This window comes from Rhineura floridana, chromosome 9, assembly GCF_030035675.1.
Source record: "Rhineura floridana isolate rRhiFlo1 chromosome 9, rRhiFlo1.hap2, whole genome shotgun sequence".
Classification (NCBI taxonomy): domain Eukaryota; kingdom Metazoa; phylum Chordata; class Lepidosauria; order Squamata; family Rhineuridae; genus Rhineura; species Rhineura floridana.
In genome coordinates, this window is record NC_084488.1 from 121,169,966 (window position 1) to 121,446,427 (window position 276,462).

At 44.8% G+C, this 276,462-nt stretch overlaps 1 protein-coding gene across 9 annotated transcripts; it reads left to right on the forward strand.

Annotated features, from left to right (window-relative positions):
• Positions 1-21,433: 21,433 nt before the first annotated feature.
• ATRN (attractin) lies at positions 21,434-243,292 on the forward strand. Of its 9 annotated transcripts, XM_061583543.1 has the most exons (30): positions 21,434-22,103; positions 79,566-79,649; positions 82,775-82,888; positions 97,081-97,209; positions 99,490-99,695; positions 100,947-101,115; positions 103,868-103,958; positions 106,769-107,012; positions 109,305-109,488; positions 111,908-112,062; positions 116,152-116,236; positions 119,698-119,918; positions 122,625-122,746; positions 124,389-124,527; positions 127,250-127,431; positions 129,418-129,634; positions 131,003-131,188; positions 135,223-135,462; positions 137,223-137,360; positions 138,555-138,648; positions 141,137-141,189; positions 143,854-143,948; positions 146,212-146,290; positions 148,192-148,349; positions 183,268-183,329; positions 189,031-189,109; positions 218,063-218,170; positions 234,733-234,847; positions 236,412-236,515; positions 236,644-236,732. In XM_061583543.1, the coding sequence occupies exons 1-29, from the start codon at positions 21,853-21,855 to the stop codon at positions 236,465-236,467; spliced, it is 4,056 nt and encodes a 1,351-aa protein (XP_061439527.1). In that variant the 5' UTR covers positions 21,434-21,852; the 3' UTR covers positions 236,468-236,515; positions 236,644-236,732. The 9 variants fall into 9 exon arrangements, with proteins under 9 accessions (XP_061439527.1, XP_061439526.1, XP_061439533.1 ...); XM_061583542.1 differs by lacking the exon at positions 236,412-236,515 and having other exon boundaries at positions 236,644-243,292; XM_061583547.1 differs by lacking the exons at positions 21,434-22,103; positions 236,412-236,515 and adding an exon at positions 24,208-24,360 and having other exon boundaries at positions 236,644-243,292.
• Positions 243,293-276,462: the final 33,170 nt, after the last annotated feature.

The following is a 276,462-nucleotide window of genomic DNA, read 5'->3' on the forward strand; positions in this document are numbered from 1 at the left end:
CCCTTCCAACTCTACTATTCTATGATTCTAACAACATCTGGAGACCTCCAGGGTAGGGAAGGCTGGCCAAGGCCAATATTCCAAACTACAGTTCTATGGCTCATAGATGGCATGAAGCAGTTGTACACATATCTGAAGGTCCCCAGTTTGCGTTCTGGTAGGGAAGATAAGAGGCACCCAGGGAGGATGGACTGAGTCATTTCAAGGCGTGCGAGACCTCTACTTCTTCATTACCTGCCCTTAAGGGAAGGTCACAACAATTTAAAATATAACATTAAAAACATTTAAAAGAAACTGCAATCACAAGAACAGGGTGGACCCCAAATACATGCAAATCAAGTGTCAAAGGCCAGGGCCAAGAGGTGCGTCTTGGTGAGTTTCCTCCTGTTAGATGGGCTCCTGCAGAGCCCTTGAAAGGAAGTTTTTCCTTGGACCTTGCAGCACAGGTTGGACAAAAACTCACTGAGATGACTTTTTGAGGATGATTTCTCGGCAGCTGGGGTAGACTGCCTGACCTCATCCATATCATTCCACCCCAATCCACACACGGTTGTGGCTTCTATTTCCTTTCCCCCCAATCCGCCTGCAATTTGTGTAAAACCATCTCTCGGAAGCACTGAAAAAAATTGCACAGACTAATTGCTTTGAGAACGCAAGAGGAACAGAAAATGCCCGAGGGCAAGTGGACCGATAAATGCACGGCCTGTATTCATAAGGACTTTAATAATTCAATACCAGCAGATGTATAAAAGCTTTCCTCCACTTCCCTGACCAGTTTTCAAGGGCAAGTGAAAAGCGCAATGTTTCCAAACCTGAGATGAAGGAATCTCCTCCTCCTAGAATGGGGGAGGCTCATATCATACTATCTTTCACATTGGGAGGGGCATATGTGGGAGGAGGAATTAAGCAATAAAAAGGGGGGCAAATACTTAAAGCATCACAGCAAAGGAAATATACAAGAATGAGAGGCCTTGAGATCACAGTGCATTTCAGAACCAGAAATCGCTGCATGGAATTGCAACGGGTGACCTGCTGGACTGGGGGACGTAGAACAGGATGTCATCAAATGAGTTGCTCTTTGCAGTTCAGCTTGTGGCTTCATCCAGGGTACAGGACACAGTTTAGGACGAGGGTATCTGACCCCAGGGCCTGCAGGCCAGATCCTGTTCGCCTCAGAGGTCTGCATGTATGTCCCTTCCTCTGCTGGGTGTGTGTCCATCTGTCTGTTTGTCCCCCTGAGTGTGTTAATGTGTGTGTCCACCTACCTATCTTGCATCCCAGTCTGGAGTGCTCCTGTTCAGGGTGCCAGCCAGCCACAAATACCCTCTTTCTGGGTACTCCATTCCATTCCCCCTTTCCCCTTCAGGTCCCCCACTTTAATTCTTTTGCCAACCTGGGGTTTCCCCCCAGCCTGCCAAAGCCTTCTGTCTTGGGCATGGCTGATATTGCCATTTTGCCTGCATGAGGACTGGCCCTCAGGGCAACTGAGTATGCAATTAGGATACAGCACCTATCAATGTACATAGTGCTTTTATTTAATTACTTACTTAATTAACAACATTTATAGACCCCTTCATTTGAACTGTGATGCTGGAGGACAGCTTTGCGCATACCATGGACTGCGAAAAAAACAGATAACAGGGTGTTAGAACAAATTAAACCAGAACTGTCACTAAAATGATGAAACTGAGGTTATCATACTTTGGACACATCATGAGAAGACATGATTCACTAGAAAAGGCAATAATGCTGGGAAAAACAGAAGGGAGTAGAGAAAGAGGAAGGCCAAACAAGAGATGGATTGATTCCATAAAGGAAGCCACAGACCTGAATTTACAAGATCTGAACAGGGTGGTTCACGACAGATGCTTGTCAAGACCCCTTGATTGTAGAACATATCTAAGTGGTTTACAGAAAACATTTAAATTATCATTAAAAACAAGTAATTAAAAATATTTTTAAAACAAACAGCAATGGATTAAAAAGAGATTAAAACACATCAATATCTATGTGTCTGGATAGGCTTGCCTAAACAAAAATGTTTTTAAGCAGGGACCAGAAAGAATATAGTGAAGGCACCAGCCAGATGTTAATAGGCAGGGAGTTCCATAGTGTAGGTATAGTGCCCCAAGTTGGGGGGGGCGCTTCGAGATGCAGACTCTGACTTGGAGGACTGGGAAGATGAACTGGGGGACAGGACTAGCAGCAAGGTTAGACCACAGAATGTGCAGACCCCTGTCACTGACAGCTCAACTCCCACCGATTCTGCCCTTCCGCTGAAGTGCAACCAGAACTGCCCCATTGGAGACTGCTCCGTTAGACAAATCCCCAGTACCAGCACCCACAGTAGAGGCACCTCCTGCTTCACCTGACATTTCCCAGTCAAGCACACCTCAGATTCCCATGGTCGAGCAAGCCGACCACCCACAACTCTCGAAGGGGAGGCTGAGAGCCAGCTTTCTTTGCCCCGTGCGCGGCGGCTGCAGAAGAGAGAGATTCAACAGGATTGAGGAGGAGCCAACAGTTATGCACGAAAGACAAGTCTACTTAAGTTTCGCTGGGGAGGGGTTCGTTGCCGAGTCAACATCAGAAGTGTGGTGAAGTCATGCTTAGTCAGAGTTAGCCAGGGCAAAAGTTCCAAGAAAGCTTAGTTAGGCTAATAAGGCACCCTGCTTTTGATGTAAGTGTCACTTTAATAAAAAGAGAAAAAAAATCACAGCCGCGTCTGAGACTGAGTCTCTCAACTTCAGGCAGGACAGTTGGTGCTGTTGTGCAAAAAGAACTATTTCTTACAAATGTGGAATGAGTATTATGGGGCGCCTGTAACAGTGCCAGGTCTGCAGAGTAGCAGAAGCAGAGACAGAGATCCCTGTACCCACAGAACTTAGGTACCAATCGCTTGGGTTCTGTGTGGCTACTTTATAGTAAATGAGTAATGCAAGCACAATTACAATTTTGTAAGGACTTGCAAGTTTAAATCAGGTAGCAAAAATAGCAGTAGCAATGTATCCAAATGGAATATAACACACATGCACAGTTCTCAAAGTTCCATGCGCCCAACGAGGCACCAGTGCAGGAGCTGTTCGTGGAAAAGTCCAAGTTACGAAGAGATCAGCTGTTCCCATAGACAAAACTTTAAAGCCCCAATTCAAGGTATCTGTCAGGATGCAGGATTGGGACCCTAGCACTTCAGAAGATGAGGAGATCAGTTTCCCAGAGCTGGGGGAAGAGGGGGACAGAGAATTCTCAGAGATAGTGTTGCCCAGCAGCCGAAGAGGCCTTGAAACTCCTACAGACAAAGTTACAGACGCTTGTCAGGAATTTCCCACGTTAACCCCCCTTATTGAGCCACAGCCGTTAGGCCAGGAAGGAGGGGGAGCTCAACTCCCTCCTCAGCCAGAGAAAAGCCCGCCTGATGGGCATGACGTTCACCCCCCTCTTTGTCCAATACCCGAGATAGACTCCTCAGAAGGGAGGAGGCAGAATTGCCCCCGTCACCGCGAACCCGGAGAAAACAGAAATGAGTCAGGGGAAGAGAAAGGAGGGGTGAAGAAGAAAGCACCCTAAGGCGGAGTGAGAGAATTCGCGCCAGAAAGCCCCCTTAATAAGGATAAGGGGGGCGGGAATTCCTTTGTTCTGTCAACTCTCTTGCATGTTGCTGGACACGTGTATTGTGTTCCTTCATGAGAAGGCGCAGCCTCTGTTTGGATATTACGTTAATAAAGACTGAATTGCTTTCACAACCTGGTCTGGTTACTGTGCCCAGTCCTGGACACGACAGTATCAAGGAATTTTTTCTGTATAGCATCAACAGCTCCAAACCTGCTAAGCACCTTGGACAGCTCCTTGAAAGTTCAGACTAAAACCTGGAGCGGATTCAGTGACACTGGAGCCACCAGTCTCCACTGTCTCGGCAGCGGGAGGGGGGACAAAGGTCCTTCACACCTGATTTAGAGTCTCTGAATGATTTGTTAAAACAAAGTAACCGATAGCTCACGCCTGTGAGCTGTTCAGCAGCATGGATTTTGAGGTCAAATGCATTAAAGCCTTTGAGGCTATGCCCTTCCCAGTCACTTACTTTGACAGGGTTTCCTGTGGGTCAACCACAAATAGTTCCTCCTGGATTGATATGAGAGTTTGTGCCCCAGGCACTCAATCTATTACAGATAGCTGTGAGGGTGGGGCAGAGAATGGGACTATACTTTGGTTAGTGCTGCGTCACTAAGCATACCTAACTGTGATGGCTCCTAGCATCATAGTGCTCCCCACCACCCTCACTGTCCCCCGCCCCACCCTTTTTTCGAATCTGATGAAGCCTGTTTGCCAGAAACTGACATCAGCTTGTTTGCGAGCCAGAGAGTGGTAAGGCTGATCTTGCTGTGGTTTGGATCTCAGCTTGGCCGGAATGAAGAAAAGCCTGAGTCATGCAAGACAGGTGGGAAAAGAAGAAGAAGCTGAGCTTCCACCCCACCCCATCATTTCAGAAGGCAGCATCTAGAGATGGACAAGTTGGTGCATTTTGGTCACCTCCAGTTTCTCATTTTCCCAATCTTAAATTCAATGCTCCACATTTCCACAGCAATTTGCAATTTGGGTTTTTTCTTTTACAAAAATCCTCAAGAAAATGAGTCAGCATTTTAGTGTGAATTTCTTCTGATTGCTTTGTAAGCTGTTTTGACTACTGCGCACAGTTTTAGAAGCAATTTCTCCTAATATTATGCATTGGCTGGAGAATTATGTCATATAATGCAGAGAAGTGCAAATGTCAAAGGATAGCTCTGTTTTGGTTTGCATATTGGTTCAAAAAGTGCAAATTAGGTAATTGCTCATTAAAATGCAAGCAAGAATAAATTTCTCTCCCCCCCCCCTCAGCAATGACTCAGCAGCTCAAATATGTTGTTGGTTGCCCACTATTTGTCCAATTTTCCCTCTTGGTGGTAGTGGTGGTGGGGTGAATGCCAACTAGATTATTTGTAACTATTTGGGTGCCTCCAGATTGACGCTATTTTGCAGGAAGGATTCAATTGCATCTTGAAAATTTTAAATTTAAGTAGATTTTTAAATTGATTTTTTTTTACTGAAGAAAATAAAACAAAAGGGGAGAGAAAGAAGAAGAAAATACCAGCGAAACAAAATAGGAAAACAAAGAAGCAAAAAATATATTAAGCTCTCTGTTGCTATAGTGCAACAAATCTATTAAAACACACATGTGCATGCAGACACGCATATAGACTTTGGTCCTTAGGAAAGTGACAGGGAATGTGGAATGTATAAATGCTTAGCAAGTGAGGCCCCATCTGCACTATACATGCCACTTTAAACAGTCATGGCTCCCCCAAAGCATCCTGGGAACTGTGGTTTGTGAAGGATGCTGAGAGTTGTTAGGAGACCCCCTCTTTCCCTTTATAGAGCTACAATTCCCAGAGTGGCTTTAACAATCAATCCCTCTTCCCAGGGAACTCTGTGCCCAAGAGCCCCCAGAAATCTGAAGCCAGCCCTGCAGGAAGTCATGTGCTTTCAATGATGGTGTGTACCAGAGTGAAACAGGCATTTGGGTGCAGTGAAATAAAGGGACAGTGCCGTGTTAAGTGCCACCCACCCTTCAGATCTTCCCCCCTCCCAAATGCCAGTGGCTGGGAACCACAAAAGGGGAGAGTGATGTGGCATTCAGATCTTGCTTGTGGGATTACTCATCATGAGAACAGGATGCTGGACTAGATGGGCCTTTTGGTCTGATCCAGCAGCCAGGCTCTTCTTAATTTTAATTGGGCAAACTATGCAGTGAGGAGGGTTAAACCCACTCTTCCTCAGTCATGCATTGCCATCTGAATCCTCTCCGCTCCATCCCCTGGGACCGGCTGCTCTTAATTTCTTTTTAAAATGTGGCTGATCCTAATCACCTCTCACACCTAGTTTGGCCCTGAGGTTAATCAGATCTGTGCAATCTGCTTTGCCACTCCTAAGCAACTTCAATGAAGTGTAGTCCTTGTCTACGCTCCCTGATGTTTAATGGTTCATGAGAAATGGTTCCTGTTCTTTTCTACGTTCTGGTTCCCTTCTAAGGAAATCTCCCCCCTTTCTATTCAGCGCTGCACAAAGCCTCCAACAAGTGGAAACTGTTTTCACACAGGCAAGAACCTCTCCTAAATTCAAAGAAGCCTATCCATTTAGAAAAAACAACAACCCAGACTGGACAGGCGCTTTATTCTGAGCTGACTAAAGGTCCATCTTCTTTCACTGGCTTCCGGGTCTAAGTGTTGTGACTAGGGTTGCCAGGTTCAATCCCTGAGACTGATCCTGTATCTTTAGGAGAAAATAAAGTCAGCCAAGTGCAGGTGTTCTTGCAACACTATAATGGGAAAAACCACAAGGTGGAATTCTAATTCCCCCCTGCACAACTTTTAAAGATACAGGAGATCTCTTGGTTGCCAGGCCCGGCCTCCACGAGGTGTTCTGTATCTTTCAAGGTTGTGCAGGGGGAAGGGAGAATTCCACCTTGTGGTTTTTCCCATTACAGTGTTGCAAGAACACCTGCGCTTGGCTGACTTTCTCTTCTCCTAAAGATACAGGATCAGTCTCAGGGATTGAACCTGGCAACCCTAGTTGTGACCCAGGTTGGGAGGGGAGGCTTCGAGACTCCACACTCTGACATGAAGGACTGGACTGATGAGCTGGGAAGGGACTAGCAGCAGGGACAGACCAGAGAGCACGCAGATCCCTGACACTGACAGCTTGACTCCCCCCAATTCTGCCCTCCTGCTGAAGTGCAAACAGAGCTGTCAGAGACTGCCCCATTGGAGATTGCTCTTGCCTTCGTCGGAGGTGCCTCCTGCTTCACCTGTCATTTCCCAGCCGGGCGCACTGCAGTTTCCCCCGGTCAAGCAAGCTGACCACCCACAACTCTCAGAGGGGGAACCTGAGAGCCAGTTTCCTTCGCCTCATGTGCGGTGGTGGCTGAAAAGGGAGATTCAACAGACGTTGAGGAGGAGCCAATGTTTATGCGTGAAAGCTAAGACAACTTAAGTTGACTCTGGGGAGAGGTTCATTGCTGAGTCAACGTTGGAGCGCTGCGAAGTCATGCTTAGTCAGAGCAGCCAGGGCAAAAGTTCCTAGAGAGCTTAGTTAGGTTAATGAGGCACACTGCTTTGGATGTAACTGTAACTTTAATAAAAAGAGAAAAAAAATCACAGCTGCATCTGAGACTGGATCTCTCGATTTCAGGCAGGGCACTAAGGCAGGGGTCTTTTCCAGCCTTGCAGTTGAAAATCCTTTGATCTAGAAAGGCTGGGGATTCAATCTGGGCTCCTACTGGGAAGAAGGGTGGGATCAATCAATCAATCCTGGAATTTTATGCATGCAAAGCAGGTTCTCGGCCAGTGAGCTTTGACCTCTGTGCCTCCTGTAAATCTGCTAGTATAATTGTCTTGCTGGAATCTATCTTTCTGTTGGTGCAATCTAAGACAATTTGAAATCAACACACATTTTTGCCCTTTAATTGAACTGACAAGGGTTTGGCTGTTTTTAAGGCATGACCTACAAGCACAAAGGCGATAGGTAATGTAAAATGTATAAGAACTCACTACAGAAATATGGACTGCGTTACTTAGAAACTATTTTCTTGCAGATGGCGAAGCAATATCTGTTAATTAACTTTAGCAGTATGTGAACCATCAACGCTAAATTATCCATCAGGTTTTTTTAAAAATTAAAATAAGGGATTATATGCAAGGGATTATGGGATTACATGTAAATCAAAAAAAGAATTAAAAAAGAACTTGCCTCATTTGGGAGACAAGAGATTTCAGCTGGTACAGTGTTTTAGCAAAGCAGCCTTCCCCAAACTGGTGGCCACCAGATGTTTTGAGCTGTAGCTGCTATCAGCCCAAGGCAGCATGCGTAGGAGTTGTCCTTCAAAACATCCAGAGGATGAAGCACCTGGGAGAGGTTCCTGAAAGTTCAGACTAAAACCCAGAGCAGATTCTACTGGTCCACTGACAGGGAGCTGTAGCTGTTATCAGCCCAAGGCAGCATGCGTAGGAGTTGTCCTTCAAAACTTCCAGAGGATGAAGCACCTGGGAGAGGTTCCTGAAAGTTCAGACTAAAACCCAGAGCAGATTCTACTGGTCCACTGACAGGGAGCTGTAGCTGCTATCAGCCCAAGGCAGCATGCGTAGGAGTTGTCCTTCAAAACATCCAGAGGCTGAAGCACTTTGGACAGGTTCCTGAAAGTTCAGACTAAAACCTGGATTCTACTGCCCCACTGACAGGGAACCACCAGATGCCAATGAGTACAATTCCCGGGATTTCCTAGAAAGGAGGAATTACTCTTAAACCAGTTTTAGTATGTGGTGTAGATGTGCCCTTGGTCACTGTCCGTGTGGTTCCCATAAATGAGACACTAGATTATGCCCTTGCCCGGCTTTTGTGCACATGGCAGAGCCCAAAAAATCACAAAAAATGCATCTGGGTCTTTTTTTATTTTTTTTTGTCTGATAGCTGAGTAATATACAAGATACTGTGGAAGACGGCAAAATATGCAGAATCCAAAGTCAGTTGCCTCTAAGCTTGGGCAGATTCATGCTATTCACACCATTATCTCAACCAAGGTCAATTGCCAGAATTAATCAGTGGAAAACAACAACAACAACTTTTAATCAGCCTCCAAGGAAATAAAATATCTATCTAAATACAAGGAACTCTTTCTCCTTCCTTCCTTAATCCTGTTTAATCCTTCTGTCTATTTGCAGCAAGTGTCAGATACAGAAAAATTGTACGGGGTGCCTGCTGGTGGGATTTTGTGCTTCGTTATACTGCAAGGAGACTGTGAAGTTTTTGTCTCGCCAGGCAGGAGTGATGGAATCAGAAGCTTGCTATGTTGCTGCAGGAAATCCTACCTTTGGTGGGCAGGGAGGGAATATATGCAGTTTCTGCCTCAGTCACCAAATTTTTTGGGTCCGGCCCTCAGAACTTGCAGTCACTAGAATTTACATTCGTTTTTTAAAAAAGGGGTCTTTCCCCCACTTTTTATTCTGCATTCACAACATTCACCATTTCAGACTAAAAGCCTTTTAGACCAGATGTGGGGGGAACCTTTGGTCCTCCATATGATAATGTACTACAACTCCCATCAGCCCTAGCAAGCATGCCCAATGGCAGGGATGATGGGAGTTGGAGTTCAGCAACATCTGGAGGGCCAAAGGTCCTTCACCTGCCTGCTTGAGACCAAAAGCCATCAGACGTGGGGTAGGTGGATGTGGCTTAGCAAAATGGGCCAAATGGAGAGGAGGCCTGGTGAGCCTAATTAGGTCGGCGGCCGGAGGTTCTCCACCCTGGTTGAAATGTATTGCCAGCATGGGTGTCATTGTCATGACTCCCCAACCCTGGAGTCTGATGCAGAGGAGGAGTGGCCAGCCAGATCAGGACCAGCGACACAATCACAGGTCCTAGGGTTGCCAGGCTCAGGGCCTGAGACTGATCCTGTATCTTTAGGAGAAGAGAAAGTTAGCCAAGTGCAGGTGTTCTTGCAACACTGTAATGGGAAAAACCACAAGGTGGAATTCTCCCTTCCCCCTGCACAACTTTTAAAGATACAAGAGACCTCTTGGTTGCCAGGCCCGGCCTTCAAGAGGTCTCCTGTATCTTTAAAAGTTGTGCAGGGGGAAGGGAGAATTCCACCTTGTGGTTTTTCCCATTATAGTGTCACAAGAAAACCTGCACTAGGCTGAATTTTCTCTTCTCTTAAAGATACAGAATCATTCTCAGGCCCTGCGCCTGGCAACCCTATCTCAGATGACACTGTTCAGGTATAATTATTCTTTAGTAAATTTCTATCCTGCCCTTCCTCCCAGAAGGTCCCCAGGGTGGCAACCAAGGGACAAAACACTAAAACGATAACATCTTAAAAACAAAACTTCTTTAAAAAGTCTTAGAAACAACTTAAAATTCCCTCCCCCAGCATCTTATAAAGCACGAAAAAGCATAAAATTGCATGGCAGGTTTGTGTGTTTATTGGGTTAGGACACTTCTAGCCTGCTCTTTGTTAAAATAAATCCCAGAGTGGGGTACAACACCAAAGCATCACTGTCGTCGACATTTTTAAAAGATGTAAGAACAGCATATATAAATCCATTCAGAAACAGTTTGGTGAGGGTGTAAAATTCATCACCTTAGGTTGCTAGCTTCAGGAGGACCTAACTATCTAATAGCATGTTGGCTGTGAGCCACTGTGGAGGCGTCTGGGCAAATCTTTAAGGATGAAGAGCTTTTAAATTCCCTCAGGGGTTTTTGATGATGATGTTGTTATTGTTTTTAAGGTGTATGTAGACACACTGAAGCGCTCCCCGCTAAGTTTGCTAACTGGCCAGAAGACAAACAAAGCAGAAGGATCTGACCCTTGAGAGAGGTTTGATTTGTAGAAACTAAAGAGCTGATCCAAGGTAAACCGCTGACCCCCCCCCCAATATAATGGGGCCATTCATCTCCTGTCAACTTTTGGAGGCAGCGGGAGGGTCTTCTGAGACCTCTGGGGAAGATGACTTATGAACCTTAGGATGTGGTCATCTTGTCTTAAAATACAAGGTGACCAAATAAATAAATAAGAAAGATTCTTATTATTTATTTATTATTTGATTTATATCCCGCCCTTCCTCCCAGCAGGAGCCCAGGGCGGCAAACAAAAGCACTAAAAACACTTTAAAACATCATAAAAGCAGACTTTAAAATACATTAAAACAAAACATTTTTTAAAAAGTTTTGAAACATATTTTTTTTTAAAAAAAGGTTTAAAAACATATTAAAAAGCAATTCCAGCACAGACATAGACTGTTATTAATATACAGTACACATATATGTATATTAATAACAAATGCTGTCATTGGTAAAATATTGCCTTTCTAGAGATCTACTTGATTACAGTTTTCCCCCCTCTGTTACCTTCTTTGTAAATTACATTTGAAAAGCAATAACAACAACAAGGTGACCTTCTTTAACCTCCCCCCCCCCGGGTCCCCCACCGGCCAAAGAAAGCATTGCAATGACTTCAAGATCACCTTGCTTTGTTCCCAGAGTCATCCTTGGGGGAATAAGATGGCTGCCCCTCCTTGTGTCAAATAATGACTCCCCTCTTTTGGGGCAACCCTATGGCTCCCTCCCTCAATATTGGAATCCCTCTCTCAGCGGAGGGCTGGGTTGGAAAGGGCACACATATTTTGCTTCCTCTGGGATTGCTTTCTTGCAATGCAGCACTTTTTCTTTGTCTGGTAGCTGCTGTTAATTTATCTTTGTGCCTATAAACAAAATGTTTCACTGGCCTCTATTTACCAGGGATATTCCAGCTGGTGTATACTGTCCTTGGGAACTGTTTTCATTCATTTGTTTCTTTTTGTGGGAGAATTTGGGAAATTCCTTTCAAAACATTTCTTCATACATGAATCGATTGCGATTGTCCAGGGTTCAGCTCCTTCCCCTCCAGAAGCTAAATCACTGAACTCCTGGTGGTCAGATTTGTTTAGACACGTGCAAGCAGTGTGGTTCAGTGGCTAGAGCAGCTTGCCCTAACCAAGTGCTTTTCAGCTCTTTATGGACACTGTGGGGTCTGTAGTCCAAACATGTTGGAGGGCACCAGATTGGGGAAGGCTGGGTTAGAGTGTTGGGCTCAGTTTAACTCCCCACTTTATCCCATGAAGCTTGCTGGGTGATCTTGGGCCTCTCACTACCATTCAGTCAAAACTACCTCTGAGGATTGTTGCGAGGATAAAGTAGAGGGGGGAGTTCCATGTATGCCACCTGGAGCTTCTTGCAAGAAAGATGAGATAGAAATGTAATGAAAACAGGAATAATAATACAAGCATGTAACTGTAAACTTGTGAATACTAATATGTTGCGCAACGCAGAGTTTGCTTCTTTGCATGCTGCAACTGCTTGAGTTTCACTTTGAACTTCCAATAGCATATTGTTGCGTGCTATCCGTGTCTCCAAGCAGTGAGAGATTTCCAGGGGTCCCTGAGCTTGCCCAGGGTTTGGTTTCCTTAGAAAGAAGGTCAGCGGAGACTGTGGTGGCTTTTACGAAATATGGTTTATTTACATACATTCCATCTTGAGCTTAAGATGGAGGGGTTCAAAGCATCAGTAGTCCAACAGATCTTGCTTTTGCATCAGGCTTACAGGAGGCATCCTAAAGCCATGGCGTAGGGAGCCAGCCTCTCTGCGTGTCTCCAGTTCCCAGCCTTTCTTCAGATGCAACTCAAAACACAAGCCTCCCTTAGGCCCCAGGAGAGGGGGGGGGCTCTCCTGAAGTGCTTCAGTAACAATAGGATCTCCCTGGCCCATTCACCAGTAATGGGCACCTTGCAGACCAGAGCCCACCTCCAGGTGCAAGGTTCCAAATCAGAGGCTGGAAGGGGACTCATAGAAATAATCTATCTCAACCACCAAACCCATAACAATATAATGGGTCAGTTATGTTTTCCCCCTGGTATATCTTTAAGCAATAGAACAGACTTTTTACTTTCAGTTCTGTTACACAGCAACATGGGTGGGCAGACGAGCTTTCAGTGTTGCCTGAGGAGTTGGGCATGATCCTCTGTGAAAACTGAGGAGTGACCAGGACGTAACGGCCCATTTTCACATGGGAAATCTTGGAGAGGGTGTGGCCTGGAATTCTCTGGGAGCCAAATCAAATTCCCTTCTGCACAATGCAAAGGGCACGTCGCCAGTGGCAGAGCCACAGGTGGCCATTCCCTGCTCTTTCTTCCAGGAAAGATTGCAATATAAGTTGTTTGGGGAGGAGGTGGGGAGGGGAGAAACTCTTCATTCCAGAGAAAGCAATTATTCACTTGACCTGTTGCAGAACATCCTTCGCTCTGGCGGGAGCACCAGAGCAAGGCATTTCTTTAATTCCATATTTTCTGCTTGGGGAAGAGCGACCACACGTTATTTGTTGCTCTTTGAGAGACTGACTAGGAGACAATAATATCTGGCTTTGGGTTTGGAGGAAAATGGATGGGATGGGAGGAGGGGGAGTGGCAGAGGGAAAGTCAACCTCTGCTTCTCAACTTCCCCATCTGCTTTATTCAGTCTGTTCCTCTAAGGCTGTGTGCGCACCCCACCTTGAAAGCACATAGCATCTCCAAAAGAATTCTGGGAATTGTAGTTTGTTAAAGGTGCTGGGAATTGTCGTTCTGTGAGGAGTAAACTACAGTTCCCTCAATTCTTTGTGGGGGAGGGGAAGCCATGTGCTTTAAAAGTATGGTGTGTAGGCAGCCTGGTCTTCAACAGGTGGGTTGGGCTCACTTATGGGTAATGGCCTGATCTTGCAACAGCAATGTTACCATCATACAAATGGGAATGGACTGCCTTCAAGTCGATCCCGACTTATGCCGACCCTATGAATAGGGTGTTCAAGGTAAGTGGTATTCAGAGGGGGTTTCCCATTGCCTCCCTCTGAGGCTAGTCCTCCCCAGCTGGCTAGGGCCTGCTCAGCTTGCCACAGCTGCACAAGCCAGCCCCTTCCTTGTCTGCAAGTGCCAGCTGGGGGGCAACTGGGCTCCTTGGACTATGCAGATTGACCAGGGATGCACAGGTGGCAGGGCACATAACCCCTGAGCCACTTACTGTGGGGTGATCTTTAGCTGGCCCTTGACACCCAGAAGACACGAGCGGGGATTTGAACTCCCAGACTCTGGACTCCCAGCCAGGCTCTCCTCCCCACTGTGCTATTCCAGCCCTGTATCATACAAATAGAGGGTTAAAAAAAGAAGACGGTCCCTAAATGCATTTTTGAGTCCTAAGTTTGAAAAATTTGAAGACTGTTGCTCTAAGGTACGGGCACTCTAACAAGGACTACCACAATTTCTCATGTATAGGTCACCTTTCAGGCTGGGCCCAGCCTTCACAAAGAGAGGGTAATTCTCTGGGCCAATTCCCTCACTGCAGGGCAGCTGTGGCCAACCTGGTGTCCTTCAGGTGCTTTGGACTGCAGCTCCCATCAGCCCCAGCCAGCACAGACATATTGGTTGCTGCTGCTGGGAGCTGGGGTCCACAAGACCTGAAGGGCAGCAGGCTGGAGAAGCCAGCCTTCCTCCCTTGCCTTGCTGGATTTCTCAGAGTTCTTTGGCTCTTTCCTCTCCTTCCTACTTCACCATGTGCTGCCCAGTCTTGGAACTTCTCTCCTGTTGGGTCCCTGCCTTGTCTCCTCACTTAGGCTATTGATGCTGGCTCCTTCGGTTGGGAAGATCCGTCCAGGCACTACTTGAGCACTTTGCAGCTGTTTGGCAATAGTACAGAACTGGCTTCCCTGGAGAAAGGGTTATTTCTATACACAAGAAGCCCTTGGGTCTCTCATGCAGAAAAGCTGCCTCATTATAAAGTAAAAGGAGCCAGGGGACATTCAAGGGTTTTTAAAAAACTCTTGTGATTAATTCAAGACTTGGGAAAGAGTTTCTGTCTCTCTTGTCTTTCTCTCTCTCCCCGCCACCCTGTTGTTGCTGTTGAACTTCCTATTGTACAAGAATGACAATGGAGTATTTTTTTTTTTTTAAGTCATGCTGTCAGACAGGAAGAAGCTGCATGTGACTTGTTCCCTTCTTCTTTGGACATGCGGGAATCCTTGAAAAAAGAGCTGCTTCTCTTGTGCACCCTGCACACTGGTGCCCCCCCTCCATTAATCAGGCAAATTTTAATCTGTAAAGGTTTACTTGACTGGTCTGGTAGTTGAATCTGTTGAAATGCAGACTACAGTGGAAATCTCTCTGCAGCTTCAGACAAAGACTGTGTTTGGGTGTCATGCTAAACCATAGTGTGATGTAAATGAGCCTAGATGAGCTTCACGCTTATGCGTTCTCCTTTCCTCATCCAGTGCCGTGGCAAGGAGGATTTCTGTTTTTGCTTAACCACAGCCTCTGCTACTGTCCAAACTATGGTTTCAAGTTGGCTTCTTGGAAACAAGCCATAGCTGACATGAACCACAGTTTTTTGGTTCAGATAACAAAATTGGCTGTGGTTAATCAAAAAGGGTAGTGAATGCTTCTGTCCTTGGAGCCGCAGTGGAGGAGGAGCAGGGAGAGTGTAGCTTGAGTCTAAGGCTTGTTTGGGCTTGTTCATGTTAAGCTAAAAAGGAATGGTAACCTCAAGACTTGATTGCTGCAACATACTCTATGTGGGGCTGCCCTTGAGGTTGGTCTGGAAGCTCCAATTAGGGCAAAATGCCATTGTGAATTTGCTGTCTGGAGTAGGGTTGCTCAGAGGCTGAGAATGATTCTGTATCTTTAAGAGAAGAGAAAATTCAGCCAAGTGCAGGTTTTCTTGCAACACTGTAATGGGAAAAACCATAAGGTGGAATTCTCCCTTCCGCCTTCACAACTTTGAAAGATACAGAAGACCTCTTGGTTGCCAGGCCTGGCCTCCAAGAGGTCTTCTGTATCTTTAAATGTTATGCAGGGGCAAGGGAGAATTCCACCTTGTGGTTTTTCCCATTACAGTGTTGCAAGAAAACCTGCACTTGGCTGAATTTTCTCTTCTCCTAAAGATACAGGATCAGTCTCAGGCCAGGAACCTGGCAATCCTAGTCTGGAGTTAACCGGACATCTGCACTGCGGAAGCAACTGCACTGGCTGCTTATATGGTGCCAAGACAGGTGATGTTACTTGTTTACGAATCCCTAAACAATTTGGGATCAGGCTACTTGAAAGGCCGCCTTTGCACTTACACTCTTGCCTGGCCATTATGTTCTCTGGCTTGCCGATACCAAGAGTTCCTACTATTCACCTTGTGACAACCAGCAGTGGCGCTTTCAGTGTTGTACCCCCCCCTTAGTGTGACATTTATTACCATCTGTGATAAGGCATGCTCCAACTATCTACTCCAGAGTTCTATTAATTTACACATGTCATGACCCTTGTGTCCAGCAGCAATTCAGACACCGAGTCGGAGTTTGCAGCTGGGACTGCTGATGGCTCCATGTCAGTGGGCAGTGGAATCTGCTCTGGGTTTTAGTCCCAACTTCCAAGGAGCTGTCCAAGGTACTTCCGCTAAGAAGCCAGACCAGCTTCAGGGCTCTGAGATTGCTGCTGCAGATCAGTAGATCACAGGGCCCGTGGCAATGAGACAGGAGCCCACAAAATAACTTTCCACATCCTGTGCAGTCAGAACCAGGACCCTCGTGGATGCCTTCTCCTAAGCCAGAGGAACCCAATGTCTGCTAAGCATCTTTGGGTATTGTACTATTATTTTAACTGTTTTATGCTCAGTGTATATCGTATGCATAGTTAAGTTTTTTTCCTGCATTGCTCTGATATTTTGTAATGTGAGCGTTTTGTGAATCTTTTAAAATTAATACTATATCATGGCTTAATGCAGGGACGGGAACAGTGATGGCTGGTGGCTCCAGGTCAGTGGAATCTCCTCCAGGTTTTAGCCTGAACTTTCAAGGAGCTGCCCAAAGTGCTGAAGCCCCCATCCTCCATCCAGAGAAGCCGAAGGCATTATCAGCATTCACTTGGGGTGGAAATCAGGCTTGGGGAGAGTTCCAAGGACCAGACAGGAAAGCCTAGTGGGCCACAGCCCCCATGCCTGAGGTCCCCCCACTCGGTTTAACATGATGTCAGAATGCAGCCAATATGCTTTCATATTTCATAGGTAATCCAAAAAGCATTTGATTAACACAAAAGGTTACATCATAACTGGCCTTTGCCAGGGTGGATTTGCCAGCAATTCTCATAGATAAACCCTGTTTGACCACAGCCTAAGCCTCTGCAACAGCCAGGCCTAATCAAACTTTAATCTCTCTCCTCTTGAATTATGCATGACTGTGATTTACTTGGGTTCTGTAAGGATAGTCCTTAGACGAACACAGATGGGTCCATCACCTATGTGATCGGAAATAGAATTGTATCCCGCATATCAAGCTTTATTAGGCTTAATCTGGGCTGCTGAGGGTTTTGAACAGGTGCCTTGATGATGGGATCAGAGGCAAAAGCTGTCCAGTGTGGCTGAATTTTGTCCCTATACCAGAATAATTCCTAAAGCACTCCTGTGCATGCAATAGTTTGGTTGGGATTATCCCAGCTGCGTGTCACATTTCATTTGATCCTTTTGCTCTGCAATCACCTACTTGGGGGGTGCAATGGGAGCAGATGCTGTTGAGAGAAAACAATGATCCATGAGAACTGCTGTGAAGCCCAGACCCAGACGTTGAAAGAACATACAGGGTGTTATGGTTGTTCTGTTTTTTAAAGGAAGATGCCAGCATCAAGATGGAGTTGGCAAGATCTTGGCAATGCTTCCAGAACAGGAGGTATGCAGGTGAAGTTGCTCTTTTCAAAGTGAATAGAGATGACCAACGTGTAGCAGGGCCATCTGCTTGCCAGGAAGACTCAAATCCTGTATAATGAAAATTCCGGCCATGCATTCCACAGCCACAAATTATTATCCTCTATGCCTGTTTCCTTAAGAATATAGGTGCAAACCCGGTTTCAGCCTGAGGGTCATATTCCCTTCAGGGCAACCTTTGGGGGAGGGGACATGCCAGTGGTGGGCGGGGTGAGAGGCACAAGTTGGCAGAGCAATGAATGTAAATTTTACCTTTGTACTGTGGACTACCTTCGACACACCCCTCCTCTCTATCCTCCCTCCCAGGCAAGCAAGAAGCATTATTAGACTGCAAGGGCACATCCCAGCCAGGCAAAAACACTGAAGGTGGGTGTGAATCGGGGCCAATGAGGGCCATGGCTAGGGAGACTGTTGAGAGCCACATAAAGAGGCTTGAAGGGAGGCTCCAACTGCATTTATAAGCCACCGTATAACAAGTTTTGGGGATATTTTACACCACAAAATCAAGCGAGTTAAAAAACCAGCAAGAACAATAAATAATAAAAACATTGTAACATCAAGGACCTGTTGCTTGAGTTTGCTTGCTTTCATCTTCCCTCCCTGTTCCTCTTTCCTTTTGTGTTGTGTCTTTTTACTTTATTAGCCAAAGACGCAGGACTGTGTTGTTGATCCATATGCTGCTCAGTGAACCCTTTTGGCTTTCCCCCATACCTGAGGACTGGAAAGTGGCCAACATAACAGCAGCCTATAAAAGGGATCCAAGGGGGATCCCAGAAATTACAGTCCAGTTAGCTTAATGCCTGTCCCGGGAAAGCTGGTGAAAGTATTGCTAAAGATAAAATAACCAAGCATATAGAAGAACAAGCCTTGCTGAAGCAGAGCCAGCATGGCTTCTGCAAGGGTACTTCTTGTCTTAACAATCTATGGGAGCTATTTGAGAGCATTAGCAAGCACATAGAGGTGATCTGGCTGTCATAGTGTATTTGGACTTTCAAAAAGCTTTTGACAAAGTACCTCACCAAACACTCCTGAGTAAGCTTAGCAGTCACAGAATAAGACGAGAGGTCCTCTTGTGGATGAGGAAGACGTTAGGAAACAGAAATCAGAGAGAAGGCATAAATGATCAGTTCTTCCAATGGGGGATGTAGAAATGGAGTCTCCCAAAGATCAGCATTGGGACCTGTGCTTTTTAACTTATTCATAAATGACCTAGAATTAGGAGTGAGCAGTGAAGTGGCCATGTTTGCTGATGATACTAAATTGCTCAGGGTTGTTAAAACAAAAAGAGATTGTGAAGAGCTCCAAAAGGACCTCTCAAAACTGAGTGAATGGATGGTAGAATATCAAATGCAAATCAATGTAAACAAATGTAAAGTTATGCATATTGGAGCAAAAATTTTACATGTACGCTCATGGGGTCTGAACTGGCAATGACTGACCAGGAACGAGACCTTGGGGTCTTAATACATAGCTCAATGAAAATGTCGACCCAGTGCATGGCAGCTGTGAAAAAGGCAAATTCCATGATAGGGATCATTAGGAAAGGTACTGAAAATAAAACAGCTGATATTGTAATGCCATTGTACAGATCTATGGTGCAACCGCATTTGAGATACTGTGCACAGTTCTGGTCACCTCACCTCAAAAAGGATATTGTAGAGTTGGAAAAGGGCAACTAAGAGGATGAAGGAGATGGAGCGACTCCCCTATGTGGAATGGTTACAGCATTTGAAGCTTTATCTTGGAGGAAAGGCGAGTAATAGATGACATGACAGCAGTTAATAAAATCATGCATGGTATGGAGAGAGTGGAGAGAGAGAAGTACTTCTCCCTCTCTCATGAATCTAGAATTCGTGGACATCCAATGAAGGTAAATACTTGAAAATTCTGGACAGACAAAAGAAAGTCCTTCACACAGTGCATGGTTAAGCTTGGGAATTCTCTCCCACCAGAGAGGAGAAGGCTATCAATGACTACTAGCTGTCGGAGGCAATATGCTTCTGAATGCCAGTTGCTGGAAACTGCGGGAGGGGAGAGTGCTGTTGCGCTCAGGTCCCGGTTGCAGGCTTCCCTTTGGGGCATCTGGTGGTTAGCCACTGTGTGAATAGATCCTTATCAAGACAAGGGCAGATGGAAAGAAAACTAGAGGAGAAGCCTGGATGTCCCATGAGCTGTGGTCCTTGAAGTGCAAGAGGGGTTTTCCTCCCCTCTCCTTCATGCCTGCCCCAGAGAAAGGCAGAGTCAGCACTGCCATGAAAGGATCAGCCTTGCTTTGAACATGCAAAGTTCAAGGATCAAGGATCACCTGCATGGACTGGGGTTTTTATAGTGTGCTGTAAAGCTTAATGCCTAACAAAAGCTGTTGAGCTGAGCATTCCCTGTGCTTGTGTACATCTGTGTAAAGGCAGAGGAGTGGGAATGGTAGCAGGTGGCCCTTCCCATGGATGCCCAACACAGGTTTAGGTTGCCACCTTCCTGATGAACAGAGACTCTTTGCCTTTAACTGCTGTGTTACAGGTAGAAATCAATAGGCAGAGCCTTTGTCATTTTGGAGACATACCAACAGGATATGGCTTCACCCAATTGCTTTATTTGTTTGTTTAAAAGCATTAATTGACTGCTTTTTTTTGAAAAGAGCAACTAAGCAGTGTATGATAGTACAACTCAGCATAAAACATCAAAACAGTATCATAAAAGCACATATAAGTTCAATGGTACAGGGTCCAATCTTATAGATCAGGGAAAGCCTATGCAAAAAGATACCGGGCATCTGAAGCAAATAATTGACGATCTTCAGATATGGCTGAGGGAAGGGCATTCCAAAGTGTACTTTGCTGTGCAGATAAGAACATAAGAAGAGCCTGGCATACCTCACAAGATTGTTGTGGAGACCATATATGCCACCATGAGCTCTTTGGGGGAAAGGCAAGATAAAAATGTAATAAATAAATGTAAGCACTGTTAACTATCTCTTTATCATTGTCTGTACTTTCTGCATTTCATTTCCCTCCAGCCTTGTTTACAGTACATACGTGTATATACTTGCGATTCAGGAGAAGACCTCATGCATGGGAAGTGGGCTGTTATCCATGAAAGCTCTTAAGAACCTAAGAACATAGCAAAAGCCCGGCTGCATCAGACCCTAGGCCTATCTAATCCAGCACCTGTCATCCAGGATCATTTTCACAGCTGCCAACCAGGTGCTTATGGAAAACCCACAACCAGGATCCAAGTGCCATAGCACTCAATCCACTTGTGATTGCTAGTAACTGACATAGTGGAGGTAATATATAACCACTTTGATTAGTAGCCATTGGTAGGTAGCCTTATCATCTATGAATGTGTTTACTCTGCATCTGTGTTAGAATTACCTTTTTAGATGTTTTTAAAGCTTTTTTTTAATGATGTTTTCTTTTAATGTTTTTAAAGATGTTTTGTTTTAATATGCTTTAAAGAGGTTTTTAAGATGTTTTTGAGTAGTTTTTTTGTGTTTTTGTTTGCCACCATGGAAGAAAGGGCAGGATATACATTTAATAAATAACAGTAATAATACCACTACTCTACTTTTAGAGCCATTTAAGGAGAGTCCGATGAAAAAGAACAAAGGAAAAGTTCAGCTGGATCAGACCAAAGGCCTATCTAGTTCAGTACCAGCCAGATGCAGAAATAAGGAGTCCAGACGCACGACAGTTTATATGCCATAATACATTTTGCTGGTTTGTTGTGTGTGTGGGGGGGACAAACTGCTGCCTTTGTTTTTGCTGCAGCACCAAGCCTAACACACCTGCCCCTCTGGAAATTAAAATGACAAGTTTTTTTCCTACTTTAAAGCTGTTGTTGTCCAGGCACAAATTCAAAAGGTGAAGCATTCGATTGCATCTGCAGATGGCTTCACCTGTAGAACTTCTGCCTGCTGTCTTTAACTGGGGGGAGGGCGGGAGGCACACGTTCGCAATGCCCCTGAACCTGAGTGGGCACCTTCCACCTGCCAGTCTGAGGCCACGCCCTCATGGCCTACCCTTTCCCTGTTGCCTGGATACAAGCACAACGCCCCTCCTCCTCCTCCTCCTCCTCCTCCTCCTCCTCCCTATGGCATTCTTTTATGGACAGAGAGGCCTCGCATATGGACTCCTGTGCACCGCCGCTCTAGTTCCCCCCTCCAGTCTCTTTAGTTCGTTTTCCTCGTTAGGGGCTTCATCTCCGGGCGGCAACGTCATCTGGAGTGGACGCAGGAGTGAGGGGGCGCAATATGTAGGCGCGACACGCCGCCGCCGCCGCCTCCTCCGAACTGTTTTCTCTGTGTGTGTGTATGTGAGGGGAAGGGATGATGGAAAAAAAAGGCGAACCTTAATGCCGCAGCGAGCTAAGTGTGAGCCTCGTCAGCCACCATCGCTCCCGAGAGGCCCCACCACAGGCGGAGCCTCGCCGGCCACCGTTCGTCCGTCAGCCGCGGCAGACTGACCGCGAAGCTTGCGGCTGATCCTCTCCTCCGGGTTTTTTTTTATTTCAATTTTTTTACCTCAGGCGATGGAGCGATGGGGCCGGAGGCGGCTCGGCCTCGTCGACGGGCGGCAGGTCTCGCTCGCTACCGCCGCCTCTGCCGCCCTCCTTTTCCTCCTCCCGCTGCTGGGGTCGGTCGCGGCGGCGGGAGCGGCTGAGGCGAAGGAGTGCGACAAGCCGTGCGCCAACGGAGGGCGCTGCCAGCCCAGCACCGGCCAGTGCGAGTGCCAGCCCGGCTGGGTCGGGGACCAATGCCAGCACTGCGGAGGCCGCTTCCGGTGGGTGAGAGGACGGCGGCGGGGAGCCCCCAGCGGGCAGGCCGGTGGGCCGGCGGGCGAAGGCCCCCTCGGGGCTGAGATGCGCTCCTGGCGCCCTCCCAGCCACGATGCGGTCTCCGCTACTCTGGGTGTAGCAGAGCCTGCCTCGCAGGATTGTTGCGAGGAAACAGTGAGGGGGGAGGGGTGCAGTCATAAATTTGCGAGGGGATAGCGACTTCCGGGCATGTGTGGGGTAGTGGGCGACAGAGAGCAGGGTGGGTGTGAAGAGTTGTTCTTTCCCCCCCATTAAGGTTCACGTTAGCACTAATTACAAACTGCCCCAAATCGCGGGGGGGGGGGAGGTGGTGTCTATGCACAACGTAAAGAGAGCCCAAGTTGTGCCCTTGGGTGTTTAAAAGGGAAGACTCCAGGGCAGGAGTGGCTAATCCCTGCCCTGGGGGCGTGATGGGGCCACCTAATCAGGTTTTTTCTGCCTCTCCCTAGACGTGGCTGATTTTGTTGGTGGCAGCAAAAACAAAGCTAAATTCAAGTGATTGTGGCATTGGGTGGTTTGAACCGCTGCGCTCTGCCCATTGCTGATATCTGATGGAAATATCCCCCTCTTTAGTTGTGGGATTGATCATTGGATGAGCGAGGAGAGGCAGACAGCCAACTTGTTGGGCTGATCTGCCCAGATAAGCTAAGGAGGGGTGCCCTGCTGGTGTGCGCACCTGTCCTGCTAGTGTGCATGGTTTGCATGCATGTGTGCTAGAGTGGATGGTCACATCCACCACTGGCATTTGGCCCCAAGACAGTTGGCAAAGGATGAATGTGGCCCTTGGGCCAAAAATAGTTAATTCTCCCCACTGTAAAAAGGGAGTTCATCTCGTACTTGTTAGGAAGAAAAAGTGAGTGAGATATTATATCCTGTTCGCTTTGAGTATGCTTTTAAAATGATGTAGGAATGAACTCCTGTGAAACTTTCATTTAGAGAATATTCTCAAAATAAGCGCCAGTGCTTTTCCTGTTCGTGTAGAAGATCAGGAAAGAGCCTGGTTCAGATCTCATCCCTCCCATAAACTTGTCTGGTGACCTGAGTTTTCACCCTTCCTCCTTTAAACAATATGGAGATAATACTACCCTTACCTTGCAGGGTGATTATAAAGATTGCAAGGCAATGTGTACAAGGTGCCTTGAGTGTTTTCAGAAAAAGCTTTCTATACATGCTATAGGTATGACTAGAAAAACTGTGGGTAAGGATAATGGCTAAATGGGTGTGGAGCCTGTGAGTGTAGAGTAAAATAATAATTATAGAATCACTTTAATAACATAACACATCTTGACTGCTCTAACTGCATCATCTTGTACGTTATCTGAGTCATTCTTACAACACTTCTCCCAGGTAGGCCAGCTTTCTCACTGCCATATTGCAGATGAGAAACTGAGGCACAAGGTGTTTGCCCAGGTGCATTCTGCTATTGTGGTGAGACTTGATCAGGGGACATTCCAGTGTTGCATAATCCTAGCCACTATGCTACTGAAGTTCTACCTTTGTTGTCATAGGTGATATGAGTTTGCATGTCGATTGCTCGAAATCGCAAGTGGGGAGAGTGCCATTGTGCTCATGTCCTGCTTGCAGGCTTCCCATAATCATCTGGTGGACCATGATGGGGAGCAGGATGTTTGACTAGATGGGTGTGTGGGCTGATCTAGCTGATCTAGATCTTATGCTTTTCTGTCAAATCTTTATAACAAGAACCAAAATTGATCTTAAAATATGTGTTACCCAGCTCACTTTCTGTCCCATTGGTATTTAGCAAAGGTAGCAATTTTTTTCTCTAACTACCTTATTGTGGTTAACAAGTAGAAATCATATCTTTTCCTCATCTGACCTATATTCATGACCCCTTATTTAGCCAGGGAAGAAATTAAGCGCTTGTCAGCCCCTAGGTGAGGGGGAATGAATGTATCCTCAAATGGGGCTCCCAACAGCAGCCAACTTTCTTCAGGCGCAAACACTTCCCATTGCAGCAATTGGATGGGATGAGAACCGTGCACACGAGGAAATTCCTCAGGGTTCAATAGACTGTGTGTTGCAATGGTTACCTCAGATCCTGCCAAACTCACTTCAACAGAGAATTAATTCACATTTTATAGACTGGGGGCACAGGACACCCGGATGACTGCATGTGACTTCTCTGAGGCACTCTGAGAAAAATGTCTGAGGGCCCCTTGGCACGTAGGTCCCCATCCAGATGCTCTTCTGCACCCATGTTGGGTAGGTGAGCAGAAGCAGACCGCTGCACATGCTGGAACAAGGCAATTCTGTTTTTTTAAAAAGCTTTCAGACAGCAAACAGGTTTGCGGTGCAGGTGTGTGTGTTTCATGGTGCACAAGCAGTACTAGTGTAGCGTCTGGGCTCTGCACAGAAGTGGACTGTAGAAATGGAAAGGGCCCTGGCTCAATGGTAGAGCACCTGCTTTGCATGTCAACATTCCTAGAGTTAATCCCTTTCATCTCCCCCTACGGCTGGGGATATCCCTGCCTGAAACCTTGGAAAGCTGCTGTCAGTCAGTGTGGCCAGTACTGAGCTAGATGGGCAAGTGGGTTGGAGTGACTGTAAGGCAGTTTTCTATACTGATGGGCAATGGAGGACTAAGCCATGATGGCTATTAGTGTCATGGAAACATGTCTCTGAATGCCAGTTGCTGGGAATTGCAAGTGGAGAGAGGGCTGCTGTTGCGTTTGGGTCCTGCTTGGGGGCTTCCCGTTGAGGCATCTGGCTGGCCGCTATGCAGACAGAATGCTGGACTAGATGGGCTACTGGCATGATCCAGCAGGCTCTTATGTTTTTAAGCTGGCAGTGGGAATGGTGGCTTAGAAATTTCCAGGGTGGTGTGAGAGGAGATTGCATAGGGGAGATATCAGGAGGAAACGTAGGGTTGAGCTTTTTCTGCTCAGGCCAAATGTGCGATAAATAAATAAATTCTTGGGTGTGAAACTTTGTTATAACATAAATGTTGCAATCCTGTACCCACTTACTGGGCAGTAAGTACCGGTGAATGTATCTAGGACTGCACTGTTAATGTAGTAAAACATTTTTTTTGCCAGGGTTCCCTGAGCAGCTTTTCTGGCTCAGGTAGGGAGTGGGTTTTTTGCAGTAGCAGAGGAGGGCCCACAGTTACCTAGATAAGATCATTTTTAGCATGTGTTTTATACTGTTTAAATTTTTAAATTGTGTTTTAAATTGTTTTTATAAGATCTCTTTTAAATTGTATTTGTTTTAATGTTTTTAGTTACTGTAAACCGCCCAGAAAGCTTCGGCTATGGGGCGGTATACAAGTATAATAAAATAAATAAATAAATAAATTTAAAGGAGTGTGGGAGAGAGATGAGGATGGAAACAAGGTCAGTGGGCCTGAGTTTTTAAGTTGAGGGAAGTCTTGCTGAGGGTGTAGCGTTGCCACTGAGAGATCTGCTGGCTCCTAGGCACTATAAATGGAGGCAGGTCTTAAGTTGGTCTTTGTGTGTGTGTGTGTATGTGTGCATGCATGTAAATAGCTATGCCATAGCATTTGGGTTCTCTGGTGAGGACAGAAGGATAGCTGTGTTGCTGAAGGAACTAGACAGTTTTGCAATGACAAGTTTCAGAGGGTTAGCTGTGTGTGTGTGATTTTTTTATGCTACAGATGAAGTCTTCTGCCTTCTTAAAGACTGACAGATTTATTATGGCTTAAACTTTCAGAGACTACAAAAGCTATAACACAACAATTTTGTTAGTGTTGCCACAAGGCCTTGTTTTTATTTCTTGGCAATGGACGTGTGTGCATTTCTGTGCATGCACGCACACAGATGCTTAGTGGGGAGCTGGGGCTTAGGAATTTAGTGGTTTTTTAGGAGTAACATTATACACTGCTGGAATCCTAAGTAGGACGGAGGGTGGTATATAAATGTTCTAAATAAATAAAAAAGAGGCTTGTAAATTCTTTTACAGGAAGTATGTGGGGTGGCCATTGGTGAAGAACTGAGTGTTCCTATGTGCTGCTGCTGCTTACAGCAGCCTTGAAAATTAAGCCCCAAATTACTAATACATTAAAAAATGCCCATCTGCCTACAAAATTGCTTATGTTAGTAATGTTGTGGCACATTCATGGCCTGAATAAAGAGAGAGCCACCACCCTTCTTGTTTCCAAAAGCTTTCTGCCTGCCTGGTGGAGATTCTGACCTGCCAGAAGTGGAACAATTACTGTTGATGAGGGCGTTCTTTAACCTGAGCTCATCTAGCAAAGAAGGGCAAGAGTTTTCCTGAGCTTGGACAAGGGAAAATGAGTGGAGGTGTTGGGCACAAGTTTGGTAGCAAGAGGTAACAAGATGGATGAAAGATCTTAGCTGACAGTGACAGGGCAAGATTTTGTAAACTAGTGTGTCTCATTGTTACGGATGGTGAGGTGGGACAATGGATTGGCTTGAGGATTTGGTAGGATGACTTTGGAGGCATTGCCTCTTTCTTGGTCTGGGTTAAGTGAAGGTGAACCATCAAGAGTGCGAACTTCAGTTCTATTACAGGACTGAGTACATAGAAATAGGAGTAAAATTACCTTCCTTTGCCTAGATGCAAGGGGGGCATCATGGGAATTTGTGGGTTTCTGGTCATAGCATCAGTCTGGATCCTCTGTGTAGACTATGGAATGAGAATGAAGTCCTTTTTGTATGGTTCTTCTGGGGATAGTCAGGTGTATGTTTTAATAGAGGGGATTTTCTACTATAAATAGGACAAAATAAAAAAAGAGGGCTCAGTGGGCTGTACCCAACACTGCCGCTCCACTTGCCAAACAGACTTCTGTGAACACAACAGAACTTCCTCTTCCCCTTTTGTTTCCTTTAGTCCCCCTTACACCCTCAAAATAATATTTGGAGGGCTGGGGAACCCTTCAGAGCAGACTTTGGGGATGCATTGGGATGAGAGGAAACGGAAGTCCTAATGCACCAGTGGAGCAATGCGCATGAAGCATTGGATACAACCCAATGAGTGTGTCAGCAGGGTGGGAAGTAGATGCCTGGTCTATGATAATGGGGAAGAATATGTTTCCTAAACCATTTGAGAGGCATGATTTTCTTTGTCAGACAAACTAGATGGTTGATTGGATTGCCTTTTCGAGAATAATAAGGTATATCTGCGGCTTATCAGTCTAAGAGAGGAAAAGTATAGAGTTAGACAAATCTTGGTATGTGTCTTCAGAGGGCTTGTCCTAAGGGTGTTAGTGGCCCTGTCTATCAACTGGTAGTCCTAGAAGAAAGGGACTGTGTGACTGAACCTTCCCATAGGTGGGTGAAAGGAAGTGAGGCAATACATCAGAGCAGTAGTGTGCTACTTGGGGTTATAGTAGGAGTATGCTGGATCACCTTGGATTATAATGGACTAGTGGAAAGTGCCAGGTGTTTCTAGGAATTCTAAGAAACCTTTTTGAAATAAGTGGTTGAAAACAGTGCAGTTTTCAAAGCTTCAGTCTGCCATCTTGATTAAAAATGGCATCCAGTTTTGTCCAAACATAAACCTGTTCTTTCATGCAACATTTGATCACCATATTTTAGGAGGCGTTCAAATGCACAGAGGACAGAGAAAAAGGCAAACAACTTTCCGAAATACATAGCAGATGGGACAGCTGAGAAGAGAGCAGGATTCCAGGTGCCTTTAAATGCATGGTTCTCTTGGATGCATTGTGGCTTAGAATGTATGGGTGCAGCTGCAAATGGGTCCATAGTGCAGAACTAAGATGTTGGTGTAATGATCTGTTCGTATTGCCTGGGACACTTGGTCTTGATTTAAGATGATGGGACAGTAAACACATGTGTTTATATGGAGGCATACAGGACTAGTTCTCTCCACAACATCACTTCATCTGATGAGGTAGACACTAGTTAATTTGCATCACAATAAATTTGTTTATCCAAGGATGATTGTGCTGTAAGGGAAGATATTATCAGTAACTGAGGAGACTGCTTGCAAGCCTTAATGGCTGGTGCAAGGACATGGTGCAGGGTCTATCTTAATTTGGAAGCTACATTTGACCGTGAGTTCCCTGTGGAAAGGATTGTACAACGTTTCTTTGATCAACATTGTACCTATGGCCATGGGATGGCAAACCTGTCTTAAATTGATGAAGTAATTGTTGCAGGGGTGATGAACCATGTGTGGAGCTTATCAGAGAAGTTGGTTGGAAGTCTCTTTCAGTCAGTAAAGGTTTCGGAGCCTGTTGGCGCTAGAGAGAGGGTGAAACCTGAGTATCCTGATCAGGGTTAATTTGTGAGACATGAATGAACTTTTAAAATGATTTGTCTGTTCCCAGGAATTCTCTCTCCATATAACATACCAGGTGTCAGCAATATGTTTACAGAAAAATGTACTTTACTAATGTATACTGTGATCCCTTTAGGGTCCTAGTGTGATTTGATTACTTAATCCTCAAGTGTGTGTGCAAGATGTGAGATGTGCTATCATGCCCCCTCTTAGCAATGCTCAGTGGTGAGTGCTGATTCTTATGATGTTGGTAAAATGGTGCCACCCATCCACAGGAACCAAGGTATCAGCATGCTCAGGGGAAGCCCTTAGGTTTGCAGAAGTTCATAGTGTTTAAAAAGCCTCTCCCAAAGTCTCTATAAGTGCAGGGTAACTGAAGACAATACACCCTCTAATCTGACACACACAGTGGAAAGTGTTTTGTACAAGATTTTGCTGCAAGTCCCAGTTGTATGCAGTGGACACATGATTCATTGGCAGACTGGAAGCAATTTATTATGTAAGCAACTTTACGAAACCAGGTTTTAATGGTGGAGGAAAGGGCAGGTGCTTTTCTAGTTTCTGACTAATATTGTCGGGTAATGAAAGCATCCACATGGGTTATTGTTTTAGAAATCTGCCTTTCACTTGAGGATAAAATTCTACTGCCCCAAAGTGCTTGCATATTGATACCCTTGTCATGATGCATTTGGGTTGTTTTTGCCTTGCTTTGTATTATAGCAGTAGCCCTGAAGGTTATATGAGAGACTATGTAGGTCCTGCTAGGGAGTTGAGTTAAATTATTTTGCCATCTTCTCATGAATAGTAAAGTGCTTTCCAGCTATTTAGACCTTGGAGGCAATTCATACTTTATGGAGGCAGATATGTATTCATTGGGTTTATGCTATCCCATATGGGTGTGAAGGAGCGATGCATTTCTTCAGACACACAGTAGGTGGATTGTGTTAGGGGGAGTTGTGGCCAGTGAAGAGAACAACAAAAGCTTTCTGAGTATACTTAGCACCGTGTTAATTTTCGGTGCAAATCTTTTTGGATGTGCACATCTTTTGTAAGATCTTGCTGGGAGTTCTGCAAGACCTGCCCCCTGTTGCTTCTGCCTTATTTCTACTTGTCCTTGAAAGCCAGGGCCTTTACTGACTCCAGCTACAAAGGCAGCTGCCAAAGAGACCATCTTGCTGTGAGTCCTTTAATACCAGCTTCCTGTTTTTTTCTTGGCCTATTTCCACCTGACTTCATCGACAAGGGCTGCTTCTGCTATGCAGGATGCCTAGAGAACTTCAAGGTGGGATATTGTTTAGAGCAGGCTTTCCCAACCAGTGTGCCTCCAGATGTTGTTGGACCACAATTCCCATCTTTCCTGACCATTGGCCATGCTGGCTGAGGCTGATGGGAGTTGTGGTCCAACAACATCTGGAGGCACACTGCTTGGGAAAGGCTGGTTCAGAGCATCCTTTCTCAACCTTTGGGTCGCCAGATGGTGCTGGACTAAAATGCCCATCATTCCTGACCATTGACCATGCTGGCTGGCACTGATGGGAGTCCCCAACAACATCTGTAAATAAGAAATAAAGCAATAGCAAGTACCTAGAACTTTCTGATTACTCATTAACTACCATCCCTTGGTAAGGGGTGTTTCTCCGTGAAATGGGAAGTAAATGTGCATGTAGTATTCCATTGAGTATTCAGAATCTGAGAACTGAAAATTCTGCAGAGCTCAAGTATTTTGGAGGGAATGCAATATGAGCACAAGAAATATTCATATGGACTCAGTTGAGTGGTGGTAGTGAGAAAGAGGTGTGCTGTCAGTTGTAACACAAATACCTTTACCTGAAGGTCTTTTGGGTGACCACAGTTTCCTTAGTGTAAGCTCTGTTTTCCTTCTGCAGTGCCAAAGCATTTGTCCAAAGTTTGGCTGTCTCGTAGCAGCTTGGGATTTTGAAGAACTTTAATGCAAGTCACATGTTTATGTTGAATGATTGCTTCTGTGTTTATGCTTGCAAAATGCATGCCTTTTGTATGCCACTGTGTCCAAGGCTGCAGTTCAACACACCCTTACATGAGTAAGTCCTACTGAGCAGTTTGAGTGAATATGCATAGATAAAACAAACATTTTTTTTAATATATGAAGGCTTGCTTACATGAAGAAAACCTGAAAGTGAGATGCACCTAGACGTGGGAAGTACTGTGGAAATTATTTAGTGGTGTGCAGCTACAGGTATTTTAAAAGAAAGGAAAATACTATTCATTAAGTTAATGGAAGCAGTTACAGATGAATATTAACACAGCTTCTATTGCCAGAAAGTGCTGAGGGGTATGTTAAAAATAAACTCATCTTTGCCTCGGTAGTGGATCATTATTGGAATAAAAAAATTCCAGCATCTACTGCAATAAATTGTAACAATTTACCCAAACAAGCAAAACATACTCTGTCATTAAATTTACTTTGTTGTTGTCGTTATGTGCCTTCAAGTTGATTACGACTTATGGCGGCCCTATGAATCAGTGACCTCCAAGAGCATCTGTCGGGAACTACCCTGCTTAGATCTTGTAAGTTCAGGTCTGTGGCTTCCTTTATGGAATCAATCCATCTCTAGTTTGGCCTTCCTCTTTTTCTACTCCCTTCTGTTTTTCCCAGCATTATTGTCTTTTCTAGTGAATCATGTCTTATTATGTGTCCAAAGTATGATAACCTCAGTTTCATCATTTTAGCTTTTAGTGACAGTTCTGCTTTGATTTGTTCTAACACCCAATTATTTTTCTTTTTCGCAGTCCATGGTACGCGCAAAGCTCTCCTCCAACACCACATTTCAAATGAGTAGATTTTTCTCTTATCCGCCTTTTTCACTGTTCAACTTTCACATCCATACATAGAGATCGGGAATACCATGGTCTGAATGATCCTAACTTTGGTGTTCAGTGATACATCTTTGCATTTGAAGACCTTTTCTAGTTCTCTCACAGCTGCCCTCCCCAGTCCTAGCCTTCTGATTTCTTGACTATTGTCTCCATTTCGGTTTATGACTGTGCCGAGGTATTGATAATCCTTGACAAGTTCAGTGTCCTCATTGTCAACTATAAAGTTACATAAATCTTCTGTTGTCATTACTTTAGTCTTCTTGACGTTCAGCTGTAGTCCTGCTTTTGTGCTTTCCTCTTTAACTTTCATCAGCATTCGTTTCAAATCATTCCTGGTTTCTGCTAAGAGTATGGTATTGTCTGCATATCTTAAATTATTGATATTTCTACCTCCAATTTTCACACCTTCATCTTGGTCTAATCCCGCTTTCTGTATGATATATTCTGCGTACAGATTAAACAAATAGGGTGATAAAATACAACCCTGTCTCACACCCTTTCCGATGGGGAACCAATTGTTTTCTCCATATTCTGTCTTTACAGTAGCCTCTTGTCCAGAGTATAGGTTGTGCATCAGGACAATCAGATGCTGTGGCACCCTCATTTCTTTTAAAGCATTCCATAGTTTTTCATGATCTACACAGTCAAAGACTATGCTGTAATCTATAAAGCACAGGGTGATTTTCTTATGAAATTCTTTGCTCTGTTCCATTATCCAATGTATGTCTGCGGTATGATCTCTGGTACCTCTTCCCTTTCTAAATCCAGATTGGACATCTGGCATTTCTCGCTCCATATATGTAAGCGCCTTTGTTGTAGAATCTTGAGCATTACTTTACTTGCGTGGGATATTAAGGCAATAGTTCGGTAATTACTGCATTCTCTGGGATCCCCTTTCTTTGGAAGTGGGATATATATTGAACGCTTCCAGTCTGTGGGTCATTGTTTAGTTTTTGATATTTCTTGACAGATTTTTGTCAAAACTTGGACAGATTTAGTCTCAGTAGCTTGTAGCAACTCTTGGTATGCTGTCTATTCCTGGTGATTTGTTTCTTCCAAGAATTTTAAGAGCAGCTTTCACCTCACATTCTAAAATTTCTGGTTCTTCATCATATGGTTCCTCCATGAATGAATCTGTCATCCTGTCATCTCTTTTATAAAGTTCTTCAGTGTATTGCTTCCATCTTCCTTTTATTTCATCTCGGTCAGTCAGTGTGTTCCCCTGTTGATTATTCAACTTTCCTACTCTTGGTTTAAATTTCCCTTATATTTCTCTAATCTTTTGGAACAGGGCTCTTGTTCTTCCCATTTTGTTGTCCTTTTCTCTTTCTATACAATAACTATTGTAATAGTTTTCTTTGCCTCTACGTACTAGTCATTGTGTAGTTGCATTTAGGGTTCTGACCGTGTTTCTATCTCCTTTTGCTTTTTCTTTCCTTCTCTCTTTAACCATTTTAAGAGTTTCTTCAGTCATCCATTGAGGTCTTTCTCTCTTTTTAACAAGAGGTATTGTCTTTTTGCATTCCTCCCTGATAATGTCCCTGACTTCATTCCATAGTTCTTCTGGTTCTCTGTCAACTAAGTTTAAAGCCTCAAACCTGTTCCTTCTTTGATCTTTATATTCTTCTGGGATGTTATTTAAATTGTATTTTGGCATTATGATTGCTTTGTTGGTGTTCTTTAGCTTTACTCTGATTTTCGATACAACCAGTTCATGATCTGTACCGCAGTCTGCTCCTAGTCTTGTTTTTGCAGAAAGTATGGAACTTCTCCATCTTCTGTTTCCAATTATATAATCAATTTGATTCCTGTATTGACCATCTGGTGATGTCCATGTGTACAGTCGACTTTTTGGTTGCTCAAAAAATGTGTTGGCAAGAAACAATCATTGGCTTCACAGAATTCAATAAGTCTTTCTCCTGCTTCATTTCTGTCACCTAAGCCTCATTTCCCCACAATTCCTAGTTCTTCGCTGTTCCCTACTTTTGCATTCCAGTCCCCCATGATTATCATCATATCTTGTTTTGGTGTGTGATCAATTTCCTCCTGTACTTCTGCGTAAAATCTCTCCAATTCTTCTTCTTCTGCATTTGATGTTGGAGCGTAGACTTGGATGATGGTTAAATTTACTTTAGGCCACTAAAATATAAAAATGGTGAAAGTGTCTTTAAGGCTTGTTTTGCAGGAAGGAAATAAATGGGCTAAACTAGGTTCTTGAATGGGTGGCCAAGCTAGGCATGATGGGATGGTTAGTCTTTTTTTTTTTTTTAACTAACTAGGAATCCCATAAATTATGCCCCACCCCTTCAAACTCTTTTAGCTCATCTGGTGGAGAAGCACAGGTACAAGTACTGTGCCTTTCTCCCCTATCTCTGAGCTAATAGGAATTTTATGAGGATTTAGATTAGAGCAAGGGTATAGGGTTAAATGCCTTTTTGCAGAGGACTGTTTCCTTAATCTTCAAAATAGTTGCATGGAGTCTCTAATTCAAGAAAGAAAGGTAAAAGCAATCTCTCCTGTCGCATCTAGTTTGACCCATAATTTTAGGTTTTATAATGACTTCATTTACATTGAATAATGGTTTTGGATGCTGTGTTTTCACTTTGTGGGATACATCTGATGATTTGATTTTTATTTCGTGTACTTCGGATCATATGCACAAAATAGAATTAGAGTTAGTTATTTGCTATCTCATTTATTAAAAATAGAATTACAGTCAGATATACACCAAACAATAAAATTGGCATTGGTGCTTATAATTGTTGTAGGTAGCAAATGGTCCAGCAAAATTGTGACATTTTCAAAATGAACTCTGTTCTTTGAAGCAGAAAACCTTGTTCTGTGTGATATATGAGATGCAGCTGCTTCAGGTTTGCCTCCACTCCAGATCTTAAGTCATACTTGACAAGGCACAGGTGACAGAAGCAGTAGACTTTTTGTAGGCCAGCCTTGATTCTGTTGACTTCCTCAATATCTTCTTGAATCAGCAGCATGAGCCTTGGCCAGACCATTCCGTTTTCATCGAGTGCACATCCCTCCTCATTGGTTTGGTGATTTTACGTTAACTTTCAATGGCTTAAAGAGTTGGCCAAAGGTACAAGGAGTGTACCTTTGCTATCACCGTTTGTGCTGCTTTGGCAGATTTTGGTTCAATTTACTGCATTCAGTCAGCTCTCATCTGTAATTTCAGGGAGGGCAGCTTTCCGCAGACTCCTACTTGAATCTCTGAAGGCCTTTGTGCTAACCAGAGCACAGCTGGCGAATCCCTTGGATGTGTTTGCCAAGTCCAGGAATGCACCACTGCCTCAGAGAAAGATGTGTTGTGACTGCTAGCTTAAAGTCTCTCTTTTTTTTCTGCTTCTGTCCCCTTAAAAGTCCTTTGTCCCTGCATAGGAAGTGCCACCACACTGATATTTAATCTAGTTTGTTGCATTGGGGACATTCTTGGAGTCTTGACACAGTGATGTGCATGTGAATTGTTTGTTCTAGAAATTCCAGGCTGCTGCTTAATTTCATTTCAGCATTATTTTAGGTGAACCATAATAAAACCAGTGATGCTTCACCTTTGGATCATGTTGAAGATAGATCACATGTGTAGTGCTTATGCCTCTTGTCTCCTTCTTAGTTTCTCTGAGCTCTTGCAAAGTAAGTAGAATAGTATCCTGATAAATTTTTGTGGAGAATAGTCTTTGTGTATTAAGGTCACTCCCACCCTATGTCAGACTGATGCACAGACGGACTTCAATAACATGTTTTGCAGTTCCTGCTCTCATGACATGCTTCTCTTGTCACTAGCTGCTCCCAGCTGCATGTGACTTCATGTCTTGCATGCCTGAAACTAATCTTGATCCCATCTTCCTTTCCTGATCCCGTTCTCTTTTCATCCACTAGAAAACCCCCAAGACAAAATCCCTCCCCAATAAACTTCAAAGGCATCAGCCTAGTTCACATTTCAAAAATACAGTGCAGACCCATTCATTTCTGTTAGTAGTTTACATGCTCTGGTATGTAACTGTTAGAGCCATACGACAATGGAACCAATTACCTAGAGAGGTAGTGGGCTCTCCGACACTGGAAGCATTCAAGAGGCAGCTGGACAGCCACCTTTTGGGGGGTGCTTTGATTTGGATTCCTGCATTGAGCAGGGAGTTGGACTTGATGGCCTTATAGGCCCCTTCCAACTCTACTATGATTCTATATGTAAAAGTGGCAGTCTAATCTGTAATCTGACGTGTTACCATGATGCCACGATACCAGTGGTTTCTTTATAGTAAAAGATAATAAACCATGAATAATGCTGTGGGGCGCACTGAATTAGTCCAATGGTCTATCCATTATTCAGTCAGTGGCTGGCAACAGGGAGTCCAACAGGCAAGGAAGAATGGGGACAGAGGTACAATGACTGTGATCAGGAAGATTGCATTTAGAAGCTGATTACAGTAGCAAATGTTGCAGCGGCTGTGGCAATTAATTCTGTAGGTTCAGATCCAATTCTAACCCTACTTATTTGGGAGTAAGCCCCATTGAATTCAGTAGGACTTACCTCTGAGTAGACATGGTTAAGATTGCACTGTTAGGGTCATATGTGTAAAGTACATCCTTGTCCTTTTCTTCAATCTGCCTGTCAGCCTTGTTGGATGACTTGCATTCCTGTGCTTTGAGAGCAGTTTTTCCTCTTTGTGGTGTGCAAATTGAGACTTCTTGTGTCTTTTTCTGTCCTTTCACTTTTTTCCTGAACTCTGAGGGAAGGACTGTAGCTCAGTGGCAGAACATTTGCCTTGCATGCAGAAGGTCCCAGGTTCAGTCCTTGGTATCTCCAGGAAAGGGCAGGGAGAGACTTCTGTCTGAAACCGTAGAGAGAGACTGCCAGTCAGTGCAGACAGTACTGAGCTGGATGGATGAAGGGTCAGACATAGTGTGCTTCCTATGTCCCTGTGAGGAGCCAACCTGTAAGCCTTTCATATTATTCATCATTCCATTTTAGTTGCTCCTTTTTAAATTTCCAGGTCAACTATATCCTTGACTATTTGTGTGGTGTTGGAGGAGAGCTTTGCGCATACCATGGACTGCAAAAAAGACAAATAATTGGGTTTTAGAACAAATTAAACCAGAACTGTTACTGGAAGCTAAAATTATGAAACTGAGGTTATCATACTTTGGACACATAATAAGACATGATTCACTGGAAAAGACAATAATGCTGGGAAAAACAGAAGGGAGTAGAAAAAGAGGAAGACCAAACTGGAGATTGATTGATTCCATAAAGGAAGCCACAGACCTGAACTTCCAAGATCTAAACAGGATGGTTTATAACAAATGCTTTTGGAGGTCGCTCATTCATAGGGTCGCCATAAGTTGAAATCGACTGGAAGGCACATAACAACATCAACAACAATCAGAGCTACAAAGAGAATTTGTTCACATGTAATGGCAAACCATGGATTGACCGTTCTTGAGCTTGCACCCTTGTTCCTTCCTTTGCATGATCCAATTCTCTCTCTCAATACATGCTTTCGGCAAACAGTACGTTGTTGTTTCATCCAGATTGGATAATTATGGCTTGTGCTTGCCCTCCAGATCAAAATGTGAGATGCACTTCAGATTGTGACTTCCAATTCTGGTTTCGAGGGCAAGCACAATCACAGCTTGGCCTCTGCATTCTATTATTTTGCATGTACTGCAAGTGATGTGTGCAAGTGCTACAGGGAATCCTCCTGATAGTGAGAAACAATCACGCTTATTTTGCTTGCAATGTGTGAACAGTCTCCTTCAAGGTAATAATTCAGGCTTGTAACCTTGCCTGGTTGTGTTGAGTGAGAATTGTCTTCTAGGCTGGGGAGTGCTGGTAAATGTTAAAACACAACTGATCTGTGTCTGCCTTTCAGCCATCTATGTACCATAAATGAATAACACAGTTTGCCTGCCCACACATAGCTAGTAGTTTTTTGTAGGCTTTTAACCTTTTATTAAGTCTGTGATGCATCTTTGAGCGTATTGCACAGCTGCCTTCTGGCATGGATCTCCTTTCATCAGTGTTGTATTGCACAATGTGTGTCGCTAGCACTATGCGTATTGTTGGCTGTATGTAACCTAGTAACAGTCCTACAGTGTTTTTTTTTCTTTTGATCAAAGGCTGTAGCCTACATAGGTTATGCAGTAATGTGTTAGTGCAGCAGCGAAGCACCCACAACTGCTTCCCCTGACACACTAGTTTCAACTCCATATGGGAAAAATGCCGACACTTCAATTGGCTGTGCAAATATCCACTTGAAAAATTTAGGACTTCTAAATGGCAGTGCTTTCTGTACTTGGTTAACAGCACATTCCTCCCCCCCTCAAAAAAAATTGCAAATGTCTTTTGAGCTGTTCTTTGATTCTTGAATGAGCTGTGCCGTCAGAAGAAGAAAAGAGGAGCTTTTTGGAAAGAAGTGAGGCTGGTGTAAAGGAAAGCCTTTTCTCTTGCCCTGTCATGGCTGCCAATCTGAGTAGGCCTGCTGTGCAAGGGGGCCCTCAGGTAGACTGCCACCACACTTCTCTTACGTTTCCCGCTAACCTCAGGCAGGGTAGGGAGAGAGAGAGAAATGACATTTAATGCTGCAAGACAAATACTTATTTTTATTTATTTATTTTATTACAGTTTTAGACCGCCCTATAGCAATAAGCTCCCAGGGCGGTGTACAGCATATGAGAGAAGGCAGAGAGAATATCTAGCTTTCACCCATTTCTTGCTGAAGGTAGCTTGCTTTTCTCTGTTGCATCCCACTGATACACACAGGTAGTGTGAGGCCAAATGGTCTCTGCACATGAAGGGAAAATAACCCTTTCAGTCTGGCACAAACACACACAAGAACCCCAACACTAAGTTTTAAGAAGTTAATTCAGTAACAGACAAAAAAACTTTGCAGTTTAAGAATGTACCTATAGCCAACAGATACTTCTATCAAACTTTAAAAAGCAGGGGAATTGGGCAGCTATAGTGAATGCACCAAGGGAGCAGAAGACCTGACCTCCTCTCTGAGAGATTGGACTGCCCTACAAATTTGTCAAAATGCAAACACAATTTGGGTTGGTCTTTCACAGTCCAATCCACTTAGCTTGGAAGAATTTGGTAACATGTTAAGCCACTCTGACCCTGGAGCTTTGTCAGAGGAATAGGAGTCTCCTGACAAATCTCAGCATTCTTCGTAGACTACACTTCCCAGGATTCTTTGGGGGAAGCCATGACTGTAAAGTGCAATAAAAGGCTGGCATGGGTGTGACCTCCTGATTACCCAAGCCAAACGGCTGTGAGGCTTTTGGAACACACAGTTTTTACTCAGCATGCCCGGGCTTATAATTGACTTCAATGTTAACTTTCTTAAATTAATTAAAAATCAGCCAGATTTTTTAGAACTTTTAAACTGCAGAAGATGAAGGTCAGAGTATGGGACAAGGTCAGTAATAGGACTACAGGTACTCTGTGAACATGGCTGATTTTTAATTAATTTCAACAAATTATTAGACCACTGATAGAAAAAGGGGGTCTGGATTTTTCTCTCTTGTTTTACACTTTGAGCTCTTGGTTCTCTATGAGTGTTTTGTGTATCTCCATGAAAACTTAGATGTTTGTTAAGCAAGCGTTTCCGAGTTGAAATGAGCTTATGGGAAGCAGCAGAATGGGGGTACTTTCAAGCTTGGTAGGTTTATATAAAGAGGCAGGCCAGGGGTAGGACAGAACTGCTCCGCAGCTAGCACCTAGAAAATATTTCAGTCCTGTGCAGGACTGGTACCCATTCAAAAGCCAAAGCTAATTCCTGGGAATTGAAAATAGGGTTATGTATCATGTATGGTATGGAGAGAGTGGATAGAGAGAAGTATTTTTCCTTCTTGTCATAACACTAGAGCCTGTGGACATCCAATGAAGCTGAATGCTGGAAGATTCAGGACAGACAAAGTACTTCTTCACACAGCGCATAATTAAGCTATGGAATTTGCTGGCACAAGAGCAGTGATGGCCACCCAGTTGGATGGTTTAAAAGAGGATTAGACAAATTCATAGAGGATAAACGGTATCAGAGCCTACTAGCCGCAATGGCTATGCCCTGCCTACATCAGTCAGAGGCAGTATGCTTCTCAATACCAGTTGGTGGCTAGAGAATGCTCTTGCACTCAGGTATTGCTTGCTTGTTTCCCATGGGGGCATCTGGTTGGCCACTGTGAGAACAGGATGCTGGACTAGATGGGCCATTGGCCTGTTCCAGGAGGCTCTTCTTCTGTTCTTAGTTCCAGAATAAGCTAAGATAGAGCTAAATATGCTGTCTAACTTAATGAAAAATGCATGGAGTGCAGAGTCCTGAGTACAGAATCCAAGGAGGCTCAGTAGAAGAGAGCTTGTAAGTTTTTGACTGATCTGGTCACTGCTGTTATAGTAGGCTATAAAAAAATTAAACTGTTTTTTGCATTTTTTTGGCTGTTCTTAGGGTTTGGAGGTAAAATACCTCTTTGTGATGGTTGTGTGAGCATCTTTGCTTCACAGTTTTTTATTAACCTGGATACTGGTGTTTTGTAATAATAATCATTTAACTATCAGTGGATCACAGTTGGTTTGTGTAGTATATATTGGGCAATGTGTGAATGGTTTTGATTGGTGCCTTTTTTCAGAGCTTGGAAAAGTTACTTTTTTGAACTACAACTCCCGTCAGCCCCAGCCAGCATGGCCACTGGAATGGGCTGATGTTGTAGTTGTAGTTCAAAAAAGTAACTTTCCCAAGCTCTGCTTTTACTTGTTAATGTAGTTGCCAGCTCTCACAGCAAAGTAGTTGGCAATTAATCTGTGACAGGTTGTCCTCCTAGTGAAATATCTTGGCTGCAGTTATCTAGACACAGGCTGGACGTCTGTCCAGTGTGTCAATATAAATGTAGTACTTGGAGGAGATGGACTAGTAATTCTATTACCAGTCAATTTCTGAGCTCAGTTCAGAGAGTTGATGCCAGCCATTAAGGCTCTACATTAGTCTTCCCCACCCTGGTGCCTTTGAGGTTTTTAGGCTACAACTCCCATCAGCCTCACCCAGCAATCATCAGGGATTATGGTACTCCAAAACATTTGCAGGGGATCAGCTTGAAGAAGGCAGCTCTACATGCCTTGGGGCCTAGGCACTGAATGCAATGCTCACAGCCTGCCTGTGCATTGAGGTCATCACCTGATGCTGTTCTTGGGTGCTTCTGCCATCAGAGGTGATGTGGGTGGTGACTGGGGAAAAGGGCTTTGGTGCCCCAGTTGTGGAATTCTCTAGGCTCATTTGGTATCTGTTTTGCTGTCGTGTGTGTTTCAGTAGATGGGCTGTTGAACAAGCAGCATCTTTGCCAAAGAGGAAAGTGGTGAATTGCAGTAATTGACTGCGATGTCCTGAAAAGTGTAGGTGGCTGCTCTGGATCCTAGCCTGCCAGTCTGTTCTGTTTTGAGGAAGAAATGACTTTCTTAAGCTCTGAGTGCATGAAAAAAGTTGCAGAGTCCATGAGGATGTATGCTAATTTCAAAAGTAATTAGGCAGATGTTCATGATGAGTAGGATACCTGATATGTCCATTTTCTGTCTTACCTAGGTCTACTTTATTTATGATGCATTTGTCTTTGTTGAAGTGTCCTGTTTTGTTACACCTGCTTGGGAAGTGAGTGGTCTCCAGGAGAAAGTGAGTCCCTTGCATGACAAGATGAGTCAGTCAAGGATGGCTATCCTGTGCTGTTGCTCCACCAAGGAGCAAGCAACAGCAGTGGTTAAAGGCTGGGCTGGAACTGGAGACTGAAGACAGGGAACTAGTGTGACTAGTGAGGAACGGCAACTAGTAGCACAAGATCAGAAGCCTAAAGCCCATATGCGTATAACAAGAATATGGGTGGTCTGTAGGTGGTTTGAGACTTCCTTACATGATCACCGTATGTGTAGCACCCAACTACTGGATGGGTAGCCTTCCACTATTCTGCTGCTGACCACCCTCACCATGAGCCAGCTCATTAGTTGGTCTGGAACCAGAGCGAAGCTGGCTTCAGATTTGAGCTCTGACTTCTCCATAGCTTTAATCTCAAAGGGCATGCTACAAGATAGGCCCAACTCGGGGGCTCTTTTCCAGCCAGATCACATGTGAAAGCTTCCTTCCATGCCCATTCAGAATCTGTCATGCTTCTTTTCCTACTGTTTCTCCATATTTATTGTGGGTCAGTTTTTGAGAGGGCAAACCTCACGTTGAGAGCGTATCTGATCAGTTCTGTCATGCATGAGGCTGTGTTCTTCCATTTGGCACCTTTACACGTGATTCAGTTTTGTTTCTATAGTTACAAATACTGCTTTCAGTTGTGTTTCTGCAGCTCAGAGCGTGTTCCTAACATCTCCAGGGGGAATTCCTAACACGTTTGAATTTTCCTTCTATTCTGGTGGTTAAGGTGTTGGACTATGACCTGGGAGACCAGGGTTCGAATCCCCGCCCAGCCATGAAGCTCCCTGGGTGACCTTGGGCCAGTCACTGCCTCTCGGCCTCAGAGGAAGACAATGGTAAACACCCTCTGAATACCGCTTACCATGAAAACCCGATTCGTAGGGTCGCCTTAAGTCGGAAGTGACTTGAAGGCAGTCCATTTCCAACTCACATGAACGTTGAGAGTGTGCCCTGGGTGCTGTGGACAGACAGGATGCTGTGGCCTTTAAAAAAGAGCAGGGAAAACCCTTTGTTAATTCCAGATTAATAGCATCAGTGTTCCCATCATCACTAACTGTCTTCAGAATGCTTCTCTACCTAAACATTTATTTACACAGAGGGGTGTAAATTGTTAACTAATCTGAATTGAGATTTTGCAAGATGCCTGAAGATCTCTAACGCTGACAGTGATTGCACTCTGACCTAAATCTGAATATTTTAGATTTGATGCTGCAATCCTCTGTGTACTAACCTAGGAGTCAGGCCAACTGAATTCAATGGGATGTAATTCTGAGTGTGTGAAGAATTTATTTTAATTAACAAATTTTATAAACTGCCTGATTGTAGTAAAACCTCTAAGTGGTTTACAGAAATAAAATAAAATAAGAAACAAGTAATTAAAGCATTTAAAGGATAATATTTGTTATATATTCATAAGAATCGGGTTCTAGGAATGCTATATTTACGTTCAACCCTTTTTGAATCTTGTGAACACTTTGTGAGCATTCTTAATTGAAAGATGCCTTTCTGAGGCCACTTAATATAAATCACTTAATAAATATACCTTTTTATGCGAGATTACTAATGTGGCTTTTCTGGCGGATTTTGAAAAAAACTTCTACCAGGTCATCCTGAAAAATCTGCATTTCAGTGGTGATCTGTTTTAGCCTGTTTGTCTGATTTTAAGTTTTGTTTATATTAAGTGTATATTGATAATTTTACATGCTGTATAACTATCTGAACTGTTTTTTTTCAATAGCCAAAAGTAGTTATACTGAAATTTTATTTATGTTTTTAGGCTGCCTTTAAGAGAAAAAATAACCTCTCAGGGTCACTTGCAGAATAAAGTACAGTACAATGCAATCACAAACTTCAATAATAATATAACACATATCCAGCCCAATAACTACTAAAATTCAGTGCACAGTTGTAACCCAAAACATATCAACAATAAAACATCCTCAAGAAAAGAAACTCAGGAAGAAGCCAGTGAAAATAGATGGGGCTTTAGGGATTTCCTGAACTCCTATAACAATGGGCCTTGACAGTCTGCAGCTGGGACTGTGTTCCAGAGGTCTGAGGTCTCTGCAGAGCAGCCTGTCTTCCTCATGCTCGCCGGCTTAACTACTCTAGAAGATGGGCATGCGAAAAGAGCTTCCATTGCTGACTCTAATGAAGGGGTTCCCAACCTTGTGAGTACGGGACCCCTGTTGTAACCTCAAAAATATTTTGTGACCCCCCCACATGCTAATTGTTGTAATTTTAGTCTCTGTTAATTGCAAAAATATATAATGAAGCATTAAATAATATCAATTTTTATTAATCTCAGAATCAAATATGATGATTTGTTACCTGCCCTCCACCAGAAGGTCCCATGGCAGATTAGTACTGTGAACAACTTTTAATAAATTTTGAAGGAAATGCTCACTTACTGCTGTGTGTCAGCCACTAATTTTCAGCCTAACCTACCTCATATAGCTACTGCTCCATTGAATTCTGTAGGACTTACTTCTGAGTAGACCTGGTTAGGATTGCAGCCTGAGTCCTTTTATTATATACACACATTTTTACTTCTTTTAACCACAATGATACATCTTTGTACTGTAAAGCTTTATGTTTCTCCCCACCCCCAAAAGTAGTACAGCTTCAAAGCTTCAACAGAATCTTAGGCTGCAATCCAATACACACTTACCTGGGAGTAAGTGAACCCAATGGGTCTTACTTCTGAGTATATATGTATTGGATTGCAGCCTTAGTCTGGTCTGATTACCACAGTTTGCTTTACCTGGAAGCAAGCACATTAAATAGGAAGAGACTTACTTCTGAGTAGACTTGTTAATTTGTGGTGCAATGTATACTATACAGTGAATTTTTAGTGAGTGTCCAGGTGTGCATTTGTGGGGGGACACTCTGGGACTCTGTCCTGTCATTTTTTTGGCAGGCAGACCCATCCCGGGGTCCCTCTGTCTCTCCAGCCAGAGCCAATCAGCTTAATCAATCTTCCCTCACTGCTGCTGACAAATGGGGGGGGGGAGGAGAGGGGCTGGAGCTTAAATAAGCCCAGCTGGCCCCTTCTCTTGATGCACTTGAGTGCTGTGCTGTTCAGCTCTCTGTGTGCAGGGAATTTACTGTGCCAGCCGGAAGGAAGAAAGGGGGGGGTAGAGGTGGCTGTGTGTACATGCAGTGCAGGTTCGCAAGTTGGTGATGCACAGACCAGCCATTAATTATTATTTTTAATTAATAAATATTCTCTTGGCTCTTTATCACCCTCCTGGGATGACTTTGCGACCCCCCTGGGTTGGGAACCACTCCCAGGTTGGGAACCACTGCTCTGATGTAGGGGCAGGCTGTTAGGAGTTAAGGTGATCTTTCAAGTAACTCTGATCCAAACTGTTTTAAGGCTTTAAAAGAAGGGTAGCCAATGTGGTGACCATCAGATATAGTTGGATTCCAGCTCCTTTGAGCCCCAGCCAGCATGGCCCAATGGTCATGAATGATGGGAGCTATAATCCAGCAACTTCTGGAGGGCATCATTTTGCCAGCCAGTGCTTTAAAGGTTATAACCAGTACTGTAAATTAGGCTTGGAAATGTACTGGGAACCAGCACTGATAGGTGTCACATGAACTGTCTTTCTGGCCACCACAAGGACTCAGGTAGCTGCATAAAGGGTATCGTAGTAGTCTAGCTTGGATGGCAGTAGTGCATGGACAATCAAGGCAAGGTCAGACGTCTCCAGATAGGGCTGCAGTTGGTGTGCCAACCTAAGCTGATAATAATAATAATAAATAATAATAAATTTAATTTCTGTGTCACCTATCTGGCCAATGGCCACTCTAGGCGACGTACAAAATCATTAAAATACAAAATGATAAAATACAGTGATACAATATAAAAACAGTGTAAAAACAATGCAGCTGCAACAACAATATTAAAACAGGGCAGGAGGCATTTCAGTTATAAAAATTAACCCTCCCCGGAGATCCCGAAGGCCTGTTGAAAAAGCCAGGTCTTTAAGGCTTTCCGAAATACATTTAGGGAAGAGGCGTGCCGGAGATCTTGTGGGAGGGAGTTCCAAAGAGTGGGGGCCGCCACTGAGAATGCCCTCTCTCTAGTACCCGCCAATCTGGCTGTTTTTGTTGGCGGGATTGAGAGAAGGCCCTGTGTGGCCGATCTTGTTGGGCGGCATAGTTGGTGGCGTTGAAGGCGCTCCGTAAGATAAACTGGGCCGAAACCGTGTAGGGATTTAAAGGTCAATACCAACACCTTGAATTGGGCTCGGAAAACAACTGGAAGCCAGTGTAGATCGAACAACACTGGTGTGATGTGATCCCGGCGGCGACTATTCATAAGTAGTCGAGCCGCCGCATTTTGTATAAGTTGTAATTTCCGGGCCGTTTTCAAGGGTAACCCCACATAGACCGTGTTACATTAGTCCAGACGAGAGGTGACCAGGGCGTGTACCACTAGTGGGAGCTGATGAACAGGAAGGTAGGGTTGCAGCCTTCATATGAGGTGTAGTTGATACCAGGCTGCCCGACTCACTGCCGAAATCTGAGCCTCCATGGACAGCCTGGAATCAAGAACAACCCCAAGGCTGCGGACCTGGTCCTTCAGGGGTAGACTCACCCCATTGAACTTCAGGTCAACATCTCCCAACCTTCTCTTGTCCCCCACGAGTAGCACCTCGGTCTTATCGGGGTTCAACTTCAGCTTGTTCCTTCCCATCCATCCACTCACGGATTCCAGGCACTTGGACAAGGTCTCCACAGCCAACTCTGGTGAAGATTTAAACGAGAGATAGAGCTGAGTGTCATCCGCATATTGGTGACACTGCAGCCCAAATCTCCTAATGATTGTCCCCAGCGGCTTCATATAAATGTTAAATAGCATGGGAGAGAGGATAGAGCCCTGTGGCACACCACAATTGAGAGGCCAAGGGTCTGAAACCTCCTCCCCCAATGCTACCTGTTGGTACCTGTCGGAGAGAAAGGAATGGAACCACTGTAATACAGTGCCTCCAATTCCCAATCCCTCCAGGCGAAGTAGAAGGATACTGTGGTTGACAGTATCAAAAGCCGCTGAGAGATCGAGGAGGACAAGAAAGGTGAATTCTCCCCTATCTAAAGCCCTCCTCAAATCATCTACCAGAGCGACCAAGGCTGTTTCAGTTCCGTGACCAGTCCTGAAACCCGATTGGTATGGATCCAAGTAATCTGTTTCATCCAAGTGTGTTGACAACTGGTTGGCTACCACTCGCTCAATGACCTTGCCCAGAAATGGTAAATTCGAAATTGGGCGGAAGTTATTGAAAACTTGGGGGTCCAAGGAGGGCTTCTTTAGGATGGGCTTTACAATTGCCTCCTTGAAGGCTGATGGCATCACACCCTCTTTCAAGGATGCGTTTACCACCGCTTTAATCCCCTCGCCCAATTTCTCTCTGCAGCTCATAAGGAGCCACGAAGGGCAAGGATCAGTCAGACAAGTGGTAGGCTTCACAGACTAAAGCACCTTGTCCACTTCCTCAGAAGGGAGAAGCTGAAACCAATCCCAACTTACCGGCATGCAACTGGCCAACTCTGGTTCATCCACTGTATCCACGGCGCACGGGATCGAGCTCTGTAAGTGTTCGATTTTATCTGCGAAGTGCTTTGCTAATAAGTCACAGGAGGCCTTTGACTGTTCCAAGGGTTTCTGAGCGACTGGACCGACCAGGCTTCGGACCACCTGGAACAACCTCCTGGGACAGCACTCCGCAGATGCAATAGAGGCAGCAAAGAAAGCCTTCTTTCCTACCTTTATTGCCACTTGGTAGGCAGCTACTGCTGCTCTAACCTGTGTCCGGACATCTTCGGAGCGGGATTTCCGCCACCGGCGCTCTAGTCGTCTCACCTTCTGTCTCAGACTACGCAACCGCGGTGTATACCATGGTGCTAGCTGAGTTCTATTCAGGGGGAGAGGACGTTTCGGATAAAAACACTCCTGGCCACCACTGCCACCTGCATTTCTCCAGTTGGGGCTGAGTCCAGAAACATTCCTAAAATGCATACTTAGCCCTTTGAACCATCCAAAGCGGGTTGTAAACCTCCAGCTAAACCGCTGGGTAACCTTCCCCAGTGGTTTCATGTAGATATTAAAAAGCACCCCATACGCCAAAGGTCACAAGATGAAAGACGGCACCTTCTGAATTCTGGTCCAGAAAGGACCAGAACTGCTATAGCAGTAGCACAGTGCCTCCCAAGCTCTGCCGAGACAAATGGTTCAGAAGGATACCGTGGGCAGGGGTCTAAAACCCCCCTGAGAGGTCCAGGAGAATAAACAGGATTGTGTTCCTTACATCTGTTCTCCAGCGTAAGTCATTTACAAAGGTTGTTTTTGTCCCAATATCAGGCCTGAGGCTGGATTAGAATGGATCTAAATCAGTTTTCATTCAACTCATTAACACTTCAATAGTGTATTTTTTTTAAAAAAAAAACCCACCCAAGAAGTTGCACTTAGTGTGATCTAAATGCTATATTTGGACAAATTCACAGTTTTACTTACGTATTTTAATTGGAGTATTTGTGGACATTTTAAGATGTGATAACTTGCATTTCAGATTTTTAGGAAAAAAATGAGCTCACATTTTTCACAAACTAATTTTAGTATCCCTGAAGAGTTGTGCATATATATAAGTGTGTGTGCCTCCTAGTAGTGATGGTCATCTAGAAAGTGTTAATTCTGATTTTGTACTTAGATTGCCCAGTTTGACTTGCACTATCTTCATTCATTATGTTTCTTATGAAATGGTGAATTTCTAAAAGTGGAACAGAAAAATATAGCGCTGGAAAATTTTCCACTCTACACCCCTGGCATAGCTTGGTGTTTATGATGTGCATTATCAATCATGGATGCTCATTATCACCACAGAGACACACAACTTCCTTGAGGAGACCATGGTGCTTCCAGGAGCATAAAATGCTAATGTGTGAGCATGCCTAATGTGGGCTGTTATGACTTCGCTGGCAGATGTGGGAAATGCTGAACACTGGAAGTTTCTTATGGAAGCATCTTTTAAAATGCCCTCTGAGAGTTATCCATTTCAGTGGATGTCCTTCAGTGTCTTGGAAGCGAGTTGAACGAAAGGTGTTGAAATGCAATAGTTATACTGTTTCCTGTGGGTTCTTGCAATTAAAGGGCAGTCAGAATTTTCAGGGCCCATACTGGTATCGATGGTGTTTCATTCCACTTTTTGCTTTTGTCTTTCTTTTGTGTGTGTGTTCTGCCTATTGGATCTGAAATTGCTTTACAACCCTATTGTAGCCACTGTTGTTATGTGCCTTCGTCGATCACTACTTATGGCGACCCTATGAATCTGTGACCTCCAATAGCATCTGTTACAAACCACCCTGTTCAGATCTTGTAAGTTCAGGTCTGTGGCTTCCTTTGTGGAATCAGTCCATCTCTTGTTTGGCCTTCCTCTTTTTCTACTCCCTCCTGTTTTTCCCAGCATTATTGTCTTTTCTAGTGAATCAGTTGTAGCCACTAGCCTTCCTTTAATAAAATGTCCTCCTTTAGAATTGTTTGCTTATCTCTCCTCTTCTCCATCCATCACCATGGTGTGCTTAGTATCTGCAATATTCACAAACTAGGTTTGTGAATAAACTCCATCTGGTATGCTCTGCCTTTCCAACTTCTATTATGTATTTCCCTGTTACTTCTCCCTTGCCAAGGTTTTTGAGTCTCTCCTTGCTCTCATCTTTATCTCATTCACTCAGATGCTGAATTGTTGATAAAGATGGTTTGGAGAAACAAGCACCCTTAGTTCTCGTCAGATGGCTTGAATTGTTTTCTCAATCCCCCCCCCCCACTTTTTCCACAATAGTTTTTAAATTTTTAGATAAGTGCACTGAAACACCTGTGAAGTAGCATTCATAAATGATCATTGCTCACCCTTTGATATGAAAACATGCAAAAAATGGAAATTCTGGGATGCACTCAAGGGCATGGCAAACTTCGTTGGTTTGTATTAAAACTGGGTAGGAGCTGCTCATAATGCTCCTTATACTGCAAGTCCCCCCTACCCTCACAACCAAACTTCGATGTTTTATGAACAGTTTTCTGGATGGGAATGTAGAATATACTGGATACTGCTTGTGTTTTGTAATTGGCTTATCATTGTATTGACCAAGGAACATAAGAATTGCTTTGCTGCATTAGAGCAACCTTCAGCAGCCGCTGCAACTGCCACCCTAAATGCACTGGGGGATGCTCATAAATCAGGCCGTGGAGGTGATGGCCATTCCATTTGCTACCAACATCTGCGAATGTATTCTCATGAAGATTTCGTATAGCTATCATGGCAGATGTTTCCTTCTGCTGTGTGCCCCCAACCCCGGTTGATAACATTGGTACCTTGTGCCTGATTTCATCTTTTTTTGTTGTTTAAACCTCACTCTTCATTCAGTTGGTGTGATTAATCAGCTGAGGTTTTCATTGTAATGTTTCTTTGTAATTGGTGGCATTGAGGACAGACACGTATCTGGGACTCTTGCTGCACATGTGTCCTAGCTTCCTCTCCCATTTGCCAATTATTTTTTTACAAAAACAAACTTCGAGATGGTGTTTTCTTCCCACTTGTGTACAGTCAGACGGTAGTTTGCCTTTCACTATGAAAAGCTCTGACTAGCGAGTGCTGTTGTGGCAATGGAAGAGACAAGATGTCACGCACCCGATTTCCTGGCTTTGGAGTATTGTGTGCAGTAATGTGGGGTGGAAAATAATACCATTTTAAAGCGTGCATTGTTTCATAAAATTCATTAACAATGGATGATTGTGAATACAATATTAGGTAAGTTTGGCAGTCTTAAAATTGCAATGCTTTTTCAGGCGATTATTTCTAGGAAGTATGTGAGAGGACATAAATGTTTTATTGATTTGTAAACAGGGATCTCAGCTAAAATAAAACTTCAAATGTACATATTAAATACACATGTGTGTGCTGGCTGGTATTGGTGCAGTCCAAAACATCTGGAGGGTGCCAGGTTGGGAAAGGCTGGGGAAGAGAGGATAGATGAGTCGCTCTTTTGGCTTCTTCAGACATTGATCTTTATTGTTATGAAGCCATTATGAACATTTTTTAAAAAAAATCCTCTTAAACTAGCATCCATATATAAACAATTACTTTGGTTCTGTCGCTCTCAGTAGGAAATATTTCATACTCCCAAATGGGGTGAACAAAGAAAGCTGTTAAGATGGCCTGTCACTTTGACAGGGAGTTAATAGCTTTTATTTTTGTTGCATTGCAAGTTATTTATCCATGCCATTCCTTCAGGATCCTCAGAAAGTGACACAGTTTTGCAGTATGTAAACTTTATCTAAAATACATTTAAGAGTGGACAGTTAATTTAAATTTGCAGTATGTAATACTTAAATGTATTTCAGATAAAGAGTGGAGAGTTAATTTAATTGGTTTATTTCAGTAATGTGCTTGTTTCCTTCAGTTTGGGTACAGACTTTGGCTATGTGAAGCCTGTGATTAATCATTCCTTTCTAGGTTGCTCATTAGAATTCCTTCTACCACTTCCTCCTCTTGGCTGTTAATTCCATGTTTTGAGGTTGAAGCAATTCGCAACAGCTTTAGTTCTGCCTCTATTAAAGCTGAGCTTGCATGATCAGTTTTTATTGATGTAGGCTTGCATTCATATTCCTGGGGTGCAAATCATTACTCCAGTATCAAGATATGTCTAGTGGATGCTGACAGCAAGTTCTCCAGAGTTGGAAGAAGAGGCAAAAATGTGAGATGCGATTACCAAGGAGTTGGCGTTGCTGACTTAATTGGATTGGCAATGGCCGGTTGAGCTAAGTATGCCTTCATGTGTCATACTCCTGTTCAGTTCATTTGTGCTGCTTCGAAAGCTGGCTAAGGCTGAGCTCTCAACAGAAGGTGCCCAGTTCATACCTCTGGGTTGTACTCCATGTATCACTAAGGAGATTGTTTTTTCAGTGCAAGGATTTCTCCTTGCCGGATGGAGTGATCTCCCTGCTCCTCCCCCTGTGTGCTGTTCTGGGGATTCTTCTGACCCTTCTGCTGGCTTCTGCTAGTGTAGCGAGTTAGTTGAATAGGGGCCTATGCCACAAACGCACTACATGGCCGTAGCCAAGTCACTATCTCTTGATCTCAGCGTTTAGCTTCAGTATAGAGATAATAGTTACATATTTGACAGGCTGTTGTAAGGATCACTCCAATATGCATGTGATGCACTATATAATGCTATATAATTTTAGTGTTATTTTAGTGTTATTATTAGATTTATTACCCATCCTTCACCAAAAGGTCCCAGGGCAGGTCACAACAATATAAAATACAATTTTAAAAAACAGTTTAAAACTATAGTAAGTAGCCTCTTTATTATGAAAGATCAACTCTGCAAGGTTGCAAATTATTTTCTTTTTAATAAAACAAAAAGAGAATTAATGTAATTAGTTATTGGTGAAGGCTATTCCAGCTGTGCGTTAAATATATTTATGAAGGGCTAGTTTTAAGGATTAATGTTGCTTGATTTTTTTTTGAACTAAATAACCTCTCTGATTTTTTCAGTGTTTTTATGGTAGTTTGAAAGCTTTAGGATAGGAAATCCAGTTTACCCTTGGACAAATTTTCTAAGGTGTTCTGTGTTAATCTGTTCATGGAAATTTTAGGATTCCTTGAATGATGATGAAATTTTTGGTAGCTGCATTTGCAATGGAGAAAGCTAAGACAACCAAATGAAAAGTGTGTGGTGGGAACAGCCTCTGTCTAGAGTTGTGCATTCAAGTTTTTAACCCCATGAAAATGTAAACGCAATAAATTTGTATCCAACTAAATCATTGCAAGCACAGAACTACTTCCATGCACATAATGAACCTTTCCTTCCCTCTCCCCTCACGCCTTCCTGCACCATCTCCAAATCTAAAGGAGCAGGTACATAGCTTAGGGGTACTTCTGTATCCACTGCTGTCCCTTGAAGCCCAGGTAGCTTTGGGGGTGCAAAGTGCCTTCTATCAGCTTTTGCTGATGGCCCAGCTACATCCCTGTCTAGACTGAGATAGCCTCACTTGTGTTGTCTGTCCTCTGTAATTTCTAGGTTAGATTTCTGCAATGTGTTACACATGGGATTGGCTTTGAAGACGGTTAGGAAGCTACAGCTGGTGCAGAATGTAGCAGCCAGATTGCTGACTGGGGCAAGACGGTTGGAACACATAACACCAATTCTGGCATGGCCATATTGTTAACCACTTAGTTTCCAGGCCAAATTCAATGTGCTGGTTTTGATCTATAAAACCCTATATAGCTTAGGGCCCCTATACTTCAAGGACAGCATTTCCCCATATGAACCAACCTGGATGCTACGTTCATCATTTGAGACCCTTCTCTATGTGCCCCTTGTGAGGGAGGTGCAGAGGGTTGCAACACAAGAACAGGCCTTCTCAGTGGTGGCTTCCCATTTGTGGAATTCTCTCCTTAAGGAACTATGCCTGCTGCCATCACTATCTGTTTTTAGGTGCCAGGTAAAAACTATTTTTTTTCACCTCAGGCCTTTGGAGCTTAATTTTTCTGCTTGTTTCTAGTCGGGTGGGGATGAGTTGGATCTTGTTTTTATGCATTTTGTGAGTTTATAAACAAGATGTTTATATTCTTGTTTTTATCTGTCCTTAATGTTTGTAAGTTGCTTTGAGCTCCTTTTTTGAAAACAGTGACAAATATAATAGGGAACCCCAGAACTAATTTGGGGGGGCATGCAGGGGACTTCTCTTAAAATTGCAGAAGCTGTTCTGCATTCACAGTCATTTAGTTGGAGATGATACTTAGTTGTTCAAATTAGCATAAGTCTTGTGACAATTTGGCTGTAACAGGCTGAACTTCATGTGCCTTGCATTCATGGGCTGCTGAGAATGATTGCAGTGCATGTTCTCCCTTTTTAGTGCATGAAGATTTGGTTTGCATAGGTTGATCTGTGGTGACTGGATGTTTCTACCTCTAAGGAGCAGAAGCTGGACTATATGGTTCCTTTGACTGTTTGTTCTTATGCTTCTCTAGAGTCTAAAGTAACTCTGCACTCCTCCAGTTCTCAAACGCCGGTGACTTTAACCAAGTGCTGGCCATGTCAATGAGGTGCTGGCCAGAACCGTGTGATATCTTTAGGATTTTAAGAAATGTGTAATTGGAGGTGTGATGAGGCACTGGAAAAGCTTGTTGAGATTATAAAGAGGTATATGTGTGTGAAGGACAGAGTGCTAAAGATGTCAGCCAGCACTGGTTCTTGAGGTCAGCTTCTGCTGAAAGTCGCGTTGCAGATTATTTCTGGATTAAAGACTCAATTGACGATTTTAGTCAATGGCTTGTAATATTTAAACTTGGAATCGGGTATGTTGTACGTGCCCTTCTTCTGTCTTAGATCTCTTTCTCAATGGTTTCTGTCTGCAAGCTTTGCAGACTGATTTCTTCAGTGCATTGAAGTGTCTTCGTGTGCTGCGAAGGAATGATGATGCCTTATCTAGTTCAGGATGCACAGACCTCCCCTCATGTCAGGGAGGTGAAATTGGTTTTTGAAAATGACCTTTTAAAAATGTTGCGTGGGTTTATGAATATTTATTTAAAACATTTATAGTCTTCGTTCATACCTACCTTCATGAGGCCAGCAAGACAACAACATTAAACAACAGTAGCAATCAAGTATAAAATGAGGCTTAAATGATATATCCCATAAAACATTAAGATAGGAACAGTAGAATAAACCAGCAGCATTATAAAGCAGTCAGGTGGGAATAAGAGACACAGGAGCCTAACCTCCTCCCTGTCAAAGGCTTTCCTAAACAGAGTGGCCTCCACCTGCATCCTGAAAGAAAGGAGAGATGGACCAGCTAGACCTCCTGCAGACAGAGCTCCATAACCTGAGCACACACACGGGACATCTCTTTTCCCTGTTGGCCTTCTGCCTAATCTCTGACAGGAGCAGCATGTGGAGCTCCAGGCACGTGAGGACTTCTGTTTTGGAAAAGTTAGATATCCTGCTCTTAAGTCATTTTGATGAGGGGTCCTGATGGTTTAAAACGAGGAAAGAAAGGAACAGTTTGTGTATATGCTATTGTTACTGTAGTTATCCTTGTTCATGTAATGCCGATTAGAAAGGTTTGTGTGGCTCAAAGTATTGCCTATAGCCATGCCTTAATCATGGAACTCGCTCCTGAGGGCGGTCATGTTGACCCCATCTTTGCCTAGCTTTAAATGGGCTGAAAAAGCCCTGTTTTCTTGTGCTGGGTTTTATAGCACAAAAAACAATAGCATAGTTTTGTTTCAATTGGTACCCCTATCCCCACCCTCTGTATTTTTCAATTGTATATCACTCTGAGGGCAAAAAGGTGATTAATAAATACTAAGAATAAAATATTCACCAAACTTGGGAGGAAAAGCCTCTTAACTTTGCAGAACAAACTGGATGCATCTTTGTGGTGGAGAGTTGGAGTGGGGTGCATCCTGTGCACGTATTGGAGCTCCATAAGCATATAGGAGTTTATGGAGTTTACACAGAGCTCTGGTTTAAGGCCAGTGCAATAACAATTGAAAGAAATAGAACCTCACACCTGTTGGACTGCTGAATGCTTGGTTGTGTAGTTTCCAGGATGGAAGTTGTGGCAGTTCTTTACACACAAGAGATGATCAATATGAAAATATCTGTTTATTTTTTTTACTTGTTAGATTTATATCCTGCCCTTCCTCCCAGTAGGAGTCCAGGGCTGCAATATCTGCCCTCAGATGTGTCTAGTGTTTTTTAAGAAAGAGGGTTTGGGTCAATGCATTTTGCTTTTAAGAGACATTTTATGGGAGCTCTGTTAGACATATGCTGTTAAACTTATGAAGCACCTGTGCAGATTGAGAACCGCTGGTAGTGATCTCTTCCACTCCATTAAAGAAAGGGGGGGGGAGAAAAAGTGTGGCTGAAATAGTCCAGATTTTTTGTCAATATAATGTATGATCCCTCGTAAAGATGATGGATTTTTTACTTAAGCAACTGGTAATGGGAAGGAGATTAGCAGGGCTTTGAGGCCCCATCCCCTGGCCACCAGAAATGATGTGTGCATAAGTGTCTTGTGGTTGTCTCAGTTCCACTACCTCCCCTTCTATCTTAGCAGCTGTGAAGGGTTTTGAAGGAACAAAATCCCTGAAAGCAGAGATTCTTAGAGTAATGAATTCTGCAACCAGTACCCAATTCTACATTTGTGTGGTATGAAATACATGCAGTCCTATTTTCTTTTTACTCTTCAGAACTGGAATTTGGCCTCATCAAGCTAGTTGAACAAGTTGGAATTAGAAAGATTTATTAGTATTATTACTCTGATTGTCCTGATTCAAACTGATGCTTTTTCAGTTTTCTTTGCAGCTGAGGCCTGGGCATTGCTCCCTCCCTTTCCTTTGGAATTTTATTTATTTGTTGTTAAATTTATATCTCATCTTTCCTCCAAGAATCTCGATGTGGCATACGTCATTCTTCTCCTCATTTCCTCCTCACAACAACCCTGTGAGTGAAGTACAGCTTAGAGACAAGTCATCCAAGGAGGTTCAAGGCTGAGTGGAGATGTGAATCTTGGTCTCCCAGGTTCTAGTCAGACACTTTAACCACTACACTGGTGTGCGTCTCTGTATTCTTTGAGGGCTGGATAGTTGCATCATGAGTGAGCTGTGCCACCTCTCTATAAACTTCCGAGTTGCAATTTCTAGAATGTAGTGCTGCATGAAGTTGAAGAAGAAGGCAGGGGAATTATTTTGTATCCTGTGTGCAGTCTTAATGCATAGACAAAGGAGGCAGACCTGGAGATTGAATTGGGGAGCTAAGAGTCTAAGACCAGGCTGTTTATGTTTGATGGGCTGTAAGACTTCAGCTTTCATTATTGTCATGCAAAATAATACTCTTGGCTGCAATGTTGGCTTAAAATGGTACAGAAAGTTCTGCCTGTTTATTTTAGGTTGGGTATATGTTTTACATTGGGGTACCCTCCCCCAGAAAAGGGGAAAGCTGTTAACTTCAGGTTTTCCCTGTTGCAGAGTGCTCCTAAGAGCTGAAGGAGTCGCACTGAAAACTGGCACAAGTCAGAAATGAGTATTCAGCCTAATTAGCTTAGTAAATCAAGGATAATGGTTTATAGTGTGCCACTCACTTTAGCATAACCCTCTTTTGCCCTCATCTCAAATGTTTTAAAAATGTCTGGGGGAAAACAAGGAAGAAATAATGTCATCCAGTGATCCTTTTATATTTGACAGTTTTCTGTGTTTGTCCCTTGCAAGATTGTTGTTGTTATGTGCCTCCAAGTTGGCTATGACTTATGGCGACCCTATGAATCAGTGACCTCCAAGAGCATCTGTCATGAACCACCCTGTTCAAATCTTGTAAGTTCAGGTCTGTGGCTTCCTTTATGGAATCAATCCATCTCTTGTTTGGCCTTCCTCTTTTTCTACTCCCTTCTGTTTTCCCCAGCATTATTAACTTTTCTAGTGAATCATGTCTTCTCATTATGTGTCCAAAGTATGATAACCTCAGTTTCATCATTTTAGCTTCTAGTTTCAACACAGGCCCTGCAAAATATTTGATTAGCTGTCTTAAATTTCTTGATGTCTTGTCTTCAGATTTCTAACTAGATGCTTTTCCAAGCTTGGTTCAGTGGCAAGTACCAAAGAAAAGAGAAGTGAAAGAGTAAGGCCATTTTGATCCAATGAAAGGGAGTTCTGAGAAACAAGCGCAGGTTACTGGGCTACTTTTCTGTCTGAGGCCCCGTCTGTGCTATACATTTAAAGCATTCAAATTCCCACTCAGCCTTAACACTCAGTGACTTTGGCCCAGTCTTGTCTCTCAGCTGAACCTATCTCACAGAGTTCCCCAGGAAGACGGATTGATTGATGAACCACTCTGGGAATTGTAGCTCTGTGAGGGAAAGAAGGGTCTCCTAACCACTCTCAACACCCTTAACTAACTACAGTTCCCAGGATGGTTTGGGTGAAGCCATGACTGTTTAAAGTCAGACATTTCTGCTTTAAATGTATAGTGCTGATGGGGCCTGAATATGAATTACTGCCTTATACCCAGTTGGACTACGAGGACCAGCTGGCTCAAAATTGTCTACTGTGAACAGCAGCAGCCACCCAGAGTCTCAGTGAGATGCTTTCCTGAATCTTCTAGGATCTTTTTAAACTGCAGAAGCCATGGATTGGACCTGTGGATTTCTGCTTGCACAGTATGAACTCTAACACTGAGCTCTGTGTGCCCCTCTGGACTTTCTTTTTAAATGTAGTACTACTAATGCACATAGCACTTTCGCAAAGTAACATAAGTAAAAAGACAGATCCCTATTTTGATGCACTTGTAGCCTGTGGTCCCGTTACAAGATCTGCTCATGTGTTTGCTGGGATGGGACTTGGAGGCATGGTGTTCCAGTGGCTCCGGTCCTTTCTAGAGGGGCGAACCCAGAAGGTGGTCATGGGGGATGCCTTTTCGACTCCTTGGCCATTGACCTATGGGGTCCCTCAGGGTTCAGTTTTGTCCCCCATGTTGTTTAATATTTATATGAAAACGCTGGGAGAGGTTATCGGGAGTTTTGGGGTTCGGTGCCACCAATATGCAGATGACACCCAACTCTACTTCTCTTTTCCACCTAATGAAACCAAGGAAGCCGTCCAGACTCTGAACCGATGCCTGGTATCAGTGGTGGACTGGATGAGGATGAACAGGCTGAAATTAAATTCTGACAAGACAGAGGTGCTTCTTGTCAGTCGGAGGGCGGATCGGGGAATAGGGATCCAACTTGTGCTGGATGGGGTTACACTCCCCCTGAAATCACAGGTCCGCAGCTTGGGAGTACTCCTGGACTCGGCTTTGAGCCTGGAGGCACAGGCCTCTGCTGTAGCAGGGAGTGCTTTTGCTCAATTAAGATTGATACGCCAGCTGCGCCCGTTCCTTGATTTGTCAGACTTGACTATGGTGACACATGCACTAGTTACATCCCGATTAGACTACTGTAACACGCTCTATGTGGGGCTGCCCTTGAAGACTGCTCGGAAACTTAAATTGGTACAAAGAGCTGCAGCCAGAATGTTAACTGGTGCTGGACTTAGAGAACGTACAACCCCTCTATTGTACCAGCTCCACTGGCTGCCAGTTTGTTTCTGGGCACAATGCAAAGTGCTGGTTTTGACCTATAAAGCCCTATATGGCCTAGGTCCAGGCTATCTGTTAGATCGTATCTCCCCTTATGAACCTGCTCGGCCTTTGAGATCATCTGGTGAGACTCTTCTCTCTATTTCATCTTCTTCGCAAGTTTTTCTTGTGCAGACACAGCATAGGGCTTTCTCAGTGGCTGCCCCTAGACTATGGAACTCTCTCCCCAATGAGGTTCGTACGGCTCCCTCGTTATCGTATTTTTGTACCCAGTTGAAGACTGTTTATTTAGACGGGCTTTTAACTAATAACGTTTATCTATTTTTAATCTATTTTGGATTTAATGTACTTTTAACTGTTTAATTGTATTCTTGTTTGATTTTAATTGTTTTGTTTTTTAGTCTAACTATGTTTTAATTGTAAGCCGCCCTGAGTCTTTGGAGAAAGGGCGGGGTATAAATATTTTAAATAATAATAATAATAATAATAATAATAATAATAATAATAATGTATACGTGAACCTATATTCTACACAAACATTCATGTGTAATACCTCAGTTAACAAAGTAGGTGCGTTCCTGGATATTACTTCTTTAACAGAAACTTTGGTACCAGAGGTAGGAATAACATGGAAAGAATAGGGATAAGTTCCTACACCCGCTCATAGATGGTTGGGGCAGCTTCAACAGGGGATTTAAAGGATGCCTACCTGGCGCCCACCTACCCCTCCCCTCCTCTCCTTCTCCTTGCCTGATTCCTATTGGATCCTTCTCTCCCCAGCTTTTGGAGAAAGCAAGAGATCTCTTTAATGCAAACACACAAGCTTCTCAGTTTCGCCCTAGCAAAGCAAAGGCACAGGCTTGAACGTTTATACATAGCAAAGCAAAACTAGTCAGTTTCACCTTAAAAAAAAGCTTGGAGGGTTCCTTAACTGAGGTATTGCTGTACTACTTTTTGGATATTTGCTGGAAACAATTGCTTGTCCCAGAGGTTATTGTAGTGGATATAATTACCTTGTTAATAGCGGTAGTATTGGGGGGATATTGGCCAAAATCAGTAAATGCCAAAGAACCACACAATTTACGATGATCTTAAAAATTTACAAGAAATGGCTTTGAGCAGAAATGGGCTTCCTAAACACTGAGAGCGAGGAATATTTCCTTATATGGGATTCTGCGGTGTCCTTTTCATAAGCCCAGGAGAACTGCAGGGAAAGTGAAAAAACTAGAAAAGGGGACAGGTTCACATGCAAAGAATACAGGTTCAAGTCTTGTAAGGGTTGTAAATGACCAAGGTTTGTGCTTCTGTGTTAGAATTGCTTAATATGTTTTTTAATAATGTTTTTAACCCTTTTTTAAAGTTGGTTTTTTAAAATGTTTTTAACGCTGTTTTGTTTTAGTGTATTTTAAGATCTGTTTTTATGATGTTTTAAAGTGGTTTTTAGCACTTTGTTTGCCACCCTGGGCTCCTGCTGGGAGGAAGGGTGGGATATAAATAAAATAATAAAGAAGAAAGGCAGAAGAGAGAGTTGAAATGCAAGGGGTGCCTGTCACATGATCAGAAGGGCACAGAGGAGCAAGTTAAATTGGTTCTTCTGGGGTTTTTCATGGTGACCTAAAGAATCCAGGTCACTGGCTACCCAGAAGCTGTAACCAAGTGACTAGGATGTACCCCATGGGGAAAGGTGGAGATCTTTCCCTGGAAATTCAAACATAATTAACTGGCTAGTAGGTAGAGTGGGCTGCAATGAGATTGCTAAATTGAATCCCTGAGGGAAGGTGCTTACTGAAAGGTATCCATTATTTCCGACACTGAATTAATTAATGTTGGATAAGCTTGTTTATTTACATTAGATATGGCAGGAGTTCTGGGGACTAATTAGGCATGCACTAAATGCCACAATCCATGTGACGGCCCAGTTATCTGTCACCACAGGGAAATTACCCTGTGCAGTAACTACTATGGGAACGATATTTTGGTGGAACTACTGCAGTGTACAAGATCTGAACAGGGTGGTTCATGACAGATGCTATTGGAGGTCTCTGATTCATAGGGTTGCCATAAGTCGAAATTGACTTGAAGGCACATAACAAAGCTGCAACGACCCCCAGATGAAATTATACTGGGCTTAAACTTCCTCTGATTCCTTCCTTTGGAGTGGATGTCCCTTGCTCAGAGCAAAAGCCAGAAGAGGTATATATAGTCTCTGGGCATATGCAGGCTTCCAGCTAAAACAAGTTTCTCAGTCACAGGTTAGGAAAGCAATGGAGGGAATGCAAGGCTAATAAAAGATGAATGTTAGCAAAAGCAATATATGTGCTTAGTTTGCTTGGGATGAGTACTGAAGGGTTGTCAGACGTTCCGTTGAACAGGTGGCTTTTGAAGAGAGGGAGGCTTAGTGGTGCAGCGGGGACAAAAGGGTGGCACCACTCTTCCTGTGGAGAAATACATGCCTAGTCAGATGTTCAGAGGCATACTACATTGGACAGCGTCATAAAGAAGAGTTGAGGTGGTGTGTGACCTTCTTGGGATGAGGTTGGGAAGCCTTCGCAGGAATGTTGGCTGACTCAAACCACTGCTGCTATTGCTGCCTTTTCTGACCTGTTTTCAAGAACATCCTGGAATTCATGTTCTTGCTGTGCAAAGAAATGAGGTGTCTGGCCTCCTGGATTGGTCACAATACCCCCTTGAGTGGTATACAAGGTTCAAGGTGCTTGCCCTTCCCCACTTTGCTCATTTTTGAAGCAAATATTCTTACCGTGTTTCCTGGTCATGGAGATCACTAAGTATATCAATCTAAGACAAAAGTGCCAATCTAGAAATTAGATGCTAGCACCTGAGAATTTGAAATAACTTTTCAGAACTATACAGAGCTGGCTTAAAGCCTTAAAGACCCAGTGCCTGCAGGAAGAAGGAGAACATCGCCACCCAGGGAAGGAGAGCCTGCTGTTGCTGCTGCTGCTGCTGTTGGAACACCACCTCCACCACCCTTCCCAGTGGGACTGCTGCCTGGCAGACGTGCCTCCTGCAGGACCAGGTCCCAGGCACCCAGCCAGCTGTGACTAATTTCCATCACCTGCCCCTCTTTGGAGGGATACATAAGCCGGCTGGCTGAGGTGGCCTGGGAGACCCAGTGCCTGCAGGAAGAAGGAGAACATCGCCACCCAGGGAAGGAGAGCCTGCTGTTGCTGCTGCTGTTGGAACATCATCTCCACCACCCTTCCCAGTGGGACTGCTGCCTGGCAGATGTGCCTCCTGCAGGACCAGGTCCCAGGCACCCAGCCAGCTGTGACTAATTTCCATCACCTGTCCCTCTTTGGAGGGATACATAAGCCGGCTGGCTGAGGTGGCCTGGGTTTTTGTTTCTTGTTTTGTTTTTGTTTTCTTTTGGGTGCCATTGGTTTTAGCTATGGGTGGGTTCGGTTTCGTTTTATATTGTAGTTCTTGGGTTTTTATGTAGTTTGTATGTTGTATTTTACTTTATCTTGTACGCCGCCTAGAGTGGCCGCTTGTGCGGCCAGATAGGCGGCCTAGAAATAAAATTTATTATTATTATTATTATTATTATTAAAGCCAAAAATGAAAACTAACACCAACCCACCAATGATGGCTGGTGGAATGAGGCCTATTTCAGGTTCCTGTTTTGAAAAGCGTAGTAGACTGGACTTACTTTTTATTTTTGAAAAAGTTAGAAGCTCATTATTGTTCCATGTTCTGAGTTATAAGGAGGGCAGTGCAGTTGGCTTTTGCATATCTTCTATTTCGGCTCATGAACTGCGGCTTACAACAGTTTGGTTGATTGCTTTCCCAAGTGTAACATTTCTGTGAACTTCCCATTGGTATCTGTTCTCTATTGTGGGGAGTAGAAAGCTGGATTCGATGATCCCTCAGTCGGATTAAGCAAGGCTGCCCTTCCTTTCTTACAAAGCGGTTGTTTGAAAACATCCCTTCATTTCAATTATTACTTGTGTAGACATAATACTAATGAATTTACCCTTGTTGCCCATACTGGAAGCTGAGGTGTGAGATAAATAAGGATTAAATACGCTTTGCTAGGCCTTGTGACTACATTGGTGCACAGGTGGACTTGACTCCTTTCAGCACTGTTCCCAGGGGTTAAACACACCGGCAGTAGTCAGGTGTGGAAATAATGGTTCTGATGTGCAGGTGAATACTAGTGATAGGAAGCATTTGTATAGTCAACACATCATTTGTCTTATTGGAGCTTGCAAGAGATATTAACGCCTATAAACAGCAGATTGTTAAGCTATGGTGTGGGGAAAACAGTAAAATAAATGCTCTGACTTTACAGCTAGGAAGGGGAAAGAGTTTTACCAGGTCTGTTTTTTCTTTTTAGATAGCAACATTTTGTTGCGGCATGGAGGTCCTTGGAGATATTAAGCCTTTTACTCTTACTCTGAGCTTGTGTAAAAAGATTTTGTAAAAAGGGTCACGTAAGCAACTTTCCAAAGCAGTAATAGATTTTAAAAAAAATCTGATTGCTGCTTTAGTTTGTTGTTCTGATAGATCAGTAAAGCTGGTGCCTGCATCCAGTCTGTGTTGTTATGATAATAGTTAGGCCTTTCATTTTTAAATACTCTTTTTCTTGCCACTAAAAATGGATATATGTAAAGTCTCTTCCCTGCACTTTTGGGAGAACTGAGAAATGCATGAGTTTTGGATTCCTGTCTAGTCATACCATCAAATAGTGTATGAACTGTAGATGCCTTTTCAATTTGTTTTACAGTTGTGCTTCGTTCATAAGAACATAAGAACATAAGAAGAGCCTGCTGGATCAGGCCAGTGGCCCATCTAGTCCAGCATCCTGTTCTCACAGTGGCCAACCAGGTTCAGACTAGTTAGATAGGGTGTTTGCATGCATTGGAGTCTCAGGGGTTCCCAAACTGTGGTCATGGATCACCAGCGGTCCACGAGCTTCATTCAGGTGGTCCCACAGCATGTCTGTGGATTTGTGGTTGAATTGGCACATCTATTGTATTCACATTGATTTTTAACATAATAATAATAATAATAATAATAATTTAATTTATGTGTCGCCTATCTGGCCAATGGCCACTCTAGGCGACGTACAAATCAGTTGCAGTAAATGCAGCACAATAAAATAGACATAAAATACAATATAACAAGAAAACTATAAATAGAAATGATAACAGTTCAGAGTAATAGGCAATTAGTCCTGAAAATTAACCCTCCCTGGAAGTCCCGAAGGCCTGTCTGAAAAGCCAGGTCTTCAAGGCTTTGCAGAATACATTCAGGGAAGGGGCATGCCAAAGATCGTACGGGAGGGAGTTCCAGAGAGTGGGGGCCGCCACTGAAAATGCTCTCTCTCTAGTCCCCACCAACCTAGCTGTTTTAGTTGGTGGGACTGAGAGAAGGCCCTGAGTGGCTGATCTTGTCGGGCGGCATAATTGGTGACGCTGGAAGCGCTCCATCAGGTAAACTGGTCCGAAACCGTGTAGGGATTTAAAGGTTAGTACCAACACCTTGAATTGAGCCCGGAAAATAACTGGGAGCCAGTGTAGATCGAATAACACTGGAGTGATGTGTTCCCGGCGGCGACAATTTGTAAGTAGTCGAGCCGCAGCATTTTGTATAAGTTGTAATTTCCGGACCGTTTTCAAGGGTAACCCCACGTAGAGCGCATTGCAGTAGTCTAAACGAGAGGTGACCAGGGCATGTACTACCAGTGGGAGCTGATGAGCAGGGAGGTAGGGTTGCAGCCTTCGTATGTGGTGTAGTTGATACCAGGCTGCCCGGCTCACTGCCGAAATCTGAGCCTCCATGGACAGCCTGGAATCAAGAACAACCCCAAGGCTGCGGACCTGGTCCTTTAGGGGCAATCTTACCCCATTGAACATCAGGTCAACATCTCCCAACCTTCCCTTGTCTCCCACAAGCAGCACCTCAGTCTTATTGGGATTCAACTTCAACCTGCTCCTTCCCATCCATCCACTCACAGATTCCAGGCACTTGGACATGGTCTCCACAGCCAACTCTGGCGAAGATTTAAACGAGAGATAGAGCCGCATATTGGTGACACTGCAGCCCAAATCTCCTAATGATTGTCCCCAGCGGCTTCATATAGATATTAAATAGCATGGGAGAGAGGATAGAGCCCTGTGGCACACCACAGTTGAGAGGCCAAAGGTCTGAAACCTCCTCCCCCAATGCTACCTGTTGATGCCTATCGGAGAGAAAGGAATGGAACCACCGTAATACAGTGCCTCCCATTCCCAATCCCTCCAGGCGATGTAAAAGGATACTGTGGTCAACAGTATCAAAAGCTGCTGAAAGATCGAGGAGGACAAGAAAGGTGAATTCTCCCCTATCTAATGCCCTCCTCATATCATCCACCAGAGCGACCAAGGCTGTTTCAGTTCCATGTCCAGTCCTGAAACCCGATTGGTATGGATCTAAATAATCCGTATCATCCAAGTGTGCTGACAGCTGATTAGCCACCATTCGCTCAATGACCTTGCCCAAGAATGGTAAATTCGAAATTGGGCGAAAGTTATTCAAAACCTGGGGATCCAAGGAGGGCTTCTTTAAGATGGGCTTTACAATTGCCTCCTTGAGGACTAATGGCATTACACCCTCCTTCAAGGATGCATTGACGTTGTATTTTTAACGGTTCTTTCATTTCTTATACATTGTATTTTATTGCATTACAACTGCAATTCCATAGAATTTTGTGGGATTCAAATTGCAATGCAATAAAATGCAGTGCATAAGAGATAAAAGAAGCATTAAACATACAATTAAAAAAATCATACAGCATTTAGCACAGTGAATTACAGTGACTACAACAGGCAGAAGAATAATTAAGCTGTCCAAGACGTGCAGTAATTTTCAACTGTTACATGGAGAAGAAAGTTTGGGAACTGCTGCGTTAAAGTGGTGTGTTTCTGTTTCCCACAAATTATAATCCCAAGGTCTGCGAAGTGGTCTTCTTTGCAGATAATCGCGATCTGAGGGAACACCTCTGTGTTGGTTGGATGGGGGTGTTCTTGCTTTATAGAGATTGGCCCATGCAATCTGCTTTTCTTGGGCTTCTAGTTTAGATCCCCCACTTCATGGCACATGCTGCCCCATGGTATGTGTGTGCCTGCGCAGTAAGCCCTGCTTGTGTCATTGCATCGCTTATGTACAGCTCCCAGCTGTGTCGGAGCACATTGTAGAATAGTGGCTTCTACATTGAAGGGGACTGTGCTGGAAAAGCATCTGAGATGCTAGGGTGAAAAGTGCAGCTACTTTTTATTTTGAAGAAAGTTTTTGGTGACCTCACTGGTTGCATGTTTGAGATTAGCTGTTTACATGCCTTTCTGTTGGACAAAGGCCCATTTCACCTGTTATAGATTAGCAAGCACATCTTGTGTCTTCACGGTGAACTCTTCACTGTTTGAAGCAGCTTCATGTGGTTGTTTCACACTATACTCATTGTGAAAACTTGCTGTGGGGAGCTATGATCTGTTTCTACAGGGTCAGCCTGAGGAATGAATGCATGCAGCAGCTATAGATATTCCAGGATTTATTATGAACACCCCAAATATTTTCACAAAGTTGCATCTTTTTACCTTGCTTAAATGTCCCCATCTTGGGATAAAAAAACCATGTGCCGCTCGATAGCTCAACTGCTTGGTGAACGAATGTTCATTGTATTCTCCCCTGGTATTTTGTACTGCCCTTCCACTCATGACTATTTATTTATTCAGAATATATGCACTTTGAAATAAATCAACGACTGAAATACATAGTGTCCTCAAAGATAAGTTCTCTTCAAATTGCTGTTGTGTCACACATGAATAGTGGCAAGTGGCTGATTTAGATCCTTGGCTTTTAAAGTCTGAGGATGGCTGCTCCTTGGCAGTGCAAATGATTACTCTGGCAAATTCTTCCCTGAGTGTGTTTGAAGACTTTGTTGGATGTGAATGTTGCTGGCGTGTGCAACCTCTCATGTAACATTTGTTGTGTGTTGACAGTAACGGGAATTGCTTTTTGTAAGGGCGGTAGCTTATAAGACTAGGAGTGGACCATGTACGGATCCATCCTGGCTATATTCTACATATATTAGGAGTGGCTAACCCCCCAATCGGGGGCCTCATCTAGACCCATCAAGCAAATCCCCCTACCACACTAATTTTTGCAGTGGTAATAACAATAAAAAATGAAGTAGACAGAGAGGTGAGGTGGTTGGTGTCAAAAGCCCCTGGGGTCCAACTTCCTCACCCCTGGGCCTCCCCTTACCAGGGCTGACCTACACCCAGTGCCAACCCTGTAAGGTAGGTAGACTGCTACCACCCCTTAACCTGGTCTTCCACTCTGAGCAAGGGGAACTCAGAGCACCAATGGACTGGCAGAGATTCCCAAGAGCTAGAGCTAAACTTACACTCACAGCTCTGGAGCCTCCAGCCAAACCCCAAATCAGTAGTCAGTAGCTTCGTGGTCAAGGTACTGGTTTCAGAGCCAAAGCCCCAAGTAACACAAAGTAATATGAGGCAGTTTATTAAATATATTAAATGTGCATATACAAGAACAGCATTCAAATTCCTTTAAGCCAAAACACCCTTAAACAGGACTAGGCATAGTCAACGTTGACATAAAACACAGTGAGAGGTCCATATAGACATAACATAACAAAACTTACTAACCTAAGTTCACACCATAAAGTCCCTTCTGGCTCATTATACCGCAAGACACCACATAGGTGAGTCAAGATCACATGGGAACAACTAACTGAAGAATAGCCCCTGTTTTATGGGGTTTTGCCTGGCAACAGCAAGAGGGCCAATTAGCCAATCGTGACACCTCTTGATGATGGAATAGCCTAGAAAGTTCACAGGAAGGGCAGGCCTACTAATTTACGGCAACTGCGGCCTCCTGACCTTGGTACCAGGCAGTGTAGATAAGGCTCAGTTGCTTCCCTTTTAGAACAACAAGCTGCAGCTGGATGGTATGAGACGCCCTAATTTTTCCCAGCACAGATCATCCCAGGAACCTATGCAAAATATTCCCCACAATTCTTTCTAGTCAAGCTATCTTACTTTGGCCAACTTAGCTGTTCTTGACAGTTGGAACCCAGAGTCCTAATGCCCCCCTTCCCGGTCATCAGATTGACCATTTGAGCAGAGGAGAAGGGTTGCATGTGAGAGTATCTGTGAGAGTGTGGGTGGCCATGCTAACTTTTGGCCACACCCACTGCTGGGTCCTTGGGGTAGGGTCATCCAAAGGTGAAAAGAGGTTAGCCCACCCCTGATATATGTGGTGGTGGCTAAGGTAGAAGGCAGGTAGGCAGGGTGCTAGCTGCTTTCAAATTCTTTTTTTAAAAAAAAATGCATGGAGGATAGGTCAACCAATAGCTATTGCACATCATAGTCAAATGGAACCTCCACATACAGTGGCAGTAAACATCTGAATATTAATTGCTGGGGGCAAATAGGGCAAAGCTACCTTTGGCTTGTAAATTAGAAGCATTTGACTGGCTGCTATTAGGCACAGAACACTGAAGTAGAGGGGCCCGAAGCCTGATCCTGAAGGATTCCCCTTATGCTACACTGGGTGTCCTTAACGGACCTTGAAAATAAAGAGTCAACTTGCTGTGTGCCCAAGTGACTTGGGTCCACTGTAGGTTAATGCAAGACAGCTTGTAACTTGTCATGGGCTGTTTTCCTCTGCTAGATTCTACATCTTGGGGGATATCAGGTGTCCAGGATCACAGATGAGAGTGATAAACGTGGAACAATCTGATGTATTCTTTAGAGAGGTTTATTTTGATAATATCTGAGCATGTATCTGAGAAATGGTGGCAAGCTGCACCAGGGGAGCAATAACCTTTTACTTGCTCCATGGTCAACATAATTTCAGTTTTCTGACACTTTCATAGAGTGGGGAGGGTGGCTTACAGGCTTCCCTTGGTGAATTCCAACTTTTATACTGTATATGTTTATGTATATGGATATTGTTTATGTATTTTGCTTTGTAAATTAATTTGATATGTTTTTTAATTGTACCTTGTGTATTCTATTGTAAACCACTTTGAGATCTTTTAGATAGTAAGTGGTCTATAAATGGAAATAATAATATCATCTTTTCGGTGCCTTTTGAAGACTTTCCTCTTCCAACAAGCCTTTTAAGTTGAGACCTATCCCAGTCTGCGTCTGTTAGAATTGCTTTTAATATGTCTTTTAATATTTTTAACCCTTTTAAAAAAAGTTTTTTAAAAATGTTTTTAATGTTGTTTTGTTTTAATGTATTTTAAGGTCTTTTTATGATGTTTTAAAGTGGTTTTTAGTGTTTCTGTTTGCCGCCCTGGGCTCCTGCTGGAAGGAAGGGCGGGGTATAAAAATAAAAATAAAAAATAAAAAAAATAAATGTATCTAGTCTTGAATGACAGTTTCAAAGTATTATAAGTCAAGGCAGAATGCATACTATATGCTGAAGGCAGGATGCTATGCGTTTGAAATACTTGAATTCCCCCTGCCCAAGTACTTGGTAATCTTGTGACGTAAAGAAGACCTATGAAGTCTTCAATGTCAATGTTGTTTTGGCATCTCATTTGGACATTTCATTGAACAATTCCAACTGCACACAAGTCACTTGATAAGCCTTGTGCCTCATGCCAAATTGTTGGGAGCAACTCCCAAGGAACGCTTCAGATGGATGGCATTCCAATGACCATTGGAATTCTTGAATTCTTGAATTCTGTCTCTATCATTCATGAGTCACAAGTGACAGTAAACTGGACACCCTTCATTACTGAAGTACCTGCCTCTTCTCTCCCTACTGCTTGAGGGAAGAGATCAAAATGCACTGGTGTAATATTTCGTGATGTGACTGCTCCTTTTGTGCTCTTCAGATTGAGAAAAGGAAGATCACTTTTCTTGTAGAACTGAACTCTTGTTGGCATAGAGCAGGGCAAGCTTTCAGATTGGAGTGAACTCTTCAGTAAGAAGCATGGAAAGTGAGCCAGTTCTTCAGGTGGCTCAGCGATAGAGATATTCTTTGCATGCAGGACTTCCCAGGTTCAATCTAGGGCGTCTTCAGATAGGCCTAGGATCAGGTAGGCATCTTCAGATAGGCTGCTGCAGTCAGCGTAGGCAATATTGACGAAATATTACTAGTTCATTATGTTTTTGGTCCCAGGCTATCCATAGAATAGTGTCTTGTAATCTATCTCTAATATGACTCTGAATGCAGCTTCACATGTTGTGAACCCATCTTACGGAGTAGCTGAAGTACCACCCATGTAATATGTGAACTGGGCCAACTGAGAGCGATCCTGCTATTGTTTTCATGTTTCCAGCCTGCAGTGCAGGGTTTCTGAACTTGTTATATTGCAATTTTCAGTGAACTTCAACCTGTCATTAGTAAGTATTCAACATGTGCAAATCTCTTGGAGGCTATAGTCAATATAGGGTGGTTATCCTGAGAGAGGGATGATTATTAAACACAGGTCAGAAGCACTGGATTTGGATGTTGGAGATCCAGTTTCAAAATCTTGCCATGAAACTCGCAAGTTCAAGCTGGTTTATGGGATGGTTGTGAGAAAGAGATTACTTGCCAAGTGCTTCTTATGCTGTGAAAGTACTAAGGGAGTGATAAAACCCAGTCAGTTTGATACGTGCTCTGGTCTTTCTGCTGAGGACCTGTATTGGGAAGATGGTAGTGTTACCTTTATTTTTTCACTAGACTTTTGATCCCCTGGGTTCCTTCTTTAGGCATCTAGAAAAGCAAATGGTCTTATTTCCTCCATTTTCCCCTATTGTTTTTTCTGCAGTGGCGAAGTTGAGGGCAAGAACAAGAACTGTCAGAGACTTGTTTGTTCTGCTGTAGATATGCTTGTCAAAGCCCTGGCGTGAAGAGAGACCCGTTAGAACAAGGATGAGGGCTTTTTTTTATATATATTGAGCTGTGTGGAACGCATTTTCTGACATCCATTTCAACATGCACGAGCCCTGGAAGGACTTAAAACATGCTATAATGATAAAACATGTTTGCTTGCAGCTTTAAGATGTATCTGTGCTTGCCTGAAGAGAATATCTAGTTTTTAATGTATTCTCTCCTTTGTTCTGCAGGTCAGTTGTGCTCTTAGGGGCTCCTAGGGTTAACAGCTATGTTCTGGAGGAAACAAGGAGTTATGTGTATATTTGGGGCTTCTTAGCTGTAGTCCCGTCTCAACCCCCACCCCACCCCGGCCAGTGATAGCTCTTTGTGCTATGCGGATTTCTCTTCCTAAAGCTGAATTGAGTGGGGCTGCTGTCCAAAGGGGTACTGGAAGCCCCATGGAGCTTGGCATACAGTGCCGTTGATTTGGGTCCACAGTCTTCTCATCAATTTGTCCCATTAGATTCATAGTTGAGTGAGCTCATAATTGGTAGCTCTTCATTAATCTAGGCGAAAGTATTGCCGCATTATCCTTGCAATGCCCACAAATGCAAGCACTTCTGTAATATGCCTGCTATGATCCAAATCCCACTGCGCTATAGTACTTTTGTGATTGATGTTTTTTGTATAAAAAATAAAAACCAAATTGATGCTTTTCCTTTGTTTCCCAGCATATTTTCAAAGTATAATGATAGCGCTCTCAAGTCTTGGCTTGTGCCCTTACAGGAAGACAAATTATTTGTTTAAAAGAGCAGCTCTAGTTTTCCCCTCTACATTTATTAATTTTGCAGGATTACAGTACAGAATTTTGCATATGATGGGAATAAATAAAAAACATATTGACATAGCTGTTCAGTAGGTATAGATTCCGTTGGGTCTGATCAGACAGTTTTAAAAACTTGTCTTGGTTGCCGCTTTGTACTGGACCACCAAGACAGTATTGGTATATTATTGTTGCTTTTTGTAACTATTTTAGTTTTGACTGGCTTTCTCCTTGGTGCAGGACACTTTAGATGCTTCTGTGTAAGCTGACTTTACCAAACCCAGTTGTTCTTGCTCATGGTATTTTAACATGATCTTGGAGCTTTTGCTTTCATATGTGATTTCATGGGTGTTGGTGGCCTGAAATCACCTGGTTTTATATTTCGGGCCAGTTGGACATACATGGTTGAGATATACTGTAGCCTCTATTATCAGGGGTAATCAGTCAGAGTTCATTCTGTGTAGTTGGTGGGTTATAGATGAAGATTTGGCCCTTACTCACTCTTGCATGATGGAGTTCATCTTTTATGGCTGAGGACATATCACTTACTCAGAGATTAGTCTCAGGGTAAAGCAAAAGTGCAGCCTACCTGTTACATCTCTTTAGGGTGTGTATTAATGTGAAGACTTATACTGGTGACTTTCTTTACCTGGAGGAACACTGCTGTTTGCTGTGGAAGCTCAGAAAGGTTTTGTGTGGTCCAAATAACTAGCGTAATGAAGCAGTGGCTGTGATCCAGAGAAACCTGGGTGTGAGACCATGCTGGATCAGGCCAAAGGCTATCTAGTGCAGCATTCTGTTCTCACAGTACCTACCAGTTGCCCGTGAGAAGCCTACAAGCGAGACATTACAACAGCATTCTTCCTGCTTGTACTCTCCAGCAACTGGTATTCAAAGGCATATTGTTTACTGGAGGTAGTGCACAGCCACCATAACTACTAGTGATTGAGAGCCTTATTCTCCATGGTTTTTTCTAATCCTCCTTTAAGGCTGGCCAAGTTGATGGCCATCACCAGGTTGTGACAGCAAATTCCATTATTTAACTGTGCACTGTGTGAAGAAATGCTTCCTTTTTCTGTCCTGAATCTCCCACCATTCATTGATGCATGGAAAGTGCTTTCTGGGGACTTTTTATATATATTTTTGCCAATTCCCCTCCCCCCCCATAATGCTAGCTCTTTTGCCACACTGGGTGGCACTCTGGCAGGTGTCCTGGCCTTTAGAGAAGGGGTGGTGCTGTGGCGGCAGCAGCACTGTAGGATTTCTGCTGAAAGCTGGAGCTAAAAAGCCTTCTGCATGTGAAGAACACCGTGCAGAGCCGTTTGGATCCCAAGCCAGTGTTTGAAAGGCACACAGGTGCAGAAAATGTAGGCTACCAGCTTGTGTATTTCAAGATGCTTTATTTTTGGCATATTGTACGCTTCTAATTCTGGGATACGGCTGTTATGTCAGTAGGCAATCCATGCTTCCTCCTTATAACTGTGTGGTGATTGCAGTGAACTTTTGAAACGGAACAAATATTACATAAATGGAGAGGCATGATTGCTAACAGAATCTGCTAGGCTCTGTATGTACCTCTCATCACCCTTCTCTTTCCCTTCCCTGTTTTCTTCGCCTTTCACACATGGAATTTCTATGTGTTCTTGCCCAAAGGAGCGACCAAGCTCTTTGGCTTGTAGCAAAGTGTCATGTACCTTAATGGTGTGATGTAAATGACAGGATGGAGGTGGAGAGGGAGGAGCAGACTGCCATGGTGCTTGGGCGCAGCGTCATAAACTGTGAACAAACATGGCCACGGTCCAGTGCACACTGTCATCCCTACCCCACTCCCCACAAAAACACAGTACCTGTAGTCTTGCTGAATGAGGGAGTAGGGAATGCATCACAATTCCACCGGTAACACTTTGTTGCATATACTGGTATGGTAGTACTTGAGATGTATTGGTCACGGAAACCCTTCTGTATGCTGCAAGTTGCATCACAATTGTTTATTGACTCTGGACTGAAGCTGAAACCATTGCTTGAGGGTCCCCCCCCAAAAAAAAACCTTTTATCTGTTCGAATTTCAGCAGGTAACTTGCTGACTAGGGTTTAAAGTGTTGTTGATTTATTTATAAAATTTATATCCCTCCCTAAATTGCAAAACTATCAAGGGGCAGGTCACAGCATAGTATACAAAGTACATACAAAAATGAAAATGGACTGCCTTCAAGTCGATCCCGACTTATAGCAACCCCATGAATAGGGTTTTCATGGTAAGCGGTATTCAGAGGGGGTTTACCATTGCCTCCCTCTGAGGCTGAGAGGCAGTGACTGGCCCAAGGTCACCCAGGGAGCTTCATGGCTGTGTGGGGATTCGAACCCTGGTCTCCCAGGTCATAGTCCAACACTCTAACCACTACACCACACTGATTCTCTCAAAGTACATAAAACCAGTCCATAAAATTGGTAAAACCAATCAGTTCTATTTCATAGCTAGGCCCATTTGTTCATTCAAAAAGCCTGACAGAAGTGGACTGTTTTTCAGCTATTGCTGAAAATCAGGCAGTGTTGCTACCCTAATCTCAGTGTGTGTGTGTGTGTGTGTGTTTGTGTGTGTGTGTTCTACTGCCAGGGTGCTATCACCAAGAAGCCCTCTTATGAGTCCCGTAAAGTAAATGCTGTGTGTGCCTGTGAAAAGAGGTCTCAGTTGTTTGCGTAGCGGGGTTGAATAGGGTAATTTTTGGAGACCCAACTCTGATTTTATAAACGTGTGCCTGCTGAGGGAATTGGACCTTGATGAACTGTTGACAGTATCTTGCAAGGTCATAATGATTTATGACAATAAGTCATGCCTGGAAATTTTATATTGACATATAATATACCCCTAGTATAGAGAGGGATAGAGGCACAAAGTCTGAAACCTAATTAAGTCTGTTAAATTCTTCTGATTATGGGCGTAACTGACATAATTTAGGCGAACTGCTATTTTTACGCTACATTGAGTAGACAAGGGCTTGCTTTGTCCTAATTTTAACATGCCTGGTTCTTTATCCCAAAAGCTGGTGTTTGAGAAGTTGCACTCATTTTCTGTGCCAAATTAACTCTGTCAGTCAACTGATTTTTTTTTTTTGCCAAACAAAATAAGCCATTAATGTCAGCCAGTCTCCTACAGAGAAAACATAATTAAAATGAAATTTTAACAACATACTGTTTTGACTTGTGTTTATCTTTGTCTGTTCTAGTTATTACATAGCAATGAATAGATCATCTCCCTCTCTTTTCATTGCATACCTGAAATCCATTTTCAGTCAAGTTCTGTATAGTCATGCGTGCTACATAAATGCTAGAGATGAGACGGTGATGACTCAGATTCCTGGCTGCTACAACTCTGGCTATCCTTAGGGAATTGTTGCAGTGTGAAACAGGAGTGAAGGGCCGTAGCTCAGTGACAGAGCATCTGCTTTGCGTAGAGAAGATCCCAGGTTAAGTCCCTGGTATCTCCAGATGGGGCTTGGAGAGACTTATACCTGAAACCCTGCAGAGCCACTAGCTGTCAGTGTAGACATTACTAAGCTAGATGGGTCATTGGTCTGACTCAGTATAAGGCAGATTCCTATGTATGCCCTTATGTTTCTAGAAGCTGGTGTTAGTTAGTAACTTTGTCCTGTTTACATTGTAATGGCAAAACATGGCTTGTTGTCTGTTCAAGCAATGGTGAACCCACAGGCTGTTGTGTTCCTTTCTCCCCTTCCATGCTCAAGAGAGGGAGATGAGAAATTTCTTTTCGGTTTGAGTATGGGAAACCGGCTTGGGAAAGTGGTAAAATGAAGATGTGATGGTTTGCTAATGGTTTTCTGTGACTTGATGGGTCATAGGTGATTATGAGCAGATGCAATAGACGCTCAATACTTGAGAATATTTATTCAGAATGAAACTTCTGGTCACTTTGTTGTTCAGTCTTAGAGGCTGAGATGTGGCATGCAGCAGAGGAGTGGTTATGGCTTCAACGTTTCTCAATTTTCTTCTGTGTTGGTAAAAGTTCATCACACAGCCCCTTTAAAGAAACAAAAAAGGTAGGTTAACTCAATGTTTTAAAGGTTGTCCAAGGTGAGTAAATCATTCACAAGCTGATTTTGAAATTCTCCCGTGCTTGACCCCTTCGAGGGATCCTGGTGTCCCTTTTTAGGTGGAACAGCCGGAGTTTGTTTTAGCAGTTGAATCTGCCCAGAACATTTGACTTTACCCCATAGGTCTTGCCAGCAATGCTGGAGATGTTTTGTGATGCTATTTGTTCTGTAAAAGCTGCAGCGATTGCTTTCAGAGTAGTTCACTTGTAATAATTTCTACATCAAGTTGTATGAGGGGAAAGCAGATTGCACAAGGACTTTTTTCCATGCAGACAAGCTTTGTTTGAGTTACCAGAGTCTGTCTGTTTGCTATCAATTAACAGCAGGGTGCCAATTGAATTAACACATGGGTGCTCTTTGCACATTTAGATTCTGAGGGGTGCACTCTTCTCAAAAGGTCAGGCGTTGCAGAAAACAAGATCAAATTAGGGACCTGAGCCGTACTCAGAATTTTTCAGAGCTGCTAAACATTCCGCCTCTTCTGTTCCAGCTAAAAGAGACAGCCACACTCTAAATGTTCAGGGGCAGGAAGTGGTTTTTGGTAGCAACAATGAATATCAACCCAATAAAATAAAATATTGTCTTAATATTCTGTAGCTGCTTACTCAGGATTGGCCAACATCTGATATTGCTGTTTTCTGTACATTGCATATCAATCCCAGGTGATGGTATATTATTTAACAGGTGTGTGGAACCCTGTAAACTGGCAAAGAGATGGAAAAGCTAGTGAGGGGATTGTTTCTATGGCTTCCACAGCTGCCAGGAATGGATGAGGAATATCCAGGCCCTTCTAAAAGTATTGTAGTTCACATGCACCTTCACCACACATATTTAGAAGTCTTACAGGGAGTATCTGCCTGGCCCCTAAAAACCTGGAATCACCTTTTTCACCCTGGCCCCCAATTTGGCTCTTCTTATCACGAAGATATGCAGAATGGTTTGAACTCCACTGCTGTCATCTTATGTCACTCTCCCTAGTTCAGGAAATGCTAAAGGCAATGAGGTCTAGTGGGCCAATATGAATATTTGACAGACTTCCTAGTGCGCCAAAAAGGTAAAAAGAAAAGATGGAAAATCCACAAGAGATGCTTACGTAAGACCTTCTCACAACCACATAAGAAGAGCCTGCTGGTTCAGGCCAGTGGCCCATCTAGTGCCGCATCCTGTTCTCACAGTGGCCAACCAGATGCCCCAAAGGGAAGCCAACAAGCAGGACCTGAGCGCAAGAGCACTCCCCCCTTCTGCGGTTTCTGGCCACTGGTATGCGGAAGCATACTGCCTCTGACTATGGAGGCAGAGCATAGCCAGCCATCATGGCTAGTAGCCTTTGATAGCCTTATCCTCCATCAATTTGTCTAATCTTTTTTAAAGCCATCCAAGTTGGTGGCCATCAGTGCCTCTTTAACTATGTGCTGTGTGAAGTTCTTTCTTTTGTCTGTCGTGCGTCTTCCAACATTCAGCTTTATTGGATGTCCACAAGTTCTCTAGTGTTATAAGAGAGGGAGAAAAATGCTTCTCTGTCCACTTTCTGCATGCCATACATAAGTTTATGCACTTTTATCATGTAAAACTAAACTAAATGATAATTGGATGGACTCTGGATTCTCTTACTTTGGGAAAAAATGAATTCCTTTTTTTCCTTTGGAGTTTGTCACTTTCACTCTAATTGCAACTACCAATCCTTTCTTTTTGTATCTGTATCTGTGGTGGAAGAGCCACACCTAAATCTAGCATTGAGCAATGGATGATTTATTTATTTCAGCAATTTATATGCCGCTCATCATTGTAGTTTCTAAGTGGTGTACAGTGAGATTTCAAATGGGATACAAAGGATGAAATCAGAAGAAATTAACCATACAATCAGAAAAGCTTACTTAAAATAAAGACGCCTTCACCAAGCTCCTGACATTCATCGGGAAGGGTTTCTGTCTGATTTCCACTGGGAGGGAGTTGCACAGAATTGGGCTCACAACGCTGAACACTCAGCTTCTAGCGCAGCCTTTCCCAACTAGTGGGCCACCAGATGTTGTTGGACCACAATTCCCATCTTTCCTGACCATTGGCAATGCTGGCTGAGGCTGATGGGAGTTGTGGTCCAACAACATCTGGTGGCCCACTAATTGGGAAAGGCTGTTCTAGTGGATACGAGCCATTCCTCTGAGCCATGGGGGACCACTAACAGTGCTGCCCTTACATCTCAGGCAAGGATATAAGGAATTGGGTAGTCCTTAATATTTCCTGCACCCAGGTTGTTAAGGGCCTTTTAAATTAGTACAAAAACCTTCACTTTGTAAAGGAGTAGGGACTGACTTTGAATCATAGAGAGATTATTGAATTTCTGCAGGATGAGTGACTGTGAGGGCAGTGAAATTTTGCTGGGCGTTGGGCTCTTGGAAGAACTTATGGTTATGCTGACCTTCAAAAGAAAAAAATCTTGAGGCTAGACTCTCAGTGTTTTCCCGCAAGTCTGGTTGACTCTTCTTCTGATTCTGCATACCAGCAGTTAATGTCACTGGAAAAGACGGGTCTTGGTTTTCTCATGTGAACTGTGGGAAACTCTTTGTAGTCTGTAAATGTATGCTGATGCTGTACTTGCTATGGACAAGCTTGGGTGGAAGTGTCCTATATAACCGCATGGGGTCAGATATCGTTATCTGGGGTTTGTTCATTATATTAAGGCAAAAATGAAAACAAGGGTCCCGTGCTAAGTGTTTAATTTCGCTCCAAAGAGCAGGTGTACTTGCAGCTAGCTAATTTGAACTTCTCCAAACTGAGTGAATGGGTGGAAAAATGGCAAATGCAATTCAATATAAACAAGTGTAAAATTATGCATATTGGAGCAAAACATCTTAATTTCACATATACGCTCATGGGCTCTGAACTGGCGGTGACTGACCAGGAGAGAGACCTCGGGGTTGTAGTGGACAGCACGATGAAAATGTCGACCCAGTGTGCGGCAGCTGTGAAAAAGGCAAATTCCATGCTAGCGATAATTAGGAAAGGTATTGAAAATAAAACAGCCGATATCATAATGCCGTTGTATAAATCTATGGTGCGGCCGCATTTGCAATACTGTGTACAGTTCTGGTCGCCTCATCTCAAAAAGGATATTATAGAGTTGGAAAAGGTTCAGAAGAGGGCAACCAGAATGATCAAGGTGATGGAGCAACTCCCTTACGAGGAAAGGTTGCAGCATTTGGGGCTTTTTAGTTTAGAGAAAAGGCGGGTCAGAGGAGACATGATAGAAGTGTATAAAATTATGCATGGCACTGAGAAAGTGGATAGAGAAAAGTTCTTTTCCCTCTCTCATAATACTAGAACTCGTGGACATTCAAAGAAGCTGAATGTTGGAAGATTCAGGACAGACATAGTTAAACTATGGAATTTGCTCCCACAAGATGCAGTAATGGCCACCAGCTTGGATGACTTTAAAAGAAGATTAGACAAATTCATGGAGGACAGGGCTATCAGTGGCTACTAGCCATGATGGCTGTGCTCTGCCACCCTAGTCAGAGGCAGCATGCTTCTGAAAACCAGTTGCTGGAAGCCTCAGGAGGGGAGAGTGTTCTTGCACTCGGGTCCTGCTTGCGGGCTTCCCCCAGGCACCTGGTTGGCCACTGTGAGAACAGGATGCTGGACTAGATGGGCCACTGGCCTGATCCAGCAGGCTCTTCTTATGTTCTTATGTTGTTAAAAATTTATATCCCCCCTTCCTCCCAAAGGGAGCCCAGGGCATCAAACAAATGATAAGCATTCTAGTATGACTTAGAGAGATAATCTCACCCCATATATATCCAGTTGTTTATTGCGCTCTGCAGGTGAGGGCCTTCTGCATCTGCCATCGCATTAGGAGGTCCGTTCCGCATAACATAGGAGCCAGACCTTTAGTGTTGTGACACCAACATTTTGGAATTCCCTCCCCTTAAATATTAGATAGGCACCATCTCTGTTGTCTTTTCGGCACCTACTCAAGACCTTCCTCCTTCAACAAGCCTTTTAAGTAGAGACCTTTATCCCAGTTTGTGTCTCTGTTGGAATTATTTTTAAAGATTTAAAAAAAAAGATATTTTGGTTTTAAGGTGTTTTTAGTGCTTTATCATTTGTTGCCACCCTGAGCTCCCTTTGGGAGGAAAGACAGGATATAAATTTAATAAGTAAAATAATATAAATAGTTGGATATCACCCCATGATGCAGCTTTGCACCCTTAATTTGCTTCTTTGTGGTCATAGTGGGGAAAAAACCCATACCTCCTGATTTCTTAAACTCTGAACATGTACCCTCCAGAAAATCTCGGAATACTTTTGGGACATCTAAACTTACAATGACAGGTTTTCTAATTATTGCTGGTGAACCTGGGTACAGAATGGATTTTCTAAAACTGTAACAGTATACTTAATGCTTGGGGACTGTTTGAAATGGATGGTCAACAAAATCTACGATAGGATCTCTAATATCATTGAATGAAAATCTGCATCAAGATTTTAACATTTCCACAAATGTGTGAGGAGACACCATTGGCTGCCTTGGGGTCCAGGGTGAAAGAAAGGCGGGGTATAAATGTAACAAATAAATAAATAAATAAATAAATAAAATAAAATAGAAGAAAGAGGGAAGGTTTATTAGAGTATAAAGATAATCTATTGGCTAACATGTTGAAGCTGTTTTTTTGATAGAAGTACTAAATCGTGATGGGATGCTACATTTTTAGTTTCTCTTCACAGGCTTAATGGAACTTCAGGGTATGTAACAGATGGACCTGGAAACTATAAACACAAAACGAAATGCACATGGCTCATTGAGGGAAGGTGAGTAGTAAACACCTTAATTTCTACAGGATGGGACTGGCAGTAATTTTGCCTCCACTTAGCTGTGCCATGATGTGCTTAACTGCCTTCTCAATTGGCTTATTTTTGTGTGTAGCTCCTTGGACAGTAACTCCTGAAACTGGCCCTAATTTAGCATTTTAACGCAGTCATGCTGCTCTTTTGTTTTGTATGTGAAATCTTACTAAAAGAGGATCGTAACTCAGTGGTAGAGCATCTGCCTTGCATGCAGAAGTTCCCAATTTCAACCCCTGGTGTCTTCAAGTAGGACTGGTAAAGACTCTCTCTCAAACCCTGGGGAGCTGCTGCCAGTCAGTGTAGGCAGTGCTGAGCTAGATGGACCAGTGATCTCCCTCAGCATAAAGCAGCTTCCTATGTCCCTGTGTTCACCCAGTTGAAGAACACTTGGTGGACAATGTCACAAAGAAAGGCCATGTCCTTTTCCATGCAAAGACATTTTAGTTTGTGTGATCAGACGTTTCCCTAGTCTATACCAGCCTTTCCCAACCAGTGTGCCTCCAGATGTTGTTGGACCACAATTCCCATCTTTCCTGACCATTGGCGATGCTGGCTGAGGCTGATGGGAGTTGTAGTCCAACAACATCTGGAGGCACACTGCTTGGGAAAGGCTGTTCTATACCAAAGAATGCAGCTTGCCATGGAGAATGGAGCAGTGGCGATTAAGCCCCAAAGGATCTTTCTCACCAACCACTTTTTCCGTTAGGTTGTGGTCCAGCATCAGCAAAGGTAGGGGAAGATCAGAGCAATACAAACATCAAATTTACTGATAATTTGGGTTTTTGCTGTTGCTCCGTTTCCTGTCCTTGGCTTGACAGATGAGAGGCAAACTAATAAATGTTTGTTCTCTCTGAAGCTTACACTTGTGGCTCACAGCCTAGCTGTCCAGTTATTGTGCCAAATGTAAAAGAGAGCGCATTTTACAAATTTTTCCTCTTGTGCATGAAGATAAACAGTGTCCCCCTAATTCCAGATTAGACTTCTCTGATGCTGTCTCAAATTCACATTTATTCAGACAAGCCTTTGGAGATACCATCAACCAAACGTCCTTCAAGCTATGAAAAGGACATCTTGTTAGCTCGGTTGATATTTGATCTCTCTCAGCTGCTTTTACTGGTTTCTTGGCAGTTTTTTTTTTTAAAAAAAGAATGTCACTTGTATTGTTCATTCCATTTGAAGGATGCTTATGATTATGTTCAGTCATAGTTTTTTGTGGTACTTTTTAGACTAGATGCTGCCAAACTCAGCCTATATTTTAAGATGCATGAGTGTGTTTGTGCATATTCAGTGCCTTCCAAAAGTAATCAGACCCCTGATCAGTGCTCTCATATTACTGAATTACAAATGGTACACTGTAATTTCGTCCTGTATGATATTTTATTTTGAAACACTGGAACTCAAAATCAATTATTGTAGGGTGACATTTGTTTTATGTTGGGAAATGTAAGAAACTTAAAAAACTGAAACATGTTGCCGCATAAGTATTCAGCCCCCACACATTAATATTTGATAGAGCCACCTTTTGCTGCAATAACAGCTTTAAGTCTTTTGAGGTAGGGATGTACCAGCTTTGCACACAGCATCAGAGGGATTTTGGCCCATTTGCTCCAGGTCGTTCAGGTTGGTTGGACATCGCTTGCGGACCGCAATTTTCAAAGAGCACCACAGATTCTCAATGGGATTGAGATCAGAACTTTGACTGGGCCACTGTAGGACATTCACTTTTTTTTGTTCTTGAGCCACTCCAGTGTTGTTTTGGCCTTGTGCTTGGGATCATTGTCCTACTGAAAAGTGGATTTCTTCCCAAGGTTCAGTTTTTTGGTGGACTGAAGTACACAAGAAATAAGAGGATTGGGTAGAATGTGATGCGCGCACACACACACACACACACACACACACACACACACACACACACACACACACACACACACACACACACACACACACACACACACACACACACACACACACACACACACACACACACACACACACACACACACACACACACACACACACACACACACACACACACACACACACACACACACACACACACACACACACACACACACACACACACACACACACACACACACAAATTTCCACATAGAAGCAGCTGCCTGTATTGAAGAGGCACCCCTATGTTGTTAATATTATCACTGTGTATGGGAAACATAATTTAGTTAGGCGAGCTAATTGCCATCCTTTATGTGAAAAAGGGAATGGAACTGAGTATAAAAAATTAGGCTAAGTTTTTAAGGTGAACTGACTCCTTAGTAACCAGGCAGCTTCATGCGATATAAAATCTGATTTTATGATGTTTTAAAGTTTTTTGGTGCTTTGTTTGCCACCCTGGGCTCCTGCTGGGAGGAAGGGCGGGATACAAATTAAATAAATAAATAGATATATCTGTTGCTGGGCTAGACTTTTTTCAGACTGCAGGCAAAAGATCACATCTGTGAATGTGCACAGGTTATTTATTTATTTATTTAGCAAATGCATAGACCATTTCAAAGCATAAAGTGATCGAAGTGGTGTAAAATATGAAGACAGAATAAAACACACTAACGCAAGCTCTAAAAAATGAAAAGCAATTCAGCAAACTCTAAAAACAACATAACAGCTTCATAATGTTAATATGGAGGAGCATTTAAATATGCAGTCTGAAAAGGTTCAGCCCCACAAACGTGGCACTATGCGACTGCTCTGATAATATTCCCTTTGCAAGTCCGACCTGCCAAATTATTGGCATGGCATGAAGCCAGTCAGCATGACACAGCTTTTACGTATGAATATTTCCTCCATGTGCTGAGATGAGCAATATCCTACAGAATTTTAGCTTTGGCTATTTCTGTGGGATGGAATAAAGCTCATTGTTTGGGGACTAACTTGGAAGACATGCTGAATGCACAGAAGTGGTGATGCAAGATGTGTTCTTAGGAGACAACAGTCATCACGTTACAAGAAAATAATGTGCAAGTATAAATGTTTATGGTACAGATATTGGAGGCCAGCAGGGGTTTTGGAAGGAGAGCAATATGATGAGAGTTGCTGGAAATAACACTGCATGTATATCCTTTCTACAGGCCGAACTCAATCCTTAGGCTCCGTTTTAATCATTTTGCAACGGAATGCAGCTGGGACCACTTGTACGTATATGATGGGGATTCAATTTACGCTCCATTACTGGCTGCTTTTAGGTAAGCCCCAGAGCACAGTGTGAAACTAAATGGTATGTTTCATTTGTTTAATGTGATTCTTCATGTTTTGACTGGAAAGTCGGATGTTCTTTTTATGTTCTGGGATAGTGACTGTGGAATGAGATCAATGATACTGGTGGCGAGGACATGTCTCTTGGCCACACCAAAGCCAGGAACAGCACATGCATACCTGCACGCTCACCTGCCTTAAATCGTTGCAGGATTTCATAGTAACAACAGTGTTCTTAAAATACTGATTTCCTAGTTGTTTGTTAATTAGATCATTTTGTGGGTAACTTGTCCCTTTAACTATGCCATTTCCATGCTGACTATTAGGGCACACCCATTATTTATTTATTTATTTAAAAATATTTCTATCCCACCCTTCTACCCTATAATAGGGCATTCAGGGCAGCTTACTATAAAATCAAACATGCACATAATAAGATTGCACACAATAAAGATCACAAAAACCTTAAAATAAATTAAAATACATAAAATGTAATTAATATACGTAAAATACAATATATGTTATTATTTTATAAAATATGTATATGTGCACACGTACACACACGTACACACACGTACACACACGTACACACACGTACACACACGTACACACACGTACACACACGTATGTATAGGGAGTGGTACTGAAGGGACTACACAGGTAAAACTTAACATAGAAGGCATAAAATCAGTGTCAGGCTGTATCCTCAGTCCCTCCAAAAGGCTGTCCGGAACAAGATCGTTTTCAGAAGTCGAGCAGTAGTCTCCCATCACCACTTTCTGGGTCCTGTCCATCAGTTAGGACTGGAGCCACCGTAAAACAGTGCCTCCGAATCCCATCCCAGCTAGACAGCCCAGAAGGATACCATGGTCAATCGTACTGAAGGCTGCCAAGAGATCCAGCAGCTCCAACAGGGATGCACTCCCCCTGTCTGATGCCCGGTGTAGGTCATCAAGCACATACTAACTCTAGAATTGTCCTTATTGTATACATTTAGACATAATTTCCTACAAGGTATCAAAATCACTTTTTAATCTACTATTACAGTAAAAATAACAGTTTCTGATTGGCAAGATAAGGAATATTGAAGATAACACTGTTGATGGAGAACATAAGAAGAACAATGGTGGATCAGGCCCAAGGCCCATCTAGTGCAACATTCTGTTCTGTTCTCACAGTGGCCATCCAGATGACTAAGGCAGGTGTGGGGAACCTTTGGCCCTCCAGATGTTGCTGAACTACAATTCCCATCTTCCCTGGCCATTGGCCATGCATGCTGAGGCTGATGGGAGTTGTAATTCAGCAACATCTGCATGGCCAAAGGTTCCCACACCTTGCTCAAGAGAAGCATCTGGGAACCCAGAGAAAGTACTATGTGGTATATCTTTCGGTTGCTCCCACATTACTTGAGTTTCTACCCCTTTGGTTATCTGTGCATGCGGTAACCATAAAGAAGCCCCTGTGTGATGACCTTCACACTGCCATGCCAAACTTTTAGCTCAAGTTGGGAGCTTTGGTGCCTTCTAACACATGTTGGAATTTTTATTTGGAATTTGTTTTATTTTATTTGGAATTTTATTTTATGGGCCTGCATGATTGGGGTACCATCTTGAAAACGTTTGAACTTTTTTCTTGGCCATCAGGTGCCCAGATATTTCCTGTGTTGTAGGGTTGGGCAAGAGATGCACTTGGGCTCTAACCTAATTTTATTTGGGCTATTTAGGAAGGGCTAGGGCTGAGAACTTGGTTGGGTGGTTGTTGTTTTTTTGCCCAGAAATAACACAGTGAGATAGTGGTTCATCTGGGAAAGTAGTGTAGATTCCCCCCTGCAAAAAATAATTAGTAAAAAACTTGCAGGTGCTTGCTTTGAATTGCGTTTTCATCTGTAAAGATAGAGTGAACAAGATGTGAGTTGACCTTATTAATGGGGTTTTAATTGGCCTCCTGTATAGTTCAGGAAGTTTAAAATCTGTGTGTTTTTGAAGTTGTGTCAAACAGTGGAAATTCACTGCCTGAGGATAAACATACATAAGTGAAGTCTTCCGTTTTATCTTGAGATTGAGATGGTGGCTGCTTTAACTTGTTTATTTTGACACTGATGACCTTAGCAATACAGAATTGGGTTAAGTCAACTTAATTTTGATCAGACTTGAGAAGATGGTGCTGTATTTAGTGTCTTCAGCTCATGCTCTTGACTGATTTATAAGTGTTACGTCTTACAAGTAGATAAGTTTCAGTAACCACAGGTGCCCAAGTGCCTAAGAATGACACTCTGCTATCACTAGTCTATCTGATTTTTTTTTTTATAAAGTGTATTCTGGTCCCTAGGAAATTAAAACACAGTGCTGGCAACAAGTTGCCTCCCTTGGCTATGTCTTCATATGACCTAAGCTTCTGGATACCACTGTAGATAACTGATGATAAACACAGTCAGGTGACTGACTGATTTGACATCTTGTAGGCCTAGAGATGTGAAGGCCTGGAAAAAAAACCAGGAAAACTTTTTTTGGGGGGAGTTCCCCCCCCGAAACCTTTATTGTTTTTTCCTGAAAAATTGAAAAAAAATGAAGAAAAAATGCATTACAAAATGTTTATTTATTTATTTATACCCTGCCCTTTCTCCCAGCAGGAGCCCAGAGTGGCGCAAACAAAAGCACTAAAAACACGTTAACCATCATAAAAACAGACTTTAAAACACATTAAAACAAAACATCTTTAAAAACATTTAAAAAAAAAGCTTTTAAGACTTTTTTTTAGAAAAGGTTAAAAACGTGTTTTTTTAAAAAAAGTTTTAAAAATATATTAAAAAGCAATTCCAACACAGAAGCAGACTGAGAAGTTTTATTTTAGTATGATGTATAAAATGTTTCATTGGATCTTGGTCCCCCTTTTTCTCAGTTCTTTTCATGGGAATGGATGCTTTATGTCTGCTTGACACTGTGGAGGACTAGCGGAGATATAAATAGTTTTCTTCGTTATTAATGTTGATGGTTTCTTTTGTTTTTTTAAATTGTTTTTTTCCTGCTCCTCATAAACTGGCAAAACGAAAGAGTTTCCGTACAGTTCAGGTGTTCCTTATGGTTCAGGATCTTATAGATCTATTTGTTACAAAAAAATAAAACTTTAAAAAAGTAAATTCAATTTGTAATTGTTTGAATAAAATGTACTTTTAATATACCAAATGTGATAATTTTATGCCAAACCACTTGTACGTAATTACATTTGATGTTGCTGAAGTAACAAAGTGACTTTCAATCTGTAAAAAGTGCTAATATTGCATTTTTTCAATGTTTCCAAATATTTCTGTTTTTTTCTAAAACTGAAAAAAACATTTCTTTCCATGGCTTCAAAATTTCTGGAAATTTTACATCTCTAGTAGGGCCCCACCTGATCTCATTAGAAGTGCTGCCTTGCTCAGTGGATCTACTGTAATTCAGCCGCATCCTATGCAAGCATCACCAGAGCTTTAGAGCCAAGGCTGCCATTTCTCGCCTGGTTTAAGCCTCCCTCCCCGAATGTGCTGCTCACACCTTCACACAGCAGGTGGTCCCTGACCTCATTGCTGCTTGGCTTCTTAGACATCTGCAACTGCTGGTGTCTTAAACAGCAAAGTCTGGATAGGCATGTATTTTGCCCATTCTGGAATCATTGCTGGCAGGCAAACAGCTTCATACTGGAAGAAGTCGTCTTGGCATTCCACAGGTTAACTCTGCGAACACAGCTGGATTGTCTATGAACGACTGCTTCAACAGACTGGAGATGTTTTAATAGGTCTCCACTGATGTGAGAACAAAGCACTTGTTGTTTCTAGTTGCCCCTCAGTAGAACAATTGACATTAAGCTGTGCAAAAACATTGTCTTTAGACTGACAGGCATAACAGTGCTGTAAATATATCCTTAATCTTTAGGCACCTGAGCCCCACCAGTATGTATGAAGTGTGAAAATTATTTTTCTCCCTGCTCAGCATTATATGATGATGATGATGATGATGATATATATGTAGGCAGTGCCCCAACACCAAGACCTGCTTATTATAATAAAGCATTAATCGTTTTGCTCTTGAGCAGGTCTTGGTGTTGGGGCACTGCCTGCACCAAGGAGTTCTAGCCAGAACAATGCCTTCAGATGACAGTGAAATGGCAGGCGAAGTTGGGCAGACAGCCTCAGGTGCTTTGTGAGTGGTGCTGCCTATTTTACACAGTTGGCCCCTTAGCGATATGAAGTTGGTTTCTAAAGAACAACAGCAGGAAAGAGAAGTGGAGGTGGAAGAGCAACAGTATGGGTAGCAGAAGAGGAGGCTGCTTTGGAGAGGAGCAATGAAGTGGAGGAAACTCCGTGGCAAAGGGTGACAGGAGCAGAAGAGCGAGAAGACACCCTTCACCAGTGGGACTACAGAACCACTTTCAACCACTTGAGGATGAAACTGGAGGACAGCCTGTGGTGGAAGAATTACAGGAGACCCCATGTGACAAAGAGCAAGAGGCTGAAACTCAATCAAGCAGGGGCAATGAAACCACGCCCCACAACAAGAAGAGAAGAGTACTAGTAGTGGGAGACTGCTGCGTGGGATCGAAACCCAGGTATGCAGAGAAGATCTGTGGACTCGCCAGGTATGCTGTCTACCAGGAGGATGGATTAGAGATGTGATGGAAGCGTTGCCATCACTCATCAAGCTCACTGACAGGTATCCCTTCTCCTCATCTATGTGGGAACACATGATACTGCCAAACAAAGCTATGAAGAAATCACATCAGACTTTGAAGCTCTGGGAAGGAGACTCAAGGACTTTGGGGCCCAGATAGTATTTTTGTCCATCCTTCCAGTACTTAGAAGAGGAGTAGAAAGGGAAAGTAAAATACTCCGTGTGAATGAATGGCTACGAAGGTGGTGCTGACGTGAGAGATTTGGATTCTGGGACCATGGGCTATGGTTCCTGGAAGATGGACTGCTGGCAAGTGATGGGTTGCATCTCACAAGGACTGGGAAGAATGTATTTGGCCACAGCATGGAGAAGTTCATCAGGAGGGCTTTAAACTGAATCCTAAGGTGGAGGTAGATGTAAACTTGGTGGTAACAACCGATGAAGGCTTGTGCACAGTAATGGGACCAGAGAGATCGGCTCTAATAGGGCCCAGTAACAGTCCTCAGAAAAATGTAGTAAGGAAGCCAAGCTACAACCAAATCACATGGTCTTCGATGTGTGTATACAAATGCGCAGAGCATGAGAAACAAGCACAGCGAACTTGAACTCTTAATACAGGAGGGTAATTACGACTTGATAGGTATAACTGAAACTTGGTGGGATGACTCCCATGACTGGAATACAGCAATTGAAGGATACAACTTCTTCAAAAAGAACAGATGGAATAAAAAAGGAGGTGGAGTCACACTATATGTTAAAAATACATATATCCCTGCACAGGTGGAGTCACACTATATGTTAAAAATACATATATCCCTGCACAGAAATACAGGAAGATGAGCTTGGTGGCTCCACCGAGAGTATCTGGATTAAAATTAATGGGGCAAGTAATAAAAGGAATCTGGTGCTTGCAGTCTACTACTGACCACTGAATCAAGGAGAAGATGAGAATGTACCTTTTGAAATGCAAATTGCCAATATTTCAAGGAGGCATGATGTAGTAGTAATGGGGGACTTCAATTATCCTGATATCTGTTGGGAGATAAACCCTGCCAAACAGGGCCCCTCGAAGAAATTTCTGACTTGTGTTGGAGATAACTTTCTCCTACAGAAAGTGGAGGAAGCAACCAGAGGATCAACTATCCTGGACTTGATTCTAACCAAGAGAGATGATTTGGTGGATGAAGTGGCAGTTACGGGAACTCTGGGGAAAAGTGACCACACTATCCTTGAATTCTTCATTTTAACAGAAGCAAAAGCTGAGAGTAGCCTTATGCACACCCTGGACTTCAGGAAAGCTGATTTTAATAAACTCAGAACAATTGTAAGTACCTGAAAACAAAAAGGAAACATACAGGAAGTGGAAAGAAGGCCAGGCCACAAAGGAAGAGTACAGGCAGGTATCACAGAATTGCAGGGAGGGCGTCAGGAAGGCTAAAGCTGAGAATGAGCTGAGGTTAGCGAGGGATGCTAAAAGCAACAAAACAGCTTTCTTCAGATATGTCCATAGTAAAAGACAGAAAAGAAATGGTGGCACATGTACTCAGTGAGGATGACAAAATGATAACAGATGACAAAGAAAAGGCAGAAGTGTTCAATTCCTACTTTGGCTCAGTTGCCTCCCACAAAAGGGTCTATGACCCTCCTGGGAAACATGAAGTAGAAGGGGCAGGTTTGGAGCTTGAGATTGATAGACAAACGGTCAAGGAATACCTAATCACTTTGAATGAGTTCAAATCAGTAGGGTCCGATAAACTGCATCCTGTACTGAAGGAACTGGCTGAAGAACTCTCAGAACCGCTGTGTATTATCTTTGCAAAATCATGGAGGACTGGTGAAGTGCCGGATGACTGGAAGAGAGCTAATGTTGTCCCTATCTTCAAAAAGGAGGAACTGGGGAACTACAGACCAGTCAGCCTAACATCAATCCCTGGAAAAACTCAAGCAGATTATAAAGCAGTCATTCTGTAAGCACCTTGAAAACAACACAGTGATTACTAGAAGCCAACATGGATTTATGAGGAACAAATCTTGCCAAACTAATCTTACCTCATTTTTTGATCGGATAACCTCCCTTGTAGACTGTGAGAATACTGTGGACATAATATATCTCGACTTCAGCAAAGCTTTTGACAAAGTGCCCCATGATATTCTGATTAGCAAGCTAGCTAAATGTGGGCTGGATGGACCAACTGTCAGGTGGATCCACAGTTGGCTCCAGATTCGTACTCAAAGAATGCTTATCAATGGTTCCTTCTCAAGCTGGGCAGAAGTGACAAGTGGGGTACCATATGGCTCGGTCCTGGGCCCAGTGCTCTTCAACATTTTTATTAACAACTTGGATGAGGAAGTACAGAGCATGCTGATCAAATTTGCAGATGATACAAAGTTGGGGGCACAGCTAATAATGTGGAAGACAGAACAAAATTCAAAGGGACCTTGATTGGCTGGAGCATTGGGCTGAAAACAACAGAATACAATTCAACAGGGATAAATGCAAAGTTCTACACTTAGGAAAAATAAACCAAATGCACATTTATAAGATGGGGAATGTTTGGCTCAGCAATACGATATGTGAGAAGGATCTTGGAATTGTTGTTGATCACAAGCTGAATATGAGCCAACAGTGCGATGTGGCTGCAAAAAAGGCCAATGCTATATTAGGCTGCATTAACAGAAGTCTAGTTTCCAAATTGCGTGAAGTATTAGTTCCCCTCTATTCAGTACTGGTTATGCCTCGAATACTGTTTCCAGTTCTCGTCTCTGTACTTCAAGAAGGATGCAGACAACCTGGAACGGGTTCAGAGGAGGGCAGGGGATTGGAAACCAAGCCCTATGAGGAGAGACTGAAAGAAGTGGGCATGTTTAGCCTGGAGAAGAGAAGACTGAGGGGATATATGATAGCACTCTTCAAGTACATGAAAGGTTGTCACATAGAGGAGGGCCGGGATCTCTTCTCGATTGTCCCAGAGTGCAGGACATGGAATAATGGGCTGAAGTTGCAGGAAGCCAGATTTCGACTGGACATCAGGAAAAACTTCCTAACTGTTAGAGCCATATGACAATGGAACCAATGACCTAGAGAGGTAGTGGGCTGTCTGACACTGGAGGCCTTCAAGAGGCAGCTGGACAGCCATCTGTCGGGAATGCTTTGATATGGATTCCTGCATTGAGCAGGGGGTTGGACTTGATGGCCTTATAGGCTCCTTCTAACTCTACTATTCTATGATCCTATGAAAGTTTTGGAATTATTTGTCTGTATGTTGAAGAGTAAGGTCTAGCTGTTACCGTTAGTCGGAAACATTAGAATGGTGTGCCTTTCTGCTCTGTTCTCTCTCAGAACTGCCTCACCACGATGTTCTTCTTTTCCTGGTGTGAACATTAACATACAGTGGTACAGGGAAAGACTTGTACCGTGGATACATGCCTTTAGAATCTGAAAGGCACTTGCTTAGTGGACTCAGGGTCAGACAGTTCCACTACCACGTGTACGTTATGAGACATGATTTTTCTGTATTTGGAGCGACTTCCATTACTGAGAGGCTCTGTTCTTCTGACACTCTGCACGTGCCTCAGAACCGTGTGTGCAGTTAGGCTTTACTAATGAGAGTAGTTTTGTGATCACTACAGTTGTGTAAGTCAGCACTGGTGTAAGCTGTAAGTAAGTGCCAGTCACAAGCAATAGGTTACACTCTGACCTGCTTCAGTTCAGCATCCAGTGCTGTATCTAACACAAGCAAAACCTCTGCAAGGTAGAGGTTGTATTGATTGGCTTTGTATCGCTGTACTGTTTTCACTGGAATTGTTCTGTTGTTAGTTTGATTTTATATTTGATGTACCCCACCCTGGATCACTTGCTTGATGAAGGGTGGGCTCAACATGAAATAAAAAACTAGGGTTCTCATCTTATTGTCTGTGCGTTGTTTTCAGCTGGCAAGTATGATACCGCTTTAATAGTATCGTTTCAGGGCCTGAGAGCAGAAATCTTCTGATTTTTAAAACCACGTGTAAGTAGGTTCAAAAGGAACCTGGGGACGTTTGGTTGTGGGTAGAGGCGTTTGTCTTGGGTGCAAATGGCCGGCCACCCCCGCTGTAGATCACAGGCCATTCTCCAGAATATAAATAACCAGCTTCTTTGAAGAACTTCTAGCCCAATGATGACAGCCTACTTCTGAGCTACAGTGAGGAAACCCAGCCTTTTCCCTCCCCAATTTCCTTCTACTGCCCAACAGGTAAATACCATGTTTCAGCTTTCCTGCTTTTCTGTGTGCTGTATTTTCTCAGCCTCGCTCTAATCTGTCTCTCGTGAGAGGGGAAAGCGCATCACTTTGCAGGCACCTTCTTACCCTTCCTGGTTCTTTTGGTCTCCCCTTAGGTACATCTCTTAGGTACGCCTCTTCATCCCATATTCGTTGACTCTCCACCTGCAGTCTCTCTGCTCTGTTTCTGCACCAGTTGGTTAAGCAGATGGTCCAGGCAAGTGTGAGGTTGGGATCCCTTGCACACAGCACTGAATTTTCATTATGTGTTTCTCTATTGGTATTTCAATCTGTAAGCCGCCATCTTGTTGGTTATAAACCATTTCACATTGGTGTGTATCACCTTTTTGAACCCTTACTCATTTATAAAGGCTACATTGGAGCAATGGTGTGTATTGCTGGCTGTCTGGAACAAGCGTGCTAGTATTGATCCATGCTAAATCCCCCAAATTTAGCAGGTAATCGAAGCCTTTGGATTTTTTTCCGTGGGCACACAATTCATCCCCAGTAAAGATCCCAAGAGCAGTATAGCCAGTTCCCTTTTAGTGAATACACATATAAGATACCTGTTTGTACAGATGTCTGCACCGGCATGCTAGCAGATGCCTCTGTTGCACTGGTTGATCATTTCTCACCTGTTGTCCGCAGGGTGAGTAGGTAAGATGGGTGATGAGTAACTTGAACTGCCGGCTGGAAGGGTGGGGGTAGCTGTTAAGCTGGAGTGATTTTTTCTTTGCTTCAAGCCTCCTTGAATCCTTGTGTTTAGCCCTGTCTGATGGCTTAGGAATTCTTGTACTTCACTACCTCTCCAGCAAGACTCCTGTAAGCCTACCTTGCACAAACTGTTCTTGGTTACCTGTCCTTGGGCCTTAGTGTGAGTGTCATAGTCATTGCAGCACAGCCCTTTCCTGTGCGTATCCATGCACGCACACAGTTTTGCTAATTAATGGAAGGTTCTGAAGGAATGGGAAGGTCTGCGAATGCCTTCCGTGACTCTCCCTTGCTGTGTTCTGGCCAAACTGCATTTATTATCCTTTCTGCCATTATTTCTTTCTTTCTGCATTCTGTTTTCGCTACAGCAGTCTGTTCCTTGTAGAGGTGGCTTGAATGAAATGTTAAAATTTAGACATCCTAGCAGATACTTATCTGCAAATAGGTCTGGGAAAGTCTCCTGGTCTTAACTCCTGCAGAGCCGTTGTCAGGGTAGACAGTACCGAGCTGCATGTACCAATGGTGTGAGTCAGCATAAGGCAGCTTCCAATTTAAGGACACCTTTTTCTTCTGTGGTTATGGTACAGTTATCTTGAAGTCAAATTGAAAATATTTGTGTGGTATGTGAAGTTGCGACACTCATTCACATGCACGTGCTTAGCATTTTTAACAAGCGTCTGCTTCTGCCAACTTGTATGAATCTGCCCTGAGATACTACAGATTGCGTATAACTGTGACTGCCTAGCAATGTGGCTAGAAATTCCTGGGTGAAAAACCCATTTAGTTAGTGAAATGTTCACATTAATTTTTAAAATTCAGTATTAAAAGCCCATCCTGAACAGAGAGCTAACATATGAGGGGAGAGTGGGAGAGAGAGTTTCCATGGCTTAATCTTTCTCTTTGAGATCACATGCCACCTGAGTGTCGCCAAAAAGCAGAAATGAATTGAGGGGGGAAAAGAGAGCAAAGGAGGACACATTTGCATATGCAAATTTAGAAATGATTTCTATAACTTAGATAGTACTACTTTACATCTCACCATAGTGAGGAAGACTGAGCAGGTGATCTGTGTGCCTGCTGAGTCTGGTGTCCAGTGCTAACTGTGGATGAGCATGTCAAAGGTGCTTCCTGTTCTGCTCTCTTAGAGTTCTTTATCTTTTAGCCAGACTTAGGCCAGATAGCCCCTCAAATAGAGGACTGTCCTTTGACACAACCTTCTAAATAGAAGACTGTTCTCTGTAAAGTAGGTCACCTGTCCACCCTACTTGGAGATTTTTTTTGCATGGTAGAGTCTGGAATGAGTGTGGGAATGCTTATGGACAGTATCTTTTCTGAGGTCTTCCTTGTCAATATTGGGAGCTGACTGGTCTGCAATGCAGCCTTCGCTCAGCTGTGCTCTTAAGGGAAAGCTTGACTCCTTTCAGCGTCTAAACTTGTAGATCACTTCCGTGTTAGAAGAGAGGCAGTAAAACAGCAGTGTGGCTTTACTCTGTGTACGTTGAAGCAAGCCTGTGGAGTGCCATTGATCCTGTGCCACCTCATGCTCAACAGTTTTCTTCTAAGTATTTCCTGAAGCAAGAGAAGGACCCTGGCTTGAGACTCTCTGCAGTTGGTAGACCTGAAATAAGAGCATAAGCAGAGCCCACTGGATCAGGCCAGGGGCCCCTTGACTCCAGCATCCTGTTCTCACAGCGGCCAACGAGATGCCCTTTATGGGAAGCACACAAGCAGGACCTGAGTGCAAGAGAACCATCCCCTCCTGTGGTTTCCAGCAGCTGATCTTCAAAAGCATGCTGCCTCCAACAGTGAATGTAGAGGATAGCCATCGTGTTTACCCAGGCATTTGATGGCTGAATGAGACCGTTCCTGGCAACTTGGATATCACTGGATGGAAGAATGTTTTTATTGTCAGCTGTTTTTAGAATATTTTAAGTTGTTTTTTGAATGATTTTTGTTGCTGTTGAATTGTTTTGTTTGCCGCCCTCGGCTTCTTCAGGAAGAAAAGGTGGGTTATAAACTTAATAATGGTAATAGCCATTGATAGCCTTCTCCTCCCTGAATTCATCTAATCCTCTTCTAAAGCCGTCCAAGTTGGTGGCCATCACTGCCTCCCGCTGGGAACAAATTCTATCATTTAACTACGAGCTGCGTAAATCTGCTAAGCTTCTGAGACCAGTGTAATCTCAGCCTCTACTGTAGCCTGATCTCAAATACTTAGCCATGAAGAGAAATGAGCTAAAAGCCTTGAAGCCTCTAATACAAATTTCACCTGAATTGAATTTACCGGGCCAAGAAATACTGGCTTTCAACTTAGTTTCCCCCATCTGTGTTATGGGCACAATACTGTCTTTTGTTATAGGGAGGATTGAGATATATTTGTTAATATTATGACACTTTCTCCCCTGCCTTTTCTCCAAGTAGCTCAGGGTGGCATGTGTGGTTCTCTCCTTCCTCATTTCATCCTCACCACAGCCCTGTGAGGTAGATGAGGTCAGTAGTGGTTGGTAAGGCAGTGCAGGTGGGGCACCTTTGCTCTTCTGGCTTCCGAACACAGTGAGGTGCTGCTGCTAGAGGGAAGTGGGACAGGGAGCATGGTGCATTATGATGTATGGTGGCAGAGCCAATTCGCAACTCCTGTTGCTGCATGCCTTGCCCCTCCCTTCTTCAGCAACCTGTCATGTTTGGGAGCTGAAGAGCAATGGCGCCCAACCTGTGCCCCCTCACTGGACGCTACTGGATTAAGCTGCAAGAGAGAGGTTGGCCCAAGGTCACCCAGTGAGCTTCATGGAGGAGCAGGGATTGAAACCCTGGTCTCCCAGGTCCTAGTCCGACACTCTAGCCACTGCACCACACTGTCTCTGATGATAAGGTAGGTGAAAGATTACAGTCTGAAGGCACATGAGCCCACCACCTTGCTGAAGCTATGTAGGTCTGGCCAGCGCCTGGATGGGAGACCGCTTGGGGACCACATGTGTATGTTGCCTTGGGTTTCTGTGATGAAAGAAAGGCGGGGTATAAATGCAAGAAAATACATAAATTAAAATAAACAAATAAATAATGAACCTTCAGGAAAAGCACTCTATAAATGTCAAGTATAATTGCATTGCTTCTGTGACCGCCCTGGTTTTATCCCCCTTTCCCTGCCCGCTAGCACAATTGTTCACAAACACTGTTCTGTGCCAGGTGACCTCTCGCCCTGCTATTCCCTCTCGCCCTGCTCTGCTGGCAGATTTTGCCTGCTGCTTGGCCCTTGCTACCCCTTGCGGCTTCCTCTCTATGCCTCCTCCACACAAAAACTTTGTAGCCCAACTCCCTGTGGGTGCTGTGGAGGACAGCAGCGGTGCCTGTTCATAACTGGGGTGGGTGCACTGGCTGTATTAACTAGTGCAATGACCCCTCTCCTTACTTAACCCTGTTGAGAAATTTAAGTGCACATACATGATCACTTCAGTAAAGACAAACAGTCCAGTCACATGGCAGATTACTGTTTAGAATGCGTAATTCTGCTGTTGTGTAACATGCTGTTGAACTCCAAAACGTTTCTCATGCTGATGATGGTAAGAGTGATGTTTGATAAGCTGTAAGTTTGCAACCAAAGCAATTAAGTCCCAGAGTTTCCTGAACCTTAAATGTTTTCTTGGGAGCAGAGATTGCTTTGCAAATACTAATATTGTTGCAAGCAGAGCAGAGTAGAGTATATTGGATTACATTTGTAGTCTCAGTTAACCCTTTTAAGCCTCAAGTCTTCAAGCAGATGCCCAGCATTGTTACAGGAACATTTTCTGGTGTATTGACTTCTTTTGCTTTTTTGTCTCCTAAAACTTTGAACATTTAATGTTTACTTCAAACATTTCTATTCTTGAAAAATGCACAAGGCAGATACGTGGTCAACAATGTAAGATTTGTGATATTAATTACTTTATAACCTCTTCCAACTTCTTGAGAGAGAATGGGGTGAGATTTAAATGGACAAGATAAATGCTGGTCCCTGTTAGTTGCTCTTACAGGTGCCCCCTGAAGTCTTCCATCTGCTGGATTAATATGCGGAATTTAAATGTGTGCAGCTACATATCTGCCCATCTAAGGTGATGATGTGGGAGAGTTCTTTCCTTTTTGCATTTATGACTAAAATCAGATGCATGGTCCAGAATAAATGCTTCAGGGATTGAATTGGGTGAATGAGAGTTACATTGTAGTGACTAAGGCTGCAATCCTAACCCTACTTAACATGGGAATAAGGCCCATTGAATTCACAAGGACTTACTTCTCAGTAGACATGCTTAGGATTGTGCTGCAAGTGTTTTAAACTGTTGCTGTTACATGATATTTGTAAACTGTTAAACAGTTAAAATCCTATCTTGATATATGACTTTTTTTTGGGGGGGGGGGAGGCGAATATCATGTCTACTGATACGACTGCATGGAGGCATCCATCTAAGCCGCCAATAACATGAAACTTGGCTTCCAGGCTTTTGTGTATGATGCTAACATCTGTGCCTTTGCTGCCTACTCTAGTTGCTGACACCCTCTCCTAATAGACCAGTGTCCTGTCATCTTTCCCTGTTATAGTGGCCTCATCGTTCCTGAGAGGGAGAGCAACGAGACGGTCCCAGAAGTTGTAGCCACCTCTGGTTATGCCCTCCTCCATTTCTTCAGTGATGCGGCTTATAACTTGACGGGGTTTAACATCACTTACAAGTATGTTGCAGCTTCTGCATGCAGGGAGTGCTAAATGAAGGTTTTTTAAGTACTTTACTTGTAAATTGCTCTCTTTTAACATTTCCAGATGAAATCTATGTAGGCACCATTCCTTGTGGATGGGAAGACTTGCATCTAAATTCTCAATTAACTTTTTAGAAGAAAATACGTAGATAATGTGGTTTCAGCCCTAGTAGCTCGACAGCGAATTATTTTGGACTTGGTGGGAACATAAATGGATAATTGTACATGTGTATTTATATTGAGTGTCTGGTATATTGATAGTCATTCCCTCCCAGCCCTCTGGTAAATGTACTATGTGGGTAATGTATGTCCTTCCCTAAATAAATACTAAATTGATTACTTATAGCTGATCTCCCAAAGGAAGGTGCACTTTAATTTTGTACACTGAACCTGGTTCTTTAAGCGGCAAATGAAAACAAAATCCAGAATACAGAAGTGGAATCAATTGCAACTAGCATTTGTTTCAGGGATGTAGCAACAAACACTTTCAGAACCTGAAATTCTAGAAACTGTAGCACCATCTTGTGGCATCTGTTGGTGTTTCCCTCTGGCACAGTACAAATGCTTTAGGAACATGGGTAGTTTACACGAGCTCAAATTATTCGTCCATCTAGCCCAGTGACGTCTCTTCTAACTGGGAGCAGAGTCTCTCTCTCTCTCTCCCCCCCCCATTACTTACTTCCTGATTGTTCTGAACCAGAGTTGCTGGGTATGGAACGTGGGGCATTCCACGAACAAGATATGTGCTTCACACTGAGCTATGTGGCCCTTCTGCAGTGTCCTTGTTAAAAAGACACCCACACATGCCAGCTGTGCTGACTCTGACTCAGCAAGGCTGAATAAGGGAATCTGATGTACATGTTATTGCTTGGGTATGGCTCATAGACTGAGGAACTTCAGCCAGTCTGCTCATGGCTGAGGACCACATGATCCAGGCTCACTTCCCCCCTCCAAAGCTCAGCACATGGCTTAAAAATCTCCTCGTTGGGCTACAACGTCACACTGTACCTAGGGCTGCCTTTTGAAGTATGGAAAGTTCGCTTGGCCTACACTGCGAAAACAAAGGTTCGGACTGTGACTTGTTGCTGGAAGCACACTACTCCAATGCTTTATTGCAGCCTTTCCCAACCTTTGGGTCCCCAGATGTTGTTGGACTGCAACTCCCATCAACCCCAGCCAACATGGCCAATGGTCAGGAATGATGGGAATTGTAGTCCAGCCACATCTGCGGACCCAAAGGTTGGGAAAGGCTGCTTTATTGGCTTCCCATTCGTTTCTGGGCTCAGTTCAAAACACTGACCTTTAGAAGTTCTAAGCCGACTTGGGGGACTTGAAGGGCTGCTGCCTCCAATATGAGCCTGCCTGATTTCGTATGTTTTGTTTACTCTTGGGATATTGTTGTATTTTACTGTTTTGTTGTGTAATCCACTCTGGGACTTTTAATGAAGAGCAGGCTGTGTATTGCATAATAAGTAAATAATGGCTGTCAGGTGGTTTTGGTCTTATTAGCTGGCTTGGTTATCTTTTGCATCTTTCACCTGAGCACAACCCTGTATCCCCAGGAGCCCACGAATTTGCAGAGCTTGGAAAAGTTACTTTTAAAAACTGCAACTCCCATCAGCCCCAGCCAGCATGGCCACTGGATTGGGCTGATGGGAGTTGTGGTTCAAAAAAGCAACTTTTCCAAGCTCTGCAAATTTGTAGCTCTGCAGATGCTCCCCCTTTTCTTGGTTTTGCCTATCAAATGCTTGCGCTCGGATAATTAATTGAAAAGGCCAACCGCTTTCTGATTTTGTGTGCTCAATCTTCCAAAACATGTTCTGAAATTCTGGTAGAATTCTACACTTTCACCATCCTGCAAGCGTAATTGGGTTAAGGTGTTGGACTATGACCTGGGAGACCAGGGTTCAAATCCCCACATAGCCATGAAGCTCACTGGGTGACTTTGGGCCAGTCACTGCCTCTCAGGCTCATGAAAACCCTCGTCATAGGGTCGCCATAAGTCGGAATCGACTTGAAGAGAGTACATTTACATTTTAAAGGCAAGATAATCTTGCATTCTTTTTTCAAAGTATTCTTATTAGTTATTAGATTTTTCTCCCACCCTTCCTCCCAGAGGAGCAGTAAAACTACCAGCGACTTGATCACCTTTGGCCTAAAACTTATTTGCTTGTTTGCTGTTTGCCTTTGTCCATTTCCTGGCGCTGCGATGACAACAGATCTTTGATGTGGCCTTTTCCGGTTCTCTGTCTGCAGCTTTGATGTGTGTCCCCATAACTGCTCTGGGAGAGGGGAATGTAAGCCCACTAACAACAGCAAAGTGGTTGAATGTGAGTGCTCAGGACATTGGAAAGGTGAAGCCTGTGATATTCCATACTGCGCAGATGCCTGTGGCTCCCCAGAGAGAGGGCGTTGTAATGTAAATGGTACCCAAGGATGTGAGTGCCACTGGGACTGGCAAGGTAGGTAATGCCCTTTTGTGACAAATGTCTGAGAATTTGTAGGAGAGCCTAACAAGGTTTTGAATTGTGCCGGTGTCTTTGTTTCCAGTTAAATGTCCATATTCTAATAACCAAAAACACCTCTCCTAGAGGCTTGCATCCAAAGCTTCAGCTATTTCTTTGGATTCAGTATGTGAAGCTTGTCTTGCTTCTCCAAGGTCCTAGGCCCAGAGCGCCCTGTTGCTCCTCCTTGGGTAAGGATTTTTCCTGTATCTTCCTTTCTTCAGCTGCTTCCATATGTCTTATCCTGCTTTTGCAATTTTCCTCCTACCTTTTAAAGTCTTGTTTCTTTAGTCAGGTCCTCCCCACCTTCTCAACTTTAGGTCCTTGATCTCTGCCCTCTCAGAGTACACAGACCTTCTGCTGCTAGGCACTATAGTTCTACCTTTTATGTCCTTGCCCTAGCTGCACTTAGAGCTATTTTGAGTAAAGTGCATCTAATTCCCAATATAGCTGCATTGCGCTTTTGCTTTCATAGAATCATAGAATAGTAGAGTTGGAAGGGGCCTATAAGGCCATCAAGTGCAACCCCCTGCTCAATGCAGGAATCCAAATCCAAGCATTCCCGACAGGTGGCTGTCCAGTTACCTCTTGAAGGCCTCCAGTGTCGAAGAGCCCACTACCTCTCTAGGTCATTGGTTCCATTGTCGTATGGCTCTAACAGTTAGGAAGTTTTTCCTGATGTCCAGTCGAAATCTGGCTTCCTGCTACTTGAGCCCATTATTCCATGTCTTCCACTCTGGGACAATCGAGAAGAGATCCCGGCCCTCCTCTGTGACAACATTTCATGTACTCATATCTCCCCTCAGTCTTCTCCAGGCTAAACATGCCCAGTTCTTTCAGTTTTTCTGTGTCCACTAGTGTGCGAAGGATAAAGGCATAGGAGAGCTCTGAAGGCCTTTCGTACAAGCTGTACAAATGTACACATACAGTTTGTGTGTCTCCTCCAGTAGCTTCCCCTTTTTCCTCATCATAATGGAAGCGAAGCATACGACACTTGTCAGAATTTCTGCAACGTCTGCAGCCACCTGATTGTGACTGTGTTTATTAGTTTTCTATGACTGACCCTTTCCCTTCAGACATTTAGGATATTTGTGAGCATTCCGTGACTGACAGCTTTTTAATGTACGTATTACCTATAAATATAACTCTTAAATGCTGGAAAATATACGGTACTGTGTTAGATATATGGTTTTTTTCCTCCTCTCCTAGGTACAGACTGTTCAGTACCCATTCCAGCAAACCAATCATTCTGGACTCAAGATGAATTCTACATCCCCAAACTTCCTAGAGCATCTCATAAAGCCATAATCCAAGACGATGTTATGTGGGTGGTTGGTGGTTACATGTTCAATCACACGAATGCTCAAATGGTTTTGGCGTGAGTAAAACATGAACCTTTTAAAGATTTAAATGGGAAGTGATGGTACATTGGTGGGTTTCACGCAACTATTATTTAGTTATTACTTATTTTTATAAAAATATATACTGCTATTTGTAAAAAAAAAGAGGTTTACAAGATATATAAATAAATATTAAAACAATTAAAATCAGAAATCATTAACTATTGCAGTAAAAGATCTTCTCAATTGCCTGCATAAGCCCGGTGACATTGAAAAATTTTCAGCCGGCATTTAGAAGTCAGAACAGAAGGTGCCTGCTGAATCTCTATTGGCAGAGCATCCACAGGACTTGGGCGATGACGCTAAAGGCTTGAGTTCTGGTTGTCAAATGAGCCTTGCCAGCTTGGAGGACAACCAGCAGTGCTCCTGATCTCAGTGATCAAGCTGGAATATAAGGGTTCAGGAGGTCCCTAAGGGACCCTGTTGTATGTAAGTTCTTCTGAGTTTGTAAATTAATACAAGGACCTTGAACCTGACTCTCTAGCAGAAGGTCAGCCAGTGCAGATGTTTTGACAATGGTGTCACATGTTGTCAGCCATGTCCCCCCATCAGCGGTCTGGTTGCCGTAGAACAAGTGCCAGGGGGCCAGGCAGTACTCACCCAGTGCTACTCCTTGAACACCGCCCTGTTCAAACAGAACCACTGTAATATGGTGCCCCCAACACCCATCCCACTTAGTTGGTCCAGAGGGGATACCATGGTCAGTGTTATCAAAAGCCTCTGAGAGATTGAGCAAAAGTAATGGGGTTGCTCTCGCCCTGTCTCTTGCTCGATAAAGGTCATCAGAGTGACCAAGGCTCATTTGGCTCCGAAATGGGGTCTGACCCCAGATTATACTGGATCCAAGTAATCAAATCTCATCCAGGAATGCCTGCAGTCGCTCCACAGCCACCTTCTTCCCCACCTTTGCCAAGAAGAGGGTGTTGGCGACTGGACTAAAGTAATTATTTGTGCATGTTTGGTTCTGGAGTGAGACTTGCACCACTTATGGTCCAGCCCTCGCCCAAAACATTTCAACTGCAGCTCCTCAGTGTACCAAGGAGTGAATTGGGCTTCAGAGTGCTGGAGAGGGCACTCAGGAGTGACTGGGTCAACAGCTCTACGAGTCCCATCACTCCATTGTGAGACTAGGGCCTCAGTAGGATCGTCTGCTCTGTTTACTGGAAAATCCCCCAGAGCAGTCAGGAATCTATCCGAGGGCCGACCATCCTAATTGGTCCCCCACCTGTGCATGGGAGAATTGTTGCTGCAAGTCCAAACCTCACCCGGCTGTGCTCTGACCATGACGATGGGGTGATGTCCACCCCACATGTGTCCAGACCACCACCCTTCCCCACATGGAGCAAAGACTAAATCAAAGATACATCCTGCTCCTGTGTTGAGCCTTCTTAAATTCAGAGGATGCCAATATGTTGGGATGTGCAACAGATGCTTTCCTGTGGTCCCCTGCAATGCGCTGCCCTCTTCTTCTCCTTTCAGTAGTCAAACATTTCCTGTGTAGTGCTCTTCCCTTCCTTAGCAAATGGTGGTTCTTTGTGGTCTCTGTGCAGTCTCACATGTGAGTTCTGTGGCTGTGCAGAGCAAAGCCTTCTGGAGCTGGGTGAAAAGACTCTTGGAGGGGCATGGCTTCTCCCTCAGCTCAGTTCCCTGTTGACCACAACAGCAGATTCATTGTTTGGAACTTTCTCTGAGCGTCCCCTCAGCAAAATGCAAAGCTAGGCCTTTTCTCTCTTGCCTCTTCATTGTCCTCCTTCACCTGTGTAATTTTGTGTTTTGTTCCATCTCTGTTCTTTCACTGTGATTTTATGCAGCATCTGGTGCTATGTCAGTTGCAGCAGAACACCCAATGAGTAACTGGCGCTGTCTTAGCTGCCCCATGCGGCAGGAAGCTTCCATGCTGACCACGGTTGCTGCCTCTTTTGCTTCAGTGAAGGGGCACGTGGTGGACCGGTTGTCTTGTTTTCAGGTGACCTTGTGGGAGCAGGTCACCTGGGCAGCAGATGCTGAGGCCTGAGTTTCCAGAGCTCCATGGGCTAAGCAACTGTGCTCTGTATTGGTCCTGCAGTCTCTGCTAGCCAGCCTGAGAGACTACCCACCTTAGGAGTTGATCTGCCATAGACCAATGTTCTTCAAACATGGGTCCCTAGATGATGACAGTCTATAATTCCCATTATCCCCATCCAGCTTTGCTGATAGTCAAGGATGATGGGAGTTGTAGTTCAGCAACATCTGGCCACCAAGGCTGAAAAACAATGCCCTAGACAATTGGATGTAACTGTGGCCATCTTAGTACCAGTGGGCTTTCATAACAACATTAGTCTGGCAAACTGGGCCCTTTAATGTCAATACTTGGTTTAAAAAAAAGTTTAAAGAAGGTTCTTATTCATAATCTGTGCTGAAAGATATCCAGGGAGAATATTTAAAGATGGTGCTAAACAAAACTGAATAAAAACATTCCTCTTATTTCTTGCATGAGTAGCTCAGATTTACTCTTTCTCTTCCCCTATTTAACAATAACAACATATTCAGCGGTTTATATTATCAGCAGAACAGTTGGGACCACATCAGCTTTTGTTTCACGTGTATGCAAGTTTTATCCATCAATACCCCTTTTAGTATTTTCCTTGATTTGCACTGTTCTTCTGTATGTGTTCTAAGAAGTATAAATAGCAGCTTTGTACTTGAGTGCAAAAGGAGACATCCATGTGCTTTGCCCTTTTCGTTACGCAGATATAATCTTGTTTCTGGAGAATGGTTGCCCCTGAACAGCAGCGTGAATGCAGTCGTGATCAGATATGGGCATTCTCTGGACTTACACGAAGTAGGTGTCTTTTGTTTTGAGAGCACTCTAAAGAGCTTCTGCCTGTTGACTGATCTGTTGCATTTGTAACTTACCTTTCCTCCAGCAACATAGTGCAGCTGATCCTTGCTCCCGTCAGGCGAGGCTGAGGAGGAGAGACTTGCGTTACCCAGTGAGGGAATAATGTAGTTCTGCCTGCCGCAAGATGTGTTAATGGCCACAAGCGTGGATGGTTACAAAAGGGGATTAGAAGGAGAGGTCTATCAATGGGCATTAGTTATGATGGCTATGTGCAGTCTTGGTGGTCAGAGGCATTTGCTGTTGAGTAAGTGCTGCTGATGGTGGAGGCTGGTTCATTAGGGCAAGTGGGGTACTGCCCCACCACCCTCACTCTGCCCTCAGCCAGCCCCCTCCTCTCTGCCTACTTACTACCTACATCCAGTCCAAGGGGTGGCCCTGTCTGTCAGCTTCCTCCACCTTAGTCTCAGTGTTGCCCCTTCAGAACTCTGCAGGGAGGGGGACAAATTCACAGTGAGTTGGCTCGCCCTGTCATATTGCCTCTGTTCCACACACTGTTTCGGCTCCTTGCCTTCTGCCCCACCAGTCTCAAAGGGCACCAGCCACTAATGATTGCTGTGGAGCAACAATGAGAGAAGGCCCTTGCCCCTGAAGCAGGGCACAAAGGCATTGAAATGGAGACCACGGATGCACAGTGCTGGACTTGATGGACCTTTGGTCTGATGGAGGATGGTTGCTCTTAAAGTCTTGTGAGCTTCATGGTCAAACAGTGATTTTAATCCAGGCATCTCCACCCCAAATCCAGCACTCTGTCGGCTACACGTCATGCGGTAATTGGAGTATATTCAACAAAAAAGGGAAAACGGAGAGTAAAACGCTACCCCCCCCAATTTAATTCTGCTTCAGAAAGTGCAAATGGAACTAATAATAGAGCGGAATAATTTGCTTAAGAGCCCAGATTAAAATTTGGATGGAAGGCAATTCATGTGGTGCACCCTATAGAGAAATCGGGCGTGAGTGGGAGGTAATCCATAGAGGTATGGGTGCTAGTGAAGTTGGGAACTGAGAGAAGTACTTGAGCAATTATCATTTGTTTGTTTATTAAATGTATATTATTAGACTGCCTTTCATCCTCTAAGATACTGAACAGTGCACATTAAGCATAATTAAAACTAAACATGCCAAAAAATAAAACACAGTACAGTACTTATTATAAAACAATTACAGTAGGGCCCCACTCATTTGGCAGGTTACGTTCCAGGCCCCTGCCGAAAAGCGAAAACCGCCGGAAAGTGGGGCCCTACTGTATTCCAGCCACCGCGCTCCAGCTGACAGCGATCAGCTGTAGCACACGGTCAGATGTAGTGCGGGGAGCTTGTGCGCTACAGCTGATCGCTGTCCGCTGGAGCACAGTGGCCGGAACTCCCCGCGCTACAGCCGATTGCCCCGTTGGTGCCACCGTATTAGCGGAATGCCGAAAAGCGGGGACCTACTGTACAGGCAACTGAAAACCAACAGCAGGCTAGAATGACCAACTTTAAAATGTCTGCGCAAACAAATTTTGACTTGTTGCCTAACAAATGATAAAGTTGGCGCCAGTCATGCTGCTGGAGTGAGGGTATTCTGGAGGGCATGCTTCCTTGTTGGGCTACGGACCTCACCTGGCTGAGGTGCACAGAGAGAAGAGACTCCTCTTGAAGAGAAGAAGATCTTGGGATATGGCCAGGCTGATATAAGGAGAGCTGCTCTTTCAGGTATTTGGGTCCGCACCCATGCGGAGTTTTAAAGGCAAGCTGCCTTGGAAGTGACTGGGCAGCCATGTAACTCCTTTAGAATCGGTGTAATGCGAGTCCGTCTGGCTCTACCTGTTACAATTCTGGCAGCCACATTCTGTACCAACTGGAAGCTTTTGAATCATCTTGAAGGGAAGCCCCATGTATAACGCATTACGTTAACCCACTTAGGAGGCTAACAGATCAGGGGTAGCAAGACTATTGCTGTCCAAGAACAGCTACTACTGGCAAACGAGTTCAAGTTGATGGGAGGCACTCTGTGCCACTTGCGCCTCCTGTGGCAATGATGGATCCAGAAGTGCCCCCAGGCAACATACCTCCTCTTTCAGAGGGAGTGAAATCTTATCTAGGACAGGTTTTGTACCTAGTTCTTGAACACAAGAGCTTCCTTATTCACAGTGTCTGTCTTGTCATGAATCATCCTCAGTTTATTGGCCCGCATCTGGCCCATTTGTTACTGAACCCAGGCACCATTTCCACACCAGTATAGCCCCCTCTGATTCAGATGACAGAGGAATCAGAGTGTCAGCATACTGATAACATCTCACTCCAAACACCCTGATCGCCTTACATAGCAGCTTTATTAAAGGTTGTGGGACAGACTTCTTGGCAGAATTTTTGTAGCCAAAAATCTCTGGATCCATCACAGAGTAAGGTAAGCTTGCCCTTGTCATTTCCACCGTTGTAGTTGTCGTCCATCTGGTTCAGGAAGCGATGATCTTTCTGCATGTGAACTATTCCTCTACACACCTTTTTTCCGCAGTCTGGGATGGAATTTTAGGTGGTGGGAAGTGAGGTTGAAATTCGGCTGTTGATTAGGCAGCTGGTGGTTCTTGATAATGTGCTAGTAATGGCAGAAATGATTGTGTTCAAAGTGGCAATCAAAATTCATTCTACAATGTGCATGTGTGTGCAAGGGCACCTTCTTTATTAGCTAGGGTAGTTAAGTGGTTATGAGTCTGCTTGTTTGGTCATTTTACTAACACATTTTAATATAAAATAAACCTCTTTTTTCCCTAGAATAAAATCTACATGTATGGAGGCAAAATAGATGAATCTGGAAATGTAACCAATGAGCTGTGGGTGTTTCACATTTCAAACCAATCATGGGTTCATGTGACCCCAAACGCCAAGGAGCAATACGCTGTTGTTGGCCACTCAGCACACATTGTCACACTGGAAGATGGTGCCGTTGTGATGCTGGTCATCTTTGGGCACTGCCCTCTTTATGGATACATCAGCAGTGTGCAGGAATACAATCTGGGTGGGTATTGCCTTGACAATGATCCTTAGCCTATCGTTCACGAAGAGATGAAGAGAAACTGTATAGGAATAGAAGCTAACATACAAGTTCCCTTCTTCAGCCTTCTCTCCCTCCTCAAAAACTCCTCAGCTGTTTTGCTGTCTTTTCATAACGCCAATCATACCATTGCTTTAGACTTTGGGCTGATTCAAAAGGCATCTGTGTGTGAGTGGAACAGAATGCTGCTTGTGCAATGGGACGCTCCCTTCTCCTGCTCCCTCCCTGCAGCCCTCTACTTGCCCCCAGCATCTGCCGCGGAAGGTTGGGGAACTCTCTAGAGCAGATTTGGGGAGCTGCAGTGGGGAGGAGAGGAAGGGGAAATCCCGTTGTGTGAGCGGAACTCAGTTCACGCTACGATGGATTCAGTCCTCCATCTTTGCCTTGGGTTTATATCATATTGCCTGTGCTTGGTTATCTCCCTATGTGTTTGTGCGTTGTCATCTTCCCATAGTTGGCCACTGTGAGAACAGGATGCTGGACTAGATGGACTATTGGCCTGATCCAGCAGCCAGGCTCTCCTTATGTGCTTGTCTCCTCTTTGCAAGACTAGCTACACTATTTTGTCTCTCTGTTCACCCTCAGTTTTTCATGGCGTCCACTCCTGTTGTGGCCTTACAGTGTGTACATTTCCATTGTCACCTGCCTTTTCCTTCATAGATCCTTAGTGCTCACATGCCTTTTTCCATTTCTGTTCCTTCCCCCCAAGAATCCAGCCTCACTCATGTTAATCTGATGTAGATTGTGAATCCCTCTGAGTTGGATCTGATATTGCAGATCCTCTGGCATTGGGGTAGGTAACTTTCAAAACACACACAACACCCCCCCCACACACACCCCCACCCCCACACCCACCCCACACCCACCCACCCCACACACCCACCCCACACCCACACACCCCACACACCCACCCCACACACCCACACCCACACCCACACCCACCCCACACACCCCACCCACACCCACCCCACACCCACCCCACACCCACCCCACACCCACCCCCACCCCACACCCACCCCACACCCACACCCACCACACACCCACCACACACCACACCCACCACACACCCACCACACACCACACCCACCACACCCACCACACCCACCACACCCACCACACCCACCACACCCACCACACCCACCACACCCACACCACACCCACACCACACCCACACCACACCCCCCACACCCACCCCACACCCACCCCACACACCACACCCCCCACACCCACCCCACACCCACCCCACACACCACACCCACCCTACACCCACCCCACACCCACACCCACCCCACCCCACACCCACCCCGCACCCACCACACCCACCACACCCACCCCACACCCACACCCCACACCCACACCCCCCACACCCACACCCACCCCACACCCACCCCACACCCACCCCACACCCACCCTACACCCACCCCACACCCACCCACACCCACACACACCACACCCACCCCACACCCACACCCACCCCACCCCACACCCACCCCACCCCACACCCACCCTGCACCCACCACACCCACCACACCCACCCCACACCCCACACCCACACCCCCCACACCCCACACCCACCCCACACCCACCACACCCACCCCACACCCACCACACCCACCACACACCACACCCACCCACCACACACCACACCCACCCACCACACACCCACCACCCACCACACCCACCACCCACCACACCCACCACCGCCCACCGCACCCCCCGCGCCCCCCGCGCCCCCCGCGCCCCCCGCGCCCCCCGCGCCCCCCGTGCCCCCCGCGCCCCCCGCGCCCCCCGCGCCCCCCGCGCCCCCCGCGCCCCCCGCGCCCCCCGCGCCCCCCGCGCCCCCCGCACCCCCCGCGCCCCCCGCACCCCCCGCGCCCCCCGCACCCCCCGCACCCCCCGCACCCCCCGCACCCCCCGCACCCCCCGCACCCACCGCACACCACACCCACCGCACACCACACCCACCACACCCACACCACACCCACACACACCCCATAAACCTTGGTAGCATACAAGTGTTACCTTATATCTTGCCAGTATGTAAACCTGCTTAAATTATGCTTCTTTCTTGTTTCTGGAAAAAGTCCCTGCTCAGATTTTGGTAGCTATGAACCAGAGGGACATTCTTTCTTATTTGGTCATAGGAAGGATTTCTGTAAGGAGCATGACCCTGCTGTTAGTAGTGATTGTGTTGGAGCGTATGACACCTGCAGGTTAAGTATGGCACATTCATATCTGCCTTTCTTTCTCTCTCAGCTACAAATACGTGGAGCATTTTACAGACAAGTGGAGCCTTAGTTCAAGGAGGCTATGGCCACAGCAGCGTGTATGATCCAAACACCAAGTCTGTCTACACCCATGGAGGTTACAAGGCATTCAGTGCCAACAAATACAGGTTAACTGATGATTTATACAAGTATGACGTTAATAAGGGCAAGTGGTAAGTGTATATATAAACATATATTCACTATGCAACTTTCAGTCTTATATGGCCAGCTAAAGAGCCATGACACTCTAGTTAATGTTGCAATGTACTGTAAATTGATTGAAAAACTTAAAATGTTGGGGAAATATTGCTGTAACACAGGAGCAGCCAACATGGTGCCCTCCAAATGCTCGGGACTACAATTCCCATCAGTTCTGACCATCGGCCATCCTGGCTGGGGTTGATGGGAGTGGTAGTTCAAAGCACCAGGAGGTCACCATGTTGGCTACCGCTGCTGAAATAAGTGACAAAAAATTGAATGTTTTGACCCTTTAGCAGGTCTTGTTACGACGTTTGACAGAGGTTGCCCCCCTCCCCCTCCTCAAGAGAGGGTGTGGAATGTGAAAAAAGGCAAATGCTATTTTAGGCTGCGTTAACAGAAGTCTAATTTCCAAATCGCGTGAAGTATTAGTTCCCTTCTATTCAGCACTGATTAGATCTCATCTTGAGCACTGTGTCCAGTTCTGGACACAGCACTTTAAGAAGGATGCAGACAAACTGGAAGAGGTTCAGAGGAGGACAACGAGGATGATCAGGACTGGAAACAAAGCCCTGTTAGGAGAGACTGAAAGAACTGGGCATGTTTAGCCTGGAGAAGAGGAGGGTTGATGATAGCCCTCTTCAAGTGTTTGAAAGGCTGCCACACAGAGGACTGCCAGGATCTCTTCTCATTCATCCCAGACTGCGGGATGTGGAATAATGGCCCCAAGCTACTGGAAGCCAGATTTCGACTGAACATCAGGAAAAACTTCCCAACAGTTAGAGCAGTACAACAGTGGAACCCATGACCGAGGGAGGTGGTGGGCTCTCCGACACTGGAGGCATCCAAGAGGCAGCTGGACAGCCATCTGTCGGGGATGCTTTAAGTTGGATTCCTGCACTGAGCAGGGGGTTGGACTCGATGGCCTTTTAGGCCCCTTCCAACTCTACTATTCTATGAGTCTATGATGAATGTATTGACCACACCCTGAATAGGTCTAGTATATACATGGGGGATCATAATACACAGTAGTTAGGAAGAGTTTTGTAGATTGATGAAGTTAATTAAGGTATTTGGCTGAAGGCAAAGGGAGGACAACAACAAATGTATATTTTATAATAGCATTAACTATTCAGAACCAGTGAGTCAATGCGCTCTCTTAAAATTATGCATGGGTTGTGCATTTAAGTTTGCAACACCAAGGTACATATGCATATTTTGCTTTACACAGAATTTCCCCCCTCATTTGTAGGAAAAGGTAAAACGGAATATCAGGGCCCAAGTAGATGCACATCCTCTAAAGCAGGCTTAGGGGCGGGTCATTGGGGCAGGGAGGGAAGGCTGAGACCTGCCCCTGCTTGTCTGCCCTTTCCCAAGCATCTTCCCCCAGCTACCTGGTGGGAGTTGCTTGCAGTTTTGGAGCCCCAGCTGGGGGAAAAACAGCAGAGATGTGATCTCAATGGGGAAACCATGAGTGGGGAAAAGGGTTCAGCACCCACCCACACACCTCTGTTGACCTTTAAACCTGCTGCTGTATAGGGGTTTGGTGGGGAAGACCTGATTACAGCAAATGAACCTGCCACCACCATGTTTGATTTGGCCTTTAAGCCAGTCTCTGTTGAGGACTAGGTTGCACTTAACTTTATTCATTAGATTTGTATCCTGCCCTTCATCCCAATGTTGCACAGAGTGGCAGAAGCAAAAGCAAGCTTGGCCAGGAAGCCAACAGTATAGGGAAGTTTCTCTCTTTCTCCCTCCCTTGTCCCGCTCTCTCCCCTCCCCATGTTCTCTGCAGCTCATTAATTACTGGCTATTAATGCCAAAAGACTCAGACCAACACATGATCTTTCTTTTTCAAGAGAAGGGCTCAGCTCAGAAGGAAGCCCATCCTCACTTGATGAGCATTCAGCTGCTGCATCCCCTTTTCTCTTCCAGGGATGTGCCTATGGCAAAAAAGGCTTTTGTAGGCAAGGGCATGGGCAAGTAGTGAGTCAGCTGGTGGCTGTGTGCAGCCTGCATTGGATGGTGATTTTAGCATTATTTACTGCTTGAGTTTTTACCTGATTGTGTTTTTTATTCATTGTGTTGCATTTACAAAGCATTTATTATCATTGTTTGTAACTCTGATTTGTTGCCCACTTATCTTCTTGAGTTGGTCTGAATTTTTGCAAAGGGGCTTTTGTCATGAGTAATAGGCCTTGATGCCTTTGAACCTGGAGCCTCCATAATGCTGCTCTGTGCTACCTCTAAGATATTGTACTGCAATCTTCTGGCTTGCCTAATTAAGAGCTTTGGCTCTTTCAGGTGCGGTTGTCCTCACTTGGTTTTAGAAGACACTTTGAGGATTTAGGTGTTGGCGGTCTCTTGAAATCCTATTCCTTGTTATTTCTGTAGGACAATTCTTAAAGACAGCAAGTTTTCTCGATACTTGCATTCTGCTGTGATCATTAGTGGGACCATGCTGGTGTTTGGCGGAAACACTCACAACGACACCTCTATGAGCCATGGTGCCAAGTGCTTTTCTTCAGACTTTATGGGTTATGATCTAGGTAAGTTTCATTTAGAAGTTGAATTAAACAAGGGGAAAAACCCATTCCTCAGTTTTTGGGTTTTTTTTAACAAATGGAATACTGTAGCTATAATTAGGGGTCCAGCTAATTGCCAGAGCCTTTTTAGTTGCAGTATTGCATTTAATGCTAAAGGGTTGTTGCCTGCCCCATTTCCCTTTTCTGCCCCACCTTTTGCTCACCCACAGCAGTGGGGTAGTTCAGTAACAGTGCTTGGCCTATGAGCTTTGCCTGATAAACTTAATTTGGGTATTTATACCATGTGCAGCAAACTGGTTACCCAGGGAAGCCCCCAGCAAATTTTCCTGTGACGCTGCCATGTGAAGACTCTGCACATGGCTCTGCGCTCAGTATCCCCCAGGGCAAAATAGAAGCAGGCTGCCTAAAATGGAAGCAGACAGTCCTGAGTTTGCATTGTCTCTAGTTTCCCATGCTGCTTGCAGGCAGCTCTTCCATGATCAACTTCATGCCTAGCTTAGATTTGCTGTTGGGCTCTTGCCACAGTGCAATTTTTGTTTGCTCCAAGCCTTGCTTTTACAGACACTTGTATCTGGGGGAAAAAAATGACTGTATGCTGGAAGCAACACAGCACCACTGATCTGAGGTGGTGGTAAAATGTTGCTTGCTTTCAGGGTTTTGCTGGTTTGAAGAGTGAACACCCTTCAGTCCATTGCAAGGGGTGTGTGAATGTGTGTGCTGTGAATTACGTTTGTAAATCCCAGGAAAAGATGTATGACCAGAAACAGCATACGTGCGTAACGTTTGCCTGTCCAGCACATCATTGTAGAAGTAGTCGTGTAGATAGCCAGGCCAGCTCTTGTCTCAAGAGGATAGACTGGTCCTTGACACGCTGCATACATTTGTGGGTGCTCAAGTGCTATCCCAGGAGTGCCCAGGAGATGTTGGCATGTGGTAGGGACCTAATTTGATTATAAACTTTGAATAGCCAGCAGAGGGCAGTATTCAACAAATCCATGATGTGGATGTTCTTTTTCTTAAGGCAAGATGAGGATCCGTTTACACAAGGAAGAATAAAATCCAGATTATCTCTTAATACCACACTTAGGTTTTTATGAAAACCTCACCATAACTCCTGCATGTCTTGAATGATTCATTTTACTCACAAGTTGTAGCACAGCAGTATTTTTTTCTTAGTATTTTTCTGTGCAAGAGTTCAGCATCCTCTTTCCTAGCTTTGCATGTCCCTGCCCCCTACCTCCAGCATTGTAACTATCTCTTCAAAGCTATCAAAGGACCCTTTACAGTGATGCAGTTGCTGAACACATAGCTCTTTTCCGTGTGTATTGACATACTGGCAACTATTTCCCTGAGAAATGGGGGTATATTTTATAAGAATGCAAACCTTTTTCACAGCATGTTCTCCCTCTCCCTCTCCCTCTCCCTCTGGTCAAAAAGAGATGTGTGTGGAGTCAAAGCATTCCAAGGGCTCTTCCTGATCTACAAAAATATGTTCCTTGGCCTCACAGCTCTTGGGTTGATGGATCAAAAATACCATTAAAATTTCTGGATCGCTTTCCCTTAGACCTGCCTTTAAAAACTGGAACGGCTCATGTGCCCATTAAACAGTTGAGCAAAAAAAAAAAAAAGCTATCGCACTGAGTTTAAATAATCTGTAAAATCTCTGCTGGCCATGACTCTCACGGGGTTAGAAGCCATTAGTCCAAACTCTATTAGGAGCCCATCCCTGAATGCCAAAGACCCACCCCTTCATGCAACAAAGCCTCATCCAGAACTGTTCAAAGTTGCCAGAAGTCTAATGGCTTCAGTTCATGCAGCATGTCTAGTCGTATTTGCTGGTGCCATCTATTAATGCACAGCAATGTATTCCGGTGTAGTCTTGGCTATAGAGACACGTTAAGTCTGGATAACCAGCTGTGCAGTGGCGCGTGGAAAGAAAAAGAAATAGGGCGTAGCTGTTGCCTGGACGAGAGAAAGGAGTAAGCTGAGAAGGGCACAGAGGTGTATGCCGAGGTCATGACAGTTTCATGCAATGCTCCACGTGCATAGTTCTGTGGATGCAAGAGGACTTCTGCTTCCTTTCCTCTGTGTGCCCCCAAAATCTGCTCTGGAGGGCCCCCCCAATGTGTGTGGGTTTTTTTAGAGGGGATAGGAGAGGAGAGGAGGAAGAAGCTGTGTCGCACACACACAAGTCTGTAGCAGCAGTGGAGCTGCAGCCCTGTGTTTTAGCCGAGGCATACTGTAGATGCTTGACTCTTCAGATCCAGCTTCGCTGCCTCTTCCCCCCATTCCCCTGCCAGCTGGCTTTAATATACATGGTAATACAAATTGTGAACCCTCTGGTGGCAAGAATCTGTTTTGTGTTCTTTATAGTGAACGTGTGTGTTTGTATTTGCCCCAGGAATTGATTGTGTGTGTGTGTGTGTGTATGAGAGAGAGCTGAGCAGTCACAGAATCCTTAAAAGCATTCTTGGGCCGGGGGGCTGTGAGTGTCTCTCTCCTGGTCACATCTTGGTCATTACCTGAGAGCTGAGTTGGGTATATGTGTGTTGAGTTTAGACCACGTACTCTGGCCTAATTGTGGCAGTTCTCTCTGACCTAAGTGCTTTTTTTTTTTTAAGATATTTCATAGCAAGGCTTTGGGGGGGGAACCCATCAAGAGGTATCCACTTAGGAATCATAAGAGATTTCCCCATCAGCTTTGTTTAACAACTCCAACCTCACAACCGTTCAAAATATAATTCGAAGGAATTGAGGCTTTGTAGGACTCAAGGAAGCTTACCCATGGTGTGCCACGATAGGAGACTTGACAGAGCCATGGCTTGAAACGTTTTCACAAATTAGCTTGTGCTAGCTATGGCTTGGCATGATTACTGAATAGAGGAATCATATATACAGCTCTCCTCCTGCCTCCAGAGGTTACCGCACCATGGAGATGAGGAGGGAGAAGATGGACAGCAGAAGCAGAGAGCGAGAGAGCGAGCGCTCTAAACAATATTTGGGTCCTAAATTATAAAGTAGCCCCAAATCCATCTTGAATTAAGCTTTTATGTATGGATTGGAAGCCTGGAATGGGATCCACAATACTATTACGTTATGCACTAAAAAATAAAACTCAGTTAATATCCCAGAACAGGTTGAAACTTCCCCCCCTTTACATATTACTGCATTATAACCCCCCCCAAAAATCTGGAAAATGTCTTGATTTCTGCAAAGGATTTAAAGAGCTGGGTATTTGGGTATGGTCAGTGGCTGGGTATTTGTGCCATGTTGCTTTTGACCAAAGATTCTGAGCCGTTAGAAGGGAAGGCATGGGGATGTTCCAGGGAGGAAGTCCTTTGAACCTGAATGTGGCACATTTACTAAACCTTACAGTTGACCCTCTTCTTTGTGTGTGTGTGTGTGTTTGGTTGAGGCAGCTTTATTATTTTGGACTTCCTTCCAAGGTGTGAGTATGTGTGCCTTTGTGTGCCTAGGAATAATCTGGGAATCCATGAAAGCAAATGTGAAATGGGATGCTAAATATTAGGACAACTTGTGGAGCGAGGACAGAAGAGATTGGGCATTTTGTCCTGCTCCCTTCCTTGCCTTAAAGCCATGGCAAGCAGAAGCTCTTCTACCTGGAGCAGAGCCTGCTAGTCCAATAACCGACAAAAGAACAGGACCCCTCCTGGCTACCCATGGCATTAATTTGGGGTGGCAAGTGATTTATCCAGCTGCATAAACTTACATAGCGTTTATATATAATGATACCATCTAGTCCTAAAACACTTTTTGCACAGGTCAGACTTCCTTCCCCCAGCCATTCAGAACAGGTACTTGCAGCAAAACTGGTTCTGTCAGTTAATGAAGAGAATGGTGAAAATAATTGCAGTTATGCATACTCTCGTCTTGTGTAGGGTCTCCTTAGGAAACTGCATCTGGGTATGGACTGGATGTGTCTTCTGAAATCTCTGCTGTATGGAGTTGCTAATGTGGGTCCTGTGTTGTCATTTAAATTGCTTTTGGGGTAATGCAGAAAGACCTTCCACCTAAAATGTCAGTTAATGTGCCAGAAGGAACTTCTTTGAAATGAGGCTTGCTTCATTCTAGCTTGCGATCGTTGGTCCGTGTTGCCTCCACCTGACCTCCCTCATGATGTCAACAGATTTGGACATTCCGCTGTGCTGAGCAACAAGTAAGAGGGCAAAATGTCTTCTGGTTTTTTTTTTTTTTGTGGAAGGTGGGTGTGGAGAGAAGGGGGGAGTGCCCAGGTCTGGCCCTGCACCCCTGTCCCTGTACAACTGAGTGCATGAGCGCATATGAGGTGGAAGTGCTCCTGCTGTACCCCCAATATCTCTGCTGGCACTTGCATCTCCTGCTCCGGATGGCTGCCAAAGTCTGCCGTTGTGCTCATCATATTTTCCTTAGGCTGTTAGCTCTGTGATGTTGTTACTTGCATGAAGGGGCAGCGCAAGCAAAGAGGCCTTGAGGCCTGCCTCAGTTGTTCAGGGTAAACATCTCCAGTGAGGAGCCTATAGGAGGACAGCAGGCTCCCTGCAGCAAGTGTTTGCCCTGAATTATTATTATTATTATTATTATTATTATTATTATTATTATTATTAGTATTAGTATTAGGGGTGGTGGTGGTGGTGGTGGTGGTGGTAGTAGTAGTAGTCCTGCCCTTCCTCCCAGTAGGAGCCCAGGGCGACTTGTTGGAAGATGGAGGCAGCCATGTGACAGCAGGGAAGGGGGCTGTCTTTGCATTGTTCCTTTGAAAAATCGGTAGCTGTTCCTTGCCCTAATATAGTCCACAAAACAAACGTGGAGACCTTGGACACCTGGGGCGCTGCCTTGCTAGGGTGATCATGTGAATTCAGCTGCCGATACCTTTCAGCACAAAAAAGGGCCACCAAGTCATGCTTCCTCTTCCAGTAGCTCTTCAGTTTGGGTGTGGGGGGAGCATCTTTACTGCGTATGGATTGTTATATTTGGTGATAGTCAGTCTATTTGTCGTGCTCTTGCTAACAGCTTCCCAGCAGATCTGCACTCTGTAAGCGCATGACAGTCAACGTGCAGTTTAGTTGCTTTTTTCTTATGCCGAAGTGTGTCTAAATTGTCTTTTGAAGTGGGCCTGAAACTGCTCCCTTCCCCTCTGGTGTTCTTTATTGTCAGTTTTATGCTAGTTGCCTTGCTATTTTCTTCCCATTGTAATGAGCTCCATGGGTTAATTGTGAAAACCCACTTTTACTAGTTTTGAAACATGACTGTTTAGCTCATTGAGTTTTGCCTCCATCCTTGCTTTGAACAACAGTTTCCAACTCAGCTTTTCCACCCCATTCGCTAGCTAATGTACCTCCTATCATAACAACATAGTTTTATCGCCTTTCTGAAAGCTTCTGTCTTAAATCTTCGTCTCTTGGGCGAAAGCTGTTTGCTGCTCCTGTGTGTTACTGTTGGCCCTTTTCTGAACTCTACCTTGTATCTACCGCACTGCACTTGACTTCAGCCATCCGTCACTTAATCTGCACAGCCACCATTTTTTTTGTCTTAAAACACCATTTTCACACTTCTTAGATTCAGTTAAAAAGTCTGTGTTTGAAACTCTGGCCTCCTTTTCTCAACTGAGTTATTACAAGAGTTCTGTGCGCTCTGTACCCCACAATATTTCTACGTTGAAAAAAATCCAAATCCTGCCACTGGGGTACATTATGTGAGCTATGCATCTGTGTATGCATTTGGTTTCCCAAAACTTTAGGTCAGGGAAAGGGGACCTCTGGCCCTTTAGATGTTGTTGGACTGCAACTCCCAGCAGCCCTAGCTGGCAGGGCCAGTGGCCAAGATGGTGAGACTTGTAGCCCAGCAGCATCTGGGAGGCCACACATTCCTCCGTCCTGCTTTAGGGTTTTTGGTCCATACTGGAGGATTGGAAGCACATAGAAACTGGCTAATGGGTGGCCTGCAAAAATGAAAAAAAAATGGGCTGCCTTCAAGTCAATCCCGACTTATGGCAACCCTATGAATAGGGTTTTCATGGTAAGCAGTGTTCAGAGGGGGTTTCCCATTGCCTTCCTCTGAGGCTGAGAGGCAGTGACTGGCCCAAGGTCACCCAGTGAGCTTCATGGCTGTGTGGGGATTTGAACCCCGGTCTCCCAGGTCATAGTCCAGCACCTTAACCACTATACCACAAGTGCTGTCCACTACACCACATAACACTACACCGCTACACCACGTAAGTGCTACTAAATGCAAGAGGAGTAGTAGTAATAGTAATGCCAATCTCTATGGTCACGTGCGCATACAACACTAAGTCATGGTTTATGAAACTATAGTGTATTAAATCATGGCTTGACGTTACATGTGAGCCCTGCCTCCTTATTTTATTTTTATTTATTTAAAATATTTCTATCCCAACCTTCTGCTCTATAATAGGGCACTCGGGGCAGCTTACAATAAAATCACACACATACATATTAAAATTGTACGCAATAAAAAACAAAAACAGAGTAAATTAAACATAAAATACAATTGAAAAATTGAAATGGACTTGCTTCAAGTCGATCCCGGCTTATGGCTGCCCTATGAATAGGGTTTTCATGGTAAGCGGTATACAGAGGTGGTTTACCATTGCCTGCCTCTGAGGCTCGTCCTCCCCAGCTGGCTAGAGCCTGCTCAGCTTGCCACAGCTGCACAAGCCAGCCCCTTCCTTGTCCGCAACTGCCAGCTGGGGGGCAACTGGGCTCCTTGGGACTATGCAGCTTGCCCACGGCTGCACAGGTGGCAGGGCATGTAACCCCTGAGCCACTCGCTGTGGGGTGGTCTTTATCTGGCCCTTGACACCCAGGAGACATGAGCGGGGATTTGAACTCACAGACTCTGGACTCCCAGCCAGGCTCTCCTCCCCACTGTGCTATAAAATAAGGGTCAGGAAATAATTGTGGGGGTGGGGAAGAGATGAACCAAGAGATACTCCAGATGTCCAGAGTGCTAAAGCCATACTCACCACTGCTGGCAGAGCAGCTCCTTGCCCTCCTTCTGTTTCTAAGGTTTCCGTTGAACCCAGCTATCATGTTCCCAAATGCCTCTGTAGCCAAGAGGACTAGATGCATGTCTCAAAAAACACCTGACAGTCCATTGCTAAGCTACATACCAAATCACTTACTTATGCAGCCAGGTGCATGATCACGCAGTGTGTAAACTCACTCCTGCCTGCTCTTTACTCTTTCAGTATTGCGGCATAAGCGATTAGATTCTTGTACCATAAACTGGTGTTCGGTTACAGTCTGATAGCGCTGAGCTCTGTAGAAATATTACCTTTACGGAAACTGGCCTGCGCCACTTGTGACCCACCAAGTTAAATGCAGCCCAGCAGCATGTGTGGGCCTGGCAGCTGCTTGACAAGGTCAGCAGGCAGCAAGTTGCCCAGGGCCTTCTGGAAGGCTAATGGCCTTAGGAAGGGTTCATGAACAAGAAGGCGACTTCACATGGAATGGGAGTGCTTTGATTTGAGACAGGCATAGTGCCTCAGAGGAGTCTCCAAGCCAGACTTCTGTGGGTCCTAGAAGCACAAAGACCAGCCTGTTAGAAGTGGCTTGTATTATATCTTTTTTAAAAATAAAAACAAACCATTGATCTATTCCTTTTCCTTTCCTTTGTTAGTACTATGTTTGTATTTGGAGGTTTCAATAGCCTCCTGTTGAGTGACATCGTGAAATATACCCCGGAAAGCTGTGAAGCATGTATCAATGAAACCACCTGCTCGAGGGCAGGCCCTGGCCTCCGATGTGTGTGGAATAGCTCCATTGCCCAGTGTCTCCCCTGGGAACTGGCCACAGTGCAGCAACAAGAAAGAACTATCGAGGAATGCTCTTCCTGGCAAGGTAGGCATTGTAATTTGATCCGTTGGCTTTTATTTCTGTGGTGTGCTTGACATTGTCCTTGGTTAGTGATGTTGGACTGGCCGTTTTGTGGTCTTCTGATAATGGAGAATGATTTGGTGGTTAAAGAACATACTTAAGTAAAAACTTCAACCATTTCTCAGGCATATAGAATCTGCTGGGATGTCATCTGGCACTACGACACAAAACTTTACTGCTAAAAACAGCATTCCTTTTGTCAGCTATATTTGGAGCTGTTCGACAGATTGTTAAGGGCAGAGAAGAACAAGCCTTGCTGAGGAAGAAACAGCATGGCTTCTTTTGCAAAGGGAGGTCTTGCTTCAAAAAATGGTAGGGCAATCCCAGTAGACATTGTGAACGTGAGCTCTTCACACAGAGGTTGACTAGATCCCTCACTTGAAGCTTTTCTGTAAATTTAGCTAACCTGGCATAAAGGGGGGAAGTCTTTTTATGCATCTGCAAGAGCGTTGCTTAGTGTAATTGTTAAAAAAAATGGAGTTAGGGTGCATGTACAGTGAAGTAGGCAGCTTTATGGATGACATGAAATTAGTCAAGAATACCAAAATCCCAAACTTGCTGAGAAGAGATCCTGAAAGGATATCTGTGAATAAAGTGAATGGATGACAAAATAGCAGATGAGATTTAGTATAAATGAGGAGCAAATTCACTTTGATGTAGAAACTCTTTGCTTCGCATACAAACTGGAATCCAAATTACCGGCAAAAAGAAAAAGAAAAAAGAAAAATCTTGCTGGTAGCAGGAAATCCACGGACAGAATAACTTCAGAGCGCTGCAGACATGAAAAAGTTGGTGATTATGAGGAAAGAGGCTGAACATTATAATCGGCCATATATTGGATTGTTGCTCTCTAAATCTACGGCGCACCTGAATGTGGGATGCTGTCTGCAGTTCTTGGGCTGTAGCATCTGCTTTGCATTCAGAAGGTCCCAGGTTCAGTCCTCAGCAGCATCTCCAGGTAAGGCTAGGAAGGATCCCTGTCTGGAACGTCCAGGAGCTGATGCCACTCAGTGTACCCCATACTGAGCTAGATGGAACAATGATCTGCCTTGGTATAAGGCAGCTTCTTGTTTCCCCATCTCGGGAAACATGTTGTTGAGCTGGCAAAAGTACAGAAAAGAGCAGAAGAAAATATTGAGGTGGGGTCGGATAGTGGTAGAAGTGTCTTTACTAAGAAAGGCCTAAATGGCTAGAGATAACTTCCTTTAAGAATAAGTAAGTAAATGGAAATCTGCAAAGATGTGCCTTTGAGTAAATACAATGGGTGCACTGAAGGCAAAAAGAGTACATTTCTGAGCAGTGCTAGCATGTTACATCAGCCCCCATCTTAGTCATTCCTTTGTGTGAGAAAAAGTGAGGCGCCTTTTTCTAAGGCTGCACTTGCAGTTTTTTGTAAGTACTGGTGTGAAAAATGATACCTATGTTGGGGGACATACCTTGTGAGCAAAGTAGTTGGACAAAACTTTTTTACATCTCTGGCATTTGCTGTGTGTTGAGGGCCTGGCCACCTTTTCTGCTCCAGGGAAGTCTTCAGGCCTGGTTCTCACTGAGGTGGCCAGTCTGTATCAGAGCTATATCACTCCAGACTACATTTGCAGGCTGTCCATGTGACTGAACTGAATGCCCTTGTCATTCAGAAGGTGCTGTCCGGAGACAGAAGGGTTCTTGCATTCCTGTTGCCTCGACATGCTAGTGCCACCCCCATCTCCCAATATACTAGTCCATATTCTTCACTCCACCAGCTTCAGCTGTCTGAAGGTCTCCTGTTCCCTGAAAACAATTCCATCCTCTTTCCCATGCTGCTCCATATGCCTAGAACGTCCTCTCAGGACACCTTTGCCAAGGTCTCTCCATTCAAACCCCTTCTCAAAACCCACTTTTTCCATGAAGCCATTTGCACAATTCCTTAATCCCTATATTCTGTGGTGGGAAGCCTCAAGCTTAGGGGACAGATGCAGCCCTCCAGGCCTCCCTCTCTGCTTCCCCAGCCACACCCCTCACTGGTCCTGCTCCGTACCCTCCTCTGGTTCCTGCTGAATGTTGTCCTTGGGCTGTAACAATGCTTCTTGCCTGCCTGGATGGAGAAATGTATGTATGGAAACCTCTGACTTCTGCGTGGCTGGACGACAGCCTACTGTACATGGTAAGAGTCGTTTGGGCCACCCACTGCTAGCATGCGGCCCCCACGAGGGAAGTGGCCCTTAACGGAAAAAGGTTCCCCACCCCTGCCACACCCTTCTACAGGGGTAGCCCACACAGAGGCCTCCAGGTGTTGCTGAGCTTGAGCTCCTGTCAGTCCCAGCCAGTATTGCCCAGTGGTCAGGGACGATGGAAGCTGGAGTTGAGCAGCATCCGGAGGGCCCCACACTGGCTACCTCATCTCACCGGAACAAAGCCAAATATGTGCAACTGAAATAAAAGTCTATTTTCCCACTGGTCACCCCCAGCCTTTGTTGAAATTTGGACGTGTCCCTTTAGATTTTGAAAAAGTTGTGTGAAAGTCCCCACCAGCAGTCTGACATGGGGTAGCCCAATGACAGGTGAACTGGGATCCTGGGCCTAAGAAGCACATCTGTTGCTTGCGTCTGATGTGTGGTGGGCAAGCAAACCTTTTTAGGATTCTGTCAGGAAATGCCTATGTTTGGTCATGCAGGTTTTTTTCTTTACTAGTTGTGGATCATGAAAAATGTGCTCTGATGACCGACTGCAACAGTTGCACGTCCAACACAAACGGTTGCCATTGGTGCACAGACCAGTGTGTGTCGAGGAACAGCAACTGCTCCGAAGACCAGGTAACGGTTTCTGCTTCTTCCTTCAAGGGATTCTAACCCCCCTTGTGTTTGCTGCCAAGAAAGCGCTTCTCAGCAACTGCAACTGAGTTTGTAAGGCAACTGCAATTTGTAGTTCTGGGTGTGTTACTTTGGTTGTGCTCAGTAGCTCACTCATGAAGAGCCTGAGAGAGAGAGAGAGAGAGAGAGAGAGAGAGAGAGAGAGAGAGAGAGAGAGAGAGCGCTGCGTATACTCTGCAAACATTATTTGATGTTAGAAACAAAAATACACAGAGAGGGCTGAGAGAGATGCAGGGTGCCAACAGCAATCTCACCCACTCTCCACTACTGAAAATCCACCGTTGTCCTGTCTTGAGGCGCCCAGGGCAGGCTGGGTTAGATCAGTGGAACTGTTCACCCTTCCAGTATTGCAACAGGCAAAATAAATTACAGACTGTCAGGACCCTGGACAGCTCAGTGTGGCAAGTGCCAGCTGAAACTTGCTAGAGAAGAGATGTTGTTTCAGCGGTATGCTGAGGTCCTGGCTGTGTACAAGCCATGCATTTGAAGCACCTGACTTCCCCTAAAGTATCCTGGGAACTGTAGTTTATGCCTACAGTTCCTTTAACAACCTGCAATTCCCAGAATTCTTTGTGGGAAGTGATGTGTTTTAAATGTTTGTTATGAATGCAGCCCTTATGAAGACAGGCTGGTCTTGACCTGCTGATAACCTCTCTCCCCCTGAGGATCTGTCTGTGCTTCTTAAAGGGCCATTGCCCAATTGTGCAGCTGCAGACTCATGGCATAGGGATAGTGAGGTCTGCATGGGGGGGGGGAGGGTGACTGAGTTTGAGGAGTCAGGTAAAGTCACATCCCTTGACTTGGAGGGCCCTGGAATGGGCGACAGTGGCTCTCTTGGACAGCTGTGCTCTTTGGGGCTGAAGGGAATTGTAATCCAAAACATCTGGAGGCACCAGGTTGGCAAAAGGTGACTTAAGCAATGGGAAATCCAGATTATGTGGATTAACTGTATTTGGAAAGCCTCCTTCATGTACCCCATACCTAAGGATCCCCTCTCCCTCTTTTTTTTTTTGTTTCTCACAGCTGTAGAACACACTTTCTGGCCACTTAAAGGTCAGTGGCCCCTAAATGTCTTGGGGATGCACCCACATTGCTGGGCACCCCTACAATGCCTTCTTCCTTTCCAAAATGTTTGGCCAGCAGGTGGCTACCCATCACCACCCTGGCCGCACTTTGAATGCATTACCTAACTCTGTTCAGTGGCAAACATGATGGGACTGATTTGGAACTTTTCATGAAATCCAAGTCTGTCCTAAAGCCTGGAGGTCTGGGGTAGATGTTTAAGGAGGGCAGGCAAGATACATGATGCCCATGCTGTAACCCCCCTTTTTTTGGGGGGGGCAGAGGCTGGCCCTGGCATTTGTAGATCTGAAGGTTTGGCTTATGTTTTTGAGCACAGTACTGTATTAATATGGCAGGCAGGCAGGCAATACCTAAAGTTTGGATAACTGTGCTGACTTTGGCATTGCACAAAGGCAAATACGTTCCTGGCTAGATCTAACCTATTGTCCCCTTAGAACTGTTGATTCATCTTGGCCACACATACTGTGAAGAAAAAGATTTACCCTTATGCTGTCTCTCTTAGGCTCCCATTGCTGTGTTTGCAAATTGCCCCAAGGATAACCCTGCCTTTTACTGTAACAAGAAGACCAGTTGTAAGAGCTGCAGCTTGGATCAGAACTGCCAGTGGGAAGGCCGGAATCAAGAATGCATTGCTTTGCCTGGTATGTCTCTCTGCCTGTCCTGGGTGTAGCGTCCACATGTTCCCCTTTATCCTCCTGCTCCTAAATAGGATAAAAATATATATATTTGGTTGGGGTTTTTTTTTTGCATTGCTTTCTTGTATTTATATTCTTTTTAATTAACAATTGTATATTTATAAGTTAAATATTGCCTACCCCTTTTACAGTTTAGAAAGGGAACCTGTTGGCAATACAAAGCAATGAACTGAATGCATGCCAATTAAGGCTGTCCAATACACACTTCAGCACTTAGCTACACGTTGGCGTGCTTTGCACGTCACATTAAACAATAGTTAAAATAAATTATGCTTTAATCTGAGTGAGCAGTGCGTGCTGCTGAAATGGAGGGACCTTCAATGGTATAACTCTACAGGGTGTAGAGTTGGGGATGCCAGTGGTCAAAATTACATTCAATTTATTTATTTATTTATTAGATTTATTAGTCGCCCATCTGGCTGGTAGTCCAGCCACTCCGGGCGACGTACAGAATAAAAACATATAATTATATTAGAAAATTAAAAATCTCAACAACAATAATAAAACCTAACCCATTCAAGGCTTCATTAGGGCAATACTGACTCTTTCTGTGTTTGCAGCATGCCGAGGTACAACTCTCTTGTGCGGTGTGGGGCTGTGTTTCTTGCAGTGGTGCCCAGAGCTATATTGTTTATTATTTCATTTATTTATTTATATATATATATATATATATATATATATATATATATATATATGAATGAATGAATGAATGAATGAATGAATGAATGAAATAATAAATAATATATATATAATTTTATTCATCTGTATCCCACCTTTTCCCCAGAACTGGGATTCAAAGGTAGCTTACAGCAGAAATATAGTTAAAAACATATAAATAAAACATACAAAAGCTAATTAAAATGTAATTAAACTAACTTTAAAATTATAACCAGTTAAAACATAGCGGTTAAAAAAAACAAAAAGTAAAAACCAGGGCTATGCCAGCTGCTGGCTGCCTACTTCAAGCAATACACCCGAATTGTCATGTGATCATTTCATGCTGAAAATGGCAGCTGCAATGGGGATTTCTCAGCTGTAAGGTGCACTTTCTGTAGCATCCTGGACTCCATCTCCTGCTTACCAGAGTCTGGGAACAGCTTGCTATGATCAAGCAGTGAGATGCTTCTCTGACGCCAGAGGAAACCTGTTTCATAGACCTCAGTTGTCAGGGGACCAGAAGCCCTTCGGCATGTGAGCTGCATTCTTATGCGGCTCCTCCCTGCATTCCAGAAATTGAAGCAAGAAGTTCATCGTTGATTAGTTGTTGTCACGTTGAATTTCTGTCTGGCATTCAAATCTATTGTTGCAGATAACGTCATGAGGGAGGTGGTTAAAATCCCAAAGCATGCAGATGATTTGCATACACATATCTTCAGCCAGTCTTGAGCTATGCCTGGATCTCACACACAGAGCACCTATGCAATGTTCTTTCCTTCAAACCCTTCCTCAAAACTCACCTTTTCCATGAAGTCTTTGACCTAACACCTGCTTCCTGGGTACCCAGCATAGTGCTAATAATCAGTTGAACAGACAGATGGGCAGCTCTCTTTGCATGCGGTCTACTGCTGCAGGTAAGGATCTGTGGATTCTGTCTCACTGGCCCCCTCCTAAACCAAAAGAGGAGGTTTCTCAGTGAAACATACGCCAGGACCAACCATGGGCCAAGGAAAAACAAAACTAATGCATAGATATGTGTACAGTCAATAAGGTACAATTGCAAATGACACAATAATCGGAAAGAATGCATAATGATACAGAGCTGGATAATAATGAAACAAATGGTATAAAGCCGGTATGTAAACAGAATTAATATACAGTCCATAAGCTGAATGAAACAATGGAAAGATCAGTTTCTTTTTAACAGTAGAGTAGATATTTTATAACAGTAGAGTATATCTTGATGAATACCCCAGATTGTGTATCGGTTTTATTACTTCATCAGAAGAGTCTACTGCATTGCGTGGCAGCCAGGCTTCTCTCCCACTTAGTTCACTGCAGCCTTCCAAAATTCAGGGCAAAAAACAATTCTTCCGGGGAGTGATTATCCCACCAATATGCCTCTGAAACAGGGCACTGAGATTCCAACGGGAGGAATTCAGCTAGGTATACTATAGCCAAGTATAATTAATGCACAACTAGACCTCAAATATATTTAAATTTATATCTCCCCCAAAAACCCTATATAGATTTATTGCCTCCTATGTCCTTTTGTTCCTATATGATATAAACAAGCTCCACTCTTCTGTGCATCTATTATCTTGTCATTGGCCTTCCCTAACCCTTATATTTGTACATATGATTATCTTAGCCACATCCCAGATTTTGGTTAACCAATTTTCTATTTCTGGAGGATCTGATTCCCTCCCCATGCTTGACATATAGTCATTTGAGCTGCCTTAAGAAGGTGGATGATCATTTCTTGATCTTCCCATAATTCAACTTCCTTGATGTATCCCAAACAATATTATCACACAATCTTGAGGCAGTTCATATCCCACAAATTCCCTTATTTCCATTAATATTAATGGAAATAAAACATACCAACTGATATTTAACAGGCTAATTGAATCCAAATTGGCGATGCTTGCGGGCACCAGAGTACCTGGGGGTGATCACTGCAAACAAGGCAAAGTGGGAAATCCATGTGTAACATCTTCTTTTTTTTAAGAGAACATCTGTGGGGCGACATGGCACTTGGTTGGCAGTTCTTGTTTGAGAATCACAAACACCAAAGATAACTATGACAATGCTAAGTTGGCCTGCAGGAGCCACAATGCTGTTCTGGCATCACTCACTACCCAGAAAAAGGTGGATTTCCTTCTCAAAGAGCTCCAGAAAACACAGTCTTCGGTGAGTGATCTGTAATGCCCTTTGATGTTGTGTCTGGGTGGTCAGGGAGGCCCTTGTTCACTAAAGTGCATGAAAGTTGCTCCATTTCAAAGGGAGCTGCTGAAATTTAGTATTCCTCTGAAGTGAGATTGTGTAACCAAGGTAACTTTGGCATCTCTTGCTACTACGTTTTTTACTAAAATGTTATCACCTAAAAGTAACTTTAGTTTTTTACTTCTTTATCCGTGGAAAGATGGGGTTTTTTTTAAACCTGGATCTCTTCCATATGGCCTAATTTCTTGTTTCTCTTGCAGTAAATCCACATCTTCTTAGGTCCCATCTGCACTATGCATTTAAATCAGTATCATACCACTTTAAACAGCCATTGCTTCCTCCAAAGAATCCTGGGATCTGTAGTTTTAAGGGTGCTGAGAATTGTTAGGAGACCTCTCTTCCCCTCACAGACCTACAATTCCCAGAGTTCCCTGGGTTGAGGGATTGATTGATAAACCACTCTGAGAATTGTAGATCTGTGAAGGGAGCAACTCTCAGCATAGTTCCCAGGATTCTGAGGTGGGCGGGAGGAGCCATAACTCTTTAAAGTGGTATGATACTGCTTTGAATGTGTACTGAAGAGATGGTCTCAGAAAGCCTAATTGGTTCTGTTCTTATTAGTCCAGGTGTGGTGCAGCTGTGTTACAGGTGCACGGAGCAGGTTGAGGGAGACTGTGTTTGTGACGTCCTTCCCTGGCACCACCTGTGAAGCTCTCACTTGTGGCTACCAGCAGACAGGATCGTCAGGTTTATTTTTACCTTTCACTGCACTAGCACAGATCTCAGAAGATCCCCCTGCTAGGCTTTACTACCCAACACTCTGTATCTATTATAACCTGTAGACTGTGCCTTAGTCCCTGACAGGCTATCTCGATACCTTGTGTCTATGGGTATAGGTAATTCCCAAACCCCCCTGCAGCCTTGTGAACTGAAGCTTACAGCCCTGGGTTTCTCTGTGGGACTGGATACAATATCTTTTCCTCCGCCGCTGCCACCATTTGATACAACTGTTCAGCCTTGGTTACTTGCTATCCCCCCTGGTTTGTGTTTCCCAGCTGAAGGAATCAGGCTTTTGTTTAACCAAGAAATATTTATTGAACACTAAAAATAACAAGATTACTTAATTACTTTGTTGACAAGCGTATGGTTTCATTTATATTCTGTTATGTACTTGACTTCTTACTAATTGCCTCAGAACTCCGACTCACTCTCTCAATAGCCACCTTATACTCTCCACACCAACCTCTCCACCAACAACCACCACCACCTCAATTCACCACCAAACCTCCACCCAGATTCAACTGTCTTGCTTCCATTTATACTCCCAGCCATTCAAATGCTCAGCCAATCATTCAGCATTCTACTGCTCATGTACTCCCCCTCCTCTTTCCATATATCTTCTATATAACCAGCACTTACCATATTTACAATATAAGCAGGAACATCACAGTGCTCTCTTCCCCTCTTGGGTATTAATCATGCCTGCCTCCATCCCTTCCATCTAAGTTGGTTAATATGTTACTGACAAACATTAAGTCTGATTAAAACCAACCATTTTAGGGTTCCATTTCAGCAGTCTGTTTTAATCCTCTATTATGCTTACAGCAGTAAGCCTTGTCCCGAACAGTCTATGTGTCCACCAATGGAGCAGAGCTAGAGAGAGAGAGAGAGAGAAGGGGGAGATAGCATGAGGCCATGTGGAAAGATTCCCACGGAGAGAGATGGATGGCCTTCTTGCTTACAGTCTCACCAGCCAACTCTCTCTCTCACCCATACCCTGTTCTAATCTCAGTAGCCCGAAGAACATTATATGGTAAACAACTGAAGGGATGTTCTTGCTTACTGAAAATGCCCCTGTGTTATACCACAGAATGTGGCCCTTCCTAAAGGACACTGTTTTGAAACTGAGAAACCACTGCTTCAGTTGAAAACTCATCCCTCCCTTCCTTTCAGCCCAAAGCCCTGACGCCATGGGTTGGACTGCATAAGATCAACATATCATATTGGTGCTGGGAAGATATGTCTCCCTTTATGAACACCTCGCTCCAGTGGCTGCCTGGGGAGCCAAGTGACATCGGATTCTGCAGCTATTTGGCAGTGCCAAGCAATCAAGGGCTGAAAGCAGCGATGTGCATCAACCAAGTCAATGGCAGTGTCTGTGAAAGGCCTGGTAAAATATTTCTCAGTGTTGTTCTTGCTGCAGCACGCTGTTGATGAAACGTGTGTGGAGGTCGTTGCTTTTAGGTGGCATACAAGTATTGTATATAAACAAATAAAAACTCTTACTCGGGAGGTCTAGAACTGTGCGCTCATACATCCCAGGCGTTTTTCTTCTGTAATGTTGGTGTTGGCCTTAGATCAGTGGTAGAGCATCCGCTTCATGTGCAGGAGGTCCAGGTTCAATCCCCAGCATCTCCAGCTAGGGCTGGGAATGTCCCCCATTTGAAACCTTGCAGAGTTGCTGCCTGTCAGTGTGGACAGTAACTAGCTAGATGGACCAGTGGTCTGACCAGGGCTGGTTCCAAAGGGCAGCCAGGTGGGGCACTGGCCCGAGGGCCCCTGGGGCTAGAGAGGCCCCTGAGGGGCCCCTGAGGGGCCCCTCTGCTCTCCTTCCACGATTCCTGCTGCGGATTGCACGGCGAGAGCTTCGGGGCTCCGCCATTCCCTTACTTAACCTACCTTGTTCTGATGGCATGCGTGTGTGCTGCACGCGTGCGTCACTGCCATGAACCACGATGGCTGCAGAGGCTTCAGCTCCTTAGGGAAACCTCAGCCGCCATCTTTCTTAAGGGCACCGCTGTTGCGCTGTGTGTAGTTGTGTTGCTTAATTTTGTTTAAAAGCAGCACCACAGCAGCAGAGAGATAACAGCAGATGTTGAAATGCGAGTGTGCCAGCGTGTGCGTGTGTTTGCCTAAGAAAGCAGGCTTTTACCCTGCTTCAGCATCACTGAGACTAGAGACTTAGTAAAATAAGAAAAGCTACTTTATTTATAGAAATACATAGTAGATAGAAAAAGGCAAACCTAGTTCTAACTAACTAGCTAAGTTAGAGGCGTAACTCCCAGGTGTAGGAGTCAGCCCCATGCTTGGAGAGAGCAGAGACGAAGGGATGTCTCCTCTCTCCTGGACAGCCAGAGGACAAAGGAATGGAAAGGGCGGAAGGAAGAGGGGCAGGTAAGCTTCCCTAAAGGCGGCACAGTCTAGCGACAGAAGGAAGTCAGTCAGAGCATCGCAGGTAAAAGGTAAACAAAGCCTATCCATCTGGAGGACCCTAGCTCTATCTTCCTTCTGGAGCTTAAACAAAAGAACAAAACAGGAGTTGCTCTTGCCCCACTTCCAACAACCGCTGCGTGTGCAACCGCAGAACAAGGTACGTTAAGTAAGGGATGGCGGAGCCCCGAAGCTCTCGCTGTGCAATCTGTGGCAGCGATCCTGCTGCGAATCACGGAAGGGGAGCGGTGGGGCCTGGGGCAGGCTTGTTAAAGGTCATGTGTGGTAAAAGCTACTTGCACTAATCCCATGCTTTTGAATTGCACAGCCAACCACAGCGCCAAGCAGTGCCGTACACCCTGTGGCTTGAGAACAGTGTGCAGCGAATGTACCAGCAGCAACTCTGAATGTATGTGGTGTAGCAGCAAGAAGCAGTGCGTAGATTCAAACGCATACGTGGCCTCTTTTCCTTACGGCCAGTGCATGGAGTGGCATACCGTGAGCAGCTGTCCACGTAAGCAATCTCTTGGTTGATGCGGGGAGTGTCTAAGCAGTAGTTGTATAAGGTAGTTCTGCAAAGTCGGTTGTTGCTTTGTTGGGCATTGTTCCATTGACCATTCTTCTCTTGGAATGGAGAAGGAATCCTACTTACATGTGTACTCATTGTAGGACGGATTTATTTATTTATTTATTTCATTAAACTTATAGCCCGCCCCATAGCCGAAGCTCTCTGGGCGGTTCACAAGACAAGAAACATCAGAAGTACAATAAACCTATAACAATATAAACACATTAAACATTTAAAATGTTAAAAATTAAAACAATATCTACACATACAAGCAAGTTAAGAGCATGTTAAAAGCATGTTAAAAAGCCTGGGCGAAGAGAAAAGTTTTAACCTGGCGCCGAAAAGATAGTAACGTTGGCGCCAGGCGTATCTCCTCCGGGAGATCATTCCACAGTTCGGGGGCCACCACAGAAAAAGCCTTTTTCCGCGTCACCACCCTCCGAGCTTCCCTATGAGTGGGAACTCGGAGGAGGGTCTTTGAGGATGAACGTAGTGTACGGGCAGGTTCGTAACGGGGGAGGCGTTCCAACAGGTATTGTGGTCCTGTGCCGTGTAAGGCTTTATAGGTCAAAACCAGCACTTTGAACCGGGCCCGGAAACAGATAGGCAGCCAGTGCAAGCGAGCCAGAATTGGTGTTATGTGGTCAAACCGTCTGGTCCCCGTGAGCAGTCTGGCCGCTGCATTCTGCACAAGCTGCAGTTTCCGAACCGTCTTCATAGGCAGCCCCATGTAGAGCGCATTGCAGTAATCTAATTTCGAGGTTACCAGCACATGAACTACTGAAGCAAGGTTCCCTCTGTCCAGATAGGGGCGTAGCTGGGCCACCAGCCGAAGTTGGTAAAAAGCACCCCGCGCCACCGAGGCTATCTGAGCCTCAAGTGACAGGGATGGATCTAAAAGAACTCCCAAGCTACGAACCTGTTCCTTCAGGGGGAGTGCAACCCCCTCCAGAACAGGTCGAACATCCCCCATCCTGTCAGGGGAACCACCCACCAGCAGCATCTCAGTCTTGTCTGGATTAAGCCTCAGTTTGTTAGCTCTCATCCAGTCCATTGTCACAGCCAGACATCGGTTCAGCACGTCGGCAGACTCACCTGAAGAAGATGAAAAGGAGAAATAGAGCTGCGTGTCATCAGCATATTGATGGCAACGCACTCCAAAGCTCCTAATGACCTCACCCAGCGGCTTCATGTAGATATTAAAAAGCATGGGGGACAGAACTGACCCCTGCTGGACCCCATACTGGAGATCCCAGGGTGCCGAGCAATGCTCCCCAAGCAGTACCTTCTGGAGACGACCCACCAGGTAGGAGCGGAACCATTGCCATACAGTACCGCCCACTCCCAAATCAGTGAGTCGTCCCAGAAGGATACCATGGTCGATGGTATCAAAAGCCGCTGAGAGATCAAGGAGAATCAGCAGGGTCACACTCCCCCTGTCTGTCTCCCGACAGAGGTCATCATACAGGGTGACCAAGGCTGTCTCCGTGCCGAAACCGGGTCTAAAACCCGACTGAAATGGATCCAGATAATCGGTGTCATCCAAGAGTGTCTGGAGCTGGTTGACAACCACTCATTCCAGGACCTTGCCAAGGAATGGAACATTAGCTACTGGCCTGTAGTTGTTAAGGTTTTCCGGGTCCAGGGACGTTTTCTTCAGGAGTGGTCTTATAATCACCTCTTTCAAGAGGCCAGGGACCACTCCTTCCCGCAGTGAAGCGTTAATCACTGCCCTGGCCCAACCGGCTGTTCCATTCCTGCTAGCTTTTATTAGCCAAGAAGGGCAAGGATCCAAATTAGAAGTGGTCGTACGCACCAGTCCAAGCACCTTGTCAACGTCCTCAAGCTGTACTAACTGAAACTCATCCAAAAAATTAGGACAAGACTGTGCGCTGGACACCTCGTTCGATTCTACTGCTACAACCTTGGAGTCTAAGTCCTGGCGGATGCAAGAGATTTTATCCTGGAAGTGCCTAGCAAATTCATTACAGCGCGCCTGCGATGACTCCACCATGTCCATAGGGCCAGAATGTAATAGCCCTCGGACTATTTTAAAAAGCTCCGCTGGACGGCAGATCGATGATTTAATGGTGGCAGCAAAGTGTTGCTTCTTTGCTGCCCTCACTGCCTCTAAATACAGCTTAATGTAGGCACTTACCAGTGCATCATTGCATCCATCAGGAGTTCGCCTCCATCTGCACTCAAGCCGTCTTCTATGCTGTTTCATCGCTCTCAGCTCCAAAGTATACCATGGAGCTGCATGAGCTCTACACCGAAGAGGGCGCACAGGGGCAATCGTGTCAACCGCCTGGGTCATTTCTGCATTCCACAGTTCCACCAGGACTTCGACAGGAGCACCAGCCTTATCAGCCGAAAAACTCCCCAGAGCCTTTTGAAAATCCTCAGGAATCATTAGTCTCTGGGGGCGGACCATCTTAATGGGTCCCCCACCCTTGCAGAGGGAAGAGGTCACTGTGAGTCTAAACCTCAACAAGCCGTGATCTGTCCATGACAAAGGGACCGATGTAAAATCCCCTACACACAGATCACCATCCCCCAGTCCAGTAGCAAAAATTAGATCTAGAGTGTGTCCTGCTATATGTGTTGGGCCAGCAGCATATTGAGACAGCCCCATGGTTGTCATGGAAGCCATGAAGTCCTGAGCCGCCCCAGATAAGGTGGCCTCGGCATGAATGGTGACATCCCCCAGCACCAAAAGTCTAGGGGATCTCAACAGAACATCCGAGACCACCTCCGTCAGCTCAGTTAGGGAGACTGTTGGGCAGCTGGGTGGGCGATACACCAACAGAATCCCCAATCTGTCACTTTGACCCAACACAAGATGCAAGCACTCCAAACCAGTTGCCACTTGGACAGGGTGCCGGAACTCCTATAGACCACAGCTACCCCCCCTCCCCGACCCTCAGATCTACCTTGATGCTGAACCAGATACTCCGGTGGGCACAGCTGGGAGAGACTAACTCCTCCCTGCTCACCCACCCAGGTCTCTGTAATGCACATCAGGTCGGTTCCCTCATCCACAACTAAATAGTGGATGAGGGCGGTCTTATTTTGAACCGATCTGGCATTTAAGAGCAGCATCAGAAGACCTGAGGGCTGGCCAATAGGACAACCACAAAACCCGTGGGTGCGAGGAAGACCGGAACAAGGCACAGTCGTTAGCTGCCTGGGCCGAGTTCCCCTTACCTAGCCAGACTTCCTCACAACGCCGTATCTCCCTCTGCCCGTCACCACAGCAATTGGGGCCCCCTCAGATCTCCCCACACAGCCCTGAAACCTCTCACCCAGGCACATACTGTAAAACCTTAAACATACACGCAGTTTTCATACACAAACACGCTCATCACACACTTATATCACTACACTCGCACAGAACAGCTGTAAACACGTGCTGACTTAAGAGGACAGAGGTCCAAAGCTCTACCTCTGACTGTGGGCAACTTGTAGTGGTCTGAATCCATAGGATTATGTTAGCGCCCCTAAGTTGAGTAAGGCTTTTGAGGTTGCTCTTTATCTGATCGGTGCAACTTGACAGGCCACTCCGCAAAGTAAGTTGGATTCCAGGTGAAGCCTCCAGCACCAGTTTTTCTGATGAGAAACCTTCATGCACAATCTTTACCAAGGCTACGCAGATGTAATCCCGGCCATAATTTTAAAGTCTCCATTGATCTTTATTTGTTCTTGCTTTATTGAAGTTTGGAAAGGCTCCACCTACGAGAAAAAAATGGAAGTTCACGCTGTGTCTTCCAGATGCAGCGTGTGGAGGGCAGGTGCAAGTAGCAGCTTGCTGACTGAGCCTTAATAGCAAACTCTGGCTTGTCCAAACAAGTTAGGATGGAATCAGAATGGGACGAGGGAGAGCACAGGCGAGAGGAAGGCCAAACCATGGTATGGTGTTGCATGTGAACCAGCCTGTGGTGGTTTGCTTTTTAATCTAGCAGTTCTCTTTCTCTCTACAGCTGAAAATTGTTCTGGCTACTTTACTTGTAGCCACTGTATGGAACAACCTGGCTGTGGCTGGTGTACAGATCCCAGTAACACAGGCAAGGGCAAGTGCATTGAAGGCTTTTTCAGAGGTCCGGTAAAGATGCCACCTTCACCTCCACCAGCAACAGGAAAGTCCTATCTAGAACCTGTCCTTGATCCCAGCATGTGCCTGCATGAGAACAAATACAACTGGTCCTTTATTCAGTGTCCAGGTAACGTATTTAAAAGTGCACACTCCGGATAACTTCCTAGGGATTACTTACCTCTTAAAACCCTTAGGTGATCCCTTTGTACTTCCAATAGGGATGGTCAAAGGAGTGGCGAGAAGGTGGATTTATTTAATATTTCAGTGAATGTTAACAATTTCTTGAATATGGGATGAGATGGTGGTGCCTATTCCAGAGTTGTGTTGAATCATTGGCAATGTTAAGTGAGAGTTTCAGATAATGTGACTTTTAATTTTGGAATGTAGGGAAATGTAAGAAGTCTGCCATACAGTTTGCTTGTTTAAAGCATATTTATTTATTATTTGATTTATATCCCGCCCTTCCTCCCAGCAGGAGCCTAGGGCGGCAAATTTTTACTCGTTAGTCCTGGTGTGGGGGAACCTTTGGCCCACCTGACGTTGCTGAACTACATCTCTCATGTCGATGCGTGCTAGGGTTGATGGGAGTTGTAGTTCAGGAACATCTGGAAGACCAAAGATTCCCCACGCCTGCTTTAGTCAAAAGACTCCCTGAGTATCTTCCACAACAAACAAGACAATCCTTGCCCACAGTTTTTAGTCTAAAAGACATGCTATGAAAGGAAAAGCGATGGGGAGAGCGAAGTAGATTTAGGCAATAATTGCTGAAGTTACAAAGTTCTTGAAATGACTACGCTGAATTTCAACGGTTGTGGAAGGAGGAGATCCTGATGGAGCTGGTCTCCCAGCAGAACTGATGTAGTGGCCCTGCAGTCCCATCCCTTCCTCTGCTGTAGCCTGATGGGAAATAGTTGTGGAAAAATAAGAACACGTGTAAGGATTAGCGCTGAGATGGGGTGGGAGAACAGTTTAATAGAACCTTAATCAGAATCCAAAGCTGCTCTCCCCTTTGCTTTTTGAGGTGGTGGTGATGGGAGGGGTTGTCAGAAAAGAGCCAAGAAATTCCTCAGTTCTGATCATGATTCCTGATTGGCTAGGCTCAATTGCCGTCACTCTAATTTGTCTCTAGTGATGCCAGTACATAGCTAAATCTGATTTGCTACATAGTGTTGTGATGTCATCCCATCCAGAACATGATCCCTGATTGGCTAGTATCAAATTGAAGGCATAAGTGGTGGGGCAGGTTGAGGGAAAGGCTGCCAAAGCAGCAGCTAGCAAAGAAAAGAGTAGCTGCAAACAGTCTGTTTTCAAGGCAGTTATCAAATAGTTTAGTACCAGTAGGAATTACGAAAGGAGACAATTGTTGCTAGATCAACAGGGTTTCTGGAGTACAGGGTTTCAAATGTAAGTTTGAGGCTCTCATCCAGATGATAAATCATTTGAGCCTCCACATACCAACAAAAAGCAAAACAAAAGCATAGGTGTCTATCCATGGGCAGACAAGTCAGTAGAAAAAGAGGAGGCTCCTGTGTTGGCCCCTTCCATTGTCTAGTGACATCCCTTACAGTTCTCTGAGAACAGACACCGATGATATACAACCACTTGGGAAACCAGAGAGTTCCTCCATCAGCCCCAGCTCAATGAAGTGTTGAACTTTGTGGTTATAGAATGTGTGCCCTCCAGTCCACCCCTCTTGAGGTGCTCTCCTGCATATCCCACTCATACTTGCTGGACTGCTGGTCTCTGAACTAGCTGCCAGCTGGTCTGGTATGAACCTGCTGTTACTTACCCTAAAGCACTGAACATCAAGGGAGCCCTGAAGAACTGTGGTAACAAATGAGATGGATGGCAGAGAGAGATGTGCTGAGTGTCCCTTTCTGTTTTCAGCCTGCCAGTGTAACGGGCACAGTAAATGTGTAAATGAGAGCGTCTGTGAAAGGTGTGAGAACCTGACAACTGGCAAACATTGTGAAACCTGCATCTCTGGTTACTATGGAGATCCCACAAACGGAGGGACCTGTCAACGTAAGTTGGGTCCTCTTGCCTTCCTTTGGCTCCACACTGCTGTATCTCCCTCTTTTTGTTGCCTAGCCTTTGTTGTTACAGCTGGTATGCAGGCACTAATTAACCAAGACTATGTGTGCTCCATGCAAAATAGCTTTAAATTCTGTGCCAAAAAAGCTAATTTCTGCAATCTGTATAAATTATGCAAATTTACATGATTTTGCTGAATGCTAGGGTTTTGTGGGGTTTTTTGCATAATTCATTCTAGTTCCGCTAGTCATGAGGAGGGTCATATGCAGGGCACTGAAGCTTCCCATCCAACCACTGGGGATCTTATCCAAGTACCCTGTTGGCTTCTGAGATTTCCACAGGCATTGCTTCCACACATTCAAATCCTAAATCCCCAGTCTAAGAGGCTGGAAAGTGTTTTAAAAATGAAGAAAGCTGATTTCTACAGGTAGCACATATTCTGTGTGTGTTCTGTGCTCTTGCAGAATAATTGAAGATTACCAGTAATGACTGACAGAACTGTAACATCAGTAGTATCTTATTATCTCTGTCATGAATCTAAAAGTTAGAGACGAATTTCATTTGGATATGGATCATATTTGTTGCAAGTCTACTCCAAATATTAACAGAACATGTGAGCATTGCATTTCCCAATCATTTGCTCATTTAACAAAAAGTATGAGTCTGTATAGATGATCACTTTACCGCCCATTCATACTTGAAATGTGATAAAATCTTGCTTTCTTCTTGGTGTTTTGCTAAGGCTGCTGAACTACCTTTGGTTTAACTCTCACCCTGGGGTAGTTTGTATGTTTGTAGCCAGTGTGGTGTAGTGGTTAAGGTGTTGGACTACGACCTGGGAGACAAGGGTTCGAATCCCCACATAGCTATGAGGCTCACTGGGTGACCTTGGGCCAGTCACTGCCTCTCAGGCTCATGAAAACCCTAGTCATAGGGTCGCCATAAGTCGGAATCGACTTGAAGGCAGTACATTTACATAGACTGAGAGATGAAATTCTAGGTGGTACCTGGTCAAGTGTGGTCCGATAAAGGTATGCAACAAGCAGTATTTTGTGTTATGTTAGAAATGACATACATGCACATTACTGGCCAAATGGGCAAGCAACCCACAACGTGGACTAGACAGTTCAGTTGCTTACTAATTCATTCATTTCTATTTTACTGAAAATGTCTCTTTTCTTCCAGCTTGCAAGTGTAATGGCCACGCTTCTATCTGCAATGCAAACACAGGGAAGTGTTTCTGCACCACAAAAGGAATCAAAGGAGAGGAGTGTCAACTGTGAGTAGGCCCTTCCAGACATTCTTTTTAGTGTGTACTTATGATGATTTGTGCTCATGATGGTATTAGGGTGGTTATACATAGTCTCATGTTCAATACTATTTGCATCCACAAAAGTTTCAGGGTGGTCCTATTGCTTCATTAGCAATTGGTGCATGGCCCATAAGAGCTTCTTGCTGAAATCTCCTAACTTTTCCTACCACAAATGTTCTTTTTGGTGCGTGCGTGCGTGCATGGGTACTGCTTTTGTCGCACTATAGTGCTAGGGTGCCAAATTAAATTCACTTCCTTTGTCATGTAGCCTCTGTCACATACTTCCTGTTGATGCTGGATACAGGCATTCCTGTGGGGTGTATGTGTGTATAAATGAGCAATGGTTTAGCACAAAAATCACAGGCTAAGCATAAAAAATTAAAAAGTTGAAGTGTAAAAAGGAAAGTATAGTGGCATGGAGCCATAGCAAAACTAATTTATGCTTGGGTGAGGTGGAGGGGAGAAGGAGAACATTGCACTTTTGTTGATGCCGTATACTGACGTTTGCAAACAAGCATGGTTTAGCGCAGCAAATGCAGCCTAATCATAAAAATGTAAGAAATATTCATGTGTACGTATGGTGACATGGTGCTATAGCACAACTAACCTGCACTCGAGTAAGAAAAGCGGGGGGATTGGGGATGGCATGAACACACCATGGGGAAGGGTGGAATTAAAGTCCGGATGCCGTAACGAGGGAACATTGCGGAAGCTTCCCAGAACAACCAATAAAGCAGCCATTAAATATCCACTTGCAATACACAACATGTCGCTGCATGCACCTGGAATAAAACAGCAGCCTGGATGGGTGCAGTGGTGGCTTTTGAAGTGTTTGGGTAGCATGGTTGAAATGGAGCGTGTCATGGTGCATGTCATATTTGCTGTGATATACATATTTAGGCCATAATCCACAGAGAGAGATTAAGCTTGCACAAGCCTCTGCAGTTCAGAAGAAGGAAGCCATCCTGCTCGGTAAAGCTAGTCTCCTGTGTCATGTCTGAAGACCCCTGTTTAAAAATGGCTGGCATGTGACTATAGGGAGAGATGCAGAAGCAGTTACTGGGATTTTGCTCTTAACCTGGAGTACTATAAAGTTACCTGTGCAGTACAGTGTAATTGTAACATTCTAGGTCTCTATCCACTACACCTCAAAAAAAAAATCTTCAAGAGTTAGATACAGAATGATGTGATTGAAAGCTAGAAGGTTTGAGGAGTTGGTGTGATTTTCATGACCTCTTTTGTCAGTGTTGAAAGGTCTGTTATATCCCCCTCTTTCCCCACTGACAGATTCTATGAAGGGATAAATGTGTTCACCTATTCTGGAAGCATGGTCATGAATAGTCCATCTGTCCTGAATGGCATCACATTCAAAACATAATTCGTTATTGGCTAGGATTACTAATGCAGCCAGTCCAGGCAGCATTGCTCACAGTCTAATTGGCTTTGTTTGCTCTTGGAGATATCAATACATGACCAAATCTGATTGATTATGTAGCATTATGACATTAGCACGTTTACTGTTTGATGACCAATTGTCTGGGTTCCCTCTAGAAAAAAGCTCCAGCCAGGGAAGGAAAATCGCCACCGTCTCAGCAGCAGTATAAGGAAAATAACAGCAGGAAACAGGTTCTAGAAAAAATAAACATCCACATTTAAGGTGGTGTGGGTAGGGATTTTTTTTAATTATCACAAGCAGAAAGTACACAAAAGCATGGGAATTGAAATTGTTATGCTGCTTGAAAAGCCCTAGATATGACCCCACAATACAGTTGAAAATGGTGCATCTTCAGCACAGCCATAAACATTGCTTCCTTTTAAAAAGGCTAGATGTGGATAACTCCTTGCCAGATTATGGGCGCCTTTTCAAAGTGTTGTCCAACAGCTGCTCCAGACTGGCAGCCGCCGCCTTCAGTGCCTCCACCTGTATAAAACTGACTGGGGGGAGAGAAGAGATGAGCCCCACCCAGATGTTACCAGGCAGGCTGAATCTGAGTCTCTCGGGAGGGCGATCTTCTCTGTCACACAACTGTTGGTCCTGAAGGGTCTGGGAGCAATGTCGTTTTTCCTGAAGGTTGCTCTTGTTGATGCTAAGGAAAATAACCCATTTCTACTTCAAAACATCTAGTGAAACAAACCATCAATTTTCTGGCTCTCCACTGACTGTGGCTTATTGTAAGAGTTCTTAGATTATTCTAGGGGACTTTAAAAGTTAGTGGTGAGACTGTCACACGTGTTTCAGATTTCAGTTTCATTACTGTTTTGCTGTGTGTTGCCTTTGTTGGCCATGGGTGGTTTTCTTTTCTTTTTTGCACATTGCTGTTTTATTTTTAATAACAAGCAGTTTTCTTCCTAGTTTATGCTGGATGCAACATAAAGGAAACATCAGACATTATGAGGTCAAGCTTAGCAAAGTATTAAGACTGAAGGTCAACATTGTTAATGTTCTTTCTTCTAGGTGTGAGGTCGAAAACCGATACCAGGGCAATCCTCTCAAAGGAACATGCTACTGTGAGTGCAAACTGTGTTTTTTCTCTTGCCTTGTACACTAACAACTAGCAACAGATGAGCTCCAAGGCATACAAAACTTGAAAACAATATGCTCCTGTCTCCATTGCTGCTGCTTACTCTGGAGCTCCCTTCTTAAGCACCTGTTGTAGCGGTGACCCACGTCTTTAAATTCCTGCTAGGTCTGTTCATTCCCTTCCCTTAATGACTTGCTTTTCTGCCTTCAGTTCTTGCTGCATTCCTCTCTCTGTTTGCGTCTCTCCCCCCTTGAACTTCCCCACTAAATTTATATTGCCATTTCCTGAGGGCAAGGGCTTGTCTTTTGCCTAGTCCATTCTGTAACATGCCAAGCACTGCTATGTAAACAATGGTTGGTGTTTGTCTAATTTAAGGGATGCCAATATGGCACCAGTGTTATTTATTTATTAAATTGATATCCTGCCCTTCCTCCCAGAAGGAGCCCAGGGCAGCAAACAAAAAAAATGAAAAATCACTCTAAAACATCTTAAAAACAATAGACTAAAACACATTAAAACAAGCATCTTTAAAAACACATTAAAATAAAGCATCTTTAAAAACATCTAAAAAAGTAATGCCAACACAGATGCGGACTGGGATACGGTCTCTGCTTAAAAGGCTTGTTGAAAGAGGAAGGTCTTCAGTAGGTGCCTAAAAGATAACAGACTGTCTAATACTTAAGGGGAGGGAATTCCAAAGGGTAGGTGCTATTACACTAAAATTCCGCTTCCTGTGTTGTGTGGAGTGGATTTCCTGATAAGGTGGTACGTGCAACAGGCCCTCACCTGCAGTGCATTGATTGACCCTTAGGTGCACATGTGCCCGCAGAGGCCTTCCCTCATGCCCATAGGGTCTTCTCCCACTCCTGAAATTAGACTTGAAAGCAGCATTCTGTTGTAGCCAACATAATAGGTTGCAATTTGTGTTTAATTGTGGGGTGTGTGTAGTGCTTGTGATAGTTTCTTGTGTTTGCAAATAGGCCCAAAAAGTTTGGCAACTTCTGGTCTAATTCTTACAGGCAATCGTCTTGGAGCAAGGCTCCATCTTTCTGTATCTACCCAAGTAGATGCTTTCAGAGCTGCCATTCTCAGTTGGGCTGTGGTTCCGTCCCTTAGTCTACAGTTTACAAACTGGCTTCAGTTTTGGTTTGGGTGTGCAAGAGTAAGGCATGTGGGCCTCAGTTGCAGATAGGGTTGCTCTTATTTTCAGTTTGCTCTTGCCTCCTATAGAGGTGGTGTTAGGAGCCTGTAGAGGCAACAAAGAAGAGGCCTAGGGGGGAATGTTGGAAAGGGCTGGTGGGGAGAGGGGGGAATGTGGGGCACAGAAGTGTGAAGAAGAATAACATTGAAGGGGAAGGACAACTGGGGAAAGAAAGGTGCATGTGACTAGGAGCTGCAGAGGCGAGGGTATTAAGATTGAAATATAACATCCTTAACAGTTGACTGCAGGCATCTTGTAATGGTTACCTGGAAGGAACTGAGCTAAACAGTTTTGGTGATGCAGAGGCCTGTTCCCCCTGACATTCAGAAAAGCTGTGCTATATTCTGTCCATTATTTCCTACATTTGAGACGGCTACAATAAGATATTTAAAGATATGTATCTGCTTGTGTTGGTGTTGCATGCTTCTGAAGCACCTTGATTGTTGTTCTTGCTATTGGGTAAAGAGGATAGCCAGAAACTTTTAGCAGAACTAATTATGTGTTCTTATATATGAGCCCTGTTTCGGTGCCATGTTCCTGCTGTTGTCATTATGCCTAACATTTCTAGGCGCTTTATGAGAAATTAAAAACACAGATCCTGCTTATAGGCTTACAGTCTAAGAATAAAGTCAAGCAACATTAATGGAAAGGGATGTAAAAGCAGAAGAGAGTCAGCTAGGGTGAGCAGATACGTGTTAAGGAGGCACTTAAAAGCGAAAGGAAGAAAAACACAGCTGTGCTAATGCAAAAGGCTTATTTGTGCATATTTTCATCCCACCTTTTTATCTATTAGATGCTAACAACGCAATAAAAAACAATTTAAGACAATCAAACAATGCATTAAAAACCAATTAAAAACTAAAATGCAAGCAGAGTGGCAGATAAAAACTACATGAAAAATTAACCAGACAAATTAAATGTCTGCAAGAACAAATAAGTCTTAAGGAAGTGGTGGAAAATCAGCCAAGAAGACGCATTCCATAGCCCAAGCTCGCCTGCCTGGCGCATCCCCACCAAACATACCAGAGTGGCTTAACAATCAATCCCTTTCCCCAGGGAACTCTGGGAATTGTAGCTCTTTGAGGAGAATAAGAGTCTCCAAACAACTCTCAGGACCACCCTTAACAAGCTACACTTCCTAGGATGCTTTGCGCGGGGGAAGCCATGATTGTTTTAAGTGGTATGATACTGCTTTATAAAGGTATGCTGCAGATGGGCCTGAGAGGGAGCAGCTTGATGGCATGCAGTGGCTTGGGCAAGGCTGACCTGGGGGCTTTCTGGCTTATACTCTTGCCTTCTACCTTATACCTGCCTGCGCTCCCTGCACTCTTTCCTCTGTATATATATATTTTCCCATCAGCAAGTAGCAGACTGCAGCCTCCCTCCAAATCTGGCTTTATGCCAAGGCACCTCCTAAACTCTGTTTTTTTATGTATACTTTTTATATAGACACTCTCCTTATCGACTATCAGTTCACCTTCAGCCTTTCGCAAGAAGATGATCGTTATTATACGGCAATCAATTTTGTAGCAACGCCTGAAGAGGTTAGTAAATTCTCTCAATTGCACTTGATGTTGTTTGTTAAAATGCCCTGGTTCTCTGTGGTCAGTGGTCTATGTGCTGTACGCAGAGATTGACCTTATTCAAAGCATGTCACGTGCACACTCCTTGTCTTGCTAAGTGTGCACTCATTTTACCCTTGCATGAGAGGTTTCTGCAGTCCTGATCTTACTAGAAAGGAATGGTTTCTTCACACAGTGTGGGATTCATTGCTATTTAACCACTTGTAATAAACAACCTTTTAAAACAGGTATTTATGCTGAGAATTAACATGCTGATCATTATACTGAGAATTAGACTCAGTGTGTGAACTACTGTGGCAAGAGTGGCTGATTGCTTTGGGTCCAAGAGCTGTAGTGACCCATTGACATCCCTAGGGTGGGGGCAGTAGTGTAAAGGCAGGTGTGACTGATATGTAAAAGTGGATGTGGCTTTTTTTTAAAGGTACATTTTGGGAAATCTTGGGTGGGAATCACAATTTTTTTTTGTTAAAACAGAATCATAGCAGGGAGCCCTCGGAGTGGTAAGATTTAAAAAAAATAAAATTAAATGGACAAACCTTGGAGAGGCATTTTGACATCACAATACCACTGAAAGGGAAGGCTGCTGAAGCTGTTGGTATACTTCTTTTCTAAAAAGTTGTTAAAATTTGGGTTATATCCATTGCAAGTCCTACTAAGAGGAGACCTGTTGATGTTAATGGAGATGACTAGTAATAGGTTTACTCTGAGTAGAAGTTAGTTCGATACAACCCTTTGTTTTAACTTTAAAAAAAATTCTTAGGGAGCCACGAAAACAATTTAACACCTTGCCTTCACTGCAGGGCATCCATAGGAGCAGTCAATCTTTTAAAATATTTAGAATTGTTATTTTTAATTACAATTGAGCAGTGACTTGGGCCACAAAACAACCCCAACGGGGGGGCTTATGTAGTCCATGAGCTAACTCCCTCTGTCCTGTGGGCTTGCTAGCCAGGAAGCTGACTAGATAGACCAAAGGTTGGAGCTCAGAGAACCTTTAAAACAGACCAGCATGGCCACTCTGCCTATTGATCTTCATGCTGTGGTCCAGATATTGGGTGGCTCCTGTTCTAGCCATTAGGAGGCAGATGCCTTTGAAAAAAGGACTGACTGGGGGCTGGGCTAGGAAGTAGCTTGCTCTTCCTCCGAAAAATAGATATTCTCTAAGAAAAGGCTAGAGTGAAAAACAGCCCTCATTTCATGTATGTCACTGAAGGATGTGTTTGTGGGTGGCAAAGCCCTGATGCGTACAGAGTATGGCTGTACCTGTGCATCTTTGTAGTTCAAACCCACTTAGTGTTGACAGCTCAAAATGGCTGAGCTCATTTTATTGCAGGAAGTGCCAGTCTGACTGGAACGTCTTACTTTGTCTTGCCCATATAGGAGCTCACAGGTTTAGTCTCTGGCCTGCTGCTGCTTGTCTTCACGCCGGTCACTTTCCTTTGCAGCCCAGGCTGAAGGCAGGATGTACCTAGTAGTGCCCAGTAGGTCCCTGGGACATTATGGAAATGACCCTGGGCATGAGGGTTCAAAGGACAAGTGGAAGCATAACCGAATGCAGGGCTTTCGGCTTGGTTCCCCTTGTTAATCTGCGCTAAAGTACCATTCTGTGTAATTTAAAATCTTGCTACCTCATGAACACGGAGAAGAAGATGACTATGTTAGACCTCCACTGTTGGAGGCAGTATGTGTCTGTATACCAGCTGCTGGGAATCATGAGTGAGGAGAGCATAGTTGCAATCATATCCTGCCTGGGGACGTTCTGCAGACATTATTTTGTATTTTGGTCGTTGTTTGGTTCTTTTATTGTTTGTTTGTTTTTGTTTCTTGATTTATTGTATTTATTGTATTTATACACTGCGCTTGTTTTATCTTTTGTACACCGCCCAGAGAGCCTTTGGGCTTAGGGCGGTATATAAATAAAATAAAATAAATAAATAAATAAATAACACGGTGAAATTGTAGAATTTTGGATTCTATGTTCCCATTTCTTGAAATAAAAAAAATTACAAAACTAAACTTGGCAAACTAACTAGTGCTGTGATTTTATATGGCATAGGTACACCTGAATCCAGTGCCTTGGATCCAGTGATCTTGGCATGCCTTTATTTTTGTCCAAGCAACGCTGACAAAGCCTAATGGCAGCTGCTCTTGGGTGTGGTGTGTGTATGTATGTAAATGCATGTAAGCCATTAATCTGTTTCCCTCTTTTATTCCCTGAAATCAGCAAAATAGAGACCTGGACATGTTTATCAATGCTTCTAAAAACTTCAACCTCAACATCACTTGGTCAACAAGTTTTGCAGGTGAGGACAATTCTCCCCATTCCCAAATACCTAGGGCCTGAACTAGAAACGCCTAGAAAGCAGTGGTAGCATATTCTAATCAGAGACCATCAGCCAGATACTTGGCCAGTTCCACTCCTTGGCCCCTGACCTCAGTTCCCTGACCTCTGCCTTTCTGGCTCTCCCACTTTGCTCTTTCCTAGGCCATGTGAAGCTTTCTTGCAGACCCCTCCCTCCGTAGCCCATCGTCCCTCCCGCCATCAGGCCCTGCTCCTCACTGTGCTGCTTACTTGCTGCTCTCTCCCCCTCTCCCCCCCTCTCTCCCCCCCTCTCTCCCCCCCTCTCTCCCCCCTCTCTCCCCCCTCTCTCCCCCCTCTCTCCCCCCTCTCTCCCCCCCTCTCTCCCCCTCTCTCCCCCCCTCTCCCCCCCCTCTCTCCCCCCCTCTCCCCCCCCTCTCCCCCCCTCTCCCCCCTCTCCCCCCTCTCCCCCCCCTCTCCCCCCCTCTCCCCCCCTCTCCCCCCCTCTCCCCCCTCTCCCCCCCCTCTCCCCCCCCTCTCCCCCCCTCCCCCTCCTCTCCCCCCCTCTCCCCCCCTCTCTCCCCCCCTCTCTCCCCCTCTCTCCCCCTCTCTCCCCCCTCTCTCCCCCCTCTCTCCCCCCCTCCTCTCCCCCCCCTCTCCCCCCCTCTCCCCCCCTCTCTCCCCCCCCCTCTCCCCCCCCCCTCTCCCCCCCCTCTCCCCCCCTCTCCCCCCCCTCTCCCCCCCTCTCCCCCCCTCTCCCCCCCTCTCCCCCCCTCTCCCCCCTCTCCCCCCCTCTCCCCCCCTCTCCCCCCCCTCTCCCCCCTCTCCCCCCCTCTCCCCCCCTCTCCCCCCTCTCCCCCCTCTCCCCCCCTCTCCCCCCTCTCCCCCCCTCTCCCCCCCCTCTCCCCCCTCTCCCCCCCTCTCCCCCCCTCTCCCCCCCCTCTCCCCCCCCTCTCCCCCCCTCTCCCCCCCTCTCCCCCCCCTCTCCCCCCCCTCTCCCCCCCTCTCCCCCCTCTCTCCCCCCTCTCCCCCCTCTCTCCCCCTCTCCCCCTCTCTCCCCCTCTCTCCCCCCCTCTCCCCCCTCTCTCCCCCCCCCTCTCCCCCCCCTCTCCCCCCTCTCTCCCCCCTCTCTCCCCCCCTCCCTCTCCCCCCTCCCCCCCCATCTTGCCATGTGGACTTTCCATCCCAGAGCTTCTGTCTGCCCTGTCGGTAAACGGGCTGTCGTTTTCACACAGGCAGCTACAGCAGCTCAGCCAGGGCAAGAGGCGGCTAGCAGGTCAGGCAGCCAATCAGTCCTAGCTTATAGCATCTTTATATACAGATACCCTGTGGGTGATTTAGGGATTTAGTAGGTTGCTGTGCTGTGTAATAGTCTGTATATTTAGGCATAAATTCAATATTCTACGAAGATGGTCTGAGAAACAAAGTAGAACAACAGTTACCCAGTTTTCCAGAACTTGAATGCTTGCGTTGGCTGCTGAAATGTTAACTTTGTATGTAACAGTAGTTTGGGTATTCTTTGATTGCAATAATGAAGCTGTGTTGCCTGGTTGAAATGGAATAATTTCATTTTTTATCAACTAGTGTTGCAGTGTAATAAAGAATATTGTTTGGAATGCCACCATGGATTTTCACAAAAAAGCAGACTTAACTTGGAGTGAAATATATTTTGCCTTTGCTCCAAGAAGCTTAGGGTGGTGTATATGATTGCCCCCACCTCCATTTTATCCTCACGACAACCCTTTGAGGTAGATTAGTTTGAGAGCCTAAGACTCGAGCACTCAGTAAGCTTCACAGCTAAGTGAGGATTTAAACCTCCATCTCCCCAGTCTGAGTCTGAAAATCTTAACTCCTGCACCACCTCAAAGACAGTTCAGAATGTTTCTTTTAAAATACTCCCAACAGCTGGTACCCAGGCAGGGGAGGAGATTCCGGTGGTTTCAAAGAGCCAAATCAAGGAATACAAGGACAGCTTCTCCAATGAGAAATTTGACTTCCGCAACAATCCCAACATCACTTTCTTTGTCTATGTCAGCAACTTCACCTGGCCAATTAAGATACAGGTAAGAGACTCCTCAGTGTGCAAACACTAGAGAATGACTGACATACGTGGGAGTATAAAGAGGTCCAGGGGGGCATTCTGGTTGGGTACTCCACCCTTGACCTTGCTATGTCTTCTGTTTGCACTTGCTTAGTTGTTGTTGTTATATGCCTTCAAGTTGATTACGACTTACGGCAACCCTTTGAATCAGTGACCTCCAATAGCATCTGTTACAAACCATGCTGCTCAGATCTTGTAAGTTCAGGTCTGTGGCTTCCTTTATGGAATCAATCCATTTCTTGTTTGGCCTTCCTCTTGTTCTACTCCCTTCTGTTTTTCCCAGCATTATTGTCTTTTCTAGTGAATCATGTCTTCTCATGATGTGTCCAAAGTAGGATATCCTCAGTTTCATCATTTGAGCTTCTAGTGATAGTTCTGGTTTAATTTGTTCTAACACCCAATTATTTGTCTTTTTCGCAGTCCATGGTATGCACAAAGCTCTCCTCCAGCACCACATTTCAAATGAGTTGATTTTTCTCTTATCCGCCTTTTTCACTGTCCAACTTTCACATCCATACATAGAGATCAGGAATACCACCTTCTGAATGATCCTGATTTTAGTGTTCAGAGTTGATGTTTAATACTCCAGCAAATGTTCAGGATATACAGTGTATGGATCTGTACGTCAGCAGCCATGTCCTCTTGTTGTTGATGTCTTCTTGCTTACTCTGTGGCGTTCCTCAGCCCCAGCTTGCTCCGTGCATCTGACAGAGCCGGTTGTTGACTGGGAAAGCTCCTGTGCAGCTGAATGCAGTAGGCTTTAAAGAGCCACGGCACTTCAGTCATCTTTTAGCTTGCAGTCATTTGGGTGGTACTAGTGGAATACTGTCTCCTTGGAGATAAAATAATAAGCAGTAAATAAATATGTTTCCAATATAAATGAGAACAAACTGATGGATGTGAGTATGTTAATTTATTATTTATTAAATTTATTAGTCGCCCATCTGGCTGGTTCTCCGGCCAATCTGGGCGACGCACAACATAAAACATACAATTCACATTAAAACCTTAAAATTCCAGCAGAAACACTAAAACCTAACCCACCCCAAAGGCCTGCCTGAAGAGCCAGGTTTTCAAGGTCTGGCGGAAACTCATTATGGAGGGGGCATGGCGGATGTCATTTGGGAGGGAATTCCATAGAGTGTGTGCCACGATTGAAAAAGCCCTCTCCCAAGTTGAAAGATACAACAAGGGTGGACTTCATCAAGCAGTGGTATTAACAGTGGTTCTTTCCCCACCTAGCTGTGATCTTATCAAGTGTTTGGCACAAGGCAGAGATGAAGCAGGAGCAGGCTAAAATGTAAATGTACTACCTTCAAGTCGATTCCAACTTATAGCAACCCTATGAATAGGGTTTTCATGAGCCTGAGAGGCCGTGACTGCCCAAGGTCACCCAGTGAGCTTCATGGCTATGTAGGGATTCGAACCCTTGTCTCCCAGGTCATAGTCCAACATCTTAACCACTATGCCACACTGGCTCTCGGAACAGGCTACCCTTGTTGATTAAGCAGGAAGCAAGCCTTACCAAGAGTTCTTTGTAGTGCATGGCATTGCACGACCCAAACCAGCCTAATTTGTCCAGTCTTCCTTGCTGCTTTGAGTGGTCTCCCTGTAAATGCTGTCCTTGGTGAGAGCTAGGTGTTGCTGTGGTGCCCAACATCTCTTTAGGACCTGAACCTGCTGTGTGTTTGAGTCTGGACAGGCCAGAGGAACTGTGCAACTAACACTGCATGTCTTGTCTTTCTCTGTCTTCCCCCCCCAAAATAAACACCCACCCAGTTTAGAAACTGGTGGTTGTTGTTATGTGCCTTCAAGTCGATTACGACTTATGGCGACCCTATGAATCAGCGACCTCCAAGAGCATCTGTCATGTACCACCCTGTTCAGATCTTGTAAGTTCAGATCTGTGGCTTCCTTTATGGAATCAATCCATCTCTTGCTTGGCCTTCCTCTTTTTCTACTCCCTTCTGTTTTTCCCAGCATTATTGTCTTTTCTAGTGAATCGTGTCATCTCATTATGTGTCCAAAGTATGATAACCTCAGTTTCATCATTTTAGCTTCTAATGGTAGTTCTGGTTTAATTTGTTCTAACACCCAATTATTTGTCTTTTTTGCAGTCCATGGTATCCGCAAAGCTCTCCTCCAACACCACATTTCAAATGAGTTGATTTTTCTCCTATCCTCCTTTTTCACTGTCCAACTTTCCCATCCATACATGGAGAGTGGGAATACCATGGTGTGAATGATCCTGACTTTGGTGTTCAGTGATACATCTTTGCATTTGAGGACCTTTTCTAGTTCTCTCACAGCTGCCTTCCCCAGTCCTAGCCTTCTTCTGATTTCTTGACTATTGTCTCCATTTTGGTTAATGACTGTGCCGAGGTATTGATAATCCTTGACAAGTTCAATGTCCTCATTGTCAATTGTAAAGTTACATAAATCTTCTGTTGTCATTACTTTAGTCTTTTTGACATTCAGCTGCAGTCCTGCTTCTGTGCATTCCTCTTTAACTTTCATCAGCATTCATTTCAAATCATTACTGGTTTCTGCTAAGAGTATGGTATCGTCTGCATATCTTAAATTATTGATGTTTCTCCTTCCAATTTTCACACCTCCTTCATCTTGGTCCAATCCTACTTTCCTTATGATATGTTCTGCGTATAGATTAAATAAATAGGGTGATAAAATACACCCCTGTCTCACACCCTTTCCAATGGGGAACCAATCGGTTTCTCCATATTCTGTCCTTACAGTAGCCTCTTGTCCAGAGTATAGGTTGCGCATCAGGACAATCAGATCCTGTGGCACCCCCATTTCTTTTAAAGCATTCCATAGTTTTTCATGATCTACACAGATTAAACAGGAGGAGTTTAAAAATCAACTTGCATTCTTGCATGAGGTGAAGGGAGAAGGGACGGAGCTGCTATTCAACAAGTGGCAGAAGATCCAGATGGAGAATGCCAGAAGTTCTTTGGGTAATGATTTCACTGGATATGTGGTTAAGGAGCTGCAAGTCTTGTCTTTAAAGACTAATTCGTTTATTGTAGCATAAGCTTTCATGGTCTAGGATTCAACTCATCAGAACTATGAAACATTGTCAGTTGGCGGGGGGGGGGTGTATACAAAGAGAGAGAGGAAAAAATGTTTGCGTTTAATTTTAAAAAAGAAGTCAATAGCACACATGAGAGCCCCCCTCCCCCCAGCTTATAGCTGGGACAAGGGGTTTTCATCAGGATTCAGGCCTGGGAGGGAAGAGTCTTGATGGAAGTTAGGGCCCATGACACATATTATTAGACTTCTTTTAAAAAAGCTTGATGCGCTTCCAAGTGGCGTACTTAATGTTGCATGTAGTTTGACCCACAGAGCAGAACTGAAATAGAATGAAATTATACACGATGGTGTAATTTCTTTTGTTTTGCTGTTTACCCATTCTTAGTCATTTCCTTTTCTTTCAACCTGAAACTAATATTTGCATTCTTAATTTGAGCAGTGTAATAGATGTGCTGGTGGTTTTTTCCTTGCATTTGTTAACCCGCTTTCAATTTTGTCTCGCTGCGGGCCAAATCGTGAAGCTTAAGATCTCTGGAAGCAGATTCCAGAGGAATCCATCGTAGATGTTGGTGCTCTTGACCACACACCCGTGTTTGTCATGAAGCTCTTGATTCAAAACTGCCGTGTACTCTTTCCCCCTCCCTTTTCCTGGTTTCCCTTAGGAAGCTCCCGGCATATAAACGCTCTTTTGTCCAACTGATACTTGTGCTTTTGCCAGTGCTCAGTTCTTCCCCCTCCCACCCCGCCCCCTAAAATATTGCTCCACCTCTCTTCAAAACCACTTCAGTTGCTTTAAAAAAGTATACTGGTGTAGGGTGTCTCTCCCTGTTTCCTTCATTTAAAAGATTTTTTTCTGAAAAGCTCTCTAGTATCCAAGTTGGCAACATGTTCGTTAAAATAAAATAAAAAAAGCCCTGAAGTTAATGTCAAATTTACTGGGTTAGTTCTGTTTAAGTAACTGTGGCTTGTGACAGCCATGTTGTGAAGTTTGCTTGTCTTAGTTTGTCAGTTTCCTGTGGGGAAGACGGGTAAGTTCTTGCTGGAGACAGTTTGCTGTCGGATTTGTGGTACAAGTTGCTGGTGCTGGTTAAAAAAGTTCATTTCTGATTTAGAAACTGATCAAGTCTGCAATGAGTTTGTTTCTTTTTATGATTTTAGTTTTAGTATCTTCTGTTCAGAATGTTCTGTGTGGAATGAAGCCTTTCTAGAAATAGAACTGGCTAATTCGTCTCCTGAATGCTGTATAAGCCATTGAAGGTGTTGATCTCCAGGAAGGTAATATCTGAGAATAAGCAGTAGTGGCATTTCACTTTTTACATCCTTTTTTTTTACCGTCAGTTTGAGCAGCTGTGAGAGTTGTTACAGGGTAGTGTTCCCAGAGGGTTATGCTTGATGGTTTTAGAAACCTCTGAACAGAGTAGAAAATAAGTTGCATTGTAGAAAGTAGCAGTGGAATTTTACAGATGGTGTTCAGTTCAAAGAAAAAAATAAAGCCCTTCGCACTCCTCCATCTCGGTCTTGGCTTATTCCGCCTCCCTTGTGACTGAAGTGCTGTATCTGACAAATTAGTAATGGGGAACACTTGGAACCCGGTTTGATTGTGTCCTGTCAGCAGTTTCATTTACCAGTGTTAAACTCTGCCCCACCCTTCGTGAGTTAGCACCTCCAAACAGAGCTCATCTGAAAGACAATTACTGAATGATAAGATTATGTAATTGATGGGCATTAGTATTTGGCAGTGGTGTGTTCTAAACTTACATCATCAGTGCACTGTGAATAGTAATGGTATTTTTTCTGCAAACGAAACAGATTGAATATTAACCCATCAGTGTTGTTGGATTGGATTGAGTGTCTCGTGCTCCTGGGATCCCTTTAGCAGGGCCTGAAGGGGGTTGTATAGTAGTCCTCATCCATTTACCTTACCCTGCACAAAGCACTAGTTAAGCAGAACAGAACAATCAAGTGAGAAACCAGTAACTTGTGTACAGCACAGGGACAGAAACAAGCAGGAAAGCAACTTTTATTTTTGCATGTACAAGCGCTGTTCTGGAATCTAACTCACCAGTGTCATTTGCTGACTTCAAATGGTGATGACCTTGAATACATGTTTTTAAAGACTGAGTTTATTCTCCAAATGGGATCATGGTTTGGCTTTAATGAATGTGGCACATGAGGTTGGAGGATGAGGTGTGCACCAGCCACAAGATTCAGCTTATATCTGCAGTTTTGGGCAGCAGCCCGATCTGTTTCACATCTACTCTGTCTTTCTAGTCCAACTCTTTTTTGACGACTAAATGAGATCTATAAGAAACGAACCTCCACTCCCTCCCCTTCACTACAGTGGAGAACTTAAAACAACTATAACTTTTTTCCTTTTTCACAGTAGTGGATGAAATTTGCAAGCATAGCAGCCGTTCCAAAGGGGATTAAGCCTGTACAAAAATCCAAGGTGTTTTTTTTTTTCAGGGCACCTTTTAAATGTGTGATTTTTTTTTTTTAAAGAGAGTCTATTTGATTTTTCTGCCAGACTTGGATGCCATTTGCAGTCATGGGCATCCCTTGTGAGGGGACAAGGTGTGCCAAAATTCAGAATGATAATTGCATTGGTTCTCCTGTAAGGGTAGACATTACTATTTTGGAGTGGGTACTGTAGGGATCATAATGGGCCGGAGTGGTGGAGGAAAAAAAAAAAGGATCCCGAGGAAAGGCTGAGCTGGAGGAAAAGGCTTGTTGGTTGAGGAAATAGCTTCTGCCCCCACCATGCATTTTTGCTGACACAGCCGCTTCTGTCTTGGGGAGAGAGTTCTTTCAATTGTCTTGCATAGGAGAAGGGATGGTGATAGAAAAAACATGCCCATATAACACTTGCCTCATTGTGCAATGGGATCAGTGAACTATTCTGAAGAGAAGAGCATATATATTTGGACTCTTTTTCTGTTAGAAAATACAGATTTTTATAAGGAGAGAAATATCAAGAGATGTATCTGGCCTGTTCAGAACCGCACACTTTTATGAAATTGTGAGGTGACCGATCAATAAACACTACATAAGCTTTGATGCTTCCTCTATGATGCACACCTTAACATGGTGAGGGGGTTTGAGAGTGTCAAAAAAGCTGAGAGCAATGCCGTCAGGAGTCTAGACCAAGAAGCTAGACTCATAGCAGGGGCACCCAAGGTGGAATGGTCAATGCTGAGACAACTGGAAGATGCACTCAAACTCAGAGGAAGGCAATGGTAAACCACCTCTGAATACCTCTTACCATGAAAACCCTATGAACAGAGTATCCAAAATGCAATGCAAGATAGTGCTGGAAGATGAGACCCCCAGGTCAGAAGGCACTCACTGAGCTTCTGGGGAAGAACAAAGGACAAGTACGAGTAGCGCTGTGACTAATGACGCAGCTGGGTCAAAGCTGAATGGAAGCCCAGAGGTTGATGCGCACAGATGCGAAAGAAGAGTCCGGAGTTGTACGATGCACACAATAGGAACATGAAATGTGAGAAGCATGAATCAGGGAAAGTTAGTAATTGTCAAGCAAGAAATGGAACGTATCAACATTACAATACTTGGCATGAGTGAATTAAAATGGACGGGAATGGGACATTTTCAATCAGGCACCTGCAAAATACATTATGCAGGAAATGAGAAATTAAGAAGAAACAGGGTTACTTTAATAGTGAGAAGTGATATAGCAAAAGCAATTAGGAGCTACAACGCAAGGTCTGAGCAAGTTATATCAATGAGATTTAATGGGAAACCTATTGACATAACCATCATCCAAATCTATGCTCCAACAGCAAACACAGACGAAGAGGAATTGGAGAGATTTTATATAAAAGTACAGGGAGAAATTGATTACACACCAAAACAAGATGCGCTGATAATCATGGGGGACTGGAATGCAAAAGTAGGGAACAGCGAAAAACTAGAAATTTGTGGGGAAATGGGGCTTAGGAGATAGAAATAAAGCAGGAGAAAGACTTATTGAATTCTGTGAAGCCAGTTATTTGTTTCTTGCAAACACATTTTTTAAGCAACTGAAAAGAAGACTATACACGTGGACATCACCAAATGGTCAATATAGGAATCAAATCGATTATATAATTGGCAGCAGAAGATGGAGAAGTACCATACCTTCTGCAAAAACAAGACCAGGAGCAGACTACAGTAGAGATCATGAACTGCTAATTTTGAAATTCAGAGTAAAGCTAAAGAAGAATAACAAAGCAATCATAATGCCAAAATACAATTTAAATAACATCCCAGAAGAATATAAAGATCAAAGAAGGAACAGATTTGATAGAGAACCAGAAGAACTATGGACTGAAGTCAGAGACATGATCAGGGAACAATGCAAAAAGACAGTACCTCTAGTTAGAGAGAAAGACCTCAATGGATGACTGAAGAAACTCTTAAAATGGTTAATGAGAAAAGGAAAGCAAAAGGAGACAGAAACATGGTCAGAACCCTAAATGCAATAATACAGTGACTAGTATGTAGGGACAAAGAACTATTACAATAGTTATTGTATAGAATAGAAGAGGACAACAAAAAAGGTAGAACAAAGCCCTATTCCAAAAGATTAGAGAAATGAAAGGGAAATTTAAACCACGAGTAGGGATGTGGAATAATCAACGGGATCACACTGACTGTCAAAAATGAAATAAAAGGAAGATGGAAGTAATACACTGAAGAACTCTATGAAAGAGATGCCAGGATGACAGATTCATTCACAGAGGAACCATATGATGAAGAATGTGAGGTGAAAGCTGCTGTTAAAATACTTGGAAGAAACAAATCACCAGGAACAGATGGCATACCAGTAGAGTTTCTACAAGCTGCTGAGACTGAATCTGTCCAAATTTGAACAAAAAATTGTCAACAAATATGGAAAATAGAACAGGCTATGGTCTGAAGGCACATAAGGCCAGCTCACTGCTGAAGCTAAGCAGGGTCAGGTCTGGTCAGTGCCTGGATGGGAGACTGCCTGGTGGGAACCGTATGTAAGCCACCTTGGGTTTCAATAATGAGTAGAAAGGCGGGGTAAAAATGTAATAAATAAATAATAAATAAACAATAGCCCACAGACTGGAAGCGTTTGATAAAGATCCCAATTCCAAAGAAAGGGGATCCCAGGAAATGCAGTAATTACCAAACGGTTGCCTTAATATCCCTTGCAAGTAAAACAGTGCTCAAGATTCTACAACAAAGGCTGGATTTAGAAAACGACGAGGTATCAGAGATCATATCGCAAATATACGTTGGATAATGGAACGGACCAAGGAATTTCAAAAGAAAATCATCCTGTGCTTTATAGATTACAGCAAAGCCGTTGATTGTGTAGATCATGAAAAACGATGGAATGCTTTAAAAGAAATGGGGGTGCCACAGCATCTGATAGTCCTGATGTACAACCTATACTGTACTCTGAACAAGGGGCTACTGTAAGGACAGAATATGGAGAAACCGTTTGGTTCCCAATCAGAAAGGGTGTTGAGATAGGGATGTATTTTTTCACCCTATTTGTTTAATCTGTACGCAGAACATATCATACAGAAAGCGGGATTGGACCAAGATGAAGAAGGTGTGAAAATTGGAGGGAGAAATATCAAGATATGCGGATGATACCCTACTACTAGCAGAAACCAGTAATGATTTGAAAAGAATGCTGATGAAAGTTAAAGAGGAATGCACAGAAGCAGGACTACAGCTGAATGTCAAGAAGACTAAAGTAATGACAACAGAAGATTTATGTAACTTTAAAGTTGACAATGAGGACATTGAACTTGTCAAGGATTATCAATATCTTGGCACAGTCATTAACCAAAATGGAGACAATAGTCAAGAAATAAGAAGAAGGCTAGGACTGGGGAGGGCAGCTATGAGAGAACTAGAAAAGGTCCTCAAATGAAAAGATGTTTCACTGAATACCAAAGTCAGGATCATTCAGACCATGGTATTCCTGATCTCTATGTATGGATGTAAAAGTTGGACAGTGAAACAAGCGGAGAAGAGAAAAATGGTGCAGAAACAGAGCAGAGAGACTGCAGGTGGAGAGTCAACGAATATGGGATGAAGAGGCGTACCTAAGAGATGTACCTAAGGGGAGACCAAAAGAACCAGGAAGGGTAAGAAGGTGCCTGCAAAGTGATGCGCTTTCCCCTCTCACGAGAGACAGATTAGAGCGAGGCTGAGAAAATACAGCACAGAGAAAAGCCGGAAAGCTGAAACATGGTATTTACCTGTTGGGCAGTAGAAGGAAATTGGGGAGGGAAAAGGCTGGGTTTCCTCACTGTAGCTCAGAAGTAGGCTGTCATCATTGGGCTAGAAGTTCTTCAAAGAAGCTGGTTATTTATATTCTGGAGAATGGCCTGTGATCTACAGCGGGGGTGGCCGGCCATTTGCACCCAAGACAAACGCCTCTACCCACAACCAAACGTCCCCAGGTTCCTTTTGAACCTACTTACACATGGTTTTAAAAATCAGAAGATTTCTGCTCTCAGGCCCTGAAACGATACTATTAAAGCGGTATCATACTTGCCAGCTGAAAACAACGCACAGACAATAAGATGAGAGCCCTAGTTTTTTGTTTCATGTTGAGCCCACCCTTCATCAAGCAAGTGATCCAGGGTGGGGTACATCAAATATAAAATCAAACGAACAACACAACAATTCCAGTGAAAACAGTACAGCGATACAAAGCCAATCAATACAACCTCTACCTTGCAGAGGTTTTGCTTGTGTTAGATACAGCACTGGATGCTGAACTGAAGCAGGTCAGAGTGTAACCTATTGCTTGTGACTGGCACTTACTTACAGCTTACACCAGTGCTGACTTACACAACTGTAGTGATCACAAAACGACTCTCATTAGTAAAGCCTAACTGCACACACGGTTCTGAGGCACGTGCAGAGTGTCAGAAGAACAGAGCCTCTCAGTAATGGAAGTCGCTCCAAATACAGAAAAATCATGTCTCATAACGTCCACGTGGTAGTGGAACTGTCTGACCCTGAGTCCACTAAGCAAGTGCCTTTCAGATTCTAAAGGCATGTATCCACGGTACAAGTCTTTCCCTGTACCACTGTATGTTAATGTTCACACCAGGAAAAGAAGAGCATCGTGGTGAGGCAGTTCTGAGAGAGAACAGAGCAGAAAGGCACACCATTCTAATGTTTCCGACTAACGGTAACAGCTAGACCTTACTCTTCAACATACAGACAAATAATTCCAAAACTTTCATAGGATCATAGAATAGTAGAGTTAGAAGGAGCCTATAAGGCCATCAAGTCCAACCCCCTGCTCAATGAAGGAATCCAAATCAAAGCATTCCCGACAGATGGCTGTCCAGCTGCCTCTTGAAGGCCTCCAGTGTCAGACAGCCCACTACCTCTCTAGGTCATTGGTTCCATTGTCATATGGCTCTAACAGTTAGGAAGTTTTTCCTGATGTCCAGTCGAAATCTGGCTTCCTGCAACTTGAGCCCATTATTCCATGTCCTGCACTCTGGGACAATCGAGAAGAGATCCCGGCCCTCCTCTATGTGACAACCTTTCATGTACTTGAAGAGTGCTATCATATATCCCCTCAGTCTTCTCTTCTCCAGGCTAAACATGCCCACTTCTTTCAGTCTCTCCTCATAGGGCTTGGTTTCCAATCCCCTGCCCTCCTCTGAACCCGTTCCAGGTTGTCTGCATCCTTCTTGAAGTACAGAGACGAGAACTGGAAACAGTATTCGAGGCATAACCAGTACTGAATAGAGGGGAACTAATACTTCATGCAATTTGGAAACTAGACTTCTGTTAATGCAGCCTAATATAGCATTGGTCTTTTTTGCAGCCACATCGCACTGTTGGCTCATATTCAGCTTGTGATCAACAACAATTCCAAGATCCTTCTCACATGTCGTATTGCTGAGCCAAACATTCCCCATCTTATAAATGTGCATTTGGTTTATTTTTCCTAGGTGTAGAACTTTGCATTTATCCCTGTTGAATTGTATTCTGTTGTTTTCAGCCCAATGCTCCAGCCAATCAAGGTCCCTTTGAATTTTGTTCTGTCTTCCACATTATTAGCTGTGCCCCCAACTTTGTATCATCTGCAAATTTGATCAGCATGCTCTGTACTTCCTCATCCAAGTTGTTAATAAAAATGTTGAAGAGTACTGGGCCCAGGACCGAGCCATATGGTACCCCACTTGTCACTTCTGCCCAGCTTGAGAAGGAACCATTGATAAGCATTCTTTGAGTACGATTCTGGAGCCAACTGTGGATCCACCTGACAGTTGGTCCATCCAGCCCACATTTAGCTAGCTTGCTAATCAGAATATCATGGGGCACTTTGTCAAAAGCTTTGCTGAAGTCGAGATATATTATGTCCACAGTATTCTCACAGTCTACAAGGGAGGTTACCCGATCAAAAAATGAGGTAAGATTAGTTTGGCAAGATTTGTTCCTCATAAATCCATGTTGGCTTCTAGTAATCACTGCGTTGTTTTCAAGGTGCTTACAGATTGACTGCTTTATAATCTGCTTGAGTTTTTCCAGGGATTGATGTTAGGCTGACTGGTCTGTAGTCCCCCAGTTCCTCCTTTTTGAAGACAGGGACAACATTAGCTCTCTTCCAGTCATCCGGCACTTCACCAGTCCTCCATGATTTTGCAAAGATAATACACAGCGGTTCTGAGAGTTCTTCAGCCAGTTCCTTCAGTACAGGATGCAGTTTATCAGACCCTACTGATTTGAACTCATTCAAAGTGATTAGGTATTCCTTGACCGTTTGTCTATCAATCTCAAGCTCCAAACCTGCCCCTTCTACTTCATGTTTCCCAGGAGGGTCATAGACCCTTTTGTGGGAGGCAACTGAGCCAAAGTAGGAATGGAGCACTTCTGCCTTTTCTTTGTCATCTGTTATCATTTTGCCATCCTCACAGAGTAGCTGTGCCACCATTTCTTTTCTCTGTCTTTTACTATGGACATACCTGAAGAAAGCTGTTTTGTTGCTTTTAGCATCTCTTGCTAACCTCAGCTCATTCTCAGCTTTAGCCTTCCTGACGCCCTCCCTGCAATTCTGTGATACCTGCCTGTACTCTTCCTTTGTGGTCTGGCCTTCTTTCCACTTCCTGTATGTGTCCTTTTTTGTTTTCAGGCCATCTCTAAGCTTTTTGTGAAGCCACATTGGCTTCTTCTGCTGTTTCCCCCCCTTTTTTCCTTCTTGGAATTGCTTGCCATTGCGCTTTTAGAATTTCCTTTTATAGAAACTCCCACCCATCTTGGACTCCTTTTCTCATTAGGGTCGCTTGGCATGGAACCGTACTTACAATTGTTCTGAGTTTATTGAAATCAGCTTTCCTGGAGTCCAGGGTGTGCATATGGCTACTCTCAGCTTTTGCTTCTGTTAAAATCAAGAATTTAAGTATGTTGTGGTCACTTTCCCTCAGAGTTCCCATAACTGCCACTTCATCCACCAAATCATCTCTGTTGGTTAGAATCAAGTCCAGGATAGCTGATCCTCTGGTTGCTTCTTCCACTTTCTGTAGGAGAAAGTTATCTCCAAAATAAGTCAGACATTTCTTGGAGGGTCCGTGTTTGGTAGAATTTGTCTCCCAACAGGTATCGGGATAATTGAAGTCCCCCATTACTACTACATAATGCCTCCTTGAAACATTGGCAATTTGCTTTTCAAAAGGTACATTCTCATCTTCTCCTTGATTGGGTGGTCGGTAGTAGACTCCAAGCACCACATTCCTTTTATTACTTGCCCCATTAATTTTAATCCAGATACTCTTGGTGGAGCTACCAAGCTCATCTTCCTGTATTTCTGTGCAGGGATAAATATTTTTAACATATAGCGTGACTCCACCTCCCTTTTTATTCCTTCTGTTGTTTTTAAACAAGTTGTATCCTTCAATTGTTGTATTCTTTCTTTCCAAGTAGAAGGCCACTGATTATAACTTTATCCTACTTAGAGAAGTGAAGACCCAGTAAAACTGAGAAATTGAGGGCGGGTTCCATAGTGTTCTTCATGTGTTTTCCCATTCCCCCCCCCAAAAGGGAAAAAATGGGGAGAAAAATCCCCTCTTTTTGTTTCTTTCCTCAGGCTTTCACATCTCTAATCCTACTGCCACTACTTCCATAGTGCTGAATATCTTTGTTTCTCTCTTTCTGCAGCTCCAAAGAGGACCTGAGCTTAGGTCACAAGAAAAGGCATGCATTTTTTTTTTTTTTTCAATAATTTTTATTCAGATTTTCATAAAACATACAAGACAAAATCATAAAACATTCAAAGACAAAAAACAAAATCAAAAATAGTTAAACAAAAAGAAAAAAAGAAAAAAAAAAACAAAAATAAAAAATAAAGAGTAAAATATTGACTTCCCATTTGTCAAAGATCAAATCAGTTATAAGTCTATAATATATAACAATCCTGTCTCTTAAGTCATATTATAAAATCACTTTCCTCCAGTAGTTATCTTACTTAATCATCAAATCTCATAAACATTACTTTATTCTTTCCACAAAAAGTCAAAGAGAGGTTTCAATTCTTTAAGAAATATATCTATCAATTTTTTTTTCCAGATAAGCATATCGATTAATCCATCTCATTACTAATTATGATAATCTTATTGTCATAACCATAGTCAAAATAAACATTTCAATTAATCCATCACATCAGAATCTGTTAGGTTCAGTAATTTCAGTAGCCATTGTTCTATTATCCCTATTAGTTCCATTTTCCATCTTCCATCTTCAGTAGTCTTGTTAAGTCCAGTAATTTCAGTATCCAATCTTCCATTATCAGTATTCCATAATAATCTTGCTGTCAAAGCCATAGTCATATAGTAAGAGTCTGATGGGAATTACCTCTATCCCAAATATTTTCTTGCCATCCATTCTGAATAGGTTGCTGAAATACTGCTGTAAAATCATATCTCTGTTCTTTTTTTCAAAATACACTGGGTCATCTCTTGAAAGTTTTTCCATTGTCACATGGCTGCAGTTAATTCCATAGATTTTCTCTATATTGGGCTCCATCACATCATTCCAGTCCAGAAGATTATCCATGCCATTGATAACTTTATCTCTAGAATCTTCATTAATTTCTTCAGAGATAACATTGAGTTCCAAACAATAGATTTTATTTCTAAAGTCCATAGACTCCAAATCTTGTTCCTGTTCCACGTTTGTTCCAATCTCCGGGATCTCCTCTCTCACAGGGACCCCTGTTCCAGTCTCCAGGGTCTCCTCTCTCACAGGGACCCCTGTTCCAGTCTCCAGGGTCTCCTCTCTCACAAGGACCCCTATGTCTTTAATCTCCTGTGTCTCCAAACAATAGATTTTGTTTCTAAAGTCCATAGACTCCAAATCTTTTTCCTGTTCCACGTTTGTTCCAATCTCCGGGGTCTCCTCTCTCACAGGGACCCCTTCCAGGGTCACCTCTCTCACAGGGACCCCTATATCTTTAATCTCCTGCTTCATTTTACTCAATTCAATTTTCAGCTCCTTACAACCCTGTCGCAGGTTTTGTTTCGTTATCTCAATCTCATCCATTATTTTCTGAAACATAGTTATTTCCAGCTTCTCAGCCACTTTCTTAATTGCCATTTTAAAAGAAAAATATAGGAAAACCACTTCTTATTTCAGCAACAATTGGGTTAATACTCCAAACTTGGTGACATCACAGTATAAACAGAGCAGACAGCCTTATCTCTCCATGCTTAAGTAAACAAAATGCAGTTCCCAGGATCGAAACAATTAATGGCGGTCGTCAGGAAACAGATTCGTCAAAATAAAATAGACCAAAAAGAGAGTAGTCTCAGACAATATAATATTCTTCAAAATAAAAATCTGGAATAGAAATCCCTCTTCTGTGTATATCTTTAGAATGCAAATCCAGGACAGCTTTTTGCAACAAAAACAGAGATAAGCTATTAATTAGTGAGTAGCAGAGAGAAGTTATGGCTCCCCAGTGAGATGTCAAAAACCGATCAATCTGGCAAATCTCTTTTAAACAGCAACAATTTAAGTCAAGTAAAAGAAAAATATAGAAAGAAGGGTGCTTGCCTGTTAGTGCGTTCTCTCTTAGAAGATAAGATGAACGTTCGCTTTATCAGATAGAGCTTGTTGTTAAAAATCCGTCCCACCTTCGTCGGCTGGACCTCGTCCCATAAATTAATGAGATCTGGTCGTCCCAACAAAAATAGGCTTTGAGGTTAATCTCTTCGTTTCTCCCTACCCGGGAGAAGTTTAATCAGTCAAAAAAAGAAAAAACTGACTGATATATCTGAATAAGCTTCTTTTGAGGCAGGAGCCCGTCTCAAAAGCAGGCACAGGCTAAGTCACCCTTCCCGGAAGTCGAAAAGGCATGCATTTTCTTTGGGATTCCCTAGTCTTGGGCAGCACTGGAAAGAATATGGCTGAATTATAGCCTCAAAGCTCTGCTTTTGAAACTGTTAAGTGGGATGACAGTAAGAGGAGACATGATAGAAGTGTATAAAATTATGCATGGTGTGGAGAAAGTGGACAGAGAAACATTTTTCTTCCTCATAACACTAGAACAAGCTGAATGTTGGAAGATTCAGGGCAGTTAAGAGGAACTACTTCACACAGCGTATAGTTAAACTATGGCATTCGCTCCCACAAGTGGTAGTGATGACCACCAACTTGGATGGCTTTGGTGAATTAGACAATATCATCAAGGATAAGGCTATGCTCTACCTCCAGTGTTGGAGACAGTATACCTTTGAATAGCAATTGCTGGGAATCAAAAGTGGGGAGTGTGCTGTTGCACTCAGGTCCTGTTTGTGGGCTTCCCATAGGCACTGTGAGAACAGGATGCTAAACTAGATGGGCCACTGACCTGATCCAGCAGGCTGTTCTTACGTTCTTGTGGCTCTCTGTGCTCTTTCACATTTCTGTAACACTCCGTCCTGGTCTCTGAAAAATGCCTAATAAGGCATGCAACATATAGCTGTCTTAAACTATACCAAAGTTATAACGCTAGTAAAACCTGGGAATAATGACAGCAGCATCACTGCCGTATTTACAATAGTAAGATAATACAATAATAGACTGCAAGCCACTTTGTAACAAACTGCCTATCCATGCAAGGAGTGAAGAAGCATTGATCAAAAAGACAATGAAAATCAGTCAAGAGCCTGTCAGAATATAAATGTCTTCATTTACCACTGACATCTAGAAAGTGACCCAGATCAGCAAGCTTCACAGGTGAGAATTCCAGAGTTGCAGTGCCAGCAGGGAATTCACCCACTGCCTAACAGAGGACAGCACTGGGACACTTCGGTGAGCAATTTGTTCTCTCACCCTTTAAAAGGTGAGGGAAACCCTGAAAAGCAACTATACTGTTCAGTGTTTTCCTTTTGGAAAGGAAAGGGGCTTCCCTTCTGCCCAGTGCCCACCCACCCAATCTCCTCCCTTCCCCCTCCTCCCACCCTCCCTTTGCCTCCTACAGGTCAGTGTTGGACTACGACCTGGGAGACCAGGGTTCGAATCCCCACACAGCCATGAAGCTCACTGGGTGACCTTGGGCCAGTCACTGCCTCTCAGCCTCAGAGGAAGGCAATGGTGAACCTCCTCTGAATACAGCTTACCATGAAAACCCTATTCAAACGGTCGCCGTAAGTTGGGATCAACTTGAAGGCAGTCCATTTCCATTTTCAAACATGATTGCACAGAAATAAATCCCATTGAACTCAAAAAGTATGCATCTGATCAAACCCACTCTCCCTTCTCCTTCCTCCTATTCCCTCCTTCTTGCACCTTTCCTCCTCCCCCCTCCCCCTCCAATCTCCTTCTCCCCCCTCCCCCTCCAATCTCCTCCTCCCCCCTCCCCCTCCCCCTCCAATCTCCTCCTCCCCCCTCCCCCTCCCCCTCCAATCTCCTCCTCCCCCCTCCCCCTCCCCCTCCAATCTCCTCCTCCCCCTCCCCCTCCAATCTCCTCCTCCCCCCTCCCCCTCCCCCTCCCCCTCCAATCTCCTCCTCCCCCCTCCCCCTCCAATCTCCTCCTCCCCCCTCCCCCTCCAATCTCCTCCTCCCCCCTCCCCCTCCCCCTCCAATCTCCTCCTCCCCCCTCCCCCTCCCCCTCCAATCTCCTCCCCCCTCCCCCTCCCCCTCCAATCTCCTCCCCCCTCCCCCTCCCCCTCCAATCTCCTCCTCCCCCCTCCCCCTCCCCCTCCAATCTCCTCCTCCCCCCTCCCCCTCCCCCTCCAATCTCCTCCCCCCCCTCCCCCCTCCCCCTCCCATCTTCTCCTCCCCCCTCCCCCTCCCATCTCCTCCTCCCCCCTCCCCCTCCCATCTCCTCCTCCCCCCTTCCCCTCCCATCTCCTCTTCCCCCCTCCCCCTCCCATTTCCTCTTCCCCCCTCCCCCTCCCATTTCCTCTTCCCCCCTCCCCCTCCCATCTCCTCTTCCCCCCTCCCCCCTCCCATCTCCTCTTCCCCCCTCCCCCCTCCCATCTCCTCTTCCCCCCTCCCCCTCTCATCTCCTCCTCCCCCCTCCCCCCTCCCCCTCTCATCTCCTCCTCCCCCCTCCCCCCTCCCCCTCTCATCTCCTCCTCCCCCCTCCCCCCTCCCCCTCTCATCTCCTCCTCCCCCCTCCCCCCTCCCCCTCTCATCTCCTCCTCCCCCCTCCCCCCTCCCCCTCTCATCTCCTCCTCCCCCCTCCCCCCTCCCCCTCTCATCTCCTCCTCCCCCCTCCCCCCTCCCCCTCTCATCTCCTCCTCCCCCCTCCCCCCTCCCCCTCTCATCTCCTCCTCCCCCCTCCCCCCTCCCCCTCTCATCTCCTCCTCCCCCCTCCCCCCTCCCCCTCTCATCTCCTCCTCCCCCCTCCCCCCTCCCCCTCTCATCTCCTCCCCCCTCCCCCCTCCCCCTCTCATCTCCTCCCCCCTCCCCCTCTCATCTCCTCCTCCCCCCTCCCCCTCTCATCTCCTCCTCCCCCCTCCCCCTCTCATCTCCTCCTCCCCCCTCCCCCTCTCATCTCCTCCTCCCCCCTCCCCCTCTCATCTCCTCCTCCCCCCTCCCCCTCTCATCTCCTCCTCCCCCCTCCCCTCTCATCTCCTCCTCCCCCCTCCCCCTCTCATCTCCTCCTCCCCCCTCCCCCTCTCATCTCCTCCTCCCCCCTCCCCCTCTCATCTCCTCCTCCCCCCTCCCCCTCTCATCTCCTCCTCCCCCCTCCCCCTCTCATCTCCTCCTCCCCCCTCCCCCTCTCATCTCCTCCTCCCCCCTCCCCCTCTCATCTCCTCCTCCCCCCTCCCCCTCTCATCTCCTCCTCCCCCCTCCCCCTCTCATCTCCTCCTCCCCCCTCCCCCTCTCATCTCCTCCTCCCCCCTCCCCCTCTCATCTCCTCCTCCCCCCTCCCCCTCTCATCTCCTCCTCCCCCCTCCCCCTCTCATCTCCTCCTCCCCCCTCCCCCTCTCATCTCCTCCTCCCCCCTCCCCCTCTCATCTCCTCCTCCCCCCTCCCCCTCTCATCTCCTCCTCCCCCCTCCCCCTCTCATCTCCTCCTCCCCCCTCCCCCTCTCATCTCCTCCTCCCCCCTCCCCCTCTCATCTCCTCCTCCCCCCTCCCCCTCTCATCTCCTCCTCCCCCCTCCCCCTCTCATCTCCTCCTCCCCCCTCCCCCTCTCATCTCCTCCTCCCCCCTCCCCCTCTCATCTCCTCCTCCCCCCTCCCCCTCTCATCTCCTCCTCCCCCCTCCCCCTCTCATCTCCTCCTCCCCCCTCCCCCTCTCATCTCCTCCTCCCCCCTCCCCCTCTCATCTCCTCCTCCCCCCTCCCCCTCTCATCTCCCTGAAGACCATGACGTCTTTTTGTGGCTTGATCCCAGACAGATACTGTAGTGAGTCTCTTCTTCTAGCTAAGTGTCATTGTCTCTGCTAGTAGCAGCAGTACCATGGGTTGGTTGCTGTTTTTGTTCCAGCATGCAAATAATGCAAGATTCTATTATTATTTTTCAGTTCTAGTTACCTGCTGGTACCAATGTTAGTGTGTATAATAAAACCACTATCGTTAAGAAAGAGTATAGAGGGAGCCTAGGAAATTGCTCTTGACGAAGTTGGACCATTGGTCTGCCTAGCTCAATATTGTCTGCACTGACTGGAACTCGGGACCTTCTACATGCAAAGCATATCCCTTGAGCTGTAGTCAGTCCTTCCCCCTCATATATCCTAAGCGTGATTAAAATGTAAATGTACTGCCTTCAAGTCGATTCCGACTTATGGCGACCCTATGACTAGGGTTTTCATGGTAAGCGGTATTCAAAGGGGTTTGCCATTGCCTCCCTCTGAGGCTGAGAGGTAGTGACTGGCCCAAGGTCACCCAGTGAACTTCATGGCTGTGTGGGGATTTAAACCCTGGTCTCCCAGGTCGTAATCCAGCACCTTAACCAGTACACCACACTGGGTCTTATGGAGACCCTATGAATAGGGTTTTCATGGTAAGTGGTATTCAGAGGGGGGTTACCATTGCCTTCTTCTGAGGCTGAGAGGCAGTGACTGGCCCAAGGTCACCCAGTGAGCTTCATGGCTGTATGGGGATTCGAACCCTGGTCTCCCAGGTCGTAGTTCAACACCATAACCCACTGAACTGAATAAACATGCAAATTATCAAACCTCCCCTCCCCCTCCTTCCTGCTCCCATCCCCCTGCTCCCATCCCCCTCCTCCCCTCTACCCTTCCTCCTCCTCTCCCCATCCCCTGTGGTCAGTTTCACCTATCATAAGCATTGTTGCAGGGGAGTAAATCTCACTGAACTCAATAAGCATGCATATTTCTGCACAGCACCAGCTGATAAAAAATCTTCAGTTTATCTATGCAACAAACTCTCAAGAAGTTCAGAACAAGCACTTTTGATCATTGCAATCAGGCTACCACCTACTTTTAGGAGTAGACATAAGCTGCAAATTGCTGGATGTAGTGTGTGAGGATGAATCAGAACAATGGGGTTGGGGGGAAGGGAAGGCGACAAACTGTTAGCCTGAACCTTGATATGCAAAACGACATCCATAGTGATCCCATAATATGTGCTTGTGTGACAACCCAAGAAAGGAGCTGTCTTTCTTGTACAGAAACAATTGAAGCGTTGGGAAATGTGTTCAACAGCAGAATACTTAAAAGAAGCGCTAGTAAAGCTGCAGCGCACCAGACCAAAATTCAGATGTCAAGTGCAGAGCTTGGTCACTGTCAGTGCTAGCAATACAGCAAAAATGAGAAGCAGCCAGGGAAGAAAAAGAACAAAACTCTTAATATACGTACATACATACATGCATATGCAATGGTTATTTGAGGCAACTTTCAGAGATGCAAATAAGCACTTCAAAAGAGTTCTGCATTGCACAATGGATTGTATCGAGCTCTGCATGAGAGTTCCACTAATGCAGCGGGGCTTCCCTTCCTCCTCTCTCTATGCACATCCTCAAAATCTGCTCCAGAGGGTCCTCCAACCCTCTGGTGCAGATCTTGAGGGTGTTTGTCAGGCAGCTGCAGTGGAGAGAAGAGGAGGGAAAGGTTCTCTTGCACAAGTGGAAGTCTGCTACAGAAATGGAACAGCAGCGTTGGAAACAACCGTGAATATCCATCTAGTCCATGCTCCTCTCCACCCGTGGCCAACCATTTACTTCTAGGAAGCTTCTGCGTTGTGGTTCTGACTTGTGCTATCATGGCTAATAGCTGTTTAATAGATCTGTGTCAATGACTATTAGCCACAGCAGCAAAATGGAACTTCCGTGTTCAGAATCGGTGATGTCGGAATGCCAAGCACTTTGATGCTCATGTTGTGCTGGTCCTATGTTTGTTGGCTGAAATGAACTTCACCCCTTTCAGTATGCAACTGTTTATACTCTTGCCTCCCTTCTCTGTCAAATCATTTGGGGTATGTTTGTGAAGGCTCTTTGGATACGGGCTTTTTTCAAGGTTAAGTGCTTCTTCCCCCTACCCACAATTCCTGCAACCAGTGGAATGTATTAGGTCTCACTTACAGGTTGGAATAAAGCAGCAATTTCTACTAAGGGTGTAGGATGTGTCTGCTTGTAACTTCTTTAAAAAAACAACCACCAATCCAGGAGTAGCTCATGTGGCAATAGTGTTGACTCAGTGGTGAACCCTTGAACTGTTGTACTCTTTGCATAGTCACTTCAGTGAGGATATATTTTTGGGGAAGGGCTGTAACTCAGTGGTAGAGCATCCACTTTGCATCAGGGCTGTGGAGTCGAAGTCGAAGGTGTGGCGTACCGACTCCACAGCCCTGCTTTGCATGCAGAAGGTTCCGGATTCAATCCCCAGCATCTCCAGGTAGGGCTGAAAGAGACTCCCTGCCTGAAACTCTGGAGAGCTGTTGCCAGTCAGTGTAGACAGTACTGAACTAGATGGACCACCGGGTCTGACGCGATACAGTGCAGCTTCCTATGTTCCTATCTCTGCTTTGCCCTCATCTGGAATGAAAAGTAATAGCCCAACCCATAAATCTTTGCACTGAGTCATGAGGGAATGATTATTTATTTTATTTATTTAGTTGCATTTCTAAACCGCCCTATAGCTAGCAGCTCCCAGGGCGGTGTACTCGCTATGGGCGGTTTAAAAATGAAACAAATAAATAAATAAATAAAATAAAACATGATAAAACCACAATATTTAAAATATAGCAAGTGTGTATTGCACAGACAATATAAAACATTATATAAACAAAGTAAAAGAAAACTAGAAATAAAATAAATAAGATTAAAAGCATAAAATACATTAAAATGCCTGGGTGAAGAGGTGGATTTTTACCTGGCACCGGAAAGATGACAGGGAAGGAGCCAGGCGTATCTCATCTGGGAGGGCATTCCATAATTCTGGGGCCACCACCGAAAAGGCCCTAGATCTTGTTACTGTTCTCCGGGCCTCTGTATGGGTTGGGACCCGGAGAAGGGCCTTAGACGTCGAGCGGAGTGAACGGGTAGGAATATAGTGAGAGAGGCATTCCATCAGATATTGCGGTCCAGTGCCGTTAAGGGCTTTATAGGTAAGAACCAACACTTTGAATCTGGCCCGGAAACATATTGGAAGCCAGTGCAGTTGGGCCAGAATAGGTGTTATGTGGTCGAATTTCCTCGTCCCAGTAAGAACTCTGGCTGCAGCATTCTGCACTAGCTGAAGTTTCCGAATCGTTTTCAAAGGTAACCCTACGTAGAGAGCGTTACAGTAATCCAATCTGGAGGTTACCAGAGCGTGAATAACTGAGGCTAGGTTCTCCCTGTCCAGATAGGGTCGTAGTTGGGCTACCAGCCGAAGCTGGTAAAACGCATTTCGTGCCACCGAGGCTACCTGAGCCTCAAGTGACAGAAGCGGATCTAATAAGATCCCCAAACTACAGACCTGTTCCTTTAGGGGGAGTGTAACCCCATCTAGGGCAGGTCTGACATCAACCATCTGAGCAGAGGGCCCTCCAACCAACAGCATCTCAGTCTTGTCAGGATTGAGTTTTAGTTTGTTCGCTCTCATCCAGTCCATTATCGCGGCTAGGCAGCGGTTCAGTACAATGATGACCCATTGGAAAACAAGGTCCTTCTTCCCAACTGCTTTTGTCCAAATGAGCGGGAGGAATTTGGACACTACTACAGAGCCATTAACCTTGTGTCTCTCCACCCCCCGCCCCCCCCCCAATCAAACCAAGGGAATTGCTGCTGGATCTTCCTGTGCAGAATGTTAACCTCAAGCTACTGCTGGGCACATGTAGATGTTATAACAATAAACTACCAGTGGAAGCACACCATAGAATTTTATTTTATTTATTTATTATTTAAGAACATAAGAACATAAGAAGAGCCTGCTGGATCAGGCCAGTGGCCCATCTAGTCCAGCATCCTGTTCTCACAGTGGCCAACCAGGTGCCTGGGGAAAGCCCGCAAGCAGGACCCGAGTGCAAGAACACTCTCCCCTCCTGAGGCTTCCGGCAACTGGTTTTCAGAAGCATGCTGCCTCTGACTAGGGTGGCAGAGCACAGCCATCATGGCTAGTAGCCATTGATAGCCCTGTCCTCCATGAATTTGTCTAATCTTCTTTTAAAGCCATCCAAGCTGGTGGCCATTACTGCATCTTGTGGGAGCAAATTCCATAGTTTAACTATGCGCTGAGTAAAGAAGTACTTCCTTTTGTCTGTCCTGAATCTTCCAACATTCAGCTTCTTTGAATGTCCACGAGTTCTAGTATTATGAGAGAGGGAGAAGAACTTTTCTCTATCCACTTTCTCAATGCCATGCATAATTTTATACACTTCTATCATGTCTCCTCTGACCCGCCTTTTCTCTAAACTAAAAAGCCCCAAATGCTGCAACCTTTCCTCGTAAGGGAGTCGCTCCATCCCCTTGATCATTCTGGTTGCCCTCTTCTGGACCTTTTCCAACTCTATAATATCCTTTCTGAGATGAGGCGACCAGAACTGTACACAGTATTCCAAATGTGGTCGCACCATAGATTTATACAACGGCATTATGATATCGGCTGTTTTATTTTCAATACCTTTCCTAATTATTGCTAGCATGGAATTTGCCTTTTTCACAGCTGCCGCACACTGGGTCGACATTTTCATCGTGCTGTCCACCACAACCCCGAGGTCTCTCTCCTGGTCGGTCACCGCCAGTTCAGACCCCATGAGCGTATATGTGAAATTAAGATTTTTTGCTCCAATATGCATAATTTTACACTTGTTTATATTGAATTGCTTTTGCCATTTTTCCGCCCATTCACTCAGTTTGAAGAGGTCTTTTTGGAGCTCTTCGCAATCCCTTTTTGTTTTAACAACCCTGAACAATTTAGTGTCGTCAGCAAACTTGGCCACTTCACTGCTCACTCCTAATTCTAGGTCATTAATGAACAAGTTGAAAAGTACAGGTCCCAATACCGATCCTTGAGGGACTCCACTTTCTACAGCCCTCCATTGGGAGAACTGTCCGTTTATTCCTACTCTCTGCTTTCTGCTTCTTAACCAATTCCTTATCCACAAGAGGACCTCTCCTCTTATTCCATGACTGCTAAGCTTCCTCAGAAGCCTTTGGTGAGGTACCTTGTCAAACGCTTTTTGAAAGTCTAAGTACACTATGTCCACTGAATCACCTCTATCTATATGCTTGTTGACACTCTCAAAGAATTCTAATAGGTTACTGAGACAGGACTTTCCCTTGCAGAAGCCATGCTGGCTCTGCTTCAGCAAGGCTTGTTCTTCTATGTGCTTAGTTAATCTAGCTTTAATCATACTTTCTACCAGTTTTCCAGGGACAGAAGTTAAGCTAACTGGCCTGTAATTTCCAGGATCCCCCCTGGATCCCTTTTTGAAGATTGGCGTTACATTTGCCACTTTCCAGTCCTCAGGCACGGAGGAGGACCCGAGGGACAAGTTACATATTTTAGTTAGCAGATCAGCAATTTCACCTTTGAGTTCTTTGAGAACTCTTGGGTGGATGCCATCTGGGCCCGGTGATTTGTCAGTTTTTATATTATCCATTAAGCTTAGAACTTCCTCTCTCGTTACCACTATTTGTCTTAGTTCCTCAGAATCCCTTCCTGCAAATGTTAGTTCAGGTTCAGGGATCTGCCCTATATCTTCCACTGTGAAGACAGATGCAAAGAATTCATTTAGCTTCTCTGCAATCTCCTTATCGTTCTTTAGTACACCTTTGACTCCCTTATCATCCAAGGGTCCAATTGTCTCCCTAGATGGTCTCCTGCTTTGAATGTATTTATAGAATTTTTTGTTGTTGGTTTTTATGTTCTTAGCAATGTGCTCCTCAAATTCTTTTTTAGCATCCCTTATTGTCTTCTTGCATTTCTTTTGCCAGAGTTTGTGTTCTTTTTTATTTTCTTCATTTGGACAAGACTTCCATTTTCTGAAGGAAGACTTTTTGCCTCTAAGAGCTTCCTTGACTTTGCTCGTTAACCATGCTGGTATCTTCTTGTCCCTGGCAGTACCTTTTCTGATCTGCGGTATGCACTCCAGTTGAGCTTCTAATATAGTGTTTTTAAACAACTTCCAAGCATTTTCGAGTGATGTGAGCCTCTGGACTTTGTTTTTCAGCTTTCTTTTTACCAATCCCCTCATTTTTGTGAAGTTTCCTCTTTTGAAGTCAAATGTGACCGTGTTGAATTTTCTTGGCAATTGGCCATTTACATGTATGTTTAATTTAATAGCACTGTGGTCACTGCTCCCAATCGGTTCAACAACACTTACATCTCGCACCAGGTCCCGGTCCCCACTGAGGATTAAGTCCAGGGTTGCCGTCCCTCTGGTCGGTTCCATGACCAACTGATCTAGGGAATAGTCATTTAGAATATCTAGAAACTTTGCTTCTTTGTCATGACTGGAACACATATGCAGCCAGTCTATGTCCGGGTAGTTGAAGTCACCCATTACTACCACATTTCCTAGTTTGGATGCTTCCTCAATTTCATATCTCATCTCAAGGTCTCCCTGAGCATTTTGATCAAGGGGACGATAGATCGTTCCCAGTATTGTCCCTCCTGGGGCACGGTATCACCACCCACAACGATTCTGTGGAGGAGTCTGCCTCTTTTGGGGTTTCGAGCTTGCTGGATTCAATGCCTTCTTTCACGTATAGAGCGACTCCGCCACCAATACTTCCTTCCGTGTCCTTCCGATATAGTTTATATCCAGGGATAACTGTATCCCACTGGTTTTCTCCATTCCACCAGGTCTCGGTTATGCTCACTATATCAATGCTCTTCTCTAAGACCAAGCACTCCAGTTCTCCCATCTTGGTTCGGAGGCTCCTAGCATTAGCGTACAGGCACTTGTAAGCAGTGTCTCTCTTCAAGTGTCTTTGGCACTTGTGGTTAGGCCTGTGGTAATTTTGCTCTTCTGAATTTATATCCTGTGCCCCTGCTCTCACAATGCCTACTTCTAGGCCTACCCCTTTTAAAATTTCATCATTTCTTTGGTTTTTATCCCAGGGGGGAGGTTTATTCCGAACCGGACCTTTCTCAGCTCCTGTCGGGATTTATTTGATTTATATCCCTCCCTTCCTCCCAGCAGGAGCCCAGGGAGGCAAACTAAAGTGCTAAAAACACTTTAAAACATTATAAAAACAAACCTTAAAATACATAAAACAACTTAAAAACATCTTTAAAAAAAGGGTTAAAACGTTTAAAAAAACATATTAAAACACAATTCCAACACAGACAGACTGGGGTAGGTGTCAACTCAAAAGGCTTGTTGAAAGAGGAAAGTATTCAAAAGGCGCCGAAAAGACAACAGAATTGATAGGTTGCACGATCTCAGGAGATCTGAGTGCAGAATTTACTTGGGTTTTAGCTAATGGAGTTCCCGTGCTGACAGAACACTTTTTAATCGTTCAAGCAAAATGAGCCTAAAACAAAGGGATGCAATTAATTTTGAGCTAGTAATGGGAGCACCTTTTAAAGATGCAAAAATAATTTCTAGTTGCTAACTGGAGCAGATCTTGCAGCATCTATGAAATACTGCTGTACTTCATGCTGCTTCAGAAATAGATTATTTACTTCTTTGGCATTGATTTCAGCTGTGCTTTACTGGAAAAGGCAAATTGTATGCTGCTGATTTTTCTGTTGAACTTAATCTTCTGTAGTTTGACTTGCGTTAATGCGTCTTGCCAGGGAGCCTCTGGGGCTAATACTAAGGATGGATGGATCACTCTCTTTCTGGTACACATCAGTCTTGCAATCATTGGTCTTTTGTCCCATTTCTGCATTAATATGCAGGTTTGTTTTAATCTGCACCAAATTTTATACTTTAAATGCTTATTTTATCACAAAATATGCATCTAAATAGGTACTTTATCTCAATGTATTTATTTCTAAACATATTTTGTCTTAAAATACAAATTGTTTAGTTGTTTTTGGATACTTTTTTTGAGCCGATATGCAAAATCCAAAGGATAATTACATTCTGATCTGCATATTAATCCAGGAGGTGCTGATGAGGTTGATTCACATCAGATTCACAGAAACTGTGAACTCCTGAGGCAGCTCTAGCTAACATGCAGGGTGTTGTCTCAGGGATTTCCTTTTGCTGTCTGAGACTCCATAGCTGTAAAGGTCTTCAGAGAAGGATTTGCTCATTGTTCCGTCATCAAAAAGCTGGGTGAAGGGATGAAGAGCAAGGCCTTTTCCATGATGGCCCCAGCCTTGTGGAACGCTGTCTTTAGGAAAGCTTGCCTATTCCTAACCACGGTCATGGTTTTTAGGAGGGGCTTGGGTTTAACTCTTGTCATACAACAAGTTTTAGGGAGATTCCACTTGCATTGCATTGATTTCGTAAACTATATCTAGTTTGTTATGAACTGTTTTTCTTGCGGGGGAGAGGAGAGGAATGACAAAAAAGATGCTTAGGAATATAAGAACCTTGCTGGATCAGGGCAGAGATCCATCTTCTCCATCATCCTGTTTTCAGAGTGGCCAGCCAGATGCTTATCAGAAGCGTGTAAGCAGGACCTGAGCATCACAGTACTCGTGATTCCCAGCAACTGGTACTGAGAGGCATACTGCCTCTGGCTGCTTTCACACTGCGCTTTATTCTGTTATTCTGACGATTTCTTACCTGGTAATTTGCGCATTATATTTGATCTTTCACCTGACGCACAAGCTAGCTCCAGAATTCTAGTGGAATGTAGTGGAAGTTTAGTGCTGATTTCCGTGATAAATGATAACAGAAATAATCCGTTAGCAAGGCTGGGAACCCGGAAGGTTGCAGGAGTTTATTGCTAGCTGCAGCCGCTCATGTGACAGGTATCCCAGCATGCAGTGCGTTCCCGCCCTTTAGTCGTGCGGGGTTTTTTTTTTGGCCTGATGAACGTTGTACTCGTATCCCGGCATTGGTGCAGATAGCAGCAGCATTTCCCACACATACTCCTGTCCTGATACAACTAAAACAATTTAAGAAGTCAGATCCTAAAGGGAGGGGGCTTTCATGGCAATGGGACCAGATCTTAGACCTCCTACACAGTGGGGAACAGTGTGCATGGGTGAGGGACGAAAACAAGCTGTGTGAAAAAGCTGAAAAAGCTGCTGTTCCTTAATGCAAGAGGTACTGCAGTGTGAAAGGGATTTTAGAAATCAGAAGCGCTATCTTTTTAATCCGTTAAACTAACACAATCAGCCCCATGTGTGAAAGCAGCCTCTGACAGTGGAGGTTTCCACCATGAGTAATAGCCATTCATAGCTGCCTCCTCCTCCCATGGATTTGCCTAACCCTCTTTTCAAGCCATCCAGCCGGGTGGCAATCACTGCCTCTCGTGGGAGCAAATTCCAGAGTTTAACTGTGGTATGTGAAGATGTGCTTTCCTTTGTCTGTCCTAACCTTTCCAACATTCAGCTTCACTGGATGGCCCTGAGTTCTAATATTATGTCTGCATGTGTAGACATGTGTTAAATAAAATAAATTATCCTATTACTTTTACAAAAAAAAAAAGGTAACAGAAAGCATGCAGGCAAGCGTCCTAGCCTGATTCTAACATCTCTGCTGCCGAGCAGCAGATAATTCAAACCAGCTTTGTTGAGCAAACACAGATGAAATCCAAGAGGAGGACTGTTGTTTCAAAGATTTGTCAGGAAGTCTCCTTGCTTGAACTCCACTCCTAAACTCAGCCTGTGGAAAAAGTGAGTCATCTATATATATATATTTTAAATTAAGACTTCCCCCCCATTTTGTTCCATGTGAATTCTATCTACCCTCCGCAGTGAGTCTGGCTACTTAAGAGCTTTCCCTAATAGTAGTTGTGTTTTTGGCACATCTACACATTGCTACTATTAGGGAAAGCTCTTAAGTAGCCAGACTCACTGCAGAGGGTAGACAGAATTCACATGGAACAAAATGGGGGGAAAGTCTTAATTTAAAAGTCATAGGGTGCCATCAGTCGCAATCAACATGAAGGCACATAACAACAACAGTTGTGTTTTTAAGTAACCCAGAACATATTGTTTCCACTAGGGGGAGGAATTAAATGACTAAGAAAACCAACACAGCTTCTCTTCAAAAACTCCTCTTTTACCCCAGGAGCGAGGTCTCATCAGCCCTTGCCCAGGTTTCCTCTGAATACAGCGGAGGGGCATTCCGGAGGCCAAGATTTTCCCTCTTGGCAGCCACTTGCATGTTCTCTCTCTTTGCGTTCTGTTCAATGTATACTGAAATGGTGAGGTCTTGTACAGGAAATTCTGATGTATATCGTTGTTATTGTTATGTGCCTTCAAGTCGATTACTACTTATGTCGACCCTATGAATCAGTGACCTCCAGGAGCATCTGTCATGAGCCACCTTGTTCAGATCTTGTAAGTTCAGGTCAATGTATATCATACTACATTGTAATCTTTCTGATATAAGGGGCAAGGTGGTAGGGGAAATGGGGCGTGCACTTCTAAAGAGTATATGAACAGTGCAAAACCAGTATTGACTCCCATGTTCTTTTTGCCTCCTCTCCCCCATACTCGTTCTCATTCCTTAACGCATAGCCAGGGTTGTGTGTCCACAGGCAATTCAAATTCCGCCTCCAGCACAGCATGCAAATGGGGAAAAATGTACATCATTTGCTTTCCCCCACCCCAAGGGGAGGGTCAAAGACACTGACACCCACCCCTGAGCACTGAAGCCTGTTTTCTGCTGTACCTCTCCACGAATGTGTGAGATTTCACCAGGCGTTGTGTGACAATCCCACCTTTGGCTCCCCCTGTCAGGTTCCCACCTGCTTGTGGCTACCACCTTTCACTAGGCACCACCTCAGGACACCACCAGTCAGGATCGTCATTTTTATTTTTTTCCCACTCCGCTCTAGCACAGATCTCTCAAGATCCCACTGCTGGGCAGCACCACCAGCCACTCCCTGTAAACAATACTGCTAGAGACTTCGCCTCAGTCTCCCTATGGCTTGTTACTTTGTGTCTGGGTGCTCTGGCTGTCCACAACCCCCTTGTATCTTTGTCTATAAAGCATACAATCCTGGGTTGCTCTGAATACTTGATGATGTTACAATTTCTTCCTTCACCGCTGCCACCATATGATACAGTTTCCCTTCAGCCTTGGTAATTACCCTGCCCTCCCTTCTGGTCTGTGAATCCCCAGCCAAGGATCAGGCTTTTGGTAAACCAATAAAAGTATTTATTTGATAACACCAGGAAATAACAAGATTACTTTAGGAATGTTTAACAAGCGTATGGTTTCATATAGTGTCACTCTTTATGCTTCTGGTCATATATATACTGTCTAAACATCAGCCAAATATAATCCAACCCTCCCTCAGAACTCTGCCAACCAACCCATCGAAATAACTCTCCACTAACGACTCTCCAACAACTCTCACCAAAGACCCCCTCTCAACTGTCATCCTCCCATTTATACCTTCAGCCATTCAAACAGTCAGCCAATCATCCAGCATTCTCCAGCCTTCCAACCCATGCTCTCCCCCCTCTCATTCAATTCACTTACCATATATCCCTTAATAAACCCACACTTACCATATTTACAGGTTTTAACATACAAGGACATCACACGTTGCCCACACTCATTCAATCAGATCTACATAATAATAAGGGCTGTACACTTGTTTGCTTAGCTTTTTTAAAAATGGGAGCTGATATTCCCAAGAAGCCAAATTCTGCCGTTTACCATATTCTGTTCTCCTGCTGCAGAATCCTAGCACGCAAATAGTCCTGCACATAAGAGGTGTCCCCCCCCCCCGCTTCTATCTTCCCCTACTTCTAACCTTCAGCTCTTACCCGGACCCTCAAATGTTGTGTGTGCATTTAAAATCTCCTGGGGGAAAGTCTATAGCTGTTATTGAGGTCATCCTAGAGCCACAGACTCTGAAGTGATGTGATCTATCACCCTTACCCCAAATCAAGAACATAGAATACAACAAGGCTCTCAAAAGATGCAGGAAGGATTGTGTCTGGAATTTAGGTTAAATGGGTTTTTTTAAAAGTTTGTCCCAAATGCAAGTGTTATTTGGAGGATTTTTGTGGGGCTTTTCAGTCCCCTTTGTTTCTACAGCTTTTGAATAGGAACCGTTTTTGGCCGCCCCCCCAAACCAAAAAGTGGAAAAGAAGGGTCTATAAGTGTTTTATATTGATTTGGGAAGAGCTATTCAGCAGACAGAATGGTCCACAATTTGTTTCCTGTGTTAGGTAATAGCCCACACTTGCCTTTTTCAGCCTTAAAAGCTCAACCAAGAAGGACGTGTTTCTTTTAAAAAATAATAACAATGAAAATCTAAGCCTCAAGCTGCTGTTGTACCATCTTGAGGTGAAGGACAGTGTTACAACTTTTCCTGTACAATGCACTGTCAAAAGCTGAAATGGAATGATCTTGATGACTTTTGGCTTGGGAAATACTTAGGTAATTTGTTTTCAGATAGAAAGTCGAGCAGTTTAGAATGCTGGCTGCAGCAGCTTTATAGTCAAGCATAGCTCTGAGGACTGTTTGACTTCATTCTTCTGAACATCAGAACTCAGGAAATGCAGGTGGCAGGAAAGAAAACAGATGGATTTCATACAAAGCAGGCACAGTGTATTTTTCTGTTTGTTTTATCTGTCTGGAAAGTCAGGGCGCATTCAACCTTGTGGGTCTCTGTGCGCTGTTGTGCGGTGTGTTAATTTGTTTTGGCAGTCAATTTTTTTCTGAAATATGAACCAGAAAATCCTGGAAAGGTTGTTTTTTTGCACCATCAGATCCAAAATAGCTGATTTGGTCTCTAATTTGATGAAATGAAATACACAGTTCTTACTACCCTAATAACTTGCAAAGTTAGTCTCCATGATGGTGGGTTAGGTTACTGCCTTCTCTTACTGTAAATTGACATCCAGCCCACTTAAAACAAGACTGTCGCACAAGGGCCAAGTACAGAGTTCCTTTTTACTGTTTAGTGTGAGGGTCTTCTCCCTGGTTACTTGATAATATGTTGACTTGCATCTGATTCCGTCACTTCAGGCTACTTGCAGGAACCCAAGTTCAGGCAAATGTGAGTTCTCTCAAATGGATGTCTATCAGAATATGCCCATTTGATCTGAAACAAGAATAGTTGCTATTTAGGCTGGGTAGATTTATGCAACAATGGATAACATCTGTTGGAGAAGGGGTAACATTGGAGCCATTCTGTTTCACATTTAGTGATGGTGTCCTGAGAGAGAGTTATATTGGAAATCAGTTTTGACCTGTATGAAGTTATGTATTCATATTACACCAACTGGTCTATTTTGTTGTTTAAAAAAGACAGGTATGCAGGATGATCTTGAAGTATTAATATATCTTTGAACAGCTACTGTTAAGTTATATCAATGGCTGGGTGGGATTCCAACAGCCATAGCATAGCTATTCAGGGTTTGGGACTAGCTGTGTGTAGTCAACCTGCATAATGTTCTGAGAGTTAGAAAACGGAGGCAAGTAGATCATGTTTGTTTCAATGATAGAATGTTTTAAACTGATAAAAGTGCAAGATACTGGTCAGCCATTCATATTGAAGGTTATAGAAACATGCTTTAAGATGCAAAAGGTTCTGTGACCTGAATTGTGAAAAACATTTGTTGTTATGCGCCTTCAAGTGCATTACGACTTATGGTGACCCTATGAATCAGCAACCTCCAATAGCATATGTTGTGATGCTATTGGATCTTGTAAGTTCAGGTCTGTGGCTTCCTTTATGGAATCAATCCATTTCTTGTTTGGCCTTCCTCTTTTTCTACTCCCTTTTGTTTTTCCCAGCATTATTGCCTTTTCTAGTGAATCATGTCTTCTCATGATGTGTCCAAAGTATGATAACCTCAGTTTCATCATTTTAGCTTCTAGTGACAGTTCTGGTTTAATTTGTTCTAACACCCAATTATTTGTCTTTTTCACAGTCCATGATATGCACAAAGATCTCCTCCAACACCACATTTCAAATGAGTAGATTTTTCTCTTCTCCGCTTGTTTCACTGTCCAACTTTTACATCCATACATAGAGATCGGGAATACCATGGTCTGAATGATCCTGACTTTAGTGTTCAGTGGTACATTTTTGCATTTGAGGACCTTTTCTAGTTTTCTCATAGCTGCCCTCCCCAGCCCTAGCCTTCTTCTAATTTCTTGACTATTGTCTCCATTTTGGTTAATGACTGTGCCAAGGTATTGATAATCCTTGACAAGTTCAATGTCCTTGTTGTCAACATTAAAGTTACATAAATCTGTTGTCATTTCTTTAGTCTTTTTGATGTTAGGGTTTTTATTGTAAGAGGTATTCAGAGGTGGTTTACCATTGCCTTCCTCTGAGTTTGGATGCATCTTAGTCTGGTATCTCAACTTTGACCATTCCTCCTTGGGTGCCCCTGCTAGGAGTCTAGCCTCTTAGTCTAGACTCTTGGCGGCATGACTCTCAGCTTCTTCAACGCTCTCAAACCCCCTCACCACGCTAAGGTGTGCATCCTAGAGGAGTAAAAAATAATAATCTCACACTGTAAAATAATGACTAAGAAGAATGCGTCCCTTAAATTGTCTTCATTTTTTCCTGTCCTGTTTCAACGTTCATTTAAAATCTGAGGATCAGGAGGCGTCTGTGTCTCTGTCATGTTTCTGGAAACTTTGAATGATTAACATTGTGGTGACATCATACAACAACAGGCTAGCCAGCTTTCAAAACTGGTGCCAGACTTGGGATAGCTGCCACCATGTCACCCTGGAAATGCAGCAACTGCTGGGAGGAAAACTGACACATGTCTGTGCAGGCCTCTCCTGTTTGTGCCTGAAGCTTTCAGAGAGAGGGGGCACTGCCCTAAGGGCAAGGGGGTAAGGCTGTGGAGTATCTGCCATCTTGCTCATGGATTGCTTGCAAAGACTGGTTGGCAGTAGCAAGGATCTCACAGTGGTCCTGGAGCAGCACACTATGAGAGTTTGAGGCATGGCGAAGTCCAACCAGCAAGGCCTAGGCCAGAGAACAGGTTTCTTAGAGTGTTGCTGATGGTTTATTTACTGCTGAAAAGAGTTTTCGGCCCCACCTCACAGGGGGCGGTATTTGCTCTCAGTTCAAGGGGCCATGCTCTACTTCTGAGACGTTCACTCTAGGAAGGCTGGTAGGTCTCCTGCCACCTCTGGGACTGGCATGGAGGAAAAAATGGGGTGCCTGGGGCTGAAGTAGTTTCCAGGTCGGAGTCGTTAATATCTGAGGATGTTGGCAAGGAAACATTATCAGGAGCAGGGGAAAGAGGTAGCATAGTAGGTCCTACTAGTAGGTCCTACTGTTCAACTGAAGACATCCCTGCAAGAGGAGTTAGCTTGGTGGTTGCTGCCGAAGATGGATTTGGGGATGGGTCTCCTTTTTTACCAGGGTCTTTGATGTTTTAGGACTTCCTTTTCTGATGCAGAAATGCCTGTGTCTAGGCCCTGAACCCTTTACTTTGAGTGGCTTCCTAGCCACCACATCATCTTACCCTCTTCTGTACCGTATCACATTAAATGTCCTTCCAAGCATTGGGGAGGCTTTTGTGGGTGCAAGAGCTTTGTAATAAGTTAGTGCTCAGACTTGAATAGTGCGTAAGAGAGAGAAGCAGTGGTTTCTTGATTGTGCCATGTAGTCCCAAGCAATGCTATTCTGTTGGTGCTTTTAATATGGTGCGATGTCTTCTATGTTGTAAGCCTCCTCAGGTACATGGTGGAAAGATGGAGCACTAAATCTGCAAATAAAACTATTTTTCAGCAACAAATGCTGTGTTAACATTATCTAAATAAAGCAGGATGTCATTATTATAGTAGCCCTGGCAATGGCATAGCTAACTTGCAGCATGAGTTTCTACATTGCAATAATAAATGATTTTGTTTTGCTTTTCTCTCTACAGATTGCATTCTCACAGCACAGTAACTTTATGGACCTGGTACAGTTCTTTGTCACCTTTTTCAGGTAATCTTCTACTCCAAACAACTAAAATGTCGTTGTTGTTGTTATTATTAGCAGCAGCAGCGTGCTTGCATTGGACGGCTACCATGTATTGAAGAATAGCAAATAAGTGAACTGTTTTCTGAAAAATGGCATATATTGACCCTATGGAAGGCATGCTGTCGAAAGGTTTAGCTAGATATCTGGAATAGCTGTGTGAAATTTCATTGCCCTCATCTTTCTACACCTCTCCTAACAAGTTGCTCCTGTCCCTAGGACTGAGCAATGCCTGATCTCATCTTGTTTTTTAAAGATTGTCAGCACACACGACTTTGTCCCTACGTGAGGGTTGCTCAAATGTCCAACTGATGCACTTTTTTTCAGTGCCACAGCCGACTCTCCTTCGCTCCCTCCTTCCCTCAGCAGTGAGAACGTTTGGTGTAACGTCTGTGAGATCACAGCAGTTTAGCCAATGGCTCTGTATGCTTTGTAGTCATGCAACAGCCAGTTTGACATACCAAAATTTGCTAGGCTGCACAGGCATATAAGATGATTATTGGGAATTTCATGAGTACATGGTTTAAACTGCATGCTCTGAAGATTCCCAGAAAACTATTTGGGGGGGGGGAGAGATTCTCATAGTTGCCAACTCTTGACTTTCCTCATCCCTGTGGAAGGCAGTGTTCAGCTTCAGTTGAGTTAGAGAGTGTGTGTGTGTATTTTGAGTATGCCTAGTTGAAGCAAATGTGAAGGAGGTTTGAAGTAGGGGCTGAACAGGAAATGTAATGCCGCGACTATGTATTGCTTGATTCTCAGCCATGTTCTCATGTTAAGACAAGCTTGCAGAAGCCTTGGTTTTGGGAAAGAAAAGGGAATGCTCAAAGCAGCCAGGGTAGTTTTGGGTGGATCAGGCCATTACTGTGTACTCAGCTTTGTGTCACAGGGCATTGGAGGATAAGAAAGAATTGGGACAGAAATTACATGCCTATCTAGTTAATGAAGAGAAGGCAGCGGTTAATGCTGGTCTACAGAAGATGTAGCCCTACCCTGTAAGGAGGGACTTTATCAACCATTAAGCTACATAAAGCCTTCCTAGGCTTGTTGGAGGAGACTCCCAATGTTTGCCAAGAATTGGCCAAACATGCTGGAAGAGGATGTGCAGCATCTAGTAATCTCAAAAGGGGTTTAAAATTTGCCAGTGTTCCATTCTTCTGTCCAAATACATCTCCATACTTCTTCATTTTAGAAGCTAAAATGATGAAACTGAGGTTATCCTACTTTGGACACATCATGAGATGACACGATTCACTAGGAAAGACAATAATGCTGGGAAAAGCAGAAGGGAGCAGAACAAGAGGAAGACCAAACAAGAGATGGATTGATTCCATAAAGGAAGCCACAGACCTGAACTTACAAGATCTGAACAGGGAGGTTTATGCTCTTGGAGGTCACTGACTCACAGGGTCGCCATAAGTCGTAATCGACTTGAAGGCACATAACAACAACAACAAATATTTTTAGCATGAAAGGTGCTCTTCCATCCACAGCAATGTTTTGTATCACAAGCAGATGCCAAATAAAACCCACAGGCATTCTTGCAGATGTTTTTGTACAGGTCGTGCAGTAAACATAATCACAGCCTTTGCCAACCTGGTGCCCTCCAGATGTTGTTGAATAGTCAGTGCTGGCAGGCTGATGGGAGTTGCAGTCCAAAACATCTGGAGGACACCAAGTTGGCGAAGGCTGCACAATCAGGTCCTTCATCTTGTGAAGACCAACATGAATAATAATAAATAATAATAAAATTTTATTTATGAGTCGCCTATCTGGCCGAATTAACGGCCACTCTATGAAACTTTGCTATGTACGCTCCCTGTGCCAATATTGGCTTATGGTTCTCAGTATTTGCACGTGTTGGCCTGGGAGTGGAGCCTAAGAAATAGCCACCATTCCTAAATTCCTTTTATAAATGGTGGAGTGTGCGTGTCTCTTTCTCTTTCTGTTTCTTTCTCTCCCTCTCTGAAAATGGATTGTGTTGTGATGCAGCTCTGGCCTCATTCACAAGTCCTCTTCAGCTTCTGCTTGTTAGAAGTTGTTTCCACTATGTTAATTACTTTACAACCTTGTACCCTGCCGTTCTTCAAAAAGAACTCAAGATAGCTTGCAAAAATAAAAACATCACTAGATATAAAAGCACTTATCTGTTCCTTGGTTGTATTCCATGTTGTGAAACTTTGACTGTTTGCTGGATTTCCATCAGGCGTGGGTGTTCCTTGATGCGACTTCCAAGCGTGTGAAAACATGCCATTGACCTGATCAGCTATAAGAAACACACTATGCAGTTTTTCAAAATTATTGGATTGGATCGGATCAAGATTAAATTAGTCAGAAAGTCCCAGGTTCAGTGCCTGGTATCTCCCACTAAAAAGAATCTCAGGTGGTGGTACCGGAAAAGATGGGTCTCTGGTTGAGAGCTGCTGCCAGCCAGAGCAGTCAGCACTGGGGGGCATGACTAACATTATGATTTTGGTATACAGGTCTTTAATATGTAGATATGAACTGCATATTCTCCTGGAGAAGTATAATTCACGTGGTGTTAACCTTGAGAACAAATTTATTGGCTGATAATTCAGTCCTTTTTATAGCTTTCCTAGTACAACAGATGGCAAACCAAAGAGGTGTTGACAGGAAGCCTTAAACACCAGTCCTGGAGTTGTGCAGCCTTGTAAATATATTCAGAGGCTGGTTGGACACCACCTGCTCGGCTCGTAGCTGCTTCTGCTGCTGACAGCTACGCTTCCCCTGCCTCTGTGGAATGCTTTGATTTGGATTCCTGCATTGAGCAGGGGGTTGGACTTGATGGCCTTATAGGCCCCTTCCAACTCTACTATTCTATGATTCTACTGCAGGTACCTGCCTTTGCCTGGCATTGGCACATTGTGCATTCTTTGACAGGGTGTCCAGCGATGGAGGTGAGATCACCTAGCCTTAGGTGGCTGGCAGATTTTGCTCCCACCACAGTGTCATTTCCATGTTGGTTGTTTCACTTTTCCATGCGGCGGTGAATAGCCACAAGCCATTTGTAGAGGAGGGCTATAGCCTATAGCGCTGTGTGCAAAGGATCCCATGCTCGTTCCCTGGCACCTGCGGGTAGGGCTGGGAAAGGCCCCTGCCTGAAGACCTGCCCCTCAGTGAAGAGACGCCTATGCTAGATGAACCAATGGTCTGGCGTGATATAAGGCAGCTTCCTATTTTCCTGTATGTATATGGAGAATTAAAGGGATGCACTTGGCAGCATTGCACTGGAGGCTAAACCTGTCTTTGGTGCCACTGTTTTAAGGTGAAGGACAGGTGTGCCTCCTTCCTGTGGCCTTGGATTGCAGGTCAATCACTTCCCCCCCTAGGACTGGAAGCCACTGACAACTGAGGTGGTCCTTACCCGCATTAACCCAAGCTGCCTCTCTGCAGAGCCCCATCGTGGTTCTGGTTGATGGTGATACATGTGTGGTGGAACTCGTGAGTGCCATTTAAGTGTACGGTTTCAGAAATTTCACTTTAAATAAGGTCTGATCACTGAGATTCAAGTGAATACTGCGGTTCTGTGGCTTTTGGAAGTGCTGATGGCAGACCTTCTGCAACAACCAAAAAAGAGCATCACTCTGTGGGCTTTTCAGCACTTATAGGGATCTGCTGCCTCCTTGTGACAGTTTATTTTAAAAATGAGCAGAAATATAAGGGGGTGTTGAAGGGCAGGAAGAGCTTTATTTATTTATTTACTTATTTATTTATTTATTGAATTTATTAGTCGCCCATCTGGCTGGTTATCCAGCCACACTGGGCGACGTACAGCATAAAAACATACAAATTACATTAGAGCATTAAAAATCTCAACCAATAATAATAAAACCTAACCCACCCCCAAAGCCTGCCTGAAGAGCCAAGTCTTCAAGGCCCAGCGGAAGCTCATCATAGAAGGGGCCTGGTGGAGATCATTTGGGAGGGAATTCCACAGAGTGGGGGCCACAATTGAAAAAGCCCTCTCCCTAGTCCTCACCAGTCTGGCTGTTTTAACTGGTGGGATGGAGAGAAGGTCTTTTGAGGCTGATCTAGTTGAGCGGCATCACTGATGTTGCTGGAGGCACTCCTTCAGATAGACTGGGCCGAAACTGTATAGGGTTTCAAAGGTCAAAACCAACACCTTGAATCGGGTCCGGAAAACAACTGGTAACCAGTGCAACTTGGCTGAAGCATAAGGAGGTTGTTGATTTTTCCTCAACACCCTTTCTATGAGATAAGCAGGACATGGACTGCCCCAGCCATTGGACAGATGTGTGACGCAGGTTACCATAAGGCCTTGTTTTTGGGGTGGGGGACAAAGCAAAGCTGGCTCCCTATTCAAGAGGCTTTGATATGTCTAGATGTTGCATAGCAGGATTTCCTGCTCATGGTTTGGTCTATATTTTATTGTGTCCCTCTGCCTTTTTTGAATTTGACAAGAAAGCACTTACTTTGGACAAATAACCCCAAAATATGGCAGGGTTGGGTGGGGTGGGTGGAAACGTCTCTCGTTGTATTCTCTGACTGTCGAATATATGCACACAGATTGTGTCTATGAGAGAACAAAGTTTTAAATGATACTTAATGGACTTGGCATTTGCTTTGGTAAAAACAAAGGTAATACTTGGGAAAGTAATTTTCTGCCTTTTTCTCCCAAGTTGTGAAATGAAGTAAGTAGCAGTCACCTATCTAATTGTAGGGCATGCTACTTTGAAGGTTATCGAGATAATGAAAAAATGTGTTTGCTAGCTGTGGGTTGGCAAGCTGTATAATTAATTGGATCAAAAATAATTACAGAAAGATTTGGATAAAAGTATTGACATAGGAAGGCTATTAGATCACCCTTTTTTCTTTCTTTTCACAGATATAGAAAAATAATTGAGTAGGCTTGCAAAATGAATGTGAAATTAGAGAGCCAGTATTGTCCCATGGGCTGAGTATTAGATTTGGCTTGGGTACAAATTCTAGCTCAGCCATGGGGTCATGAGTTGGCTTTTGGCACGTCACTCAGCCTCACTTTCCCATCTGAAAAATGGGGTAACAGTGACCTCTCTTGCTTGTTTTTTATGAGGATTAATGATAACATTTGGCTAGAGTCTACTCTGTGCCTTGGGGAGAAAGTAGGCCTATAAATCTCAGCCAGTGAATAAATCAGTATGAGGAGGGTTCATTTTCTAGTTCAGTTGGTCTTATAAATAAGATGTTACCTGCAATTAAAAAGGGAAACAGAGCAAACATTCACTATTTAAAATCCCTTCTGCATGTTTTCACACATTTGCAGCTTCATTTCCCTAGCTAGGCCACAGTGAGATCTGCATTAGCAGGGCCTTCTGTCATCACTCTGGAGTGATAACTTGATTGAATTATGTTGACGTTCTCAAGTTATGAAGGCAGGTGATATCGTCTCTTTCTGGTTTTTGTCATTCACCCTTCACAGCAGTGCATCTTGCTTAGCCCCTCCCCTTCGAATGCCTGCTGTGCACCACCTTGCAAGACAGTGACATGAATCTTAATGTTGCCAAATATCTTATGTGCTATTAGCATCTGTTGACAAGTTCATGAGAGTACAATGCTATTTTTGCTGGCCTAATTGCTGTTGCATTTCCTACATCACAAGTAAAAGGGAAGTAATTATGAAGGTTTTTTCCCCCCGTTTCCTCCTTTTCAGCTGTTTCTTGTCTCTGCTGCTTGTGGCTGCTGTGGTTTGGAAGATTAAGCAGAGCTGCTGGGCATCACGTCGGAGAGAGGTGGGTCAAGAATCACTACCTTCTGCTGTGACCTGTAAGCTTTTGTGTCAATTTCTTGCATGTGTTTGCATAAGAGATGCAATGGAGCCGGAAGCCTCACTTACTGACCTACGGCTCCAGAAGTCCTCTTGTGAGCCTTCATCCCCAAGTTCTTTGTGAACTGCAGGAAATGGGGGAGAGGAGCCTATCTCCTTTTGTGCTCGCTGGCAGAAGGCAGAAATGGCACAAGACACACATTACTTCTGCAAAAGCCTACTGTAAACAAAAAAAGGGCCTGGCCCTTCACCATCACCAAGTTCTTTGGCAAATGTGGAGGGGAATGGGTTAGGTCTTATTTCACCATGTACAGCATGTCGGGACGGCCAAGATTCCCCTCCCAGCTTTCCCAAGTCAACACAGGTAACTTGTTTTGCCTTCCCTGAAGGCCCCCAGAAGGAGGAATAAAGCCCTGTCCCTACCCACCTCCATTGCCTGTGCTCCGCGCATGCCAGAAAACTTCAAGTTGGAGTCCCTTATCCTGTTTCAGTCCATCTGGAAGCAGACAAAACATGGAGCTGTTGCAGAAGTGGTGGGCATCTCTCATGTTGCTTCTGCCTCTGCAAAATTCCGTATGAAATGAAACAAAACCCAGCTCCTCCCCTCAAAGCTCTCTGTCTTGGATAAAAGGCCTGGATGAGGAAGAAGCCGGTGGTGATCACAAACAATGCCCACCTAGTAAGCCAAGTCAACATTTGTGGTGTCTAAGCAAGATCCCACCAATCAATAGACAAGAAATGTCCCCATCCTAGAGATGTTGTGCATAAGTGTGTGTCTTGGTGCCATCTTTCCTTCTGAACTGCTCTTCTCCAAAACTTTCTGAACCCTTTTCTTCCTAGACCAAAGCAGTGAAGAAACTTGTATTATGTACTCACCTGTGCGCACACACACACAGGCACTATTTTTTGACGACCAAACAACCCCAGGCTTTAAGATTAGGGACAAAATGGTCCAGATAAGGAGCAATCCAGGACCCGTTATATTGGAATGGACAATGTGACTATGTGTGCTTTTGAGAGAAGATGTGACTGGCCCTGCTGTATGGAAATTGGCTCAGAGTGCAAAGTCCCATACCATCCATGCTGTGCTAATGTTGCCATCATGTCATGTGCCTTGCTTGTTGTCTGTCTCTCTGTGTCCTGCTTCCCATGTTGGAAAATGGAGGGGAAGGGGGAGCAATTGAGCTAAGGCAGGCACTCGTTGGACAGTCCCAGAGTTACTAAACAGATCCTTGGGCAGATGCTGTGGACCCTCTCAAATAGGATATACCAGAGGCATTATGGCTACTAGTAAAGCAAGTTAATCATTGTATTTAAGCAAGCAATAGCAATTGCTGCAGGCTGAAGTGTTATGAGTTTATTTTTTGTAAGGAGCTTACAGTCAACTGCTGTAAGGATGTGCTAGAATTCTGCCCAATTCAGAGTTGATACTGAATTTTCCATTAATTTGCTTATTTACTATTGTTGTGGATCAGATTTTTATGTAGCGATTTTCCACAGCTATTTTCAGAAATCGTTTTTTTTTTAAAATTTACATCTAAAATATTGATATTAATATTGCCATTTTAATTGACATTTCCTTTCAAAATACTAATATGTCCTTTAAAATATTTATTTATTTGTTTATTTTATTGATATCCCGCTCTTCCTCCCAGCAGGAGCCCAGGGCGGCAATATCAAAAATATCAATATTAATATCAATATTTTTTTAGAGGGTGGGGAATGGATCAGTAAATGCAGCATCTAGCAGACAAAGAACGAACTTGAATTGATGCCAGCCTGTTAGGTTGACAGGTTGCTTTGGAACTGGCACTGGCCAATCGATCCCATCCCTAGACTACTGTAAGTAATCTGTAAGGCACTCAAGGCCCATTAAAAACAATGGAATTTACTTCAAAGTAACTGTTTAGAACTTGGGTGTGTAAATGTATTGTGTTCTTCTTGCATGAAACATACATAAGCTGTCACTTCCTACAAGGAGTTGTGCACTTGTGTACTTGTGGGATCTGCTCAGTTTTGCTCAAAAGGTGCACATGTAACCGTACCCAACTATGATCTAACTTTGAAAATTCACAAACCTCAGGTGGTCTATGCTCATTCTTTGGGTACTGTCAGTATAGTATCAAGGCTTTTATCTTAAAATAAACCGAACTGAATTTAACCATGCCAACCTACACCTCACGCACATTCATATTCAAAGGGTGCCTTTTTCCTTCTCCATGTTGATGGTCTTACACTCAAGTTGTTTCTCCTTTCTGGACCAAGGGTGTTGGTGACTGGTAGACACTCTGATCCCGAGGGAGAGGCTGATCCCTGAACTCACCAGCAGATCATCCTGAGTGAGGTCACACAAACCTATTTAGAAAGATGCAGAAATGGTCCCAGAAGAAGAGGTAGGCAAGGAAAGCCAGGTGCTGCTCATCTTCCTCTGCCCAAGGCCTCACAAAAGGCCTAACGCAAGGATCTTGCAATCCCCCACAGTAAGGTTCGCTCATATTTTCATAGAAAATCTAGTTCTGCTTTTTCCATTTCTCCCTGAGGTCCCCAGTGCCCTCACCTTCACGCAGCCCATACTTAAACTATGGAATTCGCTCCTACAAAGTGCAATGTTGGCCACCAACTTGGATAGCTTTAAAAGAGGATTAGGCAAATTCATGGAGGATAAGGCTGTGCTTTGCCTCCATAGTTGGAAGCTGTATGCTTTCCAAAACCAGTTGCTGGAAACTGCAGTAGAGGAGAGTACTCTTACACTCAGTTCTTGTCTGCGGGCTTCCCATGGGCATCTGATTGGCCACTGTGAGAACAGGATTCTATAAATACAAAAAAATCTATAAATACATTCATAGCAGGAGACCATCTAGGGAGGCGATTGGACCCTTGGATGATAAGGGAATCAAAGGTGTACTAAAGAATGATAAGGAGATTGCAGAGAAGCTAAATGAATTTTTTGCATCTGTCTTCACAGTGGAAGGTATAGGGCAGATCCCTGAACCTGAACTAACATTTGCAGGAAGGGATTCTGAGGAACTGAGACAAATAGTGGCAACAAGAGAGGAAGTTCTAGGCTTAATAGACAATATAAAAACTGACAAATCACCGGGCCCAGATGGCATCCACCCAAGAGTTCTCAAAGAACTCAAATGTGAAATTGCTGATCTGCTAACTAAAATATGTAACTTGTCCCTCGGGTCCTCCTCCGTGCCTGAGGACTGGAAAGTGGCAAATGTAACGCCAATCTTCAAAAAGGGATTCAGGGGAGATCCCGGAAATTACAGGCCAGTTAGCTTAACTTCTGTCCCTGGAAAACTGGTAGAAAGTATGATTAAAGCTAGATTAACTAAGCACATAGAAGAACAAGCCTTGCTGAAGCAGAGCCAGCATGGCTTCTGCAAGAGAAAGTCCTGTCTCAGTAACCTATTAGAATTCTTTGAGAGTGTCAACAAGCATATAGATAGAGGTGATCCAGTGGACATAGTGTACTTAGACTTTCAAAAAGCTTTTGACAAGGTACCTCACCAAAGACTTCTGAGGAATCTTAGCAGTCATGGAATAAGAGGAGAGGTCCTCTTGCGGATAAGGAATTGGTTAAAAAGCAGAAAACAGAGAGTAGGAATAAATGGACAGTTCTCCCAATGGAGAGCTGTAGAAAGTGGAGTCCCTCAAGGATCAGTATTGGGACCTGTACTTTTCAACTTGTTCATTAATGACCTAGAGTTAGGAGTGAGCAGTGAAGTGGCTAAGTTTGCTGACGATACTAAATTGTTCGGGGTTGTTAAAACAAAAAGGGATTGCGAAGAGCTCCAAAAAGACCTCTTCAAACTGAGTGAATGGGCAGAAAAATGGCAAATGCAATTCAATATAAACAAGTGTAAAATTATGCATATTGGAGCAAAACATCTGAATTTCACATATATGCTCATGGGGTCTGAACTGGCGGTGACCGACCAGGAGAGAGACCTCGGGGTTGTAGCGGACAGCATGATGGAAATGTCGACCCAGTGTGCGGCAGCTGTGAAAAAGGCAAATTCCATGCTAGGGAGAATTAGGAAAGGTATTGAAAATAAAACAGCCGATATCATAATGCCGTTGTATAAATCTATGGTGCGGCCGCATTTGGAATACTGTGTACAGTTCTGGTCGCCTCATCTCAAAAAGGATATTATAGAGTTGGAAAAGGTTCAGAAGAGGGCAACCAGAATGATCAAGGGGATGGAGCGACTCCCTTATGAAGAAAAGTTGCAGCATTTGGGGCTTTTTAGTTTAGTGAAAAGGCGGGTCAGCGAGACATGGTAGAAGTGTATAAAATTATGCATGGCATTGAGAAAGCGGATAGAGAAAAGTTTTTCTCCCTCTCTCATAATACTAGAACTCGTGGACATTCAAAGAAGCTGAATATTGGAAGATTCAGGACAGACAAAAGGAAGTACTTCTTTACTCAGCACAGAGTTAAACTATGGAATTTGCTCCCACAAGACGCAGTGATGGCCACCAGCTTGGATGGCTTTAAAAGAAGATTAGACAAATTCATGGAGGACAGGGCTATCAATGGCTACTAGCCATGATGGCTGTGCTCTGCCACCCTAGTCAGAGGCAGCATACTTCTGAAAAGCAGTTGCCGGAAGCCTCAGGAGGGGAGAGTGTTCTTGCACTCGGGTCCTGCTTGCGGGCTTCCCCCAGGCACCTGGTTGGCCACTGTGAGAACAGGATGCTGGACTAGATGGGCCACTGGCCTGATCCAGCAGACTCTAATGTTCTTATGTAGGATTTTAAAAATTAAAAGCTTTTTTTTATAAAAACTACAATGCTATGCTTTAACAAAAAGCCCTAGAGTTTTTCAGAACTCTGCAGGCAACCTTCTACATAGCCTTATGTTGTAAGGCCCATTTGGAGGGCCTGCACAGACCCAAGGAAGTGCTGGAAAGTTTGGTGTGAAGCTCCTAACATTTAAAAAATGCACAAGCAAGAATACATGCCAAAGATCAAGAGAGATACCTGTGTTTGTGTATCTCCCTCCCAACTAAAAATAGTTTTATAACTAATATGGATTTTGAAGTTTTAGTTGGCCTAATACAGGTATTACCATAATATGGATTATGGATGAAAGCTAATCCCTTCCACTTCCTCCACCAAAGCCCCTAGACCTATTTGTCTGCAACTTGGAAGGGTGTTTTGTAGTCAGGGCACCTCTCTCATATCAGTCATTTTCAGGCCAATTGCCCACAAAACATTAGGTAAGCTTAGCGATTCCTAGTATGTTAGCCACCCCAAGCCCTAGAGGGAATACCACTGCAGCTATCCATCTGAAATTTGGTAGGCTTCACACCCCAGAATGGGTGAACGTGGCTGAAAATTGCATCCAGTTCTGGGAGAAAAAGAAAAAGACTTTTCCTTTGTTTTAAAAAATCAAACTTCAAAGGAATCCTGCACAACAACCTCTGGAGGTACCTGCCTATAGTTGGACAGGCTCTATTCACTCTGGATGGCCTCCTGTGCTTGCAAAGTCCAACCACTTTGGCTAAATGGGGGAAGAAGTTACAGGCATTTTTAGATTCCCCATTATAGTGAATGGGGAGCACAGCCATGTTTCACACAGAGTGGCTCAGAACATGAACTGCAGGCCAAAGTGCAGAGAACACAGAGCAGCTTGAAACATTGGCTTTAAAAGAAGAAGATTATTTCTTTATTACGTTTGTATACCGCCCCATAGTCGAAGCACTCTGGGCAGTTTACAACAATTAAAAGCATTAAAAACAAATATACAAATTTAAAAACACATTTTTAAAAACAATTTACATTTAAGCAAGCAAGCAAATGTTTAGGCTGATGCACACCGTTAACTATTTACCACATCCAGAATCAGAGGCAGCATACCTGTGAGCAGCAGTGGGTAGGGAACAATAGTGGGGGTGACTGCCACTGCACCCATGCCGTGTTTGTGGGCTTCCCAGAGGCAAGTTCTTTGGCCACTGCGGGAAACAGGAGGCTGGACTAGATAGGTCTTTGGTCTGATCCTGCAGGGCTCTTGCGCTGTATAAGTGCACCCCCAGCAAGGGATAGATTTGGGGGATAAATGACCATTGTTTTGCTCTCTTCATCTTCTTGACAAGAGTATAAAAAAGGAAGAGAAGGCTTCCTGGAGTTTTTTCTAAATAAAATATTAATCAGGGTTTATGTTGGATGTAGTTTGAGAAATATCACATTCTGCCTCAAGCCAAGTGAGGCATTTAATGATGGCTTAAATGGAAAATGTCACTGGTGTGAAGTTATCCTCTGGGCATACTTTTTTTTTTAAATCACAGGGAGTATCAGCTGGTATCTTATCTTCCTCACAGTTAGGTTTCTTATACTAGGCTTATACACTTTAATTTCAAGTGATAAATAACGTGTCTGATTTCTAATGAAGAGTACTACAAGTTTGTGCTGAAATGGCCCTTGTATCTTAGTAGTGTTTAAGAGTTGCTATCCAGCTGTAATGTTTACAAATTGTGACTTTTTGGGCCATTTGTATATCATGTCACCTGCTTCCCCTCCTCCAAAAATCTGATGGCTGAGGAGGTTGCACCAATGTCCTTGGGCTGAATTAATTCCTTTCTCACCTAAGAAGCCCCCCACTACACACACTTTGTGGTTGTTGTTATGTGCCTGCAAGTTGATTTCGACTCATGATGACCCTATGAATCAGTGACCTCCAATAGCATGTGTTATAAACCACCCTGTTCAGATCTTGGAAGTTCAGGTCTGTGGCTTTCTTTATGGAATCAACCCATCTCTTGTTTGGTCTTCCTCTTTTTCTATTTCCCAACAGTGTCTTTTCTAGTGAATTATGTCGTCACATTATATGACCAAAGTATGATAACCTCAGTTTCATCATTTTAGCCTCTAATGATAGTTCTAGTTTAATTTGTTCTAACGCCCAATTATTTGTCTTTTCCCACTCCATGGTATCTGCAAAGCTCTCCTCCAGCACCACATTTCAAATGAGTTGATTTTTCTCTTCTCTTTTTTCACTGTCCAACTTTTACATCCATACATAGAGATCAGGAATACCATGGTCTGAATGATCCTGACTTTGGTATTCAGTGAAACATCTTTTCATTTGAGGACCTTTTCTAGTTCTCTCATAGCTGCCCTCCCCAGTCCTAGCCTTCTTCTTATTTCTTGACTATTGTCTCCATTTTGGTTAATGACTGTGCCAAGATATTGATAATCCTTGACAAGTTCAATGTCCTCATTGTCAACTTTAAAGTTACATAAATCTTCTGTTGTCATTACTTTAGTCTTCTTGACATTCAGCTGTAGTTCTGCTTCTGTGCATTCCTCTTTAACTTTCATCAGCATTCATTTCAAATCATTACTGGTTTCTGCTAGTAGGTAGGGTATCATCCGCATATCTTGATATTTCTCCCTCCAATTTTCACGCCTTCTTCATCTTGGTCCAATCCCACTTTCTGTATGATATGTTCTGCGTACAGATTAAACAAATAAATAAGGTGATGAGATAGGGGTGTATTTTAACACCCTTTCTGATTGGGAACCAAACGGTTTCTCCATATTCTGTCCTTACAGTAGCCCTTGTTCAGAGTACAGTATAGGTTGTACATCAGGACTATCAGATGCTGTGGCACCCCCATTTCTTTTAAAGCATTCCATCGTTTTTCATGATCTACACAATCAACGGCTTTGCTGTAATCTATAAAGCACAGGATGATTTTCTTCTGAAATTCCTTGGTCCGTTCCATTATCCAACGCATGTTTGCGATATGATCTCTGACACCTCGTCCTTTTCTAAATCCAGCTTGGACATCTGGCATTTCCGCTCCATATATGGTGAGCGCCTTTGTTGTAGAATCTTGAGCATTACTTTACTTGCATGGCATATTAAGGCAATAGTTTGATAATTACTGCATTCCCTGGGATCCCCTTTCTTTGGAATTGGATATATATTGAATGCTTCCAGTCTGTGGGCCATTGTTTAGTTTTCCATATTTCCTGACAGATTTTTGTCAAAATTTGGACAGATTCAGTCTCAGTAGCTTGTAGCAACTCTATTGGTATGCCATCTGTTCCTGGTGATTTTTTTTCTTCCAAATATTTTAAGAGCAGCTTTCGTCTCACATTCTAACATTTCTGGTTCTTCATCATACGGTTCCTCCGTGAATGAATCTGTCATCCTGGCATCTCTTTCATAGAGTTCTTCAGTGTATTGCTTCCATCTTCCTTTTATTTCATCTTGGTCAGTCAGTGTGTTCCCCTGTTGATTATTCAACATCCCTACTCTTGGTTTAAATTTCCTTTTCATTTCTCTAATCTTTTGGAACAGGGCTCTTGTTCTTCCCTTTTTGTTGTCCTCTTCTATTTCTATACAATGGTTCTCTTTGTCTCTAAGTATTATTGTCACTGTATTATTACAGTCTAAGTCTCTGTATTATTGCATTTAGGGTTCTAACCATGTTTCTGTCTCCTTTTGCGTTCCTTCTTTCTTTAACCATTTTAAGAGTTTCTTCAGTCATCCATTGAGGTCCTTCTCTCTTTTTGACTAGAGGTATTGTCTTTTTTGCATTCTTCCCTGATCATGTCTCTGACTTCAATCCATAGTTCTTCTGGTTCTCTGTCAACTAAGTTTAAAGCCTCAAATCTGTTCCTAATTTGATCTTTATATACTTCTGGGATGTTATTTAAATTGTATTTTGGCATTATGATTACTTAGTTGTTCTTCTTTAGCTTTACTCTGAATTTCAAAATTAGCAGTTCATGATCTCTACTGCGGTCTGCTCCTGGTCTTGTTTTTGCAGAAAGTATGGAACCTCTCCATCTTCTGCTGCCAATTATGTAATCAATTTGATTCCTATATTGACCATTTGGTCCATGTGTACAAATGTCTTTTCGGTTGCTCACAAAATGTGTTTGCAAGAAACAAATTATTGGCTTCACAGAATTCAGTAAGTCTCTTTCCTGCTTCATTTCTGTCTCCTAAGCTCCATTTCCCCACAATTTCTAGTTCTTCTCTGTTCCCTACTTTTGCATTCCAGTCCTGCATGATTATCAGAACATCTTGTTTTGGTGTGTGATCAATTTCTTCCTGTACTTCTGCATAAAATCTTTCCAATTCCTCTTCTGTGTTTGCCCTTGGAGCGTAGGCTTGGATGATGGTTATGTTAATAGATTTGCTATTTAATCTCATTGATATCACTTGCTCAGACCTTGCATTATAGCTCCTAATTGGTTTTGCTACATCACCTCACTGTTAAAGTAACCCCGTTTCTTCTTTATTTCTCATTTCCTGCATAAAATATTTTGTAGTTGTCTTACTGAAAATATCCCATTCCCATCCATTTTAATTCACTCATGCCAAGTATTGTAATGTTGATGCATTCCATTTCTTGCTTGACAATTTCTAACTTTCTCTGGTTCATGCTTCTCACGTTCCGTGTTCCTATTGTGTGCGTCATACAACTCCAGACTCTCCTTTCGCATCTGTGCGCATCAGCCTCTGGGCTTCCTTTCGGCTTTGTCCCAGCTGCGTCATTAGTCACAGCGCTACTCGTACTTGTCCTTTGTTCTTCCCCAGAAGCTCGGTGAGTGCCTTCTGACCTGGGGGTCTCATCTTCCACCACCGTCTCATGTTGCATTTTGGATACTCTGTTCATAGGGTTTTCGTGGAAAGAGGTATTCAGAGGTGGTTTATTATTGCCTTCCTCTGAGTTTGGATGCATCTTGGTATAGTGTGTCAGCTTTGACCATTCTGCCTTGGGTGCCCTTGTTAGGAGTCTATACTCTTGGTCTAGATTCCTGACGGCATTGCTCTCAGCTTCTTCAACACTCTCAAACCCCCTCACCACGTTATGGTGTGCATCCTAGAGGATTTACATTTATACACATATTATTTGTGGCATGCTAGGAAAGGAATATTTGTATGAAGGATAGGCTAATGGAACCATCTTGGATCTTAATGACCAAAGTGGGCAAGTAGAAGTTCGCTTGGGGAGCAGCGGAAGTTGCTGGGACTCTGGAGTGTTGAAGGGCTGTGTGATAGGAAGGTTGAGTAAAGTTTTAGAAGGGCCATGCCATTCTCCCAGCTTGAGGAATCCTGATGCAATTCATCCAGATAGTGGCTATTCTGTTAGTAACCGCCAGTAGAACATGATCATCTTGATACAAAAGTCTGGTAGTTGAAGATTTTGCTCACTCTCAGATGACTAATATTATGACCATGGGGGTCATACCCCCTTTTTCAGGGATGCCACCGGTGATTTGGCATGGGACAGGGAATTGTCTTCAGGGCCAGCTCTAGATGTGCACACTGAACCAGAGGAGCTGATGCAAAAAGAGTTCATTGTGCCAGTTCCTCTTTGACCGAAAGAGGTCTTGTTGCCCTCATCTGATGCAGAGGTCTCCAGCTCAGAAGCCCTAGTTGAACTGCAGTCTCCCTTGTTCTGTTGGAGTCAATACCTGCTGAATCAGGCTGGGTTTGGCTTCTCGCCTGGAAGGCAGAGCTAGCAAGTGAGATAGAACTGCAGTGCCTATTTAAGGCCGAATCAGAAGATGACTGGTGCTGAAACAGCCCCTGAGCTCTGCTCTTAGGGAGTCTCCAGCCTGAGGCCTGGACAGAGCTGTCCAGGATGCCATTAAATCCATGCCTGATATTACTGAGGCCGTCGCTCAAAACAAAACAACCAAGAACATCTGCCCAATGAGTAAAGCATGCACCCAAATTTATTTCAGCGCTGCCTCCTTTATTGTGAATGTGCTCTTGAAAAGGTACTGTTTAGAATTAAAAATGAAACCAAACCTGGAACTTAAAATCTAGCTAATATAACTCCCTACTTAACCTAGCCCAGATACGGTGATGAGAAACATTTGTAACTAAATAAGAGCAGAGCATTGTAAAGCATTTGGCAAGGTTTTAGACCTCTCAGTATATTATCTGAAGTTACGCTGGGGACTTGGCAAGGCAACATTAGAGTGCGTGTGACACTGATCTACTAAAAGGAAGTGAATGGTTTGTAAATTTGTACCCTTCTCTCTCTCTCTCTCTGCTGAGCACCGTAATGGAAATGGCTTTCAGACACTGTATTTTGCTAGTGGAGGAAATGGAAACAAGAAAGAATGCTTGTTGGAAGCTCAGAATGATACCGAAAGACAGATAAAATTGCTTCTTTTATTACATGACTTTTGGAAAGTGATAGGAAGCATGAAGGCGGTGGTAGAGAATAATGCTTGAAATAAAACCGCAATGGCATCATAAAGAGTACGTCTGTCTACAACCAAGTCTTAATATGTATTTTTGGTCCCTTTCAATCTGCTTTTTTGTACATGCCTTTGAGATCATTGTTGTCAAGCAGTGAGCCATATTCCAAGGCTGAAACCTAGGCCTGTGAAATCAGCCTGGGTGAAGTAGGATGGAGGGTTTCTATCTCAGTCTTATTTTGTTGATTGTTCATTTAAAATACTATAGTATACCCATTTAGATAATCTAAAAAGGAAAGTATTTTTTAAATTCATTTTAAATATTTGCCACCTTCCTAGTAATATTATCTAAAATGGTTTATCAGTAAAAAGTGACCCAGCTGAAACAATAAAAAGTATTTTTCTATATCTGAGGTTTGGCACTTTTCTTCTGGGATAGCTTATAGAGAAAAGGCTAAACAAAGGTAGTGTTTCTTCTAATTAAGGCACCAAATTCCGTTATTGCTTGGTTGGAATGCAAAACTCAGCATCTTATAATGCTCACCTTCAGTACCATGGCCCCTGATTTCTTCCTTGGCTCAGATATTAATTAAAATCTGAGCCAGAAAGAAACTCTACCCACCCACCCACTTGCTCACTTGCCCAATGAATGCGAGGAAGGAAGGCTAAGAACCATTAGGAGCCAGCTGACTTCCTTTTCTTTGTTCAAAATGGAATCTTCTCTGTGGCCCCCAGCTTATGGAATGAGGTGCGTCTCACACTATCATGTGCTTTTTGACAGTTGGTCAATATGTACCTTCTTACTCAGCCTTTTTGTTGCGTGGATGCCTTCCCTTCTCCTGCATTGTTCCTCTGTGTTGTTTTTGTCACGTTGTCACTGGTGGCGTTGTGGTCTGTCTTTATGGTATTAATGTAAATTGTTTCAGTTGTGGCATTTATGTAACCTACCCTGGGACTGTTTGGTGGAGGACAGGTTGTAAGAACTAATAATAAATAAGGTAGTTATCATGGAAAACTTTAGGCTACCTCTGAAAAGAGGATCCCTGCATCTGCTGTAGTATTCTTTATGTAGTTTTTAACAACAATACTCAAGAATTTCTTTGCCCCCATCAACCAGCACAGGCTAATGTTGTAGACCAGAGAAACTTGCATTGTGATGGCGGCAGGTCACTGTGAGTTCCTGTCAGTTTTAACGAGAGGTGGGAAAGGCTAGAAGTGGAAATTCTGGTTTTGGCAGCAGTGCTGGGTTCTCGGTAGCATCTTTTGTTCAGGTTGGAGTTTTTTTTTGGAGGGGGAAGAGAATGGGAATTGGTGTGCATTAAGAAGGTGCTGGCCTCAGGGAGCTATGGAGTGGACTGGAAACAACCTTTGATCAAGAAACTCTGGCTCATGGTATAAGCAGGCCTCCATGTCTTTCTTAAGGGCAACATGGTTTCCATAGACTGGGATGCTGAGATACGGGAAACAGAAATGCTGACAAGGCCACTGTCAAGCTAAGACAACAATGCTCCAGTATGAAGAAGATACACGATTGGCTACTCTGTGTGGACCTCAATAAGGCCAGAGGACATGTCTTTGATAGCTTCAAACGATGGAAAATGGTTTCCACAGGTGCTTCTATGCTGCCTTGTCATTTGCCTATGCAGGACTGAACGTTAGTGAGGAAAAAAGTGGGGCAAGTGAAAAGGACGAATCAGAAGGCAGGAAATTTGTGGCATCAAGGGGGAATAAAAAAAGACTGCACCCCTCTGTGCTAGAGCTTTATCTAGTTGCTTCGCTCCTGTTTTGCTTGCAGAGTTTTTAGCCCAGTTTTATCTTTTCGTCTTTGGAATTGGAAAAAGATTTGGACTTTATGGCAAAAATTAAAGGGAGGATACAAGTCCTGGAGATTGGAACAGATATATCAAGTGTGGAACTGGAAAAATATTTGGAGTTTGTGGATCCTGGAGATAAAGATTACTGTTTGGAATTTGGCGTTGTCCCTGGAGAAATTGATGAAGATATCAGAGATAAAGCTATCAATGTTTCGATGGAATTTCTGGACTGGAATGATTTGATGGAACTTGAAATAGAGAAAATTTATAGAATTAATTCCAGATATGTGACAATGGAAAAACTCTCAAGAGATGTGCTAGTGCATTTCGTAAAAAAGAGGAACAGAGATATGACTTTACAACAATATTTCAGCAACACATTCAGAATTGATGGCAAGGAAATATTTGTGATGAAGGAAATTCCCATCAGACTCTTACTATATGACTATGACAGCAAGATTATTATGGGTGCAAGGATGGAAGTTGGAAGATGGAATTAACACTGATAATGGAAAAATGGCTATTGAAATTACTGGACCTAGCAGACTTGATGAGATGGATTAATTGACATGTTTATTTGGAGAAAAATCGATGGATATATTTCTCAAGGAGTGGAAACCTCTCTTTGACTTTTTGCGGAAAGAATAAAGTGATGTTAATGAGATTTGATGATTAATTAAGATAACTACTGGAGGAAAGTGATTTTGTAATATATTAAGAGACAGGTTTGTCATATATCATAGACCTATAACTGATCTGCGACAAATCGGAAGTCAACATTTTATTTTATTGTTTAATTTGTTTCTTTTTTGTTTTGTTTTGTTTTGTGTTTGAAAATTTGAATAAAATTAATGATAAAAAAAAAGAGAGAAGAAGGAATTTGAACCTGTCCCTTTGTTAGTTTTGAACTCCCTTTTGGCCATTTTTCTCTGAGCCTGTATTTCGGGCCAGAGCTTTAGTTCATGAACAACTCTGAAGGATTCAGCTTTTGTAGTTTTTATACAAATGCCTTGTTTTATTTTTGCTTATTCCCTGCTGAAGTTTAAACTGCACTATTTTATTTTTCAAACTTTTTCTTTTCCATCTGGATTATCTTGGAACCTGTACTTTGGATCCTGGATTAATCTCTCAACTCTTCCTTGAGCCCACAGAAAGCTGCTCTTTTGAACCCCTGCTTGGACAGGTAGCCGTGGTGTATCTCTTTCCTCTTAACCTTTAGGATAAATTGCTGTATAGATGGGACATAGCAAAACTTTTAACTTGTATGGATGAGTGGGAGATCTAGGAGGTAAATCAAAGCAGAGATGGACAATAATAAAAATTACTCCAAGTTTTGCATGCCGTGTTGTCTGTAATAGAACAAAAATATTGATGTATCAGATAAAATTAAAGTTTAAAAGTGATATTTCATAGGATGTTTTGATTGTTGCATATAATATCTTGTGGCTTAATATTGCATATTCATGTTCTATTTTATTTTCCATGTAATAATTAAATTCTATTTTTTAGCTGCCATACAAATGTTCCATACATTTCCCCTTTCCTACGATTAACTTGGGTATGATGTGCTTTTGTTTTTCCTTTGATATTCTTTGTGGATTATGCTTACATTTTTCATAACGTAAAATGTATCCACTGTTTTTTCTGCTGATGTATTTTAAATACGTTTTCCAAACTTATTTCACCCTGTGATTATATCTGTTCACAGCTCTCTTGCCCACCAGGACAAATTAAAGGACCTCAGTTTCCATAGCTAGTTCTGTCCTTGGCATTTGAGGAAAAATGAGTCTTGCTTTTCACAAAGCTAAACATCAGTCGTGGCAGGCTGGGTTCCTGGCCCCAAGACTGTTGCTCTCCCATAACCCACCAGTCAAAGATTTAACTGTGGCTGATGAAATTAATTTATGGGTCACATCCGGACCAAGAGCTGCTGCTTGGGCATCCCTGGCCTAGAAGAACCTTGAGATGGGCCTTGAGGTGATTTGCTCCATCAAGGAACAGTTTGTTCCTTGATAAAATGGCCAGTAACGGACGAGATGGAATTCATTCTTTTGGAGAATTATAATCGCCTTTTTGTAATTACACCGAACATTTCTCTGGTGTTCAGCTGATGGCTGCCCCTTGTTATCATATTCTTGCCTGCTTCTAATTTGCATTTACAGCAGACCTCTCTAACATTTTAAAAAAATCTGAAATCTTCAGCTTATTTTGCTTGCTAAAGGTCATCCCTTGTGTCATCCTTGTTTGGCGCTTGCTTCTGATAAAATACGTATTTAATCCATGGTTGATTAAGACAAATTTATCTTGTCTTTTCACGTGACATCAGTTCCCTTTACCTTTGCTTCTGTGTGTTACAATTTGAAGCGTGAAAGTGCCTGTTGAGAAGCATTTGAGTTTCAATTCCTCCCCCTTTGAAACACAAACACACAAATGGCTTGCAAAGTTGGTTACAAAGCTAATTAGCTAACATTAATGCAATTGCTGCCCCAGGGAATTGGAAACTTAATTTTCAGCTATGATGAAAATACTACCAGAGAACTATTTATTTGTTGTCTTACATGGTGACTTGCATATTGTGGCTCAGTGTTGCTGCCCTATTTATTTTTGAAAGGACATGGCTTCTCTTTCTAATATTTTAAGTATTTATGTTGCCTGAGTGAAAAACCTTGTGAGTGTGAGAAGGTAAGATTTTCTCAATTTGTTTAGTGTAAATCTCCTAGGCGTGATCTTGTAGAGGCTTTGTGAAACTATACAGGTCTGGCTGGTACTTGGATGGGAGACTACCTGAAAACCCCATGTTCCGTGGGAGACAGATAGTATATTCACCTTGCGGTTTGAGAACGTACCTGTAGCCAACAGATATTTCTATCAAAGTCTAAAAGGCGGGGAAATTGGGCAGCTATAGTGAATGTACTAGAGGAGCAGGAGACTTGACCTCCTCTCTGAGATATTATACTGCCCTACAAATTTATAAAAATGCAAACATAATTTGGGTTGGTCTTTCATAGTCCAGTCCACTTCCTGTGTAGCTTGGAAGAATTGGGTAAACATGTTCCCCCTTCCTTTCCAAAAGGAAAACATTTTGAACAGTATCATTGCTTTTCAGCTTCCCCCCCCACCTTTTTATTCTACAGCAGGCACATGTTGTCCCCCACCCATATTTAAACCAAAGCTGTCCCTGGCCACATCCACACCAGACATTTATTCCACTTTAGACAGTCCTGGCTTCTCGCAAAGAATCCTGGGAAGTGTCATTTGTGAAGGGTGCTGGCCCTGTTCCCCTTATAGAGGTACAGTTCCCAGAAGAAGTGCTGACTGTTAAACCCCTCTGTCGGGAATAGGAGTCTCCTCTCAGCACCCTTCACAGACTACACTTCCCAGGATTCTTTGGGGGAAGCCGTGACTGTCTAAAGTGAAATCAAGGTTTGGTGTGAGTGTGGTACCCTGATTAGCCAAGCCAAGCAGCTGTGAGTCTCACTTTTAGAACGCTGACAGTTGGTTCTTACTGAGCATGCCTGGGCATATCATTGATTCCAGTGCTAAATTTCTTAAATTAATTAAAAATTGGCCAGGCATTTTTTTTAATTTTTAAATGCCAGAAGATGAAGGTCAGAGTATGGGGCAAGGTCAATTAATAGGATTACAGGTACTCTGTGAACATGGCTGATTTTTAATTAATTTCAACAAATTATAAGAATTGTGACAGAAAGAAGTCCAACAGGCCTGTTTTTCTCTCTTTTTACATTTTGAAGTCTAGATTCTCTTTGACTGTTTTGTGTATCGCCATGAAAATTTAGAGGGTTGTTAAGCGTTTCTGAGTTCAGGACTATAAGTTTTGTTTTGAAATGAGCTTATGGATAGCATCAGAATGGCACGAGGGGGTATTTTCAATTTAACATTGCGGAATGCAAAAAAATCCATGCTGGCTATAGTATACAGCCACTTGTGATGTCCTTGTTATATTTGTACAGTATTTATGGTAAGTGCGGGTTTTGTAGTGTAAATATGGTAAATAGAGAGAGTTGGGGAGGGGGAGTACATGAGTTGGAATGTTGAGGAATGCTGAGTTGTGATTGGCTGAGCGTCTGGGTGGTTGAAGGTATAAATGAGAGAATAACAGTTGGAGGTCGGTTGGTTGGTGGTTCTGGGTTTTGGAGGGGTGGATATGTGTTTAGGTGGGTAGGGAGGCAGGTTTTAGGACTAAGGTATAAAGAGAAAACTATTATATGTAACCACACGCATGTTGACTGAACTTAAAGTAATCTCATTTATTCCTTGTGTTATTAAATAAATAGTTTTGGTTTAACAACACGCCTGATCCTTGGCTGGGATATTACAGGCCAGAAGGGTGGGCAGAGCAAATACCAAAGCTGGGAACAGTATCAATGGTGGCAGTGGGGAAGGGATGGTGTAACAGCAGCAGGTATCCAAAACAACCCAGGGCTGTAATCTTTAAAGGCAGAAAGATACAAGGGGGGGGGGTTGTGGCCTGTAAGTGCACTCAGATACAACGTAGCAATCTGTGGAGGAGACTAAGGCACAGTCTCAGGGCAATATTGCATTACAGAGTGTCAGGTGGTGGTGCCTAATGGTGGGATCGTGAGAGACCTGTGCTGGGGCTAGTGGGAGAGATTCATTACGAGACTGGACCGCAGATGGGGGTCTGACACCACTCTAGTTGGATCATCACCTTGTAGTGGTGAGTGGGCTTGTGCGTTCCAATGATCCCTGTGAGCGATGCCGTCAGGCGTCATGTACTCCCAGCAGGGTCACCCATGGCGGTAAGGTCAAGGGAGAGGAACCAGACAAAGAAGGATCCAAGAATGTCCTCAACGGCAGAACAGGCGGAGGATAACAATGTGTATGTTACAACGGCTGTGAAGGCAGATGAAGGCTGCAGCAGATATCTGGTATCCATGCCATTGGATCAAAGCCTTTTTCTGTCAAGATTGTGTGTTGATCATTGTGCACCTATCTCCCCACATAAAAAAATTTCAAGCACGGGCTTCTTCCAGTATTTTGGAAGACAATCTTACTTGGTCACAAGTAATCACCACTGGATAATAAATGAAACAGTTCAAGGCTCTCACCTGGATCTAGATGCTTACTGTTACTGCTTCAATAATATTTCCTTTGCTCCTGAGAAGCAGGCACTTGATCGGGAAACATATTACATTCATAACATCACCCTAAACGTTCTGCATTGGGGTTGTGTCCATCAGCCATGCAAGAAATTTGCATAATAATAATAATAATAATGATAATTTAATTTGTGGGTCGCCTATCTGGCCAATGGCCACTCTAGGCGACGTACAATTTAACAACAATACATTACATCATAATAAAATACATCATAAAATACAATATAACAATAAAACAATAAAACAGTTCCAGTACAGAGTAGTAGGCTATTGGTCGTAAAAATTTAACCCCGTAAGTCCCAAAGGCCTGTCTGAAGAGCCAGGTCTTCAAAGCTTGGCGGAATACATTCAGGGAAGGGGCATGTCGAAGGTCATACGGGAGGGAGTTCCAGAGAGTGGGGGCCGCCACTGAAAATGCCCTCTCTCTTGTCCCCGCCAACCGAGCTGTTTTAGTTGGCGGGATTGAGAGAAGGCCCTGTGTGGCTGATCTTGTTGGGCGGCATGGTTGGTGGCGCTGGAGGTGCTCCATCAGATAAACTGGGCCGAGACCGTATAGGGATTTAAAGGTTAAACCAACAACTTGAATTGGGCCCGGAAAATAACTGGGAGCCAGTGTAGGTCGAACAACACTGGGGTGATGCGTTCCTGGCGGCGACAGTTTGTAAGTAGTCGAGCCGCAGCATTTTGTATAAGTTGTAATTTCCGGACCATTTTCAAGGGTAACCCCACGTACAGCGCATTACAGTAATTCAACCGAGAGGTGACCAGGGCATGTACCACCAGTGGGAGCTGATGAGCAGGAAGGTAGGGCTGCAGTTGAATGAGGTGTAACTGATACCAAGCTGCCCGGCTCACTGCCGAAATCTGAGCCTCCATGGACAGCTTGGAATCAAGAACAACCCCAAGGCTGCGGACCTGGTCATTCAGGGGCAATTTCACCCCGTCGAACACCAGGTCAACATCTCCCAGCCTTCCCTTGTCTCCCACGAGTAGCACCTCAGTCTTATCAGGATTCAGCTTCAGCCTGTTCCTTCCCATCCATCCACTCACGGATTCCAGGCACTTGGACATGGTCTCCACAGCAGACTCTGGTGAAGATTTAAACGAGAGATAGAGCTGAGTGTCATCCGCATATTAGTGACACTGCAGCCCAAATCTCCTGATGATTGTCCCCAGCGGCTTCATATAGATATTAAATAGCATGGGAGAGAGGATAGAGCCCTGTGGCACACCACAATTGAGAGGCCAAGGGTCTGAAACCTCCTCCCCCAATGCTACCTGTTGATGCCTGTCGGAAAGAAAGGAATGGAACCACCGTAGTACAGTGCCTCCCATTCCCGATTCCTCCAGGCGATGTAAAAGGATACTGTGGTCGACAGTATCAAAAGCCGCTGAGAGATCGAGGAGGACATGAAAGGTGAATTCTCCCCTATCTAATGCCCTCCTCATATCATCAACTAGAGCGACCAAGGCTGTTTCAGTTCCATGTCCAGTCCTGAAACCCGATTGGTATGGATCCAAATAATCCGTTTCATCCAAGTGTGTCGACAACTGATTAGCCACCACTCGCTCAATGATCTTGCCCAGGAATGGTAGGTTCGAAATTGGGCGAAAGTTATTGAAAACTTGGGGATCCAAGGAGGACTTCTTTAAGATGGGCTTTACAATTGCCTCCTTGAGTGCTAATGGCATTACACCCTCCTCCAAGGATGCATTGACCACCGCCTTAATCCCCTCGCCCAATTTCTCTTTGCAGCTCACAAGGAGCCACGATGGGCAAGGATCAGTTAGACATGTGGTAGGCTTCACAGTCGAGAGCACCTTGTCCACATCCTCAGAAGGAAGAGGTCGAAACCTATCCCATTTGACCGGATTGCAACTGGCCAACTCTGTTTCATTTACTGTGTCCACGGCGTACGGAATTGAGCTCCGTAAATGTTCGATTTTGTCGGCAAAGTGCTTTGCTAATTTGTCACAGGAGGCCTTAGACTGTTCCAAGGGTTCCTGAGCAACTGGACCGACCAGGCTTCGGACCACTTGGAACAACCTCCTGGGACAGCACTCTGCGGACGCAATAGAGGCAGCAAAGAACCTCTTCTTTTCTGCCTTTATTGCCACTTGGTAGGCAGTTACTGCTGCTCTCTAACCTGTGTCCGGACATCTTTGGAACGGGATTTCCGCCACCGGCGTTCTAGTCGTCTCACCTCCTGTCTCAGATTTCGCAACCGTGGAGTATACCAAGGTGCTAACTGAGTTCTGTTCAGGGGGAGAGGACGTTTCGGCGCCACGCGATCCAGAGCCCTGGTGATCCCCTCATTCCACTCCATCACCAGGGTATCGACCGTGCGGCCTTCAGCAGGTTCCAATTCCCCAAGCGCAGTCAGGAATCCTTCTGGATCCATTAGGCGTCTGGGGCGGACCATTCTAATAGGTCCTTTTCCCCTACGGAGGGTGTGTGGTATCGAGAAGTCTATATTTACCAGATAGTGGTCTGACCATGACACAGGGGTGGAAGAAGCCACCCCCAACTTCAGAACACTTCCCTCCCCTCCCAGGACAAATATAAGGTCGAGAGCATGACCGGCTACATGGGTGGGCCCAATATTACTAAGGTGCAGTTCCCAGGAAGCCATGGTTTCCAGGAAATCCCGAGGGGCTCCTACGAGAGTGGCCTCAGCATGTACATTGAAGTCCCCGAGAATTAACAGCTCTGGGGACAACGCACGTACAGCCGAGACCATCTCTAGCACCTCGGCCAGGGAGTCTGCTGTGCAGCGGGGTGGGCGGTACACCAGCAAGATCCCCAAACTGCCCTTCGGGCCCAACCTCCAGTACATGCAGTCAACAAACTTAGTCCTATGAAGAGGAGGTCTGGTAAAAACTAGAGACTCCCGATAGATGACTGCCACACCCCCTCCCCGCCTTCCCACCCTCGGTTGTTGTGCATAACGGAAACCCGGCGGACACATGGCCTCAAGAATGGGAGCTGAGGCCTCATCCAGCCAGGTCTCCGTAATACATGCCAGGTCTGCTTGCCCATCCAAGATTATATCATGGATATGCGATGTTTTTTGTACTACAGACCTGGCATTACACAACAACAATCGAAGGTCGGTAGGAATCCTGCATCCCCCAGTTGTCGTCTGGTTCTGAACAGACCCGGAACATGGGATGGGTATTACACATCTATCCCATGTTCCCCTCATCTGGCATGGTCTGCCAACAGTACCATTCCAGCGTCTGCCGCCCACTCTTTCTATAGTTTGGCCCCTCACCCTCCCTGTCACATCCCCCCCTGACTTGCACATGCCCCTGTCCCTGTTCGCCAATCAGACAGGCCACCCACCCTAAAACAATAATGAGCCGGAGACCCGCCTCTAACACTCTGATACTGCTAAATTAAATTAAAATTAAAAATCATTACAATTCCCCACAACCACACATCCACACATCCCCACAGTCAAAATCAGCCCAAAATCAACACAAGTAGTCCTAGTCTTGGCAGTGGTGGCAATAATAAAGATGACAATCTTCCTTCGGTTGCTGGGCTGCACCCAGAGCCTGGCTGCCCTCTGCGGCGCTCCCACTGCCGCCGGGCCGATGTCCTCCACGGGTCTTCTACGCTGCCGCCCCGACCGTTCTCCTACGCTGCCGCCCCGACCGTTCTCCTGGCGCCTTACACCGAGTCCAGGGCCCGGCTGTTTTCTGCAGCGCTCTCACCACCGCCAGGCCGTTACTCTCTACAGCCCTCCACACCACAGGCAGGGGGAGCAGGCTAGGCGCTCTCCCACCACCACCTGGCTGATGTTCTGGCCGTCCGTCACACTGCTCCCTCACTGCCACCAAAACCAGACCCTAAGGTAGGGGGGATGGCCATAAAGGGGGGTGGGCTTCTCAGCTCAACACTGCCCCCCTCTTATAGTCCTAAAAGGTGTTAAAGGGGGATAAACTTGATGTTAAAAAAGCGGCTTACAGAGCTCTAAGTAGAAGGCAAATAGAGTGTTGTAGTTCTCTCTCCCCTCCCAACTGTTCTTAACGCCGATCTGTAGGCTAGAGGCTGCTGCTGGGCTGCTGGGTGTGAGAGGCAACCAAATGCTGCAACTCTCTCTCTTTCTCAGCTGCTCTCAGCGTCGTTCTTGTAATTTCCAACTAAAGCTGCCAAAACAAGTTTGTACTCCATTCACATACCTCCCCTTGAGAAGATGATAACAGCCCACTCCTAGGCACAGTTCCAAACACAGATGCCCTCGTAAAAGAGGAGCAAAAATGCCGTCCGGAGCAAGACAATCCCAAGGTCAGTCAATAAATTCTATGCAAGTCAGTTCAAGCAAGTGGATAGGCAGGGTGGCTATGCAAAACACAAAAATAGCAGCTAGATGAATAAAAACAGCTAACTTAGTTTCTTGGCAGGCAAAGAGGCAGAGCTCTTGACGAGACGTCTTCCTGGGTCGCCATCTTATCAAGTTGGAACTTAGCATATGCTAAGTTGCATTTCCAACAGTCATAAACATTGTCATTAAACCCTAATTAGTCTTTTTGTGCAAATTATAACTGATAAGTGTATTTTATGTTAGCTTTTCTTAAAGTTTCAACACAGACAGATGTTGGCTCAATTCAGGCAGCATAACGGACAATAGCTTTCACTAGCCATAGTTTAAAAATCAACCATGGTTTGAATCTATGTACAGGCCAGTCATGGTTTATTGGTCCTTGTCTGGTTTTAATACATCTGCTCAGCAACCTTATTTCCAAAGGTGGAGCTGTAATTATGGTTTGTCAATTCAGATATCACATTGGTCCTTGGTTTGCAAGCCCAATTCAGGTGTGGCTTCTGATTCTAATTTGTTGGCAAGTCACAAACCGTGGCTTATTGATTCATAATAAACTATAGGTAAGTGACTTTAATGACTGTTTGGTGCAATATTTAAATAAAGCCAATTGTCTGTATTCTTTATTCGTTTTCTACACCATAAAGCCCCAGATTTCATTATTCTGATTCTAATAGCTATGAGGAATACTAACAAGGGTGTTACTTTTTTTAAGAGTCTGCTCTCTTCAACATTTCAGCTGTTATGATATTCCCTTCTTTCTGGCCTTGGATCACCCCATCCTGTCTGTTTGTTACTGTCATATCTTATCAAAGGTTTCTGTTGTTATGCACAAAGAATTCCATAACGATTGTGCCTGGAGGTTAAGGAGAAGCTGTTGCATTTCAGTTTCAGGACTAAGTTAGTATCTGTTTAGAGAGAGAATAGCATTCATGACTGAAAACTTTGCTTGTTTCATACTAATGTTTTCAGCAGCCCACTACTTATAAGATTGTAAAGATAAAACATTAGAATCGATTTATCCTTGATTGTGTAATATTTCATCCTTGTTATATTTCTTCAGTAAAGATAATGTATTGTTCAGTTGTTGTTGTTTTAAAAAACCCAAGGTTTACTGACAGTAATTGAGATCTGCAAAGTTACTGAGCTTTTTGTTTTTTGGCTTCCTTGATAAAATTGATGTTCCTCTTGAAGTTAAATAAGTCTCAAGGCTGATACGTACAACAGCCATCTATTCATAAAACTCTTTCCACAGGGGGTGATGTTATGGATTGATGGCAACATGTAAATCACACAATAACTGAATAAGTCTATAACTTGTATTGTGATAATAGCTCTATTTTTATTTTTAAATCTGTCTGCACGTTGTGTTACTTTAGCAAACCATTCTAGTAGCTGGCTGGCTTTTTAAATTTTGGTTTCCTACAGCAGGAGTGACCACCTTGTGGCCCTCCAAATAATTGTTCGATGACGACTCTTGTCATCCCTAGTAATTGGCCATGCTGACTGGGGCTGAAGGAGGCAAACAGCACTTGTATGGCCATGGGTTCCCCACTCATTGCCCTACAGCATGATTGGGTAGAAAGTAGATCACTGGGTGATCCAAAGTAGATAGCAAGGTCTGACTCCCAATTGTACAGCAACAGGCAAAAAGAACATAAGGAGAGCCTGCTGGATCAGGCCAGTGGCCCATCTGGCTCACCATCCTGTTCTCACAGTAGCCAACCAGATGCCCATGGGAAGCCTGCAAGCAGGACCTGAGTGCAAGAGCACTCTCCCCTCCTGCGGTTTGCAGCAACTAGTGTTCAGAAGGTGTAGACCTCACAGCCTCCAATCTTGGAGGCAGAGCATAGCCATCATGGCAAGTAGCCACTGATTGCCTTATCCTCCATAAATATCTCATCCTCCCCTCAAGCCATCCAACTTGGTGGCCATCGCTGCCTCCTGTGGGAGTGAATTAACTGTATGCACTGCATGAAGAAGTCTTTTCTTTTGTCTGCCCTGAATCCTCCAACATTCAACTTCATTGAATGCCCCTGAGTTCTAGTGTTATATGAGAAAGAGAAAAAAATGTTCCTCTATCCACTTTCTACACACCATGAATAATGTTCTCCAACCTTAAAAGCCCCAAATGCTGCAACCTTTCCTCATGGGGCAGTTGCTCCATCCCCTTGATCATTTTGCTTGCCCTTTTCTGAACCTTTTCCAGCTCTGCAATATCCTAAGCTTTCCCCCTTAAATTGGGTTGCTAAAAAATGGTGTGCGGTGGTGAGCAGAGCCAGGACTGGGTTTGTGTGTGAAAGGACTTGTGATTGCAGTTCTGGTGCTGATTACAAACCCCTCAGCTGAGCATACGCTCCCAAAATCCTTGTTTCTTATTTCTTAGCCTGCGTCTGCTGGCTGAACCCACTCACTACTTTTACATTTGGTTCTGGTTGTGGACCTTGGGCTTCTAATAAAAAAACCAAAGCAGATCCTGCAAGCCAAAATCTGCTCACCCCTGCCTCCAGGATATAGTCTCCCTTGCTGGTTCTCTCTCCTTCCCACTCCACACCCCTTTATGAGCTGTTAACATGGGTGCTTCATTGTGGTTTTAAAAATGAGAGTCCAGCAGCCTGAAAATACAGTCACTTGTTAACTTGTAATTCCTCCTGTGTAGCTCTTGTGGGTCAGTGTAGTAGGGCCTACAAGGAACACAGAAGTGATGTGGTATCTCCCTAGAGACTTAATTCATTTAATTTTATTTCATTTATGAATCACTTCCCATGAGGCATCTGGAAGTGATGTACTATTTATTTATTTATAAATTACGCACGCACCACACGCATACCCCACCCCAGCCGAAGCTCTCTGGGCGGTTTACAGTAACTAAAAACATTAAAAACAAATATACAAATTTAAAACACATCTTCTAAAAACAATTTAAAACACAATTTTAAAATTTTAAAACAATTTAAAGAACAGTTTTGTATTTAAATAATATTTAAAAACATATGTATAAAGTCAAAAACAGTTTGAAACAACAACAGCACATACACAACATCGGTTCAACTCCAAGACAAGATCCCCACTGGGATAAAGATTTCAAAAGGCTTGTTGAAAGAGGAATCTCTTTAGGAGGCGCCAGGAAGACCATAGCGATGGCGCCTGTCTGAGAGGGAGTTCCAAAGGGGAGGCGCTGCCACACTAAAAGCCTGATTCTGACATTGTGCAGAATGGACCTTCCTGATAGGATGGTGTCTGCTGGATGTCCTCCTCTGCAGAATGATTTCAAAACATTGTTATATCTCGCTTTTGGAAAGCTCAGAGTGACTGATGTGAGGAGCTCTTTAGTCTCCCATCCAGGCATGGGTAAGGTCCCTATCTGTTTGCTTCACCTGTATTGCAGTATGGGGTGCGTTTCTCCCCAACGTTTTACTGCTGTGAGATGTTTGCCCCACTATTACTAGTCCTGCACTTTGTTCTAGTTATCCATTGAGGTGAAAAATCAGTGCCTAGGCTTCGTTGTCTGTTCTGCTCATGGGTCAACATGAGCCGAGCAATTTTTTTAAAAAAAATAATCACATTTGCCAAACGTATTGTCTCATGATTTGAAGGCTTCAAAAGCTTTTGCAAAAGCAAGATTCATGTAAGATGTACTCAAATAACCTCATGGGTGGGCGCAGCGATTGTGTGAATATGCAGTTCCTTGCCGAGTTAATGAGTTCTGCTTGATTTTTATTTTGGGCATATTTATCAGGACAGCTTGCTCTGCTTTTATTTTACAGCCATTAGACAAAGCGTTTTATGGTATCTGAAGGGCACAATTACTGCAGCAGCAACCCAGCAATCTGTTTCGCGCTTTCTTCAGTTTGCAATCTGCTGAGCATCGTTTAAAGTAGGGGTCTGAAACAGGAGATCTGGCACATGAGTTTGGGTTCACATGCCACTTCTTGAATGGCAGGTTGCCAGTAGAACATAGGTCCAAAATCCCTAGGGGCAAAATGCCTCCTTTTCTAGTATTACATTTATAGGCACGATTGTGGCATCATTTGAGGCTGTCTCCAAAATAGATAATTGTGTATATTAGGTCCCAGGTCTCATGCTTTGATGTTAGTTCTCTGCCAATGAGCCAGGGCCAAGAACTGCCCCCAGCTCAGTGGGACAGAGGAGTAGTCTGCAGTCTTTTCAGACTTGGGCCCCCCTTCAGTGCATGCATGCATTTGGGGACCCACTTATTAATTTTTTTTAACTGCATTTTGGCCGGGCTACTGCTGTGACCTACTTCTGGATTAGTCCGTTACCAGTTCTGGCTCACCATTTTGCTTGAATAGGGTCCAGGTTCAGTTTCTGGAAATCTCCACAAAGGGTTTCAGGCTAGGAAAGACCTCTGCCCTGAAGCCCTGGAGAGGCCTGCCTGTCAGGGTTTGCAGCTTTAGGCTAGTACCTAGCGCCGTGAGCTTGACTGTGATAAGATGCTTCCCCTTTTCTTACACTGGGCTTAACAAGAGGCATTCTCTGTGCCTCTTCTCTAAAAGACTCTTTGTGCTCCAATCCTTTCCTGGAAATGAAAGGAATATATGTAATGGCTGTGTTTCAGTGTATTTTTTAGGAAGGGTTTTATTCCAGTAATTTTAAATAATTCATCGGCACCGTGGGCCCATGTAATGAAGGGAGATTTCAAAATGATGCTTAAAATAGTGGGACATGCTGTGGCCTTTTGCTGCTGGGCATTTCAAAGTGAGAGTCTGGCCTCCCTAATTAGGTGTGGCTGGCTCTTAGCATCAACTCTCACCAGGCTTCGCCAGTCCCCCTTGCGTCTGTCGTGACTGCAAGCAGTAGGAGTGTTGAACCACCCCCATGATCTCATTCCATCCAGGGCATGCACACACAGTGGCAGGTTCCCATGTTTGAACTCCGCATAACATACTAATCCGGTGGGGTTGGAGGTTCCCAGATCCTGTTTTGCGCAGAGGTGTGTGTGAGTGTGTGTCTCCAGAGATCTGCAACAACAGTCTACATACCTGCTGGTCTACTCAAAGAGTCCCCCCCCCCAATCTGTGGCAAGGGACCTACTGCAGAGAGCCCATTTGCCTCATGCCCGTTTGACAGGAAAGGGTGAGTCCCATGCAAATGCTGTTAAGGATTTCTGTGTTTGAGTTGGCAGTAGGTGGCAAGTGGAAAATATACGACCAAAGCAATGCAGACCACAGATCAATCTACTCAGCATCGTTCCTATATCTGTTGCTCCTTTGGTTCAATTCTTTTTCTGGATCTTGCAGGAATTTTTAGGCTCCTGAGTTATCTGCAGCTGCTGTTAATCACAAGCAAACATATAGTGCTCACTACTGTGGTACACATGAATCTGATGGGTTTCGGAAACCTGCTGACCTTACATGGCTGGTGCGACCTGTTCACTCTGTCCTGCTGTTCTTTCATTATCATTTGTCTCTGTGTGGTCTGCAGTTGGTGGGGGAGGGGAGATTTTTTTTAACCTCCCAATCACTTAATCATGGGGCCAATCTGAAGCATTTTGTGGCCTGTTTTTTTTCTTTCCACAGCACCTCTTACATTCACAAAATGCAACAGTTTAATGATAAAACCATACAATTTTTTAAAACTAAAACAACAAAACTGTAGGCAGAGAATAAAGGTGGAGGTTAGCTGAAGAAAGAAAGGAACAGGCTGAAAAACAATTTGCAAATGCTGAACTGTAAGCCCCCCCCCCAAACAAAAGCGGCCATGTGATGTTGGTGATGTCTACCTGCCTATGCAGGCTAGTTTCTTACATGGTGACTTTGTGTGTGTTGTGACACCATCTTACATTGGACAAGTTTGTGATGTTTCTTCAGTTCACAACAAATGCTTGCTCATGCAATTGTTTTAGGTGTGTAGTCAGTTACGAGAGTTATCTAGAGTGAACTTCTATCTATACCTTTAAAGGGTTCCAGACTGGCCTAGCCACATCCATTTCTGTGTTGTAGGTTACTTACAGGCTCTGTTTCTCTCAGACAAACTATTTTAAGCTCCACCTCTGCAAAATGGCCACCTTGCTTTCTGTTTTACGTGACTCCCAAGATGAAAGGAGGGTGAGTTGAGAGCCTTGGTCTTGGCAGAGGTTCACAACAGTTGCTAAACTGTCCTTCAGCCTCCAACTCAACCCTTCCATCTGCTGTATATTTTGGGAAGTTGCCTGTTTGCTATGGATTTGGACATCTCTAAGGATGGATGTGGACAATGCTAAATCAGGACCAGGGTTTGTCACCTCTTGATGGCAGCGGATCTGAATCCTGATGAAGCATCAGTAGGTTTGAACTTTCTCTGGGTGCTTGTCTTGAATTATTTACTTTCTCTGCACAGAGGTTGGCCACGGCTCTTGTTTTCTTGTGTTTGTGTGAAATCCCATGAATGTCTGTGACTCTTAAATATGTTGGGACCTCATATTAACATCTCTGCATTTATTCACCAGCAACTGCTCCGGGAGATGCAGCAGATGGCCAGTCGCCCCTTTGCCTCCATCAACGTTGCCTTAGAAACAGACGAGGAACCACCTGATCTCATTGGAGGGAGCGTTAAGGTGAGGGGTGGTCCTGTAGGAGGGCTATACCTGTAGTTAATATTTATGGATGCTACATTGCTTGACTGTTATTTTGGGGTGTGTGTGTGTGGAGGAGAGAGAAGCAATATTAGAAGTCTAGCCACAAAGAAACTGTAAACATTTGAAACCCAGCAGGCCTTGTTTTTGATCTAATTTTCTTCCTCCAGGCTGCTCGTTTGCATCTTTCAGGTTACGTTGGTTTAAATAAAAGTTGCGGCTCCTTTTAAAAAGATTTTTATGCCTTGTAATCAAGGCGGATGCAGTTCAATATAGCAGAACAGTTGGCTGGAAATCGCCGTAGGCGCTGCAAGTAAAAACTTCTTTGCACCGTTTTTCAAGGGGGGGGGGAGCGCATAATTGGAGAAGTATTCTGTCTTTGGGATTCAAATGTTCGCAGGGAAAGTGATGCCTTTGAGGGGGGAAGGAATCTACGCTTGAGGCCGTGACCTGGAATGCTAGCCTGGTAAGAGGAGCCACAAGCCCTGGTGGGAAGGGAGTCCCATCACCAGGCAAACTGCTCTCAGCAAGCAAGTTGCCCTGCGGTTGAGGAATATGGGAGAGGAGCTGGGTGAATAACCTGGATAACTGCCCAGAAACCCAGTGACTCTGTTGCATATTACAGCGCTGCTGCTGCTGCTGCCACAAGGGAGGAGGGGATTTTTTATGCTTGCTGGGCAACTGTACGTGTGGTTTCCTTAGGTCTGACCTTTCTGGCTGGGCCTTCTGCATACAAAGCATGAGCTCTGCCACTGCAATGGGTCGGTCTGAGCTTCTTGGGAGGAGACTGGGATACAGATACGAGAAATAGCCTTTGTACAGACTCCTAGCCTATGTGAAGCTGGGCTCTGCCCACACTTTCCCTCTGCTAAGGAGGTGCAGTTTGCCTTCATTTCCCTGGAGATGTCAAGGTGCCCTGACTGACTGTGAAGTGGGACTGACACCCATCTCACCTGGATGCTCTTTGAAGAAGTGCTGGGAATTGGTACATTCTCTCTGTCTCAAAGGCTGGGATCACACCCATGCAACCGGTCTGGGCTGCTCATCACTTCGCTGGTTGTCTGAAGGCAAACAAGCCGCTGGGGATGAAGGGCAGGAGGGATGGGTGGAGAAAGCATCGGCATCAGCATGGGAGCGAGTGGCAGGGTGGCGGAGAGCTCCCTGTGTCCATGGCCACTCTCCACTGCCTTGAGGGAAAAGCAATAGGTCTGATCCTAGTGCAGTGTCTCTGCCGTGGGACAGGAACCGCTGTTCCCTGGAATGTGAATAAATGACTTGCCTGCCGCGTGCCTGGCCGATTTGCAGGGCAGCATCACAACAGGGACATGGAGCCTGGGCTTTCTGGGGATCAACCAGTTGAGCGTGGGAAAGTGGGCAGAGCACCTGCTTTGCATGCAGAAGGTCCCAGGTTTGATCCCTGGCACCTGCAGGTAGGGCTGGGGATATCTCCTGCCTGAAACCCTGAGAGCCACTGCCAGTCAGTGTGGACAAGACTGAGCTAGACAAGCCATCGGCCTAAGGCAGCATCCTGTTCTCTTAAGCATCGTCTTTCACCCCAGGGCAGGGTGGACTTCTCTTTGACTCAGCCCGACTAGGTGGGCTTCAGTGGCAGCCCTCCTTTGTTCTGCTGTCTTTCTGCTGTCCCTGCTGCTGCCGCCGCTGCCAGCGGGGTGTCCCTCTTGCTCCTCCTGAGCAGTAATTTGACAAGCTGTCACCTTTCCTTTGCGCCCTTCTCTTCCCGAGCTGGGGAACCGTGAGAATTGGGCATATGTTCTGCATTAATATGGAAGCAGACAGGCCTTGTTCTGAATACGAAACAGGGTTAGGGAGTTCATGAATGCACAAGCTATTGAAGTTCTCTTACCTTTTTTTTTTGCATGTAGAATCTGTGACTTAAACTGAAGCGACACTGCAGGGGGTGAGAAATGGTTTGTTTCTCAACACGAGAAGCGAAAAGGGCCAAATTGATCTCCCTGCCAGGCTCCCCCTCCGCTTCATTTTCCATGTGTGCATTTTGTACCTGAGAGCGAACTCTCTGGATGGTTTACCAAAGTGCCTTGTGCAGGCTGTGTGTAAAGTGCCTATGTGGTTTAGTTGGATGCGTTTATTGCACACTACACGAGGAGAGGGTGGAGGGCATTCCATTTGGACTTTCGGGCTCAGGTGCTAGAATCTCTTGGGTTGCCCCTGGAGGTTGCTTTTCACACAACACTTTTCATTCCCAGTTGTCTCTGTGTAGGGCCAAGAAACAAAGAACCATTGTGTGCAGATTTTACCAAAGAGTAGGGACACCAGTATGCATGAAAATTAGGTGGGTTTGTGACCTGCCGCAATTACGCATGCTTGAAAATTGCAGTGGGGAGCAGCTTCCACAGAGTGCGTCGCTCATGCCCAGTTCATTATTCACAATGCTGTATGCTCATGTGCATGTGCGATCTGCTGAACCAGCAAGGACCAGCTCCTTACTTGCCACATTACAAGGACAGCTGGTAAGAGGGAGGCGCTGCTGTGGACCCTTCCGGTGAATGGGCAAAATCTCTCAGATGCAGCCTTCCCAGCCAGGGAAGTCAGGTGATTGGGGGCAGCCAACCACTTCCCACTTGCTCCAATCGAAGCGCCGTGGCCTATGGTGGCTCTTCATTCAGTAGCGCAGGGTTGGGGAACTGTGGCCGTCCAGATGTTGCTGGACTGCAACTGCCATCATCCCTGACCATTGGCCATTCTGGCAGGGACTGATGGGAATTATAGACCAACAACATATGGAGGGCAGTTACTATGAGAAAGCAGTTTGGAGTCTCCTTGGCGTTTGCCAGATTTGCCTGTTTGCTCACTGTGCCTCTCCCCGCGCCCCCTCCCCACTTCTGCTTACCTTGTTGCTCTCAGTTGCCCTTCATATCAAGCAGGGCTGGATCCCGCAGAGAACCACAGTGCTGAGCACCCAAGACATTTTTCCACACTGAGATGAGGTCTGTGCAGGCAAACATCGTGTGTGAATTGGCCCTCAGCGGCTTAACTTATTGGTGGTCTACCAAACAGCAGAAAACGAGTCGTTTTTGTCAGCAAGGGTCTCTCACTTTCTTTTGTGTGTGGCCAACTGGCAGGTCAGATTAAACTAATTACATCCTAGGCGAATGTCTTGCAGCCGGACTCATTTTCAAACAGTGCTGTCAATTAGTATGTTTCCTACAGTGCATAAGAAGAAAAAGAGAGTGCAATTTATCCAGTAGGAGCGACGTGTTTCTAAGCTAGTGTGTGACTAGCGGCCTTAAAGGATTGTGCCCCCCTTTTCTTGTATTTCAGCTATCCTGTGGGCAGCCATTTTGGTTTGCAACAGAAGCACCTGCTAGTTCTTTGCTTCACGAGGGCCAGTGTGGCAAACGAACGTTTAAGACTTATCAGCTTGTTTTGTCATTAGGTACCTGTGAAATGCACTTTTTTCTGCAGAGTTACTTGGAATCAAATTTGGAGCTTCTTCACCCAGTTATTCCAGGAAGAATGTTGCTTTGAAAGAGCTCTTATAATCTGCAAGTGTGAATGAACAGTTTTTGACCTGAGATTAGTGAAGGTTTGTAAGCTGCTCAGTGATGTGATCCTTGTAGAGGAAATGCAAGTCATATTCCCAGTGCCATCTCTCTAGTAGTATGCAGAGGTTCTCATGTAATCTTGGAGCTGGAGGTAACCAGAAGGTCACTTAGTATGACCCGCTGTTGCAACACAAGACCCTCCCAATGTATCCATCTGACCGCCACTCACAGTGCTCCTTCAGCAAAGCAAATGAGGATATGAGGGTAGCAGATACAGTAGGGCCCCACTCATACGGCGGGTTACGTTCTGGACCCCCGCTGTAAAGTGGAACTCATTGAATAGAATGGCTCGCGATGTCCGAAAACCGCAGTAAAAGCGGAACAAGTGCCGTATGAGTGGGGCTTGCGTCTAATTGAGACCACTGTATTAGCAAATCGCTGTAAAGCGGGGCCCTATTGTAGCTCCAGGTAATTCAATCAGAGCCAGAAGAGGTTGATTTCCTGATACACATACACAGTTGTGGATCACTACCAAATTCTCCCTTCACCACCACCACCTTTTCTCACTCCATACCCTCCATTTTGGGTCCTACGTCTTTTCTATCAATCAATCCATGTCTCTGCCTTGACTACCTCTCTTCCGATTCTTGTTCATTTTCTTGGGTCCAGCCTCACTTGCTAAAGTTCCTTCTCTAGCTTTGTTCCTTCTCCTGTGTTGATCTCGATGGACCAAACTAGACATGACTGGCAAGTATCTTTCCCATGACCTTTTTTAAAAAGAAAAAGAAACCCTAACAAAATCCAGCAGTTGTCATTCTGTTACAAATTCTGCTTCCCCCTAACCTCCAACCCAGGCTAGTCAACAGTACTTGGCTACTTTCCTGTACAGAGAGGGTGGACAAGATATCTGTCCTAATAAAGGTGTTGACTCTCTGGGGTTTTGAAATTTTCCCTAATGGGCTAATGCAGTTCCTTTTGCTTTCTGTGTGTGTCTCATGTTCAGTGCATCATTCACTGAATCACACCACTGTGTTTTTAGTGTTCCTTTGGGGTAGAATTATTGTGTTGGGTGAGCTCTCCTTGACCTGTCTCAATTTCTGCTTTTTGCAATTTTGTGAATGTGAGAGGTGGAGAGGCAGCAGAGACGACAGCATGTGTTATCTTGAGAATTTTGCAAGGGATCTCAAAAAGTGAGTGGATTATGCAATCTCCCTCATCTCTGGTGATCTCTGGACCCCTTCATCTCCCTCAAACTTGCGGCAGTAAGGTGTTTCTCTCCCTCTGCCTCCTTCTTGCGGATGTACTCTTGGAACCTCTTGCCATCATCTTTGAGAAATCCTGGAGAACGGGAGAGGTGCCAGAGGATTGGAGACGGGCAAACGTCGTCCCACTCTTTAAAAAGGGTAAAAAAGAAGATCCGGGGAATTACAGGCCAGTCAGTCTGACTTCAATACCGGGAAAGATATTAGAACAGATAATAAAAGAGTCCATTGGCAACTATCTAGATGACAATGCTGTGATTAGTAGGAGCCAGCATGGGTTTGTCAAGAACAAATCCTGTCAGACTCATCTCTTTTTTGGATCTGGTCACTAACTTAGTAGATGGTGGAAATGCTGTAGATGTCATCTATCTAGATTTCAGCAAAGCGACCTTTTGATTAGCAAACTGGTCAAATGCGGACTAGATGGAGATACTGTCAGGTGGATTTACAACTGGTTGGAAAACCGTACTCAAAGAGTGGTCGTCGGTGGCTCTGCTTCGGACTGGAAGGAGGTCTCGAGTGGAGTGCCACAGGGTTCGGTCCTGGGGCCGATACTCTTCAACATTTTTATCAATGACTTAGATGATGGAGTGGAGGGAAGCCTTATGAAGTTTGCGGATGATACGAAACTGGGAGGGATAGCTAACACAATGGAAGACAGGAATAAAATCCAAAGGGACCTGGATAGACTAGGAAATTGGGCTGAAATTAATAAAATGACATTCAATAAAGACAAATGCCGGATTCTGCATTTAGGCCACAAAAACAAAATGCACGGGTACAGGATGGGAAATACCCGGCTTAGCAGTAGTGCGTGTGAGACGGACCTTGGAATTGTAGTGGATCGCAAGTTGAACATGACCCAGCAGTGTGATGCTGTGGCAAAAAAGGCAAACGCGGTTTTGGACTGCATAAACAGAGCTATAGTTTCCAGGTTGAGGGAAGTAATAGTCCCACTATATTCTGCATTGGTCAGGCCTCATCTGGAATACTGCGTTCAGTTCTGGGGGCCTCATTTTAAGAAAGATATAGACAAGTTAGAGCGGGTTCAGAAGAGGGCGACAAGGATGATAGCCGGTATGGAGAACAAGTCTTATGAGGAAAGGTTGAAGAAACTTGGCATGTTCAGTCTGGTGAAGAGAAGGCTGAGGGGTGACATGATTGCACTCTTTAAGTACCTGAAGGGCTGTCACATAGAGGAGGGTACAGATTTGTTCTCTGCTGCCCCAGAGGGTAGGACTAGGTCTAATGATTTTAAGCTGCAGGAGCGTAGATTCAGATTGGACATTAGAAGGAAGAGAGCTATCGCTAGTCGGGCGGTATATAAATTTAATAAATAATAATAATAATAATAATAATAATTCTTGACAGTAAGGGCAGTTCGGCAATTGAACCGACTGCCTAGGGAGGTGGTGGGATCCCCTTCGCTGGATGTCTTCAAGTAGAGGCTGGACAGCTATCTGCAGGAGATGCTCTAGCTGTGGATTTCCTGCTGTGAGCAGGGGGTTGGACTCGATGGCCTACAAGGCCCCTTCCAACTCTATGATTCTATGATTCTATGATTTTCTTCCTCTTTCCAGTGCCTAGAGTGGTGAAACACGAGCATCTCAGGTAAAGGTTGCCTTGGGAAATCTAGTTCTCCAGGGTTACCGAGGGAGGGGGAGGGGAAACACAGGAAACTGGGAACAATGCAAATTTTGAGGGGAGTTCTTGCGGGCAGGCAGTGGTGATGGAGATGGGCAAGTCCCACTGAAATGTGAGCCCAGGCTCAAATTTGGAAGTGTCTGGGCTCACCTCAAACTGGCATGAAATATTTCACCCTGGGGTAGTTGGTATTTATATGTCATCAAATTCTTCCAAGTTGCACAGGAAGTGGACTGTGAAAGACCAAATGGTGTTTGCATTTTGACCAGTTTGTAGGCCAGTACGATATCTCGGAGAGGAGGCCTGGTCTCCCGCTCCCCCGGTGCATTTGCTATAGCTGCCCAATTTCCCTGCTTTTAAAAGTTTGATAGAAATATTTGCAGCTATAGGTATGTTCTTAAACTGCAAGGGTGTTGTTGTTGTTTTGCCTATTGGTTGATTAAATTTATGGATCCTCCCCTTTATAAACAAAAACGCCCGTCATTTTGAAAATACACTGATAAGGGCTGAGGATGCCAGTTAATTAGATGCAAGCGGTGTCAGTGGGCCGATGTTAAGCTGCCTGCTGCAGGAGCATTCGAGCAAAAGGAGGCAAACTGTCTTTGGTCTGTTTCATTTGGTGCCTCCGTTGGCACCGCCTTGCTTTTTAATTCATAGAAAGGAGCGCGTTGCCCTTTGAACACCTGGCAAGGGGACAGAGATTACGCCAGCAACTGAGGCGTACAAAACGGATTAGCTCCCTTTCACTTTATTGTGGAAGGGCTGTTTGGTTACAGGAACGACAAGAAGGAAGTAAACCTTTTCTGTTTAATGAATTATTTCTAGCTAACTTAGCAAGGCATGGGATTAGCCAGTTTTTGCTTTCTTAGGGGAGGCGGAACAAACCTGGCGCGGCAGGTGCAAGGGAAGAGTGGCTAAGGTGAGCCCTAGATGGTTCTGCCTATAGGACTTCAAAGGGTGCCTAGTCTATTATTTTAAAATTCAGGTATAAAGGGGAAATCTAGCTGGACACTCTCCCATTAAAATTAGTGGGAGCTGTGTAAGAGCCTATGGAATACTTGGAGGAGAATCTGGGAACCAAGGGAGAAGGGGGGTCTTGGGGCATCTAGACCCACCCCCATCTTCTGCCATTGGGCTACATGGCTTTCAAAAGGAGGAGGAGGGGACTATCCATGGCTATTAGCCACAGTGGCTAAATGGAACTTCCCCGTTCAGAGGCATTGTATCTGTGAATAGGAGATACTTTGGGAGGCAACTGCAGGAGAAGGCAATTGCTTCAAAGCCCTGCTTGTGGGCTCCATAGAGGCATCTGGACAGCGACCACGGTGGAAAGCAGGATGATGAACTAGATGGGCCTTTGGTCTGATCCAGCAGGGCTGCTTTTATGCTCTTAAATTCATTATGCAACATTACTGCAGGATGGGATTCTTAGACGTGGTTGGCGAAGATTTGTGTGGAGGATTTTTTTCTGGGGTTACCTGTTCAGTGGTCATTCTGTGTCATATCTATATCTGTATCTATAGAGCGGCCCTGCCTATCACCATTAATTGGGTTTAAAAAATAATAATCCAGCCCATTTACCAATCTAGTGTTAGACCAGAACTAATTAAGATTGATTATTGCTCTCAGAACGAATATAGAATATCTTATTTGTCTCCTTCCCTTCTATTTTTATAAAGAATGTGTTTATACATCCCTAGGCTTCGTGACATGGCGAATACTTGTGAATAAAAGTAATAGGGTGGGGGGAAAGTTCCCTCTAAGTATCTCAGCAAGCTTCCACAGGACATTGAACCTGCAAAATGGCACCCCCAGAGATGAAGCAGGGGTGGTGGCAGGGGGGGACAGTGTGTCAGACAGACCATCTGAGTTATTAGGAAGGCTGGTCTGGTAGTCTGGGCAGAGATCCAAAACAAATCCGTTCTGTTGCTGTGGAGCTGGGCTATCTAATGAGGCTTCCTGTTCCTAGGAGTGGAAGAGAGAGTTGGGGGGAAGGCCTGGCTATTGGACCACTCTTATAGCCTCTTGGTGTTTTTTCAGCATCCACTACTGTCTTAGGAGTAGGTACCTAGAATAGGAACATGAATGCCACCATGTGGCCCTTCAGTTGTGACTCATCCAGTGAGATGCACTTTGAATGAATGCGGACCCTCTTGGCGCAGGTCTCACTGCCTGGGAGAGAAAACAGGGATTCATTAATTTACCTGGGGATTAAGGATGGGGGAAATAATAAGCATGTTGTGAAAATGGCGGCGTAGGAGCAGGACGTTGCATTCAGAGCTCCGCAGCTATTCTTAACATCTTCTCTTGGAGCTCGTATGGAGAGAAAAAAACGTTCTTACCTGTGGGGTTTACTGCAGCCTTATCGGCACTCCATCTGCCAAAAAATACCAATGAAACCCGGGTGACTTGAGATGGTGTTGGAGGGAGCAGAGAAAGGTCTGCAGAGTGGTGGAGGGCAACCGGGCGGCGCTGACTCATTTCCCTTTTGGGCTGCGGTTGAGTCGAGCTTTCATCAGCAGGGAGCGGGACGCGGTGGCTGGTGCAGAGGTGCTAGGAGTTGCGGCCATTGCGCTTCCTCTTTCGCGCCGCAGCTTCTCACTGAGTGGAGAAATGCCGCCGTTGCCGCCCTCCTTTTGCCTGCGGAGTTCAACTAGCCTGCAACGCCCACCACGGCTGCCGGCTCCTCCGTCCTCCGTCCAGCCTAGCCAGCCAGCGAGGCCGAGGCGTTTGAAAAACCCTCGCCGCCGCCGGGCCTTCTCCAAGCTGGAGAAGGAGGAGGAGGCAGGCGGTTGCTCCGCCGTCTCCGTCGCTGCCCTTCTTCTGCCCGTGGAGCCCCAACCAGCCTACAGCGCCCACCATACGGCCCCTCCGTCCAGCTTAGCCGGCTGACAAGGGAGAACTTTCGCCGCCGGAGGAGAAGGAGGAGATTGGCGACGGCTTCATGCTGCAGCCGCCCTTAGCACAGCCACTTGAGATTGGCACAGAGTTACTGTCAGCAGTGGTCCTGGCTTTAATGCCAGTGGGTTTACTCTGTGCGGAGCAGCACCGCCTCCCTTCTGTTGGAGGGCCTTCTGAAGTAACCTTGCGGTGCTGCCATTTAACTGTGTGGGGGACTGTGCTGTGGCTTACCCTGCGCCCCAAGCGGACTGTCTTGCGGTCCGAGACGACAGACTCGGGACCCCATATTTAGTGGGTCTCCTTTGGATGAAAACGCTCTCTATCAGAGGAAAGCAGCTGTAGGGGTGGGGGGCTGCCTGATTGGCAGACAAGAAGTGGGGCATGTGCAGACCGGAGGGGGGTACCGGGGTGGGAGCCATGACATTAAAAGGCTAGGCGGCAGATCCTGGAAAGGTGCGGGTGGCAGGCCACGCCAGTTTAGGGAAACAAGGGATAGATGCATAATATCCATCCCCTGTTCCGGGCCTGTCCATAACCAGAAGACAACTGGGGGACGCAGGACTCCATCCGACCTTCGACTGCTGTTATGTAACGCCAGGTCTGTGGTGCAGAAAACAACGCTCATCCATGACTTAATCTTGGATGAGAACGCAGACCTGGTGTGTATTACGGAGACCTGGCTGGATGAGGCCTCAGCTCCTACGCTTGAGGCCATGTGTCCAGCCGGTTTCCAATACGCACAGCAGCCAAGGGTTGGTAGGCGGGGAGGGGGAGTGGCAGTCATCTATCGAGGGTCCTTGGTTTTTGCCAGGCCCCCTCTCCATGAGACCAAGTTTGTTGACTGCATGTACTGGAGGTTGGCCCCAAAGGGCAGTTTAGGGATTCTACTTGTGTACCGCCCACCCCGCAGCACAGCAGACTCTCTGGCCGAGGTGCTCGAGGTGGTCTGTGGTGTACGGATGCTCTCCCCCAACCTATTAGTTTTGGGGGACTTCAACATGCACGCCGAGACTGTCCTCACTGGAGCCCCTTGGGATTTCATGGAAACCATGACTTCCTGGGAACTGCACCTTAGTAATATAGGGCCCACCCATGTAGCCGGTCATGCTCTTGACCTTGTGTTTGTCTCGGGAGGGGAGGGAAGTGCTCTGAAAATGGGGGCTGTTCTTTCTAACCCCGTGTCATGGTCAGATCACTACCTGGTGAATATGGACCTCTCAATGCCACACACCCTCCGCAGGGGACAAGGACCTATTAAGATGGTCCGCCCCAGGCGCCTGATGGATCCTAAAGGATTCCTGAATGCGCTGGGAGAATTGGAGCTGGCTGACGGCCGCCCGGTCGAAACCCTGGTGACAGAGTGGGATAAGGAGATCACTAGGGCAGTAGACCGGGTGGCACCGAGACGTCCTCTCCCCCTGAATAGAGCTCAGATAGCACCCTGGTATACACCACAGCTCCGGGGTCTGAGACAGGAGGTGAGACGACTAGAGCGCCGGTGGCGGAAATCTCGCTCTGAAGATGATCGGACACTGGTTAGAGCAGCAATTGCTGCCTACCAGGTGGCAACAAAGGCAACAAAGAGGGAATTCTTTGCTGCCTCTATTGCATCCGCAGAGTGCTGTCCCAGGAGGTTGTTCCAAGTGGTCCGAAATCTGGTCGGTCCAGTTGCTCAGGAACCCATGGAGCATTCTAAAGCCTCCTGTGACACATTTGCTAAACACTTTGCTGATAAAATCGAGCATCTGAAGAGCATGATTCCGTGCGCCGTGGAGACAGGAAGTGAGCCAGAGCCGGCCAGTTGCATTCCGGTCCGGTGGGATCGGTTTCAGCCTCTTCCCTCTGAGGAAGTGGACAAGGTGCTCTCTACTGTGAAGCCAACCACCTGTCTGCTGGATCCTTGCCCTTCATGGCTCATTATGAGCTGCAAAGAGAGACTGAGCGAAGGGATCAAGGCAATACTAAATGCATCCTTGGAAGAGGGTGCAATGCCATTAGCCCTCAAGGAGGCAGTTATAAAGCCCATCTTGAAAAAGCCCTCCTCGGATCCCCAAGAGTTGAATAACTTCCGCCCAGTCTCTAATTTACCATTTCTGGGCAAGGTGATTGAGCAAGTGGTGGCCAAACAGTTACAGACACACTTGGATGAAGCGGATTATCTAGATCCATTCCAATCGGGCTTCAGGCCTGGACATGGAACTGAAACAGCCTTGGTCGTCCTGGTGGATGATATGAGGAGGGCATTGGATAGGGGAGAATATACCTTCCTCGTCCTCCTGGATCTCTCAGCGGCCTTCGATACCGTCGACCACGGTATCCTGTTGGATCGCCTGGAAGGATTAGGAATAGGGGGTACTGTTCTACGGTGGTTCCGTTCCTATCGCTCAGACAGATGCCAATGGGTGGCATTGGGGGATGAGGTCTCAGACCCTTGGCCTCTCAATTGTGGAGTGCCACAGGGTTCTATCCTCTCCCCCATGCTATTCAACATCTATGTAAAGCCGCTGGGAGCCATCATCAGGAGATTTGGGCTGCGGTGCCACCAATATGCGGATGACACTCAGCTCTATCTCTCATTTAAGTCCTCACCAGAGTTGGCTGTGGATACCATGTCCAAGTGCCTGGAATCCATAAGTGAATGGATGGGAAGGAATAGGCTGAAACTAAATCCCGACAAGACCGAGGTGTTGCTCGTGGGAGATAGGGGCAGGTTGGGGGATATAGACCTGGTGTTCAATGGGGTAAGGTTACCCTTAAAAGACCAGGTCCGCAGCCTTGGGGTCATTCTTGACTCCCAGCTGTCCATGGAGGCTCAGGTCTTGGCAGTGAGCCGGGCAGCTTGGTATCAATTACATCTGATAAGGAGGCTGCAACCCTACCTTCCTGCCCATCTGCTCCCACGGGTGATACATGCCCTGGTCTTCTCCCGCTTAGACTACTGTAATGCGCTCTACGTGGGGTTACCCTTGAAAACGGTCCGGAAATTACAACTGATACAGAATGCGGCGGCACGTTTGATTAAGAACAGCCGTCGCCATGATCATATCACTCCGGTGTTAATAGATCTACACTGGCTACCAGTTGTTTACCGGGCCCAATTCAAGGTGTTGGTGTTGACCTTTAAAGCCCTATACGGTTTCGGCCCAGTTTATCTGAAGGAGCGCCTCCAGCATCACCAATTATGCCGCCTAACAAGATCAGCCACACAAGACCTTCTCTCGGTCCCGCCAGTTAAGACAGCGAGGCTGGTGCGGACCAGAGAAAGGGCATTTTCGATTGTGGCCCCCACCCTCTGGAACTCCCTTCCTTTTGACCTCCGCCATGCCCCTTCCTTGATAGGTTTCCGCCGGGCCTTAAAGACCTGGCTGTTCAGGCAGGCCTACGGGACCTCTGGGGTGGGTTAGTTTTTAATATGGTAATATTATTATTGTTGTGGTCCTCTTTGGCTTTTATTGTATTTTTACTGTGAAGTTGTACGTCGCCTAGAGTGGCCGTTAATTCGGCCAGATAGGCGACACAAATAAAATTTTATTATTATTATTAATAAAATAATAAAAAGTTAGCATGCTTTTTTTAAAAAAAGCAGGGAAGGCTTATCTTTTAGTATTTTATTTTTTTGTTTTCTGTTGCAAGAAATGCACCCAAACCAAAGGGGCCTCAAAAATAAGCAAGCTATTGTAGCTCTGTCCTGAATATTAAAATTAACCCCTCCCACCCCAAAGCTTCCATGAACTGGCAAGCTTTAAATAAAATTGGTAGGCTTAAACATCAATTGAAATGTAATCAAGACCACAACCCCGCATATGCTATAAGTTGCTGCTTAAACAGCTTGACCCATTAAAACTCTCCCCCCCCTCCTTAAAGTAGAATAAATGTGCCTTCTTCTCCCTATGATGTTTGCCCATCCTTCTTTGGTGGCGGTTGTTGGGGGGGGGGCAGGTGCTTGAGAATGCAGTTGCACATCCTCTCTGAACCAGTGGTGAGGAACCTCCAGTCCACAGGCCAAACTAGTGTGTGCATGCCTTCCTGTTTGGTCTGTGAGGCTGTTTCAGCCAAGCCATGCCCACCTGCTCTACAGGTAGGGCAGGTAAAGATGTGGCTCCTGGCCGAAAACAGGGTTTACAGGCATTAACGATCTCCTGATTGTCACTGCCTGCCATGCACCGTGCCTTTGCCTGCCTGGTTTGATTTCAAACCCCATTGGCAAAGGAAAACTGGTTGCTTGATGTCACTGTGATGTCAAGTGATTGACAGGTAAGGTGGCCTGCCAACCTGTCAAACGTAGCCCATCGGGGAGATAAGGATCCAATTCTCCACCTTTGCTTTTCTACACCATCTGTATATACTCCTTCCCTCTCCCGAGAGAGAGCAACCAGGGGCAATGTATTATTTCGAGATGCTTGGCATTGTGTGTCCATTAGTTCTAGTAATTGAGTTCTGGCAGAATCTATGGTGCAAGTTTGTTCTCTGCTGCTTTTGTAAGAAAAGAATTATTTTGAACTTTAGCAACTCTATAGGGAGTGGAGATTCCAGGACACAGGCTGTTGTCAATACCAGCCTCCCTGTTGTAGACAATATAATACCTTGCAGAGACTAATTCATCCACGTCTTTGTTATCCGTTTAATACTAGAGATGTGTAAAAGCACTTGTTTGGGTTTGCTCTGTCTCTGCCTTGTTGGTTAAGCATTTGTTAACTTAATGGTAACTTTGGTTCCATTCTCCTTTAGCCTGACTTTTGTCTGGTTTCTAAGTACTGTAATAGAATATCTCACCTAATGAAATAAGCAATCATTGCTTCATTTAGGACAGCATAAGAAGAATCAGCTTCAAGTTGAAATTTCATAATCAACAGGAAACTGCTACCAGCCACTGAGCAGAGCCGTATCTCTTTGTTCTGGTAAAGGCTTCTCTGATGGCTTGCTTGCACGGAGCTCCTCGTCTGTGTAACTGCTACTTTTAATAGATGTTGAAATACAACTCCATATTACCTCTTCGATTTAATTACATGCCCCATTACAATGAGCTGCTGATCTTTCAAAATGATATATAGATGAAAAAGCTTAGCAGTTTATTTTCTTGCCTTTTCAACCATGGGGTCTTGGAGTCCTGGTAAGTGCATATTAGACGTGTCTTGGAAACCTCTGGGAAGAAGCCAGCACAACGCAGCGGAGGACTAGAGAGCTGTGGCATGAAAGAAAGAAAGAAATGAATTTCAAACTCTAGGATGCCATTTCCCTTAAACAATGTGAAGCCTTGGATGGATTCGAGGGGAGAGCCGTCGCTCAGTGGTGGAGCATCTGCTTTGCATGCAGAAAGTCCCAAGTTCAACCCCCAGATTCTCCAGGGAGGGCTGGGAAAGAAAGACACCTGCCTGAGGCTCTGGAGAGCCACTGCCAGTCGAGGTAGACCAGGGATCCCCAAACTTTTCCCCCTGCGGACCACTTGCAAATTGCTGAGGGTGTTGGTGGACCACTTAATAATTTCTCTGCTTGCTGCAGCAATTGTAATACACGGTGCTAGATGCTTTATGAATTTTAATTGTATTTTTACATACGTTACTACAGAATGCTCTGACAGCCATTGGTTTTTAAGATAGAGCTAAACATATTCATCAGCCAGTCTCTGTCTGCTGGCATCAACCGTGATAGGCAGAAACAAAACCTCCATATGCAGAGGCAGTCTACCACTAAAGGCTAACAGCTGGGGACAAACAATATCCATTCCGATCTTTCTCCTTTCTGGGTTTCTGCAGGGCAGGTGCAGGCAGCATTCTTGCGATTGAGGACTGTGTTCCTTCAGGGGTAATCTGTTGGGGCTACATGTCAGTGGTGGGCTCTCTAACATCCCCCTTCTCTCTCCCCCCATTCCTAAGCAGGCTGCTATGGGAGGAGCAGATTGCTCTCACCAGAGGTCTGAACTCATCACTTGCAGAGGGATTTTGAAAGCAGGCCAAGTCCTCGGGCCTCAAGTTGGCTGGCCACGAATGGAGAATTGGGTTTTGAGCTAAATATCCATTGCAATTCTGATGTTCTTCAATTACCTACAGTTTGTGGGAAGCTGTGAAGATTCATGCAAATCCTGGTCTGTTTTTGATGATCCTTGATTTATGTCCACTCTTGCTCCCTGCGCAAGGCTTGAGCATAGGACTTGGAACTCTCTATCCCTCTTCGGAAAGGAGGTCTTTTGTGTTCCACCTGTCCCTAGTCTGCCTCCCTGCGTGCCTACCTCTTCCCCAGCCACTTCTTGGGTGGGAGGAGTCATTTCAAGCCGCACTGAAGCAACTCAGAGCTTTCTGTTCTCCAGTAATTATCCTATACCTCTCTTCATGTGAAAACACAAGTGGTATTAATTCCTCGTACAAATGTGTCATCTTGTTATCTGAATGCTTTCTTCTTTGCATGGACCTAAAACTAGTTGGGGATTGATTGGTTTTTAGTTTTGCATACCAACAAAAATGTGTGTTGCGTTGATTTAAGCAGCACAACTCCAGAGGCACTTCTGATGTAATGAATTTCATAGACGGATAGCATTCCTTGTGGGGGGAAAAAACAGGTACACATTTCTTAATTGCCGTATCCATTCCTGGCATTCTTACGATGGTAAGGTGTGGCTAGCAGCAGCAAAGAGGGTGTCAGTGTGTCTTTGTAAAAACGTCCTTACACTGGAGTGTTCCTGTTCAACCTCATTCGGATTCGTGTATGTCGGAAGCCCATTCTAGTGCATGTATCTTTCTGAAACCCAGATCTGTGTTAGCAATTTCATACGTTCTTTTTCGGTGTATGTGAATCCTGTCCCTCCAATAGATTGTGCAAAGGCACGGATAAACCTTTACATCTGCTGTGCCTGCTAAAATGTATTGACTGAATTGATTCTTATAATGTGTGCACACAAACCAGGTATTTAAGCATGGAGAGATCTCTTAAAGGAAGCTGACCAAAGATAAATAAATGAGACTCGAGAAAACACAGTTGCTGATTAGTTTTGCTTCACTAAAAAATAAAATAGGATGTTGCCTCCATTCCATTCTTGACCACCTTTTACTTCCGCTTGAGTTTCTTTTGGCCCAGTAAGCCATATCCTGGTGTTTGTTGCTGTGGTTTGGTTTCTTTTGTACCCCTGCAGGTAAGAGGTCAGCTCCTGCTCTCGAGACAAGTGGGAGAAATCAGGTGAAACTGCCAAGATGTAAATTATGCTCTCTTTTCTTTACTGCAGACGGTCCCCAAACCCATAGCGTTGGAGCCCTGTTTTGGTAACAAAGCTGCTGTTTTCTCAGTATTTGTGAGGTTGCCTCGAGGCCTGGGAGGCATCCCCCCACCAGGGCAATCAGGTAAGCAGCTATTCTCCTCCTACAGCAGGGGAGCCAATGTGGTGCCCTCCCGTTTTTTGTTTGGACTGCAGCTTCCATCAGCCACACTCAGTATGGCCAGTACTCAGGGATGCAAAATATCTGGAGAGCACCATGTTGGCTACCCCTGTTCTACAGCAATCTGGTGTCTAAGAGCACACTGCCCTTTTGCTTTCCTTTTCTTGGGGCCACTTTAATTAATTCCTTACATGGCACCTCCATGTAGATGAGGGAGGGGAACTTGTGGCCCTCCAGATGTGGCTAGACTACAACTCGCATCAACCCCCAACCCATTGGCCATGCCAGCTGGGACTGATGGGAATTGATTCAGATTTATTTATTTGTTTCTAGTCCTTAGACCAGGTGTGGAGAACCTTTGACCCTCCAGATGTTGCTGGAACTACAGCTTGCATCATCCCTGCCCACTGGGCATGCTCCTGGGGCTGATCGGAATTGTAGATCAGCAGCATCTGGTGGGCCATAGGTTCCCCACATCTGAGGTAGATGGCCCCTTGTGCTGATTCCCGTATATGGGAATCACAGTTGCCTTGTATAACTGCACCTGCTAGAGGCATGCAACTAATGCATCGTATACTCCAGTGCATAGAAATAAGTGTCACTGTTAGTGTGAGGCACTCATTTTCTGCACGTTTTCTGCACTGTTGAGAATGGTAGCGTATCTAACATATGTGAGGTCTTTTCTTATATCGCTGCTGGTATCAAAGTACCTGTTTGTTGTAGATACATTTTTTAATGCAGTACGTACTTAAAAAAAAATTGCAGTTAGTGCTTGGTATGGCTGTGGTACTCATAAACACACCATGCCACTAATAATCAGATATGGCTGTGCATGGTGGGACAGAACCAGATCAGGATCAGCCGCCTGCCTAATCAGCCGATGCAAAACATACAGTTGTTGTTGTTGTTATCATCATCATCATCTTTATTTATACCCCACCCTTTTTCCAAAACTGGAACTCAGGGCAGCTTACAACTAAAAATGGGTACATATAATTTGGACATATAAAAATCTACATTTAAAATAGTATTAAACTCATTACAGCATTAAAGCAATTAAACATCACCTAAAAATACCTAAAACCAATTCAAGAATAATGTAATTGTAATAATGTAATTATTGAGACTCATAAACTCCAGTTCCTTGGTGGTGCCTCTCCCTCTCCAGTTCCATACTTTGGCATTGCCTAGGCCAGCCTTTCCCAACTAGTGGGCCACCAGGTGTTGCTGGACCACAACTCCCATCAGCCTCAGCCAGCATTGCCAATGGTCAGCAAAGATGAGAATTGTGGTCCAACAACATCTGGTGGCCCACTAGTTGGGAAAGGCTGGCCTAGGCACAAAGGCCAGTGCGGGGCTGTGCCGGTTGGAACAGGCTCAATTCTTAATGTCTCTCATTGAGTTGTGCTTGTGCAACACATTAAATAGATGGCAACCAGCAAGACAGCATCCCCTTGGACTTAAAAGGTGTCTACTAGCATTAGTTTCTCTTCTGGAAGCTTTTGGGAGCAGTGCTTTATTTTTCCAGACAGCTGCTATCCCCACTCTCTAATCCCGGGCAATGGTCGACCCAGCTTCCATTGAGTGCAGAGACCAATTGCATCAAGCATCGGTGCAAGAACACTAGCCAAGGTACATGGAGCCGGAAGAGGTAGAAACCTCCCCTGGGTCTCCAGCCAGCGTAAATTGGACAGGTGTGGAGTTGGGTGGGATTCCCTGTCCTTCATTCCTTCTGTAGCCCCCTGTTCTTCTTCTTCCAGGTCTCGCGGTGGCCAGTGCGCTGGTGGACATTTCACAACAAATGCCTATTGCCTACAAAGAGAAATCGGGAGCGGTACGAAATCGCAAACAGCAGCCTCCAGCCCAGCCTGGGACTTGTATTTGATGCATGGACATCAGAACTGCCTTGTTAGGGTTTTAAACACAAGGGGTTGCCTGGGCGGAGAAGGACAAAAAGGTTTTGCAAGGTTTGTGGCACAAAGGAGACCTTGAAGCACCGGGGGCAACGTTTCTGGCAGCACCCAGTCCTTCCTCTTGGCGTGGGCGTCGTCTCAGTTGGCTTTCTTTTGACATCTGCTCCAACTTAGATTTGCCGATCCCATTGTGTTTTTATGTTGCTCTCCCCCATCCAGCTAAAGGGCCTTTTGTTGCAAGTCCATCTCCGCTGCTGAAGGTTGGCAACAGGGAAGAGCCACGTGAAGACAAAGAACTCTTGGCTATTATAGGTGGAAAGTGCTTTGTCATATTTGATCTTTCCCCAGTTGCCCAAGAAAAGATGCAGCGCTTATAGATAATTTTCTGCCCTGGGCGGTTAGACCCCAGGATTTAAGGAGAAGCTAACTCAATTTCCTCCAGGAACCCAGTGTTGTATGAAAAAATTATATTTATTTCTACCTTATTTAGGGCTCTCTTCCAAACATAATACATTCATTGGGTTGGGGTTATGTTTGCAGCTTTATTTTCATCCACCTGACTATGTTAAAGTGAGGGATGGAATTGAGTATGGCTGGGTGCTATGCATTGCTTCACCTAAATGTTCCTTTCCAGGAAGATTCATGTTTTTCATGTGGATCTATGTGGTAGAAATGTGTGCAAGTTCTCCCAAGGTTTTAAGCAGAGCCAGGAAGCCAGGGGCATAATTGGCACAGCTAGGTTCTTACATGACAACATTCCTCTTTTACCTTGGGCAATCTGTGGCCTTCTGTGTGCCGCAGCCAGTGTAGAGCATAAGGACACTGACCTGTTTCAGGGCGATGGAGCAGTGGCAATGGCAAGGGAGGGCACTGGAGCGCAGTAGCAAATCCGCATTCCTTATTGTCATCTGACATTCTGCTTCCATCTGAGGCAGGGATTGCATTGACCTTTCCTGATTCAGGAAATGCCCAACCCCCGGGGACCTTTTCTTTTACCACACTGGAGGAGTGAATGTGGGAAGGCCACTTCCTGTATGCTCTGAAGAGTGGCTCCTTCTGTTTGAAAGGCTCTTGTTGCCTTCCCTTTCCTAAGGAAAGGCCAGGAGATGTGGGTCTGACACTTGGTGGCACCCTTCAGGGCCTCTGTTTGCATCTTGAGAAGCAGAGATGCTGCTGCTTAAAGACAAAGGGGCCTTTCCGTTTGGCCCTTTAGCACTGCCCCTTGGATGGTCCAGGCTCAGTTGCCATTGTACATTTTAGAGCAGCTTCCATTTATTTGCCCTTGATAAATCCTGGGAAGTTTTTGGTAGCATTTGTGTACATTGTAGACAGAGATCAGCAGAAAAGTGGGGTTTTATTATCTGGGAGCAATAAAAGCAGGAGCCTGGAGAAGCAAGGAGTTTTGGCTTGGGACTTGGGTTGCTCCAAATTGAGGAGGCATTACAGAATCAACAAGTGTTTGAAATTGCTATAACTCACATTTTCACTTGTTCTTAACTCCTGTTACGTCCCCTCTGAAGAGGAGAGCAATCTAGCTTCCAAAATGGGATGAGGACAGTCAACACATCACCCCAGTTTGCTTAAAGTTTGTTTTACTTACAAATGGACTGTTGATGATTGCTTTACAGTGCATGCCACCCCAGTTAGTTACAGCAAGAATAGTATTGAAATTGCACTTATGCCTCCCAAGGAAAGCCCCCCAGTTGCCTCCCTGCACGCATGCATTCAGCAACAGCAAAGGTTCCCCCTGTCACTGTTGTATGGCTTCCACTCCACCAGCCAGGAGAAATCTCTAGCACTGCATTAGCCAGAGAAACCCTTGAGCCACCTGGTCATCTCACACGGGCAAGATGTGTCTGGATTAGGGCCACAAAGGAGGAAATGATGTCTTGCTCATGCTGTGGGCAAGTTGCCCTGTGTCATATGTCACCGTGTGTGTGTGTGTGTCCCCCCCCCCGAGACATTCTTGGCCTGGAGCATTAGTGGGGGATGTACAAGTGATGGCATCAGCTAAGCCCCCCTCGTGTTCTTGGGTGATGCAGAAATATCATTTTTGGCAGCATCAAGTGTTGTGTGTGAGCTTAAACTTGGAGCAACTGCATCTCTCCCCCACCCCCGCCCCCTTCACTTTTGAATGCAATAACGTGTTGTAGTTGTCTGTTGAGTGGGCTCTCGGGGATGGAGGAATGGGAGAGACAAAGATCTGGAATTCTTGGGGGGGGAGCTGTGCTCCTGGAATTAGCCATTCATTTGCATCTCGTAACAAATGAGTGGTGAGTGCAATGTTGCAGTTGTGCATATTAATGATCTCTTCTTCCTGAACCCCACAGAACTGGAACAAATGTGTACAATTAAAACAGCATCTCTTCCCTCCACCCTCCCATTTGTTTCCTTGGTTGGAATTATCTTTGGAAAGCTGGGGAGAAGCGGAAGGGAGGAAATTACCTTCTGAAGTCCTTCCCCCACCCCCAATAGCAAGGAGTGCACCATGTTGGGGAAGTCTGTGTTGGAATGATCAACTCTGGGTTTCCTTTCCTGTGGAAAAGAGCCTGGAGCCATTGTGGCAAAGGCTGCAAGAGTCAAGGATGAACCAGGCCCTGCCAGCTTCCTGCTCTTGGCCATCCAGTTGGCTGGTTTGGGGAGCACAGACCTGGTGGGCTGGGGGTGCACGTGTTCGCCTGCCGTCTCTTCCGGTGTACACCAGCAATGTTGCTTTCATTTGTACACTGAGGAGGGGGGATTGTAAAGTTTACTCCACCACTACCACCACCACTCAGGCAGAGAACGGAAAGTCCCATTCCCAAGCAGTGCTGCACTTAAACAGCAATATTCATGAAAACATGGAAAGCGTACAGAATTAATCCAGCCCTTGGATTAGACAACAGTCAAAAACATGAAACTAGAAGCCATGCGTGTTTCAGGGAGCATGTCCATTCAAAGGACTTTCGGGTCTTAGCCCTGCTGAGCCCATAAACTACATATAAGTCTATTTAAGAAGAGCCCTCTTACATGTGCCACCAGCCACATAGTTTTGTCTCCATCTTCAAAGGTCTGTGATCAGCTTGGTAGTTTGGAGCATTGTTTCCCAGAGTGGGGAAAGTAAAACAAAAATGAAGCCCATCTTCCCATAGTAACTGCATATCTGAATTAATTGGGCAGCATCTAACCAGGAATATCTTTTGCACAAACTACCTGTAAATGAATGGAGGTTGCGCAGGACCACCTTGAAATGAACAGGTCTTGTGCAAGTTCTGATGCTTCTATTTCATTGACATCTGCCAGCTCTTCTGTTTTTCAGTGACGGGATGTTTGAGGTCTTTAAAGGCATTCACCAAGCCATCTTTGGGGATCTGAATTGTATAGAGTTTGAAGCTCTGGGGGCAACTGGACTACTCTGTAGGAACCCTCTTTTAATATTGGGTGTGCTTGTACGTTCCTGTTCTCAGACATTTCCTCCCTCAATTATGCATTTTTTCCTGGCATGTTTCATGTGTCCCAGAGACTGCTGCCATCTAGGAACCTTCTAAGATTTGGCCTGTAATCTGCCCTCAAAAGGAAGCCAGGGTCTCTGGCAATGCCTCTTGCACGCCCCTCAGAGTTGTCAAGCCAAACATTTACTGTGCCACAGATGCCAAAGCCGTGGCTTTCTCTGAGTGCCTGTTGGCTGAGATTCTTTTCCTCCACTCCTGAATCTCCTAACTGTGGCAAATTGCAAATGCTGAAAGAGTGACAGCCTGTGAAAACACCTCTTGACAGGTATCTGCTTCTGTCTAGTTACCATGCACACTGTATGGGGAAAAAAATCCCACCACAGAGACGTGTCAGTGTGAGAGAATATATTCACTGGGTCTCCAGTATGCTTATAGAATTACTGTCAGAAATGGGGTTTGACAAAATGCATGCTGGGTGTGTGTACGTACATGTGTGCATGTGAAGGCTAAGGCTTTGGCTCTGAGTGTAGCTTTGTGGCAAAGAGGCTGAGCCTGTAAACCAGGAATTGAACCTTGCCTCTCCCAGGAACTCAGCAATTGGTTTTGGGCAAATCTCTCTCTCTCTCTCTCTCTCTCTCCCCATTCACACCAACTGCAGTTCTGACCTACCTTACAGGGTTGTTGAGTTTGTATGTGATGCATTTCAAACACTGCAAAGTGCTATAAATGTTGTTTATTTAAAAAAAGAGGGAGCAGCCATCATCCTTCCACCTGCATGGGCTGCTTGTGAAATAAATAAAAGCCCAAATTCCCCTCCGACCCACGCCTAAAACAGCTTTCTGGACTCTGCCCCATTATCATAGGCTAGCTGTGGCCAACCTGGCTTTGGACTACAACTCCCATAGGCCTCAGCCTGATGTTTTCCCAAACATCTGAGGGCACCAGGATGGTAAAGTCTGTCGTAGGCAAGAGCAAAAATGGTTTCCTTTCATGTAATAGCTATAAACCAAAGCTTTATGGTGTTGGGGTATTCATGCATGCAACACAATAGCCTGAAGAGTGGCCCCCTGGTGACGGGGGGAGCCCCGGTACACCCAAATCTCTGGGTATGTGGACTGCAGCCATGGGGCCACAGCCAATGTGTCACATTGGGAGCACCGTGGCTTGATGGCACATTATTTTGCCCCCTTTGGACCTTCACCCCTATCATCTGAAAGCTGCTCCAAGGCAGTCAGGCACGAGGCATAGGAGAGTTGTTTTGAATCGGTTACCCGCTTACCTTCCTCCCTGGGTGTCCTTTCTCCATTTGGGAAGCTGAATTTGAACACGTGGGCTCTGGTTCCCAAGGCCCAGGGAAGAAGAGCTCTTTTGTATGTCATGGCAGGGAAAGATGGAGTCCAACAGCAGCTAGCTGGGGCTGATGGGAATTGTAGTCCAAAACATCTGGAAGGCACCAGGTTGGGGGAGTTGCGCATAAAGGAGGACAGGAGCAGAAGAGGTGACCAGCTCTGGCGGAGCAGTCCAGTGGGCTGCCTGCTCACCTGGCATCCGGAGAAAAGTTTCCCTGTAAAAGAGGCCCTCAAAAGACCGAGTCAATGGTGTGTATGGGTACTGAAATATCCTCTAGGGCAGCAGGGGGAGCCAACATGGTGACTTCCAGATGTTGTGGGACTACCACTCTCATCATCCCTAGCTAGCATGGCTAATGAACAGGGGTGATGGCAGCTGTAGTCCCACAACATCTGGAGGATGCTGTTCCCTGCTCTAGGATGCTGTGATAGGAGACACACACACACACATACCCTGGCCTAATTAGGCTAGGCAACAGCTTGGGAAAAGAGCCCGCTTAGATCGGGCTGAGGACCCATCCAGTCGAGGAGTCTGGTTCTTCCAATGGTGGCCAGCCAAATGCCTCTGGCAAGCTGTCCAAAAGTGGGTCATGAAGCCAACAGCCCTCTCTCTCCCTCTCTTTTTTCCACACATCCCCAGCATTCAGAGAAAGAGAGACTGTCTCTGTGGGCTGGTTCTATCTAAAGCCATCTAAGCCCGATGGCCATTGCCAACACTGTGTCTATAATTGCCACATCTGCCATTTTTGTGAGCCTGTCCCACTTGGTGGAATTCAGGCTGCTTGTCCTGACAAATTCTCATTCCCTTGCTTTCAGCGAGGACTTAGTGCCAAGTTACCTTTTTCTGGGGTGTGTTGTGATGCAGGTTGGGGTTCCTTCGTTTTTGTCTCTGCAGGCGCTCTGTAGTATCTTAGGCTAGGAGGCTGAAAGTGCTTTCACTCCTTTCTTATTCTAATAAATCCTGGTACCTGCTACCTTTTTCTAGGACCTAAAAACAGTTAGGTTTGGGATGAGGTGGCAGTGCTGATTGCATCACTTCTCCCTCCACTCCACTTTTTCCCTCTCAGCAAAACTTTGCCAATGAACTCTTGTTTTCCCTAGAAAAAGCACCGTCTTTTGTGTCTTCCAGATTCAGAATGCTTTTGACACTTGAGCCTGGTCTCTTTGCATCAGGAATCTGCTCCAATACTCAAACCGTGGTGCGGAAATTAAGTGAAATTTGTCATGGTGTGTATAACAATGTGGGTCCTTTTTAAAAGAGAAAGAGGGAGCCCATACATTTCTGAAATTTCTGCACAAAGAAGTCTTTTCTTGAGTTCTTGAACTAATTTTCTCTTAGGAATTCTTTGTTTTTCTTCCTCCTATAGTTCTTTCTTTAAAAAAAAACCCCTATTATTCTGCATTTGGACTTGAGCTTTAGTTCTGTTCATATGTATAATTTAGCCTTTATTGCATTCATATGTAAATAACGAGTAAGTATTGTAAAGTATTTCATTGCTGGGGGTGGTATAAAAATACACATTTTAGGGCTGCTGGTTTTTTGGTATTTTTTTGTATTGTAAAAAAAAATAACAGCTAATTTAAAACCAGGAACAAGGTGACAAAGACGTGCATTTTGAAACACCAATGTGAAGTATATGTATATAAATAAAAGTAAATAATGAACAAAAACTTTTTTCCTTTCTGGAATAAAAAAGATGATGATCTGGTTAAAAATGGCTGTTTTTGTGTTTGGCCTTTAAATCAGAGGGCTGGGATTACACCCACCTTGCAGGCGAGAGGGGCTTGTCCAGCCATGGCTGTGCCTAGGGCCCTAGTTTGGGGGTAGGGAATATTCTTGAACCTAAGGACCACATTCCCTTCTGGGCAAGCTTCTGGGGTCCACATGCCAGTGGTGGGCAGGGCCAGAGGAAGAAGTGGGCTGAGCAAAAATAAACTTTTATCTCAGTGCAGTAGGCTACTTTCTACACATGCTTATGTACCCCTCTCTAACCTCCATCCTGGCAACAAAGAGGCATTATCGGAGATCAAGGGCATGTTCTGGCCAGGCAAAAACACTCAAGAAGGGTGTGAATCAGAACCAATGAGGGGTGTGGCCTTACGAGAGGGGGTGGGTGGAATGGGGAGAGTCCCAAGGGCCAGAAAGAGAGGCCTGAAGGGCCACATTTGGCCCCCAGGGCCTGAGTTTCCCTACCCAAGTCACTTGAACTACAGCCCAGTCCCACTGGAAATTGTGGGGAGGGGCAGGAGGAAAGTATATTTGTTTTGAATGTTTTTAATTGTTGTAAACCGCCCAGAGTGCTTTGGCTATAGGGCAGTATACAAATGCAATAAATAAATAAATGGAGGGGATGGCAGGTTTGATCATGAGCATCTTTATTGAGTTCAATGGGATTTACTCCTGTGCAATCATGCTTAGGATAGGTGATGCTGACTGGTGGGAGGGGTGGAGAGGGGGGAGGAGAAGGTGAGGGATAGGGAGGAAGGGGAAGGGGAGAATATTTGATGGGTTGCCACCAGACAGAGGGAAAGCCCCTTTCCTCTCATCTCTCCAAACGGAAAAACAGTATTATTGCTTTTCAGCTTCCCCCCCTTTTATTCTACAGCAAGCACATGTAGTCTCCCACCCAAATTTAAACCACAGCTGTCCTTGGCTACATCCACACCAGACCTTTATTCTACTTTAGACAGTCATGGCTTCTCCCAAAGAATCCTGGATAGTTAGTGAAGGGTGCTGAGAGTTGCTAGGAGAGGCCCTATTCCCCTCACAGAGCTACAATCCCCAGAAGAGGGGCTGAATGTTAAACCACTCTGGCCATTTGAGCTCTGTCAGGGGAATAGGGATCTCCTCTCAAGCACCTTTCACAAACCACACTTCCCAGGATTCTCTGGGGGAAGCCATGACTGTTTAAAGGGGAATCAATGTGTGGTGTGGGTGTGGCTCCTTGATTAGCCAAGTCAAACAACTGTGAGTCTGGCTTTTAGAACACTGTTGGTTCTTACTGAGTATGACTGCGCTATCATAGACTCCCATGTTAATTTTCTTACATTAATTAAAAAAGTCAGCCATGTATTTTTTTTCCACTTTTAAACTGCAGAAGATGAAGGTCAGAGTATGGGGCAAAGTCAGTAATAGGATTATAGGTACTCTGTGAACATGGCTGATTTTTAATTAATTTCAACAGTTTATGAGACTACTGATAGAAAAAGTCCAACAGGGGCCGGAATTATTTTACTCTTGTTTCAGAATCTGACCTCTTGATAGTCTCTGAGTGTTTTGTGTATCGCCATGAAAACTTAGAGGGTTGTCAAGTGTTTCTGAGTTCAGGACTAAGTTTTTTAAGTTGGTTGTTTTGAAATGAGTTATGGGAATCAGCAGAATGGCTTGGGGGTTATTTTCAATTTAACATGGCGGAATGTGAAAATCCATGCTGGCTGTAGTGCATAGCCACTCTCATGGCTGTATAATAAAAAATGTACAAATCATGTATAAAAAACAATTTGACATAAGAGAGAGTAACAGATAGAATAAAATGCATTATAAAGGAGCTCTATAGAAGGAGGACTGGGCTTTTTCAGTGTTAAAATATTATCATGATTCTTCCCAAACCTGATAATTTCAATTATGAATGACAAAGAGAAGCTGTAGATAAACATGGAATGTTCAGTACCTCTCAGCAACATTTTTATGGATAAAGCTTAATCTGGAAAATGTAGAAAATCCCTTCTTGAAAGCTGCTTTTTTAAGTTTGGGGGGGGGGATGTAAGAAATTAGTTCCTTCTATAGTCCCAGTGTTACCTTTTCTGAATCATGCTGCTTAACGTAACGACAAGATTAGGCAATATGGAAAATGGAAAGATGGAAGATTTTATACATTAAAAGACCTGAAGGATGGGACCTTTAACAAGGGAACAATTAAAACGGGCATACCACAAAAGCTGCATTGTTGTTGCAGAAAAGGAGGGTGGAGAGCTGGACACAACTCTAAATTTATGAAATTCCAATTTGCTGGAGAGGCTATTCTCAGGGATGTCTAACCTGTTGCTCGAGGGCCGTGTTTTCCCTTAGCTACCCTGCTGGGGGCTGTATGCCAGCGGTGGGTATGGCCACACCACACTTGTGCATGTATGCATGCACAGGGGCACAGTCCCCCTCTTCAGCACTACTCTGTCCACTCCAGTGCCATGCCTACTTTCCTCCCCCCTTTATGCCACTCCCCAAATCAGTGGGGGGTTTTGGGAGGGGGAGAAAACATGGCCACATCTGACACTGAGCCCAGGAGTTAGCCACCCATCCCCTTGTTTTAGATGCTGTCAAAATGAAACGTTACTATAGGTTTGGGACAGGCAAAAGAGAAATCTTCATAAGTGGTTCTCACAAGCATCTCCTGCCTCTTCCTCCAAGGAGTTTGGGGCAAAATTCTTCGCTCTTTTCCCCATTTTAATGTTGCAACAGCCCTGTGGGCTGGGCTAGGCTGAGGGTGTCTATGATATTCATGGCAAGTTTCGTGCAGACAGGTATTTGAATTTAGGTCTGCCTAGTCTAAGCATGCCATCTTAGCCACTGGATCTTGCTCGCAGAGTTGTTTGAATATCCATGATTTCACCTTTGGTTTTGAGAGAGAGCGGGTTTTCAAACCTGCATTAGGACTTCTTAATGTGACAGAAGGGATGAAGAGCAACACGGAACCTTTGCCCCTTTTCATTTCATTTTGTTTTTTGCCCTCTGTTAGCTGAGTGTGTAATGCCAGCAGTTCGTTCAGCCCACACAGGTAATCCACCCTCTTGCACAGAAAGTGCAACACAGTCTGTGTCTGTGTTGGAGTTGCTTTTTAATATGTTCTTAAATCTTTTTAAAAAAATGTTTTTAATCTTAGACCACGTTTTGAAAGCTTTTTTAAATAACCGTTTTTAAAGATGTTTTGTTTTAATATGTTTTAAAGTTTGTTTTTGTGATGTTTTAAAGTTTTTAGTGCTTTTGTTTGCTGCCTTGGGCTCCTGCAGGGAGGAAGGGCGGGATATAAATCATGTAATAAATAAAGCCTGCAAACAGGCTTTAGAGTCAGCCAAGTTACTTCAACTGTGCTACAGAGCCTGAGGTTGGAATATCTCCCTGCATAATCCTTGAAAGATATTCTTTATCTTATTTGAGATGGGGCTTTGGTGAGAAACCAAATCCTCCATTTATTTCTTGTCTTGGAGAGGAAATTGCAATTATAGTTTCTGTCTATCTATCTGAATGAAACAATAAGAGTGTTCCATCCTAATGTAAATATATATTTGAAATAAGCAGAAGTCCATAGATATCCAAACAAGATTAGAAAGGGCAGAAAGGTCTTCAGACCACAGAGCAATGGATGGTTGGTGCTTATCTTTCCAACCTTGAAGAGTGAATCTCTTTGCAACCATAAGCGCTTGCAGGATCTGCTCTAATTGTCCATCTGTTAGTCCCTGCATCACAGCAATATAATTTAAGTGTCTGTAAACATCAAGGATTTTTCCAAAAGCAAGTTAATATGAACAATTTCTGACCAGAAAGAAGATGCCACAGGGCCTGTCCACATCAGATGCCTCAAAGAGACGTTATCAGCATTACATCACCAACATCTACTTGAACTAGCCAGTTCCTTCCTGTTAAGCCTCTGTGGAGTCCAGTATACCCAAAACATCAGTTTGTGTTGAATCAATTTCAGTTGTAAATCTAAAGAAGCATTACATATAGATGCTACAGGACCCTTATATTGATAAAGCTGCAGGAACATTATAACTTCCTATCCCATTAATCTCTAAGATCCTGTGCATCCAATTTACAACATTCCATTAAATATTTATTGCCAAATAGCTTAACTTTGCTGCACCTAAAGTAGCTTTCCTCTACTTGTGATGCTCAACAGATGTTTCAGACTACAACTCCTATCAGTCCCAGACAGCAAAGTGAGCTGGCTGGGGCTGATGGGAGTTGTAGTCCAAAACAACCAGTGCACCAGGTTGAGGAAGGCTGCTCTAAACCAGCCTTCTTCAGCCTTGTGGGCCCAGATGTTCTTGGACTACAACTCCCATCATCACTAGCTAAGCTGGCCAGGGATATTGGGAGTTGTAATCCAACTAGGGATAGGATCCACTTGTGGGTGCTGGTTCAACTGCATTCCGTCAAACTGGCAGGTGATTCCTTTCCATTATCTTTTTTTCCTCTGATATCTGCTGCTTTTAGCTTTCTGGTAAAGTCAGTTTCATGTTAGCAAATCCGGTCAGTTTCACATTAGCAAAGCAAAGACCCATGCTGGTCATTTCTCATGATAAGAACATAAAAAGGGCATGCTGGATCAGGCCAATAGCCCATCAAGGCCAGCATTCTGTTCTCACAGAAGCCAACAAGATACCAGTGGGAAGTCTGCAAGAAAGACCTGAATGCAATAGCACTCTCCCCTCCTGCGGTTTCCAGAAACTGGTATTCAGAAGCAAGCTGCTTCAGACCGTGGAGGCAGAGCGTAGCCATCATGGCTAGTGGCCATGATAGCCTTATTCTCTATGCATTTGTCTAATTCTGTTTTAGAACTATCCAAGTTGGTGGCCATCACTGTTTCCCATGGGAGCAAATTCCAAAGTTTAACTATGCGCTGCAAAGTGCTTACTTTTGGCTGTCCTGAATCTTCCAACATTCAGTTTCATTGGATGTCCACAAGTTCTAGTGTTATGAGAGAGGGAAATTTTTTTCCACTATTCATTTTCTCCATGCCATGCACAATTGTATACACCTCTGTTATGTAACCTCTTACTCGCCTTTTCTCTAAACTAAAGAGCCCGTGATGCTGCAACTTTTCCTGATAGTGGAGTCATTCTATCCCCTTGACCATTTTGGTTGCCCTTTTCTGAATCTTTTTCAACTCTGTAATATCTTTTTGGAGGTGAGGCAACCAGAACTGTACACAGTATTCCAAATGTGGTTGCACCATAGATTTATATAACAATGTTATGATCAGGGCTGTGGAGTCGGTACGTCAAACCTTCAACTCCGACTCCTCTATTTTTCTACTGTCCGTCTCCAACTCTGACTCCAACTCCTTCATAAATGGCAAATGTATATTAATTTATTAATATTAATAAATTAATATTAATATTAAAGTATTAATTTTATTTTGAAGCTGGAGTCAGAGTTGGTACATTTCTACCAATTCCAACCAAAATTGCTTCTGACTCTGACTCCACGACTCCAACTCCACAGCCCTGGTTATGATATCGGCAGTTTTATTCTCAGTACCTTTCCTAGTGATCTCTAGCATGGAGTTTGCCTTGTTCACAGCTGCTGCACACTGGGTCAACATCTTCATTGAGCTATCCACTCAGGTGTTGTTCCTGGTCAGTCACTGCCAGTTCAGATCCCCTGAGCATATATGTGAAAAAAAAAATTTGCGCCCACATGGATCATTTTACATTTGTTAGCAATGTTTTAAATGTTAGCAAAACAAAAACAGGCTAGTCAGTTTAATGTTAGCAAAAATAACAGTGTTGGGAAAAGCCACAGAAGCTCGTGGCATTCAGGATCAGTCTGCAAAGACAGCGAACGTGCAAATTATTGGGAAGGCCCGTGCCAAGTTCAATTTTAGCAAAATTCCCACCCATCCCTAATTCCAACATTTGGAGACTTAAGGTTGAAGAACTCTGCTCTCAGCCAACGCTTCAATTACCACTGGAACCAAAACTCTCACCTTCATGCTGGATCCTCAAAGAAACCTCCTTTCTTTTGGAATAACAGAGCCACTTCACACATTCCAGTTTTAGGAGTATGCTTGAGATATTTTAAAGTGTGAATGTGACAACCCCAGGTAATTTGATAACCCACACATTTCTTGGAAAAGTACAATTGCTTGCAGCTTGCTGTTGAATTCATAGTGTGGAGAAAGAGCCTGCTCCCCACACTTCTTACAATAGAACCCAGCAGTTAAAACAGGCAAAGATATAAACATCTGGGAGGTAAATGTCTGGCACTGAAAAGTTTAGAGTAAGTGGGCAGAGACAACTCTCTCCCTCTCTCATAACGCTAGAACTCGTGGACATTCAATGAAGCTGAATGCTGGAAGATTCAGGACAGACAAAAGAACTTCATCACACAGCACATAGTTAAACTATAGAGTTCACTCCTAAAGGCGGCAGTGATAGGCACCAACTTGGATGGCTTTAGACAAATTCATGGAGGATAAGGCTATCAATAGCTCCAGGCCACAATGCCTGTGTTCTACCTCCACCTTTATGAAAGCAGTATGTCTCTCTACAGCAGTTGGTGGGAGTCGCAGAAGAAGGTCCTGTTGCACTCAGGTCCTGCTTGCAGGCTTCCCATAATGGGCATCTGGTTGGCCACTATGAGAGCAGGATGGTGGACTAGATGGGCCACTGGGCCTGATTCAACAGCCGGGCTCTCTTTATGGGCAGAACTGGAAGACAACAGATTTTACTGGTTTTTCATATCTCCTGCCTGAATCAGTCAAATACTGTCTGGATGGCACTTAGCCTTTGGTTATCCTCCACTGTGAGGTGAACCATTTGTAGCTAGTTACATCATACAATCTAAAGGAGATAGAGGGGACTGAGTGGGGTCTGGTTTCCAGCAGTGCCTCCTTTTTATTGACTTTTGAGTCTGCTGCAGCTTTCCTCTGCTGATTTCTCCAGATAATTTACCAAATGTGTCAGGGAGGGTTAGTTTCTTACCATTAATCTTTCTGCCTCATAACATTTGAGCAGACATTAACTCCTGGAAGGGAGCTGAACCAGGTTCCTAATAACAAACGGCCGTCTCTTGAGTGCTCCAGAAAAAGAAAAGAAAAATGTATCCAAATTGGAAAGTAAAGTATGACTTTATTTCTGTCTTGCTTGGGATCTTTCTTTGGATGGGTCACACTTCAGTGCATGGCACTCAAAGAAGGCTATGCAGATGTGCACGCACACAGGCATGCATGCACACACACCCCTCCTGGCATACTTATGCATATTCGATTTAGCCTGTTAATGAGGAGAGAGGGAAACAAGTGGCTGGGGAAAAGAGATAATGGCCCAGTGTCTCAAACATCACTTTAGCCCAAGCTGGCTTCATTTTGCTGTTCTTGCTGGATCTTGCAGTTCACCTGCATTTTAGCTTTTTGTCATTATTTCCAATATTATGGCCAGTCTGCCTCCTCCGTCTTTCTTTCATCTCTGTGCTTGGGTCTGTGACCTTTGCTGCTCCAAATCTATCAGCCCCACCTTCCCAAAGGAAGGGAACTCCATCAAGCCTGTAAAGTGCAATGCATGGAAAGCCTTAAGATATTGTCCAGTTCCATGTCAGTAGTCTTATTTGGCAAATGGTTCCTCATACCAGATAGATTGCACTTGGCAATGCAAGCTCTGTGAGGATTACTGACTGCCACCAGGTCTGTGGTCTAATAGAAGAACTACGTGGCAGGAGGTGCTTTGTACTCCTGGCCTGGACAGCGTCACTGCTCTGCTTCTGGTTTTGATCTGATGGTGGCGGAGAGTCCTTCTGGAGAGGGACTGTGCTTTATCAAAGGCAGGACAGCCAGAACTGACACTGATGCTGGCTATCAGCTTAAGAATTTGTACTTGACCTACCTTTCCCCTCCTCCTGACCATTCCTTTTTCCTTGTGTGTCATGTCTGTTTAGATTGGGAGTCTGAGGGCAGGGTCAGACTTAGTACTGATTTTTGCAAGCTGCTCTGACAGCTTTGTGGGCTAATGGAGGGGGGAATAAATGCCGTAAATGTATGCGTGTAGTATGTATGTATCTTCCTTCAGGCTGGTGCCAGGTTTGGGGGACGGGGTCCACCAGCTGGCCTGACTGGCAGTGAGCAGCAGCAGCAACTCTCCCCTCCCATTTTAATCTCCCACCACAAAGGGCAGTGTGGGGAATTAAAGTGGCAGATACCCACCCAGCACGAGTCTTTGCTGAAAGTGAGTCTTAGGGCAGAAAGGGAGGGTTAGACTGAGTGGGTGCGAATGGCGCATGTGTGTGGCGCTTCTCTCCTTTTCTCTTTTTCCTTAAATTTGTTTCTCCACATTTCTGCAGCAATTTACGACTGCAATCATGAAAACTCTTCAGCATTTCAGTGAGAATTTCTCAGAGCACACACATTTATATATGCAAGGTTGACTAATGGACCTATTTTGTGCAAGCAATTTCTCCTAATATGAAGCGTTTTGTATATTGTTTTCACTAATACTGTAAATTCATTTTTAGGTGCACTTTCTCCTAAGAAATGCTTGTTTGCAAACAATGTTTGTCTGGAGAACTGCTTTGCAAAGTTCAGATACATGTAGATTTTGAAGGATGGCTGTGTTTCAGTTCTCATATAGTTTTGGAAAGTGTGGATTTTCATAGATTCGACTTGAAATATGGACTGAATCTCTCTCTCTCTGGGGCATATATGGGGCTTTGGCCCCACTTACCATTGACATGAAGCCTGTAGCAGGTTGACAATAGTTACCTTGGACTGAAAAATGTTCTCTACTCCTGGTGTGAACAGATATTGCCTCAGCGTCACCAATCCTCCAGTCCCCTCCGCCCAATGAAGTGGACTCTGCAAAGTAAGAGTGATTCGCACATGGCCCTCTCTAGATGTTGCTGACCTAGAACTCCTGTCACCCCTGACCATTGGCTATGCTGGCTTGGGGTGATGCCAATTGGAACTCAGCAACATCTGGGGCAGGGGTGGGGAACCTTTTTTAGTTCGAGGGCCGCGTTCCGAGGGCCACAGGCCAGTGACAAAAGTGGGTGGAGCAACAACTGCACATTTTACCTTTGTCCAGTAGCCTCTCTGTTCCTCCCTCCGGGTCAGCAAGAGGCATGAGGACCAGCCGGTCAGCACATATAACACCTGTTCTGGCCCGTTTGCACTGGCTACCTATTTGTTTCCGAGCCAGATTCAAGGTGCTGGTCATGACCTATAAAGCCTTACACGGCGTGGGACCGCAACATCTTGTGGAACGCCTCTCCCGCTATGAACCGACCCGGTCACTTCGCTCAGCGTCTAAGGCCCTCCTCCGGGTACCAACCCATCAGGAAGCCCGGAGGACAGTTACACGATCTAGGGCCTTTTCTGTAGTGGCCCCCGAATTGTGGAATAGCCTCCCCGAAGAAATACGCCTGGCGCCGACGCTGCTATCTTTTTGGCGCCAGGTTAAGACCTGGCTATGCTCCCAGGCATTTTAATGTGTTTACTTTTCTATTTCTGTGGTTTCTGTTTGTGTTTATTATTGTTCGGCTGTTTTTATTATGATATTTTGTATTTTAATCCTTTTGTACACCGCCCAGAGAGCTATTCGCTATGGGCGGTTTAAAAATGGAACAAATAATAATAATAATGAGGAGAGTTGATGGACACCTTCCAGCCAGGCAAAAGCACTTAAGGAAGGGCTAGGGAGGGGGTGTGGCCTGAAGGGAGTTCTGAGGGCCGGATAGCAAGGCCTGGAGGGCTGAATTTGGCCCCTGGGCCTGTGGTTTCCAATCCCTGCTGCGAAGGGCCACCAGCAGCCTGCTGTCAAGCTCCTCTGCTGCTCCCTTCCACTTGGAGATGTTGGGAATGTGAAACAAGCGTTCGATTTTAAAACACACACACTGTGGGATCCTTGCCAGGCCTGTCATCATCTGCCCTGCCTTTCGCAAGCCTCCTGTCTTTGCAGCCTCCTTTGCCCGAGGCCAAGTTAAACACTCACGTCAGGACTTCTAAATATTTCTGGACTTGCAAGCAGCCGTCTTTCCCTGAGGCTTTGAGACCTCTGTGGGAGGACAAGGCAGCACTGTGACGGAGGATTGAAATGAAGCCATCGGATGATTTGCCATAATGAGTTTCTGTTTCCCCATGACACACAGGCCTTGTTAGGCCAGGGTGAGACCCCAGATGTTGCCGAAGCCTTGACAGAGTCCACCCTCCCACCCCCATCCTCAGACCGCACAGCACCCCCACATCTGGGAGAAGAAACGTTCCCTGGTCTCCACAAATCACTCTCCTCGTAATGAGCGGCCAGGTGTTCCCTTTCTTCTTCAGCAAGAAGTGCTTTGAACTGTTGTCCTGCCACAGATAATTCCGTGCTTTTTGCCTTTGGGCTGGCATCGTCTGTCTCGGTGCTAAAGAAGCAAGGACAACTTTTTAATAACCATAAACAAGAGACGGGCCCACTCGTTTGAAGACACTGCTGCCTCCGCTGCTGCGGTTTGTGTCCTGGAGCCACCGGCCTCTATTTTTCCTTGAAGGAGATTTTTGACCCAGCCTGGGCCTGTTAGGTGAAAGATGGATAGAGGCGCCTAAGCTCTGGGCCAGGGGAGGGAGAACTGGTGACATTCCAGACACTGGAGGCTGGTCTGTTAGGGAGAGTGGGGCACTGCCCCACCAAGATCAGGCTGCCCTCAGCCAGCCCCCACCTGCCTATCTCCTTATTTACAACCAGGCCAGGGAGGTGGCCCTGGCTGCCAGCCACCTCCTCCTTAGTCTCCGGTTGCCTTCGTAGGATGCAACAGAGAGGAAGACGGGGGCAAAAGCAGAATTTGTTGATCTCTGCCTCCCATTGCCTCCATTCACCATTTGCTTCTGTCAGCCTCCTTCCCTTCCACCCCACAAATCCTAATCGTTTGGATCTATGGATCATAATTAGGGTTGCCAGGTCGGAGCCATCCAAAAACCTGAGAAAATGGGGGCGGGCCCTAGTGATGTCACGGGGCGGGCCCTAGTGATGTCATGGGGCGGGCCCTAGTGACATCACGGGGCGGGCCCTAGTGATGTCAGGGGCAGGCCCTAGTGATATCATTAAGCATGATACATTGTATCAACCACAGTTGCTTGGAGCATGCCATTCAAAAAAAATTCTCTGGAGATTAAAATAGAAATCTTACCTAAAATAGGGTGTAAAATAAGGTCATTCTTTCTCACAAGCTTAGGGTGATGCAAAATGGAAATGGACTGCCTTCAAGTTAGTCCCAGATAGGGTCTTCATGGTAAACAGTATTCAGACAGAGGTGGTTTACTATTGCCTTCCTCTGAGTCTGAGAGGCAGTGACTGGCCCAAGGTCACCCAGGGAGCTTCATGGCTGTGTGGGGATTTGAACCCTGGTCTCCCAAGTCACAGTTCAACACCTTTAGGGAACATTTAATCTAGCTTCCTTGCTTCTGGCAAGAAGGGTTTACGTGCCCTCAGGCCAGGCCATTATTGGAAGAAAGGAGCCTAGTGTTGCAGAGATGTTAGATGGGAGCACAGATGGATGCTCCTGAAGGCAGCAATTATAAACATGCTTATTAAGGAACTAAGCCCCATAGAACTCAACAGGACTTACTTCTGAGTAGATATAGTTTGGATTGTGCTGTTAGTAATGCTTGACTAGGGATCCTCTGCAAAGACATCCATATCCAAGCAGGGTTGACAACCCCCTGCCTGGAATGCCCTGCCCTTATCTTTTAATGTGGCTGCTCCAAACTTCTTTACAGATTTGACCCTTCACTTCAGAAAGAGCTTAGGGCCTCACCAAGTCTAAATCCGGCACTGATCACCTGCCTTTATATTATTAATTTTTCATGTAAATATATTAGTATATTGCCAAAACTTGAACAGAGGCACCTTTCTGAGATGTTGAAGGACAAATAAGATAAAAAAGAAGAAAAGAAAAGGCTTGCCATTCCATGTTAGACGAAAACCTGTTTTTAGTTTTTATTGTACATTTCTAAATTTCCTTAAAATTTATATGAAAGGTGATCAATACATTAAAATAATAATTACTGTATAGCCATGCTAAAACCCATCTCTCTGTCATCTAGTTTCCTATGCACATACGGGGGTGAGGGAAGAAAATTCAAACAATCACATATATCATAGCTTTTTTTTTAAAACAACCTTCAGTTTGCATCAAGTATTCATGGAAAGAATGTCCTGAAATGTAACATTTTCAAATTAAAATATTAACATTATTTAAGGTGCCATCACCAAACTTTTATTTTACAACCAGGAATTTTTACGGCAATTTGACTTTAGCTGCAAATATCCTATACCCAGTTTCTTGAGAGTATGCCCCCATTGAACTCATGAGACTTACTATGAGTAGACATGCATAGGATTGAACTGTTCATCTCTTTTGAAATCTGCACAATTAACATCAATATTTCAAAGAGAAAAATTGTAAAGACATAATCTTTGGTTCTGCTTCAGAGAAATGAGCTGGCAAAATTCCAATTGATATCAAGTGGAGACCTATTGACCTCTGAAGTGAAATCAATAATTATTTGGCAGCTTAAGGAAATTAAATAAAGCAGTATGACTGAGAGAAAAGAAACATTCCCAGCACCCAAGATTCTCACCCTGAACCAGAGATCTGTGTGTAGCAGGCTTACTTGTTCCAACTTTGTATGGATTATTCATATTTCCTGAGCTCTGTTCGTGGTAAGTACGTAACAGTAATAGGCAATAGGTTGGAGTTTGACTATTCACTCTGGATCCATCTCCTAGCAACCGCTGCCGACGCGGCCTGCAGGCTCAGCAGGAGGCTCCGGAAAGGATGGCCGCCGGCTTCACCCCTCCTGCTGTGGGTGCCGCTGGGTGGCAGCGGCCGCGATGGGCTCCCCCAGTGGCGCCAACAGCAGGAGGAGTGAAGCAGCCGGCCGTCCTTTCCGGAGCAGGGAGAACCAGCTGGACTAAGGAGGAGGAGCCGGCCCGGCCTGCCCTCCACGGCTCCTGCTGAGGCTGAGCCTGCAGGCCGCCGTGTCGGCCCTGTCTCAGCAGCAGTTGCTAGGAGACGGGCGTCGCGGCTTGTCAGCCTCAGCAGGAGCCGTGGAGGGCAGGCCAGGCCGGCTCCTTTTTAGCCCCGGAGCCGGTTCCTCTGCTCTGGACAGGACGGCCACCAGCTTCACCCCTCCTGCTGTGGGCGCCCCTGGGCGGCAGCGGCTGCGATGCCCCCCCCAGCGGTGCCAACAGCAGGAGGGGTGAAGTGGCCGGCTGTCCTTTCCGGAGCCGGAGAACCGGCTGGACTGAGGAGGAGCCGCCCCGGCCTGCCCTCCACGGCTCCTGCGCTGAGGCTGCCAGGCAGGCCGCAAGCCGCATGGGCCCCGTCTTGGCCGGGGCTAAGAGGGAGCCGGCCCAGCCTGGGCTCCACTGCCACCACTCGCCTCCACCCACGGCAGCGGCAGCGGCCGCGACCCCCCCCAACCAGAGACTTCAGCAGCCTGAGCCCCAGGGGAACTGGCTCTGGGCCGGCCGGGGCTAAGACGGAGCCAGGCTGGCCCAGCCTAGCCTCCGCTGCCACCGCTCGCCTCCACCCACCCATGGGCCATCAGATCACCCTCACACGCCCGGGCCCTGGCCTCACCTGTATGTTCTCTCTGTGGGTGGTGGTGGGAGCGGGCAGGGGCTGCTGCTGGAGGAGTCCCTCCCTCACTGTGTCGGCTGCTCAAGTCCTGCCTGCCTGCCTGAAATTGTAAAGAGCGGAAGTTGGCCAGCCGCAGCCCAACGTATGCGTGGTCAATCACGCATGCGTGGCTGAGGGGGCCAATGAAAAGCCGGAGATTCCTTCAGTTTAAACGAAGTATTGCCGGAGGCCGGAGACGGCCCCCTTTTGCCGGAGATTCCGGCAGAAAATCGGAGACCTGGCAACCCTAATCATAATGGTATTTTGCAGAATTAAGTGCGTGCCCGAAACACTAAGCAGCAGCTACACTTCAGCTACTGGTAGAAATTGCACTGAGAGTCTGGTATAGGAAAAACAGCAAACTAAGTTTATTGTTATTGTTATTTGATTTATATCCCACCTCCCAGCAGGAGCCCAGGGCAGCAAACAAACGCACTAAAAACATTAAAACATCATAAAAACAAACTTTAAAAGACATTAAAACATCTTCAAAAACGTTACTTAAAAAAAGCCGTCAAAACATCTTCTAAGATTGCCAGTTGTTTTCCGGGCCCAATTCAAGGTGTTGGTTTTGACCTTTAAAACCCTACACGGTCTCAGCCCAGTCTATCTGAAAGAGTGCCTCCAGCTTCATCAAGGATGCCGCGTAACAAGATCAGCCTCAAAAGCCCTTCTCTCCATCCCACCAGTTAAAACAGCTAGACTGGTGAGGACTAAGGAGAGGGCTTTTTCAATTGTGGCTCCCACCCTGTGGAATTCCCTCCCAAATGATCTCCGGCAGGCCCCCTCTATGATGAGCTTCCTTCAGGCAGGCTTTTGGGGTGGGTTAGGTTTTATTACTACTATTTGAGATTTTAATGTTTTAATGCACTTGTATGTTTTTATGCTGTACGTCGCCCAGAGTGGCTGGACAACCAGCCAGATGGGCGACTACTAAATCTAATAAATAAATAAATAAGATTAAAAACATTTTTAAAAAGAAAGTTTAAGAACATATTAAAAAGCATTATCGTAGGAAATACATTTAGATAGTAAAGACCCACATCTGACTAACTAGATAGGAGATGCTGCACGAGAGAAGTCTGCTGCATCTGTGCAAGGAGCCATGCTGGCAAGAAGAACAAAGGAAGACTGAGATCAGAGAAGGAGCAGGGAGGGAGGTAAGTTTCCTCTGAGGATATCAGTTTACACCTGGAAGGAAAGGTGAGCCCGGGTGAGAGTGGACAGAACGGTCTAGGAATTTAGGAGGACTTCTCTCTAGCTCTCCACTTCCCATGGACCATGCAATCCCCTCCACACTTCCAACACTAATGAGCCCACCCTCTACCCGCTCCAGATATTGCTGGACTACAACCCCCATCATCTATGACTAGGGTTGCCAGGTCAGAAGCATCCCAAATGTATTCAATGGGGCTTACTCAAACAGGGAAGCGGGCACAGAACTGTAGCCTCAAGTGATAAGGAACTTCACTCACCTGACCCAAAATTCAGAATCATGCCACTTTAAGCTGTTTTACAACTGTTTATACTTTTTATGGTTACTGGATTTTAAAGGGATTTATTTCTTCTTGTGAGCTGCTTTGGTTTCCAATCACCAACCCTACCTCACAGGGTGGTTGGGAAGACTCCATATACATACTGGAGATGTAAAAATACTATAGTACACCCCATATAATAGTTTGTTGTCAAAACCAGTTGGTCATTGCAGAACATTTTTTTAAAAAACAAAACAAAATCAGTATTAGTTTCATACATACTAAAAGCAGTGATATCTAAGTAAGCCCTGCCTAATTGCTTTAAAAATACGAATGGAGGGGGAGAGAAAAATGTACAACCCAAACACAATCCTTTGCTATGTTCACTCAAAAGTCCCATTGATTTCCAGCACAATCCTAACCATGTCTACTCAAAGTAAGTCCTATTGAATTCAATGGGGTTTACTCCAGGTATGTGGGTTTAGCATTGCAGCTTTACTCCCAGAAAAGTGATTATTGGAATAAAGCTTCATATTGGAAAGGTTTTCAAAACACTGCCCTCAAAAAAGCCCAGGAAAATTTAAACTTGTTTGACTCCTGCACACAAGAGGAAAAAAACCCTGAAAGCTATATACTTACTCAATTTATGAGATTTTCAGACAAACAGGAAAAAAACAACAGTTTCTATCTTTGCAATGAGGTCTAGGTACTGCCTGGAGGCCCAGAAATCCCTCATCAATCACAACCTTGACATCAGTTTTTGGCTACAAACCTGAAAGTGTGGGATTAGAGTAGCCAGCTAACAGATCATTTCACAGAAGTTGAGGGGGGCGGTGGCTGATGTTTTGGTGTATATCCCGTGAACCAGACCACCTAGAAACTTAATTTTTTAGAAAAATGAAAGCTGAGAGGCCAGAGATTGGGGTGACTCACCTGTTGATCAGGACCCCAAAAACCCAGAGTCTCGAGGCAAAAACCAGACACCTGGCAACCCTATCCACAACCATTGGCTGTGCTGGCTGCAGCTGATTGGAGCTGGAATGCAACAACAGCTGCAGGCCTGCAGATTCACCATCCGTGCCCTAGGCCTGATGTGGGCAGCGAGGGCAGCGGGAAGACTAGGGGTAGGCAGAACAGATCCAACATTCGAAAGGGCTTGTGTGCATAGAAAGGGAACCAGTATGTGTATTAAAAAGGAATGTTTCCGCCAGGATCTGGATGTTTACCGAGTGAGACATAGCTAAGTCATGCAGCAAATGCCTTGCGCGCAGAAGGTCCCGGGTTCAATCTCTGGCACCTCTAGGTAGGAGCAGAAATGTCCCCTGCCTGAAACTCTGAAGAGCTGCTGCGAAGCCATGCGGACCAGCCTTTGCCAACCGGGTGCCCTCCAAAGGTTTTGCACTTTAACTCCCATCAGCCCCAGCCAGCACAGTGGCCAGGTTGGGGAAGGCTGCTATAGGCAATATTGAGCCTGGTTGACCAAGGGTCTGATTCAGTATAACACAGCTTCCTAAGTGAGATCTTGAACTAGGGAAAGAACTAGATTATTATTCTGGAATAATGCAGAATGCAAAGCAGGATCTCTAAGCTGCAGGTGGGACATGCTTAATTGTGCAGGCGCAGGGGCTCTTTGCTTGCGTCATCTGAAAGTGCTTATCTACGAGCAGTTCCCGGGCAACTGGAGTAATGCTTCAGTGATGCAGCCATGTGGCAGGGCTGTGGCTCAGTGGCAGAGCATCCGCCTTGGACACAGAAGGCCCCAGGTTCAATCCTCGGCATCTCCAGGTAGGGCTGATTAGGCTTTCCAGGCTGAAACCCTGCACAGCCTCTACCAGCCAGTGTAGAGAATACTGAACTAGATCGACCCAATGTTCTGAATCAGTATAAGGCTTTTGCTATGTCCCTGCGAGGGGGGTAATGGCATAGGACTTCCCCTCCTCCCCCCAGAATCAGGTGATGGTTTTGGAAGAAAAGACTTCTAGCCTTGGCCCATGGTGAGGTCTTTAAAATGTTGCCCCGGAGGACAGCACTGGTGGGTAAGCAGCTCTAGGGAGAAGGCACTGGGATGGAATGGATCAAAGGTAAGAGCCGGTAAAAGGACTGGGAGCCCCACCTGCTGTGCCTTGGCTGAGCCTTGCTCATGGCTTGGGGCTCCCCAGGAACACTGAGGTGAAGGCATCTAGCTATTGCTGTGGATGAGCCGCTGTCAGCAGGTAATCAGATAAACGGGCAGCGTCTTCCTGCCACTTTATTTTTATTGTGTATTCAAGAGGCACTGCAAACGAGTTATGGACTGTGAATGTAGCAGCACTGAAAATAATGAGGAGCCATTAATTTGTGGGACTCTTCTTAGCAGCCAGAACCAGCCATCAAGACAGCTCTCAGTACAGTTGGCTCCTGCTGATGGTGAGAGACATCCCTCCTCTCCTCCCCTCACCCCAAACCCTTGGAAACCTTGACAACACCAGCATTGATTGGGGAATCAATTTAGACTTCCGTGAAAGTGAGGGGCGTTTTGATGCTTGTAAGCGCACTTTGAACACCTGGAATTGTTTATAAATGCATCAGACCATTTGTCCATCTAGCGCACTATTGTCTGCGCCTGTTGGCAGCCATCCACACCATACATTCAAAGCACATTTAAAGCACATGGCTTCCTCCCAAAGACCCTGGGAACTGTAGTTTACCCCTCACAGAGCTACAATTCCCAGCACCCTTAACAAAAGACAATTCCCAGGATTCTTGGGGGGAAGCCATTTAGGATTTAAATGTATGGTGTGGATGTGCCTCTTTCCCTACTCCTTTGCTACCTGACCCTTTAACCTGGAGATGCCCAGGACTGAACCTGCAACTTTTGGCATGCAAAGTTAGTGCTCCACTACCGAGCTGTGGACCAACCCATAAATCAGGAATGGAGAGTTGGATTATCTCCCCTATCCCCAGTGGGCCAGCATAGGCAAGTGTGCAGGGATGCCTGCCTTTCCATCCCCTGATGTCACCATGGCACTTTCCTTTGCCCTCATGTTTTGAAGCCAGACCACATGGGCAGATGTGCAGCGTTTTGCCGGCACCAGTGATCAGTTGACTGCCTGCACTTGCAAAGCCCTGGGCCTTTACAACTCCTGACAGTGACAGAGGTGCTTGTAAAGGCACAGGGCTTTGCAGGCACCAAACTCCACTTTTGGCAGGGAGCCAAGTCTCTGCCTGCCCTGCCCAGGCCTACTTCTGTGGAACAGTCTTCCAGTCGAGCCTCACCAGGGACCTTCTCTGTTAACTTTCAGTCGTTTGGTGAAAGCTTTTCTTGGCTTATGCAGAAAAATATTTTCCATGACAGACGGTGATCTGTTTTAAATTTTGTGTGGTTTTTATTGTATTATAATTGTTGATTTTTTTAAAAATGAAATTGCCATATACAATTTTTTTAATAAAGTAAATATTTAGGTATAGGGCAGAGGAATGTGGCTCACAGGCCAAATGGGGAGGTCTGGTGGGCCTAATCAGGCCTCGGGATGGAGGCTCCCTACATTACAGAGCCTGTGAAGGTGCCTTCTTGTCAGGGTTCAACCCTGCCCAGACCTTAAACCTGCAGAGGAGCAGGAGTCTCCAGCTGATCTCCATGCTGACAAATACCTTGTGGACCCACTGGATCGCGACATCCCTGCCCTTGCACTGGAGGCCCCAACACCAGCTGCCTGGGTTCCTGGCTGGCTTGCAGACCACCCCATCTCCCCCAGGGTCACAGGAGCAGAGGAGAGAGAGCAGACTAGGCTTCAGAGCCACTGCCAAAGTGCCCGGCTAGCTGCTCATGAGGAGGAGGGGGAAGTGCATGGAAGCATCTCCCCGGATTAGGGCAGGCTGAGAGCCAGGAAGGAGATGGAGCTTCCAGCTCCTAGATAAACTCCTAGTTTGAGCAGCTTCACCGCTGAAGCAACGGCTCTCTTTGCAAGCCCCAGCCTTCCCAACCTCAGGAAATGCATACTTATACCAAGTCAGGCCAAATTTGACAGGCAACAGATTTGTTGTTTGAAATCCCTTTATGCCAGGAATTGAACCTGGGACCTTTTGCCTACCAAAAAAAAAGTGCTCAACCATTGAGCTACCCCTCCCTTCAGCTTTGGAAGTCAAGGCTGACTGGCAGGTGACCAGTTGCTTCCTTGAGGATACAACAGTCATGCAAGACTTCCTCATATCTCTTTGACAGGACCTTGGAGAGCTCCCTGGGAAGGCAGGTGATGATCAGGGTGGTCAATGTGAGCCTTCAGATTTCTCAACAGAGCTGACGCTGCAAGGAGCTTGAGAGAGGCGGCTATGTGTTCCCTTGGCCCTTTGGCCCCCTCTGTTTTTGGGGTTAGGGGGATCAGGCTGAGTCCCATTTATTTTAGAAACACTTTACTGTCCAATAGAACCCCAGCACCAGCCCGCTAGCCCCCTAAGTCATAGGCACATAGGAAGCCACCTTATAGTTAGATCTTTGGCCCATCTAGCTCAGTCCTGTCTACACTGACTGGCAGCAGCTCTTCAGGGTTTCAGGCAAGGGCCTCTCCCAGCCCTTCCTGGAGATGCCAGAGATTGAACCTGGGACCTTCTGAATGCAAGATGACCTACTACTGAGCTATAGCCCTTTCCCATATGAAGGCACATTGATATATGAAATGAAATGGCCTGCCTTCAAGTCAATCCCGACTTATGGCTACCCTATGAATAGGGTTTTCATGGCAAGCGGTATTCAGAGGGGGTTTCCCATTGCCTCCCTCTGAAGCTAGTCCTCCCCAGCTGACTAGGGCCTGCTCAGCTTGCCACAGCTGCACAAGTGAGCCCCGTCCTTGTCTGCAACTGCCAGCTGGGGGGGCAATTGGGCTCCTTAGGACTCTGCAGCTTGCCCACGGCTGCACAGATGGCAGGGCACATAAGCCCTGAGCCACTCCCTGTGGGGGTGATCTTTAGCTGGCCCTTAACGCCCAGGAGACACGAGCGGGGATTTGAACTCAGACTCTGGACTCCCAGCCAGGCTCTCCTCCCCACTGGGCTATACCAGCTGCACTGATATATGTATATAGCATTTTGCCAACCTCCTAATTTGCACAGACTGTTGGTGAGAGCTGTGCTTAAGCCACCTATCACCAATCCAGGCTCTCATCCTTGTCACTCCAAATGCTGTATCACCTGTGTGTACCTCAGGGAGACAGCCACTTTTACAAGCACTAGGACAGGTGGGACATATTACATCAAACAGAACATCACCTGCAGGTCCTGCAATATAGTTTACATCATCGAGTGCAAAAGACCAGGATGTCATATCCAATATGTAGGAAAGACCACAACTGACCTACGCACGCGCTTCAGGAACCACAAGTTGGCAATCTTGACAAAAAAGTGGAGCAACCAGTTGCAAAGCATTTTAACATCGAGGGTCACAGCCTGTTGGACTTTTCCATTACAGCGATAGAGATGCCAGCAGATCCAGCAGCATTGACTATTCCATCCTCAAAGCTCTATAACTGCCACCTTGGTAACAGCATTTGTATGTTAGCAGCTGATAAAGGCGGAAGCTGAAACATTTTGTTAATACAATAAAAACCTCTGTTTGGTTAATCACAATTACGTTCATATATATATATATATATTCTTAAATTTATATCCTGCCTTTTTCCATGGAACCCAAGGTAGCATACATGTCTTTCCCAGGCAGTCACCTATCTAGGCACTGACCAGACTCAGATCTGATTAGCTTCAGCAAGGTGGAAGCCTCATGCCCCTTCAGACCACACCCTGGGATCAGAGCTTGGAAAAGTTACTTTTTTGAACTACAACTCCCATCAGCCCAATTCAGTGGCCATGCTGGCTGGGGCTGATGGGAGTTGTAGTTTAAAAAAGTAACTTTTCCAAGCTCTGCCTGGGATATATGAGCATCAGTGAGGTTTATTGGTTGGTGCGGGTGCTGATGTTACAAAAGGACAACACGCTGTTAAAACAAGAAAGTGGGTCAAGGTGGAAGACCTCCATCTGTTCAAGCTTGCTGCATGTCAAGACCTTCCGCATCAATCACCAGACAAAATAGCAACACCCCCACACACACTCAGGCACACACCATGCAGTGCTTGGTTGTTGTTTTTAGAGGTTTCCTTACAGCCACAGATCCAGAGCCACCTCTGCCCTTTTCCATCTGCCAAAGCTCCTATTGTTGTTTCTGGGGCACAGCAAAACAAATAAATAAAGACCCCACCTCTGTTCCTGGATTCCCGCTGTGTCCTCTTCATCGGATTTCATCGGCCTGAGTTGCGAGCCTTGTTATGTTTTTGATTTTGCAAAAGCAAGTTCTCATATTTTGAGACATGTATAACTTTGCATTTAAAAAAGAAAATCTGTGCAACAAGAGGACACCAGTTCTGTAACCTAGAAAAAGGATGCTCATCGAGCAGTTGTGTGCTATTGTGTGAATTTATGCTGCTTTGAGAGAGGTGGGAAAGAGCAAGGCCCCCTCCAGAATTCAGAAGATAACCTGCCGTGTGTTCACAGAAGCAAAGTATGTGTGCTGCTTATGCCATATTGTAACAGGGAGGGGGAACCCATGGCCCTCCAAATGTTCTGGAGCTCCAACTCCCACCATCCACGACCATTAGCCATACCCGTTAAACACACTCACTCACTCACCAGATTCCATTGCAGGACAGCAAGGATGGGGAATCTTTTTCAGCCTAAGAGCTTCATTTCCTTTTGGGCAATCTTCTGAGGCCACCTGCTCCTGGTAGGCAGGGCCAGAGACAAGAGTAGGAGGAGCAATGTCTATAAATCTTACCATTGTGCAGTAGGCTACTTTCCACATGCACTCACATGCATCTCTCTATCCTGCAGCCAGGGAAATAAGAGGCACATTCCAGGAAAGCAAGGAACGTTCAAGGAAAATACAAAGCAGGGCTGGGGCCTAGGAAGATGGGGATGTGGCCTAGGAAGATGGGGGTGTGGCTGTGAGGGGGTGTGGCCAGGAGAATGTCCTGAGGGCCAGATAGAGAAGCCTGAAGGGCCACATTCAACCCTCAGGCCTGAGGTTCCTCACCCTTGCAGTTCAGGAAAAAGCCCCTGAATGGCTCCATCTTCATCTTTAACTCCATCCCTAATTTTGATTGCTCTCATGGAACATGTTGGACTTTAACTAAAGCCTTGTTGCCTGAGGCTTAGCCAAGATGACTTCCGTGGACGGTGTTTTCTGAGGGCCCTTTTCATACACATGTGACATCAGGCCTACCACTGGCCAGCAGTATGAAACCTTTGGATTGGCCAGGCCTGGTATAAATCGTAGGAGCCTCAGAGCTTGGAAAAGTTACTTTTGTAAACTACAACTCCCATCAGCCCCAGCCAGCATGGCCACTGGATTGGGCTGATGGGAGTTGTACTTCAAAAAAGTAACTTTTCCAAGCTCTGAGCGTGACCTTAGTATTTGTTTGGTCAATGAAGCAGGATCTTCCACCATGAGCATTTAAGGACCCCAACAACACCAGCAACTGACCTCAAGATCCCCCAGTGCAGAATGCACCCTCCAGGTTTGGATTCAAGCATGGATACCTCAACCCCAGCCTGAGAATACCTTCTTTTAAGGACACCTTTCCCAGAATCTGTACTTTTGGCATTCAACCACTTCAGTGGGGAAAATCCTCATGTATAGAAACATCCTTATTTGGTCTCCCCCAACACTGTAATTTTCATGTTCCTCAATTATTAAAGAAGCAATTGCACAGACAACATACAAGTGGCCAATATATTCAGGAAAAGAATGCACATTTGCTTTATCTCAGGTACATTTTTTTTCAATACTGATACATAGAGAAAGGACAGATTAGATCCCAAAAGTATAATCAACCCCCTATAAACCCACAGATGATCTTGGAGCACCTCCCTCTCCAGCATCAAGGTTTTTGTGTTTTGTCTTATTGCAGAGATGAGAATATCTTGACATTATATTCTCTCTCCTGGAGCCACCACCAGAGCAGAGGCCATGTTCTGTATGTAAACATAGGGTGCCTTTTCCAATATCCTCTGCTATGAGTGCCAGAAAGTGTATATGTGCAGATATTGGCAGAATAGCAATATCCTTTCCTGCCCTGACAGATGTTATTTCCAGAAAGTGAGGACTTCTGAAGAATTATTCAAGGTTCCTTATGAGAGAGAGAGAGAGAGAGAGAGAGACAGAGTGCATGTGTGGTGTTGGTGGTGAGCCTCACCATTTCTAGGGACATGTCATTATTTCTTTGCTTCAGTTCCCCATCTTTAGAATGGAAATGGTACCAACTTATTTTTCTGGGTGAGGAAGAAATACATGAGGGATCAAAACACACTTTGCAAAATTCAAAGTGCTGTAAAAATAACTAGTAGCAGTAATTCAGGAGAATAATTTGTAAGACTAAGGAAGAGGAGGATATTCAAATAACAAAAGACAGTATGATCCAAATATGTTAAAACTAGCCGGAGATTTGCAGTAAGACTGCACCCTTGTTATAATGCAATTCTGTGGGGCAATTCACAGGAATGCATGGTGATTCCCAGAGCTTGGAAAAGTTACTTTTTTGAACTACAACTCCCATCAGCCCCAGCCAGCATGGCCCCTGGATTGGGGTGATGGGAGTTGTAGTTCAAAGAAGTAACTTTTCCAAGCTCTGGTGATTCCACAGTTAAGCCACGAGTTGTTGTTGTTGTTGTTTAAAAAAAAACGCATTCTGAGCACTCTGGCAAATTCTCTAATTTGGTGAGATCCTGACTGGCTAGCCTGTAGCTCAACCCACATTTTTAATGTTTCTAGGGCAAGGTGAGGTGCAATCTCTATTTCTTACAGTTGCATCAAGGGACTCAGGGCAGTAGCATTCAATGATCTTTGCAACAACCCTGAAGAGTGGAAGAGCCCTGGCAGATCAGTCCAAAGGCCTATCTAGTCCAGCATCTTGTTTCCCACAGTGGCCAATCAGATGACTGGGAAGCCAACAAGCAGGGCATGAAGACAATAGCCCTCTCCTGGCGTTGTTCCCCAGCAACTGGTAGTCAGAGACATATTGGCTCTGGTCCTGGAGGTAGCATGAAGTCGTCATGACTAGTTGCCATTGATAACTGGATCTTCCATGAATTTGCTAAATCTCCTTCCAAGGTCATCAAATCTAAGCCATGTGTTGCTCCTATTGGGCTCTTTGCAAGATGGATGATTGTGCCCCAAAGCGGTATTTTTGCCAGATTTGGGGCATCAGCCTGTAGTTGGGCTGCGACAGCTTAGGGTGCCAACTAGAGCATGGCGTTCGGTTCCTAACACAAGGAGAAGAGTGTTTGTGTGGATTTGTGTTTGTGGTCAGGTGTAACATCCGTTATTTGCATCAGTGCCCACACTGTCAAATGACTATGAAAGGACGCGCGTGCACGCACACACAACACTTATAAAATTATGCATGGCCTGGAGAGAGTGGGAATTTTCAGAGTCTCTCATAACACTCCATCTGATGGGCAAGAGATTTGGGGCTGGCAAGAGGAAGCCCTTAATGCTTAATTCATTTGGGAAAGTAGCTGATGGCCACCAATTTAGAGGCTTTTAATAGAAGATTAGATAAATTCTTGGAGGCCATGGCTATTGATGGCTATGTGGAACATCCATTTCCTAGCCATGAAACAGCTAGGAAAGTTTAGACCGTGGAGTTGATGGTCTTATGGGGGGGGGGGCTTTAGTAGGGATGTAAGAAGATCTTGTTTTCTATTCCGCCCCGTATTCATTGCATGCAGTACTGTTTCTGCTCCAGTGCAGTCCATCTACCGCCAAAAACAATGTTATGCGCCTCGCTGTCCGCTGTGGTGAAATAATGTCATTTATGTGATTAATTACAAAGATTATGTAAGTTATGTTGTCATTACATGATTCCACTGAATTCATTTCAGTGCAAAGGGAACACAATGAAAATGGGGGGAATGTAATAAATTATGTATTGTTTGCGGACTGGATTCACTGGATTGATTTCCATTCTGGACATGGGACAAGTAAGTGAACATCAGTGGTTTCTGCTCCTGTTTCTGTTTCCATCAGAATTCTCAGGCATCCTTAGCCTTACCACCCCCATCACTGCCACCGTTCTATGCTTTGTAACTGCCTCTATGTTCCTGATACATCAGAGCACAAAACAATGTGCCAACCCAGATTAATTAAAAAAAATGCTCTGATTATGTACAGTTTTGCAGTTTAAAAACTCACTTAAATCACAGGGCCATAGAATCATGGAAGAGTAGAGTTGGAAGGGGCCTATAAGGCCATCGAGTCCAACCCCCTGCTCAATGCAGGAATCCAAATCAAAGCATCATGACCTCAGGACTAAAATGGGGTTTGCTGCAGTTGTCCTGATGCTAAATACATTCACTTGACACAATAAGCACCATTTTGTTGTAGAGGATGAATGACAATTTATTTTAAAAGTAAAAATAATGAAATGAGCAACTGGAACCCTGTACATGTCTGGCCAGCCTCTCCCTGTCTATAAAATATATGTTTTTTTAAAAAAAATAGATGGAAGGAATGAGGCTGCAGGAAGTAGCGTCAGCCCTACTAGGACCTTGGCCCAGATGCTAAAACCTGGTGATAATTTGCAGGTGGTGGACTGGATCCCTGAGTGCCAGTCTTAGCTGCATCATTGAGTACCAGTTTCTGGTTTGTTGTAGTTATGTGCCTCCAAGTCGATTACGACTTATGGCGACACTATGCATCAGCAACCTCCAAGAGCATCTGTCACAAACCACCCTGTTCAGATCTAGTAAGTTCAGGTCTGTGGCTTCCTTGATGGAATCAATCCATCTCTTGTTTGGCCTTCCTCTTTTTCTACTCCCTTCTGTTTTTCCCAGCATTATTGTCTAGTTTTCCCCAGCATTATTGTCTTTTCTAGGGAATCGTGTCTTCTCATTAAGTGTCCAAAGTATGATAACCTCAGTTTCATCATTTTAGATTCTAGTGACAGTTCTGGTTTAATTTGTTCTAACACCCAATTATTTATCTTTTTCGCTGTCCATGGTATCCGCAAAGCTCTCCTCCAACACCATATTTCAAATGAGTTGATTTTTCTCTTATCCGCTTTTTCACTGCCCAACTTTCACACCCATACATAGAGATCGGGAATACCATGGTCTGAATGATCCTGACTTTGGTGTTCAGTGATACATCTTTGCATTTGAGGACATTTTCTAGTTCTCTCACAGCTGCCCTCCCCAGTCCTAGCCTTCTTTTGATTTCTTGACTATTGTCTCCATTTTGGTTAGTGACTGTGCCAAGGTATTGATAATCCTTGACAAGTTCAATGTCCTCGTTGTTAATGTTAAAGTTACATAAATTGTCTGTTGTCATTACTTTAGTCTTCTTGATGTTCAGCTGCAGTCCTGCTTTTGTGCTTTCCTCTTCAACTCTCAACAGCATTCATTTCAGAAACTGGCTGGGGGAACAAAATACAAGGGGAATTTCCCCTCTTGTGAGCTTCCTCTAACACAGGAATAGATGAACCTCTTGTCTGACCCAGGCAACTCCTCGTCTGTTTTAGAAGGATGCAGTCTTTGTTTGGGAACAACAACAAAAAGAGCATTGAGGACAGCTCAGTTTTTAGGTCAGAGTAGCCAAAGTCATGTATTCCAAATGTTGTTGGATGAGACAACTCCCATCAGTTCCAGGCCAGCATGGCCAATGGCCATGGATGATGGTGATTGTAGTTCAGGAACATCTGGACGGTACCACATTGGCTATCTCTGTTTTAAGTAACACTGCAAACTAATTTCAGTTACACTGAAAAGAAAGATGAAATCAGGGGCTGAGGATATATCACAAAATAGCTACAGCTAAGGTTGGGGGAGAAATTTGATTCAGTTTGCATTTAAAGCCAGATCTGTCAAATTCCCACTTTCCCAAGCAATATGGGAACCAAAACACAGCAGTGCTTTGAAATCTGCACTTATCTGAATTTTGTGGTGCGGTTCTCCATTCCATTACAAAAATTCATATATTAGGGGAAAGTGTGCAGAAAAAAATGAATATATTCATGAAAATAACATCCAAAATGCATTATAGTAAGAGAAATTGCTTGCAAAAATATATTAGGAGAAATTTGCATTAAAATGCTGGAGAATTTCATGAGGATTTTTTTAAAAAAGCAAATTGCTGCAGAAACGTGGAGAATTGAATTTAAGACTGGAAAAATGAGAAACTGAGGCTGTGGGTACACTAGTCGCTTCAAAAGCAGCCAGACTGGTTTTTCTGGATGTGTTTTGAAGTGACACTGCCCTCAGCTGGCCACACTTCCCTTCCCCACTGCTAACTTCAGACCTTTCAGGACTGCCCACAACAAAGTGTTGGGCCAATCACTGTCTCTCCCTGAGCCTGGAGCAAAGAGTTTCCATTGGCCACAGCTGGAAGGCAAATGGGTTGATCCACCAATCAGTTGCGAAATCTGCCTGAAGTGGATTTAAAAAAAACACAAAAAACACCTCGCTGAAGCTGATCTGACCAGGATTTAGAGTAAAAAGGGGCAGGGTTTGACTAGTGCTGTGCACCCCCTTTTTTTAGAAAAGAGAGGAGGAGATGCACTGGAACCAGCAGTAAGTGTGTCTCTACCCTGAGAGAACCCAAGCTGGCAGATCTTTCTATCCCTATGTACTGCATTCATCCTAACTTGCAAGACTCCAGAATCACCTGGATTACCATGATGGGAAATAGGATGTGGGATTAGAATGGGCCTTTGGTCTGGTGCCACAGGAGTCCTCTTATGCTCCCGCAATAGCCTTCCCTAACCTGCTGCCCTCCAGATGTTTTGAACAGCAGCTCCCATCAACCCCAGTTGAGCACCCCCCCTTATGTACCCTGCTCCCAAATAATTTGGGTCTTGTCTGGCTATTTATTTTAAATAAGTTTCTAACTCTCATGAGCTGTAATCCAGAAGACAAACTCAACAGGTGGAATTATGGATCACTTTCCTCTAACAGAGTCAATGTGTCAGGCCCAGGATGTGACTCAGGAACCAGACCAGCAGTTGTAGTTAATTCGTGTTTTATTAGGGTAATGTCCAAACAAAGACTGCGTTTTCTCATGAAGCAATACAGGGATACAGGTCCTGCGGCATTGGGAGAAAGTTGACAGAGCAAGGGACTTCTTCCCGCCTGTTCTTTAAGAAGGGGCCAAACGGGCGCGCAATCTTTCGCTCCTCCTTAACTGCCCCTCAGGTACTGCCCGCCTTCCCCCCCTTCTCTCCTGTCTTTTCAGCTGTCTGCGTGTGCGCGGTGAGGGGGGAAGCATCACCCCCTCCTCTTCTGAAGTTTCCGATTCCAGGATGGGGGATAGGGGAGGGGCTCATGGTAAACTGCCTCCCCGCTTTTCTGCTGTGAGCAGCCCTCCCTCTTCCCCCTCTTGCTCTGAGCCTGAAAGAGGGGGAGGCGTGAGAATGTCCAGGGAGGGCTCAGGCTCCCCGTTGCTAAGCGACCTTATCACTGGCAGTTCCTCTGTTTCGTCTTCGCTCCAAAGGGGGGAAGTTCCTCCCCCTTCCCTCTGCCATCCATCCGAATACTCTTCTCCCAACTCTCCGGGATCCAGCTCCCCGGGATTGGGACCCCAGCTCTGCCTTCCGACACCATCCCCCCTCCCAGGCTGTGCCCCCCTCCCCTTGTCTGGCTTGGGACGGTGGGGAAAACGTTGATGGAAAAGTTTTACCAATTCTGGAGCATGCACATCAGCTGCATCTTCCCATGATCTGTCAGCCACCCCATAGCCTTTCCAGTGAATCAAGTACTGCAGCTTGTGGCGTCTGATCCTGGAATCTAAGATCTCCTCAACTTCAAACTCAACCTGCTCATTTACCAGGAGTGGAGCTCCGGGAGTTTCCTCCGGCCGTAACTCACTGGGAGGGGCGGCTTTCGTTAAGAGGGATCGATGGAACACAGGATGTATTTTAAACGTGTCAGGCAGCTTCAGTCGGTACGCCACGGGATTAATTTGAGTTTCTATTTCGAAAGGACCCACCCTCTTGTCTTGTAATTTTCTACATTTGCCTGGCATCTGGAGGAAGCGGGTGGACAGCCATACCTGGTCTCCTGGTTGAAGGGGGGGGCCCTCCTTCCTGTGCAGGTCAGCAACTCGCTTGTACTCCGTTTTGGCTTCGTTTAACTGCTGTTTCAGTGTCTGTTGCGCCGCTTGCAATTCCTTAAGGAAGTTCTCAGCTGCCGGTACCAGCATTGAACGGCGTTCAAGCGTTCCGTCTGCCCATCTGTCTGGGGGTGATGGGCGGAGGAGAGTTTTAATTCCGTCTGCAACTGTTTCCACATTGCTCTCCAAAATTTGGCTGTGAACTGAGTTCCTTGGTCTGAGACTACGCTGTTTGGCAATCCATGCAGCCGGTAGACTTCTTTTATGAATAACTTGGCCGTTTCTTTAGCCTCTAAGGCCCCTGCACAAGGAAGAAAGTGTGCCATTTTGGTAAGTAGATCCACCACTACTAAGATGGCTGTCATTCCTTGGGACTTGGGTAGATCAGTTATAAAATCCATGGAGAGGTCCTTCCAGGGTTTGTGTGGGACAGGCAACGGTTGTAACAGTCCTGCTGGTGTCCCTGTTTGTGTTTTTGTCCGCAGACAGACAGAGCAGGACTTTACATAACTCTCAATATCCCGACACATTTTAGGCCACCATAAGTCCTTGGCCACGTTCTGAATGGTCTTGTAAATCCCAAAGTGTCCCGCTGTGATGGAATCATGACACTGGCGTAGGATTCTGAGCCTTAATTCCCCTTCTGGCACATATCTGGCGGTTTTGAACCATAACAGTCCATTTCTCCAGTGAAAGGTTACTTCTGAGTCTTGACCTTGTCCCGTCTCCTGCTGATATTTTAGCATGTCTGCATCTTCTTGTTGTGCCTTTTTGAGTTCCTCTTCCCATGAAGGCTGGCATACTCCCAACGTTAATTTCTCTGGCGGGATTACGTACTGAGGCTGGTCCTCGGATTCACTTTCTTTGTATTGTGGCTGTCTGGATAAGGCATCCGCTCTCTGGTTTTTGGCTTGGGCATGGTAAGTAATCTGGAAGTTAAACCTAGTGAAGAACTGGGACCATCTTATCTGTCTCTGGTTCAGCTTTCTGGCTGTTTGGAGGCTTTCAAGATTCTTGTGGTCGGAGCGCACTTCAATTCGATGAGAGGCCCCCTCTAGGTATTGTCTCCAGTTTTCAAAAGAGTCCTTGATGGCCAGCAGCTCCTTCTCCCAAACTGTGTAGTTCTTCTCTGCAGGCTTTAACTTCCGAGAGAAGTACGCACAGGGGTGCAGCTCCTTCCCTTCTTGGTCTAATTGTAGCAGGACCCCCCCGATGGCAAAATCTGAAGCATCTGCTTCCACTACGAAAGGGTGGTTCGGATCAGCAAAGCGCAGAATGGGCTCAGTAGCAAACCTTCTCTTCAGCTCCTCAAAGGCCTCGGTGGCGTTCTCTGTCCATTGAAACTTCTTCTTCCCCCTTAAACAGTCAGTCAGAGGAGCTGTTAATTTGGTAAACCCTGGAATGAACTTTCTGTAATAATTGGCAAACCCCAAAAACCGTTGTACATCCTTTTTGGTGACAGGTTGGCCCCAGTCCAATATGCAGCTTACTTTCCCTGGGTCCATCTCCACGCCTTCCGCTGAGATTCAATATCCAAGGAAGTCTAGAGACTTGAGGTCAAATCCACATTTCTCTAATTTAGCATACAGGTGATTTTCTCTCAGTCTCTTCAACACCGTCTTCACATGCTGGTCATGGTCTTCCTGGTTCTTTGAGAACACCAGGATATCATCTAAGTAACAGATTACATACATGTCCAACAAGTCTCTAAACACGTCGTTCATGAATTTTTGAAAAATTCCTGGACTTCCACAAAGCCCGAACGGCATGACCAGGTATTCATACAGTCCATAAGCGGTCAAGAATCCTGTTTTCCATTCATCTCCCTCCTTCATTCTGATCAGATTGTACACTCCTCTCAAATCCAACTTCGTGAAGATTTTTGCAGAGCGCAGTCGGTCCAGCAACTCTGAGATCAGGGGCAGCGGGTAGCTGTTGGGGATGGTGATCTGGTTCAATGCGTGATAGTCGTTACAGGGTCTGAGTCCCCCCCCCTTCTTTTTCACAAACAATAGTGGCGCTCCAGCAGGGGATTGTGAGGGGCGTATGAATCCTCGCCTCAGGTTTTTATCCAGGAATTCCTTCAGGGCCTCCCTCTCATTCTCTGTGAGAGAGCAGATTCTCCCTGATGGGATGCTGGCTCCTGGCACTAGATCAATCGCACAGTCGTAAGGGCGGTGGGGGGGTAAAGTCTCTGCCTCTTTTTCATCAAACACATCTTTGAATTCTTCATACGTTGGCGGCAGGGTCACTTGCTCGATCTCTTACACTGCCCCCGCTAAGGTGTTCTTGATTCCTTCAGGTTGACAGTTCTCCTGGCAATACTGTGAGGTGAACCACACCACCACCTCCTTCCAACTTATTTTGGGTTCATGCTTTGCTAGCCAGGGCATTCCCAGAATCACCTCAAAGTTCGAGAGATCTGACACGTATAGCGAAATGAACTCTTCGTGCCCAGGGATTTGAAGTTTCACTTCCTCTGTGGCTTGTGTCACCCCTCCTGACTTCAGGGGTCTCCCATCGATAGTCTCCACAGCTAGGGGAGCGTCCAGTTTCCACCGGGAAATTCCATGACGCTTGACTAACTTTGCATCAATAAAATTTGTGGAGGCTCCACTGTCAATTAAGGCAGTGGAATTAAACACCACTCCTCTGGAAGTTGTAATCCGAATAGGCAAGACCAACGCCCCCTTTGAGGGAGGTTGGATCGTTGGGGGGCCTTTATACAACGCTGCCCCCAGTCCACCGGCCTGCACGTGGACTGGGTGTTCTAGTTTCCCGACGGCTCAGCTTTCCCCCCTTTCAGTCCACAGTCTCTGGCCACGTGGCCCGGCTTTGAACAATAAAAGCATAAACATTCTCGACGTCGTCTTTCCTTTTCTTCTTCTGACAATCTTGGCCTAGCCCCTCCCTGTCCCTCAGTTGCATTACCTGCCATCCCTGCAGAGGGAAGGGTCTTGCTGCGGGATGCCGAGGCTGAGTATCTCGGGACCTCCTGCTTCCTTTCCAGGCGCCTTCCTTCCATCCAGTGATCTATCTGTAGGCATAGCCGGATGAGCCCTGGTAGGTCAGCGGGGGGGGGAGGTCCTGGCCAACTCATCCAGGATTTCAGCATTTAATCCACTCGGGAACATAAACATCAGGGCGGCGTCATTGTAACCAGTTTCCTGGGACAGAATTTTAAAAGCGTTAGTGTACTCGGAAACAGTCCCTTTAGCTTGCTTCAGAGCGCCTAGTTGCCGCGCTACTGTTTCAGCTCTTTGCGGGTCTTGGAACATCTCGGTCATCTCCTGTATAAATCCTCTGTACCTTCTTAAGACAGTATCCTTTCTCACGAGATACGGAGTCACCCATTTTGCAGCTTCTCCCTCCAGGAGGCTAATCACAAAGGCCACTTTAGCCCCATCGTCTGGAAATTCCGTGTGCCTGACATCCAGATATAACTCACATTGAGCCACGAAAGTTGCCAACTGATCACTTTGTCCCGTGTATTTTGGGGGCAATCCAATGGGAACCTTTACTACGGCAGCTGGAGGGGCTGTTTGCATCTGGTCTATCATGGCCTTCAAGGTTTGATTATCCGTCTTCAGCGCCTTGACTGCTGCTAGCAGGGCTTGAACATCCGTCTGCATATCAGCTACCTTAGTCCTCAAGAGTTTCACTTCTTCCGTCTCAGAAGTGGGGTTCGTCCCCCCCGCTGCTCCCTTTGACATCTTGTCCCAGTCAAGTGAAGAGAGCGTTGAGGGTGATTTAGGTGGCTCTGTCAAGCTGTCAGGCCCAGGATGTGACTCAGGAACAGACCAGCGGTTGTAGTTAATTCGTGTTTTATTAGGGTAATGTCCAAACAAAGACTGCGTTTTCTCATGAAGCAATACAGGGATACAGGTCCTGCGGCATTGGGAGAAAGTTGACAGAG

Bases quoted from the DNA above. Each gene is read 5' to 3' on its own strand.
- ATRN (XM_061583542.1), top strand. From the start codon at position 21,853: ATGGAGCGATGGGGCCGGAGGCGGCTCGGCCTCGTCGACGGGCGGCAG. The intron at 97,210-99,489 runs GTATGTTGCAGC...CTCTGTCTGCAG, and splicing joins GGGTTTAACATCACTTACAA to CTTTGATGTGTGTCCCCATA. The intron at 119,919-122,624 runs GTAGGCATTGTA...TTTCTTTACTAG, and splicing joins GGAATGCTCTTCCTGGCAAG to TTGTGGATCATGAAAAATGT.